This window comes from Phacochoerus africanus, chromosome 6, assembly GCF_016906955.1.
Source record: "Phacochoerus africanus isolate WHEZ1 chromosome 6, ROS_Pafr_v1, whole genome shotgun sequence".
NCBI lineage: Eukaryota > Metazoa > Chordata > Mammalia > Artiodactyla > Suidae > Phacochoerus > Phacochoerus africanus.
Genome location: NC_062549.1, coordinates 15,367,508 through 15,586,069, shown reverse-complemented (window position 1 = coordinate 15,586,069; position 218,562 = coordinate 15,367,508). Strand labels below are relative to the sequence as shown.

At 45.5% G+C, this 218,562-nt stretch overlaps 1 protein-coding gene across 1 annotated transcript; it reads left to right on the top strand.

Annotated features, from left to right (window-relative positions):
- Positions 1–49,139: 49,139 nt before the first annotated feature.
- On the top strand, positions 49,140–194,856 carry FER1L6 (fer-1 like family member 6). Its single transcript, XM_047783301.1, has 40 exons — positions 49,140–49,222; positions 56,150–56,270; positions 59,461–59,515; positions 59,612–59,743; positions 65,106–65,168; positions 69,234–69,312; positions 71,474–71,630; positions 72,184–72,370; positions 73,617–73,809; positions 77,077–77,429; positions 82,368–82,476; positions 83,218–83,401; positions 90,449–90,569; positions 94,062–94,162; positions 98,673–98,763; positions 102,413–102,532; positions 104,760–104,912; positions 114,472–114,649; positions 118,481–118,605; positions 124,582–124,716; positions 128,210–128,359; positions 136,088–136,198; positions 136,469–136,630; positions 138,374–138,554; positions 140,535–140,761; positions 142,860–142,982; positions 144,928–144,967; positions 146,492–146,604; positions 148,402–148,533; positions 149,435–149,560; positions 157,487–157,614; positions 162,033–162,203; positions 166,289–166,449; positions 168,481–168,623; positions 171,637–171,725; positions 172,171–172,269; positions 175,351–175,592; positions 178,673–178,836; positions 192,051–192,151; positions 194,322–194,856. Exons 1-40 carry the CDS (start codon positions 49,147–49,149, stop codon positions 194,503–194,505), a joined length of 5,580 nt encoding a protein of 1,859 aa, XP_047639257.1. The 5' UTR covers positions 49,140–49,146; the 3' UTR covers positions 194,506–194,856.
- The last annotated feature ends 23,706 nt before the right edge of the window (positions 194,857–218,562 follow it).

The following is a 218,562-nucleotide window of genomic DNA, read 5'->3' as shown; positions in this document are numbered from 1 at the left end:
ACCTTCACGAAGTCCTGCCAAATGCACCGGTTCAACAGCCTGTTAAAATCACCTTGGCAGTTGCAGCGTCACCTACCAAAATGTTCCCTTTTATGAAAAAAAAAAAAAAAACCAAAAGATTAATGAAGGGTTTCAGCCTTTCAGTCATGCATCATTTCTCTTTAGAGAGATTGAGCAGTAATCAGATTTCCAGACCTTGCGTGTCCTGCAGAGGCACCAACTGGTCACAGCTCAAACAGGACCTCCAGCAGGTGGCCCTGGGACTCCAGTCCAAATACAAACGGGAAAACCTGTGGGACTCTCCGAAGGCCCATGTTTGGGGTTCGAGTAACACATAATCCCACTCCCTCTGATATAGCCCTCTAGATTAACTTGCGCCAATTGAGATCGCTCCATTCACTTCGAAGCTTAAGAAAAATGTCAAAATAAATTAAGTTTTCCTGCAATCAATATAAAATGTGCTTCTAATGAGACGTTTCAGAGAAGATAGACCAAAAGGATCCTGGTTAGTGACTGAGTCTAGATTCTCCCACTCCTAAATCATTGCTCCAGCTGGGGGCGGTATTCATGGACTAGCCCCCTAACCGCATTCCTTGCTCTGCCCTTTTTGTGAAATCAGAGGATTCAAATACAGTGTGTGTGTGTGTGTGTGTGTGTGTGTGCACATGCGCGTGCCTGCAAGCACACTTACAACTCTCTAAAATGAACCTTCCCCAAATCCCAGGAAACTCTTGTGCTCCTTCCAAACTAACACCCTCCTCCAGGGGTAACTAGTATTCTAATCTCTATCATCTTACTTTATGTGTCTTTGAACTTGATGGACACCTTGTTACGTGTTATGCTGCCTCAATCATTATCCATTTGGCTGAAACACTGAGCTGTTCAACCTGGAAGGGATGTCGCCTGGGGAAAGTATGGTTTCTCCAAATACCCTGACCAAGTAAAACCTCGACAGGGTAGACACCAGGGTTGTACTTCTGTATTTTTTTTAAAACCTGAGAATCTAATGATAGGCAGAGAGCAAAGTTTCAGCTTAGTCAAGGGAAAGACGGGGGAGCAATCTGATGGATAGGTTACATCTGAAGTCTGTGAAGTGAGGGATGGTTGAAAATTTGACCAGCTCAACCAAGAAGTCATCTTTCTGATCAAGTGCAGAAGGAGCTTGTGCGAGTTCCCATCGTGGCGCAGCAGAAATCTGACTAGGAACCATGAGGTTGTGGGTTCAATCCCTGGCCTTGCTCAGTGGGTTAAGGATCTGGTGTTGCCGTGAGCTGTGGTGTAGGTTGCAGACGTGGCTCAGATCCTGCCTTGCTGTGGTTTAGGCCGGCAGCTGTAGCTCCAGTTGGACCCCCTAGCCTGGGGAACTTCCATATGCCTCAGGTGTGACCCTAAAAAGCAAAAAAAAAAAAAAAAGAAAAAAGAAAAAAAAGAAAGAAAGAAAGGAAAAGAAAGAGGTTGTGGATGGTGGATGACAGATCCATCGCTATAAAAATGATCTACCTTTGCCAAAGTAGGAAAAATCCTACTCACGGAGTTGTCCTTTCCAGAGTCTGCCTCCATCAGCTCTCTGGCTCTGCGTCAAGCTGCCCATCTCTCTCTACCTTCCAGCTACCCTCCTCTCCTTGCCTTTTTTATTTGTTTGTTTGTTTTTAACATGCCAAGGAAGTGCCCACCTTCCTGGTTATCTTCCTCTCTATTTCCTAGACCTAGGGCTTATGTCTTCCTTTCCTCAGGTTTATTCAAATACCACTTTTTCAGATGGTCTTTTCTTAACCACCTTACAGAAAAGAGCCACCCCTTCTACATGTTCATGTCATCACTATTTCCTTTACTTTGATTTGTTTCCCATAGCGCTTCAGCAAATATTGGCTTTTTTTTTTTTTTTTTTGGTCTTTTTAGAGCCGCACCTGAGGCATATGGAAGTTCTCAGGCTAGGGGTCCAATCGGAGCTGCCGGCCTACCCCACAGCCACAGCAATACAGGATCCGACCTACACCACAGCTCATGGCAGTGTTGGATCCTTAACCCACTGCGAGAAGCCAGTGATCCAACCCACATCCTCATGGATACCAGTCGGGTTTGTTACCATGGAGCCACGATGGGAACTCCTTGGCATGTGTTTTTGATATCTCTTCCCCAATGAGAGTACAAGCTGCATGAATTCAGGGATTTCGTTTTGTTTGCTGATGTAGCCTTAGAATCTAGAGGAGTCTTTGCCGATCAGTGCTTCTATGGATGAAAATTCTGTGTATCCTCAAGGCTCAGATTTCATGTCACTTCCTAGGGAAGCTTCACCCACCCCTGTACCCCTAAGGCCTTAGGATGGGTTGGCCATTCCCTCTGCTCTGCTCCCCAGTGCCTTACACTCAGAGCTTTGTAACTGCTTATTGGTCTCTCTGTCTGTAAGGCTTTCTTAGGTGTGCAGCAATTATTCCTTGTCTTCTTAACCCTGTACCTACCAGGCTGGACATTTGCTACATAGAAATGCTTACTGAGAGACAAAATGATACAATTTATGTGAAAGCACTTGGCAGACATCCACCCAAGAGGATTCCTTTTTTTTTTTTTTTTTTTTTTTAAGACCATACCTGCTGCATACGGACATTCCCAGGCTACGGGTTAAATTGGAACCGTAGCCACCAGCCTACACCACAGCTACAGCAATGCCAGATCTGAGCTGAATCTGTGACCTATGTTGCAGCTTGCAGCCACACCAGATGCTTAACCCACTGAGCAACGCCAGGGATGGAACCTGCATCCTCACGGACACTATACTAGGTTCTTAACCTGCTGAGCCACAACGGGAACTCCCCTTCACATTAGTTTTAATTTAAATTTGATTTCTTGGACTTACCTGGAATTGCTAGCCTTCTTTTTTGTTTATTGCCACTATTTTATCCAATCCCTCTCTAGTTAATATATTTTTCCATGTCTCATTTCGTCTGCACTCCCCAAATAGCAATACAATTTTCTCTGATTAATGCCTTTTCTCTGCATAAAATGGCTAAGGCCCTAGGTTCACACACCTGAGGTCTCTGGCTCAGGTGGGTTTCAGAAGGACCCTTGGCAGTTTAGCCGCCAGCAGCTGGATGTGGTTGGCATCAAAGGAGATGAAGCGAGGAGAAATAGCAAAACGCTTTATTTAGAATGGCAGGCACGATAAGGGTCATTGTCATGCTGCTGCTGCCACTCAGATAGGCAGTTTCTGGACCTGCTCTGTGAGTATTCTCACTGGTGGCCTCATCTTGTTAATCGCTCAGGATTTGAATGAGCATTTTCATAAGACTGCTCCAAAGACAGGAAGCTCTATCACATATTATGCAAAAAATCCATTAGCACATGCATGTGAAATAAGCTTCCAATATCTATGTTTTCTTCATCTGCCCCTGCCAAGAAAATGAAGTTATTCTCTCTAGTGAGATTGATTCTTTCCTAAGAAAAACTTGTTACCATTATGAAAAAGAATTACCAGCCATAATAAAGGCCAACACATTGTTATGGTTCTTTGTTTAAGCACATTTGTCATGAATTATGAGAGACAGAGATATCCCAGAAAACAAGAGAGAGTGCTCAGCATAAATCTTTTTTGGTATTGTAAAGCATCTAATGATCTAATTGTTTTAACATATTTCATTATTAAAAAAATAAAATGGAGGCTCTTCTTTTAGAAATCGGATTTAAGACTGTTGAGTGGTTTTGCGTCACTGTCCCAGAGAGCAAGTCCTAGAATTAAAAACATTTGGGAGAAGGGAAGGATACAGTAACACATGTTCTAGAACAGGAAAGCTGAGAGACAGAAGGATGCAGCTGTGCTGAGGATGGCTGAGAATCAGAGTAGGGAACTTCTGAGACTCACTAGTAGCATTTTGCTCCCAGATGTGCTTTTTAACTCTTTAATGGCCAAGGATAAGCTGGACTTCCTAGATTCAAGATCATAAGGAGAGCCTGGAACAGGCTTTGGAAGAGAGTAAGTTAATTACAGGATAATTGATCAAACTTGGATTTCATCATTAGGGCCCAAGAGAATACACATCACCACCTCCCAGGCAGTCACCATCCTCCCCTGCAGTGTTTCCTGACTTTGGTCCCTGGGCTAGAGGTCCTGGGGGAGGCAGGGGTAGGAGCTACATCCCAGGACCCCACCCTGAGCACTAGGCTCTGCCGGGCACTCGCCATGTGACCATAAGTACGATTCCTCAGCCATCAGGCTTATCCTAGGGATAAGCGAGTTCATATTTGTGAAGAATTTGGTACAGTGCTTAGCATATAGCAAGAACTATGTGCACATAGATAAAAATACTTTTACTTTTTGCTTGGTCCAAATACTTTTTCCTACTCCCTTTCTATATATAGACTTTTACATCTGTCTCTGTCTTAAAAGGAAACTTTGTTACTAATGAAAGTGAAAAACCACTTTATAAAAAGGAGGTAACTAAAAATACAAAAGAGGAAAATGAAACATTAGTAAGTTCTAGCTGTGTGATGCGCCCTGTGTCAGGCTCTGAGCCCAAGGCATCCTTTTCTCTGTTACAAAGTGAGATCAGCCAAGGCTTGGGCAATAAAGATACAGTCACACCCAAGTGAAACTTCTCTTTGTTTCAATCTTATGGCTCAAGGAAGAAAGAGAATTATTATAATTCTCTTACAAGTTTCAATAATATTTAATCTCACCTAAAATAATTTCAGGACCACCAATATTTTGTGGGCATAGGTCCTCAACTCTCAGCCACACACAGACACATAGATACACTTAAACATGTAAAACAGAGTGTAACTTACTTTTCTCCTGCCTTGGCCACTTGTAAATTACCTCTGGGTTCCCAGCTCTGTGGGAAGCAGCTGTTGTTGGTTATCAGTTTCCCACCCTTCTTCCCTCACTGGCTGCTGCTGCTTCTCGGTGGACACCAGCAGAGGTGAAAGGCTCCTGGGGGGCAGGCTGTACCCCTCTTTACTGTGCTGTCTTTCTGCTCAACACTACGTTGCCAGGGGTATATCCGACTCTACTGAGAGACTGGAGGTAAGTTACAGGAATCGCAGTCACATAAATTTAAAGCTATCAGAAAACCACGAGTGGAGTTCCCGTCATGGCGCAGTGGTTAACGAATCCGACTAGGAACCATGAGGTTGCGGGTTCAATCCCTGCCTTTGCTCAGTGGGTTAACGATCCGGCGTTGCCGTGAGCTGTGGTGTAGGTTGCAAACGTGGCTCGGATCCTGCGTTGCTGTGGCTCTGGCGTAGGCCGGTGGCTACAGCTCCGATTAGACCCCTAGCCTGGGAACCTCCATATGCTGTGGGAGCGGCCCAAGAAATAGCAACAACAACAACAACAAAGAAAACCACGAGTTTCCTCAAGAGCCTGGAAAAAAGTTGCCCATAAACCTAATTTTCTTTCCTTTTTAAAAAAATTGTATTTTATTAAGGTATAGTTGATATACAATGCTGTGTTAGTTTCAGGTGTACAGCAAAGAATATCCATTCTTTTTCAGATTCTTTTCCCATGGAGGTTATTATAGAATATTGAGTAGAGTTTCCTGTGCTATAGAGTAGGTCCTTGTTAGTTATCTATTTTATTTGTAGTAGTTTTGTTTTGTTTTGTTTTGTTTTGCTTTTTGGCTGTGCCCATGGCATGAGGAAGTTCCCAGGCCAGGGAGGCCAGGGACTGAACCCACGCCAGCAGTCACAGTGCTAGATCATTCACTGCTAGGCCACCAGGGAACTCCCAGGAGTGTGTTTTCTTTATAAGAGATTCCTCTGCAGACATGCCCTCTTCTCTCACCATCTCTCAGTTCCTAACTTGTCTTGGGATTTTGACCAGTGTAACTAAGCACGGTGCTTTTTATTTATTTTTTTTCTTTTTTCAAAGTTTCTAATAACCAAGAATTTAGTTCTTAGAACAGTTATGGGTTCACAGCAAAGCAGAGCAGAGATTTCGCCTGTACCACTGGCCCCCTGATGTGGACAAACTCCCCATCATCAACATCCCCCACCTGAGTGGTACACCTGTTCCAGGCAGTGAATTTACACGAACACATCATTACCAGCCAAAGTCCGTAGTTTACAAAAGGGTTTGCTCTTGGCGTTACACGTTATATGGGTTTGGACATAGGTATAAGGATATGAATCTGCCATTCTGGTATCTTACGGGGTAATTACACTGCCCTAAGAATCTTCTATGCTCTGCCAATAGTTTTGTTGTTTTTTTCCCCAACAATGTTTTGAAATAGATTCTCTATCTAGACTCATTTATTCTAGTTCAGAGCTGGTGAGTGAACCAAGACACCCCACCTACATGAGGCCCCTCAGATCCCCGTCTCCCCCATGCCTGCTCGGCAGCCCTCAAAGGACAAATGGGTTTGATGCACGAAGCACAGAGTTAGGGGTGGAATTGGGTGAGGCTCCACTGACGTGGCTGGGTGCAGAGGCTCTGATCTCGCCTTGAGAATGGGGCTGATGTCTGACTCCTTCATTTATTCCTCCATTTATTCCCTCAGTAAATGTGAAGGAGGCGCTGACTATGTGCTAGACCTTGAACAAGGCAGACAAAGTGTCTTCTCAGAGCTCATGACCTGGGGGAAGGGAGGGGGCAACCACATGAGCAGTCAATACGTAGGAAAATTTTAGACAGTGTTAAGTTTGATAAAGAGAATAAAATGGTGTGATGGAAATGACAGGGAAGGGAGAAGAGGACTATTTTAGACAGGGTGATCAAAGAAGGCCTTGCTAAACAGATGAGTAGCAGAGATAGGAATAAAGAGAAGGCAGGAGCCCTGGTGGGGCTGGGCCTGCAGGGCTGCCCTGGGAGGGAGGTGCTCCAGGGATGCCAAATGAATCCAGCTTCAGAGGCTGCCTCCGAGGAAGGAAGCCCCTGTAACCTGCATCAGCTGGAGGAAGTCATGACTTTTTTGGGGGAAGGGGGTCACACCCAAGGCATATGGAAGTTCCCAGGGTAGGGGTTGAATCAGAGCGGCAGCTGCCAGCCTACACCACAGCCAGAGCCACGCAGGATCCAAGCTGCGTCTGCGACCTACTCTGCTGCTCACGGCAATGCTGGATCCTTAACCCACTGATTGAGGCGAGGGATCAAACGTGAATCCTCATGGATACCAGTTGCGGTCCTTTCTGCTGAGCCACAGTGGGAACTCCAGAAGTTGTGTCTTTCAAGTGGTCCCTGGCACTTCACACGAGGCGTAGAAACACTCAAAGGCATTTGCTAAAAAAGGAAGGCGAGGCGAATGTTTGGGGACAGGTGGCGGCACGAAATGATGGGCGATTCAGATTCAGGGTGATGTTTGCTCAGGTCCTTTACACGCTACGTCCTGTTTTTCCTGAACACCTTTGTATTGAGGTCCTAGGAGGTATGGGCCATGGGCAAGGCAGGGGCCCGCCCTGGTGGCTCCGGAAGCAGCTGGGATGGGAGGGCCATGTGAGTTACGGTCTCACGTGCTTGGTGATGCTCGATGCGCCACGGCAGCCTGGGCCTGGCTCCCCCGGGGGCGGGGCTGGGGCGGGGCTGGGGCGGGGCTGGGGGTGGTTATCCACAAAGGTTACAGTGTGCGCTGCCCTGGAGGTGACCTCGCAGTGCCCCCGGGTGCGTGTGTCAGGGGTGGCCACACACATCATCCTTAATATGTCCTTAATATGATGCTCACTGCCCAGAGTAGGAAACCAAGGCCCTAGGCGACTTGCTCCCGATCGCAAAGATGTACAGATCTGGGATCCACACTGGACCCCTCTTCCCCGAGGCCAGAGGGCTCCCCAGCAAAGCTCCCCAGCAGCTTGGCTGGGGCCGTGGCAGGGGAGGGATGGAGAGAAGGACAGAGATGGATCTGCTCTGACCCACAGTAGGGCCATCCTGGCTCTGGGGAAGCTTCTGGAATCCTTCACAGCAGCCTGCTTCAGTTTTTCTTTGGTCAGAGAGTCCTTGATGCTGCAACTAATTACGTGTGTAGTAGTCAGGGTTGCAGCAGGAAACAGGTGACACACTCAAAATGGGCAATTCGAAGAGATTAGTAGAGGGGCTGTTGGCAGAGCCGCAGGCAGGGCAGAGGGAAACCCTGGGGGGTATTGCAGACCCTCTGGTGCGACTAAGAGGATTCGGGAAGGGAGACAACCTGGAGATGAGAGGGCTCCAGATGGGAGCTGTGACCCTCAGAACAGCAGCCCCTTTTCCACGCCTTGGCCTGGCCTGGCCTTTCCGTCTTCATCGCCACCTCCTGCTCCACCTGCTGCGGCCACTTTCCCCTCAGGCCTGAGTGTGGGTGGTGTCCTGTGTGGACTCGTGTCCCCCCAAGAGTTCATGTCTACCTGGAACCTCAGGATGTGACTACATTTGAAAATACAGTCTTTACAGAAAAAACTAGTTAAGACATGGTCAGGTGGGTGAGAGTGGGCCCTGAATCCATTGAGAATCTTCTTATAAGAGACAGAAAAGGGAGTTCCCCTTGTGGTTCAGCCAGTTACGAACTTGACTCATATCCATGAAGATGCAGGTTCCATGCCTGGCCTCGCTCAGTGGGTTAAGGATCTGGCGATGCCCTGAGCTGCGGTGTAGGTCACAGATGGGGCTCGGATCTGGTGTTGCTGTGGCTGTGGGGTAGGCTGGCAGCTGCAGCTCTGATTGGACCCCCAGCCTGGGAACTTCCATATGCTGCAGGTGTCTGTAAGCCAAGGAGCACCAAGCTTTGCCAGAAGCTAAGAAGAGGCCGAGAAGGCTTCTTCCACTGAGCCTTGATTTCAGGCTTCTAGAATACACTTCTGTTGTTTGAAGTCCCACATTTTGTGATAACTTGTAAGCGCCCTCCTAGAACGTGAACACAGGCAGGCCATGTAGCTTTTATCTCTTTTACTCTCCTCTAACAGCAATGGGCGAGGAGTTCCCGCTATAGTGTGACGGGATCAGTGGTGTCTTGGGAGGGCTGGGAGGCTGGTTTGATCCTTGGCCTGGCTCAGGAATTAAGGATCTGGCATTGCTGCAGCTGTGGCTTAGGTCACAACTGTGGCTTGAAATCTGATCCCTGGCCTGGGAACTCTATATGCCCCAGGACAGCCAAAAAAGGGGGAAAAAAAAAAAGGCAACATTTATACAATTTGGATCTAGTGACAGGCACTGTTATAATTACTCCCCATATATATTAACTCATTTCATCCTCACAACCAGGCTAGGGGGTAAGTACTATTATTATGACTATTTTATAGATCAAGAAACAAAGGCACAGAGTGGTTAAGGAGCTTGTCGAAGGTCACACAGCGAGTGGAAAGCAGTAGTGGGACACATGGGAATTGTGTGCCTTCTAATAAGGTAAAAAATGCCATATTTCTGCCCAAGATGCATGACATGGATCAAATCATGAGGAAATGTCAGACAAACTAAAATCGAGGGTAAAATCACAGAGTAAATGACCGGTAAGCTTCAAAAATGTACTGAGATCCTGAAAATCAAGGAGAGACCAAGGACTGACTGAAGGCGAATTGAGAGACTAGACAACAAAAGGCAGTATGTGTGTCTGGCCTGGGCCCTTTGGCTGCCAAGGATGCCTTTGGCACAGCTGGTGAAAGTTGAATGTGGTCTAAGGATAAGGCCATGGTCCTTCCCTTTCTATGTCTTTTCTCTGTGTCTCACCCATATGAACTCATTTATTCTTTACAACAACTGCGTGTGTTAGGAATGATTGATTTACAAATGAGGCAGCTGAGGCTCAGAGAGGTTAAGTAACTTGCCCAAGATCACACAGCTAGGAGGCAGCAGAGCTGGGATTGTCCAGGGTCTGAGGTCTGGGGTCTTGCCCCTGCACTGCTGTGCCTCTCAATAAGCAAACAAACACATTAGCTAAATAAATCGTGAATCAGAGGGTGACTTCTGTAACAGAGACCAAAGCAGGGCATGCAGGGGGCTGGGTTTTGATTGAAATGAGGTAATCAGGGATGATCTCATGGAGCAACTGGGGATTTGAGCAGAGGCCTGATGGGGCTGAGGGAGGAGCCTTGAAAAATCCTTCATTTCGCTCATGAAATCAATCTTAGAAAAAGTATAGGATGCGTTCGCTCTGGTCTTGCTCCTTGCTCAGCTCAATGTAATATGATACGCAGAATCAAAGTTACAAAGAACATAATTGATGTTTGGTGCTGAGAAATAGAAATGAGGAGGTCGGGACAAACAGGATGAGTATAAGGCTGGATTCTTAACCTTCTCCGTGCCTGGTTCAGAGTGAGCAGGATTACACTACGCATAGTGCAGCCTTCCCATCAGGGCGGTTCATGGAACCAGGGTTCCCTGGAGCCAAATAAAAAGAGGGCTTGTTTCAGAGGCAGCAGCTCTAGAAAGAGCAGGTGCTGTCCTGGGAGGGAGGAGGCAAGGGGATGGGGCACAAGGCATCGTCCTGGGAGGTGGCAGGTGAGTGAAGCCCCGTGGAGAACTGGGCAGCTGGGGGTAAAAGAGGGGAGCACACTCAGCTCAAAGGCTTCCAGATTCCAGTTCTAACATCCCACTCATCTTTGTGCATTATTATTATTATTATTATTTGGTCTTTTTGCCATTTCTTGTGCCGCTCCCACGGCATATGGAGGTTCCCAGGCTAGGGGTCCAATCGGAGCTGTAGCCGCCTGCCTATGCCAGAGCCACAGCAACGTGGGATCCGAGCCACGTCTGCGACCTACACCACAGCTCACGGCAACGTCGGATCCTTAACCCACTGAGCAAGGCCAGGGATTGAACTCGCAACCTCATGGTTCCTAGTCGGATTCGTTAACCCCTGAGCCACGATGGGAACTCCTCTTTGTGTGTTATTCTGTCCAGGTAGATCTTAAATCCTTTTTGGAGCAAACGTTCCTAGGTGTTATATTTGCTGCTAATTTGTACATCTGAGAAAGCCTGCTTTCTTCCTTGCTTCTCCTCCCCCCAGCACAATAAAATCAGGCAGAACACATGGAATTTCTTTTCATCGTGGTGGTTTCCTGTTGTGTTAGTCACGAGAAACCTGAGACTGCTGATGTGACTCTTCTGCAAGAATCTGCCTTTCTGCTTTGAATTTGGAAAGATTTGGGGAAGAGTGCATCTTGGCAGTGATTTGTAACTTTTCTTTTTGGCCCGAAAAGTCATGAATCTTTCATTTTAAAATTTCTGGTTTTTTTTTTTTTCTCTTAATCTTGATGTCTTTTTCTCCTTCCCCATTTTGCTTTTGAGTCCTGCCCTGATTTGTTTTTCCTTTTTAAAGACACATAAATCATATTCATGGTTCTCACTGTATAAAAATAGTATCTGTATTAGGTAGAAAAATAATGGCCTTGAGCATCATCAATGATGCTGATGACTCTCAAGTTGTCGTCTCCCATCCCAGCCATTCATTCTCTGAGCTCTGGGTTCAAGAGAAGCTGGAAATCTTAAGAGCTGCCAATGAATTAGATAAAACAACAGCCATGGTAACATCATGTGATCCAAACCGATCTAAATCTAGTCTGCAGATGGTGATTTACATAAGGATGGAGAGGGAGAAAGATGCAAGCCACGCTTGGGGAACAAGCGCTGCTGGAATGTCTGCGGCTGTGGGTTGTCCCAAGTAGGGCAATCAGATAAAGCTGGATAGAGCTGCTTCTCCTAAGGCCCGAATATACTTGCAGGAGTTCGGACCTTATTCTGTGGGTGGTGGGGAGCCTGTGTGATTATGGAGATGAACTGTTTGTTTGTTTGTTTGTTTGTTTGCTTTTTAGGGCCACCCTTGAGGCATATAGAAGTTCCCAGGAGAGGGGTCAAATTGGAGCTGCAGCTGCCGGCCTATGCCACAGCCACAGCAATAGCAAGGTCCAGGCCACGTCTGCAACCTACGCCATAGCTCACGACAATGCCGGATCCTTAACCCACCGAGCGAGGCCAGGGATTGAACCCACCTCCTCGTGGATACTAGTGGGGTTTGCAACTCTCCGAGCCACTGTAGGAACTCCTTGGAGAGGAATTGTTGAAAAGTCTGTTTCATAAAGACTTAGCCGGTTGCTTATGGAGGAAAGAATGAAAAAGGCTTTTGCACTGAGGGCAGGGAATGAGTTGGGAGGATCCTGTAGAAATCCAGGGAGAGAACTGATATGGGGGTCAGAGCCGAGACTGGAGGGGACTGGTGAGATATATGGACAGTCAAAACCATAGTCCTGATTGGCCAGTAAAAGTTGCTTTCTATTTCTTCAGAGGCTGATTTAGGAAACTGAGGTCTAAGTCACAGGCAGACCACTAGTTTTGTGGCCAAGGGCCAATCATTCCTCTTAAATGTTAGCTTTTCTTCCATCAGGGGGTGACTATAACTGTCCTGTCAACTTAGGAGGCTGCAGCAAGTGAGAGAAGCAGAGGGCCTGAAAGAGCAGCCACACTGTAAAGGGCTGTACCCATGGAAGTGATGGGGGGGGGGGAGGGGGGAGGGGAACGCTAATTTTATGCGAAACGAGGACAGCAAGCCTAGGCTATGTTGGAAAGGACAAGCTTTCCATGGAAGTGACTTTGTTGTTATTGGTGTTATTGCAGCGAGCTCTGGGATTCCACATCAGGTAGAACTTTAAACACCGAAGAAGGAAGTTCCCTTGGGTGCAGTGGGTTAAGGATCCAGCATTGTGCAGGCTGCAGCTGTGACATGGGCTCCATCCCTGGCCTGGGAACTTCCACATGCCATGGGTGGGGCAAAAAACAAAACAACAACAACAGCAAAAAACCCCAAAGCAAACAAACAAACGAACAAACAAACCAAAACAGCTAAGGAGATATGAAATGTTATTGTCAAAAAAATGACAAATGTTTTAGATTTACATGAAACAATAGAAGCATATGGAAAAGAAACATTTACTCCGTTGATTTTTTTTTTTTATTAAGGTATATTCGACGTACAATGTTCTGTCATTTTTTGTCAGTTTCTGCTATATAACAAAGTGATCCAGTCCCATACACACACACACACACACACACACACACACACACGTGTGTGTGTGTGTGTATATATATATATATACATATACATTCCTTTTCTCATATTATTTTCCATTGTGTTCTATCAGAGAAAATTATTACATTTAAAATGGATAAGCAATGAGGTCCTGCTGTATAGCACAGGGAACTCTAGCCAATCTCTTGTGATAGGCCCTTCTTTTGAGAGGAAACGAATCTCTGAGGCCCAGAGTAGTGCCGTGGCCTGCCTGGGGGCACACAGCTAGTTACTGGGGAGATCACATTCTCACACTCAGGGCTCCGACTCGCAAAGCAATAGCCATCATCGGCACCAGGCTGCCTCTCTGGCATACAGCTCTTTTGAATTTCTGTGCCCTCCTGCACACAGACTGTTGGTTTTATTCCAGAGAATTTCAAGGCGAATCTCCCCTTCCCGAGGGAACAGCTGGCATGCATGCAGTGACGCCTGGAATCGCCCCACACCCTGGGTTTATGATGGCTTGTCTCTGGCTTCGATTGGCCGAGAGAAGCTGTAGCTTGGAGTAAACATATAAATCCTTGATTCTCGTGTATTAGCTGCTTCTAGCGTGAGTGTCACAGGGTACCTGACCTGGGTGGGAGCAGGATGACACACTGATAAGCTCATAGTAACAGGCTTTTATGGAGTGCTCATCGCCTAACAAGATCCTTTAATTCTCACAATGAAGCTGCAAGTTAACGGAGTAAACCCATTTCCTCAGATGAGGAAACTGAGACCCAGGGACATCAAGAAATTTGTCAGTGTTTTTAAAAAAAAAAAAAGTTTGGAGCTTCTCCTGTGGCGCAACAGGATCGGCAGCATCTTGGAAGCCCTGGGACTTGGGGTTCCATCCCCAGCCAGGCACAGTGGGTTGGGGATCCGGCATTGCAGGTCGCAGCTGTGGCTTGGTTCTGATCCCCAGCCTGGCAGCTCCTATGCTGCAGGGTGGCCAAAAAATAAAAATAAAAATAAAAAGCTTAACGGGTACTGGAGCCAGGCTATAGTCTTCATCCTCTGGTATGTTTGATGCCAGAGTTGACATCTGTAACCACCACACACGCCTGCACTGTACTTAGCACCTGTGGGATGTTGGGGGGTTGAGAAGCAAAGGCAAAGTTTTGCCTCCGTGAAATTTATGGTTTCACGTGGGACACACATGTATACACGCATAATTAATTGTAGCACTTGTTATCTCAGAGGGAGCGTTGACTTTTTTTCTGCCAGACATCCTTCTAAAAGATTTTTAAGATTTTTTTTTTTTTGTCTTTTTGTCTTTTCTAGGGCCGCTCCCACGGCATATGGAAGTTCCCAGGCGAGGGGTCTAATCAGAGCTGTAGCCACCCGCCTACATCACAGCCACAGCAACATGGGATCCAAGCCGTGTCTGCGACCCACACCACAGCCCACAGCAACGCTGGGTCCCCAGCCCACTGAGCAAGGGCAGGGATCAAACCCACAACCTCATGGTTGCTAGTCAGATTCGTTAAACACTGAGCCACCACAGGAACTCCTTAAGATTCATTTTTAATTTTTAAGTGAAGATAGTGAATTTTTACCTCCATTTTTTCCCTTCTTTTTAGTTTGGTTTTGTTTGGTTTGATTTTTTTGCCTTTTCTTTTCTTTTTTTTTTTTTTTTTGGACCACAGGTGCGGCATATGGAATTGCCCAGGCTAGGGGTTGAATCAGAGCTGCAGCTGCCTGCCTGCACAATGGCCACAGCAATGCCAGATCTGAGCTGTGTGTGCAACCTAAGCCACAGCTCACAGCAATGCCGGATCCTTAACCCACTGAACCAGGCCAGGGATGGAACCAGCATCCTCACAGACTCTGGTCGGGTTCGTCACTGCTCGGCCACAATGGAAACTCCTTTCCTCTTTTTTTGGCTGCACTCACAGCATGTGGAAGTTCCCAGGCCAGGATCAAACCCGAGCTGCAGCTATGACCCATGCTACAGCTGGCCGTGCAGCAACACCAAATCCTTAGCCCATTTCGCCAGGCTGGGGATTGAATCCTCGCCTCCACAGAGACAATACCAGATTTTAACCCACTGTGCCACAGCAGGAACTCTAATTTTTTTCCTACATTTTACAGATAGAGAAACAGATTGAATGAGGTGAAACGAATTAGCAAACTCTCTGTAGATAATAAGGATTCGAGTTTTGATTCAGTCCAGGGTTGTATTCATTATGGTCAAGTTAAAAAAAAAAATTAGGAGTTCCCGTCGTGGCGCAGTGGAAATGACTCCGACTAGGAACCACGAGGTTTCGGGTTCGATCCCTGGCCTCGCTCAGGGGGGTTAAGGATCCGGCGTTGCTGTGAGCTGTGGGGTACGTCCCAGACGCGGCTTGGCTCTGGCATAGGCTGGTAGCAACAGCTCCGATTGGACCCCTAGCCTGGGAACATCCATATGCCATGGGTACGGTCCTAAAAAGGCAAAAGCCAAAAACAACAACAAAAAAACAATCAAATGCAATGGGCTCCAAAAGGAGAAGCTTATGGAATTGAAAGCCTAATAACATGTAAACCCTTAGAACTGACTTTGATGGATTTTCCTGCCAACGCCAGGGATCTGGAGGAACAGTGCCCTGCATGGGGTGGTAATCAAAATGGGAAGAGTACAGCCGTCAGAGCTCTGGGTTTTTCTGGGTTTGAGACCCCTCTCTTCCTCCGGGTGAACTTGGTGGCCCTTGTAACTTGGCTGTTGTAAGGTGAGAACACCCTGGCCCTTTCTTCTGTGTTCTGTTTGCTGTCACTGAAAGGAGCTCATAAACCTGCGTTATTTTTAAGAGATGGTTTTTGTTTCATGGCTTGTGTCCGGGAAGATACCCACAGGTGCTAATAAGCCCCACGAAGACAGGAGAATTTATAAAAGCTTTAGAGAAATCTCAAAGTTATTGAATTCCACTGAACTACCTAAAGGGATAGTTCTGTTTTTTCTCGGAACCCCTTCCTAGGCATATTTATGTCATTATTATTTTTTTTTTTTTGGCTTTTTAGGGCTGCACCTGCAGCATATGGAGAGTCCCAGGCTAGGGGTTAAATCAGAGCTGTAGCTGCCTGCATACACCGCAGCCACAGCCATGCGGGATCTGAGCTCGTCTGAGACCTACACCACAACTCACAGCAAAGCTGGGTCCCCGACCCACTAAGAGAGGCCAGGGATCAATCCTCATGGATACTAGTCGGATTCATTTCACCACGCCACAACGGGAACTCTCTATTTACGTAATTATTTATTCACCAATTTCTTTTTGATATTACAAAAGTCTGGGGCTTTAATCCCTCAAAATCCCCAAGAGAAAGAAGAGGAGAGAGGTGTTTTCCGTTAGGCAGCTGCATTTTCCTTGTGACTTTCCAGCTCCGTTTCTATTCTTCAGGCTTTGTGGCAGAGTGAAAGGAGCAGGGGTCTGGCACTAAACCACTGGTTTGCATGTTGAACTGTGCACTCTTGGAAATGGCCATGGGGGGGCAGCTGAGGAATTATTGGGGAGGCTCTGGGAATCCATCTGATAGGTCTGAAGGCTGAGCAAAATCATACTTCACCTACATCTGTTATATGCACATAAGGATGCTGTTGGAAATAATAAAAGGATATTTAAGGTGTTAATGAAATTTTACTAATTTTGGTCATTATGCTTTCCTTAATTAAAATGCTGTTAAAACTGTTACTGAATTTTTATTCATCTTAAGCATCATGGTTTTCTTAATTACAATGTAATTTTAAATGTTACTGAGTTTTTGCTCATTTCGTTGTTATGATGTTCTTAATCAGCAGAGACTAAACATTCTGTTTCTATGAGAAAGGTCTGAATAGAGCTTTGATATTAGGAATGGGTCTCACAACGGCAGTCTTTGGAAATCACAGGTCCAGATGGTTTATTGGGTTCTTTCGAGGTCTAACATTTGGGGATTCTAATCGACAGTGTCTAAAACGGCAGCCATGATCCACATGGGGCCATTTACCTTAATTTTTTAAAATGTATTGTGTTGCGGAGTTCCCTACCATTCGCAGTGGTTAACGAATCCGACTAGGAACCATGAGGTTGCGGGTTCGATCCCTGGTCTTGCTCAGTGGGTTAAGGATCCGGCATTGCCGTGAGCTGTGGTGTGGGTCGTAGACGAGGCTCGGATCCCGCGTTGCTGGGGCGCTGGTGTAGGCCGGTGGCTACAGCTCTGATTAGACCCCTAGCCTGGGAACCTCCTTATGCCACAGGAGTGGCTCAAGAAAAAGGCAAAAAGACAAAAAATAAAAATAAAATAAAAAATGTATTCTGTTGCATTAGCCACACTTCGCATGCTCAGTAGTCACATGGTTTAGAGGCTACCGTGTTGGTCAGTGTAGGTAACAGAACATTTCATCATTGCAGAAACAGCCCTTATCTTGGAGAAGTGCGTGATCTTAATAGTGTGTTTTCCTTGTGATGAGATGGTCCTATCATGTGATTCTCAGAAGAAGATGAGTTGGAGGCTTGAAGGCATTTAGCCTTGGGTTCTGTCAATGAAGGAAATAACGGACACAGCCTACGGGGTGGAAGGGGTTAAGAAGCCTGACAGATGGGTCCACTCTTCATGGGACCATTTCCTTTGCACTTTTGATTGCACTGGGTAACATGATGCTTGGGAACTGCTGAGCACACCAGTGAGTGTTGATTCAGCCACGCCCCCCCCCAATAGCCTCACCCATCAGGTTCCTCTGATACTCAGAAGCCTGTGCCCAGGATCTGGATAAAGCCGGACACCAGGAGATCTTGCTCATTCCCAGCCCAGGGGAGCCACCAAGAAGAGGAAGAATGGAGACACCACCTAAAGCCAAGTAACACATTTCCTTCTCGTAACAGGAAGGCTTCTGGGTGTGGCCAGAGCCAAAAGGCTGGGAGCTGGGGCCAGGGTCTCCCTTCAAAAATCCTCAAGCGTTAACTAAGACTTAAGGCTTAGTAGACGAAGGTCATGGGCCAGGAGGGACAGCTGGACCTGATCATGCTCATAAAAGACACACTTTTCTTCTTCTGATGAGAAAATCCATAATATTCATTGTAGAAAATTTGGAAAATGTAGAAGTATAAGGATTTTAAAAATCACTCATAATATCGATGGAGATAACCGCTGTTAACGTTTTGAACATTGAAAAAAATTACTTGAATTCCTGCTGCTAGACTACAAAGGGTTAATATTAAATGCTTTTATTTGGGGGAACCAGGGCCTTTGCTTGTAATTGCAATCACCTATCAAGCCACCTGAAGCCTGTGGTTTCTTTTCTTTCTCTGGCCATCTCCTCCTTCCTTGAATTCTTTTCTCTTGGGGTGGGAGGGGTGGAGGGGGTCTTTTTTTTTGTCCTGTGGCTTCACTCCCAGACTTGCTGGGGGAGCTCGGCTGTGGCTTGAACTGCATCCTGGTGGCCACGATGGCCTTGGGGGAGTTAGTTGTGTGTTTGAAACAGGCCTCAGCTTTTCATTTTCTTTGCGGCTGGTTAAAAGGGGTCTAAGCACATTGGCACGTTTTCCTCTGCAAAGCAACTTGGTAGAATCACATGGGCACCTCATCAGGTCAGCTTGGGCACAGGATTGGGGAGGTAATGGTACAGGATTGGGCTGCTGAACCATTTTGGGAAATTCACTCATGTATCAACTATTTCTGTTGGGAGTGCAGTGCTTTGCTTGGGATTGGGTCCAGGAAGATGGGTCACGCAGCTTCTTGTCTCAGAGCACTTACAGATAAGTGGTATTAGTCAATAACAAAATAGATGACTATGATTTGGGTGTGGTGAGTATTATGATGGGGGGACGAGCCTGGATGGGAAGAGGTATGTCCTCCGTTGCAGTGGATCAAGGAAGGCTTCTTGGAAAAAATTGCATCTAAGCTGAAAAGTGGAGAGTGAATGGTAAATAACATTCTTGAACGTGGAAGAGGAAGTGAAGGTGAGGGAGAACATTCCAGGCAGAAGGCATGGCATGAGTAAAGGCTGGGAGATGAGATAGCGTGATGTCTTTGAAAGTGACAAGTTTAATAACGATGATATATACAATGTCCGTTCTGCATCCTATTTGCTGGGAAATGCCTTGGACGATAATGTTTGCTTCCAGACTGGCCTGTGTTGATCTCGGAAGGCACATTCCCTTCCTCTTACAAGTAAATGCCACTGTTTCTAAAGAAGTCAAGGCCTGGGAATTCCCTCTTGGCTCAGTGGTTAACGAATCCGACTAGGAACCATGGCGTAGTGGGTTCGATTGCCATGAGCTGTGGTGTGGGTCGCGGACACTACTCAGATCCTGAGTTGCTGTGGCTGTGGCATAGGCCGGCAGCTGCAGCTCATATTTGACCCCTAGCCTGGGAACTTTCATATGCTGTGGGTGTGGCCCTAAAAAAAAATAAAGTCAAGGCCACCTTCCTCAGGTAGCCTTCCTAGATTTCCTCTGGTGGAAATAAACTCTCTCTCCTCTGAATTCCTATAATGCTCTTGTCCAGCTACATCTAATCTCTCTCTCTGCTTTCCTGACCCATGAGCAGATTGAGGTCAGGGACAGTCTAGTCTGAGTTCCAGAAACTTACCTGGTGCTAGAACAAAGCTGCGCTTACACAGCATGTGTGTGTACAGGGAATGCTGGGTTCATGGTGATGACTGGTCCTCTGGGCAGCTCTTTTGTATTTTGTTGTTGTTGTTGTTGAGATTTCAGTGCGTCCTCTCCCTCATTGCAATTTTACTTTCCCTCCATGTATCTGTGCTGACCTATTGCTACACCAGGCTCAGGATACTTTTCAGAAGAGGATGATGGCATTGGATTTCATTTATGCACGCAGATTGGATGCATCAGAGAGAGGGTTTCAAGGGGCAGTACGAATAGTGCCTGGTGTCAGGGCTGGGCTGTGAGTGGAGAGAAAGCAGAACTTCTCACAGGGGGAGTAGCCCTTCTAGTGTTGTGGAGGGGTTTTAGCAGAGCTTATATTGGACCATTTTGCACTTGCATGGTTGCATTTATTGGTAGAATAATGAAATAGTTCCATGCCAGCGGCTGCATAGCTCCATACCAGCAGCTGGAGTGGGCTGCTGTCTTGAGCCCACCAAGTGTCCTTCTGATACCCAGGACCCACTTACATCCAGTAATTAATGGGTTAATGCCTGACATGCCAGGAGGTCTCCAGGACGCTGCACTTGTGCCATTTCAACAGATCAATACCCATGCCATTGATCTTTTGACCATTACCGCTGCCTATCAAGTACACGTCTGTCTGTGATATTGAAGAGTTTCTTCCAGAAGAAAACAGGTTTGGGGGGACATTTTGGTAGAAGAGGGCTGGTTAGGAAACCGTATGTGGAATGATTCCAACCCTGAGTTTATCATTTTTAACTTTATCACCTTAGTCATGTGGCTTCACATCTGCTGCTCTGTTTTCTTGTCTATAAAAGAGGAAAAGACTTCCTTCCTTTTGTTCTCCATCCATCCCTCCATCCATCTATCCATCCACTTGTCCACCCAACAAACAACTATGCCATTGTCAACTTGCAATTGTTGCCTAATGGTGACCAGATGGACATTTAGGGAAGTCAGTTTGGGGGACAAGTCACAAATCAAAGGTCAAATGAGATGTTGACAGCAAAAGCCTTTCAAAACTGTGAAGGATTTCACGGATGTTGGGGTCGTCATCACACCAACAGCAAGGTTAATCCCTTGGTGTTTGCTCAGAGGACAGACTAGGGCAAAATGACCTTTTTGGGGGGGGCTGAGGTGCAAAATAGCATTTAGGAAGGCCTTCCAGCTCTTCATTTATTTATGCCATTTGTATAAGCCCTGCAGATGCCCAAAGGACTAGAGTCAGTTTCCATTTAACTCGTATTCAATAAGAGCTTCCTTGTTCCAGATTCTGTTTTTTTTTTTTTCAAAACAAAAAGAGCTTTACAGTTTTTGCTGTTTGTAAACAGAATACGCAGCCTTTATAAAAATGTAAAACAAAGAAAAAGTTACAAAGATGAAAGTAAAATTAACCCAGATTCCACCTCCCAGAGATTAATACTCATCTTTTGGATGAAAATCCCTTCAGGCACCTTTCTATGGATATGTACGTTTTTAAAAACATAGACGGCCTCGTATTATATATGCTGCTCTGTAACCTATTTTTCCTCTGAACATTATCGACATACACTGAAAATTCTGTTATCGGGTGGGTGATTGAAAAGAAGTATTTAATATTAAAAAGCGCTATGCTTTTTATGTTTTTTTCATCGCATCATTGAGTGTTGAATCCTTTTCTTGCATTTTCTCTTTGAGCTGGTCAAGTTTGTGCCTAGGAGTTCCCATTGTGTCTCAGTGGTAACGAACTCAACTAGTATCCATGAGGACTTGGGTTCAATCCCTGGCCCTGCTCAGTGGGTTAAAGGATCAGGTGTTGCCGTGAGCTGTGGTGTAGGTCGTAGACCCGGCTCAGATCCTGTGTTGCTGTGGCTGTGGTGTAGGCCAGCAGCTGCAGTTCAGAATCGACCCCTAGCCTGGGAACTTTCATATGCAGCAGGTGCAGCCCTAAAAAGTGAAAAAAAAAAAAAAAAAAGAAAGGAAAAGAAAAAAAGTTTTCTTACATTTAACACTTTTATTTGGTAGTAGTTTAAACTGGCATTTCCTAGGTAATAAAACTGAGGCACAGCAGTGAGCAACTTAGTGTCACACACAAGTGTGCATTGCAGAGCAACCTGGCTTTGATGCCATCTTGGTCCAATTGGACGTCTATAACAAAATGCCATGACCCGAGTGGCTTCAAGAACAAACACCTCACAGAGTTCCTGTTGTGCCTCAGTGGAAATGCATCTGACCAGCATCCATGAGGATGCAGGTTTGATCCCTGGCCTCGCTCAGTGGGTTAAGGATCTGGCATTGCCGTGAGCTGTGGTGTAGATCGCAGACACGGCTCGGATTTGTTGTTGCTGTGACTGTAGCATAGGCGGGCACCTGCAGCTCCGATTCGACCCCTAGTCTGGGAACCTCTGTATGCCATGGGTGAGGCCCTAAAAAGACAAAACAAACAAACAAACAAACACCTCATGGTTCTGGAGGCTAGAAGTTGGGATTCAGGTGCCAGCTGTGCTGGGTTTGGCTGAGCGCCCTTTTCCTGGCTACAGACTGCCCACTTCTTGCTGTGCCCTCACGTGACAGAAGGAGCACGAGACTGTGTGCTGGGGGTCTGTAAACTCAGATCGTGGTTGAGGACGAAGCCTTGTCAGCTATTATGCCAAGACTATAAAAAGGTTAACAGCAAACTCTGTACCAATCCTGTAGGAAACCTGAGTGACCGTTGAGTGGGAAGGGTTCCTGGATAGAAGTCACATTTCTTCATCCAAATATCCAAAGGGCAATTCAAAAAGATACATGCACCCCAGTGTTCACTGAAGCCCTATTCACAATAGCCAAGGCATGGAAACAACCTAAGTTCCATCAACAGTTGAATGAATGAAGAAGATATGGTACATACACACAATGGAATGCTACTCAACCATAGAAAGAATGAACTCATGCCATTTGCAGCAACATGGATGCAACTACAGATTCTCATACTAAGTGAAGTCAGACAGTGAAAGACAAACATATGATACCACTTATACATGGAATTTAGAGAAAGGATACAAATGAACTTATTTGCAGAAGAGAAGCAGACGCAGACTTTAAAAAACTTATGGTTACCAAAGGGGGCAGGTTCGGGTTGGGGGGGATTTGGGACTAGCATATGCACACGGAGGTACGTGGAATGATTGGCCCATGGGGACCTGCTGGATAGCACAGAGAACTCTACCAATGTTCTGTGGTCATCTATGTGGGTGAAGAAGCTGAAAAAGAAGGGATGTGTGTCTGTGTATAACTGACACTTTGGTGTATAGCAAAATTACCATAACCTTGTAAATCAACTATATGCTAATAAAACTTTAAAAAAATGAAAAAAAAAAACCCTCAAATATCCAAAGGGCAACTCGATTTTAAATTGCATTGTGGGGAGTTCCCGTCGTGGCGCAGTGGTTAACGAATCCGACTAGGAACCATGAGGTTGCGGGTTCGGTCCCTGCCCTTGCTCAGTGGGTTAACGATCCGGCGTTGCCGTGAGCTGTGGTGTAGGTTGCAGACACGGCTCGGATCCCGTGTTGCTGTGGCTCTGGTGTAGGCCGGTGGCTACAGCTCCGATTAGACCCCTAGCCTGGGAACCTCCATATGCCTCGGGAGCGGCCCAAGAAAGAGCAACAACAACAACAAAGACAAAAAATAAAAAATTTAAAAAAAAATAAATTGCATTGTGGGCTTTGACTGTAACAAACATACCATATTTTGGGAAACTTCACCCTGGGTTTTGTGGAAGCACTATTTGTCTTAGTAGAGATCCTATTTTAATGCTTTCTCAAAACTCGTACTTCTGGTTCATAGCTAGGTGGGCTGGTGGTATAATCTTACTTTATTGATGCCTGTGTTATTCAAGGCAGAATCCCAAATCCAGACAAAGTAAAAATAGATCACATTTATTGCTTCTGCTTCATGTTCTACTCTTGTCTTGGTTAAAGAGCTAAATTAGATTAGTTTGACAGGATTTATTCTTTACAAAGTTTTACTGGCTGTTATATATACCTCTAGATATCACTGTTTCTGAAGTTGTTGTCTGATGATTTCTTTCGCTATTTTTTTTTCTTTTTTCTTTCTGGAAATGTATGCAATGTACCTATTCTGAATAATGAAGGGCTTTATTTATGTAATTGCCACAGATGATCCGATAAGGGTTAGCGAGGAATAGTGATGTTTCTATTAATACTTGAACACGAATCAAGGGTTTATTGGCTTGTAAATTACCTTTTAATGGAATTCGGGAAAAAATATTCTCATCATATTTTCTCGATAAATTCTTATTCTCATTCCTGTCTTTGCCTACAAAGAGTACAAGTGTCACAGATGAATATTCCAACATGTTCAATTGGGGGGGGGCAAAAATGATACTTAGATTAACTAATGTCACAGCAGCCTGGTGGTGATTTATTGAAGTTGTTTATCATTGGTGGAATGAAAATTTGTTTTTCTTTTTGATGGCAATACACCTTTTACTTCTTTTCCCATGGGTAAATTCTTCCCAAGGTGAAAGCCATAAACTTCCTTCTCTTGCTGCTAGGGTGCAGGCATTTGACCCAGGCTGCACTCATCCGATGCTTGCATTTGAGATTTTGCATTGACAGCTAGTGACACAAATAAACAGGTGCAGCAGAGGACCATGCCGGTGAGGGGAAGGACAAATAGCCCATCTTCTTAGAGAGAGCAGAACCAGAGGTTCTGGCAGTACTCTGTGGTTTCCAGTGTGGATAAGCAAGTAGCTAAACCCAGAGGTGGTGTCTACCCAGAGGTTGTTTCTGCTGTGAGATGGGCATTGCTCTGGCTTTGCCGTCTTCCAGCTTGGTTTTCCAGGTTTTGTTGAAAGACGGACACACTCTTATGTCTTTTAACGCATACTTTTTTTTTTCTTTTTGTTTTTTAGGGCTGCCCCCCTAAACCTATGAAGTTCCCAGGCTAAGGGTCAAATTGGAGCTGCAGGTGCCGGCCTGCACCACAGCTCACCGCAACTGGGAATCTGAGCTGCATCTTCGACCTACACTACAGCTCACAGCCACACTGGATCCTTAACCCACTGAGCGAGGCCAGGGATCGAACCTGTGTCCTCATAGATACTAGTCGGGTTTGTCACTGCTGAGCCACACCAGGAACTCCTCCTTTTCTATTTAATCTAGCCAGAGATGCCATTCAGTATAGTCAAGTGTGAGAACGTGAGAGGCAGTGCAAGAGAGAGAACTCTTCCTAAATAGCCATGTCCTCCTAGGGTGGTGGTTTTATAAGACATGGTCCACACCCATACTGAAACTGCAAACGACGGGGGCAAGATAAGCATGTACACGACTGAGTCATTCAGGCCTGTGCCTCTAGTGCTACATTTATCTGACTAGATGGCAATCCTTTCTTTTTTTAAGTGAAGTTTTTATTGAGGTAATTGTAGATGATTGAGAGTGAAGATAACATGCAGGTGGGAGGCATGACACGGAGAGGTTTTGTGTACGCTTTGCCTGTCTCTCTCCAACATCTTCCCAACCAGGATATTGACATAGAAACAATCCACTGATCTTAGATTTTCCAAGTGTTAACTTGTACTCGTGTGTGTGTGTGTGTGTGTGTGTATTTAGTTCTATAGTTTTATCACCTGTGTTAGCTTGTGATCCGACAGTTTAGAAACAGAATGTTTTCATCACTACAAAGATCCCATGGGCTGACCTTTTATATAAATAGTATATAAATATGCATATTATATATTTATTTGTTGTTTTAGGGCCCCACCTGCAGCACATGGGAGTTTCCAGGCTAGGCGTGGAACTGGAGCTGCAGCTGGCGGCCACAGCCACAGCCACAGCCACAGCAACGTGGGATCTGGGCTGCAAGCAGCTTATGGCTATGCCCGATCCTTAACCCCCTGCGCGCGAGGCCAGGGATTGAACCCAAGTCCTCATGGACACTAGTCGGGTTTGTTACCACTGAGCCACAATGGGAACTCCGTGACCTTTTATATTTTTACAACCATCTCTCTCTCCCTCTCCAGTTTTGCCTTTTTTGCCCCATGAATCCTTGGTATCTATAAAGAATAAATGAACCGACAATGCCGTAAGAGATTATATTATGTATATGTTATATTTATATTTATAGTCACATATGTGCCCTTGAGGCAGAGGTAGAAGCCATTCATTTGAGCTGGGCCTTAAAGTCAGAGGAGGAGGAGAGGCAGAGCTTAAGAGTGAGTGAATACTCATGACTTGGGCTGGAGGGCGCCATGACCAAACTCATGGGCTCCAAGATGGACTGCCTGGGTTTGAATTCCCTTTCCACCCCCTGTTGTCTAAATGTCCCACCTGGGCACTTCTCCAGGCTTCCCTGAATTCTCTCATCTTTAAAATAGAAAGGAGATGGTTCCCACTTCAGGGGTCACCTTGGGACCAAACGCAATGGCGCATGTGTAACACTCAGCAGAGTGTCAGGCACGTGGTAAGACTTATCTCAACAAGCAGATGCCATTCCTTGTTTAAAAAATTAGTGAATTAATTTTAATTTTTTTTAATTGCAGTACAATTATTTACAATGGTGTGTTAGTTTCAAGCATACAACGAAGTCATTCAGTTGTATGTGTGTGTATTCTTTTTCAGATGCTTTTCCCTTATAGGTTATTACAAGGTACTGAGTAACCAGTTCCCTGTGCTATACAGTAGGCCCTTGTTGGTTACCTATTTTGTATATGGTAATCTGTATTTGTTAATTCCAAATGCCTAATTTATCCCTCCCCATTTGCCCCTTTTGTAACCATAAGTTTGTTTTCTATGTCTATAGGTCTATTTTGGCTTTGTAAATAAGTACATTTGCATCATTTTTAATTTTTAGATTCCACCTGTGTAAGCGATCTCATATAATATTTATCTTTGTCTGGCTTACTTCACTTAGTCTGATAATTTCTAGGTCCGTCCATGTTGATGCAGATGACAAATGCCGTTCTTTTATTTTTATTGTTTTTAATGATTTTTAGTTTTTTTTTGTTATAGCGGGTTTACTGTGTTCTGTCAATTTTCTACTGCACAGCGAGGTGACCCATTCACACCTACATGCATACATTCATTTTTCTCACATTATCATGCTCGATCACAAGTGACTAGATATAGTTCCCAGTGCTACACAGCAGGGTCTCATTGCTTATCCATTCCAAAGGCAATAGTTTGCATCTATTAATCCCAGACTCCCAGTCCCTCCCACCCCTCCCCCTCCCCCTTGGCAACCACAAGTCTATTCTCCAAGTCCACGAGTGTCTTTTCTGTGGAAAGCTTCATTTGTGCCATATATCAGATTCCAGATATAAGTGATATCATCTGGTATGGGTCTTTCTCTTTCTGACTTCGCTTAGTATGAGAGTCTCTAGTTGCATCCATGTTACTGCAAATGGCATTATTTTGTTCTTTTTTATGGCTGAGTAACAAATGCCATTCCTAATAGTCCTGGTTTTAGCCCTTTGAGAAGGGCCTCCAATGACCTAGAATGGAGGTTCTGTCTCAAGCCGCCTTGGGAAGGAGGCAGGGATTGAACCTCTTCCTCGAGGCTGGTGTAGGAGACGGGTCACTCAGCTGATGGCAGAGTGTCACCCTCACCAGCTTCCACCCCACTGCGGTTCTGTTGCTCTTGGCCTGGCAGTCCTTCCCACTCGAGATCTTGCTGGCACTTTCCATATAGTTGATTACATCCAATGAGGATAATATGTTAATGGACATTTGTGAATCTGGGGATTTGTGAACCTCCTGGGAGGCTGCCTTCCTAAACAATCTGGGTCTCAAGTGCCAAAAGCCCCACCAAATCCTCGCATGGTCCACGGATGAGTTTTACCCCAGCCTGACCACCTTCCTAAGAAAAAGGATTATTGCCAAGAATCAGCTCCCTTCCCCCCACCTCCTCTTCATGTGATGGAGGAGGGGTGTTTACTGAGGGTCTGATCTGTGGTCAGGGTGTCTTGACCTCTGCTGGTTCCACTGAAATTCCCTTACTGAGAACACACCTGTTGTGAGAAAGTAAATCTTCTTGGGTTACAAGGACAAAAGGCAGCTAGTAGAGCAGGATTCTGGTTAAGAACCCGGTACAAATCCCTTGGTCAGCTGTTAGGGCCACACTGCAATGGGCCACCTCGGGAAAGCTCTGTCTGGAGATCCTCAGATTTTTTTTCAAGGATGAAATGGAACAGAACCTGGGAAGGTTCTTTCCATGCACAAATTTCTAATGGCTTCCTCAACGATTCATTGTGTGCTGTCAAATATTACTGTCTCTGTCTCGCCTTGGAGATTCTTATAATCTCAACAGACCAGAGACTTAACACATTAAGTATAGACAGTTGTGGAATGTGGCTGGTAGGATAAGCAATAACTTTAGAGGATACAGGAACAGATTTTTAGCCTCCATCGATGATTCTTAGCTAATTAATTATCACTATAGGCATGGTAAAATGGAGGTTTAGGAGTTCCCATCATGGCGCAGCAGAAATGAATCCTCATGGTTGTGAGGTTTCGGGTTCGATCCCTGGTCTCGCTTAGTGGGTTAAGGATCTGGTGTTGCTGTGAGCTGTGGTGTAGGCTGACAGCTGTATCTCTGATTAGACCCCTAGCCTGGGAACCTTCATATGCTGCAGGTATGGCCCTAAAAAGCAAATAAAATAAAATGGTGGTTTAAAACCTTATTTTCCGGAGTTCGTGTTGTGGCTCTGAGGGTTAAGAATCTGACTAGTATCCATGGGGATGCGGGTTTGATCCCTGGCCTCACTCAGTGGGTTAAAAGATCTTGCATTGCTGCAAGCTGTGGTATAGGTTGCAGATTTGGTTCAGATCTGGCGTTGCTGTGGTTGTGGTGAAGGCTGAAGCTACAGCTTTAATTCAACCCCCAGCCTGGGAACTTCCGTAAGCGGCAGGTGCGGCCCTAAAAAAAAAAATTCTATTATTACCTCTGAGTATAAAAAGAAATCTCCCCTTCTCTTCCTGTCCCAACCCTTCCCCCTTTCAGTACCAGTGTGGGTTTTTGCATTATTATTTAATGTGTTATAATCCACTCCCATCATTATTTACCTTGTGATTCAAATTATTTTGTATTTTGCTAGAGGGAGTCCTTTCAAATTGACTTCTGTGTCCTTTTGACATGTCCCCATCAGTTTCTGAGCCCTTTCTTGCTTTCTGGAATATGATTGTCCAAGTTCATACCTAACCCCTTATGACTAAAATGTTAGAAAAAGCAGGAAGGTAACAATTCCCAGCTCCTGTACTGGCAAACATACCCCAGAACTTTGGCAAAAAAAAAAACCCTGGCAGGTTCTAGGCTGGGCTTATTAATTACTGAAGCTCCAGAAAGGGGTTATGGGAACGTCACTGTTGTCTGTGAGAGGTCGCTGGGTGCAGACCCTGCTGGTGATGGTGATGGGCAGATGCATGGGCTCAGCCAAGTGCAGACTGGTGAACGCCTGGTCAATGCAACTCCTGGCACGTATCCACGGTGATGGAAGATGAGAAGCACATGGCAATGAAAACCAAAGTAAAATGATTTCATCCAGTGATGTTAACTCATTTCCTGAATAACACAATGAGAGCAGCAAGCCAATTATAAAATTATCTGTTTGCTTTGCACCCGTTTAAATGCCTTCTGTTCTCACATCTTTAGAGATGAGGATGCTTTGTAAAGGGGGCCAATGAAAGGAAGATAGAGAAGATGATGAGGTGAAAAATCTCTCTCAAAAAGAAGTCAAATGTCAAAAGATCTCACCAAGGCAGAGACATTTCAGGTGGGAAGTGTCCTTGCATGTCACTTGGCAAATATCTCCCTTGAACAACTGTGCAAAGCCAGCTGAGCCTGTGGAAAGAAAGAAATATACCTGTGCATCAGGGTGGAAAGAAGAATAGCCTATTGGTCAGAGGTGGTCTTTGGCCATGTCATCAGGGACCTGATATTACACCAGGATGAAAGCCAGTAGGGATGCCCCAAGGGAATTGCCCACGTGCTTTAAATTGCTCCGAACCCTCCCAGTTATTTCAAGCTCAGAACCCCAGAAGGTAGCCCACACTCCTCAGGGTCGGGTTCAATGAGCGGGCTGGGTCCTGGGGAAGAGATGAAGACCAGCCGGCTCTTTCCCGCAGTGTGGAGCCCTACTTTTTCATCATAGATGGTCGAGGCTCTTTAGCATCATCTACCCAGTTAATTATGCCATTGCCCTTTGAGTTTGAAAAGTGCATTGATATTTTTAGATAAAAGATGATTGCAGCCTGATCCATTCAATAGACAGTGGTGAACTTTCTAAGGCAACATAAGGTTACTGTGACATCGCATCCACTTGGACTCAAACCACCTAGCACTTTCTGGTCTACTGATTGTTAAGAGAAGAGGATGGCTGTTAATAAAACTGATGTATAGTAGTCAAGCTTTAAAAAGTCAGCTTCCAGGAGCTATTCCACAGTTGAGTTGGCAAATACACACACTACTGTTCTTCTTTGCCTTGACTATTGCAGGGAGATTTAAATCTATCACAGTTTTAAAACCTTCTGTATAATAGTAATTGGATGCCTACCCCCTGGAGGGGATGCTGAGGGCAAAAAAAAATGAAATATATGGGGGGTTTTTTGTTTCTTTTTTTTTTTGTTTTTGCTTTTTGTAGGGCCACACCTGTGGCACATGGAAGTTCCCAGGCTAGGGGTCAAATCGGAGCTGCAGCTGCTAGCCTACATCACAGCCACAGCAATGCTGGATCCTTAACCTACTGAGCGAGGCCAGGGATCGAATCCACATCCTCGTGGATACTAGTCAGATTCATTTCCTCTGAACCACAATGGGAACTCCCATGAAATATAACTTGTCTCTGTCATCCAGGAGCTTTCACTATGCTTGGGAAGAAATCAGGGGGAGTGATAATCAAATGCACTTTCCACATATCAGGGTTTTGTAGTTACGTGGAATCCAAATCACCCACTTTTTACTGTACATCAATCGTAGAATGAAGATGGCCTCTTTCTCCTAAATCGTTTACACCATGATGGTAATTTTCAGAAAGAGACTTGTCCTATAGCCAGTTTTTATCATCCCCCTGGGTTAGGCAGTGTACGTATGAGTTGTGTTCTTTGAGTTTGCACAGAACAAAGTAACATGCAGGTTATCCCCAATAATGGAAGTTGTCCTATGGTTACAATGACTATGGGATAACGAGGCAATGAAGCCTGGCAGTTAAGAGCAAAGGTGTCAGAGTCCACTCTTGCCTCTACTCTCTGCAGGATGGTTGATCCTGCGCAAGTCAACTGAAGCACTTTGTGTGGCTGTTTCCTGATCTGTAAAATAGGGACAATAGTAGATACTCTATATAGAGTTGTTTTGAGGATGAAATGAGATACGAATAGAAAAGCGCTGTAGTTCCTGGCAAATCATTAATGCTCCAACTAATAATAATAATAATTGCAATCATCATCATCATTATTACCATTATTGTTATTATTGTATGTGGACTGATTCCAGCAGGCAGCCCCGTGGACGAGCAGACACCTCGGCAGTACCCGCTCTTAGGGACGGCAGCATTGCTCAGGACCTGGTATCCTGCTCAGGGTTCATTTCAGCCCTGACATCAGGTTTCCTTTGCCTCTTCATTGCTCTGTCAGTATCTAGACTCAGCTACCTGACTCTGCATCTACCACCTGCTGCTCCTGCCAGCTAATTTCTCTGTACTCCTTTCCTCCTGGTGACTTCTGTTGACTCACAGCTTCTGAAGCCCCGTTGCTCTTTCCTATTTCCATGGTGGGTGATGAAGAGCAATTATGTGGTTCTCCCATTCCGTCTTGCCAAGAACCTCCTCTTTTCATCACCATGCTTCTCAGGGAAAGAGAGGAAGGAAACCTGTGTCCTTCAAGAAGACTGAATCCACGTCGACTCCTTTTGGGTCTCTTGCCCTTAAGGGACCCGAGTTTGCCCTTTCAGGTGGCTCTCACCTGACTGTTGACACAGGGAACACCTCCTTGGTACACAGAAATGCCTTTTCCCAATAAGCGTCAAACATGCTGAGCTTCTGCAGCTCTGGGAAATTTACAGAAAGCCTGTAATGCAATTTGTACCATTGGATTTATTCCCTTTTCATTCAAGTGTTGAATCACGAGGAGGAGCTGAGGTCCAATCACTGACTTTTGACATTCCGTGGAAATATTTTGATATCAATTCACAGAGTAATGCCCATAACAACAGGTCCAGGATTAAAGCCTGTAGACAATTTTGAATATGCTGCTTATATTTAATATGTCAGTTCACCTGTCTCATCCATTTTAAATAATCATAATCAAAGCATTTACTAAAAATAGGAGCAAATTTTTAAACTTAATTTCCTATTCTCCCAGGGAAGATGACATTGTTTGAGGAATGCCTGGGTCCCTTGCTTTTTCAGCCTGCTTTTTAGAAATATTATTGCACATCCATTAGGGATGAGCAAGAGAAAGGAATTTCAAACCATCATTTCGAGGCTTGTTAGCAATGCCAAGGAAAGGCTAGATGTCTGCTTGTTAGCAGGAAGTATCAAATTGTGATCTGTGCCGCAGTGTTCCTGTCTCCAGATCAGGGAAATTGAATAAAAAGTTTTGCTGCCAAATCAGGTTGGGTACCACTAAATTCTGTGGTGCTTTTTTTTTTTTTTTTTTGCCTTTTTAGAGCTGCACCTCTGGCATATGGAATTTCCCAGGCTACAGGTCAAATCAGAGCTGCAGGTGCCGGCCCACACCACAGCCACAGCAAGGCCAGATCCAAGCCACATCTGCGACCTCTTCCAAAGCTTGTAACAATGCTGGATCCTTAACCCACTGATCGGAGTCGAATCCACATCCTCATGGATACCAGTCAGTTTTTTTTTTTTTTTTGTCTTTTTAGGGCCACACCTCAGCATATGGAGGTTCCTAGGCTAGGGGTCAAATCGGAGCTGTAGCTGCTGGCCTACACCACAGCCACAGCAATGTCAGATCTGAGCCACCTCTTTGACCTACAGCTCACAGCAACGCTGGATCCTTAATTCACTGAGCAAGGCCAGGGATCGAACCTGTCTCCTCATGGATGCTAGTCAGATTCGTTTTGGCTGAGCCACGACAGAAACTCCCCAGTCAGATTCTGCTGAGCCACAATGGGAACTCTTCTGTGCTTTTGAGCAGTCTTATTTTGCATAAGTATACTGTTGAATCTAAGAAGCCCTGTGAAACTGGGTTGACTCCAACATTTCCCAAATGTATTTCCAAATGGAATCGCTTTCTTTGTGGAAGATCCGTTTGTGAATGAAAGATCTGGATTAGAGTTCTGTTAGCGTGGGTCTTCCAAAGAGCAAGTTCCAAGATGTGATTGGCATCCTCAAGATTTATTTGGGGAAACACCCAGGAAGGATAAAGAGGAAGGAGTAGGAGAAGGAAGAGTTTTAGACCATGATACAGGTCTGACTCCTGTGTTGGAGAGCAGGAAGAAAGGGGAATCAGGTAGGAAAAATCTTCTAAGAGAATTTCCTCCAGGCATCTTGCAGTGCAAGTCATCCGTTAGAGGAGTCCCAGGTCTTACAGGATTAGTTCACTAGCTGGGCTTCCGCATTTGCTTCGAGCAGCCCTTGGTCAGTGTGGCTTCAGTGCGACACAGTGGTCAATCGAGAGATGTAGCCGCCAGGGCTGTCAGTCAAGTGTGTTTCCTGCAGCTGGAGATCTGAGTGGCACTTTTTCATGACTGCCACAACATCCAGTCTGGCCCTTGTTAGCTATGCAACCTTGAGTAAGTTATTCCAGGGTCTGGAACCTAGAGTTAATCTATAAAATGGGAGAGAACCCTTTCTATGTCATATAGCTGCGGTGACACATAGCTGTATGTGAAAGTTCTTTGTAACCTGTGAAGCATTCTAGAAATAGAAAAGAATATTCTTCTGGAGGGACTGAAGCCTGTTCAAGTGTATTAGCTGCTAGAAAGCCACGGTGCTCCTTGACCACCACATATTGTCTTTGCTGTCATTGCTCTGAATTTCCCACAGGCTCACTACACTGGTGAGCATCTAATAGGTAACGAGTACATGTTTATTACATCATGATAGCAACTGTTGTGAGTTCTCCAAGGAAACACTCCATGACTAAGATGACATGTGGCATAATGATGGTAGACGCTGAAATGTATTCCCTCTGGTGGAAGACCACATGGCAGGAGGCAAAGCATAGGGGAAGGTAGGGGATGATTTCTGTTGATATATTCTGTACTTGTATCTGGAACTGATGTAGCAGCTCCATGATGAGGAACTTCTCTGAGTGGGGAAAGAAGGAGGAGAGTTTCATAACTATCTTGCTTTGCAGAATAGTATCTCTTTTTGAGAATTTCTAAAATAATTCTGAAGCTAATTGAATTGTTAAGACAATTCTCAATCTTCATTCTTTTTTTTTTATTTTCCCACTGTACAGCAAGGGTATCAAGTTATCCTTACATGTATACATTACAATTACATTTTTTCCCCCACCCTTTCTTCTGTTGCAACATGAGTATCTAGACAAAGTTCTCAATGCTACTTAGCAGGGTCTCCTTGTAAATCTATTCTAAGTTGTGTCTGATAAGCCCAAGCTCCCGATCCCTCCCCCTCCTTCCCCCTCCCATCAGGCATCCACAAGTCTTTTCTCCAAGTCCATGATTTTCTTTTCTGAGGAGATGTTCATTTGTGCTGGATATTAGATTCCAGTTATAACTGATATTCTTGATAACTGAACAGTGTTGCTCTTCTGTAGTTCATTTTCCAGAGTTGCGTATCAGTTATATTATTGACCGCTTTGAATTTTACCAATTCATCCTTTCCCCCTTTTGGAAAAGTCAAAAGCAACTGGGTAATTTCTTAAAGAGTTGACTGTAGCTCATCTGCTTGGTTCTGCTTTCCTGAGAGGTGGAAGTTTGGTCTATTCCTTCTTTGTACCTTTCTTTGCACCAGCTCAGCATTTTGTTCAATAAATGTTTGTGGGATGAACCAATGAATGAATTCAATATTCATTCTACATGCTGGGTGCAAAGCAGACAATAGTGAATCAACTAGAGAGAGTTCCTAGAATCAGTTAGAGAAGGTTCCTACCCTAATGGAAACTTTATCCAGTGAACATTCATTAAAAAAAAAAAAAAACCACACTTAAAATGACAAATTATGATAAGTGATGAAAAGAAAAAGCACAAGGAACATGGGGACATGCTGAGCCTGCAGCAGGGGGGCGCGTCTGGGAAGGGCTTTGATGAAGGGAGCGCCTTGATCTACAGTGGCTACCTGACTTGGAGTAAAACACTCCGGCAGCCCCTAATCTCAGGATGTGGTGTGAGCTGCTGTGTTTGCAGATCAGAGTCTTGGGCTCTGGCAGCCAAGCCAAGCCGTGGGCACTGGATTTCAAACAGAGATAGGGAGCTGCTTGGCGGATGCAAGTGGAAAGGGCATTTCCTGGGACACGCCTGCCCCTCTGGAGGAGGCAACCTTGTGCCCGATACCCATTCCATCTAGAGGGGAGGCTTTCTCCTCCCAAGACCTCCTGCCCTGCTGACCTGCCTCGGGTCCAAGAAGTTGGTGAGTGCGAGTACTTCTGGGCACCGTTAGGAGCCGGCACCAGTCAAGGTGAAACTTGTTGCTCTTTTTCGTATAACTGAGCTGGACTCTGCTGCAGTCTGGGCTGCTGGGAGCTCTCGAAAATGCAGCTCTTCTGTTTGTTCTTCAAAAATCTGGGTCATGATGAGGGAGGTCCCAGAGAGAGTGCAAAAAGCCTGGGCTTCAACGACAGAGGCTGGGTGGCTGTAGGCAAGTTTCTAAACCTTTCTGAGCTACAGTGTTCAGCCTCTGGGAAGTGAGGATTGCATAGGACCTGACTGTTGTTAGGTGCTTGAAAAATTATGGCTCGGATTGCTATTTGGAAGGTGGTATAGCGTGGAGGTTGGACAGGCTAGAGTTGGGTTGCAGCTTAGAGCTGTGGGATCTTAGGTTACTTAACTTTATAGGCTTTAATTTTCACCTCTATAGAGATTAAACACTTCCATTAGATGATTTTGGGGACAATTAAATGAAAAAAAAAAAGTATGGAGACTCCTAACCCAATGCCTGGCTTATCCTATATGCTTAATAAACAGCAGCTATTATGATTGTCCCAGAGCACTTTGAATAGAGATACTAAATAATAAAATGGGTGAATACATTGAATAAATTACACATTGTACAATGGATAACGACCCAGTCTCAACATAGTCTGGAAGGAAAAATATTCAGCGGACTGTTAGGAGACCAGGCCCTGTCCCCAGCGTGGCCAATTTGTAGCTGGGTAACTTTGAGCAAGTTGCCTAACCTCTCTGAGCCTCAACTTTCTGGTCTTGAAATAAGAATAATTGTAGCTATTTTCTTTCATTTGTCAGAAACTGTTTTAAGGGCTTTACACATATAAACCCACTTAATCCCTGACACACTATGAGGTAAATATTATTCGAGATCCATTTTACCGATGAAAAAAATGGAGGCACAGAGAAGTTATGCCATTTGTTCTGGGTCACTCAGATGATAAAGCAGAGGCCAAAGGTAGCTGTGAGCCTACGTTTGACCCAGGATGCTGTGGAAGTACTGCCAGGCTCTGTTCCCGTGCAGAGTTTCTGTTAGGGTCTCACATGTGACAAAGTGCTCAGGGGAGGGTTCAGGTAGGACCCGTAGTCCCCAGCTACCTCCTTGGGGCTTGAGTCCACCCCCTCTTTGTTTTATGTGTAACATTCATCACTGCGTAAATTGGGATCTTAAGCAGGTCTGGGTAGAGATATATTGTGATTATAGGTAAATTCACCATAATGTTTTCCACTTCTGATTTTTCTCCTATAGTGGACTAGAAATCAATGTATCCTTTCTCATTGTTTATATGGAATAAGCCTTAGTGAGAGTCTCCTGAGTTTGAGGTCAAGGGCTCGGCATAACTTTGGATCTCTTCTATCCGGTGTTTCCAAGTGGAGACTGGGAGGAACGGGACTGGGATGCCTCTGAGTGTTTGGGACTCAACACATTTGGACCCTGAGCTAAGCCCGAAACTCCAAGGACTATTACTCCCACTCAGGAGGCTCAAACTCCAGCTTTTGCAAAAATAATTTCAAAGGAAGACGAGCAGAGCCCTCAGGAATGTCTTGGCTGATGGAGTTCCCACCGTGGCGCAATGGAAACGAATCCCACTAGGGACCATGAGATTGCGTGTTCAATCCCTGGCCTCACTCAGTGGGTTAAGGATCTGACATTGCAATGAGCTGTGGTGTAGGTCAAGGACACGGCTTGGATCTGTCAGTGTGGCTGTGGTGTAGGCCAGTAGCAATAGCTCTGATTCGACCCCTAGCCTGGGAACCTCCATATGCCATGAGTGCAACCCTAAAAAAAGGGCAAAAGACAAAAAAAAAATGTCTTGGCTGAGTGAGGGAGAGACAGCTTGATGGGATTCTGTTGTTCCTGAGACCCTATAAACCTCACACACAAGACTCCCTCGAGACAACCTGTTCTACAAGGCGTCTCTAAAATGCCTTCAGAGTTGTGTTTGGGGCGCATGACAGATGAGCCTTCGGGTTCATTTCCTTCCATCGAGGACACCAGTGACAACAGAAGCAGTGTATTTCTGGTGGGGATTTTTTTTTTTTTCCCTTCTGAGATCTGTTTAGGGTCTGGTTGCCTGGAAGCGGGTTGTGAGTAATTGCATTGAGTTGCCTCGCTATATTTCAAGTTGTGACTGATGAGAGCGCTTCACTCAGCTGCACTAATTAAAGTCCTTGCTCTTGGAACGAATCAGCTTGAGTGAGGTGGATTTTGCCTCCTCTTGGTTGCAGAAACCATTAAGCAACGCAAACATGTCAAGGAGATGGGAGCCTCTGCAGATTATATTTGAACTACCATAGCCTTTCATTTTCAGCCCTGAACTGCTTTGAACAGTGGTGAAATTCCTTTCATTTGGCTTTTCGAGGCATACGGAGGACCATGATGGGGCTGCCATATTTAACCCCTTGGAGCATTTTCTGTAATGCACAGGCATTCTGAAGTAGAGAGCTCCTTGGAAGGAAAAAGTCCACTTTTGAATGAATGAGATTTGAAGTGTATCTGTTGATAGTTTGCCTGGCGGGGTTTGGAGAGGAAGGGCTGTGGCAGTCCATGCTTGCTGAAGTCTCAGCCTTTCTGGGCAGTAAATAGGATAAATTAGTACCCAGAAATCCCAGCAATTTCAAAAAACAGATATATGACCTTGGTCTGGTTCCTACTTTTTTTCTGGGTCTGTTTCCCTGTTTGTCAAGTGAGTAGGTGGGTCTGGATGAGTGGTTTTCAAACTTTATTTATTTATTTTTGGCTTTTTAGGGCTGCCCCCGAAGCATGTGGAGGTTCTCAGGCTAAGGATCCAATTGGGGCTGTAGCCACCGGCCTACGCCAGAGTCACAGTAGCTCGGGATCTGAGCCAAGTCTGTGATCTACACCATAGCTCGTGGCAATCCTGGATCCTTAACCCACCGATCGAGACCAGGGATTGAACCCGTGTCCTCATGGATGCTAGTCGGGTTTGTTAACCACTGAGCCACAGTGGGAACTCCTCAAACTTTAAAAGTGTATTCATACGTTACTCAGACTCCTTAATGTATAAAGCAAATGAAAATGAAGCCCCTCAGACTGATTGGATGGGGGAGGGGCTGGGCAGATTGGGCCACCGGGTCACCTCCTTGGTCTTCCCTAGCCTCCTCCCACCCCTGACCGCTGAGCTCGAGATCCTTGATAATCCCTCCCATCAAGTATCTTGAGGAAGTTCCCGTTGTGGCTCAGTGTTTAACGAATCCAACTAGGAACCATGAGATTGCAGGTTTGATCCCTGGGCTTGCTCAGTGGGTTAAGGATCCAGCATTGCCATGAGCTATGGTGTAGGTCCCAGATGCGGCTCGGATCCCGAATTGCTGTGGCTCTGATGTAGGCCGGCGGCTACAACTCCGATTCCACCCCTAGCCCGGGAACCTCCACATGCCACAGGTGTGGCCCTAGAAAAGGCAAAAACACAAAAGAAAAAAAAAAGTAATCTCGAATTGTTTTTCCAACCCCTCCTTTCACTCAACCTGTTTGCTCTAGTCATTCTGCCCAAAGATAGATGTGGAATTGACTTCATTATTTCATCTTTTCTTGACCAAAATGGCATCGTCCTGTTATCCCTCTCAACTATTTTGTCTTGGAAGAACCAATATCCGTTCTCATTTCCCCCTTGCTGTACGTTTTGGGAGTGTGTGTGGTCATCCGTCCATTGAGTCGTGAGGTAGTGAGCGTCTCATCACGGGAGCCTAGGAGGCAAGGGCTGCCTTATCCGTTGAGAGTTTTATTCACGCTATCACACAAGCACCTCTTGAGTTCCTAGTTCATGCGAAGCACTCACGTACACCCCACACCTGGCCTAATGGGGAGGGGAGACACACACATCAACAGTATGTGGGGGGATGACCTTCTTCACTAGCTTGGGTTCCAAGTAAATCACGTTGTCTTTTATCAATCAGAGTCATTGCTCAAGCAAGTTAGAAGTGTTCAGCTTGTCTTTGGTGAAGACGTGCCTTCCTACTCTTAAGTTTCCCTGGAGGCATAAATTGCGGTTTTGCTTTTAGACATTAAACAAAGAGACAAGATCTGTCTATTCACAGTCAGAGTTTGCTCCCATCGCCCCAAATTCTATCCCTATAGAAAAGGAGTCCTTCCATAAAGGATGTCCTAGGATGCTTCCCCAGCTCAGACCAAGGCCATTGAATGTGGAGGGGCTTCCAGCGTCAGCCACATCCTGGACCAGCTCCAGCCTCCCCCATGACTCTCTAGTCTTGGTGTTGATCGTGGGTCTACGATCTAGACTCACTCATCCTCATGATGAAGTCTCTTCTCCCATCAACCCCACCATCCTGGGGTTCTTTCCAGCCAGTGAACCTCAGTCAGAGACAAACATAATCCATCAGAATATTTCTAATATCATCAGACCTCAAAAGGGTCTCCATCCCTTTCCTCTCAGGTAAGTCCCCAGGCCCCATACAGATTTGCCTGCCCAAGCAGCCTCTGAAATCTAAGTACCCAAGGGTGGGTGGAGGCAGAGTCTTGGTCAAGATGCAAAAAAGAGCCTCTTCCTCTAGGATCTCTTACCTTACAGCTACAGAACTAAGAGGCACTGGCCAAGCCATGTACCTTTGAAGAGGATCTGCTCTGGGGGGGCTTGCCCAGCCCATCTGGTTAGAGAAGCAACTGACAACTTAAAACCAGCCACTAAGTCCCCAGCCATGATGATAACAGACTGATTCAAGGGGTGGATATTGGGTGGGGGTGGTAGGATCCTGCAGGGGAGATCAATGACCTTGGCAGAGAGAGAACAAAGCACCCCTGTTGGACCTTTTAATGGCTCCCCATTTCTCCTAGGACAAAATCTCAGTCCCTTCCCCATGGTTGAGTCCCTGTGTCATCTGTCTCCTGCCTACTCTCTGGTCCCCTTGCTCCCCTCTGCTTCTTTCTACTTTACTCCATGCTTGCAGAGAGGGGCACTTTTTTTTTTTTTTGGTCTTTTGTCTTTTTAGGGCCACACCTGTGGCATATGGAGGTTCCCAGGCTAGGGGTCGAATCGGAGCTACAGCTCCTGGCCTATACCACAGCTCACAGCAATGCAGGATCCGAGCTGCGTCTGCGACCTACACCACAGCTCACGGCAATGCCAGATCCTTAGCCCACTGAGTGAGGCCAGGGATCGAACCTGCAACTTCATGGCTACTAGTCAGGTTTGTTAACCACTGAGCCACGACAGGAACTCCAGACAAAGGGGCACTTTTAATCCTGCATCCACTTCTGCCTCTAGGTCTTCAGATGTGCTGCTCCCTCCTCCAACTCTGACGCTGTGGAGATGTTTTAAAAGGCTAGCTCAGGGGTTGGCCAGGAGAAAGGTGTTCTCCAGGGCATATGGAGGGGAGAGCAGAATTGCTGAAGGCCCATGTGGGTCTCCTGTCCGAGCATGTGCTGCATGGCAGAGACCTTCTAGAACAGAGCCGAGTGCCATTTGGAACCCTGCCAACCTCAAGGGCCACCAAGCCCCTTTCAAACCTCTCACCCACTGCTGCTCCAAGGCGCTCTGTCCCTCTTCATCCCACCACCAGCCTTTTGTTGAAGAAAATTCCTCTAGTTTATCCTCTTACAGCTTCAGGTGGACACTGTAATATCAAAGCTTTCTCTCGGTTGAGCAGCAACAGAAGCTACGCTTGAACTTCTATATACTTTGAAAACTGCTATGACTGAACTAGCTGGATAGATTGGAAGGTAGTGAATTCCTCATGCCCAGAGATACTTCAGAAATATAGTAGGTTGAAGTTAATGGAAACAGGTGTAAAAAAATTTAAACATCAGCGTAAGGGATGGATGACTTTTAAGAACACTTTTAGCCCTGAGTTGCTGTGAATATCCAGAAGATCAGGCAGAGAGCATGGATTTTTACAGTGCAGTATATCTTGTTCTGTTTTAGAATTTCAGAGAAACCAGGCAGATATAGGAAAAAACCACCCACCAGAGTAGGGCCCCTGGGTAACTACTGTAGCCAGAGGGGTTGTTTTCTCAGATCTGACTTTGTACCTCTATAGGAGACCTGTTGGGAATGTGTTAATTCCAGGAAAGACCTTTAAGAGGAAGGTCTTATATTATGAATGTAGGAAGAAGGGCTTGGAGGGCTGGTTTGCAAATGGTTAATAAAGAGAAGGTTTTCGTATGATTTATGGACCAGATGCTATTGAAGGCAGGCATGAGATGCTGGTATACAGATCCTTAACCCTACTCAAAAAAGGCATGCCAACCAAAGGATGCCAGACTCTCATCACTCTGCCAAAAGACAGAGAATATATGGGAAAAGCAAATTTTAGGCAGTAAAGAAAAGATGAAAGTCTTAAAAGGGTTGGCATTTGAAGACTGATTTATGCTGCTCTAGAGGGAGAGAGAGCTGCTTATTCCAAATAAGTCTATTTTTTAATAGCAGTTTTAATTTTTCCATTATAGCTGATTTACAGTGTTCTGTCAATATTTTACTGCACAGGGAGGTGACGCAGTCACACATACATGTATATGTTCTTTTTTCTCACATTATCATTCTCCATCACAAGTGATTAGACATAGTTCCCAGGGCTATACAGCGGAATCTCATTACTTATCCATTCCAAAGGTGATAGTTTGCATCCTAAATTCTCCATCCCTCGCACCCCCCCCCCCCTCGGCAACCACAGTCTGTTCTCCAAGTCCATGATTTTCTTCCCTGTGCAAAGTTTCATTTGGGCCGTATATTAGATTCCAGATATAAGTGATATCATATGGTATTTGTCTTTCTCTTTCTGACTTACTTCACTTAGTATGAGAGTCTCCAGTTGCATCCATGTTGCTGCAAATGGCATTATTTTGTTCTTTTGCATGGCTAAGTAGTATTCCATTGTGTATATATACCACATCTTTTTAATCCAATCATGTGTTGATGGATACTTAGGTTGTTTCCATGTCTTGGCTATTGTGAATAGTGCTGCAATGCAAATGAGGGTGCATGTATCTCTTTCAAGCAAAGTTTTGTCCAGACATATGCCCAAGAGTGGGGTTGCTGGGTCATTTTATAGTTTTATGTATAGTTTTCTAAGGTACCTCTGTACTGTTCTCCATAATGGTTGTACCAGTTTACATTCCCACCAACAGTTCAGGAGGGTTCCCTTTTCTCCACACCCTCTCCAGCGTTTATTTGTGGACTTGAAAAAAGCCTATTTTTGGCTTAGAGGTTGATCCCTTTATCTTTAGGAGAACATAGATCAGAGCTCTGATTAGCCTGGACATAAAGAGGATGGAATAGGAAAAAAGACCACTTTCTTAGGGGGCCAGCAAGAGAAAGTTTGGGGCCAGGAGTATCCAGCAGCCCTAACTATACTGAGTCAATAACATGACCTGGCGATGTTTGATTCTCTCTTTTCCTTGCACTGCAGCCAACTTAGTCATGTGCTGGTCTTAGCTCCAGAGAAGGAGGAGCAGGAGAGGATGAAGGCCAGTGGCCACAGGTTAAAAAGTGTTCTCCAACCCTTGGAAGATGGCATCCGTAGTGGGCCTTGTAGGTGTGATGTAGGGGTGGGGGTGAGATACATGAGAGGAAAAAGTTTCCCTTTTTCTGGAACAGTCCTAGAGCAGCACCCTCCTGCCACTTTGCCCTTGAATTTTTGGCAAGGGTCTCTGAAGGGCTGTCAGAGTCTGGCTTAACTTGGGCTGGCTCTACATGATGTAGCTCCAAATTATCCCTGAGTCACCCTTGGTTCGGAGAAACCACAGGAGGGGGGATCCATTAGCATCCTTGGAGGTGCTGTCCCTAGATTCTTGCAGGTGAAAGAACCTAGGGACAGCTAGGTTTTCAGGGACACTGTTGGGTTGGTGATACTTGGATCTCATCATGTTGGCTGACGGGATGGAAATGGATATAATGAGGACCTAACAGGCAAACATCCATTGACCTCAGTGAGGTGGGGGATTAACAGTAGGCAAGGATGAACTGGTTCCCATGAAACTGGGAGTCAGTACTCCCTTCATTCAGGTCATTGCCTGGAACACTTTGGACCCAGTAGAGGACTGATCATTTTCTTTTAAACCGAAAGACTCAGTTCCACCAAGTTTGGGCTGATCCCATGCAGGATTAGAGAAGGCAGCCAATTCTGTGAGCTCACTGCTGGGATGAGGGTTGGGTGGAAGAAGAGTTGGGGTTGGACAATAAAATTCAGCCAGGGAGTTCCCTTTGTGGCTCAGCAGTTAACGATCCCAACTAGGATCCACGAGGATTCAGATTTGATCCCTCGCCTGGCTCAGTGGGTTAAGGATCCCACCTTGCTGTGGCTGTGGTGTAGGCCAGAAGCTGCAGCTCTGATCCATCCTTAGCCTGTGAACTTCCATACACTGCCAGGTGCAGCCCTAAAAAGAAAAAAAAAAAATCATCCAGCCTACCCACATGTATTCACCAAGTACCCTGAATTTCCTCAGTTTCGTTGTTCTTTCTGGTTAAGAAATTATCTTTGAACTTCCTTTAAAAAGTATGAATCTTGTCTTCAAGAACACAGCTCCCTGGCACTATTCCTTAGCCACAGGGATTTGCAACTTGCTGCACTTTAGGATGACCTGGGAAACTTTAAAAACTGCTGAGGCCATGACTCCACTGCTGGCCAATGAAATTAGACTCTCTAGATGGGATCTGGCCATAGTGTGGGAGACAGTTTTAGAATGTCCCCCACCCCCCCGTAAATCCATAGCCAGTGTTGACCATCATTGCCTTAAACAAATAGGTATGAACGGGAGCGTGGTAATGGGAAGATCACAGGGAGAAGAGGAAGAAAGTTTCAGTCTTGCCAAGGCAGGATGTCACAAGGATTTATATATATATATATATTGCCATTTCTTTGGGCCGCTTCCGCAGCATATGGAGGTTCCCAGGCTAGGGGTCAAATCGGAGCTGTAGCCGCTGGCCTATGCCAGAGCCACAGCAACACGGGATCCAAGCCACATCTGCAACCTACACCACAGCTCACGGCAATGCTGGATCCTTAACCCACTGAGCAAGGGCAGGGACCGAACCCGCAACCTCATGGTTCCTAGTCGGATTCGTTAACCACTGCGCCACAATGGGAACTCCAAGGATTTATATTTTAACAACCTCTGTCAAAACCCACATTATAACTATTTCTGTGTTTGGTGCTTTGCCTTTAAGAAACATGTGCCCGTCTTAGAAGTAGGATGAGTACACAGCTTATACCCAAGAAGGGAGTTCCTGGCAACTGGAAATTTACCCAAGGCTCTCTGGATAACTTCGAATGGTGGGAAAGCTTGGTTTGGCTTTGTTTTTTAAGATAGACTTGATTCGATCCAAATCCATTCTTTTGATAAGGGATTTTTTTAAATTAATGAATTTTATTTTATTTATAGTTGTACAACCATCTCAACAACCTAATTTTAGAACATCCCAAAACCCCCAGGTCCCCCCCCCCCCGCTCCACTGGACCCCCAATCCTTTTGGTAACCCTAAGTTTTTCAAAGTCTGTGAGTCTGTTTCCATTCTGCAAATAAGTTGATTTGTATCCTTTTTTTGATTCCACATGTAAGTGATCATATATGATGTTTGTCTTTCACTGACTAACTTCACTTAGTATGATATTCTCTAGGTCCATCCATCTTGCTGCAAATGCCATTATTTCATTCTTTTTTATGGCTGAGTAATATTCCATTGTGTACATGTACCACATCTTCTTTATCCATTCCTCTGTCGATGGACGTTTAGGTTGCTTCCATGTCATGGCCATTGTATATAGTGCCGCAGTGAACATTGGAGTACATATTCATTTCGAGTCATGGTTTTCTCTGCATAGATGTCCAGAGTGGGATTGCTGGATCATATGGTAATTCTATTTTTAGTTTTTTGAGGTGTCTTCATATTGTTTTCCATAGTGGCCGTACCAATTTACATTCCCACCAACAGTGTAATAGGGTTCCCTTTTCTTCATACCCTCTCCAGCACTTATTGTTTGTAGACTTTGTTGATGATGGCCATTCTGGCTGGTGTAAGGTGGTATCTCATAGTGGTTTTGATTTGTGTTTCTCTAATAATTAATGATGTTGAGCATCTTTTCATGTGTTTTTTGGCCATCTGTGCATCTTCTTTGGAGAAATGTCTATTTAGATCTTCTGCCCGTTTTTTGATGGGGCTTGTTTTTTTGGTATTGAGCAGTAGGAGGTGTTTATACATTTTTTTTTATAATGAGCTACAGGAGGTGTTAATATATTTTGGAGATTAGTCCGTTGTCAGTCCTTTCACTTGGAAATATTTTCTCCTATCCGTGGGTTGTCTTTGATAAAGGAGTTTTATTAAATGAAATGTATTTTTTAAGCCTTTATAAGAGTATCATAAAAAGAAATTCACAAATCAAAGAAGTCAAAGTGTTTTTTTTGTTTTTTTTTTTCCTACACTGGATGTTATGACCAGGTCTGGAGGGTGAGGTGCAGAGGCGACCCATGTCCTCTAAGGTGGAAAGGGGAGCAGCAGGGGCGGGCACTCTTGACACCCATTGATGCAATTAACTTAGTGTTTGGCCTTTAGGCCTGAGCTGCTTCTGTGCTGCACTGAAGGTAGAAGAGGTAATTCTGGAAGGGGAATCTGATGGCACAAGTGGAAAGCCACGCGGAGAACCTGGTAGCAAACCATTGCCTAATCCCAGCTCCCCTGGACCTTGGACATGGCAATAAAGTAGCTATTTGCAGAGCTTTTAGCAGTTCAGCATGAGGGTCCAATGAGGTCACATACACGACATCCCAGGGAGAAAAGAGGAGTTAACTGTGCCGCCTCTTCCTGCAGGAGAAGAGTCTGGTGCTCAGTAGCCAGCCCCAGAGACATAGTCAGAAAGCGGCATAGATGAGACCCAGACTCCAGTGGCCCAGCTCCCCTTTCTGTGTGCCAGGCTGGCTGCCTCCCTGGCAGCGCCAGCCCTGGGGTCCACGTGCAGCGACACTCCCCCCACCCCGGGACAGATGTGTGGAAGCAAGCTAAACGCCTGCACTGTTTAATGCTCTCGTTGTTTGGATGCAGATATCGGAGTCATGGTAGATTTCACCCTGAGGAGACCAGGTTAGTATGGGGGTTTCTGTGTGTCTCTTGACTTACCTTGGGGTGGCCCTGGGAGGCGATGCAATAGCCCCTAAACCAGAGAGGCCCATCCTTTCTACGAGGTGAGAGGGTCCCTGTGGGGTAATCCTCGGCAAACTGGAGATGGGGACTGGGGTGTGATGGTGACATCCGCAAAGACTTACGAGGTAACTTCCTGACCTCCTTGCTGATGCCAGTGTATTGGCTGGAAACCCTTGGCCACCTCTTGTTTATAAACACGGGTAATAATAGCATATGCCTCGCTCTCACTGGGGGACTCCTCAGGGATAACGAATGTAGCGTGGTGTTCCTGGCTCACGGTGAGGGTCAAAGCATGTTTAAAAAGGCCTAAACTGGAGTTCCCATTGTGGCTCAGTAGAAATGAATCTGACCAGTATCCATGAGGACGCAGGTTCGATCCCTGGCCTCGCTCAGTGGGTTAAGGATCCGGCATTGGCATGAGCTGTGGTGTAGGTCACAGACATGGCTCAGATCTGGCGTGGCTGTGGTTGTGGCGGAGGCCAGCGGAGACAGCTCTGATTCAGCCCCTAGCCTGGGAACCTCCATGTGCCATGGGTGTGGCCCTAAAAAAAGACACACACATAAAAAAGTCTTAAACTCACTCAGGGGAATATGGTGGCCAGTTTTCTTATCATCAACGCTGTAATAGTTTATAGCATGTTTTACATTTTAAAAGCACTGTTTCCGGGAGTTCCCGTCGTGGCGCAGTGGTTAACGAATCCGACTAGGAACCATGAGGTTGCGGGTTCGGTGCCTGCCCTTTCTCAGTGGGTTGACGATCCGGCGTTGCCATGAGCTGTGGTGTAGGTTGCAGACGTCGCTCGGATCCTGCGTTGCTGTGGCTCTGGCGTAGGCCGGTGGCTACAGCTCCGATTAGACCCCTAGCCTGGGAACCTCCACATGCCGCGGAAGCGGCCAAGGGAAATAACAAAAAGACAAAAAAAAAAAAAAAAAGCACTGTTTCCTTTTTAACATTACTCTGCAGACTAGATAAGAGACACCCAGTCACGTGTGAAGGAAATGTGCTCATCTGAGTTAAGCATCCAGCCCCCAGTTCTGGAGCCTAACAGGTGGACTCACTCAGGGCCCTGAGCTGCGTCTTGTGGCTCTAATTTACTCTCCAATTTATCTGATGTGCCTGGGGCACGATCTTTCAGGGCTGGCAAGCCATGCCCTCTTGACACTGTGGCTGTCACAGGGCCAAGGAGGAGAAATCAATTTTCATCCAGAAGCTTTTTCATGCTGGGAGTCACGCAGGGAGTGCCCTTGATGACTGAGTCAGGGTTTCAGGCAAACAACCTTGTGTGTTTGTGAATCAAACATCAGTCCACCCCAGAGACTGGTGCTGGTTGTAAATTCTTTGGACATGATGGGATGCTTTCGGGCTTCCCCTGGAGGGGGTCTGAGCTGTGTCTAGGGCAGACCTTCTCAGCACTGGTTCGTCCCCCAAATCAAAGAAAAATCACTGAAGGTGGTTCTGGACATTCGTATCCTGTAATCCTTCCTTTGGCGTGTCTAGTGGACCGCAGGGTCACAGGCACTTGGTTTTGGAGAAGCCTGTCTCCAAGACATGGGACATCTCTCCTTCCTCTCATGCCCATGACAGTGACCTGGGGCCCCAATGCCTCAGTCACCGGCTTCCCCTCAAGAGGGTTCAGAATGCCAAGGCCATCCAGGATGAAGAGGTCAGATTTTGCCAGGAACGTTAAGCCTCCCTCTGGTAGACACGGTCATGTATTGGTAGCAACTTCCTGTTTTCAGATGTAAGTGGCCAGCCTTCTCAAATAGTCATTCTGTAGAGCTGGCCAGCCAAGTTCCGAAAAACATCACATTCTGCCTACGAGAGATGATAATATGGCAGGGAGCCCTTGGGGACCCCCCAGTGGCAGTTCAGGGTCTGGAAGGGGCTGGCCTTGGGACCTCTGCTCAGTAACTCTCCTCTGAAAGCAGGAATGCAAAAGCTATTATTGGGAATTTCTTTCAAGAAATGTCAGACAGAGGGAGTTCCCCTGGTGTATCAGAGATTCCTGGGAGACTTCAAGGATGCTCTTGTCACAGCTGATGTCCAACCAAGGCCGGCACATTTTCTGACCTTCCATCCTTCCACACAGCTCCAGAAAGGGATTCTCTCAGGAGGTGGGCAGAGGGTCAGAGATGCTCCTGGTATCAGTTAGAGAGAGTGGACTGGGGCCCTTTCCTGGGATGAGAAGGAGGTCCCCAAACAGCCTTGGGCTTACAGCTAATAATAATAATAGTAGTAGCTGGCGTTCTGGGCATATGCCATGTGTCAGCTGATCTGTGTGCTTGTGGCATGACCTCAACAAATCCCAGGGCCTCTTGACCTCAAAAGTAGTCAGGGAGCCCCTCCGTGGAGAGTGTGCTCATTCTGCTCAGGGGGACAAGGGGGCCTCAGGCAGCCCAGTGGTTAAAGCCTGGGCTCTAAAATCAGGCAGTCCTGGTTCCAGGGGTAGCTCGGACACGTGGGAGCTGGGTGACCTTGTAAACTTTACCTGCTCTCTCTGAGCCTTGGCTTCGCATCTGTGACATGGGTAGGAGCAGGTTGCTGTCATGATTAAATGACACCATTTGTTTTGGGTGCCTGGTACAGGTGAGTAAAGAGAAATGGAGAAACAGCTGGCGCGGTTAGTAGGTTCATAGCTAGTGCGCCTAGTAGCTCATGCGGTTATCATGCCTCATTTAAGTGTGGTTCTAGGTGAACCTCATGATTTTTGTTCAGGTGGCGTTTATGTGGTTTCTGCAGAAGTTGAGCTGTCTGAAGAGCATATTGGGTCATCCTGACACTTGTCTTTTGATGCCCATGCAGGGTGGGTGAGGAGGTTGGTCAGCTGCCAGAAGAACTCTCTGTGTGTCTGTGTGTTTCTTTTCTCCTAACAGGGCTGAATGAGTCAAAGTTACTATTACTGTATTTTTAAGTTTTTCTTCTTCTTTTTTTTTTTTTTTTCCCCCAGAAAGGGGATGTTCGGGCTGAAGCTGAAGAAGAAGAAGAAGAAAGCAGAGAAGGGGTTAATCCTTGCCAACAAGGGGGCCCAAGGTGAGGCGTTTCGGGGGTGGGGAGGGACCACTACCCTGGGGCCTACTGGTCTCACAGACTTGATGGCTCCTTGCGTGAGATTGGGGTTCACTCTCTGTGGGACCAAGGTGAGGAATGGGGTGCATTCTGGGGCTTCAGACCCTGCCAGTCCCTAGTGCGGGCCAAGGCCACTCCCCCACCTCCAGTGCCACTGGTCCTCTGGTCACTGGGCCAAACGGGGTGGGTGGATACCTGCTGGGCTGTGGAAGGGGGTCCCCAAGGAGGCAGTGATGGGATCGGAGCTCCTGCTTCTGCTCTGATGTGCTCTGTGGCCCAATGATAAGTCACTCAGCCGCTGCAAGTCCTAGCTTCTCCCTTTGTTAGGAGGGTGGGATGTGGGCAGCTGGGCTGACCGCACAGGGTCTTGGGGAGAATCACGTGAGATTTTGAAAATCAGAGGGAGGGTAGCAGCTGCTCTGGGGGAGGCTTTACATACACTGTCTCTTAACCCCTCCAGCATCCCACCAGGCGGGGCGGTTATCCCGCTTTCACAAATGAGGTTACCGAGATGCAGAGGATAAGCCAAGCGTGGGATAGACCAGCTGTAGAATAGCCCAGCCCATGCAAAATGAAAGCGCAAAGCCGTTAGGAAGAACCGATGAAGGATGGAATTCCCATCATGGCACAGCGGAAACGAATCCGACTAGGAACCGTGAGGTTGTGCCGTTCGATCCCTGGCCTCGCTCAGTGGGTTACAGATCTGGCATTGCCATGAGCTGTGATGTAGGTCACAGATGTGGCTTGGATCTGGCGTTGCTGTGGCTGTGGTGTAGTCTGGCAGCTGCAGCTCTGATTTGACCCCTAGCCTGGGAACTTCCCTATGCTGTGGGTGTGACCCTAAAAAGACAAAAGACAAAAAAAAAAAGAAAGAAAGAAAAGAAAAAAATAAACAAGAAGAACTGATTAAGGGTGTTTGGATGGTGCCTGCAGAGCCTTAAGCCAAGGGCAGGGAGGCCCTCCCGATCACAGGGCCCCGTGGGGCTGCACAGACTCAGGAGGCCAGCCCTGAGCACGGGAGGTGCAGAGCCAGAAGCAGCGGCATCGAAATGTAGAGCCAGGCTCTCTGATTTCTGCACTTAGAAGGGGCCACTTCCTTCTCCCAAAGAGCAAAGCCCCCAGTCACAGTGTGGCCTGTGCCAGTGCAGGCCAGACCCCGCCTCAGGTAGACACTCAGTTTTATTGAATCAAACACCATCAACTGCTTCTGATGGACACAGGGCTGAGGTAGTGTCTGGAGACTTCTGCTATGCGGCCCTGACAATAGCCAGTTCAAGGCTAGCTTTCTGTTTTTTTGTTTTGTTTTGTTTTGTTTTTGTTTTTGGTTGTCTTTTTGCCTTTTCTTGAGCCCACAGCTCATGGCAACACCAGATCCTTAACCCACTGAGCAAGGCCAGGGATAGAACCTGCAACCTCATGGTTCCTAGTTGGATTCGGTAACCACTGCGCCACGACAGGAACTCCTAGCTTTCTGGGGTTTTTTTTGTTTGTTTGTTTGTTTTTTCTTTTCTTTTTAGGGCCACATGTGCAGCACATGGAAGTTCCCAGGCTAGGGGTTGAATCGGAGCTACAGCTGCCAGCCTACACTGCAGCCACAGCCACGCCAGATCTGAGCTGCATCTGCAATCTACACCACAGCTTGTGGTAACACTGGATCCTTAACCCACTGAGCAAGGCCAGGGATCCAACCCACATCCTCATGGATACTAGCTGGGTTCTTAACCCACTGAGCCACGACGGGAACGCCAAGGTTAGCTTTCTGGACCTTTTCTAAACCAAAAACAGCACGGCAGGTGTGCTTTATCTTTACCCTGCACATCTCCTTGAGGGGTGTCCTTCACCCCTTCACTGCCATCCCCTGCTGGTGCCCTCTAGTCCTTTGCCCCACCCCCAACCCCACTCCTTACCTTCGGGTAAAACCTAAACTTACAATAGAAAAACAGGTTCAAAGACAAGATGAAGGACTTAGCATTAACCGTGTTATTCTATAAACAGCTGCACTGTGTCCTAAGGATACCTTGGATATTACACAAAGATGATAATCTCATTATTGCCTCTGCCTATCCCTGCCCACTAATCTTGTCACCTTCCTTAATCCCATTATATAATAATCTCATCACCTTCCTTACTAAAAATCCTGTGGGCTAAAGCCTAGGGCCTTTGTTCTGTGGGACAGAGTGCCTCCTGGCCCCCCCGCTTTCTAAATGTAAAAAAAAAAAAAAAAAAAGGCAATAGAAAAATAGGGAAACTCATGTGTCCTGAAGTGCCAGTGGTAATGATTAAGTCATCCTGGATGAGATAGAGAGGCCTTACATTTTAAACGGAGACAAGACTTGAAAGCTTAATAGAGGCACTTGTCTATTTAGTCAAACTGAAGGTATCGGAGTGTCGGTGGCAAAGGACTGTGGGGTCTTTCCTGGTGTCCTTGAAATGCTGAACTTGCAATAGACTGTGCTGAGCAAGGCCAGCTCCTTCCTGCAAGGACCTTATGAAACATGGTATTTTAGTATTTATGACACGTTGAATAAGCCCCTGCTGCTTTTTACTGGACCTGCAATGTAGATTCCTTTGTCCCTGTTTTATAAGAGGTTCAGAGAGGGGAACTCTTGCTCAAAGTCAAGAGCCAACAAGTGGAGAAGCTGGCTCTGGGGCCTAGGTCAGTATTACACCAGAACCCAGGCTTTCCCAGCCCACGGGTCAGCCTCCAGGTGGGAAACTTACTGAGTGTGCAGCAAGAAAAGGACAAGCTGGGAGGGACTCAGGGCAGTCCACCGCAGGCATCCCGGAGGAGGCGGCTCCTGGGCTCGTGGTTCCTTCTAATTCAAGTCTTCAGCCCACAAAGCAAACAGGGCGGAGAGAAATTGGGCCCCTCCTGGAAAATAAATAGCATCCATCCTGCTGGCCAGGGGCTGACCCTGTAAGAGGCTGACAAAACAGTCTGTGGAACAGAACTCAAATTGGTCTTTGCTTCTTGGCCTGACTGGAAGTTAGGACCTTCGTGGGTGAAATGTTTAGAGAGTCTCAAAGTCGATGGCTCTTTTCTGTGTATTTTGAGACATAATGGCTATCCCCCCCCCTTTTTTTTTTTTTGGCTTTTCAGGGCTACAGTTGTGGCATGTGGAGGTTCCCAGGCTAGGGGTCAAATCAGCTACAGCTGCCGGCCTACACCAGAGCCACAGCAACGTGGGATCAGAGCCACAGCTGCAACCTACACCACAGCTCATGGCAATGCTGGATCCTTGACCCACTGAGGGAGGCCAGGGATTGAACCCATGTCCTCATGGATTTAGGTGGATTCATTTCCACTGCGCCACAATGGGAACTCTTTACCCCTTAATTTCTTAAAACTCTGATTACCCTGACCCATCCATTAATTAGTTACCAATAAATAGTCATTGGGTACCTCCTTTGATCGTCATTCATTCATTTACTCAACAAATGTTAATGGAATGTCTGCTGAGTGTTCCTGTGCTTGGTTCCGGGTATACAGTAGTGACATTGAAGAGTTTAAAGAGAGAATAGGAATTCCCGTCGTGGCTCAGCGGAAACAAATCTGACTAGTATCCATGAGGACACAGGTTCAGTCCCTGGCCTCACTCAGTGGGTTAAGGCCCCGGCGTTGCTGAGAGCTGTGGTGTAGGTCACAGATGCAGCTTGGATCCTGCGTTGCTGTGGCTGTGGTGTAGGCCAGCTGCTACAGCTCTCATTTGACCCCTAGGCCGGGAACCTCCATATGCCACAGGTGCGGCCCTAAAAAAGATCTAAAAAAAAAAGAAAGAAAGAAAGAAAATTAAAGGGAGAACAGCCCCGGAGAGGCCTCTTCCATCTGTCCCTCCAGATCCATTCTCCACCCTTGTCCACCTGTTCTCTGTCCCAGGAGGCTGTCATCTACGGATGCCTGGCACAGGTCCCTGTCCCAGTGGGCAGGAGGTCTGATGGAGTGAGGGGAGTGAGGTCAGGATGCAGTGGTTCGATGTGTCTCTCCTGAGAGACGGTTACTCCTCCTCCTGGGGAAGCCGACTGGACCTGACTTTCTCTCCTTCCAGGTTCTGGGAGTCAATCTCAATCCTCATTTTGGGTTGGGGGGGGGGCTCCAAGTGGTAACAGCTCGGCTGCCATGAGCCCCTGCTAGCTCTAGGACCCTTTTTGGTTAACCCATGCCTTTGTAAAAAGTCCTCGAATCATCCCATTCTAGATGGGCCATCTGTTATCCACGAGGACCCTGATGAGGTAACTGCACTACAATGGGGAGAAGTGGCGCTCCCTTTGTGGCTCAGTGGTTAACAAACCTGACTAGGATCCATGAGGATGCAGGTTCGATCCTGGCCTTGATGAATGGGTTAAGGATCTGGCATGGCTGTGGCTGTGGTGCAGGCCGGCAGCTGTAGCTCCGATTCCACCCCCAGCCTGGGAACCTCCATATGCTGCAGGTATGGCCCTAAAAAGCAAGCAAAGAAAAAACCAAGTGGAGAGAGATGCTACAAAGAAAAAGGCAATGTGATTAAGTGGAGATGATTGGAAGTTCTCTTTTTTGGTCTGAGAGGGGCTTCCTGGAGAGATAACATTTAAGCTAAAACATCAAAGATGAGCTGGAGGCCCCCGGGGATGGGGGGGGGGGTCAGCTCAGGTGGGAGGATGCCTGGGAAGAAAAACCCCAAGTGGGAGAGAGCTTGTTAGAAGGAGCTGAATTAGGCCTGTGTGACTAGAAAGCAGGAAAGCGGGAACCAGAGGGGCAGGTGGCCACGAGGAGGAGATGAGATCCAGGTAGGACAGGGAATTAGAGTCATGTATGGACTTTGGATTGACTTTAAGTGTTACGGCAAGACATTGGGGGGTTTTATTTGTATTCTATTTAATTTACAATTTCTGTTGCACAACAAAGTGACCCAGTCAGACATATATATACATTATTTTTCTTATATTACCTTCCATCATGGTCTATTCCTAGAGATTGGATATAGCTCCCTGGGCTGTACAGCAGGACCTCGTTGCTTATCCATTCTAAATGTAATAATGTGCATCTACTAACCCTAAACTCCCAGTCCCTCCCACCCCCTCCTGCCTCCCTCTTCACTGAGGGGTTTTAAAAAGAGAAATATCCTCTTTTTTTTTTTTTTTTTTAAAGAAGGACGCTGCTTGGTGAGTAGATTGGAGAGAACATAGGATCTCAATGAATGAATGAATGTAAGTTACGGATGAAGCTTTAGCTGACTGCCTTCCTGCCTCCAGGTCTGTCTCACCTTCTCGAACCATAAACCCCTAGAGGGATTTTAGTTAGTTCCTCCATCCTGAACTTCTAACCTAGCCCAGTTTCTGCCCTTTGTAGGGTATTTAAGAATATTCAGGGGAAACCTGAAATATTCTCATTCTTGAGGTCTTTGTGGTCTAGCAGGATGGCAGCATGTCTTAATTTCACCTTCGTGCTTCAAGGAGCACCGTCAGGTGCTGACATTCTTTCTGGGGTTTCTGCAGGCTGGCCTTGACTTTGGTTTCCTGAGTGAGAGAAGGATCAGAGCAGTCATCCTCTCTATAACTACTGGACACCTCTAGGCCCATGTCCATGAACTGCTATGGCATCAAGAGCTTCATTATTCCATCCGTCTTCCAACTCTGTACTGTTTTCCTCAGTTCGATGATTGAGATCAGAGAACCCAAATACATCAAAGCTAGAAGGAGTTTCGAGATGATTAAATTGACAAGCTCACCAGTTGAGTCCCAAGGGTTCTAAGAAATGGCTTCACACATGCCCTAAGAGGGTAGTGGTGAGGCTGGCAGGGGATCCCCTGCTCTGAAGCCTACCCCATTGTTGCAGGAAGGGGGACCCCTTCCAGGGCCCGAGAATGGGCTCTTGTCTAACATTTGGAAATGAATTGTCCAAGGAGACACACGTGCTAACAAAGCAGAAGCCTTTACTGGGAAGGGGCGCCCGGGAGAGAGCAGCAGGGTAAGGGAACCCAGGAGAACTGCTCTGCCATGTGGCTCATAGTTTCTGGTTTAATGGGGGAATTAGTTTCTGGGTTGTTTTTGGCCAAGCATCTTGTTCAGCCCATCGGTGGTGCATGCACCTCTCAGCCAAGATGATTCCAGCGCCAAGAATCCTGGAAGGTTCGTTGTTTGCTTCTTCCTTTTGGCCCGCCCAAGGTCTTCCGGTAGACTTTAGGGCAGCGCCCTGCTCCTTATCAGGGCCTCCTGTTGTGAGACAACTCGTGCAAGTGGTTGTTTTCATGCTTGGCCAAGGTGGGCAGTTTCAGTCCGTGGTCCCCTAACGTCACGGCACATAGAACAGCTTGGGGTAAACCCATATGTATTGTATATTGAGGTTCAGTGTAAAATTACATTTATGAAAAGGCACAAAGATATGATCTCTTTGGGGAACATTCTTCAACCTATGACAACTTGCTATTCCAAATTAGCCCACAGACAGCAGGAATGGCCTCACCTGGGAACTTGCTTGTAGGAATGCATGCTTGTGGGCCCCAGTCCAGACTTTGTGCATCGGAATCTGCATTTTAACAGCTTCCCGGGGAATTCTTATGCATATTCAATTTTGCTCACGAGGTTCAGAGAGAATAAATTAGTTGTCCAAGTCTGAGGTGGCGAGGTCATGACTTGAAAGCACATCTTTAAATTCATACCCCATAATTCCACAAAACATGCATATAAATCTGCTCTTTTTGGGGGAAACAGATAGAAGGTGCATTTTTTTTTTTTCTGCCTGTAAGATGTGGTGTCTGGCTTGTCTGCCAGTAAGATCAAGGTCCATGTGGCCAAGGGCTGTTTTCTGGTCTCCTCATATGTCTATGGTGCTGGCATAGCCTTGGACAGAGTCAAGGCTCAGGTCGCCACGGTGGGTCATGTCTAATAGATTTTCCCCTTTGTTTGCCTCTCTAGATGGTCAAAGTGATGTTGAAGCACTGCAGGAGGGGCCTTCTCACCAGGAAGGATTGGGAGGAGATTTGATTTACGACAGTGCTTCTATCAGTCCGGTCCCCTCTGCTCCACCAAAGAGAAGGTACGGTGTTGATACAGGCAATCAGCAGATGTTGAGTGAGCACCTTCCCTGTGCCAGGTACCCCTGCAGGCTCTGGGAGAATGGAGAATAACATCTAGTCACCATCTACAAGGAGTCAGAGGGCAGAGGCAGGAAGGCAACACTGCGTGCCTCTGCCTTTTCTGTGGCAGTGCTTGCCAGGGCCCCCGCTCTACCAACTTCTAGTCTTAAATCCCCTCAGCTAAGGTCTGCACGTTCCTTGTAGTTCAGGAGTGACAGCAGCAGCAGGAAGCAGAATCTGGAGCTGTTCTTCACCTGCTCCTTCATTCATCAAGATACTAGATATCTTAGCTTTGTGTTTGTTCCAAATGAAAAAGGGATTCTTATGCTGCCAACAAAAGGTCAGAACAGGAGTTCCATGGTGGTTAAGCAGAAACGAATCTGAATAGCAGCCATGTGAATACAGGTTCAATCCCTGGCCTTGCTCAGTGGGTTAAGGATATGGCACTGCCATGAGCTGTGGTGTAGGTGGCAGACATGGCTTGGATCCCAAGTTGCTGTGGTGGTGGTGTAGGCCAGCAGCTACAGGTCCAATTCTATGCCTAGCCTGGGAACTTCCATATGCTGCAGGTGCAGCCCTAAAAAGACCAAAAAAAAAAAAAATCTCACAACAACCTGGCCTTCTGCATGCGATTTGCCATATCAGTTAGCTATTGGTGTGTAACAAATCACCCCAAAGCTCAGTGGCTTACTATATGCATTTATTATTGCTCATGAGTCAGTGGGTTATTTGGATAGTTTTACTGGTTCCAGATAATCACAAGCACACCACTCATGTGTCTGTTGTCATTTGGCAGCTCTGCTGATTTTAGTTTGAGGGTCGGTTAGTGGTGGGCTCTACCTGGAACCACTGGGCTCTCTTCCAAATGTATTTAATCCTCCAGCAGGCTAGTCTGAGCTTCTTCCAGTGGTGATGATGGGTGGAGTTCCAAGAGCAAGAACAGAAATACACAAGATCTCTTGAGCCTAGGCTTGGAATTGGCAAAAATAATTTCTGCTGCATTCCATTGGCCAATGAAAATCACAAGTTCAGCCCATGTCACAGCAAGAGGAGACCACAGGTTCCTGGGTAAAGAGCCTGTATACAAGGAAGCCAATAACTGGGGCTGTCCATGCTTTCAGTCTACCGTATTTGTTTATGTCAATTTCTTACGCTTGATTATTCCTCGTGCCATTCTCTCCTTTTCACCCCAGAGTTGCTGCTATCAGTAGAATAAATCAGTGCTTCCTTGTGTGGCAGATCCTGAGTTGTTATTACTGGGCTGTGACAGGATGGCACACGGGTATGCATATCAGGGCAGAGGGGGTGGGAGACAGGTGGAAATCAGAAAAGGTAATAGCTCAGAGGTTGATTCTTAGAAGAAGATGTGAAATTTGCATGCTCATACTTACTGCAACATCTCCTTCCTCCTACACTGCACCAAGGCAACCTCCACCCTCCAAACCCCAGAGTCAGGATTTCAATTATTTTTTAATATCCTTTAAGGGATCCCTTGCCATTTATTTCACTAGGGTAATGGCACTGAATGAATGGAGGAAGGCAGGAAAAGGAGAAGGAAGGAGTACTAGCCTTTTTCCTTCTCCTTGGTCATGCATTCTCCATCAACTAAAATGCTACTCACCCACCAATGCTCAGTTCAAATCTGACCTCACAGTGACGTCTTTGTTATTTACTTCAGATCTCCTGAGTTTCTCTCTTCTCTGAACTTGTATTTTTTTTTTCTATGACACCCTTTATACTAACTGGTTCTCTCTTTTTTTGCTTTTTAGGGCTGCACCTGCAGCATATGGAAGTTCCGGGGCTAGAGGTTGAATCAGAGCGGCAGCTGCCAGCCTACTACTCCACAGCCATAGCAACAAGGGATCTGAAATGCATCACTAACTACACCGAAGCTCACAGCAACGCCGGATCCTTAACCCCCTGAGCGAGGCCAGGGATCGAACCTGCATCCTCATGGATACTAGTCGGGTTCGTAACCTGCTGAGCCACAATGGGAATTCCACGAGTTTTCTCTTTATATGCTTTGGTCCTCCCTCCCCCAGAAAGACTGCGTGCTCTTCGAGGACCAAGACGATGGCTTGTCCATGTTTGTCTTTCCTCTGAGACTAGTGCAGAGCTTTCACAGAGTAAGTGATCGGTATAGATTCGCCATTTTATTAAATGAACAGATACCCTTTGATACCACCCCTTTCCTACCTGCCATATTTCTTTGCATCTCAGAGCAGCCCTATGTGGTAGAAATAATTATTTCCACTTTCAAATGAGGACCTGAAGGCTAACGTCCCAACATTGAAGAAGACAAATATCCTAATTCAGATCAGTCTGACTCCAAAGCCTTGAGATTTTTTATGAGTTTATTCCATTCTCTGCAAGACTGCATCATCAGCAGCAGAAATGGAATGGAGGCAAATGCAGTATTGCCAGAAGGCAAGAGAATAAAACTCAGTCGGGACTTGAGCTCAGTTTATTTCCCACCCGTTGCCGCTTCTGGGACAACAGGGACTTTTCCTCTCTTTCTGTTATTATCCAATCTAAATGCCCAGGTGTTGCACATCAGTTTTCAATTACGCGTGACAGTCCACATAAATGAAATCCCCTGGAATGTGAAATCTCACTGAGGTGGCATCTTGGTCGTTCCTTCTTTCTTACCATTTTTTTTTTTTTCCAGAAGCAATCGCAAAACCCAGAATTGCTATATACACCAGAAATGGCCAAATGGTCCTTGGATAGGATCAGACAGCAGATAAGGGAGATCCTTATTTAGACCCAGCTCGGCTGAAGCATTTCAGTTTCTCATTCTATAAAATAAGAAATAAGTGATACTGATAATCACACTCACAGTAAGAGTGGACATTTATTCTTGCCAGGCCCTGGGTTAAATCTTTGTATGCGTTCCATCTTTTCATGGTAACCGTCATTTCATGCAGGAAGGGCTATTATCTGTTCCATTTTTCAGATGGGAAAACTGAGTCCTAGAGAGGTTAAATCACTTATCCATTCATGTTTATCTCCTCCCGAGATGGAGAGAGAATAGGTAACATGATATAAATAAAAGCTCTTAGAAATGCCTGGGGAAACATTATGATGGTTTGTGGCTCTAAGGTAGCTTCTTTCGTAATGAAACCAACATGTTAAACTTTCTTTCGACAGAGCAAAACTGTTGACTAAGATCCACGAGGGGGAGGTCAGGTCCCAAAATTATCAAGTAAGTGGTGCGCTCTTCCGACCCAGCCGCCCCCGGCTCTTCCCGTGTGAAGGAACAGCCGGGTCCAGAGTGTGTACCTGCCGCTCTGTGTTGTAGATTGCCATAAACATCACGGAGGCCCGCCAGCTGGTGGGTGAGAACATCGACCCAGTTGTGATCATTGAGATCGGGGACGAGAAGAAGCAAAGCACAGTGAAGGAAGGAACCAACAGCCCATTTTACAATGAAGTAAGTCGCAGAGGTCCCCGGCACCCTCTCATCCCCACCACCCCTAACCCTAACCCCTAACCCATGTCACTGCTTCCCATCCCTCATTTGAGCCCACGGCAAACTCTCTGAGCTTCCTTACAAACAGCCGCACATAGTTCAGCCAACAGACCGTGCAAAGGAGAGGCAAGGAATGAATTCCTCCTGATTATAAAGTCATTGTTATGTTGTCTATAGACTCAGCATCTTATTTCTTTTTAAAACATATATTCATTGGAGTATAATTGACTTATTATACTCTATTAGCTTTAGGTGTGCCACATAGTAGTGTGGTTTTTTCTCTGTTATGAAATGATCCCCGTGATAAGTCTAGTTACCATCTATCACCATGCAAAGTTAGCACAACATTATTGACTGTATTCGCTATGCTGTGTTGGCATTCCTGTACCTTGTGTATTTTATAATGGTAATTTATACATCTTAGTCCCCTTCACTTATTTCATCCATCTCCCCAACATCCCTCCCCTCTGGCAACCATCAGTTTGTTCTCTGTATCTATGAGTCTATTTTTGTCTCATACTGTTTATTTGGTTTTTTAACAAATCATATAGTGATCACGTGGTATTTGGCTTCCTCTGTCTAACCCACTTCACTTAGCACGATACCCTCCAGGTCTACCCATGTTCCTGAAAATGGCAAGATTTAATTCATTTTTTTTTTTTTTTGTATGACTGAGGAATATTCCTCTCTCTCTCTCTCCCACCCCCCAGCCCCGGCCCCCCTTCTTTCTGCAAGAGATGTATATATCACACTTTCTTTATCCATTCTTCTACTGATGGACATTTAGGTTGCATCTATATCTTGACTATTGTAAGTAATGCTGCCGTGAACATAGAGATGCATATATCCTCTTGAATTAATTTTTTTTTTGTTATTGTTGTTGTTGTTGTTGCTATTTCTTGGGCCGCTCCCACGGCATATGGAGGTTCCCAGGCTAGGGGTCCAATCGGAGCTGTAGCCGCTGGCCTACGCCAGAGCCACAGCAACGCCGGATCCGAGCCGTGTCTGCAACCTACACCACAGCTCACGGCAACGCCGGATCGTTAACCCACTGAGCAAGGGCAGGGACCGAACCCGCAACCTCATGGTTCCTAGTCGGATTCGTTAACCACTGCGCCACGACGGGAACTCCCTAATTTTTTTTTTAATTTGGATAAGTGCTCAGAAGCAGAATTGTTGGACCCTATGGCAGTTCTGTTTTTAATTTTTAAAGGAAACTCCATATTGTTTTCCATAGTGGTTGTACCAATTTCTTTTTTTTTCTTTTGGCCATACCCACGGCATGCGGAAGTTCCCAGGCCAGGGATCAAACCCTCGCCACAGCTGCGACCTTTGAACAGCAGTGACAATGTTGGATCCTTAACCCACTGCACCATGAGGAAACTCCCCAATTTCTTATAAACTCATTTCCTCCCCCAATCATCTAGGTTTATAGTCGATAAATATGTTGGAATTTGGTTAGGGACATGATATACATTTTCTTGAATAGCAGAGACACTGAAAATTTAATTATTAGTTTTGAAATAGGGGTGCTGTGTTGGAAAGTACAACAGTAGTATTTTTCTAAGCATTGTAAAGATTGTAAAGGAAAATATTAAAGAGAGACACAAAGATTCTAAATTTATGCGCATTAAATTATCAGTTTTAAAGCAAAAGATTACACAGTTTTAAAAAATAGTAAAAGATACAAAGTATAACATGATCTGTTTCCCCCTGATTTTTGACCTCTAATATCTTAGCCCCACATCCCTGGAGGCAGCCATTCTCCCCAGGCATTTGCGAATCCTTCCAAATTCAAGTATGTACAAGAATACATACAAATATTGTAGCTAAATGGTAGCATTCTAGACACATTGTCCTGCACTTTGGTCTTTTCACAAAACAGTGTATCTTGGAGATTAGTCTATATCAAGAAGTACAGCATGGAGTTTCCCAGTGGCTCAGTGGTTTAAGGATCTGGCATTGTCACTGCAGTGGCTTGGGTTGCTGCTGTGGCATGGGTTTGATCCCTGGCCTGGGAACTTCTGCATGCCGCAAACATGGCAAAAAAAAAAAAAAAGAAAAAGAAAAAAAAAGAAAAGAAAAAAGAAAAAGAAAAAGAAAGAAAGGAATTCAGTGCAATCTTTTTCCCCCCTCATTGCTGTAGCGTTTCCTTTGCATTGATACATTATAATTTATTAAAGCAGTCAATCTCTCATTGATGGATATTAATTTTTTTTTAGCCTTTAGATGCTACTTATAATGATATTTATATGGCTTAACTGGGGCAAAAAGTATATGGATTTAAAATTTGATATCACCAAATTGCCCTCCAAAGAGGTAACAATTTATACTCCAGCTAACAGCGTGCAAGAGTGCTTGTCGCCCCCGCCCCAGGCACTCTGAAACCATAAATTATCAAAAAATGCAGTAAACTCTTAATTAACTTTTTTAGGGAGAGTGCTAATTGAAAAGGAAGGCAGGGAGAATATGCATAATAAAATCAACAGAAAATTTCCAAATCTCATTTGAGCTGTTCACTCCTTTCCTCTTTATTACTCCTGCCTCGGAGCCTCTTACCGTGAATTTACGTGTCAGTTTTCTCCTCCCTGTAGTATTCCCCTTCTCCATCACATCTTTCCGCATGGATGTGACATGAAATAATGTGCATGAAAATGCTTTAAAATGGCAAACCTCGGAGTTCCCATCGTGGTGCGGTGGTTAATGAATCCAACTAGGAACCATGAGGTTGTGGATTCGATCCCTGGCCTTGCTCAGTGAGTTAAGGATCCAGCATGGCCATGAGCTGTGGTGTAGGTCGCAGACATGGCTTGGATCTGGTATTGCTGTGGCTGTGGTGTAGGCCGGCAGCTGTAGGTCCTATTGGACCCCTAGCCTGGCAACCTCCATATGCCATAGATGTGGCCCTAGAAAAGACAAAAAAGACAAAAAAATCTTCGTTACAGATTTAGATTCCAATTTTCAAGCCCAAAGACCATCAGATGTTGAAGGAACCAGTTAGCAGAGGCGGGGGAGTATTTCCCAGCTAGAAACGTATGTGTGGGCTCAGAGGCCTGGAGAACCTGGACTGGGCAGTTGGGTTTGAAACGTGTGAATCTCGGTGGAAGGCAATAAACACGAAAATGAATTTATCAGCCCAAAGCAACCTATAGCATCTCATAGACCAGAGAATGAAGAACTTCATGTGTTTTGCACATAAAAGAAATTCTGAACACCAAAATTCTTTAAAAGTGGGAACATAGGTATGAAAAACTTCCTGAACTGTTATACACAGTTTCCTGTTCTCTTAAACAGGAGACACTGAACATAATGTAACTTTTCATGGATATTGAAGGACCGCCTTTTTGAAGGTCTCATTATAAAATATGGCAACATCTTTCAGCTTCTACATTAAGGTTTTTCTGTGTCTCTTTTTAATTTTTTTGCTTTTTAGGGCCTCATGTGCGGCATACAGAAGTTCTCAGGCTAGGGGTCAATTCAGAGCTGTAGCTCCTGGCCTCCACCACAGCCGCAGCAACATGGGATCCCAGCCACATCTGTGACCTACACCACAGCTCACTGCAACGCCGGATTCTTAACCCACTGAGTGAGGCCAGGGATCGAACCTGCATCCTCATGGTTCCTAGTCGGATTTGTAACCTGCTGACCCACAGCAGGAACTCTATGTTGCCTTTAAAAGCAGGCTGTTAGTGGTCACTTCGTCCTCTCCCTGCTGTCATCTCTAATGTCCTCGTGCTGTCCTCCATCCTGTGGCTCAAATATAATTTCTGAAACAACTTCCTAGTTCTGACTCCCCTACTCCCATCAGTCCTCAAAGCACACAACCCGAGAGTTCCTGTTGTGGCTCAGCAGGTTAAGGACCTGACGTAGTCTCTGCGAGGATGCAGGTTCCATCCCTGGCCTCCCTCAGTGGGTTAAGGCTCTGATGTGGCCGCAAGCTGCAACACAGGTCACAGATGCAGCTGGTGTCGCTGTGGCTGTGGTGTAGGCCATGGCGGCAGCTCCAATTGGACCCCTGGCCTGGGAACTTTCCAGGAAAAAAGAAAGGAAAAAACAAAAAACCACACGAGCCACAACAAAGCACTACTCCAGGTTTCTACTTTGGACATGTCCTGCCTCACATTTGGAGAGGCTCGATGAAGTTCTGATGGTGAAACATCTAGCACTTGCATTCCCATTGTTTTGACTTCACGCCAACTCCACTTTGGTCCCAGACTCAGCAAGAACAGCTGCATGACTCTAGGCACATCTTTTAATTTCTTACATCTTTCGTCTTCTTATCTATAGGATGTGGAGACTGGTCTAAAGATTTTCTTCAACACTAAGAGTCAATCATTTGCTTCAAATTAGAAATCTCCCTTATCCAGAATTTCATTTCATTCTCTCCCCAGTCATTCCTGAGAATTTCAGAGGGAAGTTTGAAGCTGAGAAATCCTGAGAAAATAAAATTTGAATCGCGCTCACTCCAAATTAAAAACCACACGGAGGAGTTCCCTTGTAGCGTTGTGGCTTAAGGATCTGGCATTGGCACTGCGGTGGTTCAGGTTGCTGCTGTGGTGTGGGGTCAGTCCCTAGGCAAGGGAACTCCCACAGGCTGCAGGCGCAATGAAAAATCAATGAAATAAATAAATAAATAAAACAAACCACGCCGAGATAAATTTTCACTCATTATTATAGAGAGGCAAGTAAATAACTAAATGAATAATTTAAAATTGACAATTCAGGGATTGGCCAGGGTGTGGAGAAATGGCTCTTTTTTTTTCTCTCCCCCTGCCCCCCACCCCACTTTTAAAGCTTTATTGCACTTTGGTTGATTCACAATGTTGTGATAATTTCTGCTGTGCAACAAAGTGATTCAGTTATACAAATATGCATATCCATTCTTCTTCAGGTTCTTTTCCCGTATAAATTATCGCAGATGAAAAATGGCTATTTTCATAGGCTGCCAGTGGGAATGTACAGTGGCTTAACTCCTTTAGGAAAAAAAAAAATCCATGCTGTCTACTAAAAAGTTACATGCACATAAGCTGCAACCCAACCGTTCCCATCGTATGCCCTTTGTATAGGGAAACTTATATATATGTTGTGCAAAGATGTGACGGATGACATTTTTTTTTTCTATTTGAAAGAAATTGAAAACAAATTAAATGCCTTTCCGTCGGGAGTGGCCAATCAATTGATGATACAGTTATGCCACTGAGGGCCTTGCAGCAATTGGCTAGAACTAAATGCAGAGCTCCTGCAGAGCTAAAGCTAATCCATGAACAGAGGTCTTACATGCAAGCCTGGAATTTATGGTCAGAAGAAATTTTATGTTTTACAGTACTTTGTCTTCGACTTCACTGGGCCCCAGTTGCATCTTTTTGACAAGATCATCAAAATCTCAGTGAGTATATCGTTGGTGGGGGCGGTGAGGGGAGGTGGAAGAGAGGCATTGGGAACTCCCTAGGGCAGCTCAGTCTGCCTGGCGATGAATAGATTCAGGGGTGTGAGTGTGGGTTGGTGAGTTTGAAACCCACAGGGTAGAATTTGAAATAATAGGTGTGGAGGAGTAGGGGGAATAAACCCCCCTCAAGAAAATCTAGATTTGTTGGAAGCAAGTTATAAGCCATCAGCAAGCCGTCAGCGTTTGAATTTGTAGCCTAATGTATGTAGAGGAATGGGAAATATATACGTGAAATATACATGACGTCTTAATGGCTTGCCATTTTGAGTTGATTTCTTTCTTTTTATCAAACGAATGTTTCTCTCTTGGGGTGAGGTCCACAAGAATAATTCGGCACACACCCCTTTCTCCTCCTAGTTGGTAATAAATAGAAAAACAGGAACAAGAATCAGGGAGGAACAAATATATCAGTCACGCTGGATCAGAAAATGTGATTTGGAGCAAGTGGTTGCCATCTGGCTTCATGGTTGCCTCTGAGCATTAAACATCAAGACCTGCCCATGGGGAGTTGGGCTTGCTGTGTAGACCGTTCCTCAGCCTGGCTGGGTGATTTCCTGCCTCTACAGATGAAGTCAGAAGAGTGGAGACAGACAGAGTCCTGGTCTAGCCAGGGGCCATATCTAGCATGGTCACCTGGTGGAGGGCAGGTATGAGAAGGAAAGTGGCAGTGATGGAGCCATCTAGTCCGGACGAGGGTAGGGCAGGCCAGCTGGGATCACTGCCAGCTTCACACCACTCAGTAAAGGAGCAGAGAGCAGCAGATGGTATCTTGTCTCTCTCTCACCAGCCTGAGAAGCCACAGCTCCTCCCATGAAGAGCGGGTGCAGGCCTGAAAGTGGTGGGAATGCGAAGTCGAAGGGTAGATGTTTCCTTCCCAGGGAATTCTGAAAGGACAGAATTCCTGCTTTATGTGACAGCATAAGATGCATGGAGAAGAGGAGGAGATGTTTTCGACCGTGAAACCAGCCCTAATCAGAATTACATAGATGACAAAACTTGTCTTGAAGGTTTCCTTGCCTGTCTTTATCACCCACTCAATCTCTATGATAAATAGTACATTACAGGGCATTATATCATATGTTTGTGTATATATGATATATAAACCCTGCATTAAGGCTTAGGTAATAGTGGAATCATAATATTCTCTTTCGGGCGGTACTTGAAGACGGTAACTCCAAGGATGAAAAGTCATCAGGAGCTAAAACTTCCTTCACATGTGAATTTCAGGCCCGATGACAGGTGGTGAGAAGCTATTTTGGGACCTGGGACTTTGTTCAGGATGTTGTCTCATTGCATGGCTCAGGCAACCACCTGTTTGTGGGATCGGCCTTCTAACAGGCTCCTAGGAGACTGTCTAGATTGCAGAGGAACCGTTGACAGCTGGGTTTTACACAGTATCCTACACAAAGATCATGACTCTCTGTGGGGCAAGTGGATTTTTAGATGGGATCAAAGCTGGTTTTGCCTATCTCTGTCCCTCTAACTTGAAAGAAAAAAAGTACTTTGGTCTCCCCAAATGACCCTTAGGGATAGAGACCAAAGATTTTAAAGGGGAAACTCCCCCTGAGGGGGGAGTGTTTAGTGTAAGTTTTCTGCTAGTCCATGGACCAAAAGCCAGCATGTTCAGAAAAAATTCAGTGTGGGAGAGAAGGGGGTGAGGGCTGTAAGCAGACGCTATTGGGACAGTCAGGCTGTAGGTGACCCGGCTGGTGCCAAAGACCATCTTCCCTTGACCATGGCCCCAGGCACACAAGGCTCCCGCCCTGCATGGGTGAGACGCCCCAGTGTTCCCATCACCTAATGCTTGCCCATGCTGGGGATGCCTGGCGCTAATATTGGGTGGGTGATTTGTTATTTAAAATCTCCTAGGGGCTCTTGCCTCCCATCCCATTCCCAGGGACTGAGATGTCAACTTGACAAGAGAGCTTGAATTAGGCTTGTGTTCTTGCTCAGGGCTTTGGGAACCTGCATTTGCACGTGCCAGCATGGGGGACTTTTGTGCACCTTGCCTTAAATAACTCGCCTTCTCAAGCCAGACTGTCTTTGCTTCCTCTCTCTCTCTCTCTTTTTCTTTCTTTCTTTTTTTTTTTTTTTGTCTTTTTAGGACCAAACCCATGGCATATGAGGTTCACAGGCTAGGGGTTGAATTGGAGTTGTAGCCACTGACCTACACCACAGCCATAGCAATGCCAGATCCAAGCCTTTTCTGCAGCCTACACACAGCTCACGGCAAAGCTGGATCCTTAACCTGCAGAGAGAGGCCAGGGATCGAACCTGCATCTTCATGGATGCTAGTCAGATTCATTTCTGTTGAACCACGACGGGAACTCCCCTTGCTTCCTCTCAGGTTTCTAACACCCTTGCAAGGTTCGGGCAAGGGAGGAAGAGTAGAAAGGGACACGGAAAGGGCTGTCGTTTCCTCATTTTTTGAAGTCAATTGAATTTATCATTTCATATTGCCTCTGCCAAAAGGAGCTGTTCAGAAGCTACAAGAGGCTCTCCCTTAACCATCGTTCAATTAGTCATTCATTCACTGAATGCTTATTATGAACAAGACCACGTGGTGGGTAGAAGAGAGGCCACTGTCCTTGAACCAAGAAACTCAGAGTTTTATGGTAGAAGGAAGTTCCTTGAATTTTACAGTAGAAAGAAACTCAGAGGCCGTCCAGTCCAATTGGCAGCTGGTGCAGGAATCCCTCTCCGCCTCCTCCATGACACAGGACACAGGGTCTTGGGCTCTACTTGATTATATTCAGGGCTGAGGAGGTCACTACTTCTAAAAAGTCCACTCCATTGCTGGGAAGTTCTGTTATAAAACTTGCCCTTGGAGTTCCTGTTGTGGTGCAGCAGTAACGAGCCTGACTCGTGTCCATGAGGATGCGGGTTCACTCCCTGGCCTCGATCAGTGGATTAAGGATCCGGCGTTGCCATGAGCTGTGGTGTAGGTTGCAGACACGGCTCAGACCTGGTATTGCTGTGGCTGTGGTATAGGCCGGCAGCTGTGGCTGATTCAACACCTAGCCTGGGAACCTCCATCTGCCAGAGGTGCGGCCCTAAAAAGACCAAAAACAAACAAACAAACAAACAAAAAACCCAAAATAAAAAAAAACCTTGCCCTTATTAGTGAGCTGAAATCTCTCTTCCTGTTGCTTGGGAACCACACAAGCATCCTATTCCTTCTTCTAGATGGCAGGATGTTCAAGCATTGTAGACATTGGAGTTACCACTGCTCTTCGTCCACCCTCCCGGTTTTTTTTTTTCTGGCCTAAAAGTTAACCTCTTCCTAGTTCCTTAGCACTTTCTCATACAGTGCTCTTCGGGACCCAAGCCCAGCTCTGCCATCTTCCTTTAGAACTTCTCATCTTCATAGCATTAGCCTTCAAACGTGCTGCTATAACCAACCAGCCAGGCACTCAGCTGACTTCTGAGCAGACAAAATACTGAGGATGACAGCTTCCTTTTTTCGGACCATTGTACGTGTCCAAAACCTCGCAACTTTGCAAGGTAGTAGTTAATGAGTTCTCTGAGATAGCTGTGAGCCAAGAGCTCTGGGATTTTTTTTTTTTGTTCTTCTCTCTTTTAAGGAGAGAAAGGGAACACTTTCTATTTGGAGGATCAGGAAGGGCTGCTTGGAGGAGGAGGTATTTGCTCTAGGCGTCGGAGGATGGGTCGTTTCAACAGGCAGAGGTGAGTGTGTGGAAGGACGGGCGGCTCTAGAGTTCCTTTTGGCTCAAAACACAGCACAACACAACCTTTTAGGCGGTAAGATGTGTTAGGTGTCCTTCAATAGAGGCTTCAGCTGAAACCCTTCTCGGAGGATGAGGTCCTTTGGACGTGCCGTACAGCAGCCCTGAGGCTTGATACCCAAAGGTCACTGTGCTCCGGAAAGAGCGAAGGCCAGGCTCAAGGCTCAGAATCCTCTTCGACGTGTCATGAACCTGTTCATAGATTTCTCCTCAAAGAGAAATCTAGCGCTATTAGACTCACTGCGCCTTCTCTCCGCAGGTCTTTCACCACAAGCTGATAGGAAGTGTACTGATCGGCTCCTTCAAAGTGGACCTGGGGACCGTGTACAACCAACCTGGTGAGGAAGCCTTGCCTCCCAATGTCTCTCTTACTCTGGCACCTGGAGGTTGGCTCACCTGTTTGTTCATCCATTTATCCCTTCACGCAATAACACTGAGCAAGACATGGCTCTTTTCTTCAAAGTTTGCAATCTAATGATAAAACTGCCTTCTGTGTCCACACGTCTGAGCAGATTTTTTTCTTTAAATCTTCACTTAGATGCAAACTATGACATTTAGAATAGGTAACAAGGAGGGCCTACTCTGTAGCACCTGAAACTATATCCAATCTCTTGGGATAGAACGCGATGGAAGACCATAAGAGAAAAGAATGTATATATTATATAGGTCTGTCTAGGTCGCTTTGCTGTACAGCAGAAATGGGCGCAACATTGTAAATCAACTATGCTTTAATAATAATATAAAAAACACACACACATGAAATCTTCCCAAATTCTGTCTCATTTACTGCTGTGAGACACAAGGAGGAAAGACAGAAGGGTGTAGAAGTTAAGAATATGGACTCTGGAGTTCCCGTCATAGCTCAGCAGAAACAAATCTGACTAGCATCCATAAGGATGCAGGTTCCATCCCTGGCCTCGCTCAGTGGGTTAAGGATCCGGCGTTGCTGTGAGCTGTGGTGTAGGTTGCAGATGTGGCTCGGATCTGGCATTGCTGTGGTTGTGGTGTAGGCCAGTGGCTACAGCTCCAACTCGACCTCTAGCCTGGGAACCTCCATATGCTGTGGGTGCAGACCTAAAGAGACCAAAAAAAAAAAAAAAAAAAAAGAATATGGACTCTGGAGCCAGATAGACTGGCTTCAAATTCCACTCTCTTCTTTCTTGGCTGTGCAATCCTGGGTTAATAACTTGACTTCTCTGTGTTTCAGTGTCCCCATCTGTAAAAATGGGGATAAAATAGCACCTCCTTCATAGGGTTTTTGGTAGAGTAAGTGAATAAAAATACATAAAGTGCTTCTATGGAATCTAGCAGAGAATAATGACTGTGGCATGCCATTTATGAGTTTACTATAATACCTATTTTTATCCCCAATTTACCAGAGAAGCTAGGTATTCTGGCCAAGGTCAAGAGCTATTCAGTAACAGAACAAACAGCAAATGTAGCTCCTCTTATGTAAGGCCCCTTCTCTTCAACAGTAATTCCAATTCACATGACCCAGTGAGTGGGCATAGCAGAGTTCAGCGGGCTGGGTTTAATACAGTCAGGGCTGACAGAAGCTGTGGAAATTGGAGGGGTGGGCCTACAACCATATGGAAGGGGTAGTGTCTATTCAGCTCCTTTGCCACCTGCTGTCAAGTGGAAATGTGGGCTCCGCATTACCAGTTCTGACAGTTTTTTTAAATAAGAGATAAGCCTGGGAGTTCCCTCGTGACTCAGCAGGTTAGGGATCAGGCGTTGTCACTGCTGTGGCTCTGGTTACAGTTGTGGCAAGTGTTTAATCCCTGGCCAGGAAATTCTTCATGCCCCAGGTGTGGCCAAAAAAATTAAAATTAAAAAAAAAAGATAAGCCTGAAGTCTAGATTTTCTTTTCTTTTTTTCTTTCTTTCTTTTTTTTTTTTTTGTCTTTTTGCCATTTCTAGAACTGCTTCTGCGGCATATGGAGGTTCCCAGGCTAGGGGTCGAATCGGAGCTGTAGCCACCGGCCTACTCTAAAGCCACAGCAATGCGGGATCCAAGCCATGTCTGCAACCTACACTGCAGCTCACGGCAACACCGGATCCTTAACCCACTGAGCAAGGCCAGGGATCGAACCTACAACCTCATGGTTCCTAGTTGGATTCGTTAACCACTGAGCCACGACGGGAACTCCCCAGCCTGAAGTCTAGATTTTCTAAGAGCTTTTGAAGTTTGGGCTCACTGCGTAGCCCAAACAATTCATGAGTGGCACTTCAGTCTGGGAAATAATCTGTGATGTCTACACTCCATTAAGGTCAAAGCAAGACTCCTGTCCAGACCACCTGCTAGGTGGAAGGCTTCTGGAATCCCTGTGGGCAGGATGGAGAAGTGGGTGGGAAGCAGAGGAGAGGACAGGAGGGGGAAGGGGAAGGGGCGTGGGACCACGAGCTGGCCCCTCCCTGGGAGCTGAGGGCCGGGAGGCGCTGGGTTGGAGCATCTGGGTTCATGGGTGCAGCCTGTCTGAGCTGTCAGCGCGTTTTGCAGGTCATCAGTTCTGTGACAAGTGGGCTGTGCTCACGGACCCTGGCGACATCAGGACTGGCGCGAAGGGGTACCTGAAATGTGACATCAGCATGACCGGGAAAGGCGACGTCTTAAAGCCCAACCCCAAAACCTCCGATGCTGAGGAGCAAATAGAAAAGTGAGACAGGTCCCTCTCGGACCATGCATGACAAGTGATACGTTCTGATTTCCATGATCTCTTTCCTCTCCCTTTCCTTATGGGTACCTGCCAACTGCCAAGTTCAAGGCCTGTCTCCCCAGGACTCTGCTCTCTCAGAAGTACCACGTTGTGTCTTATCAAAGGCATCAGCTTCTAGGACAACAACAGCCTGTCTTCCTATAATAACCCAGAATAGCTTAGCGATTCTTCAGCATATCCTATGGAGCTTAGCTGCGGGTTCTTTGAAGGAAGTGTAATTTTTCCACCACTGGCTTGTGAAGTGGGAACACAGAAGGCACTTCTTTGAAGGGCGTAGTCTAACTCCGGGACCTGAGTGAGTTTGCCTTTACCCTATTCATACCCTCCTCTGTCTTTCCACCAGGAAGGATACTCACTTTAGCCACGAAGCCTCATCTTTCGGATTTTTCTCCCCCACTGGGATCCTTCTTTCCGCTTCCAAATCACGTTGACCTTTTCTCTCTATTCTTTCAAGTAAGGGAGTTTTTAACGGTTTATTTTTGTCCCCTTGAAGGAACCTTTTGATCCCTCAAGGGTGTCCATCAGAGAGACCCTGGGCCAGATTCTTTGTGAGACTCTACAGGGCAGAAGGGTTGCCCAAAATGAACTCTAGCCTCATGGCGAACGTCACCAAGGCCTTTGTGGGCGACAGTAAGGACCTGGTGGACCCCTTCGTGGAAGTCTCCTTCGCTGGGCAGATGGTGAGGAACCATTGTCACCACTCCTGGCAGGTCTGGGCCAGAGCCCCGCTCTTTCCCCAGGATGCTGCTGGTCAAATGACATGAAGTTAAAATCAAAATTAGGAGGTGCCTGGAGAGAGAAAGCTTGTCACAAAAAGGGGTTGCTTCACGTGGCAGGAGAGTAGGGGAGGGTCCCCGACTCCCTCTCCCACTGGAGCTCATGGAGAAAAGCTAGCGGGGGTCGCGGCTCGGGACCCAGGCAGACAAGTCTCTTCCCTCACCTCTGGCTATGTCTCTGAACGCTTGCCCAGTCCCCAGTGCCCAGAGAATTGCCACTCCCCCTCTGTTCTGCTCTCCAATCTATCCAGGTGGTCCTTGTCCTCTATAAGCCTGGGCATCCGTGTTCCCAGCTGTTCCCTGCTCAAGAGCCATTGCAAGTGCCAAGGTGTACGGACTTGGTCAGAGCTTAGTCTTTTTTTTTTTTTTTTTGGTCTTTTTAGGACTGCACCTGCAGTATATGGAGCTTCCCAGGATAGGGGTCCAGGGGGAGCTGTAGCTACCAGCCTAAGCTGCAGCCACAGCAAGGCTACATCTGAGCCGCGTCTGCAACCTACACCACAGCTCACAGCCACTCTGGATCCTTAACTCAGTGAGCGAGGCCAGGGATCGAACCTGCATCCTTATGGATGCTAGTCAGATTAGTTTCCGCTAAGCTGTGATGGGAACTCCCAGAGCTTAGTCTTGGTTGGCTGGATCTTGAAACTTCAGCTGACCCACCTACTGTCTCCACCCTTAAAACATATGCTTCCCCTGGCCCCTTCCCTCAGCAGGGTGAACCTTAGACTGTTTTTGCCTTGGGCCCCATTGGCAGTCATGTAGGATGTCACCTCTATTTCATGATGAGGAAACTGAGGTCCAGACTGGTGATGGGATTTGTACCAGGTCCTACTCTGAGAAAACATGGACTTGGGTCTGAGTGCATCTGCCGCATTCCTAGAGAGGATGGAACCACTTTTTCATAACACTGAGTTGTCGCAGGTCCTCACCTTTGTCCCAGATGCCAGCCTGGTGCCTGCAACAGAGTAGGATATCAACAGTGTTTGCAGGGTGTAACTGATTTTCACGAGTGTCTGGTGCAACCAGGTTCATTGTTTTTGGCAACTTGCTTTATCTTTTCAGCAGGTGGGAAGTGTTTTCTTTAGTCAGTCAAGGGCATCTTTCCTTTCCTTCAGTGGCTCAGCTCACATCGTCCTGGCTTTGTTTTTAGGGGCGAACCACGGTGCAGAAGAACTGTGCCGACCCCGTGTGGCATGAACAGGTGGTCTTCAAGGAAATGTTCCCTCCCCTGTGTCGGAGGGTGAAAATCCAGGTGTGGGACGAAGGCAGCATGAACGATGTAACGATGGCAACCCATTTCATCGACCTGAAGAAAATCTCCAATGAACAGGATGGAGATAAAGGTAAAGCCTCACACGTCTGACTTGGAGAGAGAGTTGCAAAATGATGACACCACGATCTATGATATAATGTCATCTAAAGAATGATCTAGAGTCCTCATCTTCCGATCCAGAGGGTGGGAGTAGACAATGCGTGGCACCTCCCATCCTTTGTGTGATCTGTGACTTGGGTTGGTTCAGAGGGTAGGCAGAGCCGGCTCTGGGAACTGGGAGGCTTTCTCCCCACCCCAAGTCTCCCAGGAACATTGCTGTGTGTCCTTGAGGAAGTCACTCCCTCTCTCTGGGCCTTATGTGTCTTAATTGAAAAATGAAGAGTTTGGATTAGATCAGAGGTTGGCAAACAGTGGTCCATGGGCCACACCTCATGTTACCAAATGGCCTGCAAGCTAAGAATGGTTTTTACGTGTTTAAGTGGTTCAAAAAAATACTGTGACCCCAACTCACTGATGTGAGCCTGAGAGCAGAGCATGAGAGCAGTAAGGTGATGCAGACTGTGTACTCGGAGAGCCAGGGAGGGACTGAAGAGTCCCAGCCACTCCACTGAGTCAGTCGAGAGAGTGTCTACCTTTGAAAAAACTCTTTATTTGCAAAATATAAGTTAGTAACTGATAATTCTCTAAAAATCCCAAGCTACTCTCCCTCCGATAAATCCCAAGGCAATCTTCCTCTGAACTACAAACTTACATTGTTCAATCATTGCAAATATACATTAATTAATGTCTGTATTTGCATGTGTGTCTCTATGTGTGTATATACATGTACACATTATACTGAACGTCTTGGCTTAAGCAGAGAACCAGATTTACACATTTTGGTGTCCTGCAGAGAGTCACACCATCGAAAAGCCTTGCTAAGTATCCACTGTTTCATTCTTCCTGTTTTGCGAGGGTTTGCCATAGGGCTGCTTTCTGCAGGAAGCACGCTGCCCATCTGGAGGATGTTGCAACTAGACCCAGTCATGTTTTACCCACAACTTTTCAGAAACCTCTTGATGGGTTTAGGGAGATGTATAACAATGGTTAAAAAATAGACATCATAAAATTTTTCTATCTCTTTCAATACAGTATCTCTGTTTCCAAGAACTGATTTAAAGGTGGACTAGAATCTAGTCCACCGTGGCGGGAAGTGAAGGGAAGATACAATAAAATATTGTGGAAACATCTGGAAACTCTTTCTTGTCAACAAGAGGGGAACTGTTAAGCAAATTATGATCTATCTGGAGTTACCATCGTGGCTCAGCAGTAACGAACCCCGACCAGTATCCATTAGGATGCGGGTTCGATCCCTGGCCTCACTCAGTGAGTTAAGGATCTGGCATTGCTGTGAATTGTGGTGTAGATCACAGATGTGACTCGGAGCCCGTGTTGCTGTGGCCGTGGTGTAGGCCAGCAGCTGTAGCTCTGATTCAACCCTTAGCCTGGAAACTTCCATATGCTGCAGGTACAGCCCTAAAAAGCCAACAACAACAAAAAGTGCTATAGCTACTTATTAAGAATAATGCCTGAATTCACGTGCACTTTCAAAAGGCTGACATGAAGCCCTTCATGGATATTCTCCCTTTTAATAGGTGAGATAGGTCCTACCAGGATCTCCATCTTCCATTCAAGGAACCTGAGGCATCAGGAAGTTAAAAAACTCACCCAAGGTCACGCAGCTTGAAATGGGCAGAGCTGAGAGTTGAGATTTGAACCCAGGCAGCCAAGCTCAGGGCCTCCATGTGGTACCGCCTGTCGAAACGGAACATTCTGTTGCCAAATGTCTGTTTTGTAGACACTGAATATTTTCCCAGATGCTGTGTGTGAAGAGAGGAAAATACTTACTCTAGTAGGAAGTTAAAATAACCAGGTCTTTCCAGTTCTACATTTAGAACACACCACAGAATCTCTGCTTCCCTCAATCTCCACCATCATCCTAGTCCAAACCACCTGTATCTTCAATTTGATGATGCAGTGGTCCTCCAGTTTGCCCACATCCATTTCTATACCCCTTCATATAGCAGCCAGACTGATCGTGTGTGTGTGTGTGTGTGTGTGTGTCTTTTGTCTTTTTAGGGCCACACCCTCGGCATATGGAGGTTCCCAGGCTAGGGGTCTAATCGGAGCTACAGCTGCCGGCCTACACCACAGCCACAGCAACACCAGATCCAAGCTGCATCTGTACCCTACACTGCAGCTCATGGCAATGCCAGATCCTTAACCCACTGAGGGAGGCCAGGGATTGAACCCGCAACCTCATGGTTCCTAGTCAGATTCGTTTCCTCTGCGCCATGACTGGAACTCCCAGAGTGACCTTAAAGATATACATCTGAGTAGGTCACATCTTTGCTTCAACTCCTCTAAAATATTCTTATAATTTCTATGTTAAAGACCAAAGTCCTTATTGAGGCTCCCAAGACCCGCTCACCTCTCCAAATGCTTCTCACCTGCTCACTCTCTGGACTCCAGCCTCACTGGCTTTCTCTTCCAGTTCCTTCTGTCTCCAAGCTTCTTTCCAACTGTTCTTCCCTCTGCTCAGCGTTCTTTCTCTTTTTCCCTGTGCCTAACTCCTCTCCACGTGGCATCAGCCTGGTGTTTGTCCTTGCAGCACAATATATGTCTTCTTCATAGTGTTTATAACGTGAATACTTGTTTAATGTTTTTTATCTGCTTTATCTGGGCTCTCTGTTTGGTGTCTAACATGATGCCTGGCACAAGTTAGGAGTCAAAAAAGATTTGATAAATGAATGAACAAACAAGGATGCACATCTTCATTCATAGCATTATTACAATGTGGACAAGTGTAAAGACATGCATGGAAGACAGACTAGAAAGTGACAAAATGACAGTGGGTGGCTTTGGGGAGGGATGTTCTGTATATATTTTCTCTTGTCTTTATATTTTGCATTTCTAAATGAATATGCACAACTTGCATAAAGAAAAAAAAAAGCATAGCTTGAGGGAGTTCCCGTTGTGGCTCAGTGGTAATGAACCATGGGGACTCAGATCCTATCCCTGGCGTTGCTCAGTGGGTTGAGGATCTGGCATTGCCGTGAGCTGTGGTGTAGGTCACAGATGCAGCTCGGATCCCAAGTTGCTGTGGCTGTGGTGTAGGTTGGCAGCTACAGCTCCGAATTGACCCCTAGCCTGGGAACCTCCATAAGCTGCAGGTGCAGCCCTAAAAAGACACACACACACACACACACACACACACACACAGACACACACACACACACAAAGTATAGCTTAAAGCAGAATCGCAGAACCAGGTAACTAAAGCATGGGATCTTTCCAGGCTTTCTACCTACATTCGGACCTGCCTGGATTAACCTGTATGGCTCACCCAGAAACCACAGTCTGATGGATGACTACCAGGAACTGAATGAAGGTTTTGGAGAAGGTGTGTCATTCAGGGGCAGGATCTTGGTGGAGATTGCTGTGGAGATCCTCTCGGGAGGGGCTCAGGAGTCGAAATTCTCCAAGGCACTCAAGGAGCTCAAATTGTCTTCAAAAGACAAAGACTCCAAATCTTCCAAAAGCTCGAGTAAAGAAAAGGATGACAAAACTGATGGTGGAAGACCCCAGCAGGCTTCAGACAAAACCAACTCCACAGAGGTCGAGGTGGAGCCTTTCGACGTGCCCCCGGAGGTAGGTCCTAGCACGTGTTCCACTGCGTCTGTGAGGTGAGCCTGAAGCCCAGGCAGCACCGCCCCCAGATTCCCAAAAACCACAGAGAATTCACCTCGCCCCCCCGCAGAGTGTGCGTTGGTTCCGCCCTGATTTCCAGGGCTGATCTTCTGCCTCTTCTTGCACCCCTCCCAGCCATCTGCTCCGGATACTTGCCTTCCGCATCCCCCCAACACAGATTCCCATGGAAACCACAGTGAAAGAGAAATAAAAGTGCTGTGAGGGAGCTGGTGGGAGTGGGTAGTGGGACGATGGACTGAACTTTATCGGTGGCCTAATTTTGTTTAGCATTCTTAGTTCAGTGTACACTCCGGGTGTGAGATAATGTGGGATGAGGATGAAGAGGAGGAAGAGTCGAGGACAAGCTGGGATGCTAGAAATTGAGAAACTGATTGCCTGCCCCACGCCTGCGGGGAGATCACAGCTGGAGGGAATGCTTATCTTTGCTTGTGACTCAACATAAAACATGGTAGCGTTTTTCCAGCGGGTTGTGTCCTTTGGGGGAGAGATCTGGGGCTCCAAGCTGACTACAAACCAGGAAAAAAAAGCCTCTCAATTGTTTCATTCAGCAATAGTACTTTGTAGTTGCAAATGGCGGAATTTTATTTTACTTTTTCTGTTTAGGGCCACACCCACAGTATATGGAAGTTCCCAGGCTAGTGGTCTAATCAGAGCTATAGCTGCCAGCCTACGCCACAGCCACAGCAAAGCCAGATCTGTGACCTACACTGCAGCTAATGGCTATGCTGGATCCTTAGCTCCCTGAGTGGGGCCAGGGATTGAACCTGAGTCCTCATGGATACTAGTTGGGTTTGTTACTACTGAGCCACACTGGGAACTCCCCCTGCTGTTTTTTTTTTTTTTAATTATGTTTTATGAGTAGCATAGGTGGGTGGATTTTAGGTTGGATGACTTTGCCTCTGGGAGTGTGTTTCTCAGGTCAACCAGAAAATAATTTTGGATGGGGAAGGGAGGTCATGGCCAGTCTCTCATAGCTGTCCATACCTCATAGAGACTAGACAGACTGAAGGGTTTCAGCATCCAGGGCACCACAGTCTTGGGAGAGCCACTTAATTTTACTGCTGGGACCTGATAAATCTTAAGAAATAGTGTAGGGGAGAGGGTGAGCTCAGGGTTGGCGACCTTGGGGATTGGTCCTATTCTTGGCTCAGATACTAACACCCCCCTGTGCTTTGGTTTACTCATCACCAAATGGTGTGGTAATAGTCCGTCTGTCATAGGCACCTGCTGGGGTGAATGAGGGAATGGGTGTAAGATGGTGGGCAGGGTTCTTGGCACATCTGTGGTAAGCAGGCTGTGCATTTGTGGTTGTCCTTGTTCCCAGCGGGCAGTTCTTCAGAGCTCTCTCCACCTTACTTGACTCTTCTGGACTTTACCAGAAATTGTGGGGTGCTTAGTAGCTGCCTAAGCTGACATCCTCTTTATCTGTCCCTGTTGAGACCAGCCATTCTTTCATAAACAGAGATTGCCAAGCAGAAAGGAGCCAGGAAATGTCTTTAACCCAAGTCAAGATATTTTGCGGAGCCATCTGAAAAATTAAACTCTAGCAGAAAGCAAGGGTGACAGGTAACTTAGGTAGGGTAGAGTGTACATTTTTTTCTAGAAGGTCAGGGGGCCATCTTGGCTATTGTGTAGAAAGGTGGTAGGAGAGGGGAAAATTCAGACCTCTATTTCATTCAAACCCTTATTTCTCCTCTCTCTTCTTTTAGTCTTGGCTTCTGGTTTATGGTCAGTTCCTCGCTGTGTTTATTGGTTGTCTATTGCTGTATAACAAGTCACCCCAAAATTTGGCAGCTTAAAACAATGAACGTTTATTTTCTCTGTGGGGAAGGAATTTGGAAATACCTTAGCTTAGTGGTTTCAGCTCAGAATCTCTCATGAGGTTGCATTTTAGATGTTGGTAGGGGCTGTAGTCATCTGAAGGCTTGACTGAAGCTGTAGGGTCTACTTCCAAGATGGCGCACTCCCAGGGCTGTGGGTGGGAGGCCTCAGTTCCTCAACACATGGACCCTTCCCTAGGCTGCTTGAGTGTCCTCATGGAAGCTACTTTCCCCTTGATCCGAGAGAGAGCCAGGCAGAAACTGAAATGTCTCTTATGACCAAATCCATGGAAGTCACACACTGATATTCATGCCACATTCCAATTGGTAATAATGAGCCACAAGTCCAGGCCTTAGGAAAGGGAGAGGAATTAAGCTTCACCTTTGAGCGGCGGCGGGAGGGGGGGGGAATTTTCTAAGAATTTGCAGAATATGAGAAAAAGAATGTACCTATATATGTATAACTGGGTCACTTTGCTGTATAGCAGAAATTGGCAGAACATTGTGAACCAACTATAATAAGAAAAAATTTTTAAAGAAAATATGCAAAATAAATAAACAAAAATAAATGAACTTTGGTGGGGGGAACAACTACACCAGGCTTCCACAGAGCCTCAACAGCTCAGACCTAACCCTCACCAGCATGGTGATATCCTTTCTTGCAGCATTTTATTCTTGTTTGCCTCTCCAGGGTCCCCCAGCTCCAATCTCCCTTACTGCCACTGTGCTCTCATTGCGTATCTGGATAGATGAGGTCCCATGACGCTGGCTTTTTAAACATATCCTCATCATCACCATCAAAGCTTATCTCCCTTATGTCAAACTTTGCACTCTTTTCTTTTTTTTGTCTTTTGTCTTTTCAGGGCCACACCTGCAGCACATAGAGGTTCCCAGGCTAGGGGTCTAATCAGAGCTGTAGCTGCCGTCCTATGCCACAGCCACAGCCACACCAGATCCAAGCCACATTTGCAACCTACACCACAGCTCATGGCAACTCTGGATCCTTAACCCACTGAGCGAGGCCATGGATGGAACCCACAACCTCATGGCTCCTAGTTGGATTCACTTCCACTGCACCACAACAGGAACTCCTGTATTCATTTTTAAATCCTCAACATTGGTAGGAATAAAAATAGAGTCTGACTCCATGAGATTTATGGTATAGAAGGGGAGATAAGACATCCAGAATAAACATACAGGAAGTAGAAAGTGAGAAATGCAACGAATAGGGACAGATAAAGTGCTCTTATTTCCTGGAGTGGGTGCAGTATAAATGATTAAATTGTTGAGCTCCCAAGGAAGACAGCTGGGTTTAAGATGTGGTAGGACGGAGCAGTGATGTCTGCCCAGCCTCTGGACAAACTTTCCCTTGGTTTGAATCCTTGAGCAAGTGACTTAAGCTCCTGTTTATTTCAAGTAATAACCTCTACTTCCTGGGCTCACAGTGAGGATTTAGTGGATTAATACAACAAAGTGCTTATTAGAACAGAGCCTGGTGCATAGTAAGTGCTCAATAAATATGAGTCATGTTTAATAACTTTGGATAGGTACCTTACTCTTTCATGAAACTTCAGTGTCTTCATCATTAAATGGGTTTAATGAAAAGATCCCCCTCCTAGGATAGTTATGAGAATCACATGAGATAATGTAGGTAAAATTCTTAGTACCACATCTGATACATAAGAGTTTTATAAACATTACCATCATGATTTTTCTAGCTCAGAAGTCAAGGGATGCTTCCAGAAGAAGCAGCTTGGGATTGGACCTTAAAGGATGGATGGGATTAAGACATGAATGATAAACTATTGAAATACTTATCATTAAAAAAAAAAAAAGAGTTGCTGTTGTGGCTCTGTGGTTAGTGAATCTAACTAGCATCCATGAGGATGCGGGTACGATCCCTGGCCTTGCTCGATGGATTGAGGATCTGGCATGGCTACGAGCTGTGGTGTAGGTCGCAGACATGGCTCGGACCCTGCATTGCTGTGGCTGTGGTGTAGGCTTGCATCTACAGCTCCGATTCAACCCCTAGCCTGGGATCTCCATATACCGGGGGTGCAGCCCTAAAAAGCATAAAAAAAAAAAAAGAGAGAGAGAGAGAGAGAGAGAAAGCTTTATACTAGGTCCTCCGCATGGACAATCTCATTTCTCACGTAGGTCCCATTATGTTTATATCACAGACAAACAAAGTGACACCAACAGTGGATGGTCACCCTAGGGCAATAGCTAGGAAGTAGCAGAGTTGAGATTTGAAGAGGGGGTTGCCTGGCTTGGGAACCTGCTCTCCCTCTTCCAGGCTATGTTTCCTCCAGGTGTCTGAGTGGTTTTAAACCTCCTCCCAGAAAGTAAACTTGGCCCCACGAAAGTGAGATAAGTGGCTGGCTTCCAGCCAGGGGACACAGTGGTGGCAGGTGGGAGCACTGTGTGCTCTGTGACTAAGAGCCAGCACTGGGTCCCCACCCTGTCCCGCATTTTCTGGTCAATAGAAACATTTCCTCCTGCTGATGCCGATGGCACAGGAGGCACCTGTGCGAAGAAAGTATCTCTTTTCTGAGACCGATTGGCTCTCCGAGGGACGGAGTTTAGGGCTGTTGATTGAATGGGGCTCTTAATCTCCGAAGCCACAACCGCTTTATTTCCTTAGACCATTCTAATTGCTTTTCCTGTGGAGTTTAATAAATACAAGGGTAAAGCCAGAAAGCACAGACCTTATGACTCTGGTTCATTGCATCTTTTTGCACTGGAAAGTGATGCTGTGTCACATGGTATCCCAGTTACACATGCTCCTTGAACCATCCATATCTTAGAAAGATATAGGTACCAAGCTTACCTTGAAAATAAAAGGAAATTTGATTGTAAGGTAGAAGCTCAGAAGGTTGAGACTACATCATTCTAGATAAATGGCTGAATTAGATTTGCAATTTGTAGGTCCTGGTTCCTGCCAGTCTGATTAGAGGGGAAATGATGTACCATTTCAGGCTGCCACTGAGTCTCAAGTTGCCTGGACCACAGGCTGGCATCACTAATTCAGCTTCCTACTTTTTTTTTCTTTCTATAGATTGTACCAGAAAAATATGAGGAATTTTTACTTTTTGGAGCATTTTTTGAAGCTACCATGATTGACCGGAGGATTGGAGATAAACCCATTAGCTTTGAAGTTTCTGTTGGTGAGTGTCTGACGCATGGCATAGACTTTATACATGTTCTTAAATAAGTGAATTTGTACCTTACATGCAGATGGTAGCACTCTGATGTTTGCGCCTCAGAAAGAAATTTGTAATTCCTTATCCACTCTAATGTCAATATATAAAGGATAGATTTGTTTTCACACTTGAAAAAAGGATGGAGAGTATAATTTGAATTCAGACAGATTTGGATTACTAATCCTGGTTCTGTTACCTAGGCTCACTTGATTTCTCTGGGTCTCAGTTTCTTCATCCATAAGATGGGAATAATGATAATTCCTCTTGTAGCTGTCACAAGGATTTAACAAGTTAATGCATGCAGCGTGCCATGCATGTCATAGGTACCGTTATTAGAACTCCCAGTAGGCTTCCTGCAGGACTGGTGTGCTTTTGGGAGAATCATTCCAAGAAAGAGCATTCAATCCAAGAAGGTCTTGATTTATATTTGGGAAGCTCTCCAACCATGGAGCAGAAGGAAATTGAGATGAAATCCAATGAATTTATAACTTAGAGTTCTCTTTACACAACAGAACCTAAGATGGATGTTGACGATGGCTTAGTATCATTGCTAATCTTATTTCTTTGGTCTGTCCATCACTGTACCTTCATACTGAGATCTTATTTCCCAGCCCCGGGGAGGCATAAACTTGGATCCTTTCTGCCAAGCAGCCCGATTCTGCTTGTGGACCCCTGACTCTTCTCCCCTCACTACTGCCTCCACAGGTAATTTTGGGAACTTCATTGATGGAGGGTCGCATCACGGAAGTAGGAAGAAGTCCACTGACCCCGCTGAAGAAGACAGCCTTCCACTGCTGCACGAAGTAGAAGGCGACGCAGCCCAGGAAGCTCCCATGCCCATGGTGTCCACCACTCACCCAGAGAAGCCACTCGTGACGGAAGGGAACAGGTAGGAGACTCAGCAGGCAAGAGTAGATGGGGTTTCTGACAGTGGAAATTTGACCAATTTCTGGGACTGTTTGATTCAGTTCTTCCATAAAACTGGAATCATTTTTTACTTTATGATTTTTATTTTTTCCCTTATAGCTGATTTACAGTGTTCTGTCAATTTCTACTGCATAGCAAGGTGACCCAGTCATACATATATATATGTATTCCTTTTCTCACATTATCCTCCATCGTGTTCCATCACAAGGGACTGGATACAGTTCCTTGTGCTAATGAGTTGCTTATCCACTCCTGGAAACATTTTTAATTTTAGTTATGGGAGGAAAGTGCAAACAAGGGCAACGTGGGCGCGTGCCACTCTTCTGAATTCTTAGCGACACCTTGACAACTCTCCAAATGATACATCGAGGTCATTCATCTAAGGGCAGAACAATGGTGATGGTTATTATTACCACAGCTGAAGGTCCTTTTATTCTACAGCTTTGAAGTGTAACAAGGGAAGAAGGTCAAAAGTTAAAATTTCAATCTGAAACTCTATTAACAGTTATTCTATTCATCTGAATATCAGGTAAACTTGACTTGGTGGAATCATTCAATACATCACTTCCTATCTTACTTTTGCGACAAACTGCAGAACTCAGAAAATAATTGTCAGGCACCAGAAAAGACCACTGCAGAAAACAGCTGGGGCAGCCACACGTACCCTCACTGATCTCTCTTTTTTAAGTCGAAGTATAATTGATTTACGATATTGTGTTAATTTATGTTGTACAGTGAAATGATTCAGTTATACATATATACACAGGTTTTGGGGTTTTTTTTTTTTTTTGCTTTTTTAGGGCCACATCCTCAGCATATAGAAATTCCCAGGCTAAGGGTCTAATTAGAGCTACAGCAGCTGGCCTACACCACAGCCACAGCAACTCAAGATCTGAGCCACATCTGAAACCAACACCGCAACTCATGGCAACGTTGGATCCCCAGCCCACTGAGCAAGCCCAGGGATTGAACCTGCATCCTCATGGATACCAGTTTTATTTCTATGGGAACTCTCTCTACAAACTCTTTTTAAATACTCTTTTCCATTATGGTTTATCATAGAACATTGACTATAGTTCTCTGTGCTACACAGTAGGATCTTATTTTTTATCCCTTCCCTGTATAAGAGCTTACATCTATCTGCTAACCCCAAACTTCCACTCCATTCCTCCCCCAACCTCTTCCCCTTGGGAACCACAAGTCTGTTCTCTATGTCTGTGACTCTGTTTCTGTTTCATAGATAGATTCATTTGTGTCACATTTTATTTTTATTTATTTATTTTTATTTCCCCCTACATTTTTTTTCATTTTATTTATTTATTTATTTGGCCACGCCTGTGGTATGTGGAAGTTCCTGAGTCAGGGACTGAACCTGCGCCACCACAGGGACCTGGGCTACTGCAGTGACAATGCCAGATCTTTAATCCACCTAGCCACCATGGAACTCCATGTGTCATATTTTAGATTCCACATATAAGTGATAGCATATGATATTTGTCTTTCACTGTCTGATGGACTTCACTTAATATGAGAATCTCTAGTTGCATCTATGTTGCTGCAAATGGCATTATTTCATTCCTGTAATGTCTGAGTAATATTCCATTGTGTATATATACCACATCTTCTTAATCCATTCATCTGTCAATGGAGATTTTGGTTGCTTCCATGTCTTGGCTACTGTGAATAGTGCTGCTATGAACATAGGGGTGCATGTATCTTATTGAACTATGGTTTTGTCCAGATATATGCCCAGGAGTGGGATTGCTGGATCATATGGTAGTTCTAGTTTTAGTTTTTTGAGGAACCTCCGTACAGCTTTCCATAGTGGTTGTACCAATTTACAATCCCACCAACAGTGTAGGAGGGTTCCCTTTTCTCTACACCCTCTCCAGCACTTGTTATTTGCAAACATTTTCCATGATGGCCCTTCTGACTGGTGCACCCTCACTGGGCTTTAATCCACATAACATTTCAATGTGCAAAGTGAAGTAAAATTACAGAACTCTGTTTTAAGAAAGTGATATCAAGCATCAACCAAGCGGTTTATGAGAAGGGAGAGCCACATGCAGTGAGAGTCTTCTGTGTTGTGAGCTTTATGCTATGAGTAAAAAAAAAAGATCTCACTGGATTCTCATAAGAGAACACTCCTCACCCCGTTCACAAGTGAGAGGGTTGGAACCACATCACGAGTTCTCTTCCGTTCTGCTCTTCTCGATCTAGAATCCCTGGGCACGAACCGGAGGCTTTCTGGCCACTGTTAGGATCATAAGGACTCTCTCATCTATTTCCGCCAATGGCCCTCTTTCTTGAGCAGCAGATCCAAACACCTCCACTTGGGTGACCTCGAATTATTCACCAGACTCATCATCGTCACAGATGACTTTGCCCCTTTTCCTGTTTTTCCCATCTCGGAAACTGGCCCCACCATTCTCTGGATCCTCTAAGCGACAAAGCAAGTTGTCAATTGTTCTCTTTTCCCTTCCTACTCACATCTAATCAGTGATGAACTCTGATCGATTCCAGGTCTCAAGCGTGTTCTCTATCGCCATTTCTTTAATCTGGCCAAATGGCACCTTTGGCCTTAAGTTCAAGTTCCCTTCCCTGAACCCCAAGTCTGATTGGGACTTCTGTACTCGCCTCCATCAAACATGAATTACACTGCATTAAGCTGTTTTGACCTGTCTGTCTCTCTATTAGACTGTAAGCATTCTCAGGGCAAAGAAGCGTGTCTTATGCACCATTGCATCTGCTCTTCTCTGTGCCAGGCACAGAATAGAGGCTCATAACTGTTTCAGGATGAGCTAAGGAATTGCTGTAACTGGGTTGAGCTCAGGGTACTAGGTGGGCAGAGAGAGGGCATGGGAGGGAGTGAAAAGGTGAGAAAAGTTACCAAAAAGATGACATCCTACAGAGCAAGAATGAGCATAATGGATGGGAACCAATTCTTTGGGACAAAGTAGGAAGGAGTAAGTGAAAATAATCTTAGCTCCTGGTCCTCTTGTTTTGGAGCGTGCCTTATATTTTCTAAATCCTGTTTCTCCCATGGACCAACTTCTTTGGGGTGTTTTTTGGCTCCCTGGCAGTCATACTTGGTCGTCTATCCTCTCGTATGCAAACCAAAAAGGACCCCAAACTTCCAAGTCCTTCGATGACGTCGCTGTCCATTCTTGACACCGAGGACATTAATGAGTGGATCCTATAACAGGATCTGAGCCCTGGGAGACTTTTCGGAGACTCCTCAATGGTCCTCTGTGGACTTTGACTAGGATCAGACAGCGAAAACATCCCCCACCTTGGTAGACTAGCCTGTTGTTGACTATTGGTGGGAATGTCAGAGATGGAGTATGGGAAGGGTTTGGGAGGAGATGAGAGGGTTTAAGGAACCCTCAGATGGAACTCATCTGTATCGACTGACTGGCTCAAAATAAATAAATAAATAAATAAGTCATGCTGGTGTTTTTTGGGGCTTTCAGTATATTCCAGCTATTATATTGAGGCTCTTTTCATATAATGGTAAGCCAGGAGGCAGCAGCTGAATTGGAAGATTCTACATCTATAGCAGACCCCAGCCATGTGTGCATGTGCACATGCGTGCACACACACACACACACACATTCTCACAATTTATTTGTCTGTTGCCTCCAATGAAATACCACCTTGTTAAAACTACTATGGAAAACATTATGGAGGTTCCTCAAAAAACTAAAACTAGAACTACCATATGATCCAGCAATCCCACTCCTGGGCATCTATTCAGAGAAAAGCATAATTCAAAAAGATACATGCACCCTAATGTTCATTGCAGCACTATTTGTAATAGCCAAGACATGGAAGCAACCTAAATGTCCATTGACGGAGCAATGGATAAAAGATGTGATACATACAAGGGAGTATTACTCATGCATAAACAGGAATGAAGTAATGCCATATGCAGCAACATGGATGCAACTAGAGATTCTCATACTAAGTGAAGTTAGTCAGACAGTGAAAGACAAACATCATATGCTATCACTTATATGTGGAATCTAAAAAAAGGATACACATGAACTTATTTGCAGGACAGAAACAGATTCACAGGCTTTGAAAAACTTACGGTTACCAAAGGGGACAGGTTGAGGGGGAGGCATGGACTGGGGGTTTGGGATTGGCGTATGCACGCTGAGGCGTATGGAAAGATTGGCCCGTGGGGGACCAGCTATGTAGCACAGAGAACTCTCCCCAGGATTCTGTGATCATCCATGTGGACAAAGAATCTGAAAGAGAATATGGATGTGTGTCTATGTATAACTGAATCCCTATGATCGTAGCAGAAATTATCGCAACCTTGTAAATCAACCATACTTTAATGAAACTTTAAAAAAAAAAAAAAAACCCAGATGTCAACTCTGCTTCAACCAAACTCTAAAAAAATGAATGAAAAAAAAAAAAGAAGAAATACAACCTTGTAAGTAGTGGTTTAGCATGACACTTCAATCGTCACTTGTGTTCGTTCTGGGCTTTCCAGTTTTACAAAGCACATGCATTCACTTTCAATTTACATAAGGCGCTGGAGCTCAAGAATGAGATGGGAGCTCAAGACATCCAAAGGCGGGTCAGAATCTGGTGCCCAGGGTTCCAGGCCTACCCTTGCCCAGACTCACAAGGCTGGATGAGCGGCAGGGCAGCCATTCAAGCTGGCAGGCTTCTCTTCCCACTGGCAACCAGGTGCTCTCCCATCTGCTGTCCTCCATCTGCGCTGTCATTTGCCTGAGAAGCCACTGCATCCTGGACCACACAGACCCGGTAAAACCCAGAGAACCTGGGGACCAAAGACACAGTGGCCCTGAACATCATTAGCACAAAATAATCCAAACCAAAGAAACCTCGGAACAAAGTACAGCGTTGAGTGGGAGTTTATTTAGTTGCAGGATTCTCAGTGCCATCATTTTAAAAAAACTTTATTGGAGTATAGTTAACTTACAATGTTGTTTTAGTTTCAGGTGTACAGCAAAGTGACTCAGTTATACATATATACATGCCTATGTGTATATGTGTATATTTACATAACTCCATTCTTTTTTCCCATATAGGTTATTGCAGACTATTGAGTAGATTTCCCTGTGCTGTACAGTAGGTTCTGGTTAATTATCTATTTTATACAGTAGTGTGTATATGTTATTGGGTCTTCCTCCTTCCTCTCTCCCCACCGTGGTTTCTTCTATGGTAACCCTAAGATGGGTTGTGAAATCCATGAGCTTGTTTTTGTTTTATAAACAAGTTCTTTGGTGTCATTTTTATTAGAGTCCACGTATAAGTGGCATCATATGATACCTGTCTCTGTCTGACTTACTTCACTCAGTATGATCATCTCTAGGTCCGTCTATGCTGCGGCAAACTCAGTGCCCTAATTTTTAAGAAGATAAAGGAAAGAGCATTTTTGGAACCTTCTTTATTTTTCATTTTTATTTTGTTCACCTGCTATATGAATAACCTCCAAAGTTCTGCCAAGACTTTATCTGGCTTTCCTTCTAAATAGACGCCCGCTGGTTTATTTTCTGCATGGGGCACCTTTGCTAATTTTATGGCCTCTAGAAGAAATTTGGGTTGGAGAGCTAAAAAAGGACCTCTCTGGGAGAACAGACTTGTGGTTGCCAAGGGGGAGAGGGAGGGAGTGGGAGGGACTGGGAGTTTGGGGTTAGGAGATGCAAACTATTGCATTTGGGGTGGATAAGCAATGAGATCCTGCTGTACAGCCCAGGGAACTATATCTAGTTGCTTGTGATGGAGCATGATGGAGGATAATGTGAGAAAAAGAATGTGTGTGTGTGTGTGTGGCTAGGTCACTTTGCTGTACAGTAGAAAATTGACAGAACTCTATAAACCAGCTATAATGGAAAAAATAAAAATCATTAAAAAAAAAAAAAAAGGAACCACTCTGCATTCTTTCAGACTCAAGTTCTCTGGAGCTGTTTGAAAGGGAAACAAAGCTCCCAATGTCCCCTCACCCACCCATCCTCTCTAAGTGCATCCAAACCCTGTCACATTTGTCAGGGCCACCTGTCCAACCACTCCCCCAAGAAATGTGCTCTGGCCTGCCCTCCCCACACCTCTTCACACAGAGCCAGGTGTTTGAAGGAGGCTGGGGGCAAACCTAGCTAAGACTATAGCTGTCACTAGGCCGGGAGCTTCAACGTTTTGCCACACTTCTCCCACCTTACCTGCTTTCACATCTGTCCCTTTCCTCCTCGGAGACCAGATTCTACCAATGAGTTCCTTCTTGTCTGTCTTCAGTCTTATCCTATTAATTGTCTTTTCCCATCATCATATAAGCATATTCAACTCTCATGCTCATTCTCTTTGGCTTCACATCCTCCCTTCCAGCTGCTTTGCCAATCCTTCTTGTCCCTTCTTTAGTCAAGTAAGCAACCTATACTCTTGGCACCAGTGTAGGGGAGCAATAACTATTGCATGGATGGATGGATGGATGGATGGATGGATCGATGGATCGATCGATCGATCGATCGATGGACAACTGATGTTGAAGCTTAGCTGGAAGCATATCCTTCATCTTCATTAATATTATTGCCCTCTCACATTTTTCTATTGATTTTAGTTTACAAAATACCCTCACATCTGTGACCTCAACTGATCCTTACACAGTGCCTACCTGGCACACAGACATTAAAGGGAAGTCCATGTTTGTTTTTCTCCCTTCTCTCTTCTCTCATTTGGAAAGAGAATTTCTCCTCGAAGAAGGCTTGCCTGATAAATCCTGCCCCCTGCTGGTCATTTCTAAGCTTTGCCCTGCTCCGAGGGTGGTAGCTGTTCCTCCCTCTCCATTGTAGCCATCTACCTGTTGACTGTTCATGGGTCCCTGAGTAAAGGCTAAGGATGGAATTAATAGTTTGATTATTTTGTCACCACCCTTCCCCTAACCCACCCAGGACATAATGAAACATGAACATGTGACTGGAATTGCCTGAAAAACATTGAGTGTCAGCTAACTTCCAGACCTCATGTATTTTCACAGGAATTACAGCTATTTGCCATTTGAGGCCAAGAAGCCCTGTGTCTACTTTGTCAGTTCTTGGGGAGACCAGACGTTTAGGCTGCATTGGTCCAACATGCTGGAGAAGATGGCGGACCTCTTGGTAGGTGACTCCGATGGGTGATGGATTCAAATATTGGAAGCTGGAGGCAGAGGGACTTTTTTATCCACCCATTAGATCTGGACCTCAGTTTAAATACAAATGAACTCGAGCTGCTGCCTGTGTGAGGAAGCATGGCTCCTACCACGTGGACTCAGGAATGAGAACACGTTGCAAAATCCTTTGACTTTCTTTTTTTTATTATTTTTTTAAAATAGTTATTTCTCCAATGCAATTTTTTTTTCTGCTGTGCAACATGGTGGCCCAGTTACACGTACATGTACACATTCTTTTTTTCTCCCATTATCATGCTCCATCATAAGTGACTAGACATAGTTCCCAGCTCTACACAGCAGGATCTCATTGCGAATCCATTCCAAAGGCAATAGTCTGCATTATTAACCCCAAGCTCCCCAATCCACCCCACTCCCTCCCCTTCCCCCTTGGCAACCACAAGTCTATTCTCCAAGGCCATAACATCCTTTGACTTTCAATCAAACTGTCCAGATTCAAATCCCTGCTCTGCTTCTAACTGGTAAAGGACCCAGGGATGGGCCATTTTCCTAATCTCCAGGGAGGGGATAGATCTTTGCTTCAATAAATACAGACTCCTACGTCTTTAACTTCTCTCCAAGTTCGAGACTTGCCACCTCTCCAGTCCTACCTCTTACAGTCCCTTCCTCACTGCTTTATTCCAGGCACACTGATCTCCTTTCAAGTTTCTCAGAGAAACCAGGCTCCTTTGTGCCTCATAGCCACCTCCATGCTGTTCCCTCTGTCTGGGCTGCTTTTCTCCTTCATATTTCTCCCACCAAGTGGCTTAGTTTCAGGCGCTTCCTCAGAGAAGGTCTCTGACTTCCTACATCTTACCCTCCTCCATCAAAACCTATTTTTCCTTTCGAAGTATTTGAGGAATGAAATGTGTGATTCAGTACTTAAAATAGTGCCAATATGGGAGTTCCCGTTGTGGCTCAGTGGTTAACAAATCTGACTGGGAACCATGAGGTTGCAGGTTCAATCCTCGGCCTTGCTCAGTGGGTTAAGGATCCAGCGTTGCCGTGAGCTGTGGTGTAGGTCACAGATGTGGCTCAGATCTGGCATTGCTGTGGCTGTGGTGTAGGCCGGCAGCAACAGCTCTGATTGGACCCCTAGCCTGGGAACCTCCATGTGCCACAGGTGCGGCCCTAGAAAAGACAAAAAAAAAAAAAAAAGTAGTGCCAAAATGCAAGAAACGCTAGGCTGTCCCACCTGACCCCCAGGAAGGAGAGAAAACCTGGGACTCGGCTTTGGTCTCGGACCTTCCCTTTGCGCTTCCTATTGCTTATGTTCGCATTTCTCTCTCCACCCCGCACGTCAAGGGCAGTGTCATCTGCTCTCTGCCCCCCCCCCCACCTTGTCTGATCCCTCTCGATCCATGAGAATCCACACTAGGGAAAGCGCACACCTCTCTCCTGTTGGCTTTCTGATCCTGTGCATAACTGTGTAAGACCAAGTACTGTGTCTGGCAGTGGACATGCCAGGCATCAAGGAGACACTCAGAAAATGGTCACGGAGGCTGGTCTGGAGTCACGCCTTGTGGAGGCCAGAGACTCACTTTGTATGTCTGGTCTTGCTTCTCCTTAAGACAAAATAGATAGTCTTTCTTTTTTTTTTTTTTCTCACTGATTGCACCTGCAGCATATGGAGGTTCCCAGGCTGGGAGTCTAATTGGAGCTGTAGCCGCTGGCCTATGCCAGAGCCACAGCAACGCGGGATCCGAGCCACGTCTGCCACCAATACCATTGCTCATGGCAACTCTGGATCCTAAACCCACTGATCGAGGCCAGGGATTGAACCTGCAACCTCATGGTTCCTAGTTGGATTCTTTAACCACGGAGCCACAGTGGCAACTCCAGATAATTTATTTCCCTAGAGTTTTTCCCCTAGAGACCATAGCAGTCTTGAGCACTTGTTCCTAATTCTTTTCTCAGAGCCTGGGTCCCTGCTGCACTTGTCCTGATTGTATGTTTGCTAAGCCCCAAGCTCCGTTTGAAAGAGCACACACCTCCCTATGGAGCTGTACGTGGGTACTGTCCTTACCCGATTTTACAAATGAGGAAACTGGGCAGAGGGTTAGGTCGCCTGATACCGCCTGGACTGGGTGAGGGGCCTTGATCCAGCTTAGATTTGAACATGGGTAGTCTGACTCTCAAGCCTAAATCTTTTTCTTTTTTGGGAGGCACGCATATGGAGGTTCCCAGGCTAGGGAACAAATTGGAGCTACAGCTGCCAGCCTACACCAGAGCCACAGCAACACCAGATCCGAGCTGCATCTTCGACCTACACCACAGCTCATGGCAATACTGGATTGCTTAACCCACTTAGCAAGGCCAGGAATTGAATCCACATCCTCATGGATACTAGTCAGGTTCTTAACTAGCTGAGCCACAATGGGAACTCCCAAGCCTAAATCTGTAACCCCGCCACATTGTTGCCTGTACTTAGAGTGATGACAGAAACAGATATCCCAGACATGTGGTGGAGGGTGTCCTTCATGTAAATTCTAGCAAAGCCGTGGTGACGTGCATTGCCCCTGGGGTGCCATTTTCCTCCAAGCCATGGAAAGGGCAGAATCTGAGAATTTAGGCCCAGTAAAAAAAGCACGATGATGCAGTTCCCATCATGGCTCAGCGGCTAACAAATCTGACTAGCATCCTTGAGGGTGCAGATTCAATCCCTAGCCTCGCTCAGTGGACTAAGGATCCAGTGTTGCCATGAGCTGTGGTGTAGATCACATACATGGCTTGGATCCTGCACTGCTGTGGCTGGGGTTTAAGCTGGCAGCTACGGCTCCTATTTAACCCCTAGTCTGGGAACCTCCATATGATGCAGGTGCGGCCCTAAAAAAGACAAAAAAACAAAACAAAACAAAAAAAACCCCACAATGATTAAGTGTCCAAGCGTGTAGCCATTGTCGTATACAACTTGTCCCCCTTCCTCCAACAACCCAGCCCACCACCAACCCGCCAATAATTAGAAAAATTGACAGCCCTTTAATGTCGGGATCATTCAGTGCGGTTGTGTTCCCATATAACAAATGGACGTAGACATTGCTTTTGAGGTTTTTGATAATTTATCTAATGTTCTCTCCTTTGTCAGGTCTTTCTCATGACATTAGGTTTCCCAACAAGGTAGATTTTAAATGAATGGAAGCCGGTTCAGGAATAAATCTGGGACAGAAATGCGTTTGAGCAACATGGGAAAAGACTTGAATCTGGACCAATTCCAGCTAAGAAAAGGAAGGTTCAAAGAATGCAGTAGCATTTCCCAGTTCAGATGAAAACAAAAAGCAAAAGCAAAAAAAAAAAAACAAAAACAAAAAACAAGGGCTATCTTCCTTCATTTCCCAAACCAAAAATCAGCTTAATATGATTTCTGTAGATGTTGGAATCAGTGTCTCCACTCCAGCGTCTCATTGTCCCCCTTCATCCCTCCACGTCTGTGGCTTGTTTTCAGGAAGAAGGTCTAGAAGAAGTGAAAGAATTGATTAAGCTGTCAGAAGAAGCCCCAGAAGAGAAAATGAAGACGGTGCTCAGTGACTTCATCAGTCAGACCAGGTACCGGAGAGGCAGTTGGCGTCGGGGAGCTGAGCTTGTATGGAGCCAGCTTTTCTTTTTTTCTTTTTTTTTTTCTTTTTTTTTGGTCTTTTTGCCATTTCTTGGGCCGCTCCTGCAGCATATGGAGGTTCCCAGGCTAGGGATCTAATCGGAGCTGTAGCCGCCAGCCTACACCACAGCCACAGCAACATGGCATCCGAGCCGCATCTGCGACCTACACCACAGCTCACAGCAACGCCAGATCCTTAACTCACTGAGCAAGGCCAGGGATCAAACCCGAAACCTCATGGTTCCTAGTCAGATTTGTTAACCACTGAGCCATGACGGGAACTCCTGGAGCCAGCTTTTAACTACCTTATTAGACAGTCGGTAGTACGTGCATGCAGATGGGCATTGTATAGTGTCTTATCTTCCTTGGTTTTGTTTAGTAATTTAGCTGGCACTGTGGGCTCGCTAGTGCTTCCTGGCACTTAGACACCTAAACCATAAAGCAGAGGGGGAAAAAAAGGAAAAGAGAAGAAAAAGAAAAGTTTACTTCAGAGGCTCTTAATTAATTTTTTTTATTTTTAATTTTTCTTGGCCACACCTGAAGCACATAGAAGGTCCTGGGGCAGGGCTTGAACCCCTGCCATAGCAGTTACCGGAGCCACAGTAATGACAACGCCAGATATTTAACCTGCTACACCACTAGGGATCAACTTTTTTGTTTTTGTTGGAGGCTCTTTATGAAACAAGAAAAATGCTAGTGCTCTTAGTATCCAGTATGGCAGATACGCAACAACCATTTGACAATTTGATAGATCAGTTAAGTCAAGTACTATTTCATAGAATTTGCTGGGGAGTTCCCATTGTGGCTCAGTGGGTTAAGGACCTGATGTAGTCTCCATATGGATGTGGGTTCAATCCCCGGCCTCACTCAGTGGGATAAGGATCTAGTGTTATAGAGACTGTGGCATAGGCCTGCAGCAGCAGTTCTGATTCGACCCCTAGCCTGGGAACTCCCATATGCTGCAGGTGCAGCTGTTAAAAAAAATTTTTATATAACACACTAATAAGTACCAATTAATGGCTCTTATTCTAGGAAGTAGACAATACAATAAAAGACAGAAGAAACATAGTGTATTAGTTACCCATTACTTACTAACAAATAGTCCTCAAATTTAGTGGCATACACAGTGTTTATTATTTCAGTTTCTTGGGTCATGAATCCAGGAGGTGAGGCTTAGCTGGTCCTTTGCTCAGAGCGGCTCCCAGACTGCTCTCAAGGCATTGACCAGGGCTCCAGTTTTTCAGGGCTCAACTGGGGCGCATTCAGTTCCAAGATCCCTCATGTGATCATTTGCAGAATTCAGTTCTTCATGAACTGTTGGACTGAAGATAGGCCTGAGGACTTTGGTTCTCGGCTAGCTATTGTTTGGAGGCCATCCTCAATTCCTTGCCATGTGGACCTCGCCAAGCCACCTCTCCCAACCTGGCAGCTGAGTTCATCAGAGTGAGCAGGAGAGGAGTGTCAGAGAGGATATGCCAGGAAGATGGATAGTCTTTGACAACCTAACCTTGGAAGTGACATCCCATCAGCCTTGATGTATTTGTTAGAAGCAGGTGACTAGGACCAGTGCACATTCAAAGGGAAGGAACTACACAAAACAGCAGGAGGGGGGGATCACCGGGCCCATCTTCCCCCATCAGGAAACAACTTAGACTAAACTCTGGAAATGAATTAGGTCGAGACAAGCAAAATGAGGATCTGTTATAATAGAAAGAATAGAAAGGGAATGGTGATTCATTTGATGGAAAGAAAAAATGAATAAGCGGCAGCTAGCTAAATTCTGGTGTTCTGCTCTATAAATTCTGACTTTCTTAATCTTGCAACTACCCAAGCATTTTTCACTTTAAAAAACAGAGCAATGTAATAAATGTGTAGTTTCTCCTATCTTTATTTCTTTTCTGTTTGTCATTATAGAAGCAATATGTATCAGTGCTACTCCTGCTATGAGCCAAGTGCCACCTGCAATTCCCTTGAAGCATCTTTTAAAAGCTTCATATTTTTAGGAATTAATTGTGGGCAAGTTAATAGCTCAATAGCTTTTCTATATGAGGGGGTTACTTGAGGTGATGATCATTAAAGTTTAAAACCAACTGAAAAAATATGTATGAGGGTCGGACAGAGATCAAATGTTCAGTTTATATTTGGTAACCCTGGATTTAAGACGGCAGTTTGAACCTGAGGTCAAGGAGACTTCGTGGTCCCCCACCTCTTAAAGGTTGAACGGCTGGGCCTAGGGAGGGGGGGTCCCCCTGGAAGAGGAACAGACCACCTGCCATGTGGAGGTGAGGAGGCTGCCCACAGCCTGCAGCAGGCTCAGTCTGAAAGGTAAAGAATGAACAGAATGGTGTACCACCGTCATTTACCCCAATTCTGTTGTGGAAATAAGTTATTTCTCCCCCTTCTTAAGGGGGAGAGAGATGAAAAGTCTGAGGCACCTGCCGTGTTTCTTAGAACTGATCCATCCTGGGAGCAGAATGAATTCCTTCTGCCTCCAGGAAATGTAGACATGAGGCAAAAAGACTCCCTCCTTAGGAGTTCCCCTCGTGGCTCAGTGGTAACAAACCCAACTAGTATCCATAAGGACGTGGGTTTGATCCCCGGCCTGGCTCAGTGGATTAAGGATCCGGTGTTGCTGTGAACTGTGGTGTAGGTCACAGAGATGGCTTGGATCTGGTGTTGCCGTGGCTGTGGTATAGGCTTGGCAGCTGCATCTCCAATGCAACCCCTAGCCTGGGAACTTCCATATGCTGCAGGCGTGGCCCTGAAAAGCAGTAATGAAAAAAACAAACAAAAAAACCTCCCTCCTCACAATAGAATCCTTTTTATTCTTTTTCAAAATTAAGAGTAAAAGCAATGACTAGTAAGCCCAAAGAGAATTTCTGGCGAAGCTTCCAATCGCCAGCAGGCAGAGCTTGGTGTGGGACTCCTGATTATGAGGCGTGACATCTTAGACCCCCCTTTTGTCCCTTTGCAATTGGTTCTTTTCATCACAGATGTTACAGGCTCATCTTACAACAATAACAACAACAACAACAACAACAGCAGCAGCAACGGGGAGTTCCCGTTGTGGTGCAGTAGTTAACGAATCTGACTAGGAACCATGAGGTTGTGAGTTCGATCCCTGGCCTCGCTCAGTGGGTTAAGGATCTGGCGTTGCCGTGAGCTGTGGTGTAGGTTGCAGACGAGGCTCGGATCCCACGTAGGCTGGTGGCTACAGCTCTGATTCGACCCCTAGCCTGGGAACCTCCATATGCTGCAGGAGCGGCCCTAGAAAAGGCAAAAAGACAACAAACAAACAAACAAACAACTACAACAAAAAACAAATGCAGGAATGTATAAAGTAAAAGCATTCTCAACTCTGTACAATCCCACTCCCCAGAGAGAAAAGTTTGATTAGTCTTCCTGGATTTCTTTCCTGTGCATTTGCAAACACACACATTCATCTAAGTATTCTTATTTCTTCACAAATATCACGCACTTGGTTCAGCAGGTGGCTTTTTCACTCTACAATATATCCCTGGCATCTTTCTACAGCAGCCCATAATAGTTACCGCCAGTGTTTTATCACAGGACATGTATCATATAGTAATTACCTTGTCCCTTATATTTGTTTTGATGTATTTTGCTACTATAAACGATATTACATTTTGTATTGTGTATACGTATTTTTGCAAACATTTTCCATTGTTTTCGAAGGGCAGAATTCTAGCATAATTTTTGGATCAAATCATATGGACATTTAAATTTTGATGGGTGCTGTCAAATAGCCTCTTAAAAGACGATAATATTTAATACTTTCCTATCATGATAGAGGAGGGTGACTCTTTGCCCTTGAATATTATCAACCTTGAATATGATCTGATTTTTGGTAAGTGGAAATGGTACCGATTCTAATTTGCATGTAAGTTACTGCTGGTGAGGACAATATCGAATTTCCCCAAGTTTTAAAACCATTTCTACTTCCTCTTCAATTGCATTCATAACCTTTACCATTTTCCTCATGAACATATTTTAAACTTTGGCCCTCAAAATGTTATTACTCAGTCCTTTGTGAGGTTTTGAAAATGTGACGTTATAGCCCAGCTCTGAATGGAAAATATTTGCTTTATGTACTTTTCAGAAACTTTTTGGTGTGTATTATATTTAAGATTAAAAAAATGCATTATTTCAGGTTTGCTCTTATCCAGGTTATGAACCTGGATAGCCATCACAATAGGTATATACTGAAAGAAAGTGGAAAAACAAACAGCCCCCCAAACTAATGTGGGGGTTGAGCATCTTTTCCCATTTTTTCGTTGTCTCTTAGAAAAGTTAACGCTTAATCCGAGATGAAAAATCTTAGTTCTGTGGCTTCATCGACTTCCCCAATTGTATTGCAGAAAATATACTTGCACGTCTCTGGAATTATATAAATGAAATTTTCACTAAGTAGGCTTCAAAATTGTTATTCTTTTCTTATAGTACCTTTATCTCTGAAGCAGAAAAGAAGCCCAAGATATTGAACCAAACCAATTTAGATAAGAAACGACTTACGCTCTGCTGGCAGGAGCTGGTATGTGAAAATCTATTTATACATGGAAAGAATTAAAACAAGTGCTTTAAAAATAAACCTCATGGATGAAGCACAGGTCATAGGCCACATGAGGTTGGATTTGCGGGCGGTAGAGGAATGCGTGGGAAGGGAATACGTAGATGAGGGGGTTGGAGAGGAACTGGCATTTATTGCATGTTTCCAGGAATGAGCTAGAAGCCCGCCAGCCCCACAGTCTAGTCTGATGGATTTCCCCCGTGTGCATTTTTTTGACATTTGTATTTTGTCAACGGCTGTGGACTCTTTCACCTGACCTTCAGCTGAGAGACAGAACGACATAATGACATGTCCTCACTTTGTGGACCTCCCAGTACGAGTCGTGTGAAAAGTTGTGAGCATGATCCAGGGCCAGGGCAGTGGCTGAGACCTCTCTGGGTCCCGGAGACACTGCTCTGTATTGGGCGCCTTTGAGACACTTGGTCCCTATTAAATGGGTGACCAGTGGGAAATGCCAGACCAAGTCAGACCCTTATTATCTCTCCTTGAAACTTTAGTTCCAACAATGGCACCAAGGGACCTCTTTCCTGAGGCCATGAGAATTCTGCAAAATAAAATTACGCAGAGTTTGACTGGCCAGGGACATTTTCGAGATGTGAATGGGGCCCAGAGAGATGAAATGATTTTTTTTTAAGGTCACGGCAAGTGAATCATACTCCACAGACTAAACCCTGAGTCTCTAAATACCTGGTGTATCCTTATTTCCAGAACGGTTAATGAAGGTTTGTGTACTGGGAGAGAGACCAGACTCGCAGCGTATATAAGATCTTCTTCCTACCCCACTTCTCTCGTGGTACCTTGGGCTGCCCTTCCTTCTCTCTGCAATACCCATCTTCTACGTATCATCCACAGAGTGCTCTCGTTGTCTGTGTCTGCCAGCCCTTGGCCTGAACAGGTCAAGGTTTCAGTCCCTTTGTAGTGGCCCAGCTCTCTCCCCTTGTTTCCAGGCCTACATGTCCAGCCTCCGAGTGGACATGTCACCTGCTTGTCTCATAGCCCCTCTGACTCAGTGATCCCACTCAACCCATCATCTTCCCACCTGAGCTTGTTCCCTGTCCCCTGAGCACCATCAGCCTCCCTTGTTGCTCCAATCAGAAGCCTAAGAATCAGAGTTCCCATTGTGGCTCAGCAGGTTAAGAACCTGACTAGTATCCATGAAGATGTGGGTTCCATCCCTGGCCTCACTCAGTGGGTTAAAGATACAGTGTGGCTGCAAGCTGAGGCATACCTTGCAGGCGCAGCTCGGATCCAGCGTTGCTGTGGCTGTGGTGTAGGCTGGTAGCTACAGCTCCAATTCCACCCCAGCCTGGGAACTTACATGTACCTCAGGTGTGCCTCCCCTGCCCAAAAAAAAAAAAAGGACAAAAAGAAGCCTAAGAATCAATTTGGAATCCTATCCCTCACCCTGAGCAGTCAGTTGGACCCCAGGCCAGGTTGAATTCCCAGCCTTTAAAGACTCTGGTACTTACTCCAGCTGTCATCACCAGAATCACAGCCTAACCTGAGTCCCTTAGCATCTCTGGCCTAGACTCTTCTGGTCACTTTCCTCCAATCCACCTTCTAAACCACAGACAGAATGATCTCTAAAACACAAACCTGTTTAGATCACTCTCAATAAAAAATCCCTGGAGTCTCTCCATTGTTCGTAAGATAAAATCCAAATTCCCTTTTGCATGCTCTACAGGGCTGTCCCCTATTTGACCCCCACCTGGCCCCCAGCCTCATCTCCATCCCCCTCTTCCCATGTATTTGTGTGCCAATAATTTGGAACTCTCACTGATTATGTGCCTTCATATGGAATTGTTCCCTCTGCCTGGACGGTCCTTCTCTTCCCATCATCTGATGAATTCAGTTCATTTTTTAAGACTCAGCTCGAATGTCAGATCACCCATAAAATGCAGCTTTGGCCCCGATGGTCCCATAGTATTTTACACATTTTAGTTATTTGCATATATTGCTTTCATCTCGCCAGTTGCCAGAGTCTCAGGGGAGGGAAGCATGTGCCTGCCCCCTGTCCTAGGCCGTGGCTCCTGGGATAGTGCCTGGTACATGGCAGGTGTTTGGTTCCTCTAATTATCAACAGGTGCAGAGGGCTTCCTATGTGCCAGGCCCTGTGCTGGATCCTGGGAACACAAGGCTTTAATGACTCAGTGCTTGTCCTTGGGGCATTTATTGAATGTTCGATTCATTCCACAAACATTTCTTTAATACCTGCTGTGTGCCGGGAACTCCACCAGATACTGAGAATTCAAGGAAAGGACAAGACCAATGGGGTCCCTGTCCTTGCAAAGTTAACATTTGCATCAGAAGACAGAAGATGGACAGAGAACAAAAAAATAAAGTGGTTATAGTTTCTGATATAAAATGAAGGGCATTTTAAAAGGCCGTCGGGGCTGGGAAAAGTGGAGGAATGCATGACAGTGGTGACATGCAAATGGAGGCCTGAGGAGGAACCAGCCATGCAGAGTCTAGGAAGAACCCTTGAGCAGGAGGCAATCTTGGGCATCTCAGTCTTAAAGATGAACTGGGCTGGGCATGTTTGAGGATCTCCTGAGGACTGATGTGCCAGGGCACCAGAGGTGCTCTGAGGTAAAGCAGAGAGTGTGGGCAGGACCCCTTTAGTCGGGGCCTTAGGAAAGTGTTTGGGCTTGTTGCCTAAGCACACACATGCAGGCAGAAAGACTGATCAAAAGAAACCCTTTGGGCTGTTCCCACCACTCCCACTGAGCTCCTTGGGGCATCTCTCCAATGATGCTGACTTGATCTGGAAGCGTCCGCTGTGCCTCTGGGAAGAGGTGGTGAGAGCAGTGGCCTCTGGACTCAGCAGGGGTCAAGTCCAGCTCTGCCCCTCAGGAGCTGCATGACTCTATTTCCTCTGCTGTAAAATGGGGATGAAGGTCACTGTGAGGAGTACCGAGGGTTAATATAGCAGTTAGAGGAGTTCCCGTTGTGGTGCAGTGGAAACGAATCTGACTAGGAACCACAGGGTTGCAGGTTCGATCCCTGGCCTTGCTCATTGGGTTAAGGATCCGGCGTTGCTGTGAGCTGTGGTGTAGGTTGCAGACACGGCTTGGATCCGGCGTTGCTGTGAGCTGTGGTGTAGGTTGCAGACACGGCTTGGATCCCACGTTGCTATGGCTGTGATATAGGCCAGCAGCTACAGCTCCGATTAGACCCCTAGCCTGGGAACCTCCATGTGCCTTGGGTGCAGCCCCAAAAGGACAAAAGACAATAAATATAGCAGTTAGAGCATTGCCCAGCACAGAGCCAGAGCTCAATACATTTTAGCTGCTACTATTATTGTTGTTGCTGTTGTCAAAAGCAGAAGGCCTAGATTCGTGTCATAACTAATGGGGCTGTGGGACCTTGGCAAACCTCTGGCTTCTCCCAGCCTCTGCTTCTCACCTGTCAAATGAAGGTGAGACGATATTTACTCTTTGCAGACCTACAAAATTCCTTTTAATGGGCAGCCTGCACAGTTGCAGACCCGCAAACAGCTTCATGAGTGGCTCAGTGTGGAGATTAGATGAACTTTCTGGACCCTCCAGCCATAGGACTGTGCTTGCCGTCCAGCTTTCTCGAAAGATCTATACTGACTCTTGTTTTGTTTTAGGAAGCGGTAGCCAAGGAGGCCAAGGAGCTCATTCAGCAGCAGAAGAAAAAGTTCTCTCTTGATGAAATGATCCAGGAAACCCAAAACTTTGTGGAAAAAATCCGCTTTCTTGGGGATGAGGTAATCAGCTGGAGAGGCAAATCTTGTTTGAAGATTAGACTGAATGTCTTCCCAGTGGGGTTTGCATGTTTGATGAGAATGAAAGATGGAACAGTGTTTTCTCTCAAGCCCTGCTGAGCTGAGCAGGCGCTATGCATCTGAAGGGGGCAAGAAGAGATTTTTAAATTAAACCAAACATGTACAGCTTTATTGATTTTTTTTTTCTTCTTTTTAGGGCTGCACCTGTGGCATATGGGGCTGAATCGGAGCTATAGCTGCCAGCCACAGCCACGGCCACAGCCACGCCAGATCTGAGCCACATCTGTGACCTACAACCATAGCTCACAGCAACACTGGATCCTTAACCTCCTGAGCAAGGCCAAGGATTTAACCTGTATCCTCATGGATACTAGTCGGGTTCGTTACCGCTGAGCCACAACAGGAACTCCTCTTTATTGATTTTTTTAAAAAACAAAGCCTGAGTATTCAGCAGAAATAAAAAGCACACTCCAGAGTTCCCATTGTGGCTCAGTGGGTTAAGAACCCAACTAGTATCCATGAGGACATGGGTTCGATCCCTGGCCTCAATGAGTGGGTTAAGGATCCAGGGTTGCTATGAGCTGTGGTGTAAGTTGCAGACACTGCTCGGATCTGGCATTGCTGTGGCTGTGGTCTAGGCCTCAGCTGCAGCTCTGATTCGACCCCTAGCCTGAGAATTTCCACATGCCATGGGTGCAGCCATTAAAAAAAAAGAAAGAAAAGAAAAGCCCATTCCTTAATAAGCTCAAGAAAAGTCAAAATAAGCACAGGACCTTTGATGGGTTTTTAACCATAAGAAAATTGAAACTCGTGTCCAGGAAAAGTTAAAGCAGCTTCTCATTTTGAAGCTAGTGGTGACCAATATCTTCTGGTGACTCCTGTAATGATCTAAAAAAAGTCTTTGTATTTGCTTCTGGTGAATATCTGGTTTTGTGGTGGAAAATTTCTGAAAGAGGTACAGATTTGCTGCTTCTATTGTTTTTCTTGTTGCAAATCAATCATTCTCTGGAGGCGTGACAAGCCAAGAGACAGGTGTCACTTTGAAATGCAGGCATTTTCATCAACACCCAGGAGGTTCAAACCAGATCTGTGACTGACTGACCCCGCGGCCAGAAAACATTCACAAGGATGTGTCTGTTTCCATGTCAGGAGAGCAGGGATGCCTTCTTAGAGTACCAGTTGCACCAGAGGATCATGGGGTTAGAAAGAGCACCTGCTTCCAGTCCGAGAATGTCAAAGCCGGGCTTATGACAATATACCTCCTTTTTGTGTTGGAAGCTGCGTTGGCTCAGAAATGTGCATTTCAAACACTCACGACATAATGGACCTCTTGGCAGGGAATTCTGAAATTCCTATCTTGATTAGCTCAATTTTAAAGTCTAATTTTCTGTGCAATTTAGAGCAATTTCTCCTGAACAGCCACCTACAATGGAGCTGAAACACTTAGCAATCATATTTAAGTGTAAAGTCCCTTGTAAAATTGTTTTTCCTTCCTTAAGACCAAATGGAAAGACATCCAAAGACTTCATGCATTTTTGATTTTGGTTTTTCATTTGAATATTCTAGAAAGATTACCTGGCTCTTAGGAGAGCCAGTGCTTGAAGATAAATCATTATTACAAGACGGCAAAAAAAGAAAAAAATCCATGGGAAGATGTAGAAAATGTTTGTTTGAGGAGTCCCCGTTGTGGCACAGGGGGAGCAAATCTGACTAGTATCTATGAAGATGTGGGTTCGATCCCTGGCCCTGCTCAATGGGTCAAGGATGAGGATCTGGCATAGTCACAGACACAGCTCAGATCCTGAGTTGCTGTGGCTGTGGTGTAGGCCGGCGGCTGCAGCTCTGATTCGACCCCTAGCCTGGGAACTTCCATATGCTGCAGGTGCGGCCCTAAAAAAAAAACAAACAAACAAAAAAGAAAATGTTTGTTTTGCAGATGGAAAAAAGTAGGCAACCAAAGATGCAAGTTGAGTCCAACTTGCATATCGCCAAAATGTGATGTGCAGTTTGGCATATGGGGTTTACATGACTGAAGGCTTCCTCATAGAAGCCACACGTAACTGGCTTGATTGCCTGGGTGTGTCAGTACCCAGATGGTTCAAGTCAAGGAACTTGTTGCGCAGAAGGGGGCTGTTTCAGGATAGGAGAACCCTTGGAAGTGCCCACGTAAACAGCCACCCATCAAGTCCTTTCCTGTCTGCCCCCACAGCCACAGCACACCATCCCTGACGTCTTCATCTGGATGCTGAGCAACAACAAGAGGGTGGCATATGCCCGCATCGCTGCCAAGGACCTGCTCTACTCCCCCATCAGAGAGCAGATGGGTAAACACTGCGGGAAGATCAAAACTCACTTCCTCAAAGTAAGTCTGCATTATGCTTGACTCAAAGATGGGAAACCTCTGTTTTTCCTGGGTCGCTCAGCATTCCTTTTTAAAAATCCAGTGGATGTACCTTCAGGTTTCTTTAGTTTTTAACTTCTTCGATTCCTAGGAAGAATGAACATTTTTCATTTCCTCTCTACCTTTTCCTCTTGTGTAATTTATCCATGGCATCATTTCATGTGTTCATCTGTATCTTAAAAATAGATTTCAAAGAAAGGTACAAGAAGGGAGGTTTATATTCCATAAAATTGCTAACTCAGGGGTCCTGGTGGCTTTACATGGTAAAAATATGATGGTCTTTTCATTTTGGGTCCTAACACCCTTCCCGAAGGCAGGGTCAGAAGCACATTCGCTGGATGGAGTCTACTGTCTCTAAATCAATATTTGAACCTTTCTTGGAGACCCAGGGTATTTTACCTCTGCTATAAAGGGATGTCTATCCCAGGAGTAGATTTGGACAAACACGGAGAAAGAGCGGTCCAAAGGCTTAAGACTCACCAGTGGCTGACAACAAGAGTATGTCATTTGACTGATTAACTCCCAGCTCACAGTGGACTGTGCTGCCCATTTGAGTTCTGATTTTTTTTTTTTTTTTTTTTTTTGCTTTTTAGGGCCACACCCATAGCATATGGAAGTTCCCAGGCTAGGGGTCCAATCAGAGCTACAGCTGCCGGCCTACACCACAGCCACAGCAATGCAGGATCTGAGCCGTATCTGCGACCTACACCACAGCTCACGGCAATGCAAGATCCTTAACCCACTGAGTGAGGCCAGGGATCGAACCCGCAACCTCATGGTTCCTAGTCAGATTCATTTCCACTGTGCCACGACAGGAACGCCTGAGTTCTGATTTTTTGCTGTAATGTAATTATTCTTCTGCTGCTTTCAAAGGTGAGAAGGTTCAAAACCATGCCAAATGAAGAACAGATGAAGCGATAACAAGGTTTAACTGAGAAGAGAGATTTGACAGTAGGAGGGAGATTTCAAGTGTTTGTAGGGCATCCACATGGATGATGGGTTGAGTGTGCGTGCGTGCGTGCGTGCGTGTGCGTGTGTGTGTGTTTCCAAAGGATAGAACCTGGCCCCATGATAGCTATTGCAGGGAAATGGTCCCCTAAATGGAGGGCCACGATGTGCTCTTTGTCCCCTGGGTATGCATAGGGCAGTGGGCAGCTAGATTAGGTGACCTCTAAGTGCACCCAGTTGCCGGAATCTACAGTGGATGGCATCGTTTACATGTGCAGACAGAACAGGTGGTACAGGGTAACGGTTTAATCCTTGGGCTTTGAAATAAGGTGAATCTGGATTGGAATTTGGTTTAGTTTACTAGGGTTGTTGTAACAAAGTGCCACAGAGTGACTTAAACAACAGAAATGTGTCATCCTGCAGTTCTGGAAAGCTGAGATGAATGGGCAGGTCCGAGCTCCCTCTGCAGGTGCCAGGAAAGCGTCTCTTCTAGCTTTGGGTAGTTCCTTGGCTTGTGGGCATATAGTTCCAATCTCGATATCGTAATCTCCCTGTATGTGTGTCAGTCTTTTCGTAAGAATCCTACTCCAGACGGACCTCATGTTAACTCTGTCTACAGTGGCCCTATTTCCAAATAAGGTTGTATTCTAAGATTTCAATGTATGAATTTGAAGGGAATCCAGTTTTACCACTTAGAGAATTCCAAGGCTAATATTTACGAGCTGTGTGATTTAGGGCAAGTTATTTAACATCTCTGTGTCTCCTAGGCTTCATCCTTCAAATGGGAATGGTTGAGGATTAGGTAGGTAACTGCAAGGAAAAGAACAGAGCCTACATCCCCCAGAGTCATCACTCAGTAAATGCTGACATTCAAACAAATGGGAATCAAACATCCAGAGGGCATGTTGTGTGCCTCCTGCATCTCCAGTGAAGTGGTTGTGGCTCTGTAGGTTATTTTCTGTCGGGTGTATAAAATGATTTTTAAACCCACCCCTGTACAACTGTAACTGAAAAAAGAAAAATTCACCCTGGTTATTCACCACCAATATTTCTTCAGCTTTGCCCACCCAAGGAATTCTGGGGTGGCGAAAAACATTTGTCTTAAAAATGGCAAATCACAGGAGTTCTCGTTGTGTTGCATGAGGATGCAGGTTCAATCCCCAGCCTTGCTCAGTGGGTTAAGGATCGGTGTTGCTGTGAGCTGTGGTGTAGGTCACAGACAAGGCTCGGATCTGGTGTTGCTGTGGCTGTGGTGTAGGCCAGTGGCTACAGCTCCAATTCGACCCCTAGCCAGGAATCTCCATGTGCCGCAAGTGCGGCCCTAAAAAGCAAAAAAAAAAAGGCAAATCATTTCAAAAACCCTGGTTCTAAAAATACTAGAAAATCAGCGTCAAGTTATTCCTCCTAAGTATTTTGATGTATTCCGGCATTATGTCAAATTAGAACAAAGAACAACTGTGAAATAAAGCCAGATGAGAATTCAGAACTTTGGCCCTGTGGCTTTGGCTTATTTCTTTATTGGGAGTCCCCTGTTGCCTCTGAGATTGCTTGGGGTGATAGCTTTGTACCCCTCATTGAATTTAATTGCCCAGACATGATGAAATATCATCATAAGACAATTCAATGAAACCGTTTTCATTCCTGTTTTGATTGTCACCACTGCTTTTAAGTCCCTCCCTCCACCTCCCTTGACGCCCCTTTCTCTTCACCGAATTGGTAAATCTGAAAAAAAGCAATTGTTCCACCAGGAAGACAAAGCATTCACACCCCTGCCCCTCCCTGGGTTTCTTAACCGGCATTTGGGAAGAAGAGTGAGACAAAGCATCGCTTGTGACTCTCTAACTCGCTAGGCTTAGAGTTGCCTCCAAGTTTATTCTATGGAACAGCTGTCCTTGGAGTGGTTCCGTGAACATCTCATGTTCAAAGCCGTTTGGAGGTTGCCCGTGGGGCTCTCTTGTAGACTTTCGCAGTGCCTGCCTGTTGCCCAGTAGAGAACTCAAAGTCCTGCCGCCAGGACTTCTGCAACCCACGCTCATCAACCTTATTCAGCCAGAAGAGTTGTTTACAACCTTTAGGAAACGGCTGCCCCTGGGGTGCCCAGTTTGGGGGAATATTCATCTAAAGGAAACAAGAGGGCCTCCTCTGAAGTCGCCTGGCCAAGTGATAGTAATTCTGGAATGGTAACCAGGGCTTCGTGGTCCCTGTGCCATGACCTTTCACTTTCTCTGATTTAAAAATATTCGTAATGCTTCTAAAAATGCAGGAACAGAATTTGCTGAGCTCAGCCCAATCCTCTGTCCAGAAAAGCAGAGTGCTGCCCGCTTCAGTCTCGGAAAGGAGCATTCATGACCCCAAGGACGCTTCCCACCAGAGAAGCTGGATGCCCTTGGAGCCCCGCCAGAGGGGGGCGCTCAAGCTTCTTGTTCGTTTCTCCTTGAGTCGTCTCTCTCTCCTGGCTGACGCTGCCACCCCTTCTCAGGCACTTGTGCCCCCCGCCCCTGAATGTCACCTCTTCCTCTCAGGTGTCCAGCTTTCCATCCAGCTTTCCCTAGGATCCTGTGGAAAGTGAGGGCCAGAGACACCCTTCTGGGTCCTGCCACAGAGCGAAGTCTCTACAAGGCAAACACATCTTTCTCTTACTAATATATATATATTTTTTTTAATTTTTTTTTGGGGGGGTCCTTTTGCCATTTCTTGGGCCGCTCCCACAGCATATGGAGGTTCCCAGGCTAAGGGTCTAATCAAAGCTACACCTGCTGGCCTACACCAGAGCCACAGCAATTCGGGATCCGAGCCGCATCTGCAATCTACACCACAGCTCACGGCAACGCCAGATCCTTAACCCACTGAGCAAGGGCAGGGATTGAACCCGCAACCTCATGATTCCTAGTCGGATTCGTTAACCACTGCACCACGACGGGAACTCCAATATATTTTTAATTTTTTAATTATACTTGATTTACAATGTTCTGTCAATTCCTGCTGTACAGCAAAGTGACCCAGTTACGCGCACGCACGCGCGCGCACACACACACACACACACACACTCTTTTTTCACATTATCCTCCCTAATGTTCCACCACAAGCCTAGTTCCCTGGGCTATGCAGCAGAACCTCGTGGCTTATCCACTCCAAATGCAAGAGTTTGCATCTACTAACCCCAGACTCCCAGTCCCTCCCCCTCCCTCCCCTTCCCCCTTGGCAACCACGAATCTATTCTCCAAGTCTATGAGTTTGTTTCTTTTCTGTAGACAGGTTCATTTGTGCCGTATCTCTTACTAATATTGATGGACCAACTTCAAGACAGTTGGTGTCTCTCCTTTCTCTCCTTTTTCCGACTGACCAAGATTTCCCTTCCTTTCCAGCCCCCTGGCATTTCCCCAGGATCCCGGAGGGAGGTGTGGGTGGTGCATGGGAGAGGCGAAAACGTCAGCCTCCTGTCTCAGTGCAGGTTTTCCACATTGGTGATCAGAGTTTTTTTGATGCCATTTTGCACTCTTTTTTTTTAGGGCTGCACCTGCGGCACATGGAGGTTCCCAGGCTAGGGGTCCAATCTGAGCTACAGCTGCCAGCCTACACCACAGCCACAGCAACGCCAGATATGAGCCGCGTCTGCAATCTACACCACAGCCCAGCCCACGGCAATGCCAGATCCTTAACCCACTGAGCAAGGCCAGGGATTGAATCTGCAACCTCATGGTTCCTAGTTGGATTCATTTCCGCTGCTCCACAACGAGAACTCCTGCACTCTTAATTATTATTTTTAATTTCCCTCCCCGCCTTGCCATGCTAGTCTCAAAGGGAAAGAAGTTGCTAAGGATGGTCAGGCTTCAGGAGCATGTGAGAAAAAGGAGAGTGGGGAGAAGGGGAGGCGGGGGAAGACACAGCCCAGGCTGGAAATGCATGTGCCATTAAACGTGGCATGTCGTTTCTGTGAGCACCTAGGAAATGCCCAGTAACGCTGCTTGAGGTCCAAGTTGTATTTCCAAGTGAGAGACTCTGCATTGTCTTGCAAGCAAGTCAATGTATTTTTTAAAAGATGTATAAATTCCACACTTTAGGAATGCAGCCACGGTCCTTGTATAGCATTTTCACAAGAAGTGAGCTGAGTGTGGGGTTGGTTCTAACCATGAATGCACACACACACAGCTCGTTTTCGTAGCCATAGAAATGCAGGATGCTTTGTGTTTTTTTGCTTTTCTTTTACTTTAAGAAGCAAAGGATATCAGCTGGGGCCAATGCAGCATAGTAAGTTAAGAGTCTTGCTACTCAAACATTTAAAACTATGAGAAAAATTATATACATATGTCACTTTGCTGTACAGCAGGAATTGACAGAATAATGTAAATCAGCTATAATAGAAAAAAATGAAAATCTGAAAAAAATGAAAAAATAAAACTGGGGTCCATAGACCAGCGGGATTACCACCAAGAAATGAAACCTCTCAAATCCTGCCCCACCCCTACTGAGTCAGAATAGACGTTTTTTAAAAAATGTTTTTCATGATAAGACTTTGTAATTATTTTACGATGTCAGTGAATCTACCCAACTGTATTTTCACAAATGGCCGATGAGATGTCTTGGAGTCCTGAAAACCTCAGCATCTTCTGTCTTTTGGAGGATTCAGTGTCCTCCGAAGTCTGTGATTGTCCGCGAGGATACCAAAGATGCTTAGTGGTAAAGAGCATCTTACTAAGTTGTTCTCGCCTGGGTCCTTGCTCTAAGTTTCTGGTTTTCAGGACTAGACCATGTGTGGGTCACTATCCACAGGGTCTGGCTGAGAGAGAGGTTTTGTGTGTTTGTATGGAATGTCCACAGAAGGGTGATAGCAAACCATTGTCCTGTCGTCAGATGTCAGAGCAAGCTCTACTTTGCAATTAGTCATCTGGGAGAAAAGAATACACACATTTATGACAAACACAGTATGAGGCTCCATTTCGAATTGGAACTAAATGTTTCAAGATAGTTCTGCTTGATGGTGCCCATTTACTGCTGCCAGTGCCAGAGTGAATCAAGAGGATTATCAGTTGGTATGAAAGAAGATGATCTGAAGGGAAACCCTTTTTCAAATCTGCTTCTAGGGAGTTCTGGTCTTGGCTCAGTGGTAACGAACCTGACTAGTATCCAGGAGGATGTAGGTTCGATCCCTGGCCTCGCTCAGTGGGTCAAGGATCCAGCATTGCCATGAGCTGTGGTGTAGGTCGCAGATGCTGCTCAGATCCTGAGTTGCTGTGGCTGTGGCGTAGGCTGGCAGTCGCAGCTCTGATTCAACCCCTAGGCTGGGAACTTCCATGTGGCGTGGGTGTGGCCTTAAAAAGACAAAGAAAAAAATCTGCTTCTAGGTCTACCTATTTTCATCCCTTGACTGCTGCCCACCTTGAGCCTCCCATCTTGCTTCAATCAGAATTCACATTTTGGAGCTCCCATCGTGGGGCAGTGGAAACGAACCTGATTAGGAACCATGAGGTTGTGGGTTCGATCCCTGGCCTCGCTCGGTGGGTTAAGGATCCAGTGTTGCCGTGAGCTGTGGTATAGGTTGCAGACGCGGCTCAGATCTGGCGTTGCTGTGGCTCTGGCGTAGGCCAGCAGATGTAGCTCTGATTAGACCCTTAGCCTGGGAACCTCCATATGCTGTGGGTGGGCCCTAAAAAGCAAAAAAATAAATAAATAAATAAATAAATAATTCACATTTTAACCAGATGCCCAGGCAGTTCACATGCACTGATACACATATTGGTATGTGAGGAGATTGGGCTGAGAGGATGGGCTCTGGAGGCAGGTAGAGCAGGGCTGAGTCTTGGCTCCATCCCTGCCTCACTCTGTGACTTGGGACAATTGTCTTAATGTCTCCGAACCTCCATTTCTTCATCTTTAAAACACATGTAATAAAAGAATTTACTTTATTTTTTTTTCTTTTGTCTTTTTGCCTTTTTCTAGGGCCGCTTCTGCGGCATACAGAGATTCCCAGGCTAGGGGTCCAATTGGAGCCGTAGCCACCGGCCTATGCCATAGCCACAGCCACGCGGGATCCGAGTCTCGTCTGCAACCTACACCACAGCTCACAGCAATACCGGATCCTTAACCCACTGAGCAAGGCCAGGGACTGAACCCGCAACCTCATGGTTCCTAGTCGGATTCGTTAACCATTGCGCCACGATGGGAACTCCTAAAAGAAATTACTTTAGAGTCATCGTGAAAATGAATGCCAATCCATTGTCAGTAGGATGCACATAATGGGACATTCTGTGTTTAGGGAGGAACATTAGACCAGAGCCTGACACAATGCAAAGGTTCGGCATGTGTAAAATATTATTATTATTAGAGAAAGAAAGAACTAATTCAACAAATATCTACTTCCTGGTTGCCAAGCACTTTTAGGCATTTGGGGACATTACTGTGTTATGATAGAGAAAAATCCTGCCTTCGTGAATGGATTGACTAGTGACGTAGACAGGGCGATTACGTTTATTACAACAAAGTAACCTTAGGCTCTCAATAACTATTTGCTCGATTGAGCAAGTGCTTAATGCATTTTATCTATTATCATTATAATTGTAGATGAGAGGAATCCAGTGTTACCTGTCTTATTATAATTTTTAAAAGTACGAATTGCAGACCGGTTGTCCTTACTAACAACAAAATGAGCTTATGTGGTTTTTCAAGCTGAGTAAATAATGGCATCCCACTCTCTAAAGTATAAAATCTAGACTTCCCCACATACCGAGCAGGATTCTGCAGCCTCATCTGTGTCATTCTCTGCTCCAGCTCTTTCTTTGCTGAAAGCTCTTAGCAAATCCAGCCCTGGCACCAAGTAAGTTTGCATTAAATGTCAGCCCTTATTATCACTGTTAGTTCCTGCTCCTGTATCTTTGCTCGTGTACTTCCTTTTTTCTCGGATGCCTTCTCTACGGATCTAACTCCAAAGTACCAATTAAAACCCAGTGGAATATGTGAGTCATAAAAAAAAGATGGAAAGGAGTTCCCTGTAGCACAGTGGGTTAAGGATCGGACATTGTCTCGGTGTCGGCACGGGTTCAGTCCCTAGCCAGGGGCAAGTGGGTCGGGGATCCAGTGTTGCCGCAGCATTGGCGTAGTTTTCATTGCCTGGGAACTTCCCCGTGCTGTGGATGAGGCCAAAAAAGGAAAACAAAAAGATGGAAACACCTCTTTTCCTTCTCTTCCCCCTAAACATTTGCTCTCTTACACTTGACCTTGCCTTTGAGTAAGTGAATGCAAGTCAGCCTCCTTGTATAGACATGGGCTCTTGGAGTGGAGGCTTGGGTCTGTGTCTCAGTCATTTTGCTGTCCTTCTGGTCCTGCTCCCTTAGCAAGCCTGGTGGCACTTGGTGGTAGTTGCTGAATTGAGCTGCTCAGAATCCTCCTAGAGAACTTACAGAGCAAGATAGGAAAGCAAGGGAAGAACCACGCACAATGTGGGATTCCAGGGCTTTTTCCATGGGTGCCTGAGAAAGTGTCAAACCAAGTGGTAGCCTCTCATAGCGGGTGTTTGTGATTCTCGATGGAAAAGAAGTGGTGCTGGAGAAAGAGGAAACTATTGATGGGAAATCCTAAGAAACACTAAGGAGGGGCACTTGGAAGTGTCAACAAAATCTGGAGAGGTGGCCACTCTCAGAATGGAAGCCTCGCCAGCAACCCTGAATGCAGCCAAGTCCAGGGCCTGGGACCCCTTAAATGGGGGCAAGGAGTCCCCTCATCCTGGTGTCCCCTCATCCTGGTGATGGAGAAATAAAGGAGCCTCTCTGCATCAAGCTGTGTCCTTCACGTGTTGAGAAAACATGCGCCCTCCGCACATCTGTATGTTTAGACACGCCACACACAGGGGTTCACACACAAACACACAAACTCAAACAAACATAAACACAAATCCACTACATTCAAAGGAGAGAAAGCAGGGCAATAGAGGAAGTTGAAACTGCCCTGCGTGAGGAAGGGGTGGAGGAAGGAGAGGTGTGCAGCCAGGAAGGAAGATCATGGTAGGGCAGGTGGGTTCCTGCAAGCCTGCGAGCCCCCAGAGGCCTGACCTAGGGAAAAAGACTTTGAGTTCTTACTGAATGAAGGAGAGGCAGGAGCTTTGTGGTAGGAGCTCCAGACACCTGGAAGTTCTGGGAAGGGAGATTTCAACTCCGTGTGGGGAGAGGCAGAGCATGGGGGTTCAGAGTGCAGATCCAATATCATTTCTCCTGGTTCACGTCACTTAAAAGCTGAGTGATCTTAGGGAACTTAATTAACATCTCTGAGCCTGACGTAGGGGCAGAAACCACACCTCCCCGCTAGGTTTAAATGATCTGGGGCTTGGGAGTGCTTAACACAGAGCCTACTGAAGCTTCAGGCCCCCTTAGCCTGGATCCTCTAAAACTGCATCGTGGCCGCTGGGATCATTGGTCTCAGGGAAGCATAAGAAGCAGCCCGAGGCGGGGGTGGGGGTGGGGGCTGCTCTCTTACCCCCACCCCCTACCCCCAGTCGTGTCTTCAGAAGGACCTCTTTCCTCAAAGAGTGAGGTCCCTATCAGTCCCTACTAACGAGAAGGTCTTCCTTGTGACTTTTCCTCAGCTTCCCGGAAAGCGGCCATCTGGTTGGTCAGTACAAGCGAAAATTGATGTGTACCTGTGGCTGGGCTCCACCAGATACTCGAGTGCCATTTTGGACAACTTGCCAGCAGGCTATGAAGCAGAAACGTCCTCCAAGGGGGCTGGTGCCCATCAGCTCCCAGCCAACCTGCTCTACCAAGGTATGGCACCCATTGGGCAAAGAGGGTCCCAAGATGGCTCTGGTGGCTTCTGAGAAAACAGTATGCATGTGTTGTTTGCACATTACTTCATTTTATTTTATTTTTATTTTATGTTATGTTCTTTTATTTATTTATTTATTTTTTTGGCTGTGCCTGCAACATGCGGAAGTCCCCAGGCCAGGGATGGAACCAGTACCACAGCAGCAACAACACCAGATCCTTAACTGCTAAGCCACCAGGGAATGCCTGCACATTATTTTAGGATCAACATACTTGCCTCTTTTAATACAGGTTCTAAATTTTCTTCCTGACCTCCCAAGGCCCCATCTAAAAAGAATACAGTGAAGTTGGAATTCCTGTTGTGGCTCAGCAGAAAGGAATCTTACTAGTATCCACGAAGATGCAGGTTCGACCCCTAGCCTTGTTCAGTGAGTTAAGGATCTGGCGTTGCCGTGAGCTGTAGTGTAGGTCGAAGGTGCAGCTCGGATCTGGCATTGCTGTGGCTGTGGTGTAGGCTGGTGGCTACAGCTCCAATTGGACCCCTAGCCTGGGAACCTCCGTATGCTGTGGGTGCAGACCTAAAAAGCAACAACAACAACAGTAATAATACAGTGAAGTCATTAAGCACATCTGGAATAAACATTTATATTTTTATGTTAATGGAGAGAATGCAACTTGAGTTTCTTTGTAAGCAGACTATATAGAGTTTGCATTTTAAGCAAAAGATGTCTTTTAAAGAAACATTGGTAAGTTCTTGTGCTGATAGGACCTGTGGAGTCAAAGAAAATTTTCCTTTTACATGGCATTGGGGTTTGACCCAGGCACAGCAAGTATTCGCATTTCCTGGTAATGACCCCATAGAAACTGGTATCACTGGGGTCACTCATGTTTCTCTAGCTTAGTTCTCAACTTGGCTGTTTTAAGAAATCCAGCATTTCTGTGGAAGGTTTATGTCATCCTTTCTTCTATGCAGATATTTTCTGAGTGCCATCATGTTTATATTTTTATATGATTTTGAAGTTCAATGTAAATATTAATGCCTTCCAATTACATTTTGCTATGTGTCTCAATTGCTTCAATCTGCAGGATTTTTGCTGCTGAATTCAGATAGAGAAGATCACAGTTTTACCTTCACTTTAACTGAAGTCAAATTTTGAATTGAGCCAGTGTCTGAAACACTGGAGAACCAGCTCCTAATCCAGGTTTCCTATGTTTCGCAAGGCTCCTCTGATGCTGGTTGAACTTGACTGCCAGTGGAATATAAGTGGCTCAATAGTTAGAGAAGACAAGGTTTTGGCTCAACTCATGGTTTCCATGCCCGATATCAGTGCATAAGAGCAAGGAAAGCTTAGCTGTGTTTTTTTTAAAAATGCATAGCCCTACCATGTGCCAAGCAGTGTGCTGTGTACTTTAAACATAAACTTTAATCTATTTCTCATATCAACCTTGGGTAGTTTCTTCATTTTATAGGTGGAGAAAAGATGTATCAGAAATGCTTAGAAATTTCCCAAGATCACACAGCTAGTAAATGCTGGAGCAGACAATCTCCAAATCAGGCTTTATTCCCACTGCTTTCCATCGTGTCTTTAGAGTGTTTTCATCTTTGGGTGAAAAATACCCACATCAAGTTATCTTTTTTTTAATTAAAAAAAAAATGGAGGAGTTCCCCGTCGTGGCGCAGTGGTTAACGAATCCGCTAGGAACCATGAGGTTGCAGTTTCAATCCCTGCCCTTGCTCAGTGGGTTAAGGATCCGGCATTGCCGTGAGCTGTGGTGTAGGTTGCAGACGCGGCTCGGATCCAGCGTTGCTGTGGCTCTGGTGTAGGCTGGCAGCTACAGCTCCGATTAGACCCCTAGCCTGGGAACATCCATATGCCGAGGGTGCAGCCCTAAAAAAGGACAAAAGACAAAAAAAAAAAAAAAAAAGATTAAAGCATACTTGGTTTATAATGTTGTGCCAATTTTTGCTACATGGCAAAGTGACCCAATCATGTATATAAATATAAATAAATAAATATATATATATATATACACACACACACACACATTCTTTTTCTTATCTTCCATCATTCTCTATCCCAAGAGATTAGATATAGTTCCTTGTGCTATACAGTAGAACCTCGTTGCTTATCCATTCTAAATGTAATAGTTTATGGAGTTCCCATCATGGCTCAGTGGTTAACGAATCCGACTAGGAACTATGAGGTTGTGGGTTTGATCCCTGGCCTTGCTCAGTGGGTTAAGGATCCGGTGTTGCCGTGAGTTGTGGTGTAGGTTGCAGACACGGCTCGGATCCCGCGTTGCTGTGGCTCTGGCGTAGGCTGGCAGCTACAGCTCCAATTCGACCCCTAGCCTGGGAACCTCTGTATGCCCCGGGAGCAGCCCTAGAAAAGGCAAAAAGACAAAAAAATAAAAAAAAAATTAAAAAAAATAAAGTAATAGTTTGCATCTATTAACTCCAAACTCCCAGTCCCTCCCATGTCTTCTCCCCACCGGCCCCCCGCCCCGCAACCACAAGTCTGTTCTCTATGCTTGTGAGTCTTTTTCTGTTCTGTAGATAGGTTCACTGGTGCCACATTTTAGATTCTACGTGTAAGTGATACCATATGGTATTTGTGAAAAAGTACGAAGTAAGTCTCTTTCTGACCTTCTTCACTCAGTATGAGAATCTCTAGTTGCATCAGTTTATTTCTATTGACACCATCTCTAGAGACCCAGAGTACTGGAGAGATTTACTGTCGCATCGACCAGCAATTCAGAGGAGAGGAAAAACTTTTTCCAAAGCCTTCTCATCCTCTGCGGCATGTACTTTACACAGAGCGGCCTAATAAACTTTCTCTGCTGTGCATTGACATTGATGGCTTTGGCTGCCTTCCACACCTACTGGAGAATTTTATTTCTTCATTCATTTTGTGCTTCAGAAAATATCCATTCAACCAGTAATTAGTTTGCACCTGCACATGGAAGGTGTGCGGGGGCGGGGGAGGGGGCAGAACTCTGCTTGGTACACAGTAGGTGCTCAAAATGACATTGACTGGCTGAATGACAGAATAAATGGATGGATGACTCAAGGTTTATTGAGTTTATGGAAGCAAAAACGATTTGCGGAGCTGTGGAAACTAGAGAAATACTAGGAGGTAAAATGTGGTATGTTATTTTATTTTTTAATAGGAGAAGAATTGATTTACAGTATTAGATCATTTTCAGGTGCATAGCATAGTGATTGCAAATTATATTCCATTATAAGTTATGACAACATAATGGCTATAATTCCTTGTGCTGTGCAATATATCCTGTTGCTTCTCTGTTTTACACATAGTAGTCTGTTAGTCTTGTGCCCCTAACTTTTCCCTCCCCGCTTTGGTAACCACACATTTCTTTTCTCTGTGATTGTTTCTGCTTTGCATATAGATTAAAAAATGCAATGTTTTAGAAAGGGACTTGGATTTTGGAATCTGACTGAAGTGAAATCCAGACTGTGGCGTTAGGAAGCTCTGCAAACTTGGAAATGTATTTTAGCCTTTTTCGTGGGCCATTTCCCTCATCCAAAAAATGGAGCGAGTGATGCATATTTCACAGGGTTGTTACGAAGATTGAAACCCACCATGTAGCGAAAGGACCAAGGAGAATGCCTGGCTCCAAAGTACCCATGAACGTGACCTCTTTCCCTGTCTTCCCTGCACCTGTTGTGGTCTGAGAGGCGGGCGCTGCCGTTGATCTTCTTTGTCTGTCTCTGGAGACACCCACAGTCACCCACTGCACACAGACACCCCCTCGCACACACTGTTTCTAAAAATCCTGCTAATATCCCCTAACATTGTTTGTCCACAGAGCGGCACGTCTTCCAGCTGAGGGCTCACATGTACCAAGCCCGGGGCCTCATCGCAGCCGACAGCAATGGACTTTCAGACCCTTTTGCCAAGGTCACATTCCTCTCCCACTGCCAGACCACAAAGGTAACCTGGGCAGCCCATCTGTTCCTTCCCCATAGCCCACAGCCGAGCCACAGAAGACCCCAGGAAAGAAAAAATCAGGGGCGTATTGTAAATGCCTGCGTCTCTGGGGGCGGGTAGGTGTTTCAGACTCAAAAGCGCATGTGCCAGGAAGGCTGGACATGGGGAGGGGCTACAGTTCCCATGTGATCTGTGGTCCTGGAGCCAAGAGAGCAAGTGCTGGAGGCAAAGGAAGGGCAGGAGGAAAAGAAGGATGAGGAACAAGGGACTTGGTGCCCAGAGCACCTGCTAGAGTGACAGGCACGATGCCAAGTTCAGTGGGAATAAACAGACAGTACAGACCACCTGCATGAGACTTGTGTTCCAGTCTTTATTGAGGGGTCTTGGTGGGGAAAAAAGCTCTTCCCACTTTTTGGACAGGAAGCCCTAGACTTTGTACTTCCATCTGGGGGATTTTGCCCACTTTTTTTTTCTTTTTGCCTTTTCTAGGGCTGCTCCCATGGCATATGGAGGTTCCCAGGCTAGGGGTCCAATCGGAGCTGTAGCCGCCAGCCTGTACCAGAGCCACAGCAATGTGGGATCCGAGCCGCATCTGCAACCTACACCACAGCTCACAGCAACGCCGGATCCTTAACCCACTGAACAAGGCCAGGAATCGAACCTGCAACCTCCTGGTTCCTAGTCAGATTCCTTAACCACAGAGCCACAATGGAAACTCCCAGGATTCTACCCACTTTTAACACCTCCGGGATTCGGTGCCTTCTTCTGGAAAAGGATGGATACTCTGAGGATGAAAGGAGATGGATCTATTCCTGTTTCCTCTGTTCTTTCTCTCTTTCCTGCACACTGAGCGCTGACATGTGAAAGGGGACCCTAATCAGCAAACGTCCAATAGGCTAGTTTTCTCATTAAATCACATTCGCAAAGGATTTACTCTGTTCTCTGAGGAGTCACTGTTCTGAGGGAGGGAAAGGACGTGCCCACCTCGGGGAGTGAGCCAGAGTTAGGACACAGAGTTCTGGGATTATGGACTAGCTCGTCTATTTTCTTTTCTTTCTTTCTTTTTTTTTTTTTTTGTCTTTTCTAGGACCGCACCCGTGGCATATGGAGGTTCCCAGGCTAGGGGTCGAATTGGAGCTGTAGCTGCTGGCCTACACCACAGCCACAGCAATGCCGGATCCGAGCCTCGTCTGCAGCCTACACCACAACTCACGGCAACGCTGGATCCTTAACCCACTGAGCAAGGCCAGGGATCGAACCCTCAACCTCATGGTTCCTAGTCGGATTCGTTAACCACTGCGCCACGACGGGAACTCCAAGCCTGTCTACTTTACTCACTAAGGGCTTCTTAAAATAGGACTGTCGGGAAGAAGGAAAAAGTCAAGTGTACAAAGAGATTGGTGAATATTGGCCATTACACTGGCTGATGTTAAGAGGGCTGACATTGCTCCCCAAAGTGTGGCTGAGACCTGGGAAATGGCGTTTTGATTTACGACACTCCGATGGCGCTCATAAAGTGAGCCCGCAGCTCGTCCATTTCTCCAGCACCAGTGGAGGGCCCACTCTGTGCCAGGTCCCGTGCTAGGCTCAGAGGAGACGAGGAATCAGCCTCTGCTCTTGCACAGCGTAGGATCTGGGTGTGGAGGTAGGCAGTTCTCTGGGCAGAGGAGCTGGCCATGCTGTGATAAACCCTATTGGACTGGACCCCCAAGAGCCACACGAAGCTCTGCCTGGGACGGAAGTGGGGAAGGACCTCAGAAGGAAGGTGACTTCAGCCTCACTCAGTGAATGAGCATGAAAACAAGCAGACTTCAGGCTCCTCTTTCTTCCCTGTGTTGTGAGATTAAGAGTATTATAGACTCTGGAGCCATATTGCCTGGGTTCAAGTCTGAGCCTTTCCATTTATCGGCTGTATGACCTTAAGCAAAATCCTCTTTGGGAGTTCCTGTCATGGCACAGCAGAAACGAATCTGACTAGGAACCATGAGGTTGCGGGTTCAATCCTTGGCCTTGCTCAGTGGGTTAAGGATCCGGCATTGCTGTGAGCTGTGCTGTAGGTCCCAGACGTGGCTCGGATCCTGGCGTTGCTGTGGCTCTGGCATAAGCCAGCAGCTGTAGCTCCGATTGGACTCCTAGCATGGAAAGCTCCATATGCTGCGGGTGTGGCCCTAAAAAGAAAAAAAAAAAAAAAATCCCCTTTGTCCTCAAGTTCTTCACCTGTGAAATAAGGATTGACGCTCTTATATACATACTGCCCCCTGTCCCCCAAGAGTGTGAAATACCCAGGAGAGTGCCTTGTTTATAACAGCTCCTGTGTGACCACTTGCTGTTATTGTCATTGAGGCTTTCCACCAGCAGCAAGGGGGATCCTCAAGAGAGGGGCCCCTGGAGGCTCCCTCTGCCTGCACAGCTGTGGAGTTCCAGGCCCTTGGAGGTGATCCCAGGGCTCTGGGTGGGGCGGGGGTTTGAGTCACCTCCCCGGGCTGCTATGTAATTCTCCTCCTATTTTGCATCTCGGTACAGTCGTTTCATTTTATTTAGACGCATATCTCCAAGGAACAGATGACATTTGTTTATCAAGTGATCATTTGAAAGGGAAAACAGGTTCTGTTGAACCCTGGATTTTGCCTCCATACTTTTGAGCCAGGTACCTAATTTTTGTTAGTAATAGCTGTCATTATTGAAAATTCCTTCTGTGCCAGGCATGAAGCTAAGCACTTTATATGCATTTTTTGCTACATCTAACTGCAGCTCAGAGGTGGATATTATTAGTGTTCCCATTCTGCAGATGAGGAAGATAAGGTTTAGAGACTCTAATTAGAAGGTGCTGGAGCCGGGATGGATACCGAGTTTGGTCTAATTCCGAAGGTTGCTTAACCACTCTGCTTCTATTTTGGAAGCAGAAAGGGTTCTAGTTTCCCTCTTCTGCCTCATTGGCGTGCTGCTCAAAGGACTGATCTGTGTGGTACGCCCCACTCTTCAAGAGGGGGAAAGCTGAGCTGGGGGCCCAGCAGTCACAGCTGAGCTGGCCCACGGGTCACCTGGTGGCACTTGTCTGAATGGACCACATGTTGCTCAAGGAGAACTGTCTCTGAAGGGCTGGTGACTTAACACTATGGACTATTTCAGAAGGGGAAGCCAGTGATTCGAGATGTCACTGAGGATGTGGGACTTGGACATCTTGTGGTGACAGGATAAAGGGAAAGGGAGACAGCTCCCAAAAAGAAAGGCTTGGGGGAGAGATGAGGAGAGCGACGAAGTGCCTAAGAGGGAGCCCTGGGAAAAGGAGAGGATCTTAGAGGGTGGGAAGCTGAGATTTCAGACAAGCAGATGGATGCTGGGTCCCGAGGACACGGTGGTCTCTTGTTAGACCTGCGTACCCTGTCCACCAAGACTGGCACATGGTAGGTATTCGGTAAATGTTTGCTCATTTATAGATGAGTGTGGATGAGGGGGAGTAGAGTGGGCAATAAACACTTACGGAACACCTACTGTATGCCACGCACTTACTTAATATGCTTTATCTCAGACAATGTTCATTACAGCTCTACAGGATAGGCGCCAACGCCATTGAAATGAGTGAGACTAAAGTTCAGAGAGATTAAATCATCTGCCTGAGTCAAACATAGGCAAGTGATACGACTAAGGTTCCCTTCCAGGGGAGTCTCTGATTTTAAAGCCACACTCCATCCATCTCACTCCTCCAAAGTGTTAAACTGAGGTGTTACTATCATCTCTCCAACAATGTCATTGAACAAGGTGATAATTCATTACCCCCAAAGAAAACAGTGCGTGATGAGGAGAGCGTGAGCCTTTCAATACCTCTCGAAGGTGGCCACATGGTCCTTTTACTCCTGGGACAGGCCAATACCCACTTGTTCATTCATGCCAGTAGCTATTAAGCACGTGCTTTGCACCAGATGCTGTTTTAGTGCCTAATACTGTACCTGGCACCTTGGAGGAATAAATACATGATGAATGAAAGAATGAATGCTGGCCTTTGGAATCTTATCAACTGGCAATTATAGCCCAAATTGCCAAGGCAGCCATCAGAATATTTCTGCAGGGAAGATGCCAAGAGAATCATAAATGGCTTTGTTATCACACTGTTGGGTCCATGCTGCAAAAAAAGACGGGCGTTTCTATTTTCAAAAGCAACCGAGAAACACATGGTTCTCGTGAAGTCATTCGCGGGCACAGGGCAACTTTGCACCGCAACATTGTTAACTCCTGTGCGTGGGTTGGTCGAAGCCATTTTCCTGCTGTCCAAAAAGCTCAGATTTTCTCCGAAACGTTATGTTCAAAACCTCACTGTGTCTGAGGCATAAAATACTCTAAAAGTGAAAGGCAAGGAAGGAAGGAAATTGTGGAATGCATGCTATTTTTATGACTCACATAAAAAAAAGAGCAATAAAAATATTCTTTCGCCACCACAATGCAAATGATTTAATGCTGTGACTAGAAATGGCTCTGGATGTAAAACTCTTGAGATGACAGTTTTATTTGGGCTTTGGAGGCTGAGCAGTTCATTAATCCAGGCCAGAGCTCTCGCCAATCCTGCCTAGCGTGAACGGCTAGAGGGAAGGGTGCAGTTCAGAGATGGCATGGAAATTTCCTCAAGACCCAGCAGCTGCTGTGCGGTCTGGGTGAACCTGTGAAATTGCCCACTTGCCTGCACAGCCTGGGCGATGGTGACGGTGACATCTTTCCAGGACTGGCCTCATATATTCCTGCAGCAATTTCTCCCCAGAATCCGCCCATCCTGCAAAGCACCCCTAACCTTTAGCTCTGTCAACCTGGCATGTTTCCAAACATCCAGATAAATAAAGGATGCGAGCCCATCACACCCTGCCTCCTGAAGGGACCACTTGAATGGCCTGGCAGGGGAGCTCTGAGCCATTTCTAGGTGAGACACTCGTGGTTCTGGACCAATAAGGCAGGTTGTCCTTCATTGTCCTTTGGTTTCTGCATCTGTGTATTAAATGCAGCTAACTTCCAGTGTCACTGTTGGCTAGGGGAGGAAGAATGTCATGCAAAATTATGAAGGTTAGGATTCCCCCTTGTGGCTCAATGATAACGATTCCGACTAGGTATCCATGAGGATGCAGATTCAATTCCTGGTCTCACCCAGTGGGGTAAGGATCTGGTGCTGCCATGAGCTGTGGTGTGGGTCGCAGACGAGGCTCAGATCTGGCGTTGCTGTGGCTGTGGCGTAGGCTGGCCACTGCAGCTCCAATTTAACCCCTAGCCTGGGAACTTTCATGTGCTGTGGGTGTCGCCCTAAAAAGACAAAAAAAAAAAAAACAAAAGATGAAGGTTATTCTGAAGACGCTGTCCCGGTCAGTTCCATGCAGGCAAATAAATATGCACAAAACAGTAGGATTCCATGTAAGGAACAGAAGATTGAAAATCTACTTTTGAGGATTTGGCGATAAAATTTTATTTGCTCACGAGTGAAGAATCACTAGAGCTCCCCCATCCTCAGTTCGCCCTTCCATAAAATGGGGATCATCTCAGCATCTTCTTGGTGAGGCTGGATGCCAGATGATCTGAGCTGAATCCCTGTTCTGCCCTGGGCTGACTCTGGACAAGTGAGCCTTGGGTACGTGTCCACCTCCCAGAGTTGCTGGGAAGTTTGAATGAGACACTGTATGTGCAGTACCGCAGCCGGCACACAGTACTTGCTCAGTAAAGCGTAGCGAGTCTCGGGTGCAACGTGCTGACTGCTGCAGGGCTTCTACGCATCACACACACGTACAGAACGTAGGCTCCTCCGGGGCAGGGAATCTGCATCCCTAGCTTCTGGTGCTTAGTAGTTCCGAAGTCTCCTTTGTTGTTTGCACGTTGAATGAGTGAGCAGTGGTGACGAGGATGTGTCCCCTTGACCCTCAGTAAAGTCCGTGTCTTTCGAATGCACCTCGGAGCCCCCTCCAACCCATTCCAATGAGCTTTTGCTTTCCCGTTGGCCCCACCTTCCAGGTGATTTCCCAGACCCTCTCCCCCACCTGGAACCAGATGCTGCTGTTCAATGACCTGGTGCTACATGGAGACCAGAAGGAGCTGGCCGAGTCCCCGCCTTCCGTGGTGGTGGAGCTGTATGACAGTGACGCGGTGGTGAGTTTCCTAGGGCCATGCTGACGTGGCCTCGATAAAAATGCTGTATTCACAACATACTTTATTGACCAGCCTGTCACTGTGCCCCGAGGCGACCCTTCCCTGGCGGAACAGTGATTTACAGAACAAGGAAAATTGGCAACGATCAGGTGCTTTACGAAAGCAAATGGGGCTTAGATTTCCCTTTAGATGACAATTAAAATAGGATCTGGCTCATAAAACTTCAGTGGATGCACTTCTTCAGGAATATAATTAATATAAAGCAACCAGTAGTTGTCCCCAGCCTCCAGCTAGTTCTGTGTCTTGTTGCTGCTTGATAAAATTGCCCATGCATTTGAGAACAGAAGGTCTGTCCTGGTCTTGCCTGGCTGTAAGGAAATGGATGTACTGTCACTTTTTTTGTTGTTGTTTTGTTTGTTTTTTTTTTTTTGGCTGTGGCTTTCAAGCCCTGAAACAATGCAGGCATTTCTATCTCATTCATGTTATGATGTTAGCCAAACCTCTTCTTCTCCAAAGATGTCTGTGTTCTGAAATGTTGGGCAGATTTAAAAGCTTACTGGAGGATTTCTTTTTTAACCACTAAGACACACCTTTTTAAAATTAAGAAGTCTAAAAGGAAAGGCAAGGATTTGTTTATTTTGTTAAATGTCTTTTCTTCCTCTGGAGGCTGTAGACGTTCAAATAAAATAAACACAACCGTTGTTCCAAGAAGGCTTCCTAAAGCCTCCTCGCTTCCTCAGAGCATCCTGGTAGCTCGGTCCCGGATACAAAGTCAGGAGGAAATGAGGAGGGGGAGAGTTGTAGAAGGTGAACAGGGACCTTGGAGAGCACGAAGTCCCCCGGTTGATGCTGAGAAGAGGAAACAGAAAGGTCAGATGCCTTGTTCAAGGTCACAGCTAGCTGGAGGCAGAACCATAACTTGCACTTGGCCTCCCGTGTCCGCCCTTTCCCACACCTGTGGGAGCGGCTGGTGTGGCTGCAATTCCTTTAGACACATATTCTGCTTCTCCGAGTCACTCTGCGCCACTCTCTGGCCCTGTTCCCCATCTGTAAATTGGGGCTCGCTGGGTGTAATTATGGATATGTGTTCTACTGTAGTGCCCAGAATATAGATTTTTCTGAGGAGGCCACAAAATAAGTACCATTCCAACTGAGTCCCTCACAACAAAGTTCCAGTCCTAAGTATTTTGATGTGACAACCCATAGCCACCATCAAGCATTTTGAAGGTTTCTCCTAAACCCGCCCGAGGGACTGTATGGATTTTCCTTTGCCCCTTTGCTTTTCAGACCCCCTTCTAGATCTCCATCAGCCGTTGCCTTCCTGGGTCCCACCCCAAGCCAAACCCGGCCCAGAAAAGCAAGCTTCCGTTCTCACGCTTAAAAGTAAAAAAGAGAGTTCCTGTCGTAGCTCAGCGGTTAATGAACCAGACTAGCATCCCTGAGGACGCAGGTTCGATCCCTGGCTTCGATCAGTGGGTTAAGGTTCTGGCATTGCCATGGGCTGTGGTTGGAGGTGGCAGATGCAGCTCGGATCTGATGTGGCTGTGGCTGTGGCGTAGGCCAGTGGCTCCAGCTCCAATTCGACCCCTAGTCTGGGGTCCATATGCCGTGGGTGTGGCCCTAAAAAGACAATAAATAAATAAATAAATGAAAAGAAAATGTATCGGAGAAAGAAAATACCAGCATTTTTGCACCTTCCCTTTTTTTTTTTTTTTTTTTTTTTGTCTTTTGTCCTTTTAGGGCCGCACCCGCGGCATATGGAGGTTCCCAGGCTAGGGGTCTTCTAATCAGAGCTGGAGCCTCTGGTCTACACTTCAACTCATGGCAACGCTGGATCCTTAACCCATTGAGTGAGGCCAGGGATCGAACACGAAACCTCATGGTTCCTAGTCGGATTCATTAACCACTGCATCATGACGGGAACTCCTTCACTTTCCTTTTTGAGAGATAGGCGTAGATGCAAAAGGTTCTATTCACCCCTATGAGCTGCAGCCACACTGGGCCTTCGGTCCTATGGTGAGGATCAGCTCTTAGAGTCTGACTCTGCAGGGACTGGCTTCCAGTCTAGAGTTTTCTCTCATCACTGAGTGGCTTGTGCCCTCATTCAGGGCAGCTGACTCTGTAAGAAATGAATTTATATTTGGCAAGTGGGTTGCTTGAGTTTACTCTTTTGTCTCCAGGGCTAATTTTACTTAATTTTCCTTAGCTAGGATTAGGGACAAAATAATTATGAGGCAGATCACTGATTTCACAGCCAGCTGCCCTAACTCCATCCATACCTGAAACGGGTCTGATGCCACCAGTGGCTACCAGCAAGCAGCTTTGTTTGTTTTTAAGTGTGACTGAGCCAAACCCATTTCCACCTCAACCAAGCTGGAAATGCGAGGGCTGGTTCATGAGTCCAAAGCAGCGCAGGTGCTAAAAGCCAGCCTCAGCCAAAGAGAATATGGGCATTGTCCTTGGACGTGGAGGTCATTTATCCAAGGGCTTTCACTCAATAAATATGTAATGAGGCTCTGTCCTGTGCCAGTGGACACAGCAATGAATAACACAGACAGCCCTGCCTGCATGGAGTTTACATTACAGCCGTTCCAGAGATGACTAGCAAAGCATCCCCATGCTCCAGCCCCATGTGGCTCATGGGGGAACTTGAACTTGGACTTCCTGCATGAGGAAGAGGTGGGAGATGCACCATCAAATGGTTCTTAGAGAAACTTCCCACCTGGGTATACATACAAAGCTATTCCAATACTCCTTAACTGCCAAGAAGAGCAGGGCAGAGGTGCTCTATTGCTTGAACACACTGATCTTACTCCTCATCAGCGTCACCACCACCGTCACCACCGTCACCATCATATTACCATGTATGGAGCACTTATGGGTTGCCCGTCCTTGTGCAAAGCACAGATATCACTACATGAATCCTCATGGCCCCATGAACAAGGTATTTTTAATCTCTTTTAAAGCATGAGGCTCCACAAAGTAACTGGCCCAGACCTCAGATCTAGAAAGCCAGTGAATGTGGGAACTCCAGCTCATGCGTGCCTAGACTCCAAAGCTCCTGTGCTTAACCGCAGTGAGGCCCCCCCCCCCAAAAGGCTTTTGGAATGTTCGGTGCCACTTTATTTCTCCTTTTCCCCTTCACATCTACCCTGGGTGATTATTTTCATGTTATTCCCCTGAGCTCAACGTGCTGAGAAGAGAGATAACCCCTAAGATAGCCCTGAGCCAGGAAGGCCCTAAGATGACCCTCTTAGAGTTTTCCCTGGAATCCTAAATGGATGATTCCTTGGAATCCTAAATGGATGATTCCATGGGTTCCCCAGCCTGTGGAAAGAGGTGTGCGGGGCCTCGAGGAGGAAGAGAGTGAGACAGTAGCAGGAGGGAGACCCTGAGGCTGACAGTTGGTGAGGATTAATTATAAAATCACACTGATGCACAGCAGAACCATGTAGGTGACCAGGGACCAAAATTCATTTCTTGTCTGCCTTAGGGGAAGCCAGAATATTTGGGTGCCACCGTAGCTGCTCCTGTTGTGAAGCTAGCTGACCAGGAGTATGAGCCCCCCAGGCTGTGTTATCACCCCATCTTTTGCGGGAACCTCTCTGGAGGGGACCTCCTTGCCGTCTTTGAACTGCTGCAGGTAAGTGAACCGCAAGCGACGGGCACTAGGCGTCTATCTGGTCTACCTGGCGCTACCGGAAGTACACGTCAGTGAAGCTACGCTTCGCTCCCCCTGCTATCCTGCGTCTGGAGGAAGCTCTTTCTGGGGATCTGGGAGGTACCATTTACGAACTCAAGGGACAGGAGTTCCCTGCGGGGCTTAGCGGTAATGAAACTGACTAGTACCCGTGAAGATGCCGGGTTGTTTGTTTGTTTTTGTCTTTTTAGGGCCACACCCACGGCACATGGAGGTTCCCAGGCTACAGGTCGAATCGGAGCTGTAGCTGCTGTCCTACGCCACAGCCACAGCAACTCGGGATCTGAGCCACCTCTGTGACCTACACCACAGCTCACAGCAACGCTGGACACCCGACCCACTGAGTTGGAGCCAGGGATCTAGCCCGCGTCTTCATGGATGCTGGTCAGATTTGTTTTCGCTGCACCACACCTGGGAACTCCCACCACTCTCCTCTTTAGATACTGTGACTCTCTGCTCCTTAACTCCAGGAGCACTTCCCAACTCCAGGAGCACTTCCCAAAGTGTGTTTTTTGGAACACCAGTCCCTCCAAATACAGTGAAAAGAAAGTTCGAGAAATCCTCCCTATTATATCCCTTGGGAGGATTCAAAATGGTAAAGACTCTGAGAAGTCAACACTCAAGAAACTTTTGAAATTTCTTTTTTGAAATACAACATTTCCCCAATGTTTGTGAGCACACACACACATATTTTTTTTACAAGATAACTCTTAATATTTCATGAAAAGAAAACCTAGCCCATAGGAGGATGTCAAATTTCCATAGCCTGGCATTTAAATGCTCCCCAAATTAATTTGTCTTCACACTGCTTTTTCAGTGTCACATCTCAGCACATAACTCTGCACATGCTATGGCCTCTTACACCACCTGCTCTCTGGTCTCCGACCTCAGCACACATGGGTACTCCTTTGCTTTTAGTCATTCCGTCCTATTAGGCCGAATGTCCCCCTCCTCTGCCTGCCCCAACCCCTGCCTCTATTTACCTATTTAGGAAAAGGGTCCTCCTCGTCGTTCAGAACAAGACCGCCTCCTCCAGGAAACTCGCCCTCCCCCACCTCCGTCAAAAGTTTTCTCCTCTTCCATGCTACTCACTTTGCCTCTTTCTCTATTGAACTCCGACTTGGATAAGATCATTGTTCACAGCCTTGTCTCCATGAATCTGGAAGTTTTTGTTTGTTTGTTTGTTTGTTTTGTCTTTTTGCCTTTTCTAGGGCCGCTCCCTCGGCCTATGGAGGTTCCCAGGCTAGGGGTCCAATCAGAGCTGCAGCCGCCCGCCTACACCAGAACCACAGTAACACAGGATCTGAGCCACATCTGCTGACTTACACCACAGCTCATGGCAACACCAGATCCTTAACCCACTGAGCAAGGCCAGGGGTCGAACCTGCAACCTCATGGTTCCTAGTTGGATTCGTTAACCACTGCACCACGACGGGAACTCCTGAATCTTTTTTGAAGGCCAGGACTCCTTTATGCATCTGTTCATGGACTCAGGCAAATATTAGCGGGTGTCTACCTGTCTACCACGTACCAGGCACACTCCTAAGAAGTCATCAGTGACTAAAACAAACTGTCTTCTAGTGGAGGGGAGCCAACACCATGTACATTATAATGTAGTGGCAGTGTGACAAGTGCTGGAGAGAAAGGCAAAGCAACATGAAGGGTGCAGTGGACGTGTGTGTTGGGGGAGGGGGCAGGGCTGACATTTTAGGCATCTAGGAGGGGCTCCCTGAGATAGTGGTATTTAAGGAGTTCCCACTGTGGCGCAGTGGAAATGAATCTGACTAGGAACCATGTGGTTGCAGGTTCGATCCCTGGCCTTGCTCAGTGGGTTAAAGATCCAGTGGGTTTAGAGCCGCAGGGGGTGCGGCCCTAAAAAGCAAAAAAAAAAAAAAAAAAAGAAAGTGGTATTTAAGTCAGAACCTGAAGGGGAAAAGGAGTAGGTCATACAGATATTGGTCCAAGAGCTTTAGCTGTAGAAGGAACAGCAGGTGCCTGCTCCTGAAGCCTGAGTCTGCCTGGCTTGTACAGGACAAGCAAGGAGGCCGGTGTGGCTGGAGTGGCGTGAACGATGGGGAGGAGGTGGGAGATGAGGTCACAGGGAAAGGATCACATGGAACCTTGGAAGGACTTTGGCTTTTTTTTTTAACGCGGCCACCAGCTGCATGTGAAAGTTCCCGGGCCAGGGATCCAATCCGAGCTGCAGCTGTGACCCACGCAACATTGGATCCTTTAACCACTGTGCCAGGCAGGGGATTAAACCCAAGCCTCTGCAGCAAGCCGAGCCACACAGCCAAATTCTTCACTCACTGCTCCACAGTGGGTACTCCAGGACTTTGCCTTTTACGTTATGAAAGATGGGAAGTCAGGTGACGATTTTTGAGCATCATGTTTGACTTGTGTTGAAACACTGCGGATGCTGGGTTACAAGGGGGAAAGCCAGGAGGCCCTTTCAGTAATCTGGATGGGAGAACTGGAAGCTGGGATCCAGATGGTAAGAGATAAGTATCCTATGATATCACTTACGTGGAGAATCTGAAAAAAAATTACAAATGAACTTATTTACAAAACAGAAACAGACTCACAGATATAGAAAACAAACTGAGGGTTCCCAAAGGGGCAAGGCGGACAGATAAATTAGGAGTATGGGATTAGCAGATACATACCACTATGCATAGAATAGATAAACAGCGAAGATTTACCATATATCACAGGGAACTACATTCAATATCTGGTAACCATCTGTAATGGAAAAGAATCTGAAAAAGAATATATATATATATGATTCTGATAGATATGTGTATACATCAGACACACACAGATGTATATGTCAGAATCATTTTTCTGTACACCTGAAACTAGCACAATATTGTAAATCAACTATAGTTCAATAAGATTGTAGGCACGGAAAAGAAGAGAAGTGGACTCTGGATGTACATCAAAGCAGCGTCCACAGGACTGGCTGATGGATTGGCAGTGGGGTGTGAAATTTATCTTCATATCACACAGGGGAGCCGACGGTACTATTGTACACGCAGTCGACTCGATACAATATTTTCAAGTACATTTATTCACTCATTCATGGAAGCTATGTTGAGAAATTCTGAGCCTAGGCTGATAGCATTTTCCTCAAGAGAGGATTTCAATCTGCTTCGGGGGTAGATGGGGGGTACTAGCAATTCTGCAGCATCTGAGTCCAACTAAAGACTAAGACGACTTTGGGGAGTTTCTGTCATGGCTCAGCAGTTAACGAACCCGACTAGTATCCATGAGGACATGGGCATTGCTCGGTGGGTTAAGGATCCGGCTTTGGTGCAGGTCACAGACACGGCTTGGATCTGGCGTTGCCGTGGCTGTGGTGTAGTCTGGCAGCTACAGCTCCGATTGGACCCCTAGCCTGGGAACCTCCATATGCTGCGGGTGCGGCCCTTAAAAAGACAAAAAAAAAAGACTAAGATGATTTTGAAGTTGAGTTTTAATCTTTTTTTTTTTCTTTTTTCATTTCTTTTTCAGCCACACCCAAGGCATGTGTAAGTTCCTGGGCCAGGGATCAAACCTGTGCCACAGCAGTGACCAGTGACAATGCCAGATCCTTAACCCATCGAGCCACAAGAGAACTCCCTGGGGTTTCCTCTTTTCCTTCCTTCCTCCCTCCCTCTGTTCCTTCCTTCCCTCCTTTCTTCCTTTTTGAGCTTTCATCTTTACAAGGAGGCCTGTCAATTTCCAGCGTACCCTCACTCCTTGGGAACTTACTAGGCGCCAGAAAGTGTGCCAAGTGCTTTGCATGCTGCCTCCTCAGTTCTTCACAGCAACTCATGAATCGGAAATCATTATTTTCACTTTACACATGACAGAACTGACTCTGAGTGATACTGAGTCATTTTTCTTAGTTCCACAGCTAGTTAAGTGATGGAGCCCCAAACTGGTACCCATCCATTGCACTAAATACAAAGAATAACGGAGGTGCGGATGATGGGCTGGGGAGACAGAGAAAGCAGCATCAGTGATTTTTCAGATGGGTGGGGCTGGGATGAGGGTCCTACCTGACCCCGAGGGTGGCACCTCCTTAAATTCTGCACCCTAGGTCCCTTGTCCTGGTCTTGCAGCTGGACTTCCTTTGAGGTCCCGATATTTTGTCTCCATTGGGACTTTAGAGCAGTCTGGCTTTTGGACCAGTTATCCTGCTTCTCACCATTTTGCCTTCATAACCATTCTTTTCCATCCCTTGGCCCCCTGTGCTGAATAAATAACTGCACATCATGCGGTTTATAGGTCAGCAGCCAACCCGTTTCACTCTGAAAAAGCTTAATCTTATCTGGGAGTTGCTCAGTCTCCACCACGCTGTGGGAGCCATCCAGGATGTTAAACTCTTAAGGGCATCTTTGAGGCACTTCGGAAAGGAGCTTCTTTAAGGCATTTTCCAGGCCAGCATCTCAGCAGCCCCAAGACAGGCAAACATATAGTCCTTTTTAAAGCACATCCAGAGGCACCATCCTGTGCCACCATCACAGCTGTTTTGTGGCTTTATCTTGGGAGCTGCGGGAACAATTAGCTTTCTCAGGAGGGGATGGATCCCTCCCCTCTTCAGCCCCAGGCAGTGTTCACCTCATCCTTCTCCCAGCTCCTGTGTCTGGTCTGGTTCCTTCTGCAGCATCATTTTCTGGAGCCTACTTGGCATCTGCAGTGACTGCTGTCTTCTTTTTTCTGGGCTTTCTTATAACTGGCTTAACCACATCTGCTGTTGCCAGCTAGAATATGTCTGTGAGAAAGAAAGGGTGATATGTTTGTGCTTTGCAGGTTTTGATGAGCAATTAGGCTTCTTCGAGCATATGGAGCCAATGTTTCAGTTAATCAACAAACATTTATCAAGAACCCACTGGATTTGGAGCATCAAGTGAGGGGTCTGACAATGAAATGAGATGAAGACAGACTTCCTTGGAGTTCCCATCATAGCGCAGCGGAAACAAATCCGACTAGGAACCATGAGCTTGCAGGTTCGATCCCTGGCCTCGCTCGGTGAGTTAAGGATCTGGCATTGCCATGAGCTGTGGTGTAGGTCGCAGATGTGGCTTGGATCCCACATGGCTGTGGCATAGGCTGGCGGCTACAGCTCCGATTTGACCCCTAGCCCCGAAACCTCCATATGCCCCAGGTATGGCCCTAAAAAGACCAAAACAAACAAACACACAAACTTCCTCTTGGCCAAGTCAGACAAGCTCCCACCTTGAGGAAAACCTCCTGCTCCAAAGCGATATTTATTTTAATTTTTATTTCTATTTTGTCCTTTTAGGGCTGCACCCATGGTATATGGAGGTTCCCAGGCTAGGGGTCAAATGGGTATAGCCTCTGGCGTACACCACAGCCAGAGCAACTTAAGATCCAAGCTGCATCTGCAACCTACACCACAGCTCATGGTAACGCTGGATCCTTAACCCACTGAGTGAGGCCAGGGATCGAACCCATGTCCTCACGGACTGCTGAGCCACGATGGGAACTCCCATAAAGCAATGTTTAATAGAACATCTGGCTCCTGAGGGTCTTGAAGAGTCAGCTGGCCCAGAGAGGGAGAGGGACTCATGCAAAGTCACACAGCCATGCCTAGTTTCCGGGCTCATTACACTACTTTCTGCTCTAAGCCTCCAGAGGACACAGAAACCTCCAAGGACAGAAGGGTCGGAGCATGGCCACAGTGGCCGGGACCGATTCAGGGGCAGCTTCTTCTTCTTCTTCTTTTTTTTTTTTTTTGTCTTTTTCAGGGCTGCACCCGTGGCATATGGAGGTTCCCAGGCTAGGGGTCTAATTGGAGCTGTAGCCGCCAGCCTATGCCACAGCCACAGCAACGCCAGATCTAAGCCGCATCTTCGACCTATACCACAGCTCATGGCAACACCAGATCCTTAACCCACTGAGCGAAGCCAGGGATCGAACCCGCAACCTCATGGTTCCTAGTCGGATTTGTTTCCGCTGTGCCATGATGGGAACTCCAGGGGCAGCTTCTTGAAAGACGTACATGTAGAGCCAGGTCTTGAAGATATTTCGAGGTGGCCCACATGGTGTGAAAGGCCCTTTCCTGAGGAGACTTCCTAAGTCCTTTGTGCAAAATTTCAACATAGCGCAGAGATTGTCCTCCTGTGGTTTTTAACTCCAGATGCTAAGGAAATGACACTTTTTCCTGGAGGTCTGCCTTCAAAAGACTTCATTTGCTGTTTCACTGATTAAGGCATAGTCTCTATGTGGTTGAATGACTCTCCTGGAGCGGATATTGGGGGGAGAGTTAAGTCTCAGAGGTTCAGAATCCGATCAGAGCCCCTTCATCCCATGGCTGTGGTTCCCCTGACATGGGGTGAGGTCGTGACCACATACCTACTTGTCTTTTTTCGTCCCCTCTATGCTGTGAGCTTACTGAGAGCTTCTGACCCTCGTAATTTGTGCCGCATCGTAAGTGCTAAGTATGGGTCACCCTTGTGAATGAATGCATTTGTCAGTGAAGAAATAATTAACTGTGATAAAATGCATGGTCTTGATTTACATTTTCAGCTGGAAACATTCTTTTGGTGAAAACAGTGACAGTCTTTCCCATGAAGTGATTTTACAGCAGCATTCATCTTCCTTCCGTCTCCTAACTTCCTCTTCTTTTTTTAAAAAAAAGTTCTGTTTTGGGAGTTCCCGTTGTGGCGCAGTGGTTAACGAATCCAACTAGGAACCATGAGGTTGCGGGTTCCATCCCTGGCCTTGCTCAGTGGGTTAAGGATCTGGCGTTGCCATGAGATGTGGTGTAAGTTGCAGACACGGCTTGGATCTGACATTGCCGTGGCTGTGGTGTAGACTGGCGGCTACAGCTCCGATTCCACCCCTAGCCTGGGAACCCCCATATGCCATGGGAGCGGCCCTAAAAGGATAAAAAGACAAAAAAAAAAGTTCTGTTTTTTTTTTTTTTTAAATTGAAGCGTAACTTATTTACAATGTTGTGTTAATTTTGGCTATACAGCAAAGTGATTATATACAACCCTTTTTTAAATGTTATTTTCCATTATGGTTTATCAGAGACACTGAATGTAGTTCCCCGTGCTACGCAGTAGGACTATGTCCCTTCCGTGCATAATAGCTTTTGCATCTGCCAACCCTAACCTCCCACTCCACCCCTCCCCAAGTCCCCTCGCTCTTGCCAGCTCCAAGTCTGCTCTCCTTGTGAATCTGTTTATGTTTTGTTTTGTTTTGTTTTTTGTCTTTTTAGGGTCTCACCTGGCGGTTCCCAGGCCAGGGGTTGAATCTGAGCTGCAGCTGCCAGCCTACACTACAGTTACAGCAACACCAGATCCAAGCCACCTCTGCGACCTACACCACAGCTCATGGCAATGCCAGATCCTTAACCCTCTGAGTGAGACCAGGGCTCAGACTTGTCCTTATGGCTGCTAGTCGAGTTCATTACCACTGGGCTGCAACAGGAACTCCTGTTTCTGTTCTGTAGATAGGTTCATCTGTGTCGTGGTCTAGATACCACACATAAGTGATATCATATGATATTTGTTTTTCTCTTTCTGACTTACTTCACTTAGGAGGAGAATCTCTAGCTCCAACCATCCAATGCAAATGGCATTATATCATCCTTTTTATGGCTGAATAGTATTCCATTGTGTATATGTGCTAACCAGTGCTTGTTCTGTGTGGTAGGTCCCTGCATCTGGGCTGCAAGGGCTCCCTCCCCTTGACCCACCGGATGTCACCCAAATCTACCCAGTCCCTGCCAGCATCCGGCCGGTGCTGAGTAAATACCGAGTAGAGGTATGGGGCGGGGAAGAACTGGGTTGCTCTTTGGGACAAAAGGGCACTGGCGCATTGCTGTCATGCCTGCATCATGTGAAGGGACTTGTGGGGCGGGAAGGAGCCTTAGCTGGTCAGACGGAGCCCTCAAGGAGCTGCATCGTCCTTTCCTGGAAGAACACACATGGTGGTTCTCAGGCTGGCACCTCTGACTCTCCCACCCCTGAGCCAGGGCACCTGCTGGCCTCTCCCTGGGCCTGTGGGTAACAGCCCTGCTGGTCCTCTCCTCAGGTCCTCTTCTGGGGAGTCCGAGAAATGAAGAAGGTGCAGCTCCTCTCGGTGGATCGTCCTCAGGTCCTCATCGAGTGTGGGGGGTGCGGAGTCAAGTCCTGTGTGATCCAGAGCTACAAGAACAACCCCAACTTCAGCGTCCAGGCAGATGCTTTCGAAGTGGTGCGGGTCTCCCTCCCCCTCCCCTGCTCGGTCCCTTATTTCCACAGATGCCGCCCACTCCTCCCTGAACCTGGCTTGGGGAGATGTTTTAGATGATTAGGCATCCACCACTTACAAGGAAGAATAGTCTTGGAGTTCCCATCGTGGCACAGTGGTTAACGAATCCAACTAGGAACCATGAGGTTGCAGGTTCGATCCCTGGTCTTGCTCAGTGGGTTAAGGTTCCGGCATTGCCATGAGTTGTGGTGTAGGTTGCAGACACAGCTTGGAACCTGCCTTGCTGTGGTTGTGGCGTAGGCTGGTGGCTACAGCTCCGATTCGACCCCTAGGCTGGGAACCTCCATATGCCGTGGGTGCGGTCCTAGAAAAGATGAAAAGACAAGAGAAAGAAAGAATAGTCTAATTCCATGAAAAGCCAGAATTTCAGAATGGGATAAAATAGACTTTTGTTCTTGTTTTGTTTTTAAAGGTTCCAGGGGTAGATCAAACAGTAATCAAAGCAGGTTGACACCGGTTCCCAAAGTGCGGTCCCCAGCTCATCAGCATCTCCCAGGGACTCATTAGACATGCAGATTCCCAGGCCCTGCCCCTGTAGTACTGAATCTGAAACTGGTGGTGGCTGGGGCCCAGACACCTCTGACTTAGCAAGCCCTGCAGGTGACTCATACACACTGAAGTCTGAGAGCCACTGGCCTAGGAGGTACCATCAGGACCCTTATTTTAATGGTTAGATTAAAAAGAAATTTGTACATTGCCCGTCAGCAGTTTACGTGTGAATTTTGCTGCTAGAGTGGTGTTGGACACCTGTGCTTTTTTTTGGTTTGGTACTTTTCTGTGCTCTGATTTGGAACCAACTGTGAAGTCAAGGTTTACTTTGTCCAACCCAGTCAGCTCCCATGGCCACCTGGTCTAAGGATGAGAATTAAAGAATGCCTAATGTGCTTGCAAACCTTTCACACTAGGCTTCATTGAGACTCCAGGCGGGGGAGGGTCTCCGGGGTCAAGGAGTGGGTGGGGTGCTAACTCCTCACCCCCAGCTCCATCTAAATGGTTCAGCTTTCATCCTCTTCTTTTTTTGGTGGTGGTGGTTTTTGTCATTGTTTTTTGTTTGTTTGTTTGTTTTTAATGGGCCTCATCCAAGGCATCGAGAAGTTCCTGGGTTAGGGCCTGAAGCAGAGCTGCAGCTGAGTCCTATGCCACAGCCAAAGCAACACCAGATCTGAGCTCTATCTGTTACCTATGACCTATGATGCAGCTTGCGGCAATGCCAGATCTTTAACCCACTGAGCGAGGCCAGGGATGGAACCCGCGTCCTCACGGAGACAAGAGCATGTCCTCAACCTGCTGAGCCACAAAGGGAACGCCAACTTTCACCTGTTTTATATCTTGAGTCTGGATATATGTTCATCTGAAATGCGAGTTTGGATAAATAATGACAAAATAAGAGGATTGCAGGTGACTGCGGTAGAAAATTTGGAAGTGGGTGAATGTTTGCAATTTACACCTGGGGTGAATGGTTCGTGCCCTCCCTCCTATTTTGGGGTCACGACTCCCTGGCTTGAGGCGGCAGTGCTCCAGACTCTGGCAAGGCACAGGGGTGCCCTAGAGGGAGAGGACAAGGCAGGGAGAGAGGGAGGATGGATGCCTGGCTTGGTCTGGTCCTGCCCCGGACGGGTCAGCAGGGCACCAGCAGCCAGGCCCAGCCCAGGCAGTGCCCCACTTCACCCTGACCTCACCCGGCAGGAGCTGCCTGAGAACGAGCTTCTGCACCCGCCCCTGAGCATCTGCGTGGTGGACTGGCGAGCTTTCGGGAGGAGCACCCTGGTGGGCACCTACACCATCAACTGCTTGAAACAGTATCTGTGTAAATCTAGGGAGCCCCTGGCCCTCGCCTCACAGGTGGACGGAACCCAACTTGGCCAAGGTAGGAAGCGCCTTCTAGATTCTGGAGCTACAGGCTACCAAGCCGTGGTGCCTGCAGGTGCCTGCGCTGGGCCCTGGCCCAAAGGACAGGCCCCATGGTCAAGTGGATCCTTCTGAAGGAATTTGCCCCCGTGGTGCCCTCTCCTTCTTTTGCTGCCACACTCTGACTTTTAGCCTGATGTCAAGGTCAACTTCCCAAGAAGGCTTCTTTGACTGTGACTCAAGTTCCCTCCTGATCCTGACATTTTTCTTTTCTTGATGCTACTGGCATTTGTTCTGTTTGGGATTTCAGGCACAGAGACCAGGTAGTTCCTACTGTGCTGTCATCCCTGGTCTGTGGAAGGCTTTTCTCTCATATCCACCCACCCTCCCAATCTTACTCCCAGTATTCTCCCCTCGGCGGGTCCCCCACTGCAGATCCTTGTAAAATGTCAATCTATTTAGTCGACAGATGTGATTCAATGTTCTAACCTTCATTTAGTTTCCCACTTTTTTCACTCAAAGCTGTGTTTTGAGATCTATCCGCGCTGCTATGGGTACTTCCGCTTGTTACCGTGACCTGCTGCATCGGTCGCGCTGTGTTTGTTTTTTCCTCTTATCGGGCTCCTGGGCTGCCTCCAGCTCCCCGCTTCCACAAACTATGCTGTAGGTGTGGTCCTCGAGGGAGAATCCCGTGTGGGATTTTCTTTGGACCACACATCCAGGAGTAAGCTTACTGGTTCTGAGAGAACGTGTACGTGCAATTTCATTAAGTCCTTCCAGGGGGCGCTCCCGAGAGCTGTACTTGTTTGCACTGGGCTACACCAGTCTATACCCGTTTATATTCCCGCCATCGCTGCATCTGGAGTCCCATTTCCCTCCTCCTTAACAGCACCTGCTATTCCAACTATTTTTTTTCCCCCTGCACGTGCAGCATGGGGAAGTTCCTGGGCCAGGGACAATACCAGATACTTACCCGGCAGAGCCATACAGGAACCTTTCTTATCCAACTTTCTGATTGTCTTGTTTTAGTTGGTGTTTGGTATTTGCCATTTGGATGGCTATGAATGAGGATGTGGGTTGGACCCTAGCCTCGATCAGTGGATTAAGGGTCCAGCATTGCCGCAAGCTGTGGTCTAGGTCACAGATGTGGCTCGGATCCTGCTTTGCTGTGGCTGGGTTGTAGGCCAGCAGCTGCAGCTCCGATTTGAGCCCTAGCCTGAGAACTTCTGTATGCCACAGGTACAGCCCTAAAAAAAAATCTTATAATGTCCATGGACATGGCCTTGCTCCCTGTCAAGCACATGGACTCATGTGGCCTGAGTTCAGCCACTGCCTGGGGTGTTTCCAGACCTCTGGAGCCCCCAGGGTTTCTCCCAGTTAACACACTGGGGGAAGGCAATCAATACAGAGGGCCTGTGCCCTAACCTGAACAAACATGATCCCTCTGACCACAGGTATTAAAATGACTCTGAGGGATCAATAATAAGTACAATCTATTGCTGATTACCTATTATGCCACCAGGCGTCTTGCATCATGATCTCATTTATCAGAGTTCCCGTCGTGGCTCAATGGTTAAGGAACCCGACTAGTGACCATGAGGTTGCGGGTTTGATCCCTGGCCTCGCTCAGTGGGTTAAGGATCCGGCGTTGCCGCGGGCTTGGTGTAGGTCACAGATGCGGCTCGGATCTGGCATTGCTGTGGCTGTGGCGCAGGCCGGCAGCTACAGCTCTGATTCAAGCCCTAGCCTGGGAACCTCCATATGCCGCAGATGCAGCCCTAAAAAGACAAAAGACAAAAAGAAAAAAAAAAGATCTAATTTATCTACGAGTGACATGGGTATTTTTACTGACATTTTTATAAATATGGAAAGTGAGGTTCAGAGATGTTAGGAACTTGCTGTATTTGAGTCCAGGTCTGTCTGAGTCCCAGCATTGGGTCCCTGAAAGGGTCACCCTGACTGTAGCCCAGTTGCCTGATCCCATGGACTTTCTTTTCAGTGATTTCAGATTCATTTACGGCCACTGAGCCCTCTGGGACCCTCAGCTCTGTTCAGGAGCTCCCGACAGATCATGTCTTTGTGGATGTTGAGCCGCCTCCCACGGTGGTACCCGACTCGGCTCAGGGTCAGCCATCCAGCCTGATCGACGTCCCTGACTCATCCCCTATGCTGGAGCCGGAACACAAACCTGCAGCCCAGGAGCCACCAAAAGACGGAAAAGCTAAGGTTGGAATGTCGTCCCTCTTTATATTTACATGGCATATTCAGGTTTGCATAGAGGTTCTACATGCTAATCTTCACACCTACTCGCTGTGTAACCACTGCCAGCAACGTCACTTTGCTGAGCATTAGTTTCTTCATCTGTAAAATGGGGACACTGATACTCACTTCACACCATTGTTGTAGAATCAGATCAAGTCAGTATATATGAAATTAAAGTGCTAGTTACAGCAGTATTTAATTGAACAGAAACTCTTCTAGAAAGAAATGAAAGAAAGAAAGAAAGAAAGAAAGAAAGAAAGAAAGAAAGAAAGAAAGAAAGAAAAAGAAAAGGAAAGGAAAGGAAAAAAGAGGGAGGAAGGAAGAAAGAAAGAAGGAAGGGAGGAAAGAAAGGTGGACTTAGGAGTTCCCATCCTGGCTCAGTGGGTTAAGAACCTAACTAGTATCCATGAGGATGTGGGTTTGATCCCTGGCCTCGCTCAGTGGGTTAAAGATCCAGCATTGCTGTGGCTGTGGCATAGGCTAGCAGCTGCAGCTCCAATTCAACCCCTAGCCTGGGAACTTCCATATGCCCTAAAAAGAAAAAAAAAAAAGAAGAAGAAATGCTTCTCGATTCATTAGCTTGGAAAGACAATGGCTTCCTCATAGGATTATTCCACAAATATTTTGAACCTGTTTTGTACATCACGGGGGACCAGAAAGATGTATCTTCTCGGAGTTCCTGTTGTGGCTCAGTGGTTAACGAATCTGACTAGGAACCATGAGGTTGCGGGTTCGGTCCCTGCCCTTGCTCAGTGGGTTAGGGATCCGGCGTTGCAGGGAGCTGTGGTGTGGGATCTGGCGTTGCTGTGGCTCTGGTGTAGGCCGGTGGCTACAGCTCCGATTAGATCCCTAGCCTGGGAATCTCCATATGCCGCGGGTGTGGCCCTAGAAAAGACAGAAAGATTAAAAAAAAAAAGAAAGAAAAAGAAAAAAAAGAAAGGTGTATTTCTGGATTCTAAATACAAGTGAGATTTATTTTCAGCTAGTTGAGATTCTGGAAGGGGAGATGGATACATACACAGACCATCAAATGGGGACACCAGTAATCTTTTAAGTCATAATTTTGAGAGCAAAAGTCTGAGGTATTTATCGATTGCCTTTAAGAAGAGAGCAGATTTAAGAAAGTCCTAAGAAATGGCCTGCCCAGCAAAGAGTGAAAGCTGGAATAAAAAGCAGAGTAAGACAGATGAATGGCGATTTGCTCAGGCTCTTCTCTTCCCATTTCATCCAGGCTCCACGTGACTCTCTGACCCCCGCAGAGTTCTCTCCATCCCACCTGCATTGAACCTGCCACTTTATGTTGCAAATCTCAGCTGATGTGTGTGTTGCCACCATAACACTGTGGGTTTCACCTGGTCAAAGATGATTTTTAAAAATATCTCTGCATCCCTTGCACTCGATAGAGTGCCTGGCACATCGTAGGTACCTGAGAGATGTCTGGGAGCAAACAGATGGCACATACATGATGAATCTGTCATGGCACAGCTGTCTTCTCCCCACATGCCCTTTTTCTGCCATATATTCACCACACTGCCTCTCCTATCCCCATCACTCAGGTTGAAGGTGTTCTTTATTTGCACCTGTTCAAGTCAGAAATGACACTAAAAGGAGACTTGTCTCCACTATGTCACTTAATCCTCACGACAGTGAAGTAAGCAGGTGTCGTTGTCCTGGAAACAAAGAATCACACAATGTATATTCATTGCTGGGAAGCGAAGTTCCTTCTACGGTATCACCCTGTCTCCTGCAGCCTGTAGCGTGCAGTGTCTCCTCCACTGAATTCGAAGCTTCCCACATATGAGGATTGTGTCCAAACCCGACATCTTCGGCATCAACCACAAAATCTCATATCTGCTCGATAAATGTTTGCCGAATAAACACATGAATGGATGACAGATGATCAAACTTGCATTTATTGAAGGGGGACAGAGAGCTGCACTCACAAAACCTGTTAACACCTCCAACCACCTCGTAGAGGGTACCTGTCTGTGCTCTTTCTTAGTCAGCCACCAGCACCAGATCCTTGAGGCCTAACTCATACTCCATCCCTGTCCCCTGCCAGGATGCCAGGAAGCCTTCCCGGAGGTCTACAAAGAGGAGAAAGAGGACCATTGCGGATGAGTCTGCTGAAAACGTCATTGACTGGTGGTCTAAATATTATGCCTCCCTGAAAAAAGCCCAGAAGGTAGGTGCTCTCCGGGCTGTGACAGTGGAGTGGCTCTATGAGATCACGACACCTTTCACCGCCCCACCTCCCAACTCCACATTATCCCTTTTTCTATATTCCAATATAGGAGTTCCCATTGGGGCTCAGCAGAAACGAACCCAACTAGTATCCATGAGGACGCCAGTTCGATCCCTGGTCTCGCTCGGTGGGTTAAGGATCTGGCATTGCTGCTAGCTGTGGTGTAGGTTGCAGACCTGGAGGATCTGGTGTTGCTGTGGCTGTGGCTGTGGCCGACAGCTGCTGCTCCAATTTGACCCCTAGCCCAGGAATTTCCATATGCCATGGGTGCAGCCCTAAAAAGACAAAAAAAAAAAAATTCCAATTTGGGTAAGCCCTACTCAAGCATGGTTCTGTTAACTGCAGAAGGGCTCAAAGCCTGGAAGGACTAGGGGTCCAGAGCTACAAAATCCCTCTTGTCTGGCTGGAGCTGGCCCTGGGACACAGGCTCTGCTGTAAATCCTGGAGGGATGTGCCATCTATTGTGGCACCCAGGTCAGTCTCAGCGAGGCCCAGCCAGGAGAAATGGGGTCTCTGGACAGGAGGGCATCAGTGATGGGGGCTTCAGGTTTATCTGCAGGTATCCAGGTTAAAGAGTCCCGGGTCTCCAGCAGGATTCTAAGTTCATATGGGGAACTCTCAAAGTACAGGCAGACGTCTCGGCCTTAGCAAATGGGAAGAATCAGCAGGTTACCAGAGCAGGGTCCGGACCCAGGGAAGAAAAAGGGGGCTAAGTTACGAAATCAGAGAATCAGGGAGGCGTGGGTCTGGAGATTCAGGCTGAATTACTTCTCATCCCCAAGTGAAGAGGGAAAGGAAAAGGATTCAGATGTTATCATCGTATTTAATTGAAGAGAAACTCCTCCGATTCTTTATTTGGAAAGAGCATAGTTTCTACATGTTGGACTATGTCCGTGACTATTGACACAAAGTTCAATAAACCAAAGGTTAGTCCCTGCTTCCAGATTCCCTCCTCTTGCTGCTGCGGGCACTACCGCTTCCGGTGAGAGCTGCCATTTCTCTGCCAAGCTGGAACAGACCCAATTCCAACATTCCAGCAGGGAAAACTCTCTGGTTGCAGATGGGGGAGGGGGGGTCATGTGGAAGAAGAGTGGAGAGAGGGGTTGCTTTCCCCGTGGCTAGATGAGCCCCCACCTAGAGCACAAGGACGTCTGGCTTGGTGGCCCTTGTTTTGGATGTGTAGGCACCTCTTCTCCAGGGCAGGGCATCTCCCTGCCTACTGGGGGCTATTGAGGACTATTCGCATACGCTTTTAAAATGGCTCTGGGAGTTCCCATTGTGGCACAGTGGAAACGAATCCAACTAGCATCCATGAGGATGTGGGTTCGATCCCTGGCCTTGCTCAGTGGGTTAAGGATATGGTGTTGCTGTGAGTTGTGGTATAGTCACAGACGTGGCTCAGATCCCATGTTGCTGTGCCTCGTGGCTGCAGCTCTGATCAACCCCTAGCCTGGAAACTTTCATATGCCACAGGTGCGGCCCTAAAAAGAAAAAAAAAGAAAGAGAAAAAAGTAAAAGGCTCTGAGTGGAGTTGCAGTTATGGCTCATTGGCCAAGACCCTGATGTTGTCTCTGTGAGGGTGCGGGTTCAATCCCTGGCCTTCCTCATTGGTTTAAGGATTTGGTGTTGCTGAAAACTGCAGCGTAGCTCACAGAAGCAGCTCAGATCCAGCGTGGCTGTGGCTGTGGCGTAGGCCTGCAGCGCTGCTCCCATTTGATCCCAAGCCCAGGCACTTCCATATGCTGCGGGGTGGGGCTGTAAAAAGAAAAAAAAAGATCTCTGAGGAGGCAGAGGGCTAAGATAATGGAATTAGAACTGCTAGCCATCGGAGTTAATAAATGAGGCATGACTGAATCAATCATTTTGTCTCCCTCTTTTCTCAAAGGAAAAGGAGAGCAATTCCAAGGAGAAAAAAGGCAGCGCAGGTAAGTGGCATGCGGGGGACACCTGAACATAAGAGAAGACCCCTTGGGTGAGAAAAATGATAAACTGGGAGCCATAGGAGCAACCTCGGAGCCTGACGCCCTCACTTCGCAAGTGAGGAAGCGATCTCAGGACAATGACCACCCTTTTAAAAGGTCACTTAGCTGATTTGAACTGGGCGGGACTAGATCCCAGGTCTCCTGAGTTGAAGTCAATGCTGAAATCGACCCTTTGGCTCAAGTCCCCGCATTGACGGTCTGGATATAGAAACAGCAGAGTAAACACGGGAGCAAGCTGGGATGGCAGGCCAGAACCAACACGAAGAGCTTTAATAGGGGCGGCCCCGATTTCACATCCAAAACTCAGGTGACAAGGATCGAATCAATCTAGGTTGGCGGAAGCTCAAATGAAAGAGGCCTGGGATTTGAAATGACCGCAAACTCGACGTAAGCCAAGGGTAGGTCTTGGCCTAAAAGCTCCAGTAACACCAAGTGTGGTTTCAGGGCACAGAAAAAGTAAGAAAACGAGAGCCAGGGACAGTTCATCAGGTGACATCTAATGATCATATTTAATTCGAAGACCAACCCTATGATATAAGCAATGGGATCTTTATTTGCTGATAATAAAACAGAGGTACAGAGAAGTCGAAGACCTTGCCCAAGTTTGTACAGCTAGAAAATAACGGAGCTTGAAGTCTGTCTCAGGAGGTTTTTCTCCAGCACCTGCTCCTAAAAAATTGCTGCATAATCTCACGAACTGCATTGGTGACCATGTGTCAGGCCCTTAACATATTTCAGTTTAAGGTTGTTGAACCAGATGATTCTCAAGTTCCTAATCCTTTCTGAGAAGGAAATGTGTGTAAAGCTTTGGAGTCAGTCCGCCCTGAGTCTGTTCTTTGCTACCTGGGGGACCGGACAAACTCCTTACCCTCTCTGTGCCTAGTTCAATGAATTCTTGCATATTGGGGGGAAGGCCAACAGATTGCCAGGCCCAAGGCATCTGTTGACATTGGACTGCTATGTGTGTGGTGTCTCCCCCGCTCCTGCAGTGCACACTCTGCAGGGCCATGTGTGGATATCCTGCATTGAAATGTTACCATTTCTGGAGTTCCCGTCCTGGCTCAGGGGAAACAAACCTAACTAACATCCATGAGGGTGCAGGTTTGATCCCTGGCCTTGCGCAGTGGGTTAAGGATCTGGTGTTGCCGTGAGTGGTGGTGCAGGTCGCAGATGTGACTCAGATCCTGTGTTGTTGTAGCTGTGGTGTAGGCCAGCAGTTACAGCTCCAATTCGACCCCTGAGAACCTGAGAGGTTGGACGCCTGAGAACTGCCATATGCTGAAGGTGCAGCCCTAAAAAAAAGACCAAAAAAAAAAAAAAGAAGAAGAAGAAAGAAAGAAATGTTACCATTTCTTTTTAAAAAGAAGGGTCCAGATACACACCAGAGCGAGGGAAAGGGGGAGCCTAAGGTCTCTTCTCATCTCAGCAGCCAGGTAGAGTCTAACAATTGCCACTAAATATCCACAGAGACGAAACCAGACGAGGTAGTGGTAAATATCGACAGCCCGAAGAAGAAGAAAGACAAAATGCCCAAGAAGAAACTCAAAGAAGATGAAATCCCCAACCTGGCCGTCTTGAAGGTGTGTGGACTCAACCATCTTGGCTGCGGAGAGGGTGGGAAACCCGGAAGGGAGTTCTTTTTGACTTTAGTCAACTCCAGCAATACCCTTGTCTGGACTGGCTGACATTGTCTGCGTTATGACCATCGATGCAGAGAAACAAACCTTTACAAGCATGTGAGGCAAGACAGTGGAGCCTTGCTAGTTTGCCATTTTCTACCACCTCTTACTGAGAAAGGCCTAACTTACATTGCTTAGCCTGGATCCAGCCAGGTAATCTACAGTGTGTGAGTTCCCCTGGGCCCACCTCTAGGAGCTGGACATCATCAGGCAAATGTGTATACACTCGAAATAGCAGGAGTTTTACCTTTTTTTTTTTTTGGAGGGGGTGCCCCACCTGCAGCAAATGGAGGTTCCCAGGCTAGGGGTCTAATTGGAGCTGCAACTGCCAGCCTACACCCCAGCCACAGCAACTCAGGATCTGAGCTGCGTCTGTGACTTACAGCTCACGGCAACGCCAGATCCTTAATCCACTGAGCGAGGCCAGGGATCGAACCCAAAACCTCATGAATACTAATTGGGTTCGTTAACCACTGAGCCACGAAGGGAACTCCGAGTTTTCCCTCTTTCTGAAGTTATTCCCGTCAGACTGATCCTAACATCAGCCAGAGGCAATTAGCTAGAGACATGCTGATGGATGGGAAAATCGGGCGTACGAAAGAAAATTGTGTACCTAGATAATGAATTTAGATAAGTAATTTTGATGGGAAATTTGAATAAGTGATTTCATTACATTACCAAATCAAAACTCAGTTCAATTTTGCATTTCTGAAGTATCTATGTAATTTCCTGCTTGGAAAATTCATATTTATGTACCTAATAATACAAATATTCTATTACTTTATATGTGTTATGAGTTGAATATTTAAGGAATATTTATTAATTTGAATGTCCTCAAAATATTATAGTCTAAATCAACAACCAGTGACATCAACTGGCTATAAAAAGATTTGTCATATTGGGGGGAATTCCCGTCATGGCTCAGTGGAAACAAATCTGATTAGGAACCATGAGGCTTCGGGTTCGATCTCTGGCTTCGTTCAGTGGGTTAAGGATCTGGCGTTGCCATGAGGTACAGTGCAGGTCACAGATGTGGCCCAGATCTGGCATTGCTGTGGCTGTGGAATAGGCCGGCAGCTACAGCTCTGATTAGAACCCTAGCCTGGGATGCTCCATATGCCATGGGTGCGGCCCTAAAAAGATTAAAAAAAAAAAAAAGATTTATCATATTGGAGTTCCCACCATGGCTCAGCAGTAACCACCTCAACTAGTATCTATGATGATGCAGGTTCAATCCCTGGCCTTGCTCAGTGGGTTAAAGATCTGGCATTTCCATGAGCTGTGGTGTAGGTCGGAGATGCAGCTCAGGATCCTGCATTGCTGTGGCTGTGGAGTAGACCGGCAGCTGCAGCTCCAATTTGACCCCTCGCCTGGGACCCTCCATATGCCCAGCAGGTGTGGCCCTTCAAAGAAAAAATTTATCGTATCTGTATTTATATATTATACTAAAAATGTTTGACTTTGCTATACTTCTTGGAATTTCCTTATCAGAAATGTTTTATAAATTTCAGAGTGGTAGTTCTAGAAATGCTGAGTCAATCAGATGCCTCACTTTGCTGAAGATAAATTAACAGAGGCCTCTTAGATTTTTCCAAGGGTCATATATGAAGGCTGGTTTTGCAGAATCTTGGCATTTTTCATTAAATCAATCCTGGGTGTTCTTTCCTCTAAACATACCCTTTTCCCTTCTTCCTAAAGATATATGATGGGGATCTTGAGAGTGAATTCAACAATTTTGAAGACTGGGTAAAAACCTTTGAGCTGCTCAGAGGCAAGTCTGTGGAAGATGACCACGGCCTGGATGGAGACCGAGTCATAGGGAAGTTTAAGGCAAGTTCCGGGGTTAACCCTTTTATTTGACCGTCCTGCTCATCAATGTCAGGACTCAATTCTGTCAGATGGCGGGGTAAGACAAATCCTTCATCTATGCAAGACCCTCTCTAGAGCCCCACAAAACCTTGCCCAGATCTGTTGAGATATTTGATTTGTGGCCAGCGAAGTGGGTTGGCACACCGTCTGTGGCATATGAGGAGCCAGAGTCGTTACCTAAAAGGATCACTGAGTTTTACTTTGCTTTTCCCACCCCTGACCTACCAAACGTACGATGGATGTGAACCTACCAGTTGAAGGATTGTTCGCAATGATGACAACACCAACCTTTCATCTGGCCCAATTGCTGTGTCAGCATCACAAAGCAGCAGTGGAAACTTCCTATGAACCTACTGCCTGCCCGGGCCTTTTATACAAAGGAGATGTGTTGGAAATAGCACAGGCGTGCAGTTTGCCAACCTGGACCTCAGTCCTTGTTGGAATACTAACTAGCTCTGTGATCTTGAACAGGACTTGACCTCCCCGAGCCTTGGCTGCAGCATCTGAAAATAGCAATACTGCGGTCCGGGCTGAATGAGATGATGGGCAAGAGCACTAGCTCTGCACCCCACGTGGAAAAGGCACGAGGGGGCCCGTCTGATGCTCCTGCTCACGTCCCCCACGTAGCGGCCCTGTGGGGAGGAGGTTATGGTACCAACACCCCTTCACTGATGTACCACAAAGAGGCTCAGATGCAGGCTGGTTGTGCGAACTGCCTGAGATACCCCGGGGGCAAGGGCGGCACCACCCCAGGTCCTGCTGGGTCCCAGGCTGTGTTCTTTTCCCAGCGCTGTGCCCTCGGGGGTTTTCACGGGGCACAGGACCATCATGTTTTAACCGGTAGCTCGCTGTGTGGTTCCAGGGCTCCTTCTGCATCTACAAAAGCCCGGAAGCGTCCAGCATGGAGGACAGTGGACCGCTGAGAGTCCAGCAAGGGATTCCAGCCAACCACCCGGTCCCAGTCCTGATCAGGGTGTATATTGTGGCGGTGAGTCATCCCTGTCCACTCTGAGAGGGCTCGTCGTCATCGCCAAGGGCAGCCGTAACAAATAGCACGGGCTGCATGACCCACGACAGACATGCATTTTCTCCAGGTGGCTGCAAGTCCATGGTCAAGGTGAAACCACACGCCTTCTTGGGTGGGACTCGCACCTAGACAAAACTCAGACTGGGAGTCGAACCCACCATCCCTGACATGGGAGAGCACTCAGACACACTGCCCTTTTTTTTTTTTTAACTTTTTAATTTTTTAAATTTCCTTTTCTTCTTTTTTTTGTCTTATGAGGGTCGTACCTGTGGTATATAGAAGTTCCCAGGCTAGGGGTCCAATCGGAGCTGCAGCCACCAGCCTCCACCACAGCCACAGCAATGCTGAATCCAAGCCACGTCTGCGACTTACACCATAGCTCATGGCAATGCCAGATTCTTAACCCACTGAGCGAGGCCAGGGGTCAAACCCACATCTTCATGGACACTAGTCAGGTTCATTACCCCTGAGACACAATGGGAACTCCCATTTTTATTTTTTTAACTAAAGTATAGCTGATTTACAGTAGTGTGACAATTTCTGCTGTATGGCAAAGTGACCCAGTCATACAGATATGTATATTCTTTTTCTCATATTATCTTCCATTATGTTTTAATCCCAAGAGATTGGCTATAGCTCCCTATGCTGTACAGTAGGACCTTATTGCTTATCCATCCTAAGTGCAGTAGTCTCCCAAGCTCCCTTAAAATTCCCTTTCTGTCTTTAATCCCCTAGTGGTATCTTTAGACTGACTATTTATTTATTTATTTATTTATTTATTTATTTATTTATTATGGTCTTTTTTGAGGGCCGATCCCTCAGCATATGGAGGGTCCCAGTCCAGGGTTCAAATCAGAGCTGTAACCACCAGCCTACACCACAGCCACAGCAATATGAGATCTGAGCCACATCTGCAACCTCCACCACAGTTCATGGCAACGCTGGATCCTTAACCCACTGAGCAAGGCCAAGGATCAAACCCTGGCTCGCTCATGGATACGAGTTGGGCTCATTAACCACTGAGCCATGATGGGAACTCCTAGACTAACTATTTAATTAGCCTACTGTAGCCCTATCATTGGTGCCATCAGAGTCGGTTTCTGTCGAGGCCTCTCTTCCTGGCTGGTAGATGGCCATCTTCTTGCTCTGTCTTCTCGTGGCCTTTCCTTTGGGTGCATAAAGGGTGGTGGTGGCAGGGGTGGGGGGGGGCCTCAGGGGAAATATGTTGTCTATTCCTCTTCTTATAAGGCCACCAGTCCTATCGGATTGGGATGCCAGCCTATGACCTCATTTAACCTTAACTAGCTCGCTAAAGGCCCTGTCTCCAAATACAGCCACATTAGGGGTTAAGGCTCTGACCTAGGAATTCTGAGAAAATGCAGTTCGGTCCATAAGAGTGGGTGTGAAGTTTGGTGGGTAACACGGACACTTGCCGGCTTCTCACGCAGGGAAGGTACTTCCCAGGCTGATAGGGCTGCTCCGTGTCGCTTTCTTTGCTCTCCGTGGTGGCCTGCTAGCTGGGCAGAAAACCAAATAGGATGAAATAGGAAGCTCACAGGCAAGTCCATTGGAGGGAAGTACCAGGACAGACGAGGTTGGTGGGCGCTGTGAAATCCTTCCCCACCCCCTGTGGCTCTGCCTCTGTTCTGTGACAGTCCGAAACTTCCTTTCTAATATATTTCCAAGAAAAATATTATCTGCTCCAGGCTTCCTCCTTTCTGATAATGAGAGCCCTAAACTTTAATTACAAAACTTTGGGGCCTGATTGCCAGGAAGCTTTGGGCCAGATGTGAGGCTCAATCAAAGCAACTGTGTGGGGGCTTTTGTTCATTATTTGTTTTCATCTCCTGACCTTGGTGTTGATCATTTTCCTTGATTGCAGTCATCTTACTTTATATTAACTCTTTGCCTAAATTGCCTAAATCTTTTTTAGAAACACAGATGAAACATAAAACCAAGATGAGCTATTCTTGCCTGCTAAAGGAGCACTCAAAGTTCCCCTTCGCCACGCAGTGCTCGTGTTTTCTGTGTTAGCAGCAGCAATGTCATCCATGCCATGGCCCCCATGTGCCAGGCAGGTTCTAATCCCTAGGGATGTTGTGTTGGGAAAAGAACCCACAATGAAGTCACAATCTAGTTGGAAAGATGAGAAGTGCTTGCAAAGCATCACTGACAATGCCGGGCAAAACCGCCCACAGGAGGGTTTAGAATAAGCTTTTCAAAATTTTGTTCATGAGGTAGCAGTGTCTTGGGAGAGACAAGTCATATGCATTCCTCCAGAAATGGACCACGTGTTCCAATACATTCAAGAAACTGTGCATCTACTAATTCACCTCCCTTTTGTTGTTGTTGTTTTGTTTTGTTTTGTCTTTTTGCCTTATTTAGAGCCGCACCTGCGGCATGTAGAGGTTCCCAGGCTAGGGGTCTAATCGGAGCTGTAGCCACCAGCCTGCGCTACAGCCACAGCAATTCAGGATCTGAGCCGCGCCTGTGACCTACACCACAGCTTACAGCAACGCCGGATCCTCAACCCACTGAGCAGGGCCAGGGATCAAACCCTCAACCTCATGGTTCCTAGTCGGATTCGTTAACCACTGAGCCATGATGGGAACTCCTCGCATCCCTTTTAACTGTTGAATCTTTAACAGCATTTTCTTTCCCTCCCACCCTCCCTTCCTCTCTTCCTTCCTTCCTTTCTTTTCAGCTGAGGCAGTTCCTGGGCCAGCGATTGAACCAGTACCACGGCAGTGATCCAAGCTGACCAAGCAAGGTCCTTAACCCACTGCACCATCAGCAGTTCCAGCAGCATTTTCGAAACTTACTGGGAGTTCCTGTTGTGGCTCAGTGGAAACAAATCCGACTAGAAACCATGAGGTTGTGGGTTTGATCCCTGGCCTCGCTCAGTGGGTTAAGGATCCGGCGTTGCTTCGAGCTGTGGTGTAGGTCGCAGACGTGGCTCGGATCCCGAGTTGCTGTGACTCTGGCGTAGGCAGCGGCTACAGCTCCGATTCGACCCCGAGCCTGGGAACCTCCACATGCCATGGGTGCAGCCCTAAAAATAAAGGACAAAAGACAAAAAACAAAAACAAAAATCAAACAAAAAAAATTGCTACCCACACTTATTTTTCCTCCCTACAGAAAACCCTTCGGAACTCAGGTTCTATAGAACATTGTTTAGAAAACCTTGAATAGTCTGAAGCGGGGGAAGAAAATTTTTGGACTGTCGAGACTGGAGAAGGATTATGATTTATTTGTTCATTTCACAAATATGCACTGCACACCTTTTTATGTCCAGTACCCTCTAGACAAAGTCCAGGACTGCAGATCAGGTTCCTGCCAAGGCGACACGTGACGAAAGAAGGGCTTGGGCTGGAACTGGAGAACGGGCGGGTCTGAGGGTGGCAGCCCTGTGGCGTCAGGAGTAGGACGAATTATGGACAGTGTTTTCACTGACATTTCTGGTCACGGTGATTTTGTGTGGTTGGCTCCCTCACACTAAGATTAATTAACTAAATAATAAGTCAAATTGAAAATCTTTTTTTTTGTTTTTTTGCTTTTTAGGGCTGCACCTGTGACATATGGAAGTTGCCAGGCTGGGGGTGGAATTGGAGCTACAGCTGCTAGCCTATACTACAACCACAGCAGTGCAGGATTTGAGCCACATCAGCGACCTGCCTATGCCACAGCTCACAGCAATGCTGGATCCTTAACCTCCTGAACGAGGCCAGAGTTCGAACCCGCATCCTCATGGATCCTAGTCACGTTCCTTAACCGCTGAGCCATGAAGGGAACTCCCAAGCCAATTTGAAAATCTTTTTATTGTTTTTTTTTTAATTTTTTTATTTTCCCACTGTACAGCAAGGGGGTCAGGTTATCCTTACATGTATACATTACAATTACATTTTTCCCCCAGCCTTTCTTCTGCTGCAACATGAGTATCTAGACAAAGTTCTCAATGCTATTCAGCAGGATCTCCTTGTAAATCTATTCTAAGTTGTGTCTGATAAGCCCAAGCTCCCAATCCCTCCCACTCTCTCCCCCTCCCATCAGGCAGCCACAAGTCTCTTCTCCAAGTCCATGATTTTCTTTTCTAAGGAGATGTTCATTTGTGCTGGATATTAGATTCCAGTTATAAGTGATATCATATGGTATTTGTCTTTGTCTTTCTGGCTCATTTCACTCAGTATGAGATTCTCTAGCTCCATCCATGTTGCTGCAAATGGCATTATGTCATTCTTTTTGATGGCTGAGTAGTATTCCATTGTGTATATATACCACATCTTCCAAATCCAATCATCTGTCGATGGACATTTGGGTTGTTTCCATGTCTTGGCTATTGTGAATAGTGCTGCAATGAACATGCGGGTGCACGTGTCTCTTTTAAGTAGAATTTTGTCCGGATAGATGCCCAAGAGTGGGATTGCGGGGTCATATGGAAGTTCTATGTATAGATTTCTAAGGCATCTCCAAACTGTTCTCCATAGTGGCTGTACCAGTTTCCATTCCCACCAACAGTGTAGGAGGGTTCCCTTTTCTCCACACCCCCTGCAGCACTTGTTATTTGTGGATTTATTAATGATGGCCATTCTGACTGGTGTGAGGTGGTATCTCATGGTAGTTTTGATTTGCATTTCTCTTATAACCAGCGATGTTGAGCATTTTTTCATGTGTTTGCTGGCCATCTGTATATCTTCTTTGGAGAAATGTCTATTCAGGTCTTTTGCCCATTTTTCCATTGATTGATTGGCTTTTCTGCTGTTGGGTTGTATAAGTTGTTTATATATTCTAGAGATTAAGCCCTTGTCGGTTGCATCATTTGAAACTATTTTCTCCCATTCTGTAAGTTGTCTTTTTGTTTTCTTTTGGGTTTCCTTTGCTGTGCAAAAGCTTTTCAGTTTGATGAGGTCCCATGGGTTTGTTTTTGCTCTAATTTCTATTGCTTTGGGAGACTGACCTGAGAAAATATTCATGATGTTGATGTCCGAGAGTGTTTTGCCTATGTTTTCTTCTAGGAGTTGGATGGTGTCCTGTCGTATATTTAAGTCTTTACATCATTTTGAGTTTATTTTTGTTCATGGTGTGAGGGTGTGTTCTAGTTTCATTGCTTTGCATGCAGCTGTCCAGGTTTCCCAGCAGTGCTTGCTGAATAGACTTTCTTTTTCCCATTTTATGTTCTTGCCTCCCTTGTCAAAGATGAATTGACCATAGGTGTCAGGGTTTATTTCCGGATTCTCTATTCTGTTCCATTGGTCTGTCTGTCTGTTTTGGTACCAGTACCACACTGTTTTGATGACTGTGGCTTTGTAGTATTTCTTGAAGTCTGGGAGAGTTATGCCTCCTGCTTGGTTTTTGTTTCTCAGGATTGCTTTGGCGATTCTGGGTCTTTTGTTGTTCCATATAAATGTTTGGATTGTTTGTTCTACTTCTGTGAAAAATGTCATGGGTAATTTGATAGGGATTGCATTGAATCTGTAGATTGCTTTGGGTAGTATGGCCATTTTTACAATATTGATTTTCCCAATCCAGGAACATGGAATATCTTTCCATTTCTCTACATCTTCTTTGATTTCTTTGATGAAAGTTTTATAGTTCTCGGCATATAGGTCCTTTACCTCCTTGGTCAGGTGTATTCCGAGGTATTTGATTTTGTGAGGTGCAATTTTAAAAGGTATCGTATTTTTGTATTCCTTTTCTAATAGTTCATTGCTGGTATACAGAAATGCAACTGACTTCTGAATGTTCATCTTATATCCTGCTACTTTGCTGAATTGATGAATCAGTTCAAGTAGTTTTGGGGTTGAGTCCTTAGGGTTTTCTATGTTGAAAATCTTTTAATAAAACACCAAAGAAGTAAAAATAATACCACTTAAAAGTTGCATAGAGAAAGGAACCAAATCCCCCCACCTCTGCAATTCCAGCCCCACACATAACTTCCTCTTCTTATGCAAACACATCTCTACATTTGTCTACAACCACACCCAGGTCTTTATTTAACTGAGTCCTGCTTCACGCATTACATATTGATCTTCTGTTTTCTTTTTTTACTTAGTAATGTACCTTGGACATTTTTCTAGGTCTGTATGTATAGCTCTTTCTCATTCCTATAAGTAGCCATCTAGTGTTTTCTTGAATTAACATAGCATCCATTTATTCATTCATTCATTAAACAAATATTGGGAAGACTCTGTCCTAAGTCTTGGAGATATTACAATGAACAAGACAGTACCCTTTTTTTTTTTTTCTTGTCTCTTCCTAGGGCCACATCCATGGCATATGGAGGTTCCCAGGCTAGGGGTCTAATCAGACCTGAAGCCGCCAGCCTACACCAGAGCCACAGCAACACGGGATCTGAGCCGCATCTGCAACCCACATGGCAACGCCAGATCCCCAACCCACTGATCAAGGCCAGGGATTGAACCCGAAACCTCATGTTTCCTAGTCGGATTCGATAACCACTGAGCCACGACGGGAACTCTGACAGTACCTTTGCTCTCATGGAGATTATGCACTACTGGGGGGGTGCCACAGGTAGTAGGAGGCCATAAAAATAAACAACAGTTGAATAAAAACAGATGAATGTCTGAAATAACTGCTATGCAAAGAATTAAAATCGGGTAATGTGACGACAGAGTAAATGAGGCAGGGACTATTTTGGATTGAGTTTCTCCCTAAGTCGTTGACATGCAGGTTGTTTACAATCTTTAGCCATTAAACAACGCTTCAGTGAACATCCTTGAAAATAGAGCCTCGTGTGCTTATGCCATTCTGTCTGTAGGAGAGAGTTCTAAAAATGGGACTGTTTCTCACTCAGCTCTCATCTCGGCAGTTTTTCCATCTTCTCTGTATCATTCCTCACCAGTTCCCTATCCGGGTCCCTCATGATGAGTTTAAGGCCCAGCTTATGTAAAAATCAGACTTGCTCTGAGAAGTGGATCATTGCTCAGCTGACCAACCCTACAAGTAAGACCAACAGGGTCATGGATTCAGAGCCCACTAGTTCCGGGAGGAGCCTTTAGGAACATCCCATAATTTTATAGATAAATCAGAGAGAGGGAGATTTGCCCAAGATCACGTGACTGCCTAGAAAAAGAACTAGGGGAGTTCCCGCCGTGGCACAGTGGTTAACGAATCCGACTGGGAACCATGAGGTTGTGGGTTCGATCCCTGGCCTTGCTCAGTGGGTTGAGGACCCGGCGTTGCCACGAGCTGTGGTGTAGGTTGCAGATGTGGCTTGGATCCCTTGTTGCTGTGGCTCTGGTGTAGACTGGTGGGCTACAGCTCCGATTCAACCCCTAGCCTGGGAACCTCCATATGCCGCGGGAGCAGCCCTAGAAAAGGTAAAAAGCCAAAAAAACAAAACAAAACAAAACAAAAAAAACCAAGAACTCAAATGCATTCCTTCTGCTTCTTGGTCCAGTAAATCCCTCATTACTCTGTGCCAAGGGCCGATTTCCACTGGGGAGATGACTCCAGAGGAAGTAGAACCCGGGCAAAGCTGATAACTTTTTTTTTCCTGGCCATGCCCACAGTATGTGGAAATTCCTGGGCCAGGGATTTAACCTGCTCCACAGTAGTGACCTCAGCCACAGCAGTGACAACTCTGGATCCTTAACCTGCTGTACCACCAGGGAACTCCCAAAGCTGATAACTTTTCACAGCAGAATGGAGAGGCTAAAGCAGTGGTTCCTAACTTTGGCTGCACAGCAGGGTCATCTAAGGAGCTTCTAAAAATCCCCAAGTCCAGGGCCAATTAAATCAGAATATCTAGAGATGAACTCAGGCATCAGAAGTTTTTAAGACTCCTAGGTAACCCCGGTGTGCAGTCAGGGTTGAAAACCACTGGACCAAAGGGATGTTTTTTTTTTTTTCTCTCTCTCTCCTCTCCAGGCATTTAATCTTAGCCCAGCTGATGCAGATGGCAAATCAGATCCGTACATTGTGGTCAAGCTTGGCAAAACCGAAATCAAAGACCGGGACAAGTACATCCCTAAACAACTGAACCCAGTATTTGGAAGGTCAGTGGCCATCTGGGTCTCACTGCATCATCCTCCCTGTATTTGCTCCTGTGTTGTTTCTGGGGTAGGGGTACTGTATATACGTGTGTGAGTCTGAGGAAACAGTGCAGGCGATTAAATGCTGACTTCTGCCCATGATAACAGCCCGTCAAGTCTCTCTTCGTGGAAAAGGACCCAGTTCCTCCCTTGGTTCCCTCAGCAGTTTGGTGCTGCCTAGCGAGCTTCATGCCCAAGGTTTTCCAATAATGATTTTCCTAGATCTTCAATTTCAGAAGCACCTGGAACAGTTAGCAGATTCAGCCTCCTGCCTAGGAGAGAGTTCCTTTTTTACAAACCAGGTAACCGAGGCCCAGAGAGGTTTAGAAACATGTTCAAGTTTGCACAGTTCATAGGTAGAAGAGAAGGGGCCAGAGGTTTGGCCTTTTGTCTTTGACCAAAGGGATTGTTCCATCCTTTCATGTTGCAGCTCATTTGAGGAGACTCTTGAAGTCAAAAGTTGAGCAGCCTCCCCCACCCATATTTTGTTTTCCTGCAAAGTGTATACAATACATCACACTTGTGTACGTTTAGGTGAACCAGACATTCACCAGTGCACAGCAAGCCTCCTGCCCCCACTTATCTTCTAAAAGGACATGCCACGAATTTGGGTTCCCGCTTGGGTTTGTGCCCCCGACGGCCATGAACTCTGGAATCAAGCAGACCTGGGTTTCACTCTGCACCTACCGGCTGAGTAACTTTATTCAGACGGCTTAGCCCCTCTGATCTTAGTTTTTCTCACCTGTAAAGCAATAAAAGCGACCCTTGACTCTCAGATGCCTTTAGAAGATTAAATACGACAAACACCTAGCATCGTAGATACTCCAAACACATAGCTTCCTTTCTCTCCTGCATGACACTCATTTCAGCAATGCCCCCATCGTAAGTGTATTTAATTTCTTTCTTTTCCGGAGTGACAAGGAGCAAGGACAGTCTCTGTGACAAGCAAGGCAATCCCTGTCCACCTCATTTTGATTCATTTACACACTTGTGATCCCGTTGGACCCTCTGACATTTGTTCAGCACCAGCCTGTTACATTTTATTGCTCCCGCGGAAAAAAAGGCATAAATGATCTTGCCTGTTCAGATGAGAGAGAATGATTAGAAGGATGTGCTGGGGAAACTTACCCTCGCTTCCCTGATCCGGAGATGACCTTTATCATTATCTGCCATTTATGTGACTAGGTCTTCATGTTGCCAAGTACTTTGTAGTCACTTTGTATGAGCTACTGTCACCGCAGTGCCATGAATTAGACTGGTTTTATAACCTCCGTTTATGGCTGTGCTAAACAAAAGAAGAGGATGATGGAATGTTCCCTCCTGCCTCTGGCATCGCAGGGCCTCTTCTAGAAGCCCTCTGTGTGGACGTGTGCTTCGTGACATGTGTATTTAATTGTTGCTCAGGGACAGACGTTGCTGGCTCCATCTTGCCGTGTTCCAGCAGGGAGATGGGAGGGCGAGGGCCCTTGAACCTGGTCAGGGGGTCTGGGGAAACTGCTCTTTGAGACCTCACTGTGGGAAGATGTCAAGGGCTCCACCCCCGATGCCCTGGCCCCTGGTCTGCTCTACTTTTCTTCAAAGCCTCTGACATGAACTGATATGTTTATGTGTTCATTGGCTGTCTCCCGTCTCCCCTAGACTGTAAACTCCATTCCAGCAGGGGCTTGGTCTAGTCTATTCAGTGCTGTATCTCAGCACCTAGGACAGGGCATGGCACAGCGCAGAGGCTCGGCAAGTATTTGTAGAATGAGCAAATGAATGCACAGACGGACAGGCAACCCTTCCATTGGTTTTCAGTGGGAAGTCAAGGAACCTGTCACTCTGCGCCATCCTGAGGGGGTGCATGTCTGAAGAGGTGGCAGGTCCTTATTTTCTTAATAACTGCAGTGCTTGGCACAGAGTGGATGGGTCATAAAAGTGAAATGAGCAAATAATCAACACAAGGATGAATGAATGAACAATGAAGCAATAGGACATCTTAGCTTGGAAGTCACCAAATGTTTCTACAAGGCTCCATGGTTCCATGAGGCATTCTCTTTCCTCGCACCATCGCTGTATCTGATGATCCTATCTCATCAGCACACAAGTTGACATAAGCCCAAGTGATTGGAAGCTTCACCATTGTGGACTGTTTTTGGTAGTGTTTCTAAGGACAGCTCTAATGACAATTCAGGACAGGTGAATCTGTAGCACACAGGCAGCACACATCTGGGAAAGGGACCAGAGCCATGACAGCCACCCCTCTGTCCTCTGTTGTAGTTGCCAGGGGGGAGTTAAGCACTTAGTAATTCCTTCCTGGATGGTGGCAGCAGCTTGGTGAAAGCCAAGCTCAGAGATAGGTGGCTGGGGGTTTCCTTGTGAGACACCTCGAGAATATCAACTACAGTTTCAAATCCAAATCTTGGAGCCCCAGGAGGCCATACTATGACTTCAGATGAAAGAAAAAAATTTCTTCTCTGCACACCTGTATCCCTGGCCTGCTAGAGCTGCCTCGGTCAGTTACAGGCACTGGAGCTGTCCAGCATCTCTGCTTCCCCCCTCCCCCATCTCTGCTTTCCTTCCCACTCCTGGGGAAGGTTAATTGGCTCCAGGCTGGGTTGTAATTGCAATCCCCGCCACCCTGGACAGTGAGCGTCAGGGCCCAGTGGACCTGACCATGAGAGGTCCTAGACAGCAGCCTAGACAGGCCTGCAGGGAAATATGGGTCCTTTCCTCTCCCCTCCTGACCACCTCCCTTCCTCCCTTCCTCTCTGTCCCTTGTTCCAGGACCAGCCCTCTCCACCTCGGCCCCAGGCAGAGTCAGGAACAACCGAGAAACACTGGTGCATCCTTGATTTTGTTTTCAAGAGCACCTTTCCCTAAAATGCAGAATTTCACGCTAAGTTTAATGCTTTTATTTATTTATTTTTTTGTCTTTTTAGGGCCGCACCTACGGCATATGGAGGTTCCCAGGCTAGGGGTCCAGTTGGAGCTGTAGCTGCAGACCTACGCAACAGCCATAGCAACACCAGATCTGAGCCGTGTCTGCAACCTACACCACAGCTCACGGCAATGCCAGATCCTTAACCCACTGAGCAAGGCCAGGGATTGAACCCACAACCTCATGGTTCCTAGTGGGATTCGTTTCCGCTGTGCCACAACGGGAACTCCTAAGTTTAATACTTAATATCTTCTCTGATGCTCATTAAAACAGAAAATGCAGAGTTCCTGCTGTGGCTCAGCAGTTAACAAACCCGATTAGCATCCATGAGGACTTGGGTTCAATTCCTGGCCTTACTCAGTGGGTTAAGGATACGATGTTGCCGTGAGCTGTGGTGTAGGTCGCAGATGCAGCTTGGATCCCGTGTTGCTGTGGCTCTGGCGTAGGCAGCGGCTACAGCTCCAATTGGACCCCCAGCCTGGGAACCTCCATATGCCATGGGTGTGGCCCTAAAAGAGACAAAAAAAAAATGCATTGTCATAGGAAATTCAACAGCATTGTTCTTCCTTTCAACACTGCATGCGTGTGGTATTGTGGAAGGAGCAAGGAAGTAAGATTTAGGAAACTGGTACTTATGCCGTAATTTATGACCTTGGATAGGTCACTTGTGTTCTCTTCTTATCTGTAATAGCAGGGGATTGCATGTGGTGATTTCTGAGACCCCTTACAGCACCAAGAGACATTTATTCTATTCTCTGTATCTGTTCTCTGTGGATGAAGTGCAGGATCCAACACTGCAGAGATGAAGGGGACGGGTCTCTGTTCTCAAGGGGCTCAGAATCTTAGCGGCAGCTTTCCAGTCCTGCAATTCTATGTTCTTATGATTTTCTGTCTTTAATGGGATTTTCATTTCAAACACACCCAGCTGGAATTCCCTGATGAAGCAACCATGGAGGGGGAAAGGGGATGGCAATTTATTGGGCAGCAGTTGAATGCCTGGAAGTAAAATGTGTGCTTTAGATAAGCCATCTCACATTTGACCACCGTGCTGTACTATAAAAAAGACATATATATCCCATTTGCACATAAAGAGGTTAAGAAGGATGAAGTAACTTTCCCAAAGTTTTACAACCAGAAAGTGGCTGATTCAAAATCCAGATTAGCAATCAGTCCTGTGTGAGACCAAAATCCTAGGACGTTCCTCTCCAGCTTGCCGTCACCCTAGTTGAAGTTTGCAAGACGTGGCCCAGGAAAGAGATCATTGGCTATTGGAAACTGACATCAGAATTGAAAATAGTTTGCATCTCAATGAAAAATTAAACCAGATAAATATCCATTAGGGATCAACTGGGTTTCTGAGTGTTCAGTGAATTCCTATGCACTGTAGGAAGTGAAACAGGGAAAAGTCCGTCCCCTGTGTTGCAAATGTGGCCCATTCCTAAAGCCTCTGCTTAAATGGCAGGTCATTTGAGATCCATGCCACGTTCCCAAAGGAGTCCCTGCTCTCTGTGCTCATCTACGACCATGATATGATTGGGACGGATGACCTCATTGGCGAGACCAGGATTGACCTGGAGAACCGCTTCTACAGCAAACACCGAGCCATCTGCGGTTTGCAGAGCCAGTATGAGATGTAAGTTCTTCCTCCCATGGAGGCACTGTTAGTGCTGAGGCTGCAGTCCGTGCGCTGGGAAGACCAGTCAAGGCTCAGGTTTAACATCTCAGCAGGGCTGGTTTGGGGAAAGTGCTCACTGCCCTTGGGGGTATTTGGGGTGGGGAAGGCAGTGTTGGTTTGGAACCCAGGGCAGGTTCTTCAAGAGTCCAGAGCTGAACTGTGTTGTTCACTCCACCAGCTGGGCCTGTTGGACAGAGTTCCCAGTAGGGAATGATGGCAGGGGGAGGATGATTAATATAATATAAATGCCAATGTCCTAGTTAATTTCTACAAAGACTCATGAGGGCTTTAAGTGCAGTATCTCATTAAATTTTCTCAAAACCCATTGAGGTGTTACCCCCATTTTACACATGAGGCAAAAGTGGGTCCCACTCTCCCTCTTTTCAAAGATTTTTGAATTCAACTTACTCTTTTAACATAAATTACCAGCTTTATTTTTGAAAGTATGAATATTTGATATTTTACAGGAGAAACTCTTACAAATATCAGTTAGGGAAATGTAAAATCATCTGCGGAGTTCCCATTATGGCTCAGCAGTAACAAACCCGACTAGGATCCATGAGGATGTGGGTTCGATCCCTGGCCTTGTTCAGTGGGTAAAGTATCTGGCACTGTTGCGGTATAGGTTGCAGATCCCAAGTTGCCGTGGCTGTGGTGTAGGCTGGCAGCTGCAGCTCTGATTGGACCCCTGGCCTGGGAACTTCCACATGCCGCAAGTGCGGCCCTAGAAAGCAAAAAGCAAACAGACAAAAAAACATCCATTACATTTCCATGGTGTCATTTTGGAGATATTTTTCTGACTATAAATTAATATATATTTATTGTAGAAAATTTAGGAAACAGAAAGCACGAAGTAAAGCTTAAATTATTTCGCCCAGAGATAACTAATATTAAAAAATTTGTATATGTTCCCTTTTAGTATTTTTCTATGCTATTTTTGCTTTTTAAAAAATTTTATTGGAATACAGTTGACTTACAAAGTTGTGTTAACTTCAGGTGTACAGCAAAATTCATCAGTTATACATGTTTTCTATGCTATTTTACTCCAAAGTTGGGCTCATATTATCTGTGCAATTTTGTAAGCTTCTTATTGCACATAAACCTTTATATCAAAGGCATTTTATAATGTCATTAAATATTCTTCAAAATCATTATGTAAATAGCTCTGTGGTGTTCCAGTATATGAATTTTTTATAAAATGACATAACCAGCTTCCCTTTCTGAACTTTAGGGTATTTATATTTTTCTTCTTTATTCTGTTAGAAATATTGCTGCTATCAGCATTCTCATACAAAAGCCAGAGCAAACCTCTCTGATAATTCATTCAGTATTCATCTATAGACATGGATTTATTCCATTAAAAGGAATTAAAGAATTGTAATGCATATTCCAAATGGCTCTCTGGAAGAGTTGGACCAATTTAGCTTTTCTTTCGCAATCTGAGCATCCATTTCTTCCAGGGCATGATTTTCAGACAAGTCTCTATTGTTCACCTGTTCTTCCCTGAGCCCGGAAAGCCAGTTTTGGGACTCCAGTGAAGGTATCAGCCTCCTGGGGCATTTACATCTTTCCCCAAGTGCTTGAGAGAGTACCACTGAGAGGATGATTAGCTGTGCTCACTCTGAAGTCAGGAAAGGAAGCCACAAGCAAACATGGTTCACCTTTTGTTCAGAAGAATTTCCTGACTGGAACTACCAGGGACCAGAATAGTTTAGGAAAGTTGTAACCTTTGTTTACTGAAGTTTCGTTTTTTTTTTCTGCTTTTTTTTTTGCTTTTTTTTTTTTTTTAGGACCGCACCTGCGGCATATGAAAGTTCCCAGGCTAGAGGTCTAATCAGAGCTGTAGCTGCCAGCCTACACCACAGCCACAGCAATGCAGGATCCTTAACCTACTGAGCAAGACCAGGGATCAAACCCGCATCCTCATGGATGCTGGTGAGACTCGTTTCCACTCAGCCATGACCGGAATTTTTAAAGACAAGAGCACCTTTGTCTGGGGAGGCCTATGCATGGCTCTGGGCATAGCTTGGATGACCTTTTCAGAATCCTTATATCTCTGGCCAATGCAAGAAAACTGCTTTATAGTCATGTTTTGCTTTATTTTAATGCTTAAACAAATTAAATTCTGATGAATCCTATATCCCTGTGAGAAGAGAAATCCAAGCTTATTGCAGCCATGGCTCATAGGGAGCATTTAATTGCAAGTTAATAACTTTTAACCAAACAGCTAGTGTTTTATGGAAGAAGGGGTTGGAAAGATTTAGAAACTCGCCACCAGGAAATAACCGGTTAGAGAAAGGGCACATCAAGACTCCCTGCCTATGACACGAGTCTATAATATGAATTTGGCAGAGGAGGAGACAGGAGGAAAAAAGGAGAGAAACTGAAAAGATGAGCTAGGCTTTTTTTTTAGAATAAGTAGCAGCCAAATAGCTATTCTGCTAAGGACAGAACAAAACTAAGAAAAAAACACCTGTAAAGAAATCTATAGAGACAGAAATCGGCCTGGTGGTTGCCAAAGGCTGGGTGGGGTGGGGTGGGGAGGAGTAACTGGGTAGAAGGTTTCCTTTTGCGGTGATAAAAATTCTTTGGAATGAGATCGTTGTACAACATTGTGAATGTGCTAAATGCCACTGAATTAGTCAATTTTAAAATGGTCAATTTTGCTATGTGAATTTCACTTCCATTTTTTTAAATTTTTTTGTCCTTTTTTTTGGCATTTCCATTTTTTTTAAAGGGTGCATTTTTTTTTTTTTGTCTTTTTGCCATTTCTTGGGCCCCCTCCCACGGCATATGGAGGTTCCCAGGCTAAGGGTCTAATAGGAGCTGTAGCCTCTGGCCTATGCCAGAGCCACAGTAATGCAAGATCGGATCTGTGTCTGCAACCTACACCACAGCTCATGGCAACACTGGATCTTTAACCCACTGAGCAAGGCCAGAGATGGAACCCGCAACCTCATCGTTCCCAGTTGGATTCGTTAACCACTGAGCCACAACAGGAACTCCTTAAAGGATGCATTTCTTAAAAAATTTTTTAAAACTACCTGCAAAGGAGGTCTTGCTTTTCATCCCAGCATGTATATGCAGAAGCAGTGACCAGAAAAGAGAAGACAGAACATTGTAAATCAACTGTAATAAAAAAAATTTAGGGAGTTCCTATTGTGGCTCTGCGGTCACAAATCTGAGTAGTATCCATGAGGATGTGGGTTCAATCCCTGGCCCCACTTAGTGGGTTAAGAATCCAGTGTTGGAGTTCCCGTCGTGGCGCAGTGGTTAATGAATCTGACTAGGAACCATGAGGTTGTGGGTTCGATCCCTGCCCTTGCTCAGTGGGTTAATGATCCGGCGTTGCCGTGAGCTGTGGTGTAGGTTGCAGACGTGGCTCGGATCCCGCGTTGCTGTGGCTCTGGCGTAGGCCGGTGGCTACAGCTCCAATTCAACCCCTGGCCTGGGAACCTCCATATGCTGCGGGAGCGGCCCAAGAAATAGCAAAAAGACCAAAAAAAAAAAAAAAAAGAAAGAAAGAATCCAGTGTTGCCGAGAGCTGAAGTGTTGGCTGGCAGCTACAGCTCTGATTCAACTCCTAGGCTGGCAACTTCTATATGCCTCAAGTGAGGCCCTAAGAAATATTTTAAAAAATTAAAAAGTTAAAAAAAAAAAAAAAGAGGAAACAAGAGTTCTTGCTGTGGCACAGTAGGTTAATGATCCAGCATTGTCTCTGTGGAGGTACTGATTCGATCCTTGGCCTGGCACAGTGGGTTAAGGATCCAGTGTTGCCCCAGCTGTGGTGTAGGTTACAGCTGCAGCTTTGATTCAGTCCCTGGCCTAGGAACTTCCATGTGCCGAGAGTGCAGCCAAAAAAGAACAAAAGAGAGAGAGAGAACAAAATAAAACAAAAACACTAGCCCCAAGCATGTAGAATGTTAACTTAAATCAGAAGGAAACCACACAGATCATACTTAAAGCGGTCCTTTTTATAGGGACCTCGGGTGTGGCTCCTAGGGAGGCCCAGCTTCACCCTCTGCCCTGCCTCCACTTTTCAGAGAAGGATACAATGCCTGGAGAGACACGTCCAAGCCCACCGAAATCCTCACCAAGCTCTGCAAAGACAACAAGCTGGATGGACCTTATTTTCGCCCTGGGAAAATACAGATAGGAAACCAGGTCTTTTCTGGAAAAACCGTCTTCACCGAGGAGGACACGGGTAACTCCCCACAATGCATCCCAATTGCGTGGCTCTCCTTTTGAAAAGTCTGCTTCCGGTGGTATTGGTGCCTGGAGACACCAATGTTCTCTAATGTAAAACACGGAAAAAGAAGGAGGAGGATGAGAATCACTCATAATCCCCAAATTCAGAGCTATATGGTGCATGCCGGTATATTTCTTTACATTTTGTGTGTGTGTGTGTGCACTGTCACATTTTTTTACATAATTTTAAATGTACCATGTCTATGATTTTGCCTTTTCTATTTCCAATGACTATGACAATTCTCCTTTGCTCTTTGAAGTGATCCTTGCTGGTATTCCATTTTATGGTTGTGACATTTATTTCCATATGTCCCTTTTGTATACAACGCTACCAGGAACCTCCTCATACATATTTTTACATATTTCTGATGTCGCTACAGTAGACCTCATATAAGTAGAATTGCTGTGGCAGAAGACAGATGATTCCTTAAAATGAAAATTGCATAAAATAAATAATTGGACACAACCCAAATTATGCCCATATGTGTTATACCAACTGCTCTCCTATTTCACCACCAAGAAATAGATTTTTCTAGATGAGCAATGTAGGACTTACCAGGAAGATCCCAGAGAGGCTTCCATAAATTTAGCATGAGAAAAAAAATCTTTAATGATACAGAACAATTCTTATACTGTCACTCCTGTCTTTTGGTTACTTAAAAAATTACCTATATATGGTTCAGTGGTTCTGTTGCAAAGAGCCCAATTAAGGATATGCTACAGGGTGTTCTGACACTGTGTTGATCCCATCACTTTGATGCCCAGATTTCTTTTTCCCTCATTGCTCTGGCCGCAAGACCCTCTTAGAGGTTCATGCATGCCAAGTTATTGATGTTTAGTGTATTAATGGTATGGATGAATTTCTGTGAGAACAATACTTTTCCACAATACACCCTTATTAAGCCAACTTGGTCCCTTGGTCTGTATTCCACATTTCATGATTAAACAATTTATTTGCCCACCAAAATTCTGAAAAGATGTTCAGCAAGACCAGTTCTTACTGATTAAACTTTATGACAACATTTAATTCACTGACTACTTATTTGTCCCTATCAACTTTTTTTTTTCTTTTTAGGGCTGGATGTGTGGCGTATGAAAGTTCAAAGGCTAGGGGTCAAATAGGAGCTGCAGCTCATGGCAACACTGAATTCTTAACCCACTGAGCAGGGCCAAGGATCAAACCCACATCCTCATGGATACAAGTTGGGTTCATTACTGCTGAATGATACAGACAGGAACGCCTGTCCCTATCAGCTTTTACCGATTGTAACTATTGCTATTAGATTTTCTTGCTAGCCCCCAAACCTTTTTTTTGTTTTGTTTTGTCTTTTTAGGGCTGCACCTGCACCATATGGAGATTCCCAGGCTTGGGGTCTAATTAGAGATATAGCTGCCAGCCTACACCACAGCCACAGCAACGCGGGATCTGAGCCGAGTCTGCAACCTATACCACAGCTCATGGCAATGCTGGATCCTTAACCCACTGAGCAAGGCCAGGGATCGAACCCACAACCTCATGGTTCCTAGTCAGAGTCATTAACCACTGAGCCACAACAGGAACTCCCCCCACCTCACCCCTTTTTAAAAAAATTAAACCAGGTTCAATTTTCTTATGTTGAATTTGGCCATTCTAAACTTTGTCAAGAAAATTTTATTCTTTCAACAATTTTTGTCTTATTTTACAAGTATCATTTCTACCGGTATTTTTTTGTTGGTGAATTACCTTTTTGGTAAAATGGTAAGTCTTCTTGTCAACCTTCTCATTTCTCCCTCTCTTAACTTTCAGTCTCTTTCCTCTTCCTACCACAACTACACCCACCTCCTTCCATTCTCTGCCCTTTGTCTTCTTTGGCGTCTTCTCTCTCCCTATCCCTCGGTTTATTGAAACACTTTAAGGGAGTGTTTGAAATGCATCACCTGTCACCGTCCCATTGCCTGAACACGTATCAGACTGACAAGTCTCTTTATTTTTCTCTCTTCCACGCAGAGGAGACGGTGGAGTCTTATGAGCACTTGGCCCTCAGGGTGTTACACTCTTGGGAGGATATCCCGGAGGTTGGGTGTAGGCTGGTTCCTGAGCACATAGAAACTCGGCCGCTGTACCACAAGGATAAGCCGGGAATGGAGCAGGTAGAGATGGGGACAGTTGTGGTCCCGAGAGGAGTGCTTGTTCTCAAGAAATGGGAAGTTAATCTGGTGTGCTTTCTAGTAATGGTTCTCGGCCAGGGACAGCGTTGCCACCCCTGCCCTGGACAGTCAGCCATGCCTGAAATATTTGGGGTTATCTCGAGATGTGCTACCGGCATCTGATGAGCAGAGGCCAGAGCTGCTGCTGCTACACACCCTACTCTGTGCTGGACAGCACCCCCCCCCAAATCACTCAGCCCCAAACGTCAGTAACATTGAGGTTGAGAAACTCTGCCTTGAAGTCAGGGTTGGATTTACTGCCTTTTCCTTTCGATGATTTAACATACTCTTGGGAAGAATCCTGACATTTGAGAAACTTCAAAAACTCATCTGATATGTCCAAGACCTTGTCCAAAGTCTATCAGTAACCAAACAGCCCACTAGTTTTCCCAGAGGAGCAGTGGCTGGAGGCTTACCTTGAAGAACTGGCAAGAACAACCTGTGTAGAAAAAAATCACTGGAGATCTGGGTTATGAGTGAAAGGAAGAGAAAACAAACTTTACAAAGAGACTTTTATGTCCTAGGTCCTATATAGAAATTATCTCACCTAATTAGGATGGCCATAGATTTATTTATCCAAAGTATGACCATGCTGAGAGTGAAAGAGGGAACTACTAATAATTAAGCTGAGCCTCAGTGATTATATCTCAAATGAATACACTGTATAGGAACACTGTATAGGAACACTGGTGGAAGAATATCTATTCTAATAAACTCTCCCCTGAGTCAACACTAGAAAGAGATAACCCTAAAGAAACAAACTTGGGAGTTCCCCCATTGTGGCACAGTGGTTAACGAATCCGACTAGGAACCATAGGGTTGCCGGTTCGATCCCTGGCCTTGCTTAGTGAGTTGGGGATCCGGCGTTGCTGTGAGCTGTGGTGTGGTTCACAGACATGGCTCAGATCCCGTGTTGCTGGGGCTCTGGCGTAGGCTGGCGGCTACAGCTCCGATTGGACCCCTAGCCTGGGAACCTCCATATGCCGCGGGAGCAGCCCAAGAAATGGCAAAAAGACAAAAAAAAAAAAAAAGAAAAAGAAAAAGAAAAAAAGAAAGAAAGAAACTTGATTTTTATAAAAATTATTAAGCTGATACAAGGGACCTGTGCCAGGACTTTCCTAGACAAACAGGAATGTGTGGGTCACCTTACCTTTATTTTTTAATACAGTCTCATGATGAAGTTCTTATGATCTTTGAAGAAGTCAAGGCTCAGAGAGTTTACCTTGCTCAAAGTTACTCAGCTGGGCTGGGATTTAACTCAGGCAGTTTGAGTCCCTAGTTCTGTCCCAGCTCTGACTCCCTGTGTAATCTGGGCAGAAAACACAAGCTTGACTGCAGTGAGGCAGGAACCCCACACTGCTCTCCCAGCAGAGCTGGAATAGAAGCCTAGTGATAGCATATGTGGGGCATGTCTTGAAAGGATAAATTTTATCAGATGTAGAAGCCTATGATTATTTCCGGAGATTTACTACCAGGTGTTTGAAACTTTTTGGTTCCTGGTATCCTTCATTTTGCCTGTCAGATGTGGCTTCTTGGTTAAAAGTGAATGTTAATGTTTCTTTGGAGACCTAAGAATATAATCCTGCACTGAGCTGAGTTTTCTCTTCCCAAATGCTAACTCTTTGCTTACATTGTCCCTTCCCCTAAAAATCTTCTTGTTTCTTTCTTAGCCAGAGCCCCTCCTTTACCCAAATCCTACAAATCGTTTCTAATGTTGGAAACCCCCCTTACTTCATATAAAATCTCCCTGACGCTCCCAGCCCTTGCTGGCCACCTTCTGGCCTGGGCTGCCAGGACTTAGGGGGCATCAAGCAGAGCTGGACGTGGAATCCACTGGACCTTGTCCCCACCTGGGCTCTCAAATTCCTTGCAATAGAGTAAATTTTGCTGTATGGAGTCCAAAGCAGTAGAAGGAAAGCCCCATTCTGCCACTAATCAGCCACCAGACTTTAGATAATTTCTTTGACTTCTCTGAACCTTGGTATCTTTATGTGCAACACAGAAATATGATGGAGATAATGGAAATTAAGATACATTGGAAACAATGGAGCATGATGTTTCTGGCAGATGGTATTATCTTTTTAATCCTTAGGGGTTGATAGGAAAAGCAGGGTTTCTAGAGTCGGCAGACAGGAGTTGAATCCAGGCTTTGCTGTCTTCGCAGATAGGGGCGAGACATTTTCTTATCTGCCAAGTGGGACTAATAACACCTACTTAGTGGGGATTTTGGAAGGATTAATGAGATAATGCTTTTCAAGTGCACAGCACTGCATCTACCACACAGGTTTGCTTATTCTTCCCCTCCTCTTGATATAGGCTCTAATTTTAATTAATTTATCGATTGATTAATATAATAATTAATAATGTAATACTTAATGTAATAATTAAGTAATAATTAATGTAATTTCTATCTTTGTCAACAACTATTCTAAACATGAATAATATCCATATATTATATTATATGTACCTAATATCCATTTCCAGTGAAGGAATCTGTTAAAACTGCAAATGATCAGTGTCTAGGTGGTAACCAACCCTCCTAAAAAATAAAAAAAGCTAAAGAATGTCTTATTTTTGTTTCCCAGATGACATGCATCTTTATGAAAAGAAACAGAAGTAAACACTACATTAATTAAACTTTCAAATACACAAAATAAGAAGGCTTTAAACATGCCAGTAAGGCAAGAGAAAGAATATAAGGGATTTTGATGAAAATATCAAACCACTAAAGTGAGAAATAATAAAACTAGGCATTGATGCTTATAAGTTTACACAGCCAGAGAGAATGCCACAATTTAAATAAATTACTGCCTCAGGGACTTTCCTGATGTTAGGATCTGTGTTTTTGACTGGCTAGTATCCATCCAGTGGCAGAATTCCCTGAATAGGATGGAGTCATTTACACATTTCCAAAGTCAGACTCCCTCCCTAATATCCTTCTTCTCTTCTTAACAAGGGCCGCCTGCAGATGTGGGTAGACATGTTCCCCAAAGACATGCCTCAGCCTGGACCTCCTGTTGACATTTCACCAAGGAAACCCAAAGGGTAAGTAAGCCGCAGCCCCCTCTTCAAGGAAGGAGACCACGTGCAGATCATGCCCCCTGATCTGGTGTTTGATACATTACATGGATCAACTGATGTCCAATAATCATGCCTCACTTGCCTCCTGGCCAATTGCAGCGGGGGCTGAGTGGTGGTGATTGAAATGCTGGCTCCTGTTTTCTGGCAGGAGCCACTGAGTTTCAACATTTGGGAAAATGTTGGTTAGTGGAAGGAGGATCTGCTCAGAGAAATTCATGTTCTTGGTGATTCCAGCTGGGATACTTGGTTTTGATGGAGAGAAGACCTTAAGTATAGGTATTTTGGTAAATACCAACTATTACTGGTAAATGAAGGAAGCTTATAGACTCTAAGCAGTACCAGAATCACACAGACACCAGTAGACTCAACTTTGATGGTCTTCGCTCTAAGTCTGCCTTCCTTATCCCAGGTATGAACTGAGAGTCATCATCTGGAACACGGAAGATGTCATTTTAGAGGATGAGAATATTTTCACGGGACAAAAATCAAGCGATATTTATGTTAAAGGGTAAGATCATCAACCAGCTCCAGCTCCCCCTTCCTTCCCATCCTCCCCTCTTTAAGCCCAACCAAACCTATGCTTGAGGAAGATACTCCACCCACATCCCACAGGAGTCCCTCTTACTTTGTCAGATAAGGTCACTTTCTTGGTCAAATATTTGCCTTATTTGGTCATTTTACTAAGAATAATTATCTCCTGGAATTTTTTTTTTTTGCTTTTTAGGGCCACACCTGCAGCATTGATCCCAGGCTAGGGGTCAAATTGGAGCTGCAGCTGCCAGCCTATGCCACAGCCACAGTCATGCAGGATCCAAGCCGTGTCTGTGACCTACACCACAGCTCACGGCAACGCCAGATCCCAGACCCACTGAGTGAGGCCAGGGATCAAACCCACATCCTCACGGGTCCTATTTGGGTTCGTTTCTGCTGAGCCACAATGGGAATTCCCTCATGAAATATTTTTGTGAGTCAACCTTATTGTATAGACATCTTTCCATTAAATGTTGGATGCCTAAACTTTTGGAATGACATTCAAAATACCTTTACACCAGAAGGAAGTAGAGATGCGATGCTATTGATGACAGATTAAGTGCTGAGAAGATGAAAAGCCTAATACAAAAGCTAAAATGTATACCTTGCCATTTGCTAGTTTTACTGATTAAAAAAAATACCAATGTAGGACTCAGGAAACTAAGTTTGGTGTCTCTCTCTTAGCTCTTGGCTATGACAGAAATGCTTTTGTAGTTTTCCTTTCAGGGAGGGAAATGTCAGGGAGGGAGATGTCAGAAGCAAATGTGATTGCATCTCAGAAGCAGGAAACTCATCTCAGCCTCATCTTAGTATCTCTTTGCCTTCCCCCAGCAAGAAACCTGCTTGTTCATTAATATTCCCATTTCTAGTACGCCACTGGGTCTTGTTCATTTTACCTCCCAAATAGCTGGAGCACTCATTTCTTCATCCTTTCCTCTCTCATTTCTTGCTCGGGCCACTGAAATACCAACGCTCTCTGAATCCATCTCTCCTTATTTAGTCCTGCTTCCAATAAGCTGTTCTCTATGTTGAAACATGAGTTATCGTTTCAAAACACAATCTGATTCCATCGGTCCTGTATGTAAAACCTTTTAGTGACATCCTGTTTTCTCTGGACAAAGATCCAAATCCATCACGTGTCCTAAAATATCACATATGACTAGTGGCTGCCTATCCAGATTCATCTCATGATCAATACTCCCCCTTGCCCTCTGCTCTCCAGTCACACTGACCTTCTTTCCCCTCTTAGAATGTGTCCTCACCTCTTCTTCCATAGGGCCTTTGCTTATCCCTCACTGGTGCCTTCTGCCACCCCACCCATTTCCCTCCATCCTCCTCCCTCCATGAAGGCGAGGACCAGCTCTGTTTGCTCCCCATCACTCCCCTGTCACCTAGCTCACTCCTTGTGTCCTCATAGATACCACACGTGTATTGGTTGATGGCGAACCATCTTTAGCTAAATAATGACACTCTAACCCCAAGTGGTATCACTCCTCTGGGAAGAGAAGGGTCCATACTCTCCCCTGCCCTGGGGTAGATCAGGATTGAGGGAGGGATGTTTGTTTTCAGAAAGCAAGTGGGAGATGTAGAGAGCAGATTCGAGATTGCTCGGGCAGCATGGGTGGGGAAGGTGTAGGATGGCCTGGGAGTTGGGGGTTAATAGATGCAAACTATTACATTTAGAATGGATAAAGTAACAAGGTCCTACTGTATAGCACAGAGAACTAAGTCTGATCTCTTGTGCTAGAACACGATTGAAGATAATATGAGAAAAAGAATGTATGTATGTGTACATATGACTGGGCCACTTTGCTGTTCAATGAAAATCAGCAAATCCATTATACTTTAAAAAAAGAAAGCAGGAGTTCCCGCCGTGGCTCAGTGGTTAACAAATCTGACTAGGAACCACCAGGTTGTGGGTTCAATCCCTGGCCTTGCTCAGTGGGTTAAGGATCTGGCATTGCCGTGAGCTGTGGTGTAGGTTGCAGACATGGCTCAGATCCCGAATTGCTGTGGCTGTGGCGTAGGCCGATGGCTACATCTCCGGTTCGACCCCTAGACTGGGAACCTCCATATGCTGCAGGAGCAGCCCAAGAAATGGCAAAAAGGCAAAAGAAAGAAAGAAAGAAAGTCGGAGTTCCCGTCATGGCACAGTAGAAACGAATCCAACTGGGAACCATGAGGTTGTAGGTTTGATCCCTGGGCTCTCTCAGTGAGTTAAGGATCTGGCGTTGCCGTGGGCTGTGGTGTAGGTTGCAGACGCAGCTTGGATCTGGTGTTGCTGTGGCTCAGGCGTAGGCCGGCGGCTACAGCTCTGATTGGACCCCTAGCCTGGGAACCTCCATATGCCATGCGTGTGGCCCCCAAAAGACAAAAAGACAAAAAATACAAGAAAGCAAGCAAGTGATTTGGCATTATCAATTAGTTTGAATTAAATTATCTATTATCTCAAGAATTAATTTCCCGTGGATAAAGTACTAGGGAAAATGTATCTATTGTAGCTTACTTTATACTGGGGATGGAGGAGAAAGGCCAGGTAGTACTAAAAGGAAATAACAGATCATTTGGAGTCCACAAATCACTGTGCATATATTATCTCGTATAATTCCTCAGAATTTCTATGAACTGGATATTGTCATGGCTCCCATGACAAAAGCGCAGAGAGGTTTGATAGCTTATCTATGTAAGGTAGCAATGTCAGGTTATGGAGTGAATGCAGAAATGGCACCCTTATAAAGAAGGCTCGCAGGGTGGAAGAAATTCAGATTACACTTTCATTTCACACTTCCTGAATACTCCCTTTATTGCATGGGGCTTCAGATCTACCCATGAACAACTGAAAACAATTCCCAGCCTGACTTAGAATGAGAGTCTTGTTTGGGTTTCCCATCCTTTGATCCCTACAGATTCAGGAGAAGCTTCCCTCCGAGTCGAATTATATCATAATTTTAAAACCTTGGATCTGCAACCACAATGAAACAAGTTAAATCAGTCTGGATGATACGGATGCCTGACTCATGGGCGCTGAGTGTCTAATTCTCTTTCTGTCTTTCTTCAGGTGGCTAAAGGGTTTGGAGGACGACAAGCAGGAGACCGACGTGCATTACAACTCCCTGACCGGAGAGGGAAACTTCAACTGGCGCTTTCTGTTTCCGTTTCAGTATCTCCCAGCAGAGAAGCAAATGGTCATTACCAAGAGGGAGAACATCTTTTCCTTAGAGAAGATGGAGTGTAAGACACCAGCCGTGTTGGTGCTCCAGGTTTGGGATTTTGAAAGGCTGTCCTCAGATGATTTTCTGGGTAAGCAGGCGGCTTCATCCTGCTCCTATTAATGTGGAGGGTTCTGCCCCAGCTTTTGGAGAGCTTGATCTAAGTCTACAGGGATAACGATTTCAATGTTATTGAATAAGTTTGATAGGAGTTCCCGTCGTGGCTCAGTGGTTAACAAATCCAACTAGGAACCATGAGGTTGTGGGTTCGATCCCTGGCCTCGCTCAGTGGGTTAAGGATCCAGGATTGTTGGGAGCTGTGGTGTAGGTCACAGATGTGGCTCCGATCCCAAGTTGCTGTGGCTCTGGTATAGGCCGGCGGCTACAGCTCTGATTAGACCCCTAGCCTGGAACCTCCATATGCCGCGGGTGCGGCCCTAAAAAGACAAAAAAAAAAAAAAAGAAGAAGAAGAAGTTTGATAGCAAAATATTGAAACATTCCAAATAGCCATTAATAGGGGATTGACTCACTAAGTTGTGGTGCAGCCCTCTGGTGGAAGACACATATTCAGACAGACTTAAAATGATTTTTGCTCCAGCACTAGAAAGCTGTTAAAAAAAAATTTTTTTTTTTGGCTTTTTAGGGCTGTACGCATGGCATATGGGAGGTTCCAGGGCTAGGGATCGAATTGGAGCTACAACTGCCGGCCTATGCCACAGCCACAGCCACAGCAACTCGGGATACGAGCCACATCTGCAACCTACACCACAGCTTACGGCAACGCTGGATCCCCGACCCACTGAGTGAGGCCAGGGGTTGAACCTGCAACCTGATGGTGACTAGCCGAATTCCCACCACGGTGGAAACTCTTTTTATTGGAAGCTGTTAAATTTTGAACTGACTACTGGTCTGCTCTGTATCTCAGTTTTCCTTAGTAAAATGAGGAGAAGAGTGTGACATACCTTGGAGGGCATTAGGAGCTGTAAATGTGATAATGTAATTGAAAAACTAAGGACAGTGCTTCATACATAGTAAGCCCTCAAAGTTATAACCCTGCAGCCATTAAAATATTAGAATATTTAGGAGTTCCCTGTGGTGCAGCAAGTTAAGGATCTGGTGTTGTCACTGCATCAGCTCCGGTTGTTGCTATGGTGCAGGTTCAGTCTCTGGCCCAGGAACTTCCACATGCCACAGGCATGGCCAAAAAGAAAATTTTTAAAAATATTAGAATACTGAATGAGTTGGATAGTTGTGCAGGGTGCAATAAGTGAAAGTAAGAATAAAGAAAAAAATCTTGGAGTTTGAACTGTGGTGCAGTGGGTTAAGGATCCCACTGCAGTGGCTTGAGTCACTGTGGAGGTGTGAGTTCGACCCCTGGCACAGTGGGTTAAAGGATCCCATGTGGCTGTAGCTGTGGCGTAGTTTGCAGATGTGGCTTGGATTCAATCCCTGGCCCAGGAACTTCCATATGCCCCAAGTGCAGCCATAAAATTAAAAACAAAAATCTCCTTTAGGTAAAAAATATGTTTATTTGTATTGGAAAAAAAGTCAGAGACAGCCAAAGAGAGACTGGCATAAGGATATGAACTAGTAAATAGAGCAGAGGTCCACCTGGGGGGTAGGATTACGGCAAAGTTTTCTGTTATTTTTTTGCTCATGTTCATGCTCTAAATATTCATGGTTAACAATACTTTTTTGGAGTTCCCGTCGTGGCGCAGTGGTTAACGAATCCGACTAGGAACCATGAGGTTGCGGGTTCGGTCCCTGCCCTTGCTCAGTGGGTTAACGATCCGGCGTTGCCGTGAGCTGTGGTGTAGGTTGCAGACGAGGCTCGGATCCCGCGTTGCTGTGGCTCTGGCGTAGGCCGGTGGCTACAGCTCCGATTCGACCCCTAGCCTGGGAACCTCCATATGCCGCGGGAGCGGCCCAAGAAATAGCAACAACAACAACAAAAAAGACAAAAGACAAAAAAAAACAATACTTTTTAAACAGGGAAAGGTTATTAAAGAGAGAGATATAACTCTCATGGCATTATCTTACTCTGCTTAATATTCACTCGTTGAAAATACACTGTTGGGAGTTCCCGTTGTGATGCAGTGGAAACGAATCTGACTAGTATCCATGAGGATGTAGGTTCAATCCCTGGCCTTGCTCAGTGGGTTAAGAATCCGGCATTGCCGTGAGCTGTGGTGTAGTTCGAAGATGCGGCTCAGATCCCATGTTGCTGTGGCTGGCAGCTGTAGCTCCATTCCGACCCCTAGCCTGGGAACTTCCATATGCAACTGGAGCCGGTGCAGCCCTAAAAAGTTTAAAAAATTTAAAAAATGAGAGAAAGAAAGAAAATACATTGCTGAAAACTAGTGAACCCAACGAAAAAGAAGCAGACTCGAGATACAGAAAACAAAGGAGTGGTTACTGGTGGGGAGAGGGAATTGGGGAAGGGCCATCTAGGGGTGCGGGGGTGAAATACAATACTGGGTATAAGACAGGCTCAAGCAGGTCTTATACCACATGGGGAATACAGCTAGTATTTTGTAATAACTGTAAATAGAAAGTAACCTTTAAAAACTGTATAAAATGTTTTAAAAGTTTTAAGAAAAAATACATTGTTGAGAGTCCGCTAAGGTACTGGAGGGCAGCTGCCGAGACAGTAAGATTTAGACCCAGCCTGGAGAAGTTCAATGGACTCAGAGAGGGAGGTGTGGTAGGGAGGAGGTCCTTACAGGCTGATCTGGGCCAAGGCAGGGAAGAGCTCAAGGGATAGGCATGTAATCCAGACCCACAGTCAGGGAGCAGAGAAGAGGCCCAGCAGATGACACCAGAAACTGAGGCTTGAAAGTGACACATGGGATTGGAACAACATTGTACATAAATTATATTTTAATTTAAAAAGATGTATGAAAGAAAGAAGAAAAGAAAAAAAAGAAAGTGACATATAGTGGCTTCGCCCTTGTCCTTTATCTGCTGCCACATTATTCATGCTTTAAAGGCACCAAACACATCTTGGTCCTGTGTGTGCCCCCAAATCCCTAACACATGCTGTTGATCCCACGGGGTCCCGATTGAATGACTGGTGAGTGGATGGATGAATGGGGGTGGGGCAGGGAGTGACTGAGGCTGGTGACAATTTTTCAAGCCCTGTTAGAACAGTTAAGGGCCTCTCTTCACAGGCTCCCTGGAAATGAACCTCAACAGTTTTCCCCGGGCGGCTAAGTCTGCCAAAGCCTGCGATCTCACCAAGTTTGAAAATGCAAGCGAGGAGAACAAGATTTCCATATTCCAGCAAAAGCGTGTGCGGGGCTGGTGGCCTTTCTCTAAAAGCAAAGAACTCACGGTATGTGACAGCTATAGGGGATGGGGCAGGGGTGGGGCAGGAAGAGGACCTCATGTTCTTTATTTTTTTTAATATGGTTTATTTATTTTTATTTTTCATTAAAGTATAGTTGATTGACAGTGTTGTGTCAATTTCAGCTGTACAGCAAAGTGACCCAGTCATACACTCGTGTTCTTGAAGTGAGTCATCTTGTAAATCTCAAGTCGAGTGCCTTGAAATGACATAGAGCCCTTTAGGGCAACGGTTCTGAGAAGTGAGAATTTTGAAAAATGTATCAATGCATTAAGCCTTCCATATTTCAGCATATTTGATTTAATAGCTGTCGATGGCAGGATGGGTTTCTATCCTCTTGGCTTGAATGTCTGCCCCTGGCAGTAATTTTTTTCAACATTTCTTGAAATTATACACAAGGTCCTTACTAATGTGCAATTTTAATGCCACTGCTTCATCCCTTCACCCTCAGATGAGACTCAATTTAAAAAGTGATCTGTCTTTGAACCACTCCCTCGAGAGGATGCTCGAGCTGAGACGAGAGCCATTTACCCCTCTCCCTGCCTTGCCAGCTTGGTCCCTCCCATATGGCACATGCTGCAGGAATTCAGACCTTTCACAAAGGGTGGGAAGAAAGTTTCTCCTGCTCTTTCTTTCAGCCCCTCATTCCTCCTTTGTAAGGGAGAGTGGCAGACTCTAGTGATCAGTGAGGCTGAGAAAAGGAACGGGGACTGCAGAGGTGGCCTCTTTTCTCTGCTGTCCTCCTTTGAGGCAGGTGCGTCCTCTCTGCTGCTCCTAGTGCCCAGTGGCAAAGGCGAACCCAGGTCAGGACCATAGCAGGTCTGGATAGAGACCCATTTCTCTGGCTGGCTGGCTAGGGGATCAGTGGGTGCAGGACAGGGATTCCCTTCGAACCTAACTGGGTAAATGGCAGCTGCTGGCTTGCCTCCATGGTGTCTAGTTTTCGTGTGTTTTCTAGGAGGTTTTCTCTTCCCACCACTCTCAATTCAACCCCCTCTCGGTGAGATTAGATCAAGAGAACGAGGTGCCAGGCAAGCCCACTCTCCTTACTCCTCCCAAGTTCATAATTAAGGCTTACTACACGGCAGCCTATATACTCCATTCCAGACTTCATCTTAACCATTGAGCCTCCCTTAATAGATTTCAACCAGTGAAGTGATTGATGAATGGATGAGTTTAGATATGAAGTAAGCATGGTCTCTACTCTCAACCATCTCAGAGTCCAGGGAGAGGCAAGATGCATCAACAATCCAGTCCCCATGAAACAAAATGTAAATGACACGGGGAAGGATGAGAGGAGGGGAAGATTAATTCTCTCTGAGGATGCTGAGGGGCCAAGCAGGGCAGAGCATGAATTTTTCAAGGACAAAGGATGATAAAGGCATTTTCTAGATGAAGCAAAGGATGCACGGCTACTCCCAGTAGAGGAACTATGATGAGCGTGATGAGCCTGGAGTGGCTAACTGCCCACTGGTCAGAGGTGTCGGAATGTAATAGGAATCAGGAAATGAGAGTTGCCAAGTTCTGAATTCGAATTCTTATTCTTTGATATAATTCCTTCTCCTACCCAATAAATGGCAGTGATTATGTATAAATGACATAATGGCAGGTATCTATTACATTTTTATAGCCCTTCAGCATTTGCAAAATATATTCAGACCCCTCCTGTTATTTCATTCGATCCTAATAGACTCTTTTCCGTGTCATTTATTTATTTCTTCATTGCCTTCAACAAATATTTATTGAGCATGTATTAAATGATAGGCCCTGAGACAAAATATGAGGCATACAGACATAGTCTCTGCCAGCATGGGGCTTAGAGTCCAGTGTCAAAGAGAGACACACACGGAAGATAGAAGGACACACGTAAGTGCACAGTCACCGAGAAACCAAATTCTTAAAACAAGGGCTGGGAAGTGCTACAGCAAAGCCTATCCAAGGCAGATATTTCCATCCATATGGTAGCTGGAAGCCTTTCTGCAGCTTTGCAGTTGAGACCTAAAGAAGGAAAAGTCGAGAGCCATCTGTAGAAAAATGGGAAGGAGGGCATTGGTCACCAAGTAAAGACCGCAGGCAAAGGTCCTGGGGTGAGAATGAGTTCAGGGTGTAGGAGAAACTAAAATACACACACACACACACACACACACACACCCCTCTCCCACAACTGGATGATGTTGGGGAAGTGGAGGGGAAATGAGAGCTATGTCCTAATAGGAGAGGAGACAGGAAGATTTTAATGATGGGGGCTCAGAGGATGCAGAGAAGTTGCTTTGAGACACAGTGGTGAGCCGACGAAGCAGTATTTTGGTTGTGACCGTCTGTTTTCTCCGAGCACATTAAGGATTTCGCAGGGGCTAAGACCGAGGAATGGAGAAGCAGCCAGCCTGGGTCTGAGTCCTGTTCTCTCCTGACTAGTTGTGTGACATGACACAAGTTACGCTGGGCCTCAGCTTCCACATCTACAAAATGGGGGTTGATAATATGTACATATCCCATGGGGTTTTTAGCAAATAAATGAATGAATGTACAGTAACTCTGGAAGAAACAAGACTACCCAGGAGAGGACAAGTGGAGGCTATTTATTTAGAGCTCACTATAGCGAAGGAGTCAGCCCCTATCACTTGTGTTTGCCTGTGTCTGGGAACGGGGAAGCTTTAGAGTGAAAAGAAGGGAAGGCTTCAGGTTTGTTCTGACTGGTGGTTGTTGGCCTGAGAAAGCTGGGGGCAGAGTAGCAAGGAGTGGGGCAGCCTATGTGACCGGTCAAGGGACAGTATTTGGAAAGGGGATAAAAACTAGAGAATTGGCCCCAAAGGGCACCTTTGAGCTAGACACCCACGGAAACTGAGAGAGGGGGTGTCATCCCCCTCGATCATTATATTTCCTTTTTCTTTTTAAAAAATGAAAGTATAATTGATTTACAATCGTGTGCCAATTTCCGCTGTAAAATTTTTTTCATTAAAAAGTTTTAAAGTATAGTTGATTTACAATGCTGTGCCAATTTCTGCTATAAATTTTTTTTAATTAAAAAAATTTTTTAGGAGTTCCCGTCATGGCTCAATTGTTAACGAATCCGACTAGGAACCATGAGGTTGCGGGTTCGATCCCTGGCCTCGCTCAGTGGGTTAGGGATCCAGGATTGTTGGGAGCTGTGGTGTAGGCTGGTGGCTACAGCTCCAATTTGACCCATAGCCTGGGAACCTCCACATGCTGCAAGTGTAGCCCTAAAAATAAAAAATAAAATAAACAAGTAAAAAAAAATTTTTTTTTTTGGCTATAGCGTGCGGTGGCTTGAAGTGAGATCTCGGTTCCCAGGCCAGGGATTGAACCTGGGCCGCAGTGGTGAAAGCGCTGAGTCCTAAGCGCTAGACCACCAGGGAACTCAATGTTTATATTTCAAAGAGACGACTCCCAGGTTCTTGAGAAAGGCTTTCCTAGGTACTAAAGACAAAAGGCCTACCTAGTATTCAAAAGAATTTACATATCGTTCAAAGAGAAAAGAAAGGGCTTACAATGACAAGTTCTCTAAAATAAATGCTCCAAGGAAAAGGGGAGGGACATTGCTAAGCTTATTTTCTACAGGGAGAAATGAGCCTCTTATTTTTAATGCGTTTTTGTCCTTACACATCCTAAAGGGAAAACGAGAATTGACTTCATCCTCACTCGCTCTGGCAGCTCTTGGTTGAAGCCTGGCCCTGAAAGTCTTGCTGGTTTGGCCTGCAGTAGCAGTTTAATCCAGCTGCCCCACATCCTCTTTTGCCCCAAGTAACCAGTAACCACACTGAGGAAGCTAAAACATTGATAGCCTGGTAGAAAGTTGAATGAGCCCAGAACACTCTGCCTCGGGGTTGGCACGTCCCCTCTCCAAGTATAAGTCTTGTTGACCTAAAACAAATAGGCATCCAGTTATCATTCTGGCAAAAAAGTGAGTTTATTTGGGTTCAACAAAGAATTGCAACTTGAGGTCTGCCATCCCAGCTAGCCACATGCAAATCCCCAGCAAAAACAGAGAGGAGAAGCTTTTATAGAGGGGAAGGGAAGTTGGGAGCACGATAGTAAACTGACTTTTCCCTGGCTGGGGGGTGACTGTCTCTCATTGGCTGGGCTCTTGCCGGAAGAGAAGATCTTTCTTCCTCCTCTTGGGCTCCGCTGCAGCGTAGGGCGTGAGCGCTCCCCCTTCCGGCCTCTCGACTCTATTTTAATTGAGGTTTCTGTTTATTAATCTTGGCACTTTCTATGCCTGTAAAATGCATAGTTTGGACTGGGTGCCTTCCAGGTGTGTTTCCAGAAAACACATGCTCTAATTCCAGCTCTGCGTGAACTACCCTCCTGTTCCTTGGAGCCAGCACTCAGAACGTCGTTGCCCTCTTATTCCAATTACTAGCAGTCAACGGGGCTTTGTTTATAGATACCACCACCTGCCAGGCTTATTTTTTAAAGCTGCCTAGCCGTACACCCAAGCAGCATCATTTAGGGCATTTGGATCCCACAGCTCCTGGCGTGGAAGATGGATAGTGAGTGAAAAACAGCTCCAAGTGGATTTGCATACAAATGGGTGCCCTTTGGAGAAGGAAAGGGAATATGAACTGAACATGTTCATGAAACATATTGCACGATGCCTTTAATATGCATCATCCTGCTAAAAGCAACCTTCAAAGAAATCACTCCTTTAGGAGACGAAGAGCAGGAAGTTTCTTTTACAGGTTAGTCTTGCAAAGTCTACAACTAGGTAGCCCAGGTGAGTCCCAAGAGCATAAAAACTACAATTTAAAAGGTCTTGGGAGTTCCTGTCGCGGCTCAGTGGTTAACGAATCCGACTAGGAACCATGAGGTTGTGGGTTCGATCCCTGGCCTTGCTCAGTGGGTTAAGGATCCAGTGTTGCCGTGGGTCTGGCGTAGGCTGGGCGGCCACAGCTCCAATTGGACCCCTAGCCTGGGAACCTCCATATACCACAGGAGCAGCCCAAGAAATGGCAAAAAAGACAAAAATAAATAAATAAATACATAAAAGGAGGTTTTGTCGTTCCCATCGCGGCTCAGCGGAAACGAATCTGACTAGTATCCATGAGGATGCAGGTTCAATCCCTGGCCTGCTCAGTGGGTTGAGGATCTGGCGTTGCCGTGACCTGTGGTGTAGGTGGCAGACGAGGTTTGGATCCCGCATGGCTGTGGCTGCAGCTATAGGCAGGTGGCTACAGCTCCTATTTCACCCCTAGCTTTAGAACCTCCATATGCTGCAGGTGCGGCCTTAAACAAACAAACAAATAAAGGAGGTGTCTTTGCCTCCAGTTTAGTGTGAAAAACAATTGTACACATTTAACTATGGCTACTCGCTCCTATGCCAACAGCTAGAGGTACAACAATCAGTAGGACACATTCCTGCCATCTGGAAGTTCACAGCTTAGCTGAGGAGGCTGGTAGACAGACAAATCATCTGAATAGTACATGGCAAGTTCAGGTTCTCCAGGAGCAGAGGGAGAGGTATTTCCATGTGAAGGTCATTTCTAAGACAAATTACATAATATGCACTTATAGGAAATTTGAAAGACACAAAAAATGTAGGAAGGAGGAAAGAGTGCCCCTATGCACGTTGCCCAAAGAAAACTATTGTTAATGTTTTGGTAAATACCAATACGTATAGATTTTGGTTAATTTTACATAGTAATGATCATTTATGTTAAAAATAGGGTATTGTTCGTTTTGCTTTACTCTTTGTTATAATGAGCATTCCCCTTACTTTTTATTGTGAATATTATAATGAACCCTTTGTATTCTCAGAATAGAAACATGTTTTTCTTCCACATATACTCATTAAAAAAATTTAAGCATGCAGAAAATTTGAAAGAATATGACAGTGATCAGCCATATTCCCACCACCTAGATTCAACATTTTTTTTTATGGCTTCACTTGCTGCATATGGAAGTTCCCAGACTAGGGGTTGAATTGGAGCTGCAGCTGCCGGCCTAGGCCACAGCCACAGCAAGGCTGGATCCGAGCTGCAGCTGTGACCTAAGCTGCAGCTTGTGGCAATGCCAGATTCTTAGCCACTGAGCAAAGCCAGGGATCGAAGCCACATCCTCATGGCTACTAGTCAGGTACTTAACCCGCTGAGCCACAACAGTTCCTAACATTTGTTGATATTTTGCTACATTTATTTTGTCTATATATGTAGATATGTAAATACAGTACACACACACACACACACACACACACTGGCTGAACCATTTAACAGTGAGTTGTAGACATTCTGACACTTTACCCCTCAACACTTCAATATACCTCTCCTGAGAATATGGACATCCTCCTACAAAATCATGATTCCACCATCACATATAAGTTAATAATGATTTCCCAATTTAATTTGATATCTGTATCATATTCATCTACGCAAAATATATTTTATAGCTACTTTTTTTGTTGCTGTTACCAAGATTCAGTTGTAGTCGATGTGTTGCTTTTACTCACTATATATTTTTGGTCTATTTTATTTTTGAATAGTTCCCTCACCATTTTCATCTATCTATTTATCTATTTCTGTCACCTATCTAACTATATCATTCTTTTTCATTTATTTAGCATTCATGTGTTAAGAAGAGCTTTCTCTCATCAAATGGAAATATAGTTGCCACTTATTCCCTAAGAGTATATATAGGATAAATACTTAATTTTCTACATTAAATACCAAGTTTTTAAATCAAGTATTAGTGTAAAAGTTACCTCTAATGGAGGGAAATGAGGATTTTTTGCTTTATTTTCCTTTGTACCATCATGGTTTCATGAATTTAGAAATATTTTTTCTAATCCTGTTCACTGAAAGGGCCTAGAGGTACAATCACTCAGTAGCAAAAAAAAAGACCCCAGTACCTGGAGTATGATTTCTAAATACCAGTTCCTACTAAAATAAACCAGGCATCTTTGGAGAAATGGCAGATTCCAGTTCTGGGGCAAGATGAGTCTAGGACCTCTCATAGTGACAAATAGCTCAGTTTGAGCATCCCAAAGAATAATGACTATGCATTGTGCATTAAAGCTTTTTCTGAATTATGAATTATTTCCTTAATTTAGCTACCCAGAAATGGAATTCTCAGGTCCAGAGTGTGATTATATATGGTGATGCACACACACTCAAACATACATGTGTATGTGGGCATGTACATATGTGTGTACGTGTATGTGTGTGTATTCTTCTTCCTACCAGATTTTACCAGCTCACAGTCCCACCATTACTGTATGAGAATGTCTCATCTCATACGAGTGAGACCTGTGGGGTTTTTGCTTTTTAGGGCCACACCCGCGGCATAGGGAGGTTCCCAGGCTAGGGGTCCAATCGGAGCTACAGCTGCTGGCCTACGCCACAGCCACAGCCACACGGGATCCGAGCCGTCACATCTGCGACCTACACCACAGCTCACAGCAATGCCAGATCCCTGACCCACTAATCAAGGCCAAGGATCGAAGCCGCATCCTCATGGATACAGGTCGATTCAGTTCTGCTGTGCCACAACGGGAACTCAGAGACCTGTGTTTTAATAAGCAATACTTACTGCTGAAGAAGGCAGGTCCAACCTGATCCCAGTCACTTCTCAGCCTCCCCCAGCACCCACCCTCCAGGCTCAGTGAAGTTCGAACCCATAAGCAATGGATGTGATACAACAAATTCCGTCTTTTCAAGACCTTTCTTTATCAGTTTCTGCCATCTGTAGATGTCATTAGGCTACAGATAGTCTCTCTAGTTGTCCCTTTTTTCTAGCTCTAAATTAAAATTATATTCGGAGGAGATGATTAGCTTAAGACCTCTACTTGGTGCTTGGTTGAATACTGATCATTGAAATGGCCATGGAACCCTCAGCGTGGAGAGATATGGAATGAGAAGCCGCATTTATCAGACCATGTCAGTAAACACCTTCCTCCTGCTGCCTCTGTGACACCAGATAAGTGCTTTGTGACCACTCAGGCAGGGCAGTGAATTGAGGACAAGGCTCTTCACGATATTAACTTACAGTTCCTGTGCCCAGGGCAGAATAAATTTCATATTCTCTGCCCCCTTTTTTTCTTTGCATTTTTTCTGTGTTGGGAATACAGGTTCTTGGGACTTTGCTGAGAGTTTTCTGAATGGGCAGAATAAATTTTTCATTAAGTTCTGTCTTTGTCCATTAAATAGTGCTATAGATGACAACTATAAATTTCTAAATGTTCCCCGTTCACCAAGCAGTGGGTTGAGCACTGTATAGGTGTTACATCATTTATTTTTCAAAGCAGCCTTAAGGGGTACATGCTATCAACATCCCTGGAATGGTAAGACTCAAAGAGGGCAGGTAACTCACCCAATTCACACAGCTAGTAAGTGCTAGAACCTGATTTTGATGCAAATGTGTCTACATCCAATCCTACCCACTCAATTCTTATGCTGCACTATGCTACGCTATAAGATTCCTTAAGCTACCCAAGGCCAGCTATTAGATGGAAGTCAAAAATAGGTTCCTTTTTTTTATTTTATTTTATTTTATTTTTTTGTCTTTTTGCTATTTCTTGGGCCGCTCCTGCGGCATATGGAGGTTCCCAGGCTAGGGGTCGAATCGGAGCTGCAGCCACCGGCCTACGCCAGAGCCACAGCAACGCGGGATCCGAGCCGCGTCTGCAACCTACACCACAGCTCACGGCAACGCCGGATCGTTAACCCACTGAGCAAGGGCAGGGACCGAACCCGCAACCTCATGGTTCCTAGTCGGATTTGTTAACCACTGCGCCACGACGGGAACTCCTCCTTTTTTTAAAAAACCAATTTTCTTAAAATATATTTACATAGAAAAAAGAGTAATACGCATTATAGAAAAGTGTGCCGATCATGAATTCTCATGAACCCAACACTCCCATCACTCAGCACGTAGATGAAGCAGAACTTCTCCACGGACCCAGACCTCTTGTGTCCCTGTTCTGACCACCATTCTGATATCTGGCCTCATCAATTGATCATGTCTGTTTCCTTCTTGAGGGAAAGGAAATGACATATCACATATTCTTTTGTATCCGGCATCTTTTTTTTTCCTTTTTTATGGTTGCACCTGGGGCATATGGAAGTTCCCAGGCTAGGGGTCGAATCAGAGCTACAGTTTCCAGCCTACACCACGGCCATGGCAACACTGCATCTGAACCGCATCTGCAACCTATGCTGCAGCTTGCGCGAATGCAACCCACTGAATGAGGCCAGGGCTCAAACACACACATCCTCACAGACACTATGTCGGGCCCTTAACCCCCTGAGCCACCCTCTGGTATCTGGCTTTTCTCATGAAACATTATGTTTCTGGATAGCAAGTGTGTTTTTCAATATTTTATATAGAGCACGAAAAATATATTCTAATGCCGGAGCCATGGCAATGATTATGGGGGTCCTCCTGAACATTTCAGAAAAGGCACATCAATTCATTGTTCAATAAATAGGCTGCTGCTTTTTTTTCCACAGGAAGGGGCCACTTGGACACAAAGAATAGCAGAGGATGGCATTTGGTAACAGAAGACCAGGGTACAGATCCTAGTTTTGAAACACAAGTTAGCAAACATCATCAGGCCTTTGCTTCCTGAACTGTAAAATGGGAATTAGAATGTCATCTCTTTAGCTGGGTTGTCAGGTGATTTAAATGGAAGAAGGTATTCACACATCACCATGCAAGTTATATGGCACTGTGGCTGAGCTTATCATCAAACAGTGGAGAAAAAAAGGCACCTAGATCCTTTCACGCTTGTCCTAACTTGTTCTCTGCTGATTTTTGTCCTCTCTTCCAACCATTCTGGAGCCCATCAGTTGGTTAGTGACTCTTATGCTAACTCTCTGTCAGGAATAGAGGAGCTGAATGAGGCTCCTAACAGATAAATGCACTGCTTAGTGGAACCCAGATCATCTCTGAAAAACCTCTGGGAATAAGTAGATTGGAAGCCCCTCTGCCATGAGCTATGGGCTGGCTTCTTGGGTTTCTTCCAGCCATCAAGTCTTGAAGGGTCACCTTGGGCTCTAACTCTGCCTTTTATTGAAACCTAGAAGTTAGAGTCAAGTTTCGTTAAAGAGCCTCTGGCCATTTGATAGATAAGGAAACTACGGTTCAAGAAGACACATGCGTTTAGGTGGCAATGATGAACACAATCATAGAATCATCTCCTGTTAGAGCTGAGAAGATCCTCAGAAAACTTCCATCCAATTACCTGGCAGTTGGGAGGCAGCCTGCTATGATGGAAAGAGCATGAGCTTAGGAGTCAAACAGACCTTGGTTCAAATGACAGTTGGTTGGCTTATTGCCTTATGACCTTGGGAAAATTATTTGACTTCCTTGGCTTAATTTCTGAGGCGATCTACTTTGCTTGTCATTGATAGTTATAGATATAGATAGATGATAGGATAGATAGATAGATAGATAGATAGACAGACACACAGACAGACAGACAGATGAAAAGAACGAACCTGGGACAAAACAGGCATTCAATAAAGCATTGTAATTACAGTTAGAGTTCTATCACTATTACTCTACTGTTATAGATGTGTCAAGGAGTGACAAGAATGGATAGAAGCTTTATATTCTTTTTTTCCCCTGGTTTTCAAGTATTCCTGACTTGCTTTATGTGCAAGTCATTGCTGATGGAGCCAAGATGTCTCAATAGGCATGAGAAAGTACATAGATACGTATTTTTAAGGAAGATTTCTGGATCATAGGACTTGAATGCTTCTGACATGGGTCATTCATGGTACTAAAGAATGGTTGAGACCACCTAGATCGGAAAGCATGACTTCCCTTGTGAGAAAAGCCCACTGCCCTTCCTTACTAATTCAGACAGCCATGGCGCTACCTCTCTTCTCCTGCTCCAGACTCATCCCACATACCCTCCTTCTCTCCAGTTTCTCCCACAATTACATCTCCATGGCTTCCAGCAACCACACCAGCTTGTCAGGAAGCCCTGGCTTTTTCAGGGAGAATAGGTAAGTTAACACAAGACTATCGGTTCATCAGAACCTTAGATCTTTTTTTTTCTTTTTTCTTTTTCTTTTCCTTTTTTTTTTGGTTTTGTTTTTTGTTTTTTGCCTTTTTCTAGGGCTGCTCCCATGGCATATGGAGGTTCCCAGGCGAGGAGTCAAATCGGAGCTGTAGCCGCCGGCCTATGCCAGAGCCACAGCAACACCCGATCCGAGCCGCATCTGCAACCTACACCACAGCTCACAGCAACGCCAGATCCTCAACCCACTGAGCAAGGCCAGGGATCGAACCCTCAATCTCATTGTTCCTAGTCGGATTCGTTAACCAATGAGCCACAACGGGAGCTCCAATCAGAACCTTAGATCTTTTTACAGGGGTAAGAAATCAGCCACGCCTCAGAAGTCAGACAGTGCCCCATCCACATGGAATTCAGAAAGATGAGATTTAACAACAATCATAGGTGCTAAAATACTTTGATGGTGACCTAGTCTCCTACCACTTTTGGGTCCCTCCTATGACCTTGAATCTGGATTCACAAAACCGGAGGAGTATTTGCACATCAGAAACAGACTCATAGACTTTGCAAAACTTAAGGTGACCAAAGGGGGCAGGGGGTGGTGGTGGGGGACTGCGGGTTTGGTACCGTGGAATATGGAATGGAATCTGCTGAATAGCACAGGGAACTCTATCCAATATTCAGTGACAATGTATGTGGGAAAAGAAGCTGAAAGAGAATGGATGTGTGTATATGTATAACTGAATCACTTTGTTGTACAGCAGAAATGATCCCAAGATTGCAAATCAACTCTACTTTGACAAAACTTTAAAAATGAAAAAATACAAAACAAAAACAAAATATTTCCGGGGGAGGGGGACAGACAAAGGAGGCAGGAGAGAGGGTCTCCTCCACCAAGAACAGGAGCTCCTCCAGAAGATCAATGATCCTATTTTTTCTTTCTTTTTGCCTTTTCTAGGGCTGCTCCCTCGGCATATGAAGGTTCCCAGGCTAGGGGTTTAATTGGAGCTGTAGCCACCGGCCTACACCAGAGCCACAGCAACATGGGATCCAAGCCGCGTCTGTGACCTGCACTACAGCTCATGGCAACGCCGGATTGTTAACCCACTGAGCAAGGCCAGGGATCGAACCCACAACCTCGTAGTTCCCAGTCAGATTCGTTAACCACTGCGCCACGACAGGAACTCCAAGGATCCTATTTTTTTAAATCATTAAGTCCCCAGGGCCTAGAACAGTGCCTGGCATTCAGGGGGTCCCCCAACGTAGTGCATGAACAAGAAAGAATGACTCTTCATTTTTCCAGAGGTTCTGTCTCATCCTTTGATAACCTAAGACTTACATCTTTGCCGTTAACTTTGGCACAGTGCCCTGAAGAAGCATATGACTCACCATTTTCAAACAAGAGGGGCTGCTTCTGATTGAGGGAAGAAAAAGACAGAGTGCTAGAATAAAAGAATTCTAAAACACTTAGAGGGGATCCAAAAAAAAAAAAAATCCCCAAACAAGGAAGGATGAGAGAAAAGCCATTTGGCAAATTCAGGTCCATACCCCAAACATCTCCTCTTGAGAGTCATTGACAGAAGGAAGACAGCAAGACAGTAGCAGATTCCAAAGGGTTCTGCCACGCTAGTAACAAATCCTCTTTAAATGACTATTTTCTGGGAGTTCCCATCGTGGCGCAGTAGTTAACGAATCCGACTAGGAACCATGAGGTTTCGGGTTCAATCTCTGCCCTTGCTCAGTGGGTTAATGATCCAGCGTTGCCATGAGCTGTGGTGTAGGTCACAGACATGGCTTGGATCTGGCGTTGCTGTTGCTCTGGTGTAGGCCAGTGACTACAGCTCTGATTTGACCCCTAGCCTGGGAACCTCCATATGCTGCAGGAGTGGCCCTAGAAAAGGCAAAAAGACCCCCAAAAAAAATTACTATTTTCTGTAATGACTGCTGCAGTTATTAAATGGTTACAAACGAGACAGTCCACGTGAGTGAGAATATATGTGTCTATGTGCCTGGAGACCCACTCTCCTCACAAAACTCAAGAGCACCGTCATGTCAGGGCTCCTCTTGTCTATCGTAAGAATGGCTTCTCCCAGGACCAAAGAGATATTTCCTCCAAATAAAGCAGCAGGAGAGTCAGAATCCCTCCTGGCACTCTCGCATGTGATAACACTTCTTCTAAAGGGAAGCAGTTCTTTGTGACAAAGCTGAGAGTGTTGTCTTTGTGCAGGGCAAGGTTGAAGCTGAGTTCCACCTCGTTACAGCAGAAGAAGCTGAGAAAAATCCTGTTGGAAAAGCCCGAAAGGAGCCAGAGCCCCTGGCCAAGCCCAAGTGAGTGCAATTGAGGGGGGAGATCAGAAATGGAAAAGGGGGGGGGAAGGAAAGGGGAGTTCCCGTTGTGGTTCAGCAGGTTAAGAACCTGACATAGTGTCCCTGAGGATGTGGGTTCGATCTCTGGCCTTGTTCAGTGGGTTAAGGATCCCGCCTTGCTACAAGCCGAGGCGTAGGTGGCAGATGCAGCTTGGACCTGGCGTTGCCAGGGCTGTGGTGTAAGCCAGCAGCTGGATCTCCAATTCGACCCATAGCCGGGGAACTTCCATATGCCTCGAGTACAGCCCTAAAAAGGGGCAGGAAGAGATGAGCATCAGAAATGGGAAACCCTCTGCAGTCTCCATCTCAAAGAATGAAGGCATCTCTCCAGAGGATTCCTCTGGGAGAAGCGAGAAGTGAGGAGGCGGACAATAAGACAATAGGTAGCATCCAAACCAGGTAGCCTTTTGCACCTATAGTTGACAAATACTCCAAAAATATTAGAGTGTTTGGCAAATGGCCATGGCACTTTTCCATAATACTACCACATAAGCATTCCCAGGATAATTTCATATATTTTTTCTACTAATTTTTTCATGGCCATATGAATTTCATATGAATTTTTTTCTAATCTTTCTCTAACCATGCATGCAAAATTATCTCCATGTTTCATTTATCCCTTGCCGAAAATTTTTGCTTTGTTGCCATAGTTGTCATAATTGGGATTTTTTAAATGTCTCTGGAATAGTCCAGAGACTTGCTACCCATAACTGAGTTGGTTACCACCCCATAATTGGAAATTTAATTTACTCCTATTTTTTTTCTATTATTATAATGTGGTGAAAATGTTTCCCCTTTATAAATTATTACTTTACGTTTCCAGAAGTAGAATAACTAGCAGCAAGGGTTATCCTATCCTATTTAAACCGTGGTTATAAAAAAAAAAAAAGAAACCGTGGTTATATATCAATTAAAAAGTAAGCATATACAGATCATGAAGTATGTATACAAAATACTCTTTCAAAATATATTTGTCCTATTCCTCCCCAGACACCAGGTGTTTCATGATAAACAGGTGGTCCTTTCTCTGTATTGACCTTTCACCTCTCTTAGTGTTAGGAACTGTAGTGTTTCATTCATTCAAAATTATTTTTTAAGCTTCTACAATGTGTACCTACTAAAAAAAATACTTTGGGAGTTCCCGTCGTGGCGCAGTGGTTAACGAATCCGACTAGGAACCATGAGGTTGCGGGTTCGATCCCTGCCCTTGCTCAGTGGGTTAACGATCCGGCGTTGCCGTGAGCTGTGGTGTAGGTTGCAGACGCGGCTCGGATCCCGCGTTGCTGTGGCTCTGGCATAGGCCAGTGGCTACAGCTCCGATTCGACTCCTAGCCTGGGAACCTCCATATGCCTCGGGAGCGGCCCAAAGAAATAGGAAAAAGACAAAAATTTAAAAAAATAAAAAAAAAATACTTTGCACAACACCAAAGAAATACAAGATGTAACCTCTGCCTTCCAGAAACTTTCAGTCTGGGGAGAACACACAGATTCACAAAATAGTGATCAGAGTGTGGAAGACATATATAAGGTTCAAAAGGGGAGTAGGTCAAGGGATGAGTGAGGTAGGAATTCAGAAGGAGGGGAATTATTGTAGTCAGAGGGGCTTCATGGAGGAGGAGGAGGCGGAACTTGAGATCAGGGTGGGACAGACAGAGGGCCCTCAGACCTCTGGCTAGGTTCTAACTAGACCCTTGCCCTCCTCCAGACCAAATTTTAAAATGATGAGGTTTTGAGTTCCCGCTGCTGCACACGGGGTTAATGGTCTGGCTGGTCTCTGGTGTTGCCGGTTTGATACCCTGTCGGGCACAGTGGGTTAAAGATCCGGCATTGATGCACCTGTGGTATAGGTCACAGTTGTGGCTTGGATTCAGCCCCTGGCCTGGGAACTTCCATATGCTGCAGATGCAGACAAACAAGGAAAAAATTAAGTAATTAAAAATAAAATAAAATGATGAGGAATCATTGTCAGCCAAAATGTTAGCTTCTGCTTCCAGGCCACATCGTCTCCCCTCCCCGGGCCTCTCTCTGTGGGTCCCTGGAAATTGGGACTCAGAAATTCTCCCTGAGGTCTTGAGATTCCTACGTGTGGACAACGTGGCCCCTTCCCTTACCCCTGTTGCTTCCTTCCCAGCCGCCCGGACACCTCTTTCTCCTGGTTCATGAGCCCCTTCAAGTGCCTGTACCACCTCATCTGGAAGAATTACAAGAAGTACATCATCATCGGTTTCATCCTGATCATCCTCGTCATCTTCCTGGTCCTCTTCATCTATACCCTGCCGGGAGCCATCAGCCGCAGGATCGTCGTGGGCTCGTAGAGGACCGTGGAGGACCTGGACCTGTCCTTCCTCCTGCTCGTCTCTTCTTCCCCATCTGTACACATGTAAGAATCTGTGCTCTGTGCAGGCACTGTGCTGGGTGCTAAGAGGATACCCCAGGGGGCCCAGGAGCCACTCCCTAAGTCGAAGGACAGACCAGTTGTCTCCGAGGAGATGGGAAAAGAATGGTCCCTCCCCACCCCACTCCTTCCACCACCTTTCCAATTGAAAAGCCTCAAGTCATGCTTTTGCTCCTGGGCAGCATGAAATAATGGTTCCTTCACCCCGTGATGATGCACGGTGACCTCAAATGGACTAAGGCAAATGTTTTCTTTTTGTAATTGGTTTTATTCTGAGCAGTTTAATTCTGGGTCTGAGATTTGTGTTGGAAGTGCTTTCTTTTAAATCAAATTTTTACTGCACATAGACGGAAAATATTTTAGCAAATGACTAGCTATTGAACCTCTCCCACATATCTTAACCTGGTTTAATCCTTACAATTGATAGAGCACATTCACTTATTCAGGCTGAGGAACAGGCTTGGAGAAAACTTTCTATAAATCACCTAAAATATTTCATTGTTGAAACTCCAACTAGAGACGTTGCTGGTTTTCCATTAAAGTAAATGCTTATAGCACATGCTCAGTAGTCGTAGTGAGTTCTGGGAAAATCCATTTGGATTTACACTCTATGGCAATTTCCACGTGGGGATTTTCTACATGTGAAATATGATTTCATATATGGGTAAGTGGGATGGGGGGCTCCAGGGTACCAAGAGGAATCCTCTTTAGCCAGATACATAGGCCCCACCAAATACGGGGCTCCCCTAGACCATGGTACAAATAACCATCCTTGGCACCATTCAACACTTAGTCTTACCACCATATGTGGTAGGTTCTACCATGACACTCAAGCACAAAATAATTTCTTTTTTTTTTTTTTCTCTTCTCTCTTTCCTTTTAGGGCTGCAGGTGTGGCATATGGAAGTTCCAAGGCTAGGGGTCAAATCGGAGCTATAGCTGCCCGCCTACATTTCAGCCACACAACACCAGATCTGAGCTGCCTCTGCGACCTACACCACAGCTCATGGCAATGCTGGATCCTTAAGCCCCTCAGCGAGGCCAGGGATCAAACCCACATCCTCATGGATACTAGTTGGGTTTGTTAACCACTGAGCCACGATGGGAACTCCCAAGCACAAATTAATTTCAAAAGCAGTCTTTAAATACTTTCCAGGATACTTGTCAGATGGGGTCAGTCTAGATCTGCCACCCAGTTTGAAGCAGGGAGTGGAGGTGAGGAGCTTCTTGGTTAAAATAAGCAAACATGGAGTTCCCATTGTGGCTCAGCAGGTTAAGAACCCAACATGGTGTTCGTGAGGATGTGGGTTCGATCACTGGCCTCGTCATTGGGTTAAGGATCTGGTGCTGCTGCAAGCTGCAGCATAGGTCACAGCTGCGGCTCAGATCCTGCATTGCTGTGGCTGTGGCTGGCAGCTGCAGCTCTGATCTGACCCCTAGCTCGGGGACTTCTTCCATACACCACAGGTGCAGCTGTGTGAAAAAAAAAAAAAAAAAAAAAAAAAAGGAAATAAAAGAATGTTTGGCCTCATACCCAAATAATACTGGGCCTTTTTTTTTTTTTTTCTTTCTTGAGGGGCCATCTGGTGGTATTGAGGAGGGTGAGTTGAGGTTCCCCTCTTGATACCAGGGGCACCAGGGCTACTGTTTTCTTTAGTAGGAAATTTATTTTCACATGATAAGTCATTCTAGAATGTCCTTGATTCATCAAAGAAAGACTGAAAAAGCTTCTGCGTGATTTTAGAATCAGTGTTCACTGAATTCTGGCCCTAGACGCTCACTCCCTCATAACCATAATGCCCTATTTTCCTGCAGTGCTGAAAAATAGAGCGTTTACCACATTGGGATTGCTTCCTAGTGCGATTAGTTACATAAACTGTGGTTCATTCTCACTGCAGAATAACGTGCACAGCAATAATGATATCAAAATTGCTTGATGGTATGGGATATATACATTGAATACATTGTAAGGAAAAAAATATATATAGCATGATTTAAAAATTTAAAAGTACATATATACATGCATAAATAAAAATACCTAGAGGAATATGCCAAAATGTTAATAGTGATTATCTTTAAGTAACAGTATCTTTTCTTTCCCTTCTTGTTTTTCTATTTCTCCTTAAACTTCTGAAATAAATATATATTATTTTTGATGGTAAAAGTTTCATAAATAAATATAAATTTAAATGTGTTGATTTTAAAATATCTATTGTGTATCCCTTATGTGTTGGGCAGTGGGGATGGAGCAGAGATAAGACAAACGTAGCCACTTGCTGTCATGGATTTGGCATTTCAGTAGCTCCTCAAGATATTGCTTTATCTTCAAATGATGGGTCATCCAAGAAAAGCACTAAGTAAAGAATGTGTCTCATGGATGAGGTTTACGAAGAAGCGCAACATACATTTGCGGTGATGCTAAAAAGGCAAAGAGCAGCATTATTTCAGGGAGGATTTGGAAGTAAGGTATTATTGCTGGATTCTGGACAGTAAAGTGACAAGTACACTCTTGAAAAAAACAATGCACATTGTTCAAATCCACAATAAAAACAAGCTGAAGATTGAAAATTCCCCTAGTTTAACTAGAGCTCATCAAATCTGCTTTGATGTCAAAAGATGCAGGAACACTGAAAAGCCTTTAGCAGAAGTATTTGAAACACTTTCAGATTAGATGGCATCATAAGAAATGTGTGAAAAGAAGTGGTAAGCATGGGTGTTCCCTTCGTGGCGCAGTGGTTAACGAATCCGACTAGGAACCATGAGGTTGCAGGTTCTATCCCTGGCCTTGCTCAGTGGGTTAAGGATCCGGTGTTGCTGTGAGCTGTGGTGTAGGTTGCAGACACCACTCGGATCCCACGTTGCTGTGGTTCTGGCGTAGGCCGGTGGCTACAGCTCCGATTAGACCCCTAGCCTGGGAACCTCCATATGCCACGGGAGCAGCTCTAGAAAAGGCAAAAAGACAAAAAAAAAAAAAGTGGTAGGCATGGATGATTTTGGAAACAGCTATGTCTGGTATTCTGTGCATAGGCTATCGATTATGACTGTCCTGTGTATAAAAAATAAATAAAATGTCCTAGGCCTAATTGTGCAGCCCTGGCCCTAAAGATATCACAGCTAAAGGATTAAAAAATTGGTAGTTCCCATTGTGGATCAGGGGGTTACAAACTGAACTGGTATCCATGAGGATGTGTGTTCAATTCCTGGCCTCAATCAGTGGGTTGAGGATCCATCATTGCCATGAACTGCGGTGTGGGTCGAGGGTGTGGCTCAGATCCCGAGTGGCTGTGGCTGTGGCTCCGATTCAACCCCTGGCCTGGGAACTTCCATATGCCCTAAGTGCAGCCCTAAAGAGCCAAAAAAAAAAAAAAAGAATCGTAAAATTGTAAAAGCAGAAGACCCATTTCTCAAGAAGTTTTCATGAGTCCCTATTTGTGTTCTTAAGTGGGTTTGATTTAAATCGGTTTTTTTTTTAATTGAATCTATTCGTTTTGATGGTTAGAGTTGTTCTTACTGCTTAAATCTGGTTCAGAGTAGTTTTGCTTATTTTTTTTACATTTGAATTCTTTTCCCCAAACTAACTAAGCAAAACATAATTAGTACCAGCAACACCGCCACCAAACAACCCACAGGATAGGATATCCAATTCTGTGTCTCCAGGAGCTGAAACATTTGGTAATTTTCTTGCTCTTTTTACTCAAAAGACACATAAATGGAAATTGGGATTGACTTCACAGCTGGGGCCAGTTGGTGTTTATTCATTCAACAGATAATATTGAGTTCCAGCCTCACTCCAATTGCTGTGATCAACTCTGGGGACTCAAAGTATGCAATCGGATAAAGTAAATCTCTGCTCTAACAGAGCACAGAGTTTGATAGACAGAAGATTAATCAAATCATCACACACAGATAATTATAGGCTGATGGATTGATTTGGGGCTGGGGGCAAAGTACGGGAGAAAGAGAAAGTACTTGTAGCCAGTCTGGTAGTCAGGAAGGCTTCCTAGGGAAGTAAAGGCAGAGGGGAGGTGAAGGATCAAGGAAAAAAGATGGAGAGAAGAAGAGCACTCCAGACAGAGAGTAGCATGTGCAAAGGCCCTGAGGTGGGAGGGATCAAGACACATGAAGGGCTCTGAAAGATGGTGGGTATCAAGAAAGAAGCAGAGGGTCCTGAGATGGGGCTGGAAAGTCATGTAAGGGCCACATCTTTAAGGGCTTCAACCTATTTTATTTTATTTTACTTTCTTTCTTATGTCTGCATCCACAGCATATGGAAATTCCTGAGCCAAGGATTGAATCCGAGCCGTAGCTGTGACATAGGTCACAGCAACCCCGGATCCATTAACCCACTGTGCTGGGTTGGGCATCGAACCCTCACCTCCGCAGCCATCCAATCTTCTACAGTCAGATTCTTAACCCGCTGTGCCACAGCAGGAACTCCACTTCAGCCTTTATTTTAAGGGCGGTGAATAGCAAAGGATTTCTAAGCGCGAGAGAGGAATGGTTATACTTTTATTCCATGTGGAGGACAGACTAGAGGTAATGAAATCTCCCCACAAGAGAGCATGGTTGTTCCCACCCAGTATCAGAGGCAGAGGAGGCAAGTGGAGGGATCAGAGATGGTCTCTTTAAGGCTCCAGGGGGGTCTAATGGAGAATTGGGGGTCTCCTATTGACTTTGCTTCATACAAGCTGTGTGACCTAAGGCAGCTAATGTCACCTCTCCGATCTATACTTTCCTTGTCCATCATACAAGGAGGCTCATATACAGGGTAACGAAAAGACCAGGGCATATTCTGATGCCAACAAGTGTTGATGGGTCTGTGGGGAGGAGTGGGAGGGATTGAACTCAGAGTCAGATTATGAGTGGCTCTGAGTGCCCAGCCAGGAAGAATGGACTGTATGCAGCAGAAAGTGGGGACCCCTGGGAGGGTTGGTTTAAACAGAGAAGTGGCAAAACCAGTCTGCCTATTAGAGAAGCTGCTCTGCCTACGGTACACGATGGATTGATAAAGATGAGATCCAAAGGCAGGGGTGCATCTTGGGAAGCAGTAACCAAAGCCCTGGTGGGAGATGAGAACCTGTATCAGGGCCATGGCCATGGGGATGGAGAGGAGGAGGCAGATTCTGGAACACTGGTGGGGTTCCCCACTCCCTACCTCCATCCCTGGTACCCAAGATGCCAGCTAGAGAGGACAGGGAATTTTGAATCCTGATTGCATCATTTCTATCTGGGCAGGTCACTTAATCTCTGAGTCTTGATTTTCTCAGCTGATGAAAGGAATTAATACCTCCTTGGCAAAAGTTGTGAAGGTTGGAGAAAATGTATGTAAAGTGTCTAGCATGTGCCTGGCATGAAGCCAGTCCTCGAAGGACAGGATCTAGTGTCACAAGTAGCATTCCTACAGGGGGAATCAATAGGATATGGAATTTAGTTGGATCTGAACATGAGGAAAGAGAATCAGACCTATGTTTTAGAAAGGTTCCAGCACACAGACTAAGAAACTTTCAACCAATAATACTCCCAGGTATATTTATTTTGTATTGATTCTGGAACAGATTACAACAAACCCAGTGGATTAAAACAACACAGATTTGGAGTTCCCATCTTGGCTCAGTGGTGAACAAACCTGACTAGTAACCATGAGGTTGCTGGTTTGATCCCTGGCCTTGCTCAGTGGGTTAAGGATCCGGCATTGCCGTGAACTGTAGTGTAGGTTGCAGATGTGGCTCAGATCCAGGGTTGCTGTGGCTGTGGCATAAGGTAGCAGCTACAGCTCCGTTTCGACCCTAGCCTGGGAACCTCCATATATCTCAGGCGCAGCCCTAAAAAGAAAAAAGACAAACAAACAAACAAACAAACAAACAGATTTATCATACAGTTCTATAGCTCAGAAGTCCAACACAGACCTCCTGGAGCTAAAATCAAGATGTCAGCTTCCTTCTGGAAGCTCTAGGGGAGAATCTGGTTTTTTTTGCCTTTTCCAGTCTCTAGAGGCTACCTGATTCCTTGGCTTGTGGTCCCTTCCTTCATCTTAAAAGCCAATAACGTTGCATCCCTCCGTGCCTTTCTTCTGTAGTCACATCTCACTCTGACTGTAGCCAGGAGCATTCTTGCTTTTAAGGATCCATGTCATTACATTGGACCTACCCAGATAATCCAGGATGATCTCCCCATCCCAAACTGACTTACTTCTGCAAAGACCCTACTGCCATGTAAAATAATATATTCACAGTTCTGGGGGTTAGGACCTGAACTTTTTTGACAGAGGGAAGCATTATTCTGTCTGCCACACTGAGTGTTACCCCAGCATTTTAATGCAGCCCAATTTGAAAGTCATTCCAGTAGAGCTTTGAATGTTGGTGAGATGATTATGGGTATGAAAGGAGGCACTGCAGACACTTTTCTCCCTGAAACAAGATGTTTCGATTTGTTGTTCAGCCTCTCAAGTGACAATTGTCTCAGGAAAAAAAAGCAGGATCCATTCCATCTTTCCTTGACTCATGAAAATCCTCTCAAGCCCAGTGGTGATGAAGTGTGTTTGGAGCAGTTTATAAAAGGACACCGCCATTTCTTCTCACATCTCTGCCTCCGGTGTTTCCAAATAAGCCTCTTAAGTTCAGATTTCCTCTAACACAGCAATAGTTCCTCCCAAATCAGGAGAAAACTTGTGTCTCTGCTTTCCTGAATTTATAAAGGGCAATTTGAGAAAAGAGCACTCTCCATTTTTCACTGAATCGCTATACCAGTGGAAAGAAAAATGGGCTCTGGAGACTGAGATAATAGCACTGAAACAGGCAAAGACACTAGCTGTGTGGCCTTGAGCAAGTTACTCAGCAACACTGAATCTTATCTCTGATACGAAAAATGAAGATAATACCCATCTTGTGAGGATTGTCTGTGTTTGGGCATTTGTGGTGGCGGGTAGTGGTCCTCTACTGGGGATAGAGGCAGAGGATTAGAAAGTGTCTAATGTACGGTCTTCTATACCATGATATCCAAATGAATGACCCTTATTATTTAAGTAACAAATAACCAGTGTTTGCTGAGTGCTGTTATACATTACAAAGTAATACATAGATCTTCTCACTGATTCTCCCCAATAGCCCCATACTGTAGACAAGGAAACAGCTTCAGGAACCTCCAAGATCACCCGGCTCATGTGTAACAGATCTGAGACCCAAGCCCAGACCCTACTCTCCTGCCCCCACCTCCTTTATAAGAGGTTGCCTAGTGAGTGATTTAAAGGCGCTGGGGCCAGAGTTCCGGTTGTGGCGCAGTGGTTGACGAACCCGACTGGAAACCATGGGGTTGCGGGTTCGATCCCTGGCCTCGATCAGTGGGTTGGGGACCCGGCGTTGCTGTGAGCTGTGGTGTGGGTCAAGGATGCGGCTCAGATCCCGCGTTGCTGTGGCTGTGGTGTAGGCCGGTGGCTACAGTTCCAATTGGACCCCTGGTCTGGGAACCTCCATGTGCCACGGGTGCAGCCCTAGAAAAGACAAAATAAATAAATAAATAAAGTAGGTGGGGCTGCCTTCAGTCAGAAATTCCTCAATGATTTAAAAAAAATTTTTTTTATTAAAGTGTGGTTGATTTACAGTATTGTGTCAATTTCTGCTGTACAGCAAAGTGAGCCAGTCTTCCATATATATATATATACACACACATATATATACACTCTTTTTCTCATATTATCTTCCATCGTGTTCCATCACAAGAGACTGGATACAGTTCCCTGTGCTGTACAGGGAACAGCACATTGCTTATCCTTTCTAACTGTAATAGTTTTCATCTACTAACCCCAAACTCCCAGTCCATTCCACTCCCTCCCCCTCCCTCTCAGAAACCACAGTCTGTCCTCCATGTCTGTGAGTCTGTTTCTGTTTTGTAGATAGGTTCATCTGTGCCATAATTTAGATTTCACATATAAGTGATAGCATATGGTATTTGTCTTTCTTTTTTGTCTTTTTGCCATTTCTAGGGCCACTCCCGTGGCATATGGAGGTTCCCGAGCTAGGGGTCTAATCGGAGCCATTGCCACCGGCCTACGCCAGAGCCACAAGCAATGTGGGATCCGAGCCACGTCTGCAACCTACACCACAGCTCACGGCAACGCCGAATCCTTAACCCACTGAGCAAGGCCAGGGATTGAACCCGAAACCTTATGGTTCCTAGTCGGATTTGTTAACCACTGAGCCACTACAGGAACTCCTGGTTTTGTCTTTCTCTTTGACTTATTTCACTGAGCATGAGAATCTCTAGTTCCATCCATGTTGCTGCAAATGGCATTATTTTGTTCTTTTTATGGCTGAGTAGTATTCCATCGTGTATATGTACCACATCTTCTTAATCCATTCATCCGTCAATGGACATTTAGGTTGTTTCCATGTCTTGACTATTGTGAATAGTGTTGCTATGAACATATGGGTGCATGTAACTTTTTGAATTATAGTTTTGTCTGGATATATGCCCAGGAGTGGGATTACTGGATCATATGGCAGTTCTATATTTAATTTTATGAGGAACCTCTATACTGTTTTCCATAGTGATTGTACCAATTTATATTCCCACCAACAGTGTAGGAGGGTTCCCTTTTCTCCACACCCTTTCCAGCATTTGTTATTTTTAGACTTTTTTTTTTTTTAGTTCTACACCCACAACAGATGGAAATTCCCAGGCTAGGGGTGAAATTGGAGGTACAGCTGCTAGCCTATGCCACAGCCATAGCAACTTGGGATCCTAGCTGTGCCTTCAACCTACACCACAGCTCATGACAACACCAGATCCTTGACCCACTGAGCGAGGCCAGGCATCAAACCTATATTCTCATGGATACTAGTCAGATTCGTTTCCCCTGTGCCACAAGGGGAACTCCTAGACTTACTAATCATGGCCATTCTGACTGGTGTGAGGTGGTACCTCATTATAGTTTTGATTTGCATTTCTTCAATAATTAGTGATGTTGAGCATTTTTTCACGTACCTGCTGGCCATCCACATATTTTGGGAAAATGTCTATTTAGGTCTTCTGCCCATTTTTCAATTGAGTGATTTGTTTTTTTGTTAAGTTGTATGAGTTGTTTGCATATTTTCCTCAATGATTTTTTTAAGGTCCATCTACATCCTAGGGGTTCATCCAGATCTGAAACCTTTCAAATATGTTATACACAGCAGCGTAGATGCATGTTTGAGCGTCTCTTTTTTACTTGGAGCACTGAGTTTGATGCCTAGAGGATGTAGCAGGCATCTCTCATCCATGTTTCCCCTCAGATCTCTTCAATATTCTTTTCTCATTTTGCCACTTCTTATAGTAACCGCCGCCCCCATGCAGAAAACAACTTCCAGAATACAAAATTTAATGGAATCCTTAATAAGTCAGGCATAGAACTTAGACTTGGAAGTAACGTGGAGGAACAGGCAGGGTAGCTGGCACACATTCATCCCAGAAACTGCTAGGTACTTACCAAATACCACTTTCTCTTTCCTGCTTGGTAGGAGAAGGCAAACATTATTACTTTACCAGACATGGGATTTGCAAATATTTTTTTCTCTGTGGCTTGCTTTTTTTATTCTTTTGGTGGTATCTTTTGTTAACACAAATTTTTTTAAAATTTTGTTGTAGTCCAATTTGTCTATTTTTTATTTTATTGCTTATGCCTTTGAGGTCAAACCCAAGAAATCATTACCAAATCCAATTTCATTAAGCTTTTCTTCTACATTTTCTTCTAAGAGTGATATAGTGTTATTATTATTTTTTTTTAATTTTATGACTGCACCTGGGGCTATGGAAGTTCTCAGGCAAGGGATTGAAACTAAGCCGCATCTGTGACCTATGCCACAGCTGAAGCAATGCAGGATCCTTTAACCCACTGTGCCAGGCCAGGGATTGAACCTGTGCCTCTGCAGTGACCTGAGCCACTGCAGTAGGATTCTGCAGTGCCACTATGCTACAGTGAGATCTTCTATAGTGTTAGTTTTTATGTTTAGAACTCACACATTTTGAGTTAATTTTTGTATATGGTGTTGGGTAAGGATCCAACTTCTTTCTTTTGCATGTGGATATCCAGTTTTCCCAGCACCATTTGTTGAAAACCTCACCTTTTACGTGGTTTTGGTCCTTTATTAATAGGTAATACTAACAGTAGCAGCTTTATTACAGCCAGAATGCTAAATATTTTCATAGATATCCTTCTTTAATCCCTATGACAACCCTGTAAAGAGTCTATGACCAGGATAGGCTAAGCTATATTGTAGTAACAAACAACACCCCCAGATCTCTGAGGTTTATCTTAACAATTTTCCTCACTCGCAGATTTGGCTTAGGGTCTGAGCAACTCTCCACATGTTGCCTTGGGTCCTAGGCTGCCTTGGTCATGTGGACCCTCCATATCAACACTAGTTCCACAATGTGGGCCATGGAAAATAAAGCAGTGAGACTCCAACACTGCCTTCTGCTTAGAAGTAACACAGGACACTGTCATTGGCCAAAAGAAGTCACGTGGACACACCCAACTTCAAAGTGGCAGGGAACTATCATTCCCCACCCCCACCCCACCCCCCACCCGTGCTCAGAGTAGAGGAGAACCAGATATTGTGAAAAATAGTAACACTTCCTGCATGTGGGTATGACTATTTGAAATTAACAGATTAAAAAAAAATTAGGGCTCCATAGCTAATTACAAGGAAGTTCTGTTTGGTCTTAAACCATCTTCTCTCCTTATTCCCAACACAATGGTTATTACATTATAATACACTGGATACAGACTATGTTCTCCCTAAAGAGTTGTCTAATTTTCTGCCTGTACCTTTCTTTGTGATGTTTATCATGATTTAATGAAACTGCTTCCTAACTGTAAGCCGAGTGCTTTTCAATACAGCAACGTAATTCAGATTGTGGTGAATCATTTTTATGGCTTTCTTCAGCTCCTTCACCAACCCTCTTACGGCTCCTAAGAGTCCACCTGGGGCTCTTAGGAAATACCCAAGGGCATTTGCTTTACTTCCTTCGGCATTTAGGAAGCGCAGCTGGTGTCTTAGCAGTTAGGATCTAGGCGTGTAGAGGCAGCAACAGTGGCCACTAAGCAGAAGTCAATGCACTGGTGTCTATGCACAATACATTGATGTCCACATTTAAAACAGGCAGCCTCAGAAGTACATGCTACTCTGCTCATTTTGGTCCTCCCACTTTTCCTCCTACCAGGCCCTGATGGACCTTGTACCTCTCCTAGGATCCAGACATTTTTTTTCCTTTTGAGGGACACACCTGAGGCATATGGAAGTTCCTAGGCTAGGGGTCACATCAAAGCTATAGCTGCCAGCCTACTCCACAGCCACTGCAACACCAGATCTGAGCATCTGCGACCTACACCACAGCTTACAGCAACGCTGGATCCTTAATCCACTGAGCAAGGCTAGGGATTGAACCCACATCCTTATGGACACTAGTCAGATTCGTTCCTGCTGTGCCACAATGGGAATTCCAGTCCAGACACATTTTATATGGCTTTGGATCACTATATACTCGTCATCATGCCTTATTCACCTCTGCATGCTGAGTTTCCTCAGGTCCTATGGACTGATGGGTAGAAAAGGAATGACAGTGTAAGAGTAATAACCCCAAAGTCAGGACTCTCTTGACCCAATTTGATCTACAGGAACTCAGCCTCCTAAAAAAGTCTTATTCCCTTAGCCCCAAAAGCTTTTATTTATTTATTTTTGCTTTTTAGGGCCGCACCCATGGCATATGGAGGTTCCCAGGCTAGGGGTCTAATCAGAGCTATAACTGCTGGCCTACAGCCACAGCAACACAGGATCCGAGCCACGTCTGCAAGCTACACCATAGCCCATGGCAACGCCAGCTCCTTAACCCACTGATCGAGGCCAGGGATTGAACCTGCAACCTCATGGCTCCTAGTCAGATTTGTTTCCACTGCACCATGACAGGAACTCCCCCAGAAGCTTTTAAATGAAACCTTAAACCAAGCCCAGGACACTTCACCCACCATCGTTCCACCTCCAGCTATAGGAAAAGGAACAGCTATGTGGACAGAGGCAGAAACTGGGGAAGCCTTGGGACAAATGTTGGCCAATGACAGACATTAAGAAATCTGCTGGCTGTGGCTTTTGAAATGCTCTGGTTTACCTACAAAGGGGGGCACAACTTTTTTCTTCTGTCTGATTCTCTGATTCCTTTCTGGAATGTAGATGTGATGTTTGGAGTTGCAGCCGCCATCTCTCCACATGAGGGCTGAAGCCAAGACAATGAGAGTGCATCAAGAAGTTTGAAGGAGCCTTAGCTCTGTACCAGCACCCTTCGGGCTTACCCTTACATTGGGAAAAAACCCAATGTTGCTTAACCTGTTAGTTAATAGTCCCAAACTTGCAGGTCAGCCATGAAGATAAATGTGATAAGAAAGTCAAATTCTTGGCACAGGATAAGGGCTCAAAAAAGTATATTAAAACCCAGACCTGGAGTTCCCGTCGTGGCGCAGTGGTTAACGAATCCGACTAGGAACCACGAGGTTGAGGGTTCGATCCCTGCCCTTGCTCAGTGGGTTAAGGATCCGGCATTGCCGTGAGCTGTGGTGTAGGTTGCAGACGCGGCTCGGATCCTGCGTTGCTGTGGCTCTGGCGTAGGCCGGTGGCTACAGCTCCAATTGGACCCCTAGCCTGGGAACCTCCATATGGCGCGGGAGCGGCCCAAGAAATAGCAACAACAACAACAACAGACAACAACAACAACAACAACAACAACAACAAAAAACCCAGACCTGTGACTTGGATCTTGCACGACAATCTTCTGCACAGTGAGAGCTATTTTCAGGAGTTCACAACTCAGGTGTCTTCATTACTTATTATTCCCTCCCTCCCTCGTTTCCTTCTTTCTTTCCTTCCTTCCATATTTCCTTCCTACCCTCCTTCCTTCCTTCCCTTTCTTCTTTTTTTTAAGAACATAAGACATCAGTAGACAAGGGTTTAAGTCCCAATCTAATGACCAGTCAGCGGTGTGACCTTGGACAAGTGACTTCACTTCTTAAAGATTCAGTTTCTTTATCTGGAAAATAATAACAGTTAATAATGAATAAGCCACACACTCTGCTAGAGGGTATTAAGACAGTATATAATTTAATCTTCTTAATCCTATGAGGAAGGCATTTTCCCCAATTTAGAGTTGAGAGGCTTAGTAACTGGCTAAGGCTACTCAGCTAGTATAGCTTTGGCCAGAATTTGAGTCCTGAGCTGCTGGGCTTCTAAATTGATGCTCTCTCATCTGCATCACTCTCTTCCCAACACAGCTGACCATACAGGACAGGACGTTGGTGTATGACCATGGAGACGGTGCACTGCAGGAAGGCAAAGAAAACCTCAGCTGTTCTTTGATGTCTCAATGCTGGCTCCACATCTGTCCTCCCTTTGGGACCCATCTCTCAAACCACAACATCCTCTATGGGAGGACAGAGCTGGCAAGCCTACTGCTCTGTCCCTCAGCAGCTTCCTCCTCTGGACCTGGGGCTGGTTGCCTTGGGAACTAAGCAGATTCCCTGCTGTCTGCTCTGAGGACAAGCAGGCTTCACTGGATTCTCTGGTGCTGGGGTTGTTGGTTTTGATGGTCTAGGACTCTTGCTGCTTAGGGACAAACCAAGAGGTGTGGAGTAGGATAAAAGAGATTCATAGAAATTTGGGTAGAGACCAAAAGCAAAGTTAGGAAGACCATCCACCTGGACCCTGAATCTGCAGGGGTCCTAGACAGAAAAGGAGACAAGAGGATGGAATATGGGGAGACCAGAAAAAGGCCAAAGGCCAAAGGGTAGGGTGGGAGTCAGAATCTAGAGAAATTTCCTACTCAGAAAGTGTCAGAGTCAAGCATCTTAGAAGAGGGTGGGACCCTTGGGTACAGGCAGAAGGAGCTGTCAAGATGCTGAAACTACTCACACGGGCAGGTTCAATCCATCCCTGCCTTTTGTCCCACATCTCAAGGTAAGGGACCACAGGATGGGTCGGTTGTGTTTGTTTTTATAAACTTTACTTTTTAGAGCAGTGTTAGGCTTCCAGTACAACTGGGCAGAAAGCACAGAGAGTTCCCCTATACCTCCTGACTCCACTCATGTACAGCCATCATCTCCCACCACATTTGTCACAACCGATGAAGCTACCTCAACATGAGTCATTTGAGTCATTATCACTCAGAGTCCATAGTTCACATTAGGGTTCATTCTTGGCATTGAACATTCTATGGGTTTGCACAAATATACAAGGGCACGTAGCCATCATTATAGTATCATCCAGAACAGTTTCACTGCCCTAAAAATCCTCTGTGCTTCAGCCATTCATCCCTCACTCCCTCCGAACCCCTGGGAACCACAGCCGCTTTTAATGCATCTAACTGATAATCACCCTTGGTTTCAACAGTACTGCTCCACAGTGGGACCCCCGGTGATTTTTATGTTCTTTATCTTTTTCTACATTCCCCCCAAACTTTCTACAATAAACATCTGTAGCATGGCCATCAGGAAAAAAAACAAACAAAACAAAACAAAAAAAAACCACACCTAAATTATAGTTAAACAAAAGGAATAAGAAAAGACTGGTGATTTACATAATAAACCCCATTTTAAAAAAATGTGATCATTTTCTCCTATACTCTAGATGGGGTGTATACTCTGGGAGGCAAAGTTATATGTATCAACTGAGGCAGAACAATGAGTAAGGAAGATGAAATATAGGTTCCAAATTTACCCTGGGTGAAATTTGGATTACCCAGTGGTAATAGTGCAAATTTTAAGGAGGATCTCTCTCTTCTCAATCATAATCAATGTAAGTACTTATATGGATTCTCTAAAAACATAGACTATGTTATCTTATTCCTTCCATATCCTACTCCCAAATACATTCCCTGACTTGAAATTGTGATTTCATGTTATGCTCTCCATTTAAGGAGCATTTCCCACCTTTCGAGCAAGTGTGGCTGAAGCTACAATTTGCTCTATTACCCACCTAATTGAGGAGAAAATCTAAAGAGGTGGATTTTTGGTCTTGATTCAGCTAATTCCTGAATGTATGTCCTTAGAAGTCCCCAAGACTCAGGCTCTCCATCCAAAGAGTGGAGCTGGAAGGGGCTTTTTCCCCAAGCTTTGGAGTAACCCTGGGGAGCTCAATCACCAACAGTGAGTGTGAAAGTGCTCTGTATACTGTAGGATACAGTCTACATATTTGTAACTATCACGGAATTGACTTTTTTCCCTTGGGTGCCGGGAAACCTATAAACGAATTCAGCTACAAAAAGCATTAATTGATTCATCCATTCATGTATCCAAAAGGCATTTCCTGGTCACCACCATCATCCCTGTGCTTGGAGCTGGAGACCCGAAGATGAATAAGGCAGTTTCTAATCTGGGACTGAATCTGTGAGATAATAGTATATATACTATACCCACCTCTCTTAGTCCTGGGCTCTGGGACTATAATGAGACCATAATGGGATCATAATGAGACAAGTCTGCTAGGATTGAAAAACAAGGCTTCCAACTACTTCTCCACTGGTGCCCGATAGAAACTTGTACTTTTTTTTCCTTTTACCCAAATGGAAAAATAAACACATGAAAAATTGAAAAAAGTCCTCCAGTCAAGAAGCTGGACTCAGACCTAGAAACGCCAGACAGTAAACACTTGAATTAGCAGGGAGAAATTATCTTCTCTAAAGAGCTTCTGTGGGGCATCCACTGGAGAGGCTGAAAATAAACCCTTTGAAAAACAGCAGATGGGTCTCATCCCCTTCTTATAAGTTTGTGACAAATTCCATTTCAAGCTTTGTCGTGGAGCAAAGAAATAATTTAACACATATAGGCAGACACACTCAGACAGAGGAACCCCCACTACTTGAGGGCTGAGGGAAGACAAAGATGACACACTTTCCCATGGACCAGATCTGCTTCGCTAGGAAGCAGCATCCCATGGAACGCAGTGGCTGCTGGAAGCCACCCAGCTCCCCAAATACCATGTCTTAGCTCCTGTCCCACTCCAACCTGCCTTATGAGTAGCTGAAACTCAGCCCCATTGTAATTTCATTCTTTCAGGTTAAGACATTGTCCCTGGTATATAGCCCACTCCAGGTGGTGGTAAAAGTGGGTGAAATTAGGCAAGTCAAGTTCCAGGTATTTGCAGGAAGGAAGGAGTTAACAATGGATCATTCAGAATGGAGAATCCCTCAGAGTTCCCGTCTTGGCTCAGTGGTTAACGAATCCGACTAGAAACCATGAGGTTGCGGGTTCAATCCCTGGCCTTGCTCAGAGGGTTAAGGATCCAGCGTTGCCATGAGCTGTGGTGTAGGTTGCAGGTGTGGCTTGGATCCCGCATTGCTGTGGCTCTGGCGTAGGCCGGCGGCTACAGCTCCGATTCGACTGCTAGCCTGGCAACCTCCACATGCCTCGAGAGTGGCCCAAGAAATGGCAAAAAGACAAAAAAACAAAAAACAAATGGAGAAGCCCTCTCCAGGATGTCCATCCAGAGAATGCTCAAGCCTGGTGTTTCCCAAGCTTCAGTGTGTCTGAGAATCACCAGGAAGGCTTGTGGAAATAGAGTGCTCCTTCACCCCACTTATACTTGACTAGGTAAGGAATTTCAGGTTCATATGCCCTAAGAGCTTTCTTTTTATTTTTAATATACACTGAGTTCCTTGCAATTGCTGATCAAGTATATGAACAGATTTCTTCAATAAAGAGCCTGGTTTTATGTCAGATAGCCAATATATTTTGAAAATTTTCCCGAGAATATTCAGAAGTCATGTACTTTAACACCTTCTGATTTATTATCCTCATTGCACAATTATCTGATGTAAGGAATGGCCTGATGATTTTCATATTTGTATAAAATAAGTCATAACATCATTGTATCACCTCAAAAAACCTAAAGGTGTATAGAGGCTGATCCTCCATTGTCTCCTGGTATCTGATGTGGCAAAGATTTCTCTATCTTCTTCTAGTATGCTGGTGTATAATTTTACTTTTTAATTTTACTTTTAATTAATTCTATGTGAATATTTTTAAATATTTTTATCATTTCTATGTGCTTTTGAAATGAGGGCATTTTCCCCATGCACAATCTATCATCTTGAGTGAGAAGTACCATGTATGTGCTTGCAACCCTCTTCCCTGCAGACTCCAGGAAGCCCATCTCAGAGCCTCTCCAAAAGCCCAGAGATCAGTTTGCAAGGCTCCCATGGCTGTCTTTTATAGAAATCCCACAGTTAGCGTTTCTATTACCTCTCTTTATTCAGGAAGCATACTGTGTCCAAGGTTTGTCTAGATTTTTTTGTTGTTGTTGTTTGTTTGTGTGTTTTGGTCACATTCACAACATGCAGAAGTTCTCAGACCGTGGATTAAACCCAAGCCACAACAGGGACCTCAGCCACAGCAGTAACAATCTGGATCTTTAACCTACTGAGCCACCAGGGAACTCCTTAGATGTTTCTTTATTCCCCTCGTTCAATTTAATGTATAAAGAAGGAAAGGAGGGGAAATGAAGACGTTTGTTCAGGTTCTGATTTGAGGTGAATAACCTTATATATTTCCCACTTCTCAATGCCACACCATAGCATAGGTATCTTAGGAGAATCAAATCCACAGCTTAATGACTGGTCTGTATGTTCCACAGGAGCTGGTTGTCAGTATCATTCATATCCCTTGTACCTGGCAAGGTGCCTAATGTATGGGCCATGTATAATCTGTTTATTAACCAAATGGGCACCCCTCAGGAAGAGTAAGCAAGATGTATTTGATGAAATCTACTCCCATTCGAGGAAATTGAAGGTTAGAGTCACAGCCACACACCACAGGTAGAATGAGAAGCCAGAATTTCTAATATTGACCCAATTTAGTGCATTCCAAGCAAAATAACACAACATTGTTAATGATTTAGTGACTAAATTGTCTTATTTATCTACATGTTCATAGGAACCCATAAAAGATATTCAACAAATTGCTTGTTAGATTATTATAATTAAATGAATCAGTATGATTACATTAACTACCCATTTATTTCTTGATATTTCTCACTCATGGGACATCCCAGAACTGAATGAGAGCATTGAGTCCTCTCCCCAGAAAAATGCACATCTGTACAAACGTAAACAAACACATGAAATTTTGCATCCATTTCATAAAGTTCCCAGAGCTCCTAAAGCTGAATTAAGCCTTAAATAACTCTTTCAAAATCTTGAAATTTTGGGGTCTTAAATAAGAGTGGTTTCAGTTTCCTTATTCCTATAAACATAAAACTGAAGACTAACAATAGGAAGAGTAGCAACGGCAGGTTGAGGTGCACACGCAGGAAGCAGGGATACCTACTGTGGGAACCCCCCTCAGAGTTAGTTGCCAAAAGAAATGCACACGCCCCCCCCCCTTGGACATCAGTCTTGTTCAGAACCGTTGTCCTTCCTACACTCGCCCTCCTAAGACTCCTATTGGCAGAAATGTCCTACCCAAAGCTTTACGGATGTTTAGACCTTCAGAGACCACAATTTATGTCTATTGATCCCCAATCCATTGCCTTTTCCATGACAAGTTTTGCCCCCAAAGACTCTGCTTTGCTTTGTTGCTGTTGTTGTTGTTTCAAATTGAGATGTATTCGTTTCAGGTATATGACGTGATGATATGATATTTGTACACATTACAAAATGATCCCCATAACAAGTCTAGTTAACATCCATCACCTCACAGAGGAACAGAATTTTTTTTCTTATGATGAGATTATCAGGATTTATTCTCTTAGCAACCTCAAAGTCTCTTCAAACCTTTTCCTCTCCACACCCAGCCAGGCACTATCCTCCCACTCTGCTCCTTGGTTCCATTTTTCTTTTTAAAAGAAAAAAATTTTTTTTTATGTTTTTGTCTTTTTAACCTGCAGCATATGGAGACTCCCAGGCTAGGAGTTGAACCGGAGCTGTAGCTGCCAGCCTACGCCACAGCCACAGCCATACAGATCCAAGCCAAGTCTCTGACCCACACCACAACTCATGGTAATGCTGGATCCTTAACCTACTGAACGAGGGCAGGGATTGATCCTGCGTCCTCATGGATACTAAAAAGATTTCGTTTCCTCTGAGCCACAACAGGAACTCCTGGGCTCCATTTTCATTGACTGCTTTGTTATAGAATCATTCCCTCCTCTTTTTAATTAAAAAAGAACAAAAAATTTTAGTCCATAAGGTAATAAATAGTTAGACTAGGATGACTAAAACGAAAAGCTACTTAAATACTTGTCTCTTTCCAATGTAACTCTCCTCAAACCAAACTCTTATAAATCAATCAATCAATTAATCAATGATGACATGTGACTCCTTCTAACTCTGAGAAAATAATAACATAAAATAGAACAAGTTGATGAGATGACATTTAAAATTATGTCCTGAAATGTCACCACATACTTGAGTAAATCTTTTGCATGCAAACATAAATTAAAATTAAAATGACTAATATTTGTGGAGAGAAATGCGCACAGAGTAGAATTTAGTTTTGCTGTTCCTCACACTGATTAAATAAAATGAATCGGAGTTCCCGTCCTGGCACAGTGGAAACAAATCCAACTAGGAATAATGAGGTTGTTGTGGGTTTGATCCCTGGCCTCGCTGCCTTGCTCAGTGGGTTAAGGATCTGGCCTTGCTGTGGCGTAGGCAGGCAGCTGTAGCTCCGATTAGACCCCTCACCTGGGAACCTCTGTATGCCATGGGTGCAGCCCTAAAAAGGACAAAAGACAGAAAAAAAAAAAGAAAAGAAAAGAAAAGAAAGGAAAAAGAAAAATCAAATGAATCGATCCTTCTGGATAATAAAAATTGTTAGCTGACTCAGAAACTTAATTACAAAATGACTAGGACTGGGAGCTTGGGGTAAATAGATGCAGAATGTTGCCTTTGGGGTGGATTAGCAATGGGATCCTGCTGTGTAGCACTGGGAACTCTGTCTAGTCACTTATGATGGAACACGTAATATGAGAAAAAAGAATGTATACATGTATGTGTAACTGGGTCACCATGCTGTACAGTAGAAAAAATATATACATAAATAAATGATAAAAATATATTTTAAAAAGACAATCCCGGAGTTCCCGTCCTGGCGCAGTGGTTAACGAATCCGACTAGGAACCATGAGGTTGCGGGTTCGGTCCCTGCCCTTGCTCAGTGGGTTAACGATCGGGCGTTGCCGTGAGCTGTGGTGTAGGTTGCAGACACGGCTCGGATCCCGCGTTGCTGTGGCTCTGGCGTAGGCCGGTGGCTACAGCTCCGATTCGACCCCTAGCCTGGGAACCTCCATGTGCCGCGGGAGCAGCCCAAGAAATAGCAACAACAACAACAACAATAACAACAACAACAAAAAAGACACAAAAAAATAAAATAAAATAAATTAAAAAAAGACAATCCCCCCCCAAAAAAAATTTGAAAAAAAAGAATGATAATGCAGTTTCATCCCACAGAATGGAAAAAAAAAAAACTATATCAAACAACAACCACCCCTTTTCAAGCTGAACTCTTACAAGGCTCCCCCAAGCCATCTGAAGGACAGACATTTCTGAGTTTGGCCAGTAGTGGAAGCCAGATCTCAGGGCGGGGCAAGGACTGAGCCAATTATACAACAGTAAGTATACAGGCTAGCTTTCCAGATAAGGCGTTGAGATTCCTGAGTTGATTTTTGTGTAAATATTCATGATGGGTTTTGCTTTCATCAAAGACTGACTAGGTTGTGTTGAACCAACCCTCCCACTGGGGACCACAAGAAAACCTACACAAAATAATGCCTATTTGAAGGCATCAGAAAGCTACAAAGGCAAAGAGAATTTACAGGGAGAAGGTCTGGCAAAGCCAGCATAATTGACACCACAAAAATCGAGCTCCTTCACTACTCAGTTCAACTGTTGATTCCACAACCAAAGCTGAGCCTGAGGCTGAGTAGAGCTTTGGGGATTCTCATAGACCTGGAGGGAAATAAAAAGGGTTCACAGTCCTCCAAAAAGAAGGGGCTTTCAAAATATACAAGGCTTTTAACTGCACCCCAGGAAGGCAATCTCAGAGTAACAGTAAATGGGAAATAGAACATCCCTCCCAAGGACTGAGGTTTTCAATAATTTCAGTCCCTGATTTGATAAGGTGATCTGCCTTTGGTTCAGCTTAGTTTAGGAAAGTTCTGATGGAGGAACAAAAAAACCCAATGTAACAAATAGAATACAAATTGCAAAATGTCAGACTTAAATTCAGCCATTTAAATAATTAAATTAAATGGAAATGGATTGAACTTGTCAATTAAAAGGCAAGTAGTGTAAATTGGATTTAAAAACAAGATCCAACTATATGCTGTCTATAAAAGATGTATTTGAAATACAAAGGCATAGAAAACTTGACAGCAAAAGAATGAAACAAAATACACCATGAGAAAACTAAGCATAAGAGAGCTGGTATATTATATTAATAACAAAGTAGATGTCAAGATGAAGCATTATTGCCAGAGATAAAAAGGGACTTCTAAAGAATGAAAGTATCAATTCATTAAGACTTAATCCTAAAAGACTGTGTACCTAATCACAAAGGTTTAAAATACTTGAAGCAAAAACTGATCACAACTAAAAAAGAGAGAAATCCAGGATCATAGATGGAGATTTTAGCACAATTTTAATGTTTTTAACTCTCAGTATTTGATAGAATTATCAACTACCATCAGCGCTATCAACCAACTTGAACTAATTGACATTTATGGTCTTTAAACCCACTTAATAATAACAGAATACATACTCTTTTCAAATGTACAAGGAACATTTACTAAGATAGATCATATCCATGTCCATGATATAAGTCTTGATATACATTAAAAGATTAAGAAAAAAAACGATTAAGGAATACAGAGTATACTCTTGGCCAAAGTGGAATCAAAATTAAAATTATTAACAGGTCTCCTAGAAAATCACCCAAGTACTTGGCAAAAAGAAACCACTACTAAACAATATAAATATATGTTAGACATAAAATATATCAAAATGTGTGAGATACAGCTAAAACAGTATTTAGAGGAGATATATATGGCATTAAATACTTACATTAGAAAAAAGAAGAAAATTGACTTAAAATGAATCAAAGGCTTAAGTATAAGACCTGATACCATAAAACTCCTAGCAGAAAACTAGAGAAGAAGCTTCTTGACATTGGTCTTAGTGATGATTTTTTGGATGTGACGCAAAAGCACAAGCAACAAAATAAAAAAATCGACAAGTGGGACTACATCAAACTGAAAAGCTTCTTCACAGCAACAACAACAACAACAACAACAACAACAAAAGAAGCAATCGACAAAATGAAAAGGCAATCTACAGAATGGGAGAAAATATTTGAAAACCATACATCAGATAAGGGGTGAGCTGTGGTGTAGGTCACATAACACAGCTTGGATCTGGCATTGCTATGGCTGTGGCACAGGCCAGCAGCTACAGCTCCAATTCCACCCATAGCCTGGGAACTTCCATATGCAGCAGGTGTAGCCCTAAAAAGACAAAAAAAAAAAAAAAAAGACAAGAGACAGCAAGTCTTGGCAAAGTTGTGGAGAAAAGGGAACCCCAAATTTTGATGGGAATGTATATTGGTTTCTTCACTACAGAAAATAGCATGGGGGCAGTTCCTCAAAAAATTAAAAATAACTGGAGTTCCCATTGTGGCACAGTGGAAACGAATCAGACTAGGAACCATAAGGTTGTGGATTCGATCCCTGGCCTCGCTCAGTGGGTTAAGGATCTGGCATTGCCATGAGCCATGGTGTAGGTTGCAGGCATGGCTCAGATCTGATGCTGCTGTGGCTGTGGTATAGGCCAGCAGCTGTAGCTCCGATTGGACCCCTAGCCTGGGAACCACCATATGCTGTGAGTGCGGGCCTGAAAACATAGGATTAAAAAAAAAAAAAAGTTCCCTGATGATATAGTAGTTAAGGATCTAGCATTGTCACTGCTGTGGCTCAGGGCACTGCTACGGCATGGGTTCCAGTTTGCCTGAGACACAGCCTAATAATAATAATAATAAAATAAGTAAAAAATAGAACTACCGTATGATCCAGCAATCCCACTTCTGGTAACATCTAAAGGAAATGAAAACAGGATTTTGGAAAGATATCTGCACTATTATATGCAACATACTATTACATTATGTGTAATTATATATAATGGCCAAGCTACAGAAGCAACCTAAATTCTGTCAAGAGATGAGTGGATAAAGAAGATGTGGTATTTATACAATGGGATATTATGCAACCATGTGAAAGAAGGATATTCTACCATGTGGATGGACCCTGAGGATTATGCTAAGTGAGATTAAGTCAGAGAAAGACGAATACTGTCTGATATCACTTATAGGTGAAACATGAAAGGCTGAACTTGAGTAAACACAGTAGAATGGTAGTTACCGGGGGCTAGGGGAGGGGTGACAATTGGGGAGATGTTTAAGGGCACAACTCCTGAAAAAATAAGTCCCAGAGAGCAAATCCACAGCCTAGTTATTATTGTCAACAATACTGTACTATCAACTTCAAAGTTGCTAAGAGACTAGACCTTAATTGTTCACACCAAAAAAAGAAATAATAATTATGGAATGTGATAGAAGTGTTAGCTAACGCTATGGTGGTAATCGCTTTGCAATATATAAGTGTATCACAAACACATGCTGTACCCGTTAAACTTCCATATTGCTATATAAGTATATCTCAATCAGTAAAAGAGTTTAAAACAAATTATCTATTTTTTTTTTCTTTTGTCTTTTTAGAGCCACATCTGTGGCACATGGAGGTTCCCAGGCTAGGGGGTCGAATCGGAGCTTCAGCTGCCAGCCTACAGCACAGCCACAGCAACGCAGGATCTGAGCCGTGTCTGTGACCTATACCACAGTTCAAGGCAACACCAGATCCTTAACCCACTGAGTGAGACCAGGGATGGAACCCACATCCTCATGGATACTAGTAGTGTTC

Excerpts from the sequence above, each read along its gene's own strand:
- FER1L6 (XM_047783301.1), top strand. The coding sequence starts at position 49,147 with ATGTTCGGGCTGAAGCTGAAGAAGAAGAAGAAGAAAGCAGAGAAGGGG. Across the intron at positions 104,913-114,471 it reads TCAAAACTCACTTCCTCAAA|CTTCCCGGAAAGCGGCCATC; the intron begins GTAAGTCTGCAT and ends ACTTTTCCTCAG. Across the intron at positions 136,631-138,373 it reads AGGCAGATGCTTTCGAAGTG|GAGCTGCCTGAGAACGAGCT; the intron begins GTGCGGGTCTCC and ends CTCACCCGGCAG.